At 43.5% G+C, this 286174-nt stretch overlaps 11 protein-coding genes, 1 long non-coding RNA gene, 1 other non-coding gene and 1 pseudogene across 33 annotated transcripts in view; 4 read left to right on the top strand and 10 right to left on the bottom strand.

Moving 5' to 3' along the window:
* LY9 (lymphocyte antigen 9) overlaps positions 1–11650 on the top strand; it is a 16771-nt gene extending 5121 nt beyond the window's left edge. Inside the window, 10 exon segments of the mRNA XM_037825563.1 lie at positions 29–358; positions 1881–2153; positions 2649–2693; positions 2696–2989; positions 4161–4430; positions 5827–5931; positions 6811–6864; positions 7432–7715; positions 8101–8172; positions 10566–11650. Coding sequence (XP_037681491.1) covers positions 29–358; positions 1881–2153; positions 2649–2693; positions 2696–2989; positions 4161–4430; positions 5827–5931; positions 6811–6864; positions 7432–7715; positions 8101–8172; positions 10566–10634 — 1796 coding nt within the window. The 3' untranslated portion in view covers positions 10635–11650.
* A 987-nt stretch (positions 11651–12637) lies between these two features.
* On the bottom strand, positions 12638–66499 carry CD244 (CD244 molecule). Of its 6 annotated transcripts, XR_005215183.1 has the most exons (10): positions 66231–66499; positions 25681–26007; positions 25318–25608; positions 23781–23888; positions 23265–23332; positions 20952–21023; positions 19382–19447; positions 17871–17927; positions 14532–14910; positions 12638–14430 (listed from the first exon to the last, which is right to left on the bottom strand). XR_005215183.1 is itself a non-coding variant. In XM_037825560.1 (9 exons), the coding sequence occupies exons 1-9, from the start codon at positions 66295–66297 to the stop codon at positions 14830–14832; spliced, it is 1137 nt and encodes a 378-aa protein (XP_037681488.1). In that variant the 5' UTR covers positions 66298–66499; the 3' UTR covers positions 12638–14829. The 6 variants fall into 6 exon arrangements, 5 of the variants coding, with proteins under 5 accessions (XP_037681488.1, XP_037681489.1, XP_037681490.1 ...); XM_037825560.1 differs by having other exon boundaries at positions 12638–14910; XM_037825561.1 differs by having other exon boundaries at positions 12638–14910; positions 25318–25593.
* Positions 66500–112171: 45672 nt separating this feature from the next.
* On the bottom strand, positions 112172–116862 carry LOC119516889 (annotated as a pseudogene).
* Positions 116863–119601: 2739 nt separating this feature from the next.
* On the bottom strand, positions 119602–126819 carry LOC119516884 (intelectin-2-like). The gene is given in 9 exon segments (XM_037813400.1): positions 119602–119829; positions 121849–121952; positions 122864–122984; positions 123372–123400; positions 123403–123529; positions 123825–124072; positions 125402–125509; positions 126446–126509; positions 126795–126819. Coding segments are annotated over 8 exon segments (948 nt in total). The 5' UTR covers positions 126504–126509; positions 126795–126819; the 3' UTR covers positions 119602–119676.
* A 22968-nt stretch (positions 126820–149787) lies between these two features.
* Positions 149788–149893, top strand: LOC119528279. The gene has a single exon (XR_005215598.1). It is a non-coding gene; the product is annotated as a U6 spliceosomal RNA (small nuclear RNA).
* An 11982-nt stretch (positions 149894–161875) lies between these two features.
* F11R (F11 receptor) lies at positions 161876–181646 on the bottom strand. Its single transcript, XM_037825556.1, has 10 exons — positions 181506–181646; positions 166199–166267; positions 165954–166061; positions 165588–165734; positions 165079–165281; positions 164859–164961; positions 164644–164751; positions 164398–164410; positions 164076–164124; positions 161876–163947 (listed from the first exon to the last, which is right to left on the bottom strand). The coding sequence occupies exons 1-10, from the start codon at positions 181555–181557 to the stop codon at positions 163912–163914; spliced, it is 888 nt and encodes a 295-aa protein (XP_037681484.1). The 5' UTR covers positions 181558–181646; the 3' UTR covers positions 161876–163911.
* A 10866-nt stretch (positions 181647–192512) lies between these two features.
* Positions 192513–194245, bottom strand: TSTD1 (thiosulfate sulfurtransferase like domain containing 1). Its single transcript, XM_037825555.1, has 4 exons — positions 193878–194245; positions 193523–193645; positions 192812–192974; positions 192513–192722 (listed from the first exon to the last, which is right to left on the bottom strand). Exons 1-4 carry the CDS (start codon positions 193951–193953, stop codon positions 192671–192673), a joined length of 414 nt encoding a protein of 137 aa, XP_037681483.1. The 5' UTR covers positions 193954–194245; the 3' UTR covers positions 192513–192670.
* Positions 194246–194291: 46 nt separating this feature from the next.
* USF1 (upstream transcription factor 1) lies at positions 194292–200344 on the bottom strand. Of its 3 annotated transcripts, XM_037825554.1 has the most exons (11): positions 200154–200344; positions 197832–197924; positions 197394–197443; positions 197140–197255; positions 196708–196809; positions 196268–196463; positions 195952–196039; positions 195770–195828; positions 195525–195619; positions 195153–195281; positions 194870–194959 (listed from the first exon to the last, which is right to left on the bottom strand). In XM_037825554.1, the coding sequence occupies exons 2-11, from the start codon at positions 197837–197839 to the stop codon at positions 194870–194872; spliced, it is 933 nt and encodes a 310-aa protein (XP_037681482.1). In that variant the 5' UTR covers positions 197840–197924; positions 200154–200344. The 3 variants fall into 3 exon arrangements, with proteins under 3 accessions (XP_037681480.1, XP_037681481.1, XP_037681482.1); XM_037825552.1 differs by having other exon boundaries at positions 194292–194959; positions 195153–195619; positions 200154–200310; XM_037825553.1 differs by lacking the exons at positions 197832–197924; positions 200154–200344 and having other exon boundaries at positions 194292–194959; positions 195153–195619; positions 197171–197255; positions 197394–197444.
* Positions 200345–201205: 861 nt separating this feature from the next.
* Positions 201206–215063, bottom strand: ARHGAP30 (Rho GTPase activating protein 30). 3 transcript variants are annotated; one of them, XM_037825550.1, is made up of 12 exons: positions 214690–215063; positions 210101–210203; positions 208906–209046; positions 207877–207959; positions 207564–207671; positions 206888–207015; positions 206217–206388; positions 206044–206135; positions 205876–205953; positions 204900–205295; positions 203705–203970; positions 201206–203612 (listed from the first exon to the last, which is right to left on the bottom strand). In XM_037825550.1, exons 1-12 carry the CDS (start codon positions 214698–214700, stop codon positions 201990–201992), a joined length of 3201 nt encoding a protein of 1066 aa, XP_037681478.1. In that variant the 5' UTR covers positions 214701–215063; the 3' UTR covers positions 201206–201989. The 3 variants fall into 3 exon arrangements, with proteins under 3 accessions (XP_037681478.1, XP_037681477.1, XP_037681479.1); XM_037825549.1 differs by having other exon boundaries at positions 208906–209050; positions 214690–215062; XM_037825551.1 differs by having other exon boundaries at positions 203876–203970; positions 208906–209050; positions 214690–215062.
* Positions 215064–215830: 767 nt separating this feature from the next.
* On the bottom strand, positions 215831–231760 carry NECTIN4 (nectin cell adhesion molecule 4). Of its 2 annotated transcripts, XM_037813385.1 has the most exons (9): positions 231439–231760; positions 222542–222901; positions 221371–221661; positions 220325–220445; positions 219178–219326; positions 218804–218960; positions 218285–218360; positions 217881–217964; positions 215831–217588 (listed from the first exon to the last, which is right to left on the bottom strand). In XM_037813385.1, exons 1-9 carry the CDS (start codon positions 231512–231514, stop codon positions 217370–217372), a joined length of 1533 nt encoding a protein of 510 aa, XP_037669313.1. In that variant the 5' UTR covers positions 231515–231760; the 3' UTR covers positions 215831–217369. The 2 variants fall into 2 exon arrangements, with proteins under 2 accessions (XP_037669313.1, XP_037669316.1); XM_037813388.1 differs by lacking the exon at positions 217881–217964.
* A 9120-nt stretch (positions 231761–240880) lies between these two features.
* On the top strand, positions 240881–255909 carry KLHDC9 (kelch domain containing 9). 5 transcript variants are annotated; one of them, XM_037825535.1, is made up of 6 exons: positions 240881–241561; positions 241882–242041; positions 242129–242327; positions 242593–242732; positions 244154–244234; positions 255856–255909. In XM_037825535.1, the coding sequence occupies exons 1-5, from the start codon at positions 241035–241037 to the stop codon at positions 244226–244228; spliced, it is 1101 nt and encodes a 366-aa protein (XP_037681463.1). In that variant the 5' UTR covers positions 240881–241034; the 3' UTR covers positions 244229–244234; positions 255856–255909. The 5 variants fall into 5 exon arrangements, with proteins under 5 accessions (XP_037681463.1, XP_037681464.1, XP_037681466.1 ...); XM_037825536.1 differs by lacking the exon at positions 255856–255909 and adding an exon at positions 255495–255553; XM_037825538.1 differs by lacking the exon at positions 255856–255909 and adding an exon at positions 252971–253129.
* LOC119526453 lies at positions 243254–254720 on the bottom strand. Its single transcript, XR_005215182.1, has 3 exons — positions 254673–254720; positions 244128–244216; positions 243254–243386 (listed from the first exon to the last, which is right to left on the bottom strand). It is a non-coding gene; the product is annotated as an uncharacterized LOC119526453 (long non-coding RNA).
* On the top strand, positions 254807–257946 carry NIT1 (nitrilase 1). 4 transcript variants are annotated; one of them, XM_037825540.1, is made up of 7 exons: positions 254807–254931; positions 255495–255593; positions 255856–256110; positions 256233–256336; positions 256557–256690; positions 256851–256976; positions 257276–257946. In XM_037825540.1, exons 1-7 carry the CDS (start codon positions 254879–254881, stop codon positions 257540–257542), a joined length of 1038 nt encoding a protein of 345 aa, XP_037681468.1. In that variant the 5' UTR covers positions 254807–254878; the 3' UTR covers positions 257543–257946. The 4 variants fall into 4 exon arrangements, with proteins under 4 accessions (XP_037681468.1, XP_037681471.1, XP_037681469.1 ...); XM_037825541.1 differs by having other exon boundaries at positions 254840–254959; XM_037825542.1 differs by having other exon boundaries at positions 254929–254947.
* On the bottom strand, positions 257722–267414 carry DEDD (death effector domain containing). Of its 4 annotated transcripts, none has more exons than XM_037825544.1 (6): positions 267143–267413; positions 265339–265371; positions 260558–260946; positions 260248–260355; positions 259802–259948; positions 257722–259282 (listed from the first exon to the last, which is right to left on the bottom strand). In XM_037825544.1, the coding sequence occupies exons 3-6, from the start codon at positions 260880–260882 to the stop codon at positions 258906–258908; spliced, it is 957 nt and encodes a 318-aa protein (XP_037681472.1). In that variant the 5' UTR covers positions 260883–260946; positions 265339–265371; positions 267143–267413; the 3' UTR covers positions 257722–258905. The 4 variants fall into 4 exon arrangements, with proteins under 4 accessions (XP_037681472.1, XP_037681475.1, XP_037681476.1 ...); XM_037825547.1 differs by lacking the exon at positions 267143–267413 and adding an exon at positions 266983–267049; XM_037825548.1 differs by lacking the exon at positions 265339–265371 and having other exon boundaries at positions 267143–267414.
* Between the last annotated feature and the right edge of the window lie 18760 nt (positions 267415–286174).

Raw genomic sequence — 286174 nt, 5'->3', positions numbered from 1 at the left:
CCTCCAAGGCCCTTTTCTGTCTCTGCAGGGCCAGGAGTCTCCGGAGAGAACTCAGCCCCAACGGTGGTGCTGGGGATTGTGGGGGCCTCCGTGACTCTGCACCTGAACATCTCACTGGACACAGAGATTGAGCATGTCACCTGGCTCAATTCCAAAAATGCTCTAGCTTTTGCAAAACCAAGAAAAGATGTTATCTTCATGACCAAAAGCTACCAGGACCGACTAACCATCTCTCCCTGGAGCTTATCCCTGCACATCAGCAATCTGACCCTGGAGGATGAAGGACTTTACACAGCCCAGATAAACCGAAAGAATTCTGAAGTTACCACCAAAGAGAAATTCATCCTGCACATCTATGGTGAGTTCTGGTGTTGATCTTTTATTTTTAAAAACATTTTTTTCCTCTCTAAGAATTTATCTCTCTAGGATAAAGATGTCTACCACATTGGCCATTTTCCCACAATTCCATACATACAGATGTCAAGAGTGGAAAACACAGCGTAAAATCCTTACACTTCATATAACGGCCATAATTCATGGAACTGGTCCCCTAGTTACATAAAATCAGATTGTTTCCAATAGTTTTCTCTCACAAGTACTGTTGCAGTGAATAGTCTTATGTATCTATCTTTTCCCACATATGTGAGTGGGGTAAATTCTGATGGATAAATCTGTAGAAGCTGTTACTGGAGTCAAGTTGCCGAGTCGAAGAGTACCGGCATTTTTAATATTGCTAAATATTGCCAAAGTGTCCTCATGTTATCAAGCAACCCTCCCACCAGAAATGTTTGAGAATACATTTTTCCATATTCTTTATAACAATGTGTTATTAAACATTTTTATCTTTTCTGAACTGGCTATTTAAAATACTATTTCATAGTTTATATTTTTCTTACTATGATGGAGAGGTATAACTGCTCATGTTTCAGAGACATTTGTGTTCTCTTTTCTGTGACTCTATTAATATCTTTTACCCATCTTTCTATTGGGTAGCTTGACCTTTTTTAAATAGCTTCTTTGGGTGTTCTATATATATTAAATAAATGGGATTCTGTGCAGCTAATAGAATTAGAATTAATCAATTCAATATGTTACTGACATAAAGCAAATTCCAAGATATACTGTTAAATTTTTTAAAATACTCAGAACAGTACATATAGTATATTGCCATACTTTAAGAAAAATATCTATGGAAGGATCGACAAGAAACGTGTAACAATGATTGCCAGTGGGGAGAGAAAATAGAAGAAATAGATGACTGGGAGGCAGAGAAGGAAAAGAAGCTTACTTTTATTTCATTGTGTACCCTTTTGTATGTTTTCAATTTTATGCACTTATTATGTATTCAAAAAAAAGAAAGAAATAGCATTTAACTAAACATGTGTGCCTACGTGGTAAAGACAGGTGATATCACAAAAGGGAAAGAAAGGACCAGGAAGAAAGCCTGGAAGCACAGTTGATTCAAAATTCAGGAAAAAAAGATATGGGCAACTCAGATTTTAGAGGTAGAGCTGCTCCTCCTTTGCGTTTGGGGCTGGGTCCTTCATTTATTCACCAAACACTGGTGAGTGCCTTTCACGTAAGGTATTGTCACAGGCATCGGCCCTGCCCTCCAGGACTTCACAAACTGGTGGGGAGAGGGACAAGTAATCACACAATTGAGCATGTTGAGTCGTGGTGATAACACCTGGAGAGGGTATTATGCAAGCACAGAGGAGAGGCTCTCCACCTAGCCTGCTGTGGGAAATGAAGAGGAAACTTCCCCTGGAACAGGCAGTGCTGGCCTCTCCCTGCTGCCCGCAGCAGCCCCACAGCACCATGTCCTCTCAGCGTTCACCTGCTGGGAAGGTGAGTTGTCCTCCATTGCTGTTGTCCCCCAGAGCCGCTGCAGGAGCCGCGCGTCACCGTGAAAGCCACGGTGTCTGAGAACGCCTCCTGTGACGTCACCCTGACGTGCTCTGTGGAGGGGGCAGGGGAAAGCATTCTGTATAGCAGGGCCCCGAGGGATGCCCATGGTTCTGAGTCCTCTGGGAGCTCCACTCTCACCATCTCCCGGATGCCCTGTGACCCAGATCTGGCATACACCTGCACCGCCAGCAACCCCATCAGCCAGAGCAGCTCCCGCCCTGTCCCTGCCCAGCAGTTCTGTACAGGTGCCTGACTCCACTTGGGCCCTCCAGGCGATTCCAGAAGCAGTCTGAGCAACTGTGGGGCCAAACCCCAAGCTTTTGGCAGTTCACAGATAGGGTGGGGAAGCAAGAGGACAAGCCTGAAGACCGCTTATTCTCTATACTTAGGGGCCTGAGAGCAGCTGGCAGAAGACTTGGGAACTCCCCATAGCAAGGGGGGTGAGGGTGGGGGTAGAATAGAGAGTATGCCTGAAGGAGTCCAGATTGACCTTTGCTTGGAGGAGGGGCGGGGAGGTATCCCCTCTAGTCAACTCCAGCTCAGAAAAGCAGACAGGAGAGGCCTGGGTATGCCATGGGCAGAACCAAATGCAACAGGTTATCATGGAAAAGCAGCAGGGATGCCTCAGCAGAAGAGGTGGCTGGGGAAGGGGCTTGGGCAGGAGGCCCCAGCGGACCGGCTGCAGGACAAAAGAGTGGGGCACAGTGACTGAAGCTGCCATGTCTCTCCCCTGACTGCAGATCCAGGAGCCTCCAAAGGAGGAATAATGGGGGAGACGATAGTAGGATCCTGGGGGAGTCAGTCACCCTGCCTCTGGCCGTCCCAGCCAGTGAGGACAAAGAGAAAGTTGTCTGGATGTTTAACGCGTCTGTTATCAGCAAAGAGAAGGGATAAGCAGCAACTGCGGACCTGCTCGCTAAGTCCAAGGAGCTGGACACGGACCAGGTATGGGTCTCCGGCCAGGACTACTCCCTGAAGATCAGCCGGTTGCAGGTGGAGGATGCCGGCCCCTACCGTGCCTACGTGTGCTCAGAGGCCCCCAGGGTGCCCAGCTCGAAGCACATCACCCTGCTTGTCTACCTTGAGTCTTGTCCTTCCCCAAAAGCTCTCTTCTCTTTGCTGCCTGCCCCACCTCCCTCTCTCAATCTCCTCCTTGTACCAAAATGCCTCAGGTCTCTAGTACAGTTCATTCCAATACATGGAAGGAAAAATTACAACCAGCCGCTGGGCAAAATCTGCCTATCAAGATCTACCTTCCTGCAGGCTTCCAGTGAACCTCAACCACCTGCTTTCAGCACAAGCCCTGTCCTGCACTGATTATCAGATGGGTCTAGGAAGCCCTCACATTTTTATAGAACATTACCATTTTCAATGAGGGCAGAACCTGCTGGGGTGAAATCAGAGAAGACTGAGGAGAAGGCCCTGTCAGCATCCGGAAGACCCTGTGGGCTCTGAGAGTGTGGGCCTTTAGGCTCCACTGAGTGTGAGGGGCTCTCTTTAGCTCTGAGCTTCTAGGGAGCTTGGCCTGATGGGGTGCATGATTCAGTTTTGTCATCTCCTTCACCTGTACCGTTCAGACACGGTCAACATACCCCCTGCCTGGGTTTGTCGGTGTCCAGGTACCTGTGAAAAGAGACCCTCTCCAAGGTCCTCATGAAATGTGCAGCAAGTAGACCAAGTACTCACCCATCACATACCGTGACTCAAATATAAAAGAAATATCAAGAAGGTTAAGTAAACACCTAAACTGGGAACAGAGAACGCCTTATTATTTGTTTTGAAATCGCTAACATTGAGCACTTCCTCAATCTTGGGTGCTGTGCTCACTCCTCTACCTGTGTTATCTCATATAAGTAAACAGATAAGATAATGGAACCTCAAATGGACGCCCTGGAGGCCTTCAGAGTACACGGAAGTGGTGTGCTCATTTTTGTTGTTCGGTTTGCTCGCTCTGAGTATACTTTATAGAATGACTTTGTATCTCTCCTTTTTCACTTTTTATTGATTCCCTATTTCACACAGGGGAATCAAAGGCCCAAAGAAGTGAGGTAATGTGCCCACGACTTCATAGCTAGCGAGGGAAAGGCCGGGAACACTCCAAAAGACCTGTGACACCTGGAGGCAATTTCCCAGCCCTAACACTGTGTCATCACACAACATCAACACAGACATTTAGAGTGAATGATGACACTTTGCAACTGCCCCATGGGCAGGCCTGATTCCTCATGGGGTTTGCCTCTCTCCTCACACAGGGAAGCTGAAGAAGCCGAATGTCACCTGGAGCCTCAAGCTCACTAAGAACTGCATCTGCAGGGTCACCCTGACGTGCTCGGTGGAGGACAGTGATGACAACGTGAAGTACATATGGACCCCTCTGCAGAAAGGAGCTGTTGTGTCCCAAGGCGGATCACGCCTCCAAGTCTCCTGGAGACGCGGTGAAAAGCACCCCAACTTTACATGCACGGCCGTGAATCCCATCAGCAACAGCTCCTGGCACTTTCTTCCTGGGAGTATCTGTCCAGGTTGCTCTCCAGCGCTGCTCCACTGGGCCTCAGGGCCTCAAAGCCCAGCTCCAAAAGAGTTTGCGATTTAAGTGGTTCTTTATGAAAGTGCAGCAAGGGAGTGTGGGTGAGAGTCCTTTAGAGCAGCACATTCCAATAGGAATAAAATGGGAGTCATGTATGTAATTAAAATTTTTCTGAGCCACATTAGAAAAAGTAAAAAGAAAGGTAAAATTAATTTTAATGTTATCTTTTATTTTACCAATATATCGAAAATATCATTTCAGTGTATCCAATGTAAAAGAAAATGACTCATGAGGTTGTTTTTTATTTTTATTTTATACTAAGTCTTTGAAATCAGTATGTATTTCATGCTTACACCACATCTCAAGCCAGATGCTAAATTTTCATTGCATGTATTTTACCTGTATTCAGATTTCATAAAATTTACAGTTGAAAAAATAGTTTGACATACCCAATTGCTCCAAACATACTTACCAGCTTTTCAATAACTAAATCAAGTACCTGTTTTTTTTAATTTAAAATGTAGTTAATTAAACATGATTAAAATAAAAAAGATTTAGCTCCTCAGCCACAGTAGCCACAGTAGCCACATAGCAAGGGCTCACACATGGCTCGTGGCTATCATATCAGACAGTGCTGCATGAGAGGTTGTGGAGAAGAGTTACTGGGAAGTTGATACGAGAAGGGATGCAAACCACAAAGGAAATAAGGACTGTGTGAGTGTGGGAGTTAAAAAGGAAGCCCTGGTGGCTCTTACTATATGCCAGGCACTACCCTAGGCCTTTGTGCATTTTAGCGCACTCTTCGTAACAACCCTTGGAGGCAGATACTCTTATTATAAAGAAACAGAGTCTCAGAGAGGCTAAGGGATTTGCCCAAGGTCACACAGCAAAGACAGAATGGGGACCCTGAGCTGTGTCCTCTGCTCTTCCTCAAGGGAAGCAGAGGGAAGGGAGGGTCTACCCAGGCTCTGATGATGCTGGGTCAGGCTATGCTTTACAGACCTATCCAGAGCCCAGCTCAAGTAGGAATCTGGGCTCTTTCTGTCTCAAGCCTGGAACTTCCCTCATATCATTTACAGAGAGGGGCAGTGTGGTGTGGTTAAGGGTGCCTTCGAATCAGACAGCTTGATTCAAATGCCAGTTCAGGTACTTAAAACCATGACACTGGGAAAGTTATAAACCTCTCTACCCTGGGATGGTTTCTGCCTTATTTACTGCTCTCACCTCTCACCTAGAATGATTCCTGCTCAATAAACAGCCGTAGAATGAATAAATGAAAGTAACTATTTTTGGCAATATCGTGGCGTCTTAAGAGGCAGGATTGTAGCCATCATTGGCTCCAATCTCCCTTAGCATTATTTATGTTGATATCACTCATTTCCTCTTTCAAGGGCGTAAGAGAAGGATGAAGCTTTGGATTATACCTCTCATGCTGGCTCCTGTCCTTCTATGTTTCGGGGCCTCCAGCTGGTGCATTTGGAAGCACAAAAAAAAATGTGGGTTTGCTGAGACCAGTGGCATCTGTCAGCATTAGGCAATTTCTCTGGAACCTTCCTTTCTTCCGGAAAATTTTGTCTTCACACACTCCCCTCCTACCTCTTGTCTCCAAAGATCTTATTTCTTCTCATAGTGATGGATGGAGTGGGAAGGGGGTGTGGGAAGACAGGATGGTGCTGGCCTGAGGACAAATGTCATCGGAAACTCAAAAGTCACCAGAGTTCTCCAGCTCTCTTCTCCCCTTCTCTGTTTGAGCCCGTTTACTCTCTCCTACTGCAGCCAGCAGAGGGGCAGTGTTGGGGGTGAGGGTAGCCTCAGGTAGCCTCAGACTCACCCATATCAATAGCTGTAAAACCAGAATGGGAAAAAAAGATGTTTCCTCCACCCCCAATTTGAAACTCTCAAGAAATAGCTCTGATTGACCCAGCTTTAGATCATGTGGCCCTTCTTGGGCCAATCACTGTGGCCAAGAGGATCAGCTATTATGATTGGTAGCTCCCTGTAGAATCTCATCATTAGAGTGGGAATGGGGCAGTTCTTGAAAAGAATGGGGTGGCTAGAACACAAAGAGCTCTAGAAGAATCACTGTGAGTAGACAAACCACTCTGACTACTGGTTACAAGAGGGGTTAGAGCTTCTCTTTTCCATAGGCATGACAGGAAGCCCCAGAGCCTTCTAGAACCTCAGCTGAAGGTGACCCTACACTCTGGTCACCCCTTCCCATGTGCTTGTCCTCACGTCAGGGCTCATCCTCCTCCCTGAAGTCCTTTCTCTTTCTGTCCCTAGACAACCTCTTCCCTTCTCCTTTGCTCTCCTAGAAGCAGAGACCTCTCTTCTCACAGCCCATCTGATGAAGCTTCTCTAACTTGTTTTTTCAGATTCAGCCCTAGCATTCAGTTCCAGCCAAGTTGAGGTCCCTCCTAACATACCAGGTAATATGGGATCCCTGGTTCAGAAAGGAGCTCCAAAGCCATTCTACTCAAAGTGTGGTCTTCAGACCAGCAATGGGGGATCAGCCACAAGCTTACTAGAAATGCAGAATCCTGGACCCCACCCTAAAACACTGAACCAGAATCTGCATTTTATCAAGATCCCCGGGTGATTCTTATGCCCACTGAAGTTTGAGAAGCAATGTGCTAAAGGAAGATAGTTTGGGGAACAGAAGTCACAGCCAGATGGGATCTTCAGAGGTGGTGGCCAGAGCCAGGAGAGGCAATCTGTCCTCTGTGAGGTCTCAAAGGCTCCTCAGACATTGAGCACCATTGCCTGAATGCTTGAAAAGAAGGAAGGAGGGAGGGCACGTGGAATGGAAACCCCAAAAGGAGAGGAAAACCTCTCCTGCCATTCTCTAGGCCTCATGTGGGAAAGGAGTCAGGGCAGGATTGGATTCTTGCAGCAAAACAAGGGAGAGGTGGGGCTAAGCATGCTTTTTATCAACCCTGCTTGCTGTATTCCAGAACACTCTGTTGACTGCACATTATACTCCATGCTCTTTCAAGAACATGAAAAGCTGGACACTCCCCCTAAGACTGACAGGCAACGACCTCGACCCACATCCAACAGCAGCTCTAACAGCAGCATAACAGCTGAGGAGAAGCCTGAGATTCACAAGTCTGCCAACAGAAGGGATGAGGCATATGACTTGGTCACTCAACGGGAACCTGGGCATGACTCAGCCTCTGAGGAACAACCCGAGTATGAGCTCGTCACTCTATATGACAGGGCACTTGAGTCTGTGGTTGAAGGGGGCACAGTGTACACACAAGTGTTCCTTAACATGCAGGTGAGCCTGTCTGATCAGCACCCCTTTCACTCCCTCCCACTGCAAGGACCATCCAGTATCCTGGATGATTATTCCTACCAGATTGGGGCTGAGGGAGTGGAAGGAACAGGACCAGGGACAAATGGGCTGGGAATCACACTCTATCCATGTTCACCAAGCCTTCGGGTCCCTCCAAATGGGGCCTCATCCCTCAGATCCCATTCCTGGGTCATTAATAAGGGAGGCAGTGGGGAACCAGAGGAGCTGTCCCCACTGCCCTGAGGCAGCTCCCACCTTCTGTGTGAGACCAGGACCTGGTGGGTGACTCATTTCCTCAAGGGTTGAGAGTGAAACACTGGAAGTCTCTCGTTTGGTGATTAAGGCTGTTTTGATTGATCTGTTACAGGGAAAGACCCCAGCTCCACATAGGAATGAATGTTCACCCACAGTGTACAGCTGTATACAGAAATTCCAGAGAGTAAGAACCATTTTCTCTCTATTCCAGGGTCCACAAAGTGAGGAACTATTACCCAGACCTTTTTAACTAAAAGTTCGAGATTCCCATGGATGAGGAACTTAAGTTTTAGCCACTATGATCCCTCTGACACACTGCATGGCCCCCAGAGATGCTTAAACAAGTATTCCTGACTGACTTCTGTGAGATCAAAGGCTGGACATTTCTAATTGATTTAATAATCTTAAATCAATTAAGAAGAATGAGAGGCTGTAAACCCAAATACTGTATGGACCATGTGTATTCCTAAAAATATCTCTACCCTAATCCTAATCTGCCAAAACGATGAATTCCTGAGACAGTTGGAATTTAGCCAACAGTCAAATGTTAACATTTTTTGGAAAATGTGTTCTTAACTACAATACACTGAATTTATTCTAGTCTTAAAAGATCACTTAAGAATGGGATTCACCATTTAAAAATAATAATATTAGCTAACTTTATATAAAGTTTTACAATTTTTGAAACATTGAAAAACATTTTCTGATATGATATTTATGACACTTTTAGAAATGTATTATAATTCACATTTTATAGCCAAAGAGGCTGAGATCCAAAAAACTTTGTTTTTCCTAAAGGTCATACAGATAGTTAGAAGTTCCAGTGTTAAGACCCACTGGGGTTTAAAAATAATCCTGTATAACTCTAAGCAAAGATAATTAACGTTGATCTGAATCTGGCTGTCCACTCCACTTTCACTTTCACCTTCCTGAAAACATTGGATCCATTATGCTTTTGCTTTCCACACCTGTTCCTGAATACCCTTCCTGTAACATATTCAAACATAATGGAAAAAAATTCTCGAAGTCTTTCTCTCCCCCTGATTTTTCAATCATGCTACTTTCTTGTCATTGATGAATCAATCCATAGATATTTATTCAGCATCTTCTGTTTGCCCAGAACTGGGATGGGTGCTATGGGGGGTCAGATATGTTTAGGCACCAACCCTGACCTTGAGAACTAACTGTCTTATCTACCTTTAGGGGGAGAAAGGGTGAAGCTGATTCTTTCACTTGGAAGGGGAGACAATACACACTACATGATCACTCTCTAAATTATGTGGACAGTTCTCAAGGATTTTCTGATCCTGAAAGTGTGAAATATCGCTGCACTGAGATAGACAGGAAAGGTTTCATGATAAAAGAATTTGGGTTGGACCTTAAAAGATGGATAGAACTTGCTGAGTAAACACATGTTCAAACATGCAATTCATTTCAACCATCATCTGCCTCATGTCCTAACTTGGACAGCACAGCCTAATGCCTAGCCAAGCTAGGGAGTTTGTCTTTGGCCTTCAGGACAGATCCCTAGTGTCCACTGCATTCCCAAAACGGCTTTCCACTCCAACATGGCCCTTCATGTTTGGGTCGACACAGGTCTACCCTAAAGTCACGGACATCAGTCCCTGTCATGAGTTTCAGAATGACCATGAGTCACCCCATGTATGGTCAGTCCTCCATAGCTCCCACACCACTACAGGGACTTGAGACCCCTGAAACCTCACTCACCCACAGTGTTAGTAGAAATCAATGCATCCCAATGTATTAATCGTGTAAATAGTGTTAGTGGAAATTAATACATTTCCAAGCTCTTGACAGACAGATTTTTGTTTGTTCATTTTTTTTACTCTTTTTTTATTTATTTATTTATTTTCCTTTTCTTGACAGACAAATTTTATTCCTTGTCTTCAGAGTTTTCAGGACTAATAGTTCTGAAGCAGTTTCTCAGGCTACTACGGCCATTATTTCCCACTTATTAAAGAAATTCTCAAGCCTAGTTTAGTTACTATTTTCTGACACACATATCAGAATAATATCTCAAAGAAGATTCATGCTATACCCAAGCTGTTGCTGGCACCTAACCTCCTCTCCTCTCCGCAACAGCTCAGTCCCCATCTGCTCTGTAGAGACTCTCCCGAACACTCTCAGACAAATGATCTCAGAACCCTTGGAACATGAATGGTCTAATAGTCTGAACCATTGTTTTGGCACTTAGCCTCTACCACCTGAATTATCTTTATATGAATATTTGTCTTGTTTCTCCTGCCCGGGAAGGGATTGGGATCATTAGACAGTAGCTTCTTGAGGGCAAGGCCTTAATTGTCATTCTTGTATTCCCTCAATTTGCTGAACTAAACTATCTTGTATCACTCTTGCAGAGAGTCCAGCCCACAACCTTTACCATTAAGTGATAAATGCTTGTCATCTGCTTGGTTGATTGTTCAAACCCAGGGCAAGCCCATGTGACCTTGCTTCTGTAGGATGGTCCACCTTCCTCTCTCAGCAGCACAGGGCTTAGGATACAGGAATGTTCCAGGCTTTATTAACTATGATGTTATGTGTTCTTCTGGCTCACAGGTGGCACCACCACCACCACAGAATGATCCTGAGTCTCCTAAAATCCCTATCTATGAAAACTTCACCTGAAAAGGAAGCAGCTGCCACCTTTCTCTTGCAGCCCTTTAGAGCCAGGACTCCTGCAGACAGAAGAGCCTTGGAATTTCCCTGTGTCTCAGAGCTGCTTGGATTTGACCCCACGCCCCTTCTCCTCACCCTTTGTGGCTTCCAAAGCCTATTAATAGTTCAGACATGGGCTCCTTCTTAAAGCCCACGGGCTTCAAATGCCATTGTGCCATATTTCTCCTTGTATGCTTATATTGTTTCCTCCTGTCAACTCAGGCACCACTTCAAAACTCTGCTAATGCTGGTCAAATGCTGTTGAAGGTGACCCAGACTAACCTGGATTGACCATGCTTCACACCATCTTCTAAAAAGCTGCTAAAATGGATCCTACAGTTATCTTCACACATGTGCACAAAGATCTATGCAAAATGATCTTTACTGCAGCATTGTTTAAAATACAAGGTTGAAATAGTCTAAATGTCCATTAGTGGGAGTCCATATACATGATAATATATCCATGCAATTAAAAAATGTGCAGTAAAGGATTAACTCAGCAGGTCAGGGTGTTTATATTTCAAATAAAACTTTGGCCCTAACCAGGCTCCTGGGAGGTAACCTCGAAGTCTTTGGAATATCCTGTCTGATAAGAATGTCTTTGTTTACCTGGAGGCCATGGATCACCCTAGATAGTCTATGCTAACAAAGAGAGTAGCAGTTTGACCTCTGGAGGGACTGGAGGCTAAGATCAGCCATGTGAGTGGTCAGCCTTGTCTATGTGACTGACCCCCAATAAAATCCCTGGACACCAGATTCAGAGGCACTTGCTGGTTGGCAATACTCCATATGTGTTATCACACACCACTGCTGGGAGAGTTAAGCAATGTCCTCATGACTACCCTGGGAGAGAACAACCGGAAGCTTGTGCCTGATCTCTCCTAAACCCTGCCCTATCTGCCTTTTTCCATTGCTCATTTTGATCTGTGTCCTTCCACTGTAACAACCTGTAACTGTGAATATAACAGTTTTTCTGAATTCTGTAAGTCTTCCTAGCAAATCATTGAACCAGAGGGTGGTCCTGGAGAACCCCAAATACACAAACATTGCCACATAAATAACAAAAAGGAAAAGACCAATATCCATTAATGTGGAGTGAAAGCTAAGATACTTAAAGTGGAAACAGCAAAGTCAAGGATATTGCATACCATATGCTGCCAATTGGGTTAAAAGTATATCTACATGCTTATATAGGCATAGATATACAAGAAGCTTATCAGTGACTGCGTCTGGGAAAGGAACTGAGAATCCCAAGTTGAGAAGGAGACTCTCTTTTTACTACAAGTTTCTTTGTACTGCTCTATTGTTTTTAACCATACACATGTTACTCTTTTGACAATTTTTAATGTGTTTAAAATGCCTCTTCCATATAAGCTTCCCATATTTACCTAAAAGAACTTCCCTCCTTGTTACCAGTCTGGATACAGAACAGATATAACGTTCTAGTTTGCTAATGCTGCCGGAATGCAAAACACCAGAGATGGATTGGCTTTTATAAAAGGTGGTTTATTTCATTACACAGTTACAGTCTTAAGGCCATAAAGTGTCCAAGGTAACACATCAGCAATCGGGTACCTTCACTGGAGGATGGCCAGTGGTGCCTGGAAAACCTCTGTTAGCTGGGAAGGCACGTGGCTGGCGTCTGCTCCAAAGTTCTGGTTTCAAAATGGCTTTCTCCCAGGATGTTCGTCTCCAGGCTGCAGTTCCTCAAAAATGTCACTCTCAGTTGCACTTGGGGTATTTATCCTCTCTTAGCTTCTCCGGAGCAAGAGTCTGCTTTCAACGGCCATCTTCAAACTGTCTCTCATCTGCAGCTCCTGTGCTTTCTTCAAAGTGTCCCTCTTGGCTGTAGCAGCTTGCTCCTTCTGGATCTTATACAGTACTCCAGTAATTTAATTCAGACCCACCCTGAATGGGCGGACCTCCATGGAAATTATCCAATCAGAGTCATCACCCACAGTTGGGTGGGGCACATCTCCATGGAAACATTCAAAGAATTACAATCTAATTAACACTGATAGGTCTGCCCACACAAGATTACATCAAAGATAATGGCATTTGGGGGGACATAATACATTCAGACTGGCACACATGGTATCTCTCCTCTCCCCTAAATTGTGGCCTTAGTCCTGATCCCCTGCCTGTAAGATGTTCTTATCCTTGAATTATATTCCTGATACTATAGTGTGCATTTGTGCTACATACACTTTCTAAACCCATTTATGTCATTTAATGCTGTGCTTCTGCTGTGTGCTCTTCTGCACATGGACACTGGGGTCAGGATGGCCTCTGCGACCTGCAGTAGGTATTCCCAGGGGGCCAGGCCATGCTTCACATACAGCTGGAACTTAAGTACTACTTGTTCACTGACTGGCTTATTGCATGAATAATTTTCTTTGTAAGGCATCAGCACAGAAGCTCAATAATCAGACACATGATATAACACATGTACATTATTATACTTCAGATTAGAGCCTCCTGAATAGCTCTGGGCCCTCAGGGTCCTATCTCTTTTGCTCCATAAATGAATCTGACCTGCCCAAAAGCTACACAACCCCAGACACATGAAAGGGCAGTGACAGCCAACGGTCTGTGTTCACCTGGACTGCTCTGATCCCCATCATCTCCGGCTCCCTCTGCTCCCCCGATTCCTTCACTCTGCAACTCAACTCCCATACACTGCCTCAGATCACTGATCTAGATGATTCCTTTTGAATATATTTCCCTGGTTTTTACCACTGGCACTTGCTCTAGGATGTGGTTTGTTCACACTCTCTCCAGGAAGAAATCAGCCTGGCCAACCACACAGTCCCCAAGGAAGAGGGACCAGGCAGGGGTGAGCTAGCGAATTCCTTGGCTATTCCTCATGAGACCAAATGGCCCCTATGAACAATGCTGGGGACGCTGACAGCTTACCAGGAGATGAGCAAGATTTAAACGGACATGTGTTTATTGATGGCCCACTAGTGCCATTTGGCTGCTGTAGAAAGTAAAAGTGCACAGTATAGAGAAGACACATAAATGTAATTTGGGCAAGGAATTTAGACCACTTCTGTAGAATACCACGTTTTTTATTATAGTCATATGTTAAATACAGGGCAGGCAATTGAAGAACCAGGCTCCATGCAGTATGATCTGCTGCAGTCACTGGGTAGTGCCTCTTCTGATCCACCCTCTTCTGATCCAACCCTGGGCTCAGTCAGAGTCTCTGCCCTGCTCCCCACAGACCCACAGAAGGGACTGGCCTGAAGACTTGGGGGAAGCCCATCCGAGGTCCAGTTCCCCTTGCCTCAATGTCAGCACGCCGCTGTCTGAGCTCTCCCTCCTGTGGGTGCCTTGGGGAGCACTCATCAGGACTCATGACTTTAGATAGAATACAGTTTCTGAGGAAAACTGTGAAAAATACAAAATATATTTCTAATACAGTGTCTCTGTAAAGCAAGCATCATATTGTAGAAAGAGCTGGTCTCACTGCTCTATTAACAGTAGCATACATGCTTTGGGTAGTTTTTCTACTCAGAGATGGGCTTGCTTTGCACCACCTACTCTTGCTCTTGCCCAGGCCCCCTTGAAACCAACTGGCCAGATATAACAGTGTAATGTAGGGGGGTAAAGATTTCCCCTGTATTTGATTAAAGTCCAGGCCCAGGCCACCTTGGAGAATCTGCCAGCTGACACAGCCTGTTCGTCCACCCTCACAGAGGGGATGTTTCTGCTTCCTCTGAGTCATCATTATCTTCCCCTCCTCTTGCCTTGGAAGATGAGCCTATGCAGAGTGATGGTATAGAAATGTAGTCATTACAGATTAGAGAGGAGGAAGACAAGTATCAGATTACAAAACCAGGGGAAGGGAATACAAAAACCTACATTTACAAAGCACTTCATAAAGTACAAGTGCTTGGACTTGCTGTGTAGTCATTTGTGAACTTCCCAACCTCTCCACCTTTTCTTGTCCCTGTCTAGAAATTGGCAGATATTTTTTAACAGCCTTACTCTTAAAATGGCTGTCAGAAACCATCTTTAAAACAAAATATAAGCCATGAACAAACTTCCATGTCCTCTCCAGACTAGAAATTAGTCTGTTGAGACTCATGTGTCATCATCTATTGTGCTAATTCCCAAAGCAGATGCTGGCATGTAAGAGAGACGAGGACAACTTCAGCAACTAAGAATATATATGGAAACTCTCCAGCTCCCTGCAGCTCAATCGAGCAGGGTTCTGAGCTCTGGGTTGTCTCCTTCCAACCTGCAGAAGAAAAAGAGAAATGTCACACCTTTCCATTAGGAAATCCTCATAACAACCCTGTGGGGTATGAATTATTATCCCCACTCTACAGATTTCAAAAATGAGGCTGAGACAGGCACAAAAAGACAATTATTATATGCTACCACTAATGTGAACTTTGAAAAATGTAAAACAAATGGTTTATAATGTAGAATGTAGGGGAACTAGCGATAGAGAGCAATTAAGGAAGGGGGAACAATAATCCAAGAAGAACAGATAAGCTATCATGGGTAAATTTAACATTCTGGGAATCCCCAGGAATGACTATGGTCTGTTAATTTCTGATGGGTATAGTAGGAACAAGGTCACAGAAATGTTGCTATATTAGGTTACTTTCTTGGGGTAGAGTAGGAACATGTTGTAAGTAAAGTAGTTATCTTAGGTTAGTTGTCTTTTTTTTACTCCCTTGTTATGGTCTCTTTGAAATGTTCTTTTATTGTATTTTTTTTTAATTTTTTTTTAAATTTTTTTATTTTTCATACAGTTGATTTAGAAAAAAAAAAGTTTAGGAAAAAACAAGGTAAAATATATGCAGAGCCCCCTTGAGGAGCTGGTGGAGAATGCAGGGGTATTGGCCTGCCCCACCGCGATGGCTGCTAACATGCCCACAGACATAGGGGACTGGTGGTTTGATGGGTTGAGCCCTCTACCATGGGATTTGCCCTAGGAAAGACTGTTGCTGCAAAAGAGAGGCTAGGCCTCCCTATAATTATGCCTAAGAGCCTCCTCCCAAATAACTCTTTGTTGCTCAGATGTGGCCCTCTCTCTCTAGCTAAGCCAACTTGAAAGGTGAAATCACTGCCCTCCCCACTACGTGGGATCAGACACCCAGGGTGGTGAATCTCCCTGGCAACGTGGAATATGACTCCCGGGGAGGAATGTAGACCCGGCATCGTGGGATGGAGAACATCTTCTTGACCAAAAGAGGGAAGTGAAAGGAAAATGAATTAAGATTCGGTGGTAGAGAGATTCCAAAAGGAGCCGAGAGGTCACTCTGGTGGGCACTCGTACGCACAATATAGACAGCCCTTTTTAGGTTCTAATGAATTGGGGTAGCTGGTGGTGGATACCTGAAACTATCATACTACAACCCAGAACCCATGAATCTTGAAGGCAATTGTATAAAAATGTGGCTTATGAGGGGAGACAGTGGGATTGGGGGGGTCATGGGGATCACACTCCCCTTTGTCTAGTTGTGGATGGATGAGTGGAAAGGTGGGGGAAGGAAACAAACAAACAAACAGACAGATAAGGGTGCCCAGTGTTCTTTTTTACTTTAGTTGCTCTTTTTCACTTTAATTATTATTCTGGTTATTTTTGTGTGTGTGGTAATGAGGGTGTTGGGGATTGATTTTGGTGATGAATGTACAACTATGTAATGATACTGTGAATAATCGAATGTACAATTTGTTTTGTATGACTGCATGGTATGTGAACATAGCTCAATAAAATGAATATAAAAAAAAAAAAAAAATGAGGCTGAAGGCAGTGAAACAAATTACCCAGGGTCAATGACCAGTACGAAGTAAAGGAGGCACCTGAATTCAGTTCTTTTGGATTCTGGGCTCTTGTAACCATACCAGGCCTCCTCATGACCCCACTAGACCTGCCTTGGCTCACACAGTGTCCTCCAGTAACCTGGACTGTTGAGCTGGCTTTATGTTGGGCTACAGCTGATGCGTCAGGAATCCCTGTGGGTACTGCTGATCCAAGGCAAGCTCCTGAAGTAGTTTCTCCAGCTGTACAGTTTATACTGAGTCACTCACTCTCTTTTGTGGCCAGTGGCCACACCTTTATTGGACCCAGGCAATTGCTAAAAGGTAGTATAAAGCTAATGGGTAGGGGTCCTCTCATGCCTTAATTTCTCCAGGTATAAACAGGAAATATAACCTATACCTACCTCATAGGATTGTGTGAGGATTAAGTGAAATAACCCACGTGAGGCCCTTGGAAGGCTGCCTCATACACAATTAGTCCCCAGTAAAAGTCAGGTTCCTCTTTTCCACTCCCTACCTGGTCTGATGAGAATCAAGTCAGCCACCAGGCTCAGAGGTCACCTTTGAACAGTATCCATCCCAGCAGCAGCTTAAAATCCCTCCAGTCCCAGAACAGCTCTTGATTACTTGCTAACCTTAGAAAATCATTTTGATTCTCTTTTCTGTCCCCTCACCCCCATACATACACCCTTGGAAAGGGTAATTGTCAAGTCTGTGGTCTATAGCTTGGAGACCAGGCTGAGGACAGGCCTGCTTTAAAACCTGTAGGAGTCCAACACCAATGCATGTTATGACCTTGGATTAGACACAACCTTCCTTGGGTCTCAGTTTCTTCATCTCTAAAATGAAGAACTAGATAAGAAGAACTCTAAAATTCCTACAACTCTGAGGCTCTACGTATAACCTTTTCATAAGTACTATATACCCTTCCATGGCTGGACTCCAGGACTATGGTGGCATGAAGGTGTATGTACCCCAGAAAAATATGTGGATGTGAATCCATTCTCAGTAAGACCTTTTGATGAGGTTACTTCGGTTAAGGTGTGTCCCACCTCAGTCAGGAGGGATCTTTATCTAATTACTGGAATCCTCTATAAGAAATGAAATTCAGACAGAGAGAGGAAAAGCCACAGAAGCAAGAAAACAATGAAACCTGGAAGAGAAAGAAGGTAGACACCAGCAGATGCTGCCATGTGCCTTGCCATGTGACAGAGGAGCCAAGGATCACTGGCAGCTGGACTTCAGGAAGAAAGCATCATCTTGATGCCTTGATGATGCCTTGATTTGGACATTTTCCAGGCCTCAAAACCATGAGTGAATAAATTCCCACTGTTTAATTTGACCCATTTCATGGTATTTGCTTTGAGCACACTAGGAAACTAAAACGGGCACTGAATACATTCAGAAGCAGTTCCAGAATCTTACCTCTTCATAGATGGTGTGATTGAAGGAAGGGTTGTGGTTCCTCATCTTGGACCCGGACTGGAAATTCAGATAATGAAGAGTGCTTAACTTGAATATAAGAGATGTTCCACCCCTAATTGATGTGAGGGGTCCCAAAAGAGACTTATGGCCTGGAAAGCCCTGAGGTACTCCCACCCAGAAGTGAATAGAATCTCCAACTCAAAGAGTAAACAATAGTGTTTGTGGTCTCCAGTGAAGGCACAATACATACTTGCCCATGATATGACGTTTCTCAGCCAAAGTCAGTTTTTGTATTGTATAACCACATAACCCACATATACACACTCCTAGCACACACATACACGTACACACATGTCCTTCAGACAAGCCTAATACAAATACTGCCCCAGATCACACAACTCTTCAACGCATAACACTCACACACACCCCTATTGTATACATTTCTAGCACACACATAAGTGCCAACCCTAGCACATAATCTGAACACAATGGTTTTGTGAATCATTATAATTCAGAGACACTTTAGGTAGTATGTAGAGTTTTCACAACATAATAACAAAGCAGGTATTGGTGACTGTGAACATCTACATGTCCATATATTGTAACATAACATAAATCTGAATATCTCTCATGGTATGATCCAAGTTGATCGATGGACATATTGGAATGAGGTCAAATGGAAAGTCTGAAAAATCCGTCAAAGTCCCTGACCTGCATGTACTCAACACTTCCACAGTTTGGTGGATTCCCATCTTCCCATACTACCACGCTAAGGCTAATATAGCTTCATACTGTGACTCTAGCCATGGGAAGACCGCTCTTCCCACCCCAAACCCCCTCTCATCTTTCTCTTGTTGGCAATGTGGACAAGACCAGGAGGAAAAGGATAACCATGTGCACCAGGACACCCTGTTCTGTGATTCCAGGAACACATGAGATCTGCGAGCTCCACCTGGAGCAAGATCTGAGGTGGCCATGACAGATTGCCTCAGTCTGGAGGCCTCCACCAGCAGGTGCCTGGTCAGAACCTTTTGCCTAGTTCCCTGAAAGTCAACATTGTAATTTTCTAGGTCCAATCTACTCCTCTAGCTCCAGGCTATATGGCCCTGCCTTGGAGGCCTTTCTCTACAGGGTCTCTCTCAATTGCCTGACTAGGTCCCTGTTGTCCTTCAGTTCAGAGCACCTCCTCTCTATTTCTATCAGATTGTCCTCTGCCTCCCACAGAAACTCCTAGAAATTCTTCTAATCCACTATTTTCTGAGTCTCAGAGCTATTCTTTCTCTCCAGACAGATCCAGAAAAGCATTTCTAATTGGTCCATTAATATTTATCTACAGTAGTTTAACACTCAAAATGCTGCCTTATGCTCTGACACACACAATGGAGAACTCACTGGGATGTGCACACACACTGTCTGTACAAACATGCCTGCACACACATGTGTGTATGCACATGCACAATACACACCTACATCAACAGCATCCCTCCCTCACCCCCAAAAAAGCAACTCACCATCCGGTAAGGCTGTACCAATGAATATATCGTTTTTACAGGGTCTTGTGATGTGGAAGCAGAATGCTAATGAAAAGAGAAATAAAATCACTTCAGAAACATAAATCAAGCACAGCCCTAGAGAAGTCATCCCATCTTTTCCAATCCTCTGCCTCAACCCTACCCAGAAAGCATTAAGTATTAGTGAAAAGAACCCTGGACCCGTCAGGAGGTCAGAAAACCTGAGTGCTAGTCCTGTCCTGTCATTAATTATGGCTACTATTTGTTGAGCACTTATTCCGCACTTGTATTCTCTCCTCACCCTTATGATACTCCTATAAGAGAAGAATTGTCATAATTTGACCCACACTACAAATGAGGCTCCAAAAGGGTAAATAGTCCAACCCAAATCAGACAGTGTGTTCATGGCAGAAGCAGGATTCAACCCCAGACTCTCCAAGGTTTTTTCCTCAACACCTCAATGCTTCCCTTTGGCAACTTGCCTCCCTTCTCTGGACCTGAACAAGGTATCCTCTAAGGCAGGTAACCATCCTCCTTTAAGACCCTCCAGTGGAGGAATTTCATTCTCTCTCAACACCATCTTGTACGCAGAGCTCTTTCTTTGTATTTATTCAAATTCCTCTCCTGGTGTTAAATATGGCTGAAGTCAGAGACCAGGCAGATATCAGTCACTCTCGTGATCTCTCTTTGAGGCTCTGAATTTCACCCACTGTCAATGAATCACCTTATCTAAAGGGGAGCAGGAGGAAACAACGCCCACCTCAGGAATTCCAGAGTGATCCCTGAGAGTGATTGCGTGCCTCCCTCGCTCCCTTCTCCATTTCTCTCCTCTCTTCCTCTCCCCTTCATTGCCTTCCCTTTCTCTTCGTCTTCCCTGTCCCTGTCTTCCTCTCTCCTTTTCTTAATCTTTGTCTGAGATATATCACTCTGCCCCCAAGAACTTTCTTTTCCCGGCAGCTCAGTCACCAAGCTGAGGAGGTTGGCTCAGCTCTGCCACAACACGACAAGACTCTTTGGCCTTGAACAAGTTAGTTAACCTCTTTGGGCCTCAGCCTCCTAATTTGCAAGGCTGTTCTGGCAGATTCAATGAGAAAATGAACAAATTATTTTGCATCATGTATGGCACATAGTGACCACTTAATAAATGTAATTGTTAAATCATAATAAGATAAAATGGATCAACAAAAAAAGAAAGATCCATTCTTTCTTGAAAACAGGCATAATATGGAGTGGGGATAAAGAGTACAAGGCCTCAAGTATTGGAAGGAGCAGAGAGGGGACAACAGAAGCCAAATTCCAACAAGATTCCTTCTCCTACTGACTTTAATTGGGGCTAGATCTTCCACCAGGCATGGAAGAAGGATCACCTGCATCAGACATTTGAACTCTGATGAGCTCTGTTAAGGCACTCCAGAACTACACTGATGTTTTCAAACAACTTTTAATCCAGCTGGGCCAAACCATCTTCTAGTTCCCAGGAGCAGCAAGGTCTCAAGGAAGTGAGTTTCCAGGAGGCATTAGGAAGTCCCCTCGATAGGTAAGGGATGGACTTGAGCAACCAGAGGGATACCTGAGACTGGATCGTAGAGTAGATGGTGATCCCTTCTCCAGGGGGATTCTGCTCCTGCTGCTGCTCCTGCTCCTGCCCAAGAAAGAGTAAAAGGGAGAAGTTGTAACATCAGCGGGTAACTGGGGCTGTCAGATTTGGATTTATTGGAAAGAGCACAAAGAAGAGGGGATCCCAGGAGCCTGGGAGGGAGGTGGCAGGGCTTGGGAGACCCCATCTTTGGTTAATCCCAGAATGCGGAAAGACAGTAAAAAGATCAGACTCAGAGGGAGCAGTTAGTGTGAGAAGGGCTTGCATCGAGCCACCATGCCTAAGGGGGGACCCTAACACTTGCGTCACTTCAGCAACTTAAAAACCCTTCCTTGCATTTGCTGAGTTTTCAACTACATTTACCACATAATCACAGATAATAGAGCTCCAAGTAAGGCTGTCATGTGGGCCTTACCTTAGAGTGCTGAAATTTATAAGGCTTAAATGTTTAAAGCCTGAGCTCCTTTAAGTCCCCTCTCTAGAGCCAGCCTTGGTGGCCAGCTTGCCCTTGGGCAGCCACAGTGATGGCTGAAGCCCTGGACCCAAGGCCAAGGAAGGAGCACACCAGCCCCTTCCCGTATCCCTCCTCTCTCTCTCCTGCCTTGCAAGAGATTAGGGAGGTTAAGGGGTGGGGAAAATGGGGAGGGCGGTTTGGAATTATTTTGTGCTGCTTGCCCCTGAACAAACATTACTAGTATGAGCTCTGGTATGGAGCAGGTGAGGCCATTAGGTAAGGTGGCAGCTGAATTCCCCAGAAGCAGGAAGAAACCACAGTAATGTCAGAGAAACATCAGCCATATTTGGAAGCTAGAGAGTCATGGGCATCTGGAAAGAAATAGAAGTTTGCTGCTTTTCTCTCCTGCCCAGACCATTGTGAAGTATCTCCAGCAAGAGTCTGAGCTGGGCCCCAAAGTGAGACCACATGAAGCTTGAGTTTTAGACTTTCAAACTGGAACTGGGAGAGTTGGAAGAGGCCGGGGAAGGATGAGGGGGCTGAGGGGGAACCCCTGAGTCAGAGGTAGCAAGCAGACTAGCAGGCCTATTTGCTCTAAGTTATTTTCCCAAGTTCTCCTAATTTAAAACCATCTTTACTTTGGAAAAAAAAAGGTTATTTTTAGCGAGCACTTGGCCTTCAGGAGCTGTGGGTAGATGCACGTGCTCTCAGGAATGCATAGGGCATGAGGCTGCCAGGGTCTAGTGGCAATGGGAGAAACATCTTTTATTTTTCACACCACAATATGCCCACTGCTGGGGCAAGGTAACAGGCGAGGAAAGGCGTCCTAATCCCTCCCGGGCACCAGAACTGCGGGAAGCTGCTGGTCTGTCCTGTGAGGCCTGGTCTGCCAAGGGAGAGGAGTCCTCCACACTTGACTTCTTGGCCCAGTGCCGCATCTCCCCAGGCTGAGCACCAGAAACGGTGGTGGGAAGAGAGCACCTGCTCCTACCCCCACCCCTCCCACCTGTCAGCTCGGTTAGGCCCTTCCGGACAATCGTGAGGAGGAGGAAGGCGATCAGAACAGGGGCCTTCCCTGAGGTCTGCCACCACATCCTCCCCGGCTCAGGGGCCTGCTTTTCACCCCAGCGCAGCAGCAGGGGACACCCTGCAGATCCCTCTGTGGTTTCTGCCTTTTTCACATCGCTGGAAGAACTGACCACTGCCTGCAGAGAGCTGGCAAGAGAAGCTCGCAGAAAAGCCCACTGCGGTTCATCAGCTTTGTGCTAACCGGTTACTCTCTCTAGCACCCCAGCTAGGTTGGGCCTCTTCTTCCCTAAAGGCTATGAACAGAGCCTACGGGGCCAGCTGCAAGACTGCTATGCTTTGTGGCTACCCACCCTGGCATCCTCCCCAGCTTGGGAGAGGATCAAGGGACTCACGCAAGTAAGCTCTGACTCGCTAGGATACAAGAATCTGCGGTCAAATACAATAAATACAAGGGGGCCAGATCCTCTGGGGCTCAGCCCAGCTGGTGAGACTGGGCAGAAACAAGAATGCCAGCAGCAGTATTTTGCCCTCCGCTTCTGCTTTCTGTTGTGTTCCATCCCTTCTCAGCTGATGCATTTTGTACCAAGATGCCCCTTCTGCCAGCCCTTCCATCATCTCTGCTCCCTTTCTTTTCCTCTTTTCCTCCATAGTCAAAGCTGATGGAGAAAAAGTAGATCGGGGAGGGCTAAGGATCACTTTGGGAAGACAATTATCCAGTGCTCAGTGTTCCCCTTCTCTGAATGACCATCCTCCCAAGAGCATCCTCCAAACCAGTAGAGACCCGAGCCCCAACGGTACCGTACTTGGTTTCTCTTGATTTGCAGGTCATTGACATCTGCATAAATTGTCAAAAATTCCTCTGTGCTGGTCTCTGTAGAAGGAAGGAAGCAAACAACAGAGCTGTAGAGACCTGCACAGGGCATCCTTTCCAGGCTTCTACTTCTGGCAGGTCCCACCTCCACCCTGATGGCCGAGACCTTGAGAGAAGGTTCTACACAGGAGGCAGGGCAGTGCTCTTCCCAGGGCACCTCTCCCATTGCCTAAAGAGCCCAAGGGTGACAACCACCCTTGACATGCCCAGCCCTCCTGGCCAGGCAGCCGCCCGCCACGCAAGGCACCTGCAAGTAAATCTGCCTGACAGGGAACTTGGCAGCCACCATGGAGGACGTGAACTGGGAGAAAGGGCCTAGCAACCTCTGCTTCCCTCCCCCCACCATGCTCACACATTTCCCAGCACTCCCCAGGAAAAGTAGCTACACTGTTCCCAGGCACATTCCTCTGGGCACTGGATACTGATGGCTCGGGGACCGTCCACTTACTTGACTGCTTCCTCTTCCTCCTCCACACACAGAAGCAGGCAAGGGTGCTGAGGAACAGTATGATGAGGAGAACCACGATGGACACCAGAAAGGGCACAAACCCGAATTCTGGGGGATATAGAAGGCGTGAGGACTGAGCTCTCAGCTCTCCCCTTTCCCCTTACCACGTGATAGCCACCTGTCTGCCACAGGGGCTCTTTCAAAACCCTCCCTGGTGTGGCTTCTCCTCACACCCTGTGAATTCACCTTCAGGGCTGACTTTCTGGGCTCAGTTGGGTGCCCTCTGGAGTGATGCCTACAGCATGGACATTAATGTCTGAGAGACCTGGTTCAAATTCTAATTCTACCCCATAAGCCCTGTGCCCTCAGGCAACTTGTTTAACCTTTCCAAGCCTCAGTTTTCTCACCTGTAAAAGGAGATAATGTTAACTACCTGTGGGAGTTATTTACATGATCTAATATATGTAAAGCATCTGGCATGTCAAATGTTACATTGACCCATTCATTTATTTTTAACTCAACAAACGTTTATTGCACACCTACTATGTACCAGGCACCCCTATCATTTCACCTTGCTGCTACTCCTGACCCCACTGCTCTTCCTCCACATTTAGCCTCTTCATTTAATGTTTTTGTCATGTATGTAGCCTGTCCAGCCAGTAAGGGAGAAGGGAGAGGAATTAAGCATTCCAGGTGCCACCTGCCTAGGCTCTTTACAAACATCTCATTTAATCTTACAGCAATTCTGTGAGGTACTTATTATTGTCATCCCCTTTTTTACCTACAAGAAAAATGGAGGCTCAGAGAGATTAATGAATTTGCCTGAGATTACAGAGCTAGTGAATGATGAAGCCATGATTGACATGACCCTAAAAGCAGTGTCCTTGTCACTAAACATGTTGCCTCAGTCTTCTTCACTTCTCTTTTGCCCGCAAGTACTTAGTTTTATTGCCCCAATTTGAATGTAAGCTCTTTAAGGACAGGGACTGCATGTTGTTGTCTCCCTTTAATGTCCATGCTGATGGCAAGTTACATCTTTGTTTATCTAATAAAAAGTGGTGCAAACTTAATCCAGGGTAAATCTTAAGATGAGCTTTAGCAATAAGCCAAGAACTCTTCCAGGTACACTGTGATCATCCTGATTGCTCCCACCAACCCAGGGTACCATTGTTTAGTGGCGTTATCTTTCTTGGGAGACTATACGGCTTGGGGCAAGTTATCACTCAGCAAGAGGAAGCAGGTTTCCATCAGTCTCCCAGAGGAAGAAAATAATGGTCAGGAGCCATTGTAGGACTGTAACTCACCCAACAACTATGCCTTCCCTGATGTGAAAGAAAAACTTGCATCCCCCAGGAGATTCTTGATGGGGATAAAATTCTTCCTGGAGTAGGACAGGAAGCCAGAGGACAAGACCCCCTGGGAAAGGGCTGCAAAGCACTGGGGGAAGCAGTTAAGGGATCTCATATTATTGCATCTGGGTCTGGTTGTAGGGTCCAACACCTTCAGCCCCTGTTATAGCCCAAAGTACTCTGCTTACGCTTGTGGTCACTCGAACATCCCTGGGTGAGGTTGACGGTATGGCTTGCCCAGCTGACAGGGTTGCTGACATTGCAGGTATACATGTGCAAACCATCAGCATCAACCTGCAACTCCAAACGGGTGAGGTTCCTTGGCGTCTGGATCAGTTCACTTCCTCTGTACCAAGCATAGCTCACATTACCATCTTTGGAAACCAAACAGGACAGAACCACTTGGCACAAACCCCTATCCAGGACGCTCCACTGCTCCTGCAGGTGGGGCTTCTCAACATGATCTGGAAGCAGAGATTCTGATCAGAAAGGCAGTGAAATACAAGCTCTGAAGGAGTGAGAAGGGCAGAATGAGCTGTCAGGGAACTCACCAAATACAAGAACCTGGAACTGGGTTTTTGAAACAGCCCCAGATAGATAGGTGACCTCCAGGAAGTAGAAGCCACTGTCCTGCGGATAAGCTGCCTTGATGAGAAGAGTCAAGCTCTTCAATATAAAATCGAATCTTTCTTTGTAGTGATTTGAAACCCAAGATGCATGGTTCGGACCGAAATTATTCTTCCAAGTCAATATCACAGACCATCCTGGACCTGAAGACAACCGCATCTTCCATTGGACAGAGTGTGCGTTTGGCTTTGCGTTGGATGGCTGTAACCAGAGAGCTGTTCCCGAGAGGCCAAGCACATTTTCGGTAGAATCTAGGAATTCCAGGAAAGAGAACCCAGGCTGAAGGTGCAGGAAAGGTATAGCACCTGAGTAATATGGACAAATGGGTAACTTCCTTTAAGCCAAGGGAAAGGGGGAGCATAAGAAGGGCCCAGAGCCTAAGAGAACCTTAAAGCATACTTACTTCATCTGCCTCCCCTTCTCTCCAAGCTCGGTGCCCCTAGTCTGAAGGAGTCCATAAACCAATAATAATAGCTAAAATCTAGAGTGCTTGCTTTGTGACAGGCAGGTTTCTAAACACTTTACATATTTTACTATTTTATTTCACAATGCCTTTATGAGGTCATTTTATAGGTGAGGAAACTGAGTTAGAAAGAACTTAAGTAACTGGTCCAAGTTGCACAGTGAGGAAGATGAGTTTGTGTGTTAACCATTTTTTCTAGCTTCTGTAAATTGATGCCTTAACATCTATAGGTGCCCCCAGGTGGCCAAGCCCCACTTACACATCTGTTACATGTAGATATTTCCAACCCCAGGTGTAGGGGCACCACTTTCAAATATAGCCAACCAATCCCACACTGGTGTGCCTCAGTCCCATCCCCTTTCACACTTTCCGCAGAAACTACACTAACAACACTTTTGCAGCCCCACTTGCTCTCTCTGCCTTTTGACCACTTTTGTTTTACCTGTGTGTCCATGCATGGTGTGCTGCCCTCTCCCCAGGGAGATGTGAGTGTAATAAATCTGCATCTGGCCTTACCATACCTCATACAGGCAATATGAACAAAACTGCTTAAAACCCAGTCAATTTGTCTTTAGAGCAGGAACTCTTAGCCATGATACTATAAGCACTGTATCTTCCTCCCACAGATCTGAGGCAACCACTAGTGGCCAGTGGTGGCTGCTGGAGCAACTGAAAAGCCAGACCCAGTGAGATTAACACTCCAAGTTGAATTCATGGCTCCTTCCTCTGTTCTCCCATGGAGCGGGATTCATAATCACCTCTTATAACACTTGGCACATGGGCTTATGGTCAGTACTGTGGTGGTTTGAAGGTTTTATAGACCCCAGAAATGATCATGTTCTTAAAGCTAATCCATTCCTGTGATTGTAGACTTACTGTGGGTGGGACCTCTTGATTAGGTTATTTCAGCTGAGGTCTGTCCCAGGTGGGTCTTAATCCTCTTACTAGAATCCTTTATGAGAGATGAAATTCAGAGAAGCACACCAAGAAGCTGAGAGAGAACAGAGAGAAAAGGTTGAAGAGAAAAGCCAGAGAAACTCAGAGAGAAGGACACAGAAAAAGAGAGAAGCCACAGAAACAGAGAGGAAGCCATTGCAGCCAGGAGCTGGAGGCAACAAAACCCAAGAGAGAAGGGAGCGACCAGCAGCCATTGCCATGTGCCTTGAGGATCACCAGTAGTCCATCTTCAGGGAGAAAGTGTCATCTGTTGATGCCTTGATTTGGACATTTTCATGACCTTGGAACTGTAAATTTGTCAGTTAGTAAATCCCCATTGTAAAAGCCAACCCATTTCTGGTATATTGCATTTCATCAGTTTTACCAACTAAAACACTTCTTATTGATATTTGTTGATTTTTTAGTCACCAAAAAGTCTCCCCAAGGATTGTTCCCTAGAAAACAATTAGAAAGAGAGAAATAAAACCACACTTCACAGACATATCCCAGCACGTCTCTTTCTCTGGGAATCAAGATGGGAGCTAATGTATATAGGAGGGGGTTGGAGAGGGGTGGGGTCGAGGGAGGCAAAGAGCTGCTTACCCTTGTCCATCCTAGCACAGCCCAGTGCAGTCACTGGAGAAAACCAGAAGTTCCTGGAGCCACTTTTGGCAAGGAAGCTATGTAGTATGACCCAGTGGATGCAGGAAATTTAAGTCTGTCTGAGCAATGTAGAAAGGGATTTTTAGATGTCTGTTGTTTTTGTTTCCTTGGCTCCTCAAGCAAATGCCATGCAATGGATTGGCTTAAACAATGGAAATTTATTAGCTCATGGTTTTGAGGCTAGAAGTCCAAATCAAGGCATCATCAAGGCAATGCTTTCTTCCCAAAGACTGACATTCTGAGGCTGACTGCTTGGGATTCTTCATCCTTAGCTCCTCTGTCACATGGCAATGCACATGGTGGCCTCTCCTGGTCTCTCCCTTCTCTTCCCTGTTCCTTCAAACTTCAGCTTCTTGCTTCCCATGGTTTTCTTTCTTTTTGTATGAATTTTGAATTTCATTCTTATAAGACGCTGCAGTAATAGAATTAAGACCCATCCTCATTGAAGTGGGCCTCACCTTAACTAAAGTAACATCATCATAAGGTCCTACTTAAAATGGGCTTATGCCTACAGGAATGGATTAAGTTTGAGAACATATTTTTCTGGGGTACATAGCTCCAAACCATCATGTCCATATGCATTATAAATTCACTCATACCTTCATCCTGGCATTTCCTGAAGATGTTGAGCAAATACCTTAAGTACTCCTAATTACTATTTGGTTGATGTGATATACCTTGATCTTGATATTTCTAAGAGCAGAACATATGGAGTTCCTATTTTTATTCCCATAAAATGTACTGGTGCTGGTCTCTTTGCCCCTCGAAAGCAGAAAGTCTGCCATACATCTCTGGCTCTCTGTCTTTCATTATCTTAGCACTGTAAAAGACAACAGGCCCATCTACCAAGCATTGCACAAAAACGTTGAGAACAAATGTGAATGGAAAAAATGATTACTAAGTCTACAAAAAGGACATCCACTGTCATCATAAATTGTTCAGTCTTTATTGAGCCCCCACTGTGACCCAAGCTCTGATTAGGCAGAAATGTTAAGTCATGGTTCCTGACTTCAGAAAACTTGTGATGTGGAAACAGATCGTACTTTCTTTCAACAGCATTCACTTAGTGGTTGAGATAAACAATTATCTAAGAAATTCTAACTCTGAAACTGGAAGACCAGATTAAATCATGCTAAGAAATCCTCCCACTGAAAATAACTAGAAAAATGGATAAAACAGAATCATTTTGTTAAAGATATCAGAGAGCCAACAAAGCAGTGAAATGTTATGGGGCCAAGATCTGAAAGAAAGAAACTCAGAGAGGTGAGTCCACCACTTGGGGCTGGTGTTCCTTTGGAGGCATCCCTTGATTCCATAAAAGGAAGCCTAGTAAAGGAGAGGCTAGGCCTCCCTGTATTTGTGCCTAAGAGTCTCGTCCTGAATGCCTCTTTCTTGCTCAGATGTGGCCCTCTCTCTCTGGCTAAGCCAACTTGAAAGGTGAAATCACTGCCCTCCCCACTACGTGGGATCAGACACCCAGGGAAGTGAATCTCCCTGGCAACGTGGAATATGACTCCCGGGGAGGAATGTAGACCCGGCATCGTGGGATGGAGAACATCTTCTTGACCAAAAGGGGGATGTGAAAGGAAATGAAATAAGCTTCAGTGGCAGAGAGATTCCAAAACGAGCCGAGAGATCACTCTGGTGGGCACTCTTACGCACACTTTAGACAACCCTTTTTAGGTTCTAAAGAATTGGGGTAGCTGGTGGTGGATACCTGAAACTATTAAACTACAACCCAGAACCCATGAATCTCGAAGACAGTTGTATAAAAATGTAGCTTATGAGGGGTGACAGTGGGATTGGGAATGCCATAAGGACCAAACTCCACTTTGTCTAGTTTATGGATGGATGTGTAGAAAAGTAGGGGAAGCAAACAAACAGACAAAGGTACCCAGTGTTCTTTTTTACTTCAATTGCTCTTTTTCACTCTAATTATTATTCTTGTTATTTTTGTGTGTGTGCTAATGAAGGTGTCAGGGATTGATTTAGGTGATGAATGTACAACTATGTAATGGTACTGTAAACAATCGAAAGTACAATTTGTTTGTATGACTGCGTGGTATGTGAATATATCTCAATAAAATGATGATTAAAAAAAAAAAAAAAGGAAGCCTAGCAAAGCTTACAATGATTTCAAGAAACTTGAGAACATGAAGTTTAGGGCTTTGCATAGCAGAAAGTGGACATACCTAAATTCCATCAAATTTTGGGTTGCTACCCCAAAAGTCTATGCACTAACTTGAGCAAGAAATAAGCCAGTCTTCACACAGACTTAAATGTTTCAAATCATCTCAAACCTGGAATGAATTGCAGTGATATAGGATATCTAGTATTTCTAACCGGCTAGCATTTCTAACAAAAGCATTAAATTATGTATAAAATTTTTCATATACAATATCCAAAATGAAATCTTAAAATCAGCAGGAATAAGAGGAGGAAATATGTTCAAAACTAGAATAGACCGTAGACAATAGAAACAGACCTATGGGATATCTAAATAATAAAGTGATCAGTCATAAACTTTAAAATAATTATGTTTATTAGGTTGGTTGTCTTTTTCTTACTCCCTTGTTATGGTCTCTGAAATGTTCTTTTATTGTACGTTTTTTGTTTTTTGTTTTTTGTTTTTTTTTTTTAATTTTTTTTTTCATACAGTTGATTTAACAAAGAAGGGAAAGTTAAAAAAAAAAGAAAAGAAAAACAAGGAAAAAAATATGTAGTGCCCCCTTGAGGAGCCTGTGGAGAATGCAGGGGTATTGGCCTACCCCACCTCGATGGTTGCCAACATGACCACAGACATAGGGGACTGGTGGTTTGATGGGTTGAGCCCTCTATCATAGGTTTTACCCTTGGGAAGACGATTGCTGCAAAGGAGAGGCTAGGCCTCCCTATAATTGTGCCTAACGGCCCCCTCCCGAATGCCTCTTTGTTGCTCAGATGTGGCCCTCTCTCTCTAGCTAAGCCAACTTGAAAGGTGAAATCACTGCCCTCCCCCCTACGTGGGATCAGACACCCAGGGGAGTCAATCTCCCTGGCAACGTGGAATATGACTCCCTGGGAGGAATGTAGACCCGGCATCGTGGGACGGAGAACATCTTCTTGACCAAAAGGGGGATGTGAAAGGAAATGAAATAAGCTTCAGTGGCAGAGAGATTCCAAAAGGAGCCGAGAGGTTACTCTGGTGGGCACTCTTATGCACACTTTAGACAACCCTTTTTAGGTTCTAAAGAATTGGGGTAGCTGGTGGTGGATACCTGAAACTATCAAACTACAACCCAGCACCTATGAATCTCGAAGACAATTGTATAAAAATGTAGCTTATGAGGGATGACAATGGGATTGGGAAAGCCATAAGGACCACACTCCACTTTGTCTAGTTTATGGATGGATGAGTAGAAAAATAGGGGAAGGAAACAAACAGACAAAGGTACCCAGTGTTCTTTTTTACTTCAATTGCTCTTTTTCACTTTAATTATTATTCTTGTTATTTTTGTGTGTGTGCTAATGAAGGTATCAGGGATTGATTTAGGTGATGAATGTACAACTATGTAATGGTACTGTGAACAATCAAATGTATGATTTGTTTTGTATGACTGCATGGTATGTGAATATATCTCAATAAAATGAAGATTAAAAAATAAATAAATAAATAAATAAATAAAAAATAATTATGTTTAGTATGTTCAAGGAAATAAAATATAAATTTGATAATTTCAACAGAGGATCAGTATCATAGAACGCAAAAAAAAAATTATCATGGCCTTTGCAATGTGACTTCTTGGCACCTCCCCTTGTCAAGAGATAGGGTCCAGTTCTTCATCTGCTGTGACTGAGTTGGCCTTCTGACGTACTTTGGCTGTTAGAATGCAACAAAGATGATGTGTCCATTCTAAGTCTAGGTCTGAAGAGGTTTGCACATTTCTACTAGTTCTCTTGGAAACCTAAACAAGCCTAGGATAACCTGCAGGAGGTGAGAGATCACATGGAGCAAAGATGAACCAGCACAGATGAGACCATCCTAGCTCAGCCATCCCCAGCCAACCTGACAGCTGACCATAGATACATGAGTGTTGCAAGCTGAATCAGAGAAGTGCCCAGCTAGGCTCAGAGCAAACTGTCAATTTGCAGAATTATTGGCTAAATAAATGGTTGTAGTTTTTAACTAATAAGATTTGGGGTGTTTTTTAATGCAGAAAAGCTACCTGATAAACTGGAAATCTAAAAAAAAACTACTGAACAGAAATTCTAAAAATGAAATAACTGGAAAAAAAAGAACTCAAAGGGTCTAAAAGCTATTTAAACACCACTGAAAAGAGAATTAGAAACCTGAAAGATGAGTCAGAATAAAATATTTAGAGGGAAGTACAGAAAAACTAAAAAAGGTAACTATACAAGAAAGATTGTAAGAGGCATCTGAGAAATGATGGAAAAATCTAACCTAAGCATAATTGACATTCCAGGAGAAGAGAGACAAAAGGAGCAAAAGAAATAATGCATGAGAATTTTCCAAAACTGAAGATTTACAGAATATACTACAAACCCCGAGAAAGATTAAAGCAAATGACAACAACAGAAAAATCTAAACATCAAAAAATTACTGAAAACCAAAAGTCAAAGGGGGAAATCTTAAAATAGCCAGAGGGAAAAAATAAATCCCTCTCACAAAAGAAAAAACTTAGAGCTGACATTTCAACATAAATGAACCAGAAGACAATGGAATAATATCTTCAAAGTGCTGAAAGAAAATAGCTGCCAGTCTCTAATTTTATACCAATGAAAAGACACTTCAAAAATGAGGATGAAATAAAGACATTTTCAGAAAAACAAAAACTGAGAGAATTTGTCACCAGTAGACCTGCACTAAAGGAAACATTTCTTTCTTCAGATAAAAGGAAAACGACTCAAAATGAAAATTCAGAGACAAGAAGAAATGAAGAGCAATAAAAACAGTAAATATGTACATAAATCTAAATAATTATGTCTTGATTACATAAAGACATAATAATAACGTTTTTCAGGGTTAATATATAGAAAGAATTAAAATACAAAAAATAGTACCATACAATTCAGAAATGATAAAAATGAAGTTAAATTTTCTTGCCCAAGAAATGATAAAAGTACTGCTTTATGTTAGAGTTCAATAAGCCAAGAATGCATGCTCAAACCCCTAGAGTAATTGTTAGAAGAATACTAAAATAATATACAATTGGCCAAGCTAATACAGAGTGCAAAGAAGGAATGAAGAAATAAATATACTCAAACCCAAAGAAGGAAATAAAAGATTAAAAAGGAACGAAGAATAATTAGGTCATGTAGGAAGTAAACAGTAAGATGGTAAGTTTAAACCCCTAAATATATAAGTAATTACATGAAATGTAAACACACTTAATACTCAAGTAAAAGGCAAATATTGTCAGACTGGATAAAAAAAATAAACCCAACTCTCTGCAGTTTACAAGCTGCATTTAAACACTTAAAAAGTGTTTAAAACACCAACCATAAGAAAGCTGCTATCACTACATTTATATTAGACTCTGATACTCTGATACTTAAAGTCTAATTTATACTTTAAGGCAAAATGCATTATTAAAGTTAAAGAGGTACACTTTATAAAATGCAAGGTCAAATTCATCAGGCAAATATAAAATAAATTTGTTTGAACAATTAAAATTTTTTTCAGCCTTAAACATATAAAGCAAAAATTGACATAAGTAAGAAGAGAAATAATTTTTTTAATCCACATAGTGAGACCTTTTAATACATACCCACATAACCCATAGGAAAAGCAGACAAGAGAATTATAAGATTTGAAAACATAATTAGTCAATCAACAAACTTAATCTAAATGATGTATTTAGGATACTACACTGAGTAATGTTGATATTCACATTCTTTTAAAGTGTACATGAATGTTTATAAATATTGTTAATTTTCTGGGCCATAAAGCAAGTTTAAAGCTAGAAATCAACATAAGAAAAAATAAATGTAACCGCACAAACACACACGCACACACATCCCCATTTGTTTAAAACCAAAAAATATAGTTCTTAGTAACTGTAGGGTCAAAGAACAAATCAGAAATCATAATGGAAGTTAGAAAATATTTGAACTAAAATAATGAGGATGCTATATATAAAAATTCAAGGAAGTCAGCTGAGGTGATGATTAGAAGAAAAATCACAGTCTTAAATACATATGTTATAAAATAGGAATGCTAAAAATCAATGATCTAAACATCTCAATAGGTCACAAAAATAACAAAAAATTAAACTCAAAGAAAGTAAAAGGACTCAAAGAAAGAGGAAATGGGAAAACAGCTATACAATAGAGAGGATCAACAAAGCCATTTTTTAAAAATGGCTTTGTTTTTTTTTATAAAAAAAAATTTTATAAAAAGATCAAAAGATCAAAAGGCATAGATAATCAAAAGAAATGTCAAAAAGCACAAATAATCAATATCAGGATTTTTAAGGTACTATTGCATAAACTACAGATGGTAATGAGATCTTAAGAGTTATGAACTACTTTATGTCAATAAATTTAAAATTTTAAATGAAATAGAAAATATCCTACTATTAAGTAAATTGAATCTATGCTGAAAACCCTTCTCACAAAGTTAACTTCAAGTCCAGCTGACTTCACTGGCTAATTCTACCAAATATTTAAAAAGAAATAATTCCCATATTACACAAACTCTCTCAGAGACAGAATGAAATAAAACCTCCGAACTTGTTTCATGAAATCAACATAATCTTAACATGAAAACCTGCAAGTACATTCTAAGAGAAGGAAATTACAGGCTGCTCTCAATCATAAATAAGGGTGCAAAAACCCTAAGCAAACAAAACTAGCAAACCAAATCTGCAAAACACATAAATAAACAAGAAAGTATGGCCCAAACACAGGAAATAAAAGAAATTAACAGAAACTGTCCCTGAGGAAGCACAGACATTGGACTTACAAGAAAAAGGCTTTAAATCAACCATCTTAAATATGCTCAAAAAGCTAAATGAAACTATGGACAGATGTCTCAGCAAATAAATAATATCAATAAAGAAATTGATATTATAAAAAGAAACCAAATAGAAATCCTGTAGTTGGAAAGTATAATATATGAAATGAAAAATTCACTAGTAGATTTGAACACATAGAAGAAAGAATAAGTGAACTTAAAGCTAGATCAATTGAAATTTTCCAAACTGAGAGGAAAAAAGAATAAAGAAAAGTGAACAGAGCCTAAGAGGCCAGTGGGACACCACCAAGCATACTAGCATACACAGAACAGGAATCCCAGAAGAAGAGGAAAGAGAGAAAGGGTCAGAAAGAATATTTGAAGAACTAATAGCCAAGAGCTTCCCAAATTTGATAAAAGATATCAACCTACACATCCAAGAAGCTCAATGTATTCCAAGTAGGATACACACAAATATCCACACCAAGATATATTATAATCAAACTGTCAAAAGACAGAGAAAATCTTGAAAGCAGTAAGAGAAAAGTGACTTGCCACATACAAAGTATCCTCAATAAGATTAGCAGCCAATTTCTCTCATAGAGACTAGAAGACAGTGGGATGACATATTTAAGTGATAAAAGAAAAAGTCTGTCAGGCAAAAATTCTATATCCCATAAAACTATCCTTAAAAAATGGAAAACAAATTAAGATGCTCTCAAATAAACAGACGCTAAGAGAGTTTGCCTTACAAAAGCTGCCTTATGAGAAATGCTAAAGGAAGTCCTTAGGGCTCAAATGAAAGGAAACGAGACAGTAACTCAAAGCCATATGAAAGAATAAAGAACTCTGGTAAGGGTTAGTACATAGGTAAACATAAAAGCCAATATTATTGTATTTTTAGTTTGTAATTCCTCTTTTCTCCCTATATGATTTAAAAGACAAATGTATAAAACAGCAATTATAAATCTATGTTAATGGGTCACAATGTAAATTGTGACAATAACATAAAAGGGGAAGGACAGAGCTATATAGGAGCAGGGTTTTTGTATATTGCGGACGCTAACTTGGTATTAATTCAAACTACATTGTTACAAATTAAAGAGATTAATTGTAATCAGTAAGAAAATCACCAAAAATACACGGAAAAAGAAATGAGAATGAAATCAAAATGGTATACTATGTGAAATCAATTAAACACAAAAGAAGGCAGCATTGGAGAAACTGAGGAACAGAAAAGATATAAAAGGAGAAAACTAAGATGGCGGCTAGGTGAGACAGGGCAAAAAAAACACTTCTGTGAAAAATACTAGATAAAAACCAGAAAGTGACCCAGAACACCAGTTTCAGCAATGCACCAGCTGGACAAGGTCTGCTAAAACCACAGGGACTGTGCACTTGGTGAAATCGGGAGTCTACATTCTGAAATGAGTGAGTAAGCTGGCTGAAAGTCCCGCGGCTGCACTGTGGTGTGGGGAAACCATAGGTACTAGTTCTTTAAAAAAAAAAAAAAAAAACCCAGGAGCAGCTGCAGTTATGATGGTGAGAACCACGCAGTGAAGCATGGCAGGGGTGGGCTGTGCCAGCCTCTCGGTGTCTGCCATGGAGGATAGACCACTGCTGATTCCCTCAGGGCCAGGGGGTCAGAGGGGAGAGCCAAAGGAGAAAGAAACCACACTGCTTGCAGCCGGCTCACCGGTGGGCTGGGGACACTCCTGCATGGGGCCAGACCCACAGCCCAGAGTCGCGCCAGGAAATCCAGTGTGACGGGGAGTGTATCCCATGGCACCATGCACACACCACAATATCGGCCGTGAACAGTGGTCTTGGGTGCATACACAGCTAGTTGTCCCGGAACTGGGAAGGTGGAGCTATGCGAGAATTGGGGGTTTGAGACGCCCCATTCAGCCATCTTTGTATCAGGCTGGGAGCGCCCTGCATAGCTCGGCAGCCCGGGGCTTCCCTTGAGGGATGGCACACACTAGTGACGTAACACAGCCTTCCCTCAGCAGAGGTCCTGGAAGATCACAGCTGAGAAAGGGGCCCACTCGGAAAAGCCAGGGATGCTACATCAATGCCAGCGACTTGTGGGTCAGCAGCAGAGAAAATCTGGGGCAAAACTGAAATGAAGGCTTAGACTCTTGCAACAGCCTTGAATATCTGGGAACACTTGGGAGGTTTGACTATTAAAGCTGCCCTGCCTCCCTAACCACCTAGACACACACCCCACATTCAGGGCGGACAGCACCAAAAACACACCCAAACTGAGTTCACCAATTGAACACCACAAGAACCGTTTCCCCACACACCACAAAGACAAAGTTGAGGAGAACTGACTTGAGGGGAATCGGTGACTCGCAGACACCATCTGCTGGTTAGTTAGAGAAAGTGTACACCACCAAGTTGTAGTTCCAAAAAATTAGACTAGTATTTTTTACTTCTTGAAAGAACCCTATCAAGCAAAGCAAATGCCAAGAGGCCAAAAACAACAGAAAATCTTAAAGCATATGATAAAACCAGATGATATGGAGAACCCAATCCTGAACACCCGAATCAAAATATCAGAAGAAACACAGTACTTGGTGCAATTAATCAAAGGACTACAATCAAAGAATGAGAGCATGGCACAGGATATAAAGGACATGAAGAAGAATGTGGCACAGGATATAAAGGACATAAAGAAGAAATTGCAAGAGTAAATATAAAAATAGAAGATCTTATGGAAATAAAAGAAACTGCTGGCCAAATTAAAACGACTCTGGATACTCATAATACAAGATTAGAGGAAGTTGAGCAACAACTCAATGTCCTAGAGGACCACAGAACAGAAAGAACAAAAGAAAGAATGGAGAAAAAAATGGAAAAAATTGAAATGGATCTCAGGGATACGATAGATAAAATAAAATGTTCAAATTTAAGACTCATTGGGGTCCCAGAAGGGGAAGAGAAGGGTAAAAGTCTAGAAAGAGTATTCAAAGAAATTGTTAAGGAAAACTTCCCAAACCTTCTACACAATATAAATACACAAAGCATAAATGCCCAGCGAACTCCAAATAAAATAAATCCAAATAAACCCACTCCAACATGTATTCTGATCAGCCTCTCAAATACTGAAGAGAAGGAGCAAGTTCTGAAAGCAGCAAGAGAAAAGCAATTCACCACATACAAAGGAAACAACATAAGACTAAGTAGTGACTACGCAGCAGCCACCATGGAGGCGAGAAGGCAGTGGCATGACATATTTAAAATTCTGAGAGAGAAAAATTTCCAACCAAGAATACTTTATCCAGCAAAGCTCTCCTTCAAATTTGAGGGAGAGCTTAAATTTTTCACAGACAAACAAATGCTGAGAGATTTTGCCAGTAAAAGACCTGCCCTACTTCAGATACTAAAGGGAGCCCTATCAACAAAGAAACAAAGAAAGGAGAGAGAGATATAGAGAATTTTAACAGACATATATAGAACCTTACATCCCAAATCACCAGGACACATATTTTTCTCTAGTGATCATGGATCTTTCTCCAGAATTGACCATATGCTGGGACATAAAACAAGCCTCAATAAATTAAAAAAAAAATTGAATATATTCAAAGCACATTCTCTGACCACAATGGAATACAAATAGAAGTCAATAATTTTTATTTGTAACTCCACTATTTACTTCCTACATGTTATAAAATACACAAACTCTAATGACAAATCAGTGGTTTTGGACTCAATGTAAAATATGTAATTTTTGACAAGAACTATATAAAGGTGGGGGAATGGCAGAGTATAGGAACATAGTTTATGTGTCCTATTGAAGTTAAGTTGTTATCAAAGAAAAACAAGATTGTTATGGATTTAAGAGGCTAATTTTAAGCCCCACAGTAGACACAAAGAAATTATCAGAGAATATGACCATAGAGATGAAAAGCAGAGCATGGGTTGCGAGAAGTGGGGGAAGGGGCAATGGGGAATTACGAAATGAGTGTAGGGTTGCTGTTTGAGGTGAAGGGAAATTTCTAGTAATGGATGGTGGGAAGGTGATAGCATTACAACATTCTAAATGTGATTAATCCCACTAATGGAATGCTAGAGAGGGGGTGGAATAGAAGATTTAGGCTATATATATGTTCCCACAATTGAAAAAAAAAAAAAGACAGTCTAAATAAATGACAATTGAATGCCAAGGATGATCCTGGATGGGATCTGAGGATGGAGGACAGGAGGCTCAAAGGGACACAGTTGAGACATAAGAAGAAAAAAAAAAAGGAAATAAAGAATGTAAACTTTGTATCAATGTTGAATTTCTTGAACTTCTTAGCTGCACTTAATAGGATTGCATAAAAGAATGTTCTTATTTGTGGGAATTGTATATGTGAATTATAGTGTTTCTTCAAGGATGTGTGCAGCTTGCTCTCATATGTTCAGAAGACAGAGCAATAGATGATGGATAATAGATAGGGATGGAGGGAGGGAAAGAAATAGCAATGTGACAGCATGTTAAAGTTGGTGGATTGGGCTATCGGGGGAGGGGGGTCAGGGTATGCAGGAGTTCTGTGTATGGAGTTTGTATTGTTTTTGCAACTGTTCCTATAACTTTGAATTTATTTCAAAATAAAATTTTTAAAAATTTAAAAAAATTTAAAAAAAGAAAAGATATAAGACATATAGAAAACAAATCACAGAACGGAAGAAGGACTTCCTTATCAGTAAAAACTTTAAATGTAAATGGATTAAACTGACCAATTAAAAGCCGAAATTGGCAGAATGGATTTTTAAAAATGACCCAACTATTTGCCATCTACAAGAGACTCACTTTAGATCCAAAGACACAAATAGGTTGCAAGTAGAAGGGTTGGAAAAGACATTCAATGCAAATAGTAACCAGAAGAGAGCTGAGATGACTATACTAATATCAGACCAAAAAAAAGGACTTTAAGTCAAAAATTGCTTTAAGAGATAAAGGACATTATGTATCAGTAAGAGAGTCATTTCAATCAATAAGATATAACAATTATATACACACCTAACAACAGAATCCCAAAATTTATGAAGCAAAAACTAACAAAATTGAGGTGAGAAATAGACAGTTCTACAGTAATAATTACCAAAAGATTTAAATATATATTTCTGTAAAGAATATATACAAATGAACAACAAACATATGAAAAGATGCTCAACACCATTAGTCAACAGGAAATGCAAATCAAAATCACAGTGAGATACCATTTCACACCCACTAGGATAAATATAATTAAAAAAATAAAATTGAAAATAACAAGAATTAGCAAGGATGTGGAAAAATCAGACCCCTTATACATTGCTGGTGGGAATGTAAAAGGGTTTACTGTTAAAAACAGTTTGATAGTTTCTCAATACATTAAACATAGAATTACAACATGACCCAGCAATTTGATTCCTATGTATGTACCCAAAAGAATTAAAAACATGTATTCAAACAAATACTTATACACATATTTTCATAGCAACAATATTCACCAGAGCCAAAAGGTGGAAGTAACCTGTATATCAATCAACATATGAATGAATAAACAAAATGTGGAATATCCATACCATGGAATATTATTCAGCCATAAAAAGGGAATGAAGTGCTGATACATGCAACAACATAGATTAACCTGGGAAACATTATGACATAAGTGAAAGAAGTCAGACATAAAAAGTCATATATTACATTTCATTCATTCATATGAAATATCCAGAATAAGTAAATCCATAGACAAAGAAAGCAGATTATTGGTTGCCAGGCTGAAAGGAAGAGGAAATAGGTGTGACTGCTTTGGGGGTGATGAAAATGATTTGGAGCGAAAGGTGATGGTTACACAATATTGTGAATGCCTCCAAACTGTACATTTTAAAATGGTTAATTTTATGTTATGTGAATTTCAACCTCAATAAAAATTATGTTTTATAAAAAACAGGTAATCTATAGTGTTAGAAGTCAAGATCGGAATGGGGCAGGATGGCAGTCTCCAGCTACTGGTAATATTTTCTTCAAGACATGGGTAGGAGTTGCACTTCACAACAATTCATTGATTTGCATGGTTAGGATTTATGCACTTATCTATAAGTTTTACATTCTAATTTAAAAGTTTTTTTTTTTTAGTAATGACAATACTGGGAGGACAAGGCTAAGATACAGGCTACAGAAACAGTTAATACACGGTCTTTGGTTCCTGGCTTTTATGTGAACTCTTGACTCTACTTTCTTGAAACTTTTCCTCCCCTCAGTGTTTCCCACCTAAGTAAATGGCACCATCATTTGCTAAATTTCTCAGGTCAAAAAACAGGAGTCATTGTTGATTTCCATGAACAACAGCCTCTGTCCTAGTTTTGATTGGAACTTCTTTGAATATATATAATCAATCTGCATAGAGGAGTATTCTCTGATTGAAAGACTTTGTTCTTTTCCAGAAAGACATCTTTTAAAAAGTTAAATAATGCAATCAGAAAATACACCTCTATGAAAAATCCTTCAGTGACTGCCCACCACACTCAGATTAAAATCCAATCCTTCCCATGAGCTACAAGGCCCAATACAAGCTAGTCTGTATGGCCTCATCTCTGGCTCTCCAGTACTTTGCCATACCATCCGCACACACATACCCACCCCTGCAAGTCTCAATATTCTCCAGCTGCACTGGTTTCCTTACTGGTAATCAAACCCACCTAGCTCCCTCTCAATTCAGGGCACAAATGATCTTCGATTAGGCCCCCAAAACCACTGAACTGGGGCATAATAGCCTCTTCAACAAATGGGGCTAGGAGAGCTGGATATCCACGTCCAAAAGAATGAAAAAGGACCCCTACCTCACATCCTACACAAAAATTAACTCAAAATGGATTAAAGACCTCAATATAAGAGACAGTATCATAAAACTCCTAGAAGATAATGTAGGAAAATATCTTTAAGACCTTGTATTAGGAGGTCACTTCTTAGACCTTACACCCAAAGCACAAGCAATGAAAGAAAAAATAGATAAATGGGAACTCCTCAAACTTAAAAGATTCTGTACCTCAAAGGAATTTGTCAAAAAGGTGAAGAGGCCCAACTCAATGGGAAAAAAATATTTGGAAACCATGTATCTGACAAAAGACTGACATTTTACATATATTAAAGAAATCCTACAACTCAATGACAATAGTATAAACAGCCCAATTATAAAATGGGCAAAAACATGAAAAGACATTTCTCTGAAATGGCAAAAAAACACATGAAAAAAATGTTCATCTTCACTAGCTTTTAGGGACACGCAAATTAAGACCACAACCAGATATCATCTCACACCAATTAGATTGGCTGCCATTAAACAAACAGGAAACTACAAATGCTGGAGACGATGTGGAGAAATTGGAACTCTTATTGATTGTTGGTGGAACTGTATAATGGTACAGCCACTCTGGAAGACAGTCTGGTGGTTCCTTAGAAAACTATATAGAGAGTTACCCTTCGATCCAGCAATTTCGTTTCTCGATATATACCCAGAAGATCTGAAAGCAGTGACACGAACAGATATCTCCACACTCATGTTTATAGCAGCGTTATTCACAATTGCCAAGGGATGGAAACAATCCAAATGTCCTTCAACAGATAAGTGGATTTTAAAAATGTGGTGTATACACATGATGGAATACTACGCAGCTGTAAGAAGGAATAAGGTCCTTCACCTCTCATACCTTCACTCTAAGGCCAGTAATATGAGGGAACTTCCCCTTACTTTCTGCCAACACTGGTAAGAGGGTCCTCAAGATCCCATTCTTTTATTCTGTCCAGAGCCTGTGTTCCAGCTTCTCCTGGATTCCCTATCCTAGAGATCAGGAGTTCTAGAGATGAATGAAGATGTGGAAAGACTAACCTGGACAAGGCTTTCTAAATTTCAATTTCCTCACATATAAGAGATGTCAACTTCCACTTCTGAGTGCAATATAGTAGGTCACTACAAAACTAGAAGAAATAAATTACAAAAGTGTATTTGCAAAGACAAATGAGAACTGTGTAACTACTGAGCACTATGTAAGTTGTAGTTCCAGAGAGAAGAAAACCATCAAAGGATCAAGAAGACAAAGAACTGCTGAAAACTATGGAACCCAAAACACAATGGAATGACTTTTAAAAAAAATTCCAACCTAGAATTTTATATGCAATGAGACTATTATTTCATAAAGGTAAAATAAAAATGTTTCCAAGTAAGTAGGTATTTGAGGAATTCATCACCAGAAGACTTAGAACACAGCTTGAACTTCTTCAAGCTGGATGGGAATTATCCCAGATGAAAGCACAGAACTGCAGGAGGGAGTAAAGAGCATCAGAAGGTACATATATGAAAAAAACATAAAAGAATATTGACTACTTAGAACAACAATTATAAGATCTTCCGAAACAAAGCATATATAGAACAAAGTACTGGAGGGGAGTAAATGGAAGACTCTTGCATTGTTCAAGAAGGTAAACTGTAATAAGTCTGAATTGCATATTGAAATCTCTAGGGTAACTACTAAAAAAAATTATACAAGAGTATATAACAAAAAAAAAGTGAATAGAGGATAAAATGGAATATTAAAATATTTGATCAACTGAAAAGATTTTAAATGGAGAGAAAAGGATCAAAGAAAAGTTGGGACACATAGAAAACAAACAAGTTGGCAAAGGCAAATTAAATCCAACTGTATCAGTATTTAACTTAAATGTAAGTGGACTAAACAATCCAATTAAAGACAAAGATTTTATATATTCAAAATACATAAAACAAAAGTTGATAGAACTAAAAGGAGAAATAAACAAATCCACACTCATAGTTGGAGAGTGTCATTACACCTCTCTCTGTAACTGATAGAACAAGCAAACAAAAAATCAGTAAGAGAATATAGAATTTGAATAACATGATTAACTAAAAAGAAATACATAAGACCTCTACACTCAGGGCAACAAAAGATTTCTGAGAGAAATTAGAGAGCTAAATAAATGGAAAGGTATACCATCTTTGTGGGTTGGAAGACTTAATATTGCTAAGATGTCAATTCTCCCTAACTGTATCTATTAAGTCAGTAGAATACCAATAAAAATCATAGCAGGTATTTTTCTAGAAATTGATGTTGATTCTACAATGTGTATGGAAATATAAACCATCTAGAATATCCAGGGCAATTCTGAAGAACAAAGCTGGAGGACTTGCACTATACAATATTAAAGCTTATTTTAAAACTTCAGAAATTTTGATAGTATGGTTTTATTGCAAGGATATAAAAAAAAAGTCAATGAAATATAACAATCTACAAATATACCCACAAATATATGCTCTTTTCAATAAATGATGCTTGGTCAATTGGATATCCATGAGAAGAAAAAAACCTTGATATCTCCCTCACATCATATACAAAAATTAATTCAAAATAGATCATATATTTAAATATGAACACTAAAATTATAAAGCTTCTAGAAGATAGCATAGCAAAATATCTTCTAGACCTTGAGGTAAGCAAATATTTCTTTAATCACTAACCATAAAAGCAGATTAATAAATTGGATTTCATTAAAGCTTAGAGTTTCTGTTTGGTATATGCTAACATTAAAAGAGTGAAAAAGCAAGGCACAGACTAGGAGAAAATACAGGCAACACATATATTTGATAAAGGACTCATCCAAAATATACAAAGAATTTCCACCAATCAATAAGAAACAGACCCACAACCCAATGGAAAAAAAAATGGCAAAAGACTTGGGCAGGCACTTTACAAAAGAGGATATCCAAATGGTTAAAAAGCATGCAAAGAGGTGCCCAACATCATTTGTCATCAAGGAACAATAAGATCCCACTACATCTTTCCCACTGAAAATTTCAAGTGTTGGCAAAAACGGGGAGCAACTGAAATTCTCATTCATTGAGAGTGGGAGTATAAGTGGGCTCATCCACTTCAAAAAATTGTTGACAATATCTTCTAAAGATAACCTTACCCTATGACCCAGCAGAATTGGTGTCCTGGGTATATATGTCCACTAAAAACATATATAAGAATATGCATAGTGGCTTTATTCATAATAATTAGAAATGGAAAACAACCCAAATATCCATCATAATTAGATTAATAAATAAATGTTATATTCATGCAATGGAGTATTACATGCCAATGAAAAAGAATAAACTACTTCTACAGGCAACAATGTGAATAGATCTCACAAGCAAGATGATTACTAAAGAAGCCAGACACAAGAGTGCATAGTGAACAATTCCATTTATATGCAGTTCAAAATCAGGAAAAACTAATCTATGATGAGGGCAGTTAGAATATTAGTTACCTTTCGGGGGTTATCAATTTGTAGGAGGCACAAAGGAGCCTGTTGGGTGCTAGAAGTGTTTTATATCTCCATGTGGGTGGTGATTACATGTTCACACATATGTAAAACTTCATCAAGGTGTTCACTTAAATTTTGTGCATGTTATTGTAAATTATATCTTGATTTAAAAGTACAAAAGGTAAATGAGGAGTAATAACTACATCTCACAAAGTTGTTCTGACCATTGAACTAAGTAAGGTGTGTGTGCCGGTTTGAATGTATTATGACCCCCAAACGTCATTATCCTTGATTAATCTTGTGTGGGCAGACCTATCAGTGTTAATTAGATTGTAATTCTTTGAGTGTTTCCATGGAATGTGCCCCACCCAACCAACAAAGTGGAGTGTGGTCCTTATGGCTTTCCCAATCCCATTGTCATCCCTCATAAGCTACATTTTTATAGCTTTGAGATTCATAGGTGCTGGGTTGTAGTTTGATAGTTTCAGGTATCCACCACCAGCTACCCCAATTCTTTAGAACCTAAAAAGGGTTGTCTAAAGTGTGCATAAGAGTGCCCACCAGAGTAACCTCTCGGCTCCTTTTGGAATCTCTCTGCCACTGAAGCTTATTTCATTTCCTTTCACATCCCCCTTTTGGTCAAGAAGATGTTCTCCGTCCCACGATGCCGGGTCTACATTCCTCCCAGGGAGTCATATTCCACGTTGCCAGGGAGATTGACTCCCCTGGGTGTCTGATCCCACGTAGGGGGGAGGGCAGTGATTTCACCTTTCAAGTTGGCTTAGCCAGAGAGAGAGGGCCACATCTGAGCAACAAAGAGGCATTCGGGAGGAGGCTCTTAGGCACAACCATAGGGAGGCCTAGCCTCTCCTTTGCAGCAACCGTCTTCCCAAGGGTAAAACCTATGGTAGAGGGCTCAACCCATCAAACCACCAGTCCCCTATGTCTGTGGTCATGTTAGCAACCATTGAGGTGGGGTAGGCCAATACCCCTGCATTCTCCACAGGCTCCTCAAGGGGGCACTACATATTTTTTTCCTTGTTTTCCTTTTTTTTTTATTTAACTTTCCCTTCTTTTTTAAATCAACTGTATGAAAAAAAAGTTAAAAAGAAAACAAACATACAATAAAAGAACATTTCAAAGAGACCATAACAAGGGAGTAACAAGAAAAAGACAACTAACCTAAGATAACTACTTAACTTCCAACATGTTCCTACTTTACCCCAAGAAAGTTACCTAATATAGCAACATTTCTGTGAACTTGTTCCTACTATATCCATCAGAAATTAACAGACCATAGTCATCCCTGGGCATCCCCAGAACGTTAAATAGTTTATCTGTTCTTCTTGGATTATTGTTCCCCCTTCCTTAATTGCTCTCTATTGCTAGTTCCCCTACATTCTACATTATAAACCATTTGTTTTACATTTTTCAAAGTTCACATTAGTGGTAGCATATAATATTTCTCTTTTTGTGCCTGGCTTATTTCGCTCAGCATTATGTCTTCAACGTTCATCCATGTTGTAGTATGTTTCACGAGATCGTTCCTTCTTACTGCCGCGTAGTATTCCATCGTGTGTATATACCACATTTTATTTATCCACTCATCTGTTGAAGGACATTTGGGTTGTTTCCATCTCTTGGCAATTGTGAATAATGCTGCTATGAACATTGGCGTGCAGATATCTGTTCGTGTCACTGCTTTCCGATCTTCCGGGTATATACCGAGAAGTGCAATCACTGGATCGAATGGTAACTCTATATCTAGTTTTCTAAGGAACTGCCAGACTGACTTCCAGAGTGGCTGAACCATTATACAGTCCCACCAACAATGAATAAGAGTTCCAATTTCTCCACATCCCCTCCAGCATTTGTAGTTTCCTGTTTGTTTAATGGCAGCCATTCTAACCGGTGTTAGATGGTATCTCATTGTGGTCTTAATTTGCATCTCTCTAATAGCTAGTGAAGCTGAACATTTTTTCATGTGTTTCTTGGCCATTTGTATTTCCTCTTCAGAGAACTGTCTTTTCATATCTTTTGCCCATTTTATAATTGGGCTGCCTGTACTATTGTCATTGAGTTGTAGGATTTCTTTATATATGCAAGATATCAGTCGTTTGTCAGATACATGGTTTCCAAAAATTTTTTCCCATTGAGTTGGCTGCCTCTTTACCTTTTTGAGAAATTCCTTTGAGGTGCAGAAACTTCTAGGCTTGAGGAGTTCCCATTTATCTATTTTCTCTTTTGTTGCTTGTGCTTTGGGTGTAAAGTCTAGGAAGTGGCCGCCTAATCCAAGGTCTTGAAGATGTTTTCCTACATTATCTTCTAGGAGTTTTATGGTACTTTCTTTTATATTCAGAACTTTGGTCCATTTTGAGTTAATTTTTGTGTAGGGGGTGAGGTAGGTGTCCTCTTTCATGCTTTTGGATATGGATATCCAACTCTCCCAGCCCCATTTGTTGAAAAGACCATTATGACTCAGTTCAGTGACTTTGGGGGCCTTATCAAAGATCAGTCGGCCATAGATCTGAGGGTCTATCTCTGAATTCTCAATTCGATTCCATTGATCTATATGTCTATCTTTGTGCCAGTACCATGCTGTTTTGGCAACTGTGGCTTTATAATAAGCTTCAAAGTCAGGGAGTGCAAGTCCTCCCACTTTGTTTTTCTTTTTTAGAGTGTCTTTAGCAATTCGAGGCATCTTCCCTTTCCAAATAAATTTGATAACTAGCTTTTCCAAGTCTGCAAAGTAGGTTGTTGGAATTTTGATTGGGATTGCATTGAATCTGTAGATGACTTTGGGTAGAATTGACATCTTAATGACATTTAGTCTTCCTATCCATGAACATGGAATATTTTTCCATCTTTTAAGGTCCCCTTCTATTTCTTTTAGTAGAGTTATGTAGTTTTCTTTGTATAGGTCTTTTACATCTTTGGTTAAGTTTATTCCTAGGTACTTGATTTTTTTAGTTGCTATTGAAAATGGTATCTTTTTCTTGAGTGTCTCTTCAGTTTGTTCATTTCTAGCATATAGAAACATTACTGACTTATGTGCATTAACCTTGTATCCCGCTACTTTGCTAAATTTGTTTATTAGCTCTAGTAGGTGTATCGTTGATTTCTCAGGGTTTTCTAGATATAAGATCATATCATCTGCAAACAATGACAGTTTTACTTCTTCTTTTCCAATTTGGATGCCTTTTATTTCTTTGTCTTGCCGGATTGCCCTGGCTAGCACTTCCAGCACAATGTTGAATAACAGTGGTGACAGCGGGCATCCTTGTCTTGTTCCTGATCTTAGAGGGAAGGCTTTCAGTCTCTCACCATTGAGTACTATGCTGGCTGTGGGTTTTTCATATATGCTCTTTATCATGTTGAGGAAGTTTCCTTCAATTCCTACCTTTTGAAGTGTTTTTATCAAAAACGGATGTTGGATTTTGTCAAATGCTTTTTCAGCATCTATTGAGATGATCAGTTGATTTTTCCCTTTTGACTTGTTAATGTGTTGTAATACATTGATTGATTTTCTTATGTTGAACCATCCTTGCATGCCTGGAATGAACCCCACTTGGTCATGGTGTATGACTTTTTTAATGTGTCTTTTGATTTGATTTGCAAGTATTTTGTTGAGGATTTTTGCATCTATATTCATTAGGGAGATTGGCCGGTAGTTTTCCTTTTTTGTAGCATCTTTGCCTGGTTTTGGTATTAGATTGATGTTAGCTTCATAAAATGAGTTAGGTAGTGTTCCATTTTCTTCAATGTTTTGAAAGAGTTTGAGTAAGATTGGTGTCAGTTCTTTCTGGAAAGTTTGGTAGATTTCCCCTGTGAAGCCATCTGGCCCTGGGCATTTATTTGTGGGAAGATTTTTGATGACTGATTGGATCTCTTTGCTTGTGATGGGTTGGTTGAGGTCTTCTATTTCTTCTCTAGTTAGTCTAGGTTGTTCATATGTTTCCAGGAAATTGTCCATTTCCTCTACATTATCCGGTTTGTTGCCATACAGTTGTTCATAGTATCCTCTTATAATTTTTTTAATTTCTTCAGGATCTGCAGTTATGTCACCTTTTTCATTCATTATTTTGTTTATATGGGTCTTCTCTCTTTTTGATTTTGTCAGTCTAGCTAGGGGCTTGTCAATCTTGTTGATCTTCTCAAAGAACCAACTTTTGGTGATATTTATCCTCTCTACTGTTTTTTTGTTCTCTATGTCATTTATTTCTGCTTTAATCCTTGTTATTTCTTTTCTTCTACTTGGTTTAGGATTGGTTTGCTGTTCATTTTCTAGCTTCTTCAGTTGATCCATTAGTTCTTTGATTTTGGCTCTTTCTTCCTTTTTAATATATGCGTTTAGTGCTATAAATTTCCCCCTCAGCACTGCTTTTGATGCATCCCATAGGTTTTGGTATGTTGTGTTCTCATTTTCATTCGTCTCTATATATTTAGCAATTTCTCTTGCTATTTCTTCTTTAACCCACTGATTGTTTAGGAGTGTGTTGTTTAACCTCCAGGTATTTGTGAATTTTCTAAGTCTCTGATGGTTATTGACTTCTAATTGTATTCCATTGTGGTCAGAGAATGTGCTTTGAATAATTTCCATCTTTTTAAATTTATTGAGGCTTGTTTTATGTCCCAGCATATGATCTATTCTGGAGAAAGTTGCATGAGCACTAGAAAAGTATGTGTATCCTGGTGATTTGGGATGTAATGTCCTGTATATGTCTGTTAAATCTAATTCATTTATCAGATTGTTTAGGTTTTCAATTTCCTTATTGGTCTTCTGTCTGGTTGATCTATCTATAGGAGAGAGTGATGTGTTGAAGTCTCCCACAATTATTGTGGAAACATCAATTGCTTCCTTTAGTTTTGCCAGTGTTTCTCTCATGTATTTTGTGGCACCTTGATTGGGTGCATAGACATTTACGATTGTTATTTCTTCTTGCTGAATTGCCCCTTTTATTAGTATGTAGTGGCCTTCTTTGTCTCTCAAAACATCCCTGCATTTGAAGTCTATTTTATCTGAGATTAATATTGCTACACCTGCTTTCTTTTGGCTGTGGCTTGCATGAAATATTTTTTTCCATCCTTTCACTTTCAGTTTCTTTGTGTCCCTGTGTCTAAGATGAGTCTCTTGTATGCAACATATTGATGGTTCATTTTTTTTGATCCATTCTGCAAATCTATATCTTTTAATTGGGGAGTTTAATCCATTTACATTCAACGTTATAACCATGAAGGAATTTCTTGAATCAGCCATCTTATCCTTTGGTTTATGTTTGTCATATTTTTCCCCTCTCTCTATTAATATCCTTTATTGTACCCATACCAAATCTCTTTAGTACTGAACCTTTCTCCAAGTCTCTCTGTCCTTTCTTTGTTTCTCTGTCTGTAGGGCTCCCTTTAGTATCTCCAGTAGGGCAGGTCTCTTGTTAGCAAATTCTCTCAGCATTTGTTTGTCTGTGAAAAATTTAAGCTCTCCCTCAAACTTGAAGGAGAGCTTTGCTGCATAAAGTATTCTTGGCTGGAAATTTTTCTCACTCAGAATTTTAAATATATCGTGCCACTGCCTTCTTGCCTCCATGGTGGCTGCTGAGTAGTCACTACTTAGTCTTATGCTGTTTCCTTTGTATGTGGTGAGTTGCTTTTCTCTTGCTGCTTTCAGAACTTGCTCCTTCTCTTCTGTTTTTGACAGTGTGATCAGAATATGTCTCGGAGTGGGTTTATTTGGATTTATTCTATTTGGAGTTCGCTGAGCATTTATGATTTGTGTATTTATGTTGTTTAGAAGATTTGGGAAGTTTTTCCCAACAATTTCTTTGAATACTCTTCCTAGACCTTTACCCTTTTCTTCCCCTTCTGGGACACCAATGACTCTTATATTCGGACGTTTCATATTATCTATCATATCCCTGAGGTCCATTTTGATTTTTTCAATTTTTTTCCCCATTCTTTCTTTCATGCTTTCATTTTCCCTTCTGTCATCTTCCAGGTCACTGATTCATTGTTCAACTTCCTCTAGTCTTGTACTATGAGTGTCCAGAATCTTTTTAATTTGGTCAACAGTTCCTTTAATTTCCATAAGATCATCCATTTTTTTATTTAGTCTTGCAATGTCTTCTTTATGCTCTTCTAGGGTCTTCTTGATTTCCTTTGTATCCCGTACTATGGTCTCATTGTTCATCTTTAGTTCTTTGAGTAGCTGCTCTAGGTGCTGTGTCTCTTCTGGTCTTTTGATTTGGGTGCTTGGGCTTGGGTTATCCATATCATCTGGTTTTTTCATATGCTTTATAATTTTCTGTTGTTTTTGGCCTCGTGGCATTTGCTGAACTTGATAGGGTTCTTTTAGGATTTGTAGACCAATTGAAGTCCTTATCTCTAATTTATCAGATCTACAGCTTCGTGGAGTACACTTTCTCTAACTAACCAGCAGGTGGCGTCCACGAGCCACCTGTTCTCCACAAGCCAGTTCTCCCCTGCTTAGCCTTTTTGGTGAGTGGGGGAGTGAGTCTTGTGGGGCCCAATTGGTGTACCAAGCTTGCGTGTGTAGTTGGTGTTGCCTGCCCTGTATATGGGGCGTGTTTCTGGGCAGTCAGGGAGGGGGAGTGGCCCTAACAATCAAATCTCCCTGGTGATCCTAGAGTTTTAAAGCTGCTGCAATAGTCTAATCCTTCAGTTCAGTCCTGCCACAGTTTGTCTCTGCCACTGACCCACAAGTTCTTGGTATTGGCATATGGCTCCTGAGACTTGCAAGTGGGCCACTCTTCCAGGCTGTGCACCCCGGGTCCTCTGTTGAGGGATGACTGTGCTATGTCACAGGTGAGTGCCGTCCCCCCAGGGCAGTTCTGGGCTGCTGGGCTGTGTAGGGAGGCTCCCAGTCTGCTGAAATGATGGTTGAATGGGGCTTTGTTAATTCACACTGCTCCACCTTCCCAACTCTGGGACAATCAGCTGACGTTGCAGGGAAGGCTAATGTCCATGCCCAGTTTTGTGGAGTGTGCCTGTTATTTGAAGCACTTCCGTCACACTGGGTTGTCTGGGGCAGCTCTGGGCTATGGGGCTGGCGATGGGCAGGAGTGTTTCCTGTCCACCAGGATGATGGCTGTGAGCGGACACCCCCCTTTTCTTGGGAAGTTGTGGTGTTTAGTGAATTTTCTCAGCCACTGGATTATTGCCTTTTGTTTCAGAGCTCTCTTAGTTCTGCTCTTGACTTGACCTGCCCAAATTGCAAGTCTTTGACGCTTTCTGTATTGGGCTTCTTAGAGTAATTGTTTTAGAAAAAGAAAAAAGGATTAAAAAAAAAAAAAAAAAGGGCCATCCTCAGAGATCTAATGGGTTATTGAAATTCTAAGAGACAAAGCAACCAGGGCCATTAAGGAAAGGTCCACAGGGCAGAGAGATCAGCTTTTCTTCGGGATTTGCATATGCGCCTCAGGGCCTGAGCTCTGCCCTTCCCCTTTCTATGTTCACCAGAACTCCAAAAATCCTCCACTTTTATTTTGGAGTTTTTCGTGTTGTTTTTTTTCTATGCCTGTCTCCTCTCTGCTGGGCTGGCTGCTCTCAGATTCTCTGGTGTCTGGTCTCAGTCTATCTATGGTTGGAGTTTGGATCAGTAGAATGAGTTTCTGATAAGGGCTGCCACTGCAGTTCTCCCTTCTCCTTCCCGGAGCTGACAGCCCCTCCTCCCACGGGACTGAGCCTGGCAGGGAGGGGCGCGGGTCCCCTGGCCGCAAAAACTTACAGATTTCGCTGATCTCAGCAGTTGCACGTTTTCATGAGTGTTGTATGAAGTATGCCCAAAGTCAGATTGCTCTGTGGTGTCCAGTCCACGCAGTTCCTGGCTTTCTACCTACTTTCCTGGAGGAGTAACTAAAACATACAGCTCACCAGTCCGCCATCTTGCCCCGCCTCACTGTGGACACTTTAAACAGCAAAAGTGGTAAACCCTAATCATGTCAGCCAAACCCAAATATCAGAAAAGTCATCCGGATTCTAAGAAATTATTCAAAGGACAGTCAGAAATAAATAGATCAGAAAACTTACATGTATAAAATAGAAAATAGATTAGGCAAATTTACAGATTGATAAAGAAAATTTCCTAAACCTAGGACTCAGCTACATGTATAAGAATAATTGAGACCCTTCCAGGCAACTATTCACACCCTTAGTCGCTAAGCATTTATTGAACAGTCTATATGCATCAGTCACAGCTCTAGGGCAGGATTCTTTGTTGCTGTGGGGGAGGAGGGACATCCTGTGCACTGCAGGATGATTAGCAGCATCCTTGACGTGCTCCTAGTCAGGACAATCGAAAATGTCTTATGATCTTGTCAAATGTTCCCAGGGAAGGGGAAGCGGGTCAAAATCACTCGAAGTTGAAAACCACTGCTCTAAGAATTGGAGTATAAGTCAGACAAGGTCTCCACTCTCATGAACCTTCTATTCCAGTTGAGGGTAGACCCATAAATAAGTGAAAATTTAAACAAGAGTCTCTCAGAGAGGCATAAGTGCCATCAAGTAATGTTTTTTTGTTTTGTTTTTCTTTTTCAATTACTTAATTTAATAATACTTGGTTATGTTTGAACAGCCAGTGATGCATAAAGAAAAAATCTTCAGTGAATGTTTACACACAGAATGAAGACATGCTTTAAATATGCATTGGAGAAAGAGGGGTGAATTCACAGTTAACAAAGCTAATAAAGCATCCTTGCTATAAATTACACAAAGCATATAAAAATATTTCTCTGAATGCATAGATTAAGACTTTAAACTCACCTACCAGCCACTGAGCCATCTCACCCCACTGCCATCTGCAGGAGTCAGTCGACAACAGAGGACTTTTAAAGGAGGAGGGAAACCAGTGGACAGCAGGGCCACAGAGGGGCCCATCTCTCACCTGAGGCACGGAAACCTTGCTTGCCTGCTGCTAGGCCCGGGAATGCTCTGGTTGGATGTGGCAACTCCTCTCTAGATCAACCCCCAGCCAGGGACCCCCACCGTTTCTGGAAGTGTCTACTTAATCTGGATGCCTGGGAGACTTACAACCCCAGTAATATAGATGTGAATTTATTCTGAATAAATATACTGAATTTATTTCCTCCAGAACAGAACCAGCCTTAATTGTACCAGTAAAGTGTTAACTTTTTTCAAATCAAAGACCAAAAAGAGGTTAGTTTATCTAGAGAAAGTGCTTCAGAGAAATGGAGTACTAAGTAATCTTCACTCTGCCATGCAAACATTCCCTACAAGGGTGAGTGAGCCCCATCATTAATTGGTGGAATCTGCACTAAGCAGCTTCAGTAATTGGTGGAATACAATTAAGGCACTAAGCAGCGTGACTCCTTGAAGTTGTCCTCAAAAAACACCTCAACCTCAGTTCAGCATTTAGGCAGCAACAGGAGGCCATTACCTTAGCACGACATTCTCTTCCATTGACATCTTCTGTATGTTCTCACTGAATTGCAGTGTTCCAATAAAATTAAGTTAACACAGGTAGGAGTTCAGTTTCTTTGCAAACTGTAGGCATTCTTGGGGCAGGGCGAGGGGCGGGGGAGTGTGTGGAAAAAGCTTCTTAAGACAGCAGGGATGCATTTCAACAGCTGCCTCCAAACCCCTGCTCTCCTGTGGGTCTAAGTGTGCCAGTTCTTATTTTTAAAGTTAGGCTGTTTGTTTCAACAAGACAATGGCTTTTCTTTTAACATTTTCTTTTAACACTAAAGAAAAGGAAAAGAATTCTTAATGCATTCTTTAAAAAAAAATAGTGTTGTGATCAAGAGTTTAATCAGTGTTACCTCAGAACAAAGTCTGACAGACTCTTGATTGACTGTGTTAAGTACATTGGTAGTGGGGATCCCTAAGATGAAACAATTCGTTTACAAATGCAACAGATTCCAGAGTTGTGTAAAAGCCCTAATCGTTTCAAAATAACCTGTACCTTTGGTATGAAAATAAAGACATGAACTCCTTTAGCTCAGTTTCCCACAATAACCTTTAAAATAGCAACAGATTTGATCTAAAAAATTGCTTTTCATGTCTAGTGGAAAACGAAAGTGGAGAACAAGGGTGGGCGATGTTTACACTCTTCTCAGATGGTGCAATTAAACATGTGGATGACAGGAATCGCTTCAGAGTTACAAAAAATGGTTGATCTTTTAGAAAGCATCATAGAGCCCTCTAGTGACTGTGAAGGCAAGTTAAGGCAGAGATGACTGTTTAGCAAAGGCAGACTAGGGAAAGAGGAGCAGTCAGGAGCGTTTACAAAGGAAAAGGCAGGGAGGGGATATTCTTTTGGCTAACAGCATATTTACAGTTAGGAAACTTATCTTTAAGCACTTTTAACCTAAGCAACATTTATAAATATGTTACATGAAATCTCACAGCTACTAGTCACACTAAAATTCATTTGTCTAGCACCTTTGCTTTCCCCAGTTTTCCTCCCTCATTAGCTCACATTTCAGGAGAGTTGTGGACATACAACACCAAGGAAAGTGCACCCCAGGCCTTAGGTGCACTGTCGACAGGAGCGGCTAGAAACAGGCTCTGCTCTCTCTCATCTCCCACTTCAACAACTCTCTTACATCCTATACATAAAACAAACTGGACATAGAATCGTTGGCTTCTGCCTCTCCAGACCACTTCTCAGCTGCTGAGAGCTTCAGTGATAGGTTTATTGTGCACAAGAGGCTTGGAAGAGTGTCGCCACTGTGTGGGTTCAGGGGCTCCTACCTTGGCAGACAGTGTTAGTGTATACTTCACGATGCACCACGGACCCTCCCAGGCACCCAAGGCACAAGTGTCAAATACTAGCCTTGACTTAGATCAATGGCTGGTCTTTGGCCCAGAGGTGACACGCACTGTCACAATACTCAGTGATAAAAGCTCCAGTTGCATTAATAAGTCGGTTCTGAAGCTCTCCTGTTATAGCAAGGCCTTTCAGTCAGTGTGGATGCAGCATTTCTGAAGAGGAAATTATTTTCACTTATCATTAGCTCTTAGAAATCTTGGAGTTGAGCAACATCTTTGTCCTTTCTTAATAGAGTGTTTGGTAACTTTCTGACCTTCTTCACTTGAACTGGATTAATGCTCAGGTCACAGCAACTTACTCTGAGCAATTCTGGGTAGGTGAGCTCCTGCTGGTGCAGTTCAATTTCAATGAAATCGTGTTCTCAAAATGATGGGTTCTGAATCTTCACCTTGATTACCAGCTCTCGCAAATTAAATGGAAATGCTCCAGGGAAGAAAAATGGCTGGAATGCTAAAGCAGATCCTGCTTAGGTCCCAAGAAAGCTTTAAAATGTGATGTGACAGAATGACTCGTGGGGTGTGTGGGGAGTTCAGTTCGAGGACAGGAAAGACCTCTGTGAGGAGGGAACATTTGAGCTGAGAAATGAAAGATAATAAGGATCTGGTGATGAGAAGAGCTAGAAGAAAAACATTCCAGGTAGGAGGAACAGCAATCTCAAAGGTTGGAAATTTCAAAAACAGGGAACCAAGCAGAAGGGGCAGACCTCAAGCAGTATAGTAGGGATAGAAGAACAAAGAGATATGTTCTGAGTGATTAGCAGCATTTGTATAGAAACAGATACATAAAGTGAGTCTTCATTTCCTAGAAACAAGATGTCACCTTGATGGCTATTGAAAAGAGAAAAGATAAAGAAATCAAGTTACATTCAAGAGACTAACCCAGGCAAGTGGGGTCATGGAGAGTTTTAATAGAATGGTACATAGAAAGATGGATGTGAACTCGCCACTCATAGAGCCCCTCATACATAAGAAGCAAGAGCTAAGGGATGAAAAGATGGGACAACAGAGACGAGTCAATCAGCAATGATAGTTTGGTCAACCACGCAAAGGTCAAGGGTAAGACCCAGTGCAGAGGAAGCCATACCAATGGATATACATTTCATTAGCCAAGCACTAGGCTAAGTGACAAGTATCCAAACCTCCACTCTACCTCAGGCACCCATGGGCTGAGACCACAGATGGATCTTGAGGTAATGCCAAGCACAACAAGACAAACCAAGTCTAAAGATTCCAGGATGGGAGCATGAAGAACAGAGGTAGCCACAAAACAAAAGATCATAAGGCAGGTATAGGATGTTAAATAAGAAATGGAAGCCAAATTGTAACAAGAGATGAACAGGATTAAAACAGGCATATGTCAGGGTAATAGCAGAGAGCTGGGAAGAGCCAGCATTGTCAGTGCATGTACAGGTGCAACTTACTGGCTCAAAGGCAGGGCCAAAGTTCAGCCAGTACACCCAATACAGCGGTCTCAGTTACTCAAAGCTGAAAGCTATTAAGATTAGTTGTTGCTCATGCCGTACCTATAGGTAAATATTTTTAACATCAGCCCTGTTTGATAAAGATTGGGATTGTTAAGGATGCTTAATAAAGAAAAAGCTACATCCCTGTCCTGATGTGCTTCAGAGTCTAGAGGAAGATAGATCTCAAATAGCCAATTAAGATGTGGTGCAAAATGTGCTATGGAGGTATGCACAAGGTGTGATGGAAACATAAAGAAAGGATGCCTTCTTCTGCTCTGGGGCATTAGAGATGGATTTCCTCCGGTAGCAATCCAACAGTCCAGTGTGGGAAGAAGAAAGATGGGTGGTTGTACCAGTTTGTATATATTATGTCCCCCAGAAAAAGCCATGTTCTTTGATGCACTCTTGCGGGGTCAGACATATTAGTGGGGATTAAGTTGGAATGTTTGGATTAGGTTGTTTCCATGGAGATGCACCCCACCCAACTGTGGGTGATAACTCTGATTGGATAATTTCCTTAGAGGCATGGCCCTGCCCATTCAGCATGGGCCTTAATTAGTTTACTGGAGCACTGTATAAGCTCAGACAAAAGGAATAAGCTTGCTACAGCCAAGAGGGACACTTTGAAGAATGCACAGGACCTGAGAGAGGAGCTACAGATGAGAGACGGTTTGAAGACGGCCATTGAAAGCAGATTTTTGCTCTGGAGAAGCTAAGAGAGACAAATGCCCCAAGAGCAACTGAGAGTGACATTTTGAAGAGGAGCTGCGGCCTAAGGAGGAATGTCCTGGGAGAAAGCCATTTTGAAACCAGAACTTTGGAGCAGACGCCAGCCACGTGCCTTCCCAGTTAACAGAGGTTTTCCAGACACCATTGCCCATCCTCCAGTGAAGGTACCTGATTGCTGATGCATTACTTTGGACTCTTTATGGCCTTAAGACTGTAACTGTGTAACCAAATAAACCCCCTTTTATAAAAGCCAATCCATTTCTGGTGTTTTGCATTTCAGCAGCATTAGCAAACTACAACAGTGGTGTTTCAGGATAATATCTCTACTGAGGAATCTGAAAATGAAGCCACTGACTCCTTCTCTCGATGTAAGGATCAGATAGCTGAGGAGGCTTGCTGATCTCATAGATCACCTGATGCTTTCTGTTCTGATAGTGAAGAACCAGTTACTCCTTCTGATGTAGAAGCATATTCAACAGAACTTTTATCCAAAAATACTCAAGTACAATTTCCAAATGATAGAAAGTGGAAAGGCCTTACTATAACAACTGGGACAGATGATTTGTAGATTATACTGAGGGACAGGCTAAACAAGCCCAAGCAGGAAAGGAGGGAGCAAGAGGCACGATGTAATGACTAAATTAATTATAAAATGAAATAAGAAAACAGTACTAATAAGTTAGATATAAGCAATAGTAATCTCTTCCAATTTTTAGGTTTTTTTATAAGTAAAGGGTGTCTTATATTGCTCTTACAGAAGTCATAGCTTAACCAGTAGAAATATTTTTAGTAAAGTTTTGCAAACATTCAAGGTTAAGCTTGAATCTCTAATATTGCTATGAATATCCTCTTTTGTTTTTGACTCACCTGTAGTTCACCACCTATCCATCACCCGTGGTTAAAACATAAAAATAGAACGTGAGTTAATTGAATATATCCTAAATTAAAGGCTCTATAAATACTTGTAACTTAGACAGGAGGGATCTTCTAATTCCATATCCAGCTGCCTCTGGAAGGGGCAGAAGTCCCCAGGCTTGGTAATGTATCAAGTCATTTTCACATTGTAAACTTGTCCTTTAAACTTATGTGCTCCTTTCATAAAAATGTGTTGAAGTTGAATTCTTGTCTTGAGTGCTCTTTACTTTTGAACTATTGTCTGTCCCAATACTCTTATTTGAGTGGGAGGTTACTGATAAAGCCCAAACCGACTGAATCAGACCTGATAAGACTCAGGCCTTTTCTAAGGGAGATCACAAGTTTGAATTGTAAAGAGATGAACCCGTGACAGTGGAATGAGCCAAGGACAGAAGGGGGTGGAAACAGGAGTGTTGAGGGATGGGTATGTGGAAACTATGCATTAGGTGTTGTGACTGATAGAAAAAGATCTCAGTCCTTGTTCCAGAGGGATGTATACACCAAACAGATAGATAAGAAATGCCAGTATGAAAACATAACTTCACCACAAATGCTCATATGCTCAGTGAGAGAAGAGCGAGGGCGGTGGGGTTGAGAGGGAAGAGAACACAGCAGACTCCAGTGGTCAGAGGAGGCCCCAGAGAGGCCGCCACTGCTGTCGCTGCTGCTCGGCAGCTTCTGGGCCCTTTTCCGGTGGTTAAGAGAGAATGGGGTAACTGCAGTAACTGCAGTGAAGGAGGGGGGTGGGGGGGCAGAGAACAGGTGATTAATCCCCACTGTCTCTTCAGGAAGAAGTGGTCAGCAAGTGTGGAGGGGGGTTGAGGAGATCATTTGACCCATCCAGGGGTCCAGCCTGGCCCTGGGCCTTCATGCAGGAGCTGCAGGCTCCGAAGCTGTGCAGTGTCCGCAGGCATTTCCTGGACCTGCTGGGTCTGAGGCAAGAAGCCCAAGAGCCTGAGAGACGGGGAAGGGGAGATTCTCGTAGCAAGTACAGCTTCCACCAGCCAAAAGGATGTTGAGGTTTTCTTGGCTCAGGCTTATGACACCAGATGTGGGGTGAAGATAATAGAGTGGAGGGCCTGTTGGGGACTGAGTGAATAGAGCTCGGAGAGACCCCAAAAGTGCTAGGGTATGGTCAGCCCTTGTCAAGTCAAAATCATGGAGTAGACAAAGTGTCCAGGGCCCACAACCCCACTTCATCTCCTCTCTTCCTCTCAACTTAGCCCCACCTTGGGGGGCTTCATATTGACCATTTTGACCACTGTCCTCAGGTAATGCAGCCCCCTTACCTCCATCATAACTCACGTAGCTCACCGCCCACTCCCCCAAGGCCTCTCTCCTCTTTTTATCAGTTGACCAAATAGACACATTTTTAATATTATCTTCTCTGGGACCACAAGTGCACTTGCCTTTCATGTTTTCCATGCACACCCTGTGTTTTCCATGCTTCAAGTTGTTCCCTCAGCTTCATGCCCTTCTACCTGATCCCTACCTCCAGAACTTTTCTGTTTCCTTCAAGACCAACTAGTTCCCCACTGTTCTTACTTAGAAGGAATCACCATCTTTATAGCTCCCTTCATTCTCTAATTGTATCTTGCCTATCAGTGACATTTAGCTTTTTCAATCTTCCCTTTTATCATTGTCTGTGCCTATTTCTCCTAACAGTCCAAAAGATTCTTGAGGGCAGAGTCAACATCTTCTTTGTTCCCCCCACAAAACTTCACATCATTCTTGGAACACTGTAGGAGCTTAATGAGTCTTCATTTGATTAATTCATCATTAATTAATCTCAAGAATGCATCTCATATAACCCCAAAGAATGACTCTAATAGTAGAAACTTCTTGCAGAATATCCGGAAAGCCACAGACATGTAGTTTCCTTGGATTTGGCCCCTCACCTTACAGACCCCACACTTCTGTGCTTTCATTTCCCATGTAGCATTCCCTCAGAGTGAAAAGCCAGTGGCCCTGAAGCAACATGGATCTCTCATGCACTGCTTAGTTCAACTACTGTGGAAAACAGTTTGACAGAATCTGCTGGAGGTGAATATACATGTGTCTCCCTCAACCAGCAGTTCTACCCCTCAAAATATATCCAACAAACATGCATGAACATTAAGCATGTACAAAAGGCTCATGGTCACATTATTATAGTAGCAGAAAAAAAAAAAATACTGGAAATAAACCATAGGTTTATCAAGAGTAGAATGGATGAATAAACTAAACTATGGTCTGGTCCTATACTGAAATACTATACAGCCATGAACATGATCACCTACTAGTAATAACATGGCTAAATCTTACAAGATGTTTAGCAAAGATGTTAAAGCTAGACACAAGAGCACACACTGTATGATTCTATTTATATACAAGCAAAGTAACCTATGATGTTAGAAATCAGGATAGTGGTTATATTTGGGGAAGAGAGAGGAAGTAATGAATGAGAGAGAACGTGGTGGATAAAAAGATGTGTTTACTTACTGATAATTCATTGAGACATGTATTTATAATTCCATGCACTTTTTTGTACATGTTACACTTCAATTTAAAAAGGTTTGTTTAAAAAGTCAATGGCCCAGCTATCCCTAGAGTAATTGGCAAGGATGCAGAGAAATTAGAACCCTAGTACATGGTTGGTAGGAATATAAAATGGTGCAGCCACTGTGGAAAACAGTTTGATAGTTCCTCAAAAGGTTAAACATAGAATTACCATATGACCTGGCAATTCCACTCCTAGATTATGTACCCTAAAGAATTGAAAGCAGGGACTCAAGCAGATACTGTACACCAGTGTTCATAGAGACATTACTCACAATAGCCAAAATGTGAAGCAATCAAAGTGTCCATTTACAGATGAATGGATAAACAAAACGTGGTATATATGTGCATCAGATATTATTTAGTCATAAAAAGGAATAAAATTTTGGTACACGAATGGACCTTGGAAGCATTATGTTGCGTGAAATAAGCCAGACACAAAAGGACTAATAATGTGTGATCTGGCTTACATGAATTGATTAGAATATGAAAATTCATAGAGTCAGAAATTAGAATACAGGGGTGTTGGGTGAATGGGTAGATATTGCTTAATAGATACAGAGTTTCTGCTTGGGGTGATGAAAAAGTCTTGGTAATGAATGTGGTGATGGTAGTATCATGATGGTAGTGGAATGTAAATAATGCCACTGAAGTGTACACTTAAAATGGTTAGAATGAGATATTTTGTGTTATGTATGTTACAACAGTAAAAAATAAACAAACAAACAAAAAAAAACACCCTAGAATGATTTTTATATAGGGCTGGGTTCCCTTCAGGACAGAGCTGCTACTAATCTGGTCCTCTGAGCCCCAATCTCCAACCCCCGCCCAACTATTTCACTATTCATGCTCTGTCCAAGGGAAGCTACAATGAGAAAGCAACAAGTAAAAAAGACTCCAGCCCTCTTTGGGCTTGCCTGGATCCTAGCCAGAACTGTTGCAATTAGAATCCTCTCCCTGAGAAGTGCAAGTTTCAACACAATCTGAGTGAACAGCTGGCAACCCTTAGGGCTAATCCTTAAAATACTGCCCTTGCCCTTATCTGTCCAGCAGCCCCTGGGGGCTCACAGCCTCCAGGGTGTTCTTAGGGGTTTGCTTCGTGTTCATAGCCAACACCTGTATTTAGAGTCCAAAATGAACTTTGGGGCCCAGGCCACTTCTACGGGCAAAGATTTTAAGGTCCCTGCTCTCCCAACACATCTGTTCCAAAAGTCATCCCAATCTACCTCTAAGATACCTGAAAATAATTCACTCAGGTTTTGAGCACACACAATGTGTTAGGTATTGTACTGTGCAGTAATCACAACTGTAACTGTATGTTGATTTGATATCAGTTGAATATGTCTTCCTCACTGGAGCAGAGGCGCCAGGAAGAAAGGAAGGACGCGGCCATTCCCACTTGCTTACCAGTGCCTGGGACAGAGCTTCTCAGAAAACAACCAGGGAGGAATGGGAACAAACAATTAGAATATTTTAAAATTATAAAATTAATTTTAAAATTATAAAATTAATTAATAAAATTATAAAATTAATTAAATTAATATTATAAAATTAGAATATTTTATAATACAATGTAGAATGTGATTAAGTGTCTTGAAGACATCCTTTTAAGTTAAAAATATTGTACTTTCCCTCAGATACTGGTTATAACAGTAAGAAGCCCTGGAAAAGGGTCCTCCATTAAAACTTCATAATTTTATGCCAGGATTCGCTACCAACTTGCATTCTTGTTAATTAAAGTCAACAAAGGAGTACCAAACGAATAGACTCTCTTTTTTACTCGGCTTGCAAAACTAAGTTAAATATATGCCCTGACTCTAACGAGCATAGTAATATGAGCATCCATTTGGGGGTACTCATTATAAAACAGGCAATTTGCTCAGCACTTTGCATACTATATTTCTTTTAATCCCCATAACATCCCTATGAAGCAGACTCTGTTAACCTAAAAAGACTGAGACCAAAAAAACTGAGAAAGAAGTTAGTTCACTTCCTCAAGGACACAGAAGTAGTAGGTGGTTTAAAATCTAGAATGTTTCGCAACTAAAACTTTCCAGCAGAAAAACTTTCACTTTTATATCATGGCTCATTATAAACAGTCATTCATTCATTCAATAAATATGTATTGAGGATCTACCTGTGCCAGGCACTATTTTAGATGCTGGGGATACAGCAGTGAACACAACAGACAATGGCTTGCCCTTAGGATTTTATATTCTAGTGAGGTAAAGAGGCGTCTAGAAGACAGAAAATAAAATAAGTACAGAGACCATGTAGTTTGTAAAGTGGAGCTAAATGCTATGGAGAAAAACTAAAGAGACAGGGATATAATGACATTTTTAATGGGGAAGGCATCACTGAGAAGGTGGTATCTGGGCAAAACCCTGAGGGGTGAGGGAGCCAGTCATTTGACTATCAAGGAGAACTGCCTTCCAGGTAGAAGAAACTGTGAGTGTAAAGCGGGAAAGAGGAGCCTGCTGGAGAACCGGCAGCGTGGCTGAAACGCTATAAGCAAGAGGCAAGGGGAGGAGAGGAGTACTCAGGAAGGTCACTGGGGGCCAGATCATGCAGGCCCCTATAAAGAGTATGGCTTTGTCTCTGCGTGAAATGAGAAGGCTTTTGCAAAGCTAAGGATTTATGTGAGTCTCTTACACATCTATATTATGCATATTGCATTCTTCAGTAAATAATATTTTTTTTTTAAGAGTTTCACTGTCATCACATGTCTACTGATGGAATGCACTGAGAAAGAAACAGCATCACTTCATGGTATTCCTGCCAGAATTACATAAGCCAAATAATCGTGAGCAAACATCAGACAAACCCAGACTGAGGGAACCTCTGCAAAACAGCTGGATTGTACTCTTCGAAAATGTTAATGTCATGAAAGACGAAGAAAGGCTGAGGAACAGCTGCAAAAGAGACATGACTACAGAATGTAGTATGTGATCCTGATTGGATTCTTATCTGGAAACAATTGCCATAAAGCACATTATTGGAGCGGTCAGTAATATTTGAATATGGATTGTATATTTATATCAATGTTAAATTTCCTAAATTTGATCACTGTACTATAGTTATGTATGGGACTGTCCTAATTCTTAGGAGATACATGTGGAAATATATCAGAGTAAAGGGTCAATGTGTCTGCAATTTATTCTCAAATAGTTCAGCAGAAATAATTATTATACATTTATACATCTGCACATATACATGTAGAAAGATAAAGAAAATGTGGTAAATACAAGAATTCTTTGTACTATTCTTGCAGCTTCTCTGGAATTTGAAAATACTTCAAACCAAAAAGTTTTTAAAAATTAAACTGAACAAACAAACAGTTCACACCAGGCCAGCTCCACAGATACTAGGCATGCCAAAAAAACGGAGAAGTCCAGAAAACCCAAAGTCCATCCGACCTTACCCAAGGAATCATTCTCCCAGCCCCCTGCAATCAACCTGGCATAGTTATGTCCAGAAATTGGTGCCAAAGCCCTGGCTTTGGAGACTGAGGGAGCATCATCCTCCTGTCACACAGGCTCATAACCCCAGAGTCCCCCTCAAAGATTCTGTCACTGTCAACCCCAAAACCAGGCCCCCGTCTATCTTACTTCAGCTCTCTGAGATGCTTTCAAGGCCGTTTAGACCAGGTCCCAACCTAGCTCTGTAGCCTGGGCTCTGGGACCTTGGGTCCCGCCAGCCTGCCCACATGAGCCCCAGGCTCCAGTTCTTCCTCCCTGCTCCCTCCTCCTCATCACATTCTGCCCTGTTTCGCCTGTATTCCTTATAATATTAGATTCTACCCTTGCCTATATTGCCTCTTCCTGAAGGGCATAAGCATGCTCAGGGGCTCAGGAATTAAATTGAGTAGCCCGGGATGGAATTTTTAATCAATATCAGGCTTCTAACAGGCCCTGAACAAACACTAACCTGTGCCTCAGTTTACTGCCTTTGTACCTCCTCTCACTCCACCCCCACCCACAATGCCCCCTGAAAAGTCACTGGCCTAAAATGCAGAATCCAGGGTAGGAGAAATTGGGGGGGCAGTCCTCAGCTGAGATTCCAAGTAAACATTAGATGGTGCGATGCTCAGCCTACAGTTTTAGTTTTACTGTGGAGCTTTCTTACATTGTCTCCTGTTCCCCCTCTTCTAAACCAACATCTCCCTAATAATCCCCAGACTCCTGCAGCCTCTGGGTTGCTGGAGGAGCTGAGGAGATGAGAGACTAGGTCATCCTGGTAAAACCTCCATCCTGGCCGTTATTCTCACCCTCCCCTCCTCATGCTCAGCTTTCCTGCACCACGAATCAGTCTGTCCTTCTCTGAGCTCCAGAATCACCCAACTTCCTCACAGAAACCCAAGCCCAGGGGCCACTTCTCCTCTATGCTGGTAACTACAACACGAGAGTGAGCTGTCTTTTGTCCTTACAAGCAGCAAGGAGGCCTTTCTCCCCAGTACACAGAAAGATAAGTAGAAGTTGGCAGAATGGAATCTCCTTGCTGAGGCTGCCTGGAGAGCTGATAGCCAGCCAGGTGCACCTCTCAGGGGTCTCCCAACCCACTGTCAGCCTGTCCTGTCTGACCTAGACTGTCCAGAGCTGTCAGGAGCTCATGAAGTGACAGTTCTAGGTGACTGTAAGATGTGCAATCAGAGGCTCTGGTTTCTGATCTCCCTGAGGGGCAGAGCCCCTATCCCATGCCAGGTCAGGCCTCCTTACCTTGGCCCTGATGTCCAGTGAAAAAAAGAAAGAGTGTGAGGGTGAAAACTTGCCCCAACATCCCCATAGGACAGAGGAATCCGGCCGGGTCCTCTCTCCCTCCAGGTGCTCTGCAGTGCACAGGCTTCAACAAGCGCTAATCAGCAGCAAGGCAATGGGCAGCTGAACTGCCTCGTGGCTGTCCAGCCACAATTTCCTCAACTCAAAGCTGTTCTCATCTGCTGCGAGCTGACAAGGCTGCCGAGAATGCTCCAGTCCCTGGACCTGCTCTGACAGTTCCCACAGCTGAAATTGTGACGTTTGCCTCAAGTGGGCGGGTGCTCAGGGTTCACGGTGACTCACAAAACCAGCTTCAAAATCTTGTCCCTTGCTCTGCCCCCAGCCCTGCTGCTTCGTTCAGAGAAGGTTGCCCCAGAAATTTCTTAATTTTCTCCTTCCTACTGGCAATATGGAGACCTACATGGGGACCAAAATGGCTATTATCCCAGATTGTCCCATTTCAACAGACATTGGAGGGCTGGGCTGTGAGCTGAGAAACTGCCCTGGATAAGCAGGTGAATATGTCGAGGGAGAGAAGCAGTAACTGGGGAGACAATGGAAGAGATCTCCAGATGGGGGGCACCAGAAAAATATAAGAAGCCTGGGGATTCCCTGCAAATTGATGCCAAAGTGAAAATACCGGACATGCAAATTAAAATTTTTTCATAAGAATTTGTTTTTGCTCCAAGTTCCTTGTCTGTACTTCTGTATTCCCTCCCTTCTTCTTTTTCTACTTTCTCACAGTCATTCTCTCTTTCTTCCCTTGACTTCTCTCACCCAGATAGGATGTGGGCTCATTTCTCGCTGCCCTCCCCATCCACACTTCGCTCTCACACTCTAGAAAGGCCAGGCCATTTTTGTTCCTCCTCTCACCCCCATGGATTGGTAAAGCCAGTGGCACCCATCCCACTTCTCTCAGAACCCTTCTGCTATGAGGCCATCCTCTGAGATTCAAGCCTTTTTCTTTCTCCTCCTTTCACCTCGGCAGCAAATGCTTTCAGGTCCCTTCAGGTCTGCCCTTCTCTTTTTCCATCCTTTCATCCATTTCCAGTCACCCATCTGAAGCTGGGCAGGAGGGAGGTGGATGGAGAGGCTTGGCTGCCAATGGAGGCAGCAGAGGGGTTCTGGAGGGAACACCAGATCTGGAGTTAGAAGACTTGGACTCAAGTGCCAGGCCAGCAACCTTATAAACTGTGTCATCCTGACCAAGTCACTTTCTGAGCCTGTGGGGCTTGCCCACCCTTCCTCACAAGGCAGTTTTCAGTGTCAAATTTAAACATGTATCTGGTACATGCAGCAACAAGGATGAACCTTGAAGACATTGCTTTGAGTGAAATAAGCCAGACACAAAAGGACAAATATTGTATGCACTCACTTATATAAAATAATTAAAATATGCAAATTCAAAGAGTCACAAATCAGAATATAGGTTACCAGGGGTTGGGGTGGGGTGGGGAATAGGGAGTTAATGCTTAATAGATTACAGAGTTTTTGTTTGAGATGATGGAAAAGTTTTGATAATGGATGGTGGTGATAGCACAACATGTGAATGAATTTAACACCACTGAATTGTATCCTTGAAAGTGGCTAAAAGGAGAAATTTTAGGTTGTACGTATGTTACCAGAATAAAAAATTTTTTAAAACCATTTTAAAAACTAAGACTATGCATGTAAAAAACTTGAGACATAGAGGTTAACATTATTATTAACGCACTATCATTAACATAGCCCTGCACAGTTTTTTCCAGCTGGTCCAATGGTCAATATCTCTCTCTTCCTTGCCTCCTCCTGAGGGGCAGCCATCACCCACGGGGACCCCAGAGTTGATTTGGCCATGCCCTTGACTTTGAGAAGTGGTGCTCAAAATGTGATGCAACAAGGAAGTGCAAACTTCCTCACATGACAAACAGAGGACAACACCCAGCTGTTGGAAGCTACTAATGAACGACATGAATTAAGAATCTGCTTCACTGATCTGAAACCTAACACTGGCTCCATTCTCCCTGCCATCCACCAGAAGCTGACCTGGAAGAAGCCATACCACTTTGTGGCATCTGTCTTATGGCCCTAAATGTACTCTGTCACATAATAAATAGTATTTGTTCTGCACACTGCCCTGCCTGATTCTGGGCTCTAACACAGTCTGTGCTCTCTTCATCTTAGTGTTTCCAGAGCCTGGCCCAATGCCAACTATTTAATAGTTGGTTAATAAATGTTTGAGTGCTGAATTAATGAATGAATTCTCTAGAGAAGACATTTCCATTCTCCCTGAGATATAGTGATAAGCTAAGCCACCATGGTCCTTGCCCTCATGGAGTTTATATCTTGCCCTGCAGGGTCTTTGTACAGATCCCTTCAATGTAATTTAGCAACTTTTGCATGAAGATCTAAGACCCTATAAAGTCCATGTAATCCCAGAGACTCCCATGGTCCCATTTTCCTTGCATATTTCCAAGGTCTCTGTAAGTCTGGGACAGGGAACTCAGACAGAGGCATCTAGAGGTCTCTTGGGCTCCCTTTAGCCAAAAGCTGGAGTCTGAAGTATCCAAGATTTCCAACCTGAAGCTTGGGTCACTTATTGGAGGGCATAGATAAAGGGATTAGAATAATCTAGAGAGCTGGCTAATGAAAGGACCTAAGAAAAGAAGGGAGCAGGAGGTTACTCTTTTGTCCACGGAAGCTGGAAAGAGTCATCTAAAAAGACACGGTGCAGACCTTAAAGACTTCTACACACATTCTAACAGCCTAAGGGCAACACTGCTCCATTAAATAAACTAGAGCCCAGAACCCTGGAATTTGACAAAAACTGAACCTAAACTGTAACTCGAAAGGATTATGTAGATGAAAGAAGGAAGCTGAGGAGTTGGGTTGGGAAGGAGGCCTGGGCACTGGCTATCAGAGGCTCCACACCTCTCCCACACCTTGCTCCCTTTTCCACCCCTTCATCTGTCCCCACCCCATCAATGGCACAGAATTTAGAGATTAAGATAGATGCAGCAGTTTCTCATCTATGGTGGGAAACAAATTTGAGCCCCACCCAAGTCACCACACAGACACTTCAAAGTGCTAACTACCCTAAGTGTATTTCTCTGTGAGATCACATTGCAGATTACAGAATAGACTTGACCCTGGATGTTGCTCAGACAAGTGACTTTCTTTCATCAGTATGAAGCTGGGAACAATTCTCAACCTATGGATGCAGAGTCTAGACCCAGATTTCCTCAACGTGGTGGCCACCCTTTCCTATTCCCCAAAGCCCCCGTCCCACCTAAATCTGACACATCTGGTTCTCAGCTCTCAGGACTTAGCAACAGGAATCAAATATCTGTGTTATTGGGCAACTGCATCTAATGTCACAGGATGTGGTCAGGAGGCCCAAGAGTAACCAGGGCAATTTGTAGCACACATCTAAGACAGTGACCAGCACTTTTTCCAGTTGATAGACTGAGGACCAGAGTTCAAAGAATAGAAAAGACTTGGTGGGAGCATATCCACCAATGCACGTATGTGCAGGTCACCAGGGCCAGGATGTGGGAGAATATTCCCTGCCCCTCCAACTAAAAGACCAGGGAACCAAACGTCAACTGTGTTATTGGGATTGAATGGAAACAAAGTGTGAGTTTTTCTATTCATTCCCTGCAATTTATTCTACTGACTCAGGGAATTAAGATGCAGAGGAGGGGGAGGCATGATTCACTATGAATTTCCCTCCTCACTCTCTAGATAGAAGCTAAACCTCACTGGAGTATGCCCTCATTGAGGCCATTCTCCAAAAAGAGATCCAGGAGATGCTCCACTAGCTGAATCTGGCAACCTTTCCACATCCTTGCAATCCTGGCAGAGCCCTGCAAACCTCTCCTCCCCCAAAATGGGAAGAACAGAAGCCCAGAAAACCTCTCAGCTTTGTCAGGGTTGCTTTAGGGTCACCCAGTAGGAAGTCTGGCCCTTGCAGGTCATGCCAAAGTATCAGGGGCAATGATGCAATCTGTCAAGAGCAGAGCCATGAAGTGGAGACACTGCCCAGCAGAGCCATAGAGCTCCACTCAGTCACTCAGCCATATTGCCTTCTCCTTCCAGTTGGACCTGGAGGAGGAAGACACTATGCTGGTCACTTAGTTCAGTTTCATCACATAACTATTAGAAAGCAAGTCCTTTCACCTGTGAACAACTTTCCTGCTTTAAAGAGTGGGGCAGTGGGACATGCCCAAGCCTTGGAATCTACCAGACCAGGATTCACAATCCCAGATTTGGCACTTATTTAGCTCTATGACCTTGGGCAACTGCTCTGAGTGTCAATTTCCTCATCTATAAGTCTGGATAGTAATGCCTACCTTGTAGGGCTGTTTTAAGGAATGACAACAGCCTATACAAAATGCCTGGAAATACAAGATATTCAATAAATATTGTTGTTATTTCATTATCACAAAAACCCCATGAGGTTGAGTGGGCAGAGATAAACATTTCCATTTTATAGACTTGGGGAACTGAAGATCAGAGGTGAGGAGGAGGAGGAAGATGAGGGGAAAAAAAAGGAGGGGGAGAGAGAAGGAGAAGGAGAAAATTATGATTTAAATAATACTACTAATCATTAAAATACATTATTTGCCCAAAGTCATCTAGCTTATTATGGTAGATCTAGAACTGGAACCCAGGCTCTAGGATCCTTACTCCATTGCATGTCTCTCTGTGTGCTGATGACTTCAAAAACAGCTATTGAGACCAAGCTGTGTTCTCAATGCTTCCCAGTTATTATGAAAGAAGCTGGGATATCAAATAATCAATGACAGTATTTGTTGAATATTAAGGTGTTCACAGTAGTGTGCCTTTCATGACTTCTCTCCTTTAGCCCACACTTTAAAAATTATGTTAGGTATATTATTGGCCACATTTTACAAATGAAGAAACTGAGGCTTCAGGAGTTTGCACAATTGGTAAGTGGTGGAATTGGACTCCAGAGCCTCTATGTTTCACTACACATCTGGCATCCCAAGCACAGTGCCTACCCTCAGAAGACAGACATGCCCATATATGCAATAATTGACAGGGCCACAGACAGTAATGATTGGTCACAGAAAGGAGGGATCAGTATGGGCTTGAGTCATGGTACTTAAGGAACCACTAGATGGTAGTTAATGAAGAGCAAGTTTTGTCTTGGGCTTCAATAGCCTAAAGACTATTGGAGAAAAGAGTAATAAATGCATGCAGCCAAATGTGGCACTCTGACCAGGAGAATAATCCAACTAGCATTTGTGGCAGTTTTTGAAATGTAAATGTATTCATGTATCTTCTTGTAAATACATGTCTCTCAGCTGTCCTTTGAAGTAGGAGGGAATCAATCCAGGAATAATTTCAAATGGAATAGAATATTTTGATATTGTTTGCTCAGAGAGTGATGTGTGCTTATCTATATTGTATATATGTGATGAAACCACATTGGCTTTTTGTGCAAAAACAAACTGCTCTCTGTTGCTGTTGGATAGTCAGTGTTTTAATGTTTCTACAGTTTTGCTATTGTACAGCTTCACATTTTGCCTCTAATGGCATCCATTCTTTGCAGCTGTTTAGTGCCATAAAGAAATATTCGAAGTGTCATTAGGATTGTTGCTGCCAGAACTGATGTGCATGAATGGCACTTAAAATAAATAAATTATGTTATCTCTTAAAAAAATGGAAAGAACAGCTAGAAGGATGTAAAGCTTCAAAGACGTAGAGTCTCAGACTGCAATGGATCTTAGGGATCACATAAGATGGGTCTGATGGTATAGCCTTTCCACCAGACATCACCAGCGGCCCTTCTCCCCGCCCTCCGACAGTTAGACAACATGAACACACACACACACGCACACACACACAGACAACCACTTTTATCCATTTGTATAGAAGAAGAAAAGCACCTAGGACAATCTCCACTGAGAACAGGACAAAAGGAAATGCTGAAATAACATCAGGAGAAAATTGGGAATTACGAAACTGGAACAATGTTTTGACTCTAAAAGGAATTCTCCTTTGGGTGGCATCCTAGATTAGACATGTTAGAACATTATCTCAACAGAACCCAGTTGTCCAAGATGGCAGTCTAAGACACTCCAGGATGCCATTACCCCAAAGAATGTTGGAACAAGTAGCAAAAATGGGCAAAGCCGTCTTCCTCAGAACTCAGGAAAACAGCTAAAGAGTTGCAGCAACTGGGCAAGTGCTGAATCAAGAAAATGCAGCTTTAAAATATAGTAGGAAAAGCTTGTGGCACCCTTGCTAACCCCACCACCCACTCTCCTGGGCACAGCATGGAGCCAGTTTGTGCTCCCAATGTGCATCCTTGGCTCTGCTCTGGAGGAAGCAAAGTAACCCCTATGTTCATACTGGGGTGCCTACATGTTGGTGTCACTCTATCAGGTAGGGGTCTGACAGACTGAACCACGAAGCTTATCTCTGGTTCTCTCTCTCCCCCAGAACTTGCCCTGCAGGAAGAGGCAGCTTGCAGGTAGCTAAAGTATTATAAGAAACAGTTAAGTTGAAAGTGGCCTGAGACAGAGGATTACCTGTTTTAAGTCATGCAATACTGCACCCCAGAGGTGGAGAAAGAATATTTCATAGGGTTTAGAGGGGGCATTGGAATTTTTCTATGAATCATTCACTAAGAAGATAAGAAAAAGATAAACAATCTAATAGAAAAATTTGCAAAAGATATGAACAATCATTTCAATGAAAAGGAAGCACAAATGGCCAATGAACACATGAAGAGAAGTTTGATCTCACTATGGGGAAATGCAAATTAATGTATTCATTTGGTAAAAATAAAAAAAAAAAATATGACAATACCAAGTATTCAATAGACTATGAATTGATTGGGTCAGTTATATATTTCTGGTGGGAGTGTAAATTGGTGCAATTTCTTTAGAAACAATTTGGTACTATCTTGTAAAGTTGAATATTCTTAGTTCAAATGACTCAACAATTTGACTTCTAATTGTATACCTAAGGGAAACTTTAACGTATGTACCTGGAGACACATACAACAATGTTTATAGCAGCACTATTCTTAATATAAAAAAAAAAAAACTGAAACAAAACAAATGTCCACTGACAGGATAGTAGAAAAATAGTGTTATATTCATACAATGGAATATGAATACACTGAAATTTAATGAATTATACCTTTGTGTAATATCATGCAAGAATCTTAGTTACATATTATCATAGAAAAAAATGCCCAAAAAGACAACAAATGAAATGATAGTATTTTTATGCAGTGCAAAAACAAACAATGTGTATTTTGCGGTAAGTGTGTGTGTGTGATTTTTTTTTAAATAATTTAAGCAATACAATGATAAACACAAGTTTCAGATGATGGTTACTACTGTAGAGGAGCACATGGGGAGGCATAGGTTATTAGCAACATTCTAGTTCTTGGGCTGTCCGGTGAGTTATAAGTGTCCATTGCAGTACAAATTGTAAGAAAGGAATAAGTTTTTTTTTTTTTTTTTTTTTTTTTTTTTAATAATAATTTTATTGAGATATATTCACATACCACGCAGTCATACAAAACAAATTGTACTTTCGATTGTTTACAGTACCATTACATAGTTGTACATTCATCACCTAAATCAATCCCTGACACCTTCATTAGCACACACACAAAAATAACAAGAATAATAATTAGAGTGAAAAAGAGCAATTGAAGTAAAAAAGAACACTGGGTACCTTTGTCTGTTTGTTTCCTTCCCCTACTTTTCTACACATCCATCCATAAACTAGACAAAGTGGTGTTTGGTCCTTATGGCTTTCCCAATCCCATTGTCACCCCTCATAAGCTACATTTTTATACAACTGTCTTTGAGATTCATGGGTTCTGGGTTGTAGTTTGATAGTTTCAGGTATCCACCACCAGCTACCCCAATTCTTTAGAACCTAAAAAGGGTTGTCTAAAGTGTGCATAAGAGTGCCCACCAGAGTGACCTCTCGGCTCCTTTTGGAATCTCTCTGCCACTGAAGCTTATTTCATTTCCTTTCACATCCCCCTTTTGGTCAAGAAGATGTTCTCCGTCCCACGGTGCCAGGTCTACATTCCTCCCTGGGAGTCATATTCCACGTTGCCAGGGAGATTCACTTCCCTGGGTGTCTGATCCCACGTAGGGGGGAGGGCAGTGATTTCACCTTTCAAGTTGGCTTAGCCAGAGAGAGAGGGCCACATCTGAGCAACAAAGAGGCATTCAGGAGGAGACTCTTAGGCACAAATACAGGGAGGCCTAGCCTCTCCTTTGCAGCAACCGTCTTCCCAAGGGTAAAACTTATGGTAGAGGGCTCAACCCATCAAACCACCAGTCCCCTATGTCTGTGGTCATGTTAGCAACCATGGAGGTGGGGTAGGCGAATACCCCTGCATTCTCCACAGGCTCCTCAAGGGGGCACTACATCTTTTTTTTTTTTTTTTTTTTTTTTTTTTTAAATTTCCCTTCTTTTTTCAAATCACCTGTATGAAAAAAAAAGTTAAAAAGAAAACAAACATACAATAAAAGAGCATTTCAAAGAGACCATAGCAAGGGAGTAAGAAAAAGACAACTAACCTAAGATAACTGCTTAACTTCCAACATGTTCCTACTTTACCCCAAGAAAGTTACATAATATAGCAACATTTCAGTGAACTTGTTCCTACTACAACCATCAGAAATTAACAGACCATAGTCATTTCTGGGCATCCCCAGAACGTTAAATAGCTTATCTGTTCTTCTTGGATTATTGTTCCCCCTTCCTTAATTGCTCTCTACTGCTAGTTCCCCTACATTCTACATTATAAACCATTTGTTTTACATTTTTCAAAGTTCACATTAGTGGTAGCATATAATATTTCTCTTTTTGTGCCTGGCTTATTTCGCTCAGCATTATGTCTTCAAGGTTCATCCATGTTGTCATATGTTTCACCAGATCGTTCCTTCTTACTGCCGCGTAGTATTCCATCGTGTGTATATACCACATTTTATTTATCCACTCATCTGTTGAAGGACATTTGGGTTGTTTCCATCTCTTGGCAATTGTGAATAATGCTGCTATGAACATTGGCGTGCAGATATCTGTTCGTGTCACTGCTTTCCGATCTTCCGGGTATATACCGAGGAGTGCAATCGCTGGATCGAATGGTAGCTCTATATCTAGTTTTCTAAGGAACTGCCAGACTGACTTCCAGAGTGGCTGAACCATTATACAGTCCCACCAACAATGAATAAGAGTTCCAATTTCTCCACATCCCCTCCAGCATTTGTAGTTTCCTGTTTGTTTAATGGCAGCCATTCTAACCGGTGTTAGATGGTATCTCATTGTGGTCTTAATTTGCATCTCTCTAATAGCTAGTGAAGCTGAACATTTTTTCATGTGTTTCTTGGTCATTTGTATTTCCTCTTCAGAGAACTGTCTTTTCATATCTTTTGCCCATTTTATAATTGGGCTGTCTGTACTATTGTCATTGAGTTGTAGGATTTCTTTGTATATGCAAGATATCAGTCTTTTGTCAGATACATGGTTTCCAAAAATTTTTTCCCATTGAGTTGGCTGCCTCTTTACCTTTTTGAGAAATTCCTTTGAGGTGCAGAAACTTCTAAGCTTGAGGAGTTCCCATTTATCTATTTTCTCTTTTGTTGCTTGTGCTTTGGGTGTAAAGTCTAGGAAGTGGCCTCCTAATACAAGGTCTTGAAGATGTTTTCCTACATTATCTTCTAGGAGTTTATGGTACTTTCTTTTATATTGAGATCTTTGGTCCATTTTGAGTTAATTTTTGTGTAGGGGGTGAGGTAGGGGTCCTCTTTCATTCTTTTGGATATGGATATCCAACTCTCCCAGCCCCATTTGTTGAAAAGACCATTATGGCTCAGTTCGGTGACTTTGGGGGCCTTATCAAAGATCAGTCGGCCATAGATCTGAGGGTCTATCTCTGAATTCTCAATTCGATTCCATTGATCTATATGTCTATCTTTGTGCCAGTACCATGCTGTCTTGGCAACTGTGGCTTTATAATAAGCTTCAAAGTCAGGGAGTGTAAGTCCTCCCACTTCGTTTTTCTTTTTTAGAGTGTCTTTAGCAATTCGAGGCATCTTCCCTTTCCAAATAAATTTGATAACTAGCTTTTCCAAGTCTGCAAAGTAGGTTGTTGGAATTTTGATTGGGATTGCATTGAATCTGTAGATGAGTTTGGGTAGAATTGACATCTTAATGACATTTAGCCTTCCTATCCATGAACATGGAATATTTTTCCATCTTTTAAGGTCCCCTTCTATTTCTTTTAGTAGAGTTATGTAGTTTTCTTTGTATAGGTCTTTTACATCTTTGGTTAAGTTGATTCCTAGGTACTTGATTTTTTTAGTTGCTATTGAAAATGGTATCTTTTTCTTGAGTGTCTCTTCAGTTTGTTCATTTCTAGCATATAGAAACATTACTGACTTATGTGCATTAATCTTGTATCCCGCTACTTTGCTAAATTTGTTTATTAGCTCTAGTAGGTGTATCGTTGATTTCTCAGGGTTTTCTAGATATAAGATCATATCATCTGCAAACAATGACAGTTTTACTTCTTCTTTTCCAATTTGGATGCCTTTTATTTCTTTGTCTTGCCGGATTGCCCTGGCTAGCACTTCCAGCACAATGTTGAATAACAGTGGTGACAGCGGGCATCCTTGTCTTGTTCCTGATCTTAGAGGGAAGGCTTTCAGTCTCTCACCATTGAGTACTATGCTGGCTGTGGGTTTTTCATATATGCTCTTTATCATGTTGAGGAAGTTTCCTTCAATTCCTACCTTTTGAAGTGTTTTTATCAAAAAGGGATGTTGGATTTTGTCAAATGCTTTTTCAGCATCTATTGAGATGATCAATTGATTTTTCCCTTTCGAGTTTTTAATGTGTTGTAATACATTGATTGTTTTTCTGATGTTGAACCATCCTTGCATGCCTGGAATGAACCCCACTTGGTCATGGTGTATGATTTTTTTAATGTGTCTTTGGATTCGATTTGCAAGTATTTTGTTGAGGATTTTTGCATCTATATTCATTAGGGAGATTGGCCGGTAGTTTTCCTTTTTTGTAGCATCTTTGCCTGGTTTTGGTATTAGATTGATGTTAGCTTCATAAAATGAGTTAGGTAGTCTTCCATTTTTTTCAATGTTTTGAAAGAGTTTGAGTAAGATTGGTGTCAGTTCTTTCTGGAAAGTTTGGTAGAATTCCCCTGTGAAGCCATCTGGCCCTGGGCATTTATTTGTGGGAAGATTTTTGATGACTGATTGGATCTCTTTGCTTGTGATGGGTTGGTTGAGGTCTTCTATTTCTTCTCTGGTCAGTCTAGGTTGTTCATATGTTTCCAGGAAATTGTCCATTTCTTCTACATTATCCAGTTTGTTGCCATACAGTTGTTCATAATATCCTCTTATAATTTTTTTAATTTCTTCAGGATCTGCAGTTATGTCACCTTTTTCATTCATTATTTTGTTTATATGGGTCTTCTCTCTTTTTGATTTTGTCAGTCTAGCTAGGGGCTTGTCAATCTTGTTGATCTTCTCAAAGAACCAACTTTTGGTGATATTTATCCTTTCTATTGTTTTTTTGTTCTCTATGTCATTTATTTCTGCTTTAATCCTTGTTATTTCTTTTCTTCTACTTGGTTTAGGATTGGTTTGCTGTTCATTTTCTAGCTTCTTCAGTTGATCCATTAGTTCTTTGATTTTGGCTCTTTCTTCCTTTTTAATATATGCGTTTAGTGCTATAAATTTCCCCCTTAGCACTGCTTTTGCTGCATCCCATAGGTTTTGGTATGTTGTGTTCTCATTTTCATTCGTCTCTATATATTTAGCAATTTCTCTTGCTATTTCTTCTTTAACCCACTGATTGTTTAGGAGTGTGTTGTTTAACCTCCAGGTATTTGTGAATTTTCTAAGTCTCTGATGGTTATTGACTTCTAATTGTATTCCATTGTGGTCAGAGAATGTGCTTTGAATGATTTCAATCTTTTTAAATTTATTGAGGCTTGTTTTATGTCCCAGCATATGATCTATTCTGGAGAAAGTTCCGTGAGCACTAGAAAAGTATGTGTATCCTGGTGATTTGGGATGTAATGTCCTGTAGATGTCTGTTAAATCTAATTCATTTATCAGATTGTTTAGGTTTTCAATTTCCTTATTGGTCTTCTGTCTGGTTGATCTATCTATAGGAGAGAGTGATGTGTTGAAGTCTCCCACAATTATTGTGGAAACATCAATTGCTTCCTTTAGTTTTGCCAATGTTTCTCTCATGTATTTTGTGGCACCTTGATTGGGTGCATAGACATTTACGATTGTTATTTCTTCTTGCTGAATTGCCCCTTTTATTAGTATGTAGTGGCCTTCTTTGTCTCTCAAAACATCCCTGCATTTGAAGTCTATTTTATCTGAGATTAATATTGCTACACCTGCTTTCTTTTGGCTGTAGCTTGCATGAAATATTTTTTTCCATCCTTTCACTTTCAATTTCTTTGTGTCCCTGTGTCTAAGATGAGTCTCTTGTATGCAACATATTGATGGTTCATTTTTTTTGATCCATTCTGCGAATCTATATCTTTTAATTGGGGAGTTTAATCCATTTACATTCAACGTTAAAACCGTGAAGGCATTTCTTGAATCGGCCATCTTATCCTTTGGATTATGTTTGCCATATTTTTCCCTCTCTCTATTAATATCCTTTATTGTACCCATACCGAATCTCTTTAGTACTGAACCTTTCTCCAAGTCTCTCTGTCCTGTCTTTGTTTCTCTGTCTGTAGGGCTCCCTTTAGTATCTCCAGTAGGGCAGGTCTCTTGTTAGCAAATTCTCTCAGCATTTCTTTGTCTGTGAAAAATTTAAGCTCTCCCTCAAATTTGAAGGAGAGCTTTGCTGGATAAAGTATTCTTGGCTGGAAATTCCTCTCTCTCAGAATTTTAAATATATCGTGCCATTGCCTTCTCGCCTCCATGGTGGCTGCTGAGTAGTCACTACTTAGTCTTATGCTGTTTCCTTTGTATGTGGTGAATTGCTTTTCTCTTGCTGCTTTCAGAACTTGCTCCTTCTCTTCTATGTTTGACAGTGTGATCAGTATATGTCTCGGAGTGGGTTTTTTTGGATTTATTCTATTTGGAGTTCGCTGAGCATTTATGATTTGTGTATTTATGTTGTTTAGAAGATTTGGGAAGTTTTCCCCAACAATTTCTTTGAATACTCTTCCTAGACCTTTACCCTTTTCTTCCCCTTCTGGGACACCAATGAGTCTTATATTCGGACGTTTCATATTATCTATCATATCCCTGAGGTCCATTTCGAGTTTTTCAATTTTTTTCCCCATTCTTTCTTTTATGCTTTCATTTTCCATTCTGTCATCTTCCAGGTCACTGATTCGTTGTTCAACTTCCTCTAGTCTTGTACTATGAGTGTCCAGAATCTTTTTAATTTGGTCAACAGTTTCTTTAATTTCCATAAGATCATCCATTTTTTTATTTAGTCTTGCAATGTCTTCTTTGTGCTCTTCTAGGGTCTTCTTGATTTCCTTCATATCCCGTACTAGGGTCTCATTGTTCATCTTTAGTTCTTTGAGTAGCTGCTCTAGGTGTGTCTCTTCTGGTCTTTTGATTTGGGTGCTTGGGCTTGGGTTATCCATATCGTCTGGTTTTTTCATATGCTTTATAATTTTCTGTTGTTTTTGGCCTCGTGGCATTTGCTGTCCTTGATAGGGTTCTTTTAGGGTTTGTAGACCAGTTGAAGTCCTTATCTCTAATTTATCAGATCTACAGCTTCGTGGAGTACACTTTCTCTAACTAACCAGCAGGTGGCGTCCACGAGCCACCTGTTCTCCACAAGCCAGATCTCCCCTGCTTAGCCTTTTTGGTGAGTGGGGGAGTGAGTCTTGTGGGGCCCAATTGGTGTACCAAGCTTGCGTGTGTAGTTGGTGTTGCCTGCCCTGTATGTGGGGCGTGTTTCTGGGCAGTCGGGGAGGGGGGGTGGCCCTAACAATCAAATCTCCCTGATGATCCTAGAGTTTTAAAGCTACTGCAATAGTCTAATCCTTCAGTTCAGTCCTGCCACAGTTTGTCTCTGCCACTGACCCACAAGTCTTTGGTATTGGCGTATGGCCCCTGAGACTTGCAAGTGGGCCCCTCTTCCAGGCTGTGCACCCCGGGTCCTCTGTTGAGGGATGACTGTGCTATGTCACAGGTGAGTGCCGTCCCCCCAGGGCAGTTCTGGGCTGCTGGGCTGTGTTGGGAGGCTCCCAGTCTGCTCAAATGATGGCTGAATGGGGCTCTGTTAATTCACACTGCTCCCCCTTCCCAGCTCTGGAACATTCAGCTGAGGTTGCAGGGAAGGCTAATGTCCACGCCCAGTTTTGTGGTGTGTGCCTGTTATTTGAAGCACTTCCGTCACACTGGGTTGTCTGGGGCAGCTCTGGGCTATGGGGCTGGCGATGGGCAGGAGTGTTTCCTGTCCACCAGGATGGTGGCTGTGAGCGGACACCCCCCTTTTCTTGGGAAGTTGTGTTGTTTAGTGAATTTTCTCAGCCACTGGATTATTGCCTTTTGTCTCAGAGCTCTCTTAGTTCTGCTCTTGACTTGACGTGCCCAAATTTCAATTCTTTGAAGCTTTCTGTATTGAGCTTCTTAGAGTAATTGTTTTAGAAAAAGCAAAAAGGATTTAAAAAAAAAAAAAAAAAAAAAAAAAAAAAAAAAAAAAAAAAAAAAAAACGGCCCTCCTCAGAGATCTAATGGGTTATTGAAATGCTAATAGACAAAGCAACCAGGGCCATTAAGGAAAGGTGCCCTGGGCAGAGAGATCAGCCTTGCTTCGGGATTTGCATATGCGCCTCAAGGCCTGATCTCCGCCCTTCCCCTTTCTGTGTTCACCAGAACTCCAAAAATCCTCTGCTTTTACTTTGGAGCTTCTCGTGTTGTTTTCCTTCTATGCCCGTCTCCTCTCTGCTGGGCTGGCTGCTCTCAGAGTCTCTGGTGTCTGGCCTCAGTCTATCTATGGTTGGAGTTTGAATCAGTAGAATGAGTTTCCGATGAGAGCAGCCACTGCAATTCTCCCTTCTCCTTCCTGGAGCTGACAGCCCCTCCTCCCCCGGGACTGAGCCTGGCAGGGAGGGGCGCGGGTCCCCTGGCCGCAAAAACTTACAGATTTCGCTGATCTCAGCAGTTCCACGTTTTCATGAGTGTTGTATGAAGTATGCCCAAAGACAGATTGCTCTGTGGTGTCCAGTCCACGCAGTTCCTGGCTTTTTACCTACTTTCCTGGAGGAGTAACTAAAACATACAGCTCACCAGTCTGCCATCTTGCCCCGCCTCTCCGAAAGGAATAAGTTTTGTTTTCACACAGAGACAGCATGGAATAAGGGAAATGGAGGCAAAACCAGTTTAAACAAGCCCCAGACAAAGAGAAGAGAGAATCTGCCTGCTCCTTATATGGAAAAGTAACCATAGTTACTGGAATGTAAAGAGATATGAGGTAATATCAGAGGCGGGAACTCACAGCAAAAAAATAAAAATTTGGGGGGGATAGGCTGATCAGTTCAAAATCTCAATAATGAGCTAGTTGGCTCTCTGGGATTGGCTGTACAAATTAAAATCTCAAAGGATGAATTAGTTAGTGTTCTCAGATAGGCTGTAACCTCTGTAGTACCCAGTCAATGGGGAAACAGGGGAGGGACTTGCGAATTAGGAGTAGGAGATTTAAAGATCGCCATTCTCTTCCTCTGGCGCGCCAGCCTACCATGTGTTTGGCTGGACGCCCTATCTTGCAAGATAGTAAATAAATTCTTTTCTCCTCCAGAACCGAGAGAGCGTTTATTCCCTTACAGGTACCGCTTTATTTCCAACAACTTGGGGGCTTTTGTGGCACCCCGATGTTTAAGAAGGGTGGGGCCAAAAAGGTAATCTCCCCAACATCACCCCAGACTTTGAAAAGGGCTGCCACAAAAGCCTCTAAAAAGGGTTGGACTCCCACTCCCTCAAGCCCCAAGAATACAATGTCATTCTGTTAATAACTCAGACTTTAAAAGGTCAGCTATACAAAGGAATTTTAGCCTAATATTCAGAGAAGATCCAAAAATCGATGAATGGCTAAATAAGCCATTGGAGGAAATATTCAGAGAGTCAACAAGCCAGGGAGGAAACAGACAAAAGTGAGATAGAGAAGTAATTGGAGCAGTTTAAAAAAAAAAAAAAAAAAAGGAGGAAGGGAATTTGTAGCATGGGGTTTGTGTGATTCTCTATTCATATACTTATGTGGGGCTAAACAGGTATTAATAAATACATTTACATATTTTAGTGTGCTGTGTAATTAAGTCTAAGGCATGTGGAAGCTACATTTAAAGTCCCTTAATGTGTGTATCAGGGTATACAGGAAGTTATATGCACATTTTTTAGGACTGTGTTTGGATGCATTCTGAGAGTTAAAACTTCATGAATCTAATGGGAGTTTAAGTTGTATGTTTACACAGGAATGTGGGATAGTTGTATCTGTATGTAATAAAAGCATGTAATATAATTACGTAGGAGTCTTTCAAACTGTGGAAGTTTGTCAGTGTGTAATTTAAAACTTGGCAAAAATTTCCTGTGTACTCATCTATAGTAAACTGAAGCTATTTCTTTGTGTCTTTATAGCGTATACTAGTTTGTGTGTACTCTAAAGCTGGGCAATTGTGTGCAGTTTCACAATAGTGTGAAAAGTGAAAAAAAAAAGTGAAAAAAACTGTGTAGAAGTTTTCTATGTATGTGTAACAGTAGTGTATTGGCTATACATGCTTGTAAATGGGAATGTATGTCTGTTTCGTATGGTTATGAGTGTGTATATAAGTTATATGTGTCTGTGTTCCAGATATATGAGACTGTGTATTCTTGTAAAAAGCAGAATATTTTTTCTGATATATTTTGGGCAAAAGCAAAAGGTCCATACTCAAAGTGCAAGTAAATGTTCCTATAAAAGGGTTTAAGGTTCACTAAAGCTGGATTAAACAAACTTAGAACAGTGAATGGTTCATATCTCTTCCCAGGTCTCCATTTGGTGATGCCAGGTTGTTATCTTAAAATTGAGTCTAATAGGAATAAAGACACCACATATATTATCAAATACTACACACCAAGGCTTGTCCTCCTCTCCCTGGAGAGTGGGTTTTTACTCATCTAACAGCAAAACTTGTGTGTATGTTCAGGGTATGCATATATGTGAATCACGTATATTCAAGCATCACTAAACTAGGTGTACTAAAAACTGAATTTTAAGTTGGCATTTAAGAGTGGTAAGCCTTTTTATGTTCATTAATCTTAGGTTATTATAAATTATTGTTGTCCTTTAGTCTAATTGTTCCAGCCCGAAATGTTGGTAAGTTCTTGCTGCTCTTCATGCACATGACTTCAGGAGTGTCTGTACCTAAAGCAGGTATTAGCAGTTTTACACTAGGGGAGTCATTAGAGGGGTGCAAGCCATGTGTAATTTAATACTTAGGCAATTACAAGGTGTAGGCCTTTGGTTTTTGGTTTGCCTTTCCCCAGGAGGACTGGAGAGCTCCCCTCCCTAAACACAAAGGATCTTTTTCTTAAGAATTATATACTGGCCTTGTCTTCTACTTTATCATCTCTCAGGCACCGTGGACTGCTGGCTCAGACCCCGCCTCTTGAATTTGCTGCCCATTGACATCAGCCTGGCAGCTGGGTTCTGATCCAGTCGTGGAAAGAATCCAAACTTCAACCGATCTGGGAAGGACCCTATCAAGTCTTGCTGACAACTGAGACAGCAGTCCGAACGGCAGAAAGAGGCTGGACTCATTACACACGAGTGAAGGGACCGGTGCCTGAACCAGACGATAAGTATCCAGCAACTCAACCTGAATCCTGGAAAGTGACTCCTACCTCAGATCCCCTAAGGATCACTTTAAATAGGCAACAGTTGAAGGAACATACTAGAAGGGAGGAAGGGCTGGATTAAACCCTGTTTGCATTGTGCTCTGTGTATAGCTTAATGATGAAATTGCTTATACTGATCATAATGTTCTATATTCAAGGAGTAACAGGTTCTGCTAAGCTGATTATAAGTGTAGTCAAAGGCTTAAAGTCTCAAACTGTACAATTTGATGTTTGTCAAGTAATGAGCTGTAAAAATCTAAAACATCAGCAACAACTGAGGGAGAAATATAAGCATTTATGTAAGCAGACTGTTCAAATAGAAAGCAAGATTGTTGGAGGGCGAACATTTGAAAGTATAACTTATGAGACACCTAACCCCTGTTATTCTTAGAACACTGCTTGGTGGACCACACAGTATGAGGGATGGGTCTTACCCAGGTTGGAGGAAAAACCATTAAAGGAAACTTGGCTGGAATTTAACTCTCCAGTTCAAATTGACCCCAAAGTCATTAGAATACTTAAGGCCAAAGACTTAAAGCAAACCACAGAAATAGAAACAGGTTATGGAAATACAAATGCCTGGGTAGAATGGGGCAAACATACCACCCAGAGTCTAAACAGAAGTGACTGTTATGCTTGTACAACCAAACAACCCGCTGCTCAGATTATGCCCTTCCCCTTGGGGATGAAAAAGCATGAAAGGGAGTTTAAATGTATAACACTCCTCTTTCAAAATGCTACTCCTGGTGAAAGTTGTAGTACGTTGTCCTCCCTTTTCCCTCCAGTCCAGAAGGGAAGTGTCAAAGCCATACCAGCGTCTCACCTTGGTCCCGGAAACCACTCTGCCTGTCTCTCCAGATGGGAAGAAGGGCTCCAGGATCTTGGTACCATGGCTTTGTGTACACAGGTGTGAAATGTGAGCAAGGATAGTACTGGCAACTTCTCCAGCCTAACTATACCCCGAGCAGACCTCTGGTGGTACTGTGGGAAGGGCATCCTCTGGCCAACACTACCTAAAAGGTGGGGAGGAACCTGTGCTCTGGTTCAATTGGCTATCTCATTTACCCTGGCATTTGAAAGTAATAAGAAAGTACCAACCCAAGGCAAAGGAGAAAAGAAAAATGTACAAAATGTACCTAGTTCTTTCAATAAAAAAAAATGTTTGTAGATAGTATAGGGGTTCCCCAGAAAGTTCCTAATGAGTTTAAAGCTAAAAATCAAGTAGCTGCAGAATTTAAATCGTCCTTATTCTGGTGGGTCACCATCAATGAAAATGTCAATCATCAGCTAAAATTTATCAACTATACCAGGGATGTCATTAAAGAAATAGCAGAACAGTTAGATGCCACTAGCCGAATGGCATGGGAAAACAGAATGGCCCTAGACATGATGCTAGCTGAAAAAGGAGGCATCTGTGCTATAGTTGGGGGAAATTGTCGCACATTCATCCCCAATAATACCGCACCTAATGGAACTATCACCAAAGCCCTACAAGGCTTAACAGCCTTATTTCAGAAACTAGAAAAGAATTCTAGCATTAACAGCCCACTCACAGAATGGTTGGAAAATTGGTTCGAGAAATGAAAAGGAATTGCAACATCTATTTTAATTTTCCTTATCATTCCAGCCAAAATGTTTATAACAGCTGGGTGCTACATAATCCCGTGTGCTCAAAGGCTAGTTCAAAAACCCATCAAAACCACTAGAATCAAAAATAAGAAAGATCCCTATAATGAGGAATGTAAAAAAACCCTTAGCAAATTTGGGAATCTAAAATGTGAAAACTAAAAGTGTTTAAAAAAGAGAGGAGGGAATCTGTAAGAAAGGAATAAGTTTCGTTTTCACACAGAGACAGCATGGAATAAGGGAAATGGAGGCAAAACCAGTTTAAACAAGCCGCAGACAAAGAGAAGAGAGAATCTGCCTGCTCCTTATATGGAAAAGTAACCATAGTTACTGGAATGTAAAGAGATATGAGGTAGTATCAGAGGCGGGAACTCACAGCAAAAAAATAAAAATTTGGGGGGGATAGGCTGATCAGTTCAAAATCTCAATAAAGAGCTAGTTGGCTCTCTGGGATTGGCTGTACAAATTAAAATCTCAAAAGATGAATTAGTTAGTGTTCTCGGATAGGCTGTAACCTCTGTAGTACCCAGCCAATGGGGAAACAGGGGAGGGACTTGCGAATCAGGAGTAGGAGATTTAAAGATCGCCATTCTCTTCCTCTGGCGTGCCAGCCTTCCGCGTGTTTGGCTGGACGCCCTATCTTGCAAGATCGTAAATAAATTCTTTTCTCCTCCAGAACCGAGAGAGCGTTTATTCCCTTACAGGTACCACTTTATTTCCAACAAAATGGAAGGAAGAAAGGAAGAACGATGGGAAGGGAAGGAGGACGGGAAGGGGAAAGGAAATAACCTAGCTCCCATGCATCACTGCTATTTGCTACAGCCATAAAGAAATGACCACTAATATCAACTCATAGTGACACCTTCCGCTGTTGCTCATCAATACTCAATTGTCCTCTCTCTCTGAGGGTTCCTGGGCAACTGCACTTCCCTTTGAAGTTAACAGGGGCCTTGTGACTTGCTGTAGTCAAGGACTTCAGCAGAAAGTGTCACTTTCAGTCTGAAGCTTTCAAGAGACAGGCATGAGTCACTATATTCACTTTTCCTGCTTCAGCAATACATAAAATAGGCAGCATTGTCTTAGTGGTAAGTGTACAGGTGATAGAGAAATATTCGAGGTTGGAAAGAGGGCACTCCAGCACTCCACATTATGCAGTAGTGAAAAATGTTCAACCTTGCCTGTGGTAACTTTGGAGGTATGTTATGTACACGGTGTACTTGAGCTCTAAGGGAAGACATCGGGGAAACAGAATGTCAGCACTGTATCAGCTGCCTTTGGTAATATGTTACAAAAAGAGATGAGCTCAGGAAAAAAATATGGTCTGTTTTGCAAGCGGGAATGAAAGGAACACATGATGTGGTATCTTCAGCAGGTAAATGGTATAGAAAAGGGGGAGGAGGTTACAAGTTCATGTTAAAAGAGACCAAAGATGTTAACAGCCAGGTGCTGTGTGTGGTCCTCGATTGGACCCTGATTTGAACAAATCAAATATAAATGACAATTTGGGGGCAACTGGGGAACTGGATATTAGATGATATTAGGAAATTATTGTTAGTCTTTTTAGTTGATAATGATATAGTTCTTTAGAAAATGTCCTTATTTTTTAGAGACACGTACTGAATTATCTGGAGATGAATTACCATGATGTCTATGACATACTTTAAAGTAACCCAGGAAAAAGTAGGTGAAATAAATATTGTAAAATGTTCACAATTATTAAATATGCATTGGGTTTATGGATGTTCGAGATACAATTCTTTCTACCTTTATAAGTACTTGAATGTGTTCATAATAATTCATCAAAAAAAAAAATCATCCTCAATGCCTATCACAGGCAGAAGCATCAAGATCTATAAAGTATAGATTTTAGACTTAATCTCTCACTAATTGAAAGATCTTAGAAATATTTTTGGGGTTGTATGGGTTTCAAAATCAGATTCTCATTTTGTAGAGATCACTGTTGTCAGCAGGATGAGGGATTGGAAAGGGACAAAACTGGAAACAGACTTGTAAGGACTAGATGGGAGGCTGTTGAAGCAATCCATACAAGAAGTGATTAGTGCCCTGTGAGGACTTTGTGGCTGATCCCAATATCAATCCCACCCCCAGATGATTAGTCCAGGAATGTGGTCCCAACCACAGTTCCACTGTGGTGCCTTTTGGCATGGCCCACCAAAGGAGACAAAGATTTGATCTTATTCCAGGCGCTGTGCTAAACATCAATACCTGTAGTCAGGGAAGTAAGAGCAAAAGGTGCCACCATTAGGGGTCGCTGTTTAATCAGAATTGTTCCAATAGTCACACCTGGAGGGTGGGGCAGGGGACTGGACCTTTGATATGCAAGAGGAGAAGACAGTGCCTCCAGAGAAGGGAGCCTGTGGCCCCCTGTAGGGGGCTGCTTGGGTCTGATAAGCCGGGATCTGTGTCTCTGCTGAGAGTCCCCCTCATGCCCTACCAATAGCGCCACCCTGTCCAGAGCCTTGCGGATAGTATGAGCCATGCAGATAAGGTTGAGCAAGGCTACGTGGTAATTTGAGGGGAGGGTATTCCCTGTAAGAAAATTTTCCATGACTCAGTGTCAAAGGGAGCCTCCTCAAGGCTGGAGGTGAAATGCTGTGCCCATTGCATTATCTCAGTCTTTTAAGCCAGCGAGCATCCGCCTTGGCAGTAATACCTACCACGGATGGGCGCACCTTTTTTTTTTTTTTAATGCAGTAAGTATTTAAGTCAATAGGGGAGGGGCTTGGAGTCTCCAGTGATACCAGCCAATAGCCTCACTTTTTGGAATGAAAGTGGCAACACAGACCTCATTAAAGACTCTCAGCAACCAATCTACCCCTTTTCCTTGTCCCCTTGAACAAACATTTAAGTATGTTTTGAATCTCCAATCAAGTAAAATTTTGAGTTTTAGTTTCCAATTTGGGCTCCCTTTGGGGGCCCTGCTTGACTTCATGCGTGATGATGGGAAAGATTTGTGGTTCCCACCAACTAGACTCATAGGCAGCCGTCTCTCTCTAGGGTGTCCCAGTCAACTTCATGGGGGCTGGGGTTTGTTTTCACTGCCTTGATGGTGGCAGGATCATTAGGCATAGCCCTCGGACCACAAAGAGCAACACCAGGGCACATTGCAAAAGAGTTTTATATTTCTTAAGCAACTTAGAAACTTCCTCTGGCATCTTAAGGAGTGTTGGCACAATATGCTTTTTTTTGCCCAGTAGTTCCTTAGCTACCTTATATCTGGGGTTAGATGCCCTATATCCCATGGGGTCAGGGAACAAAGAGAGCAGCCGAGACAGCAGCAACATAAGTCTCACACACCCCAGCAGTACTATTGCTTGCAGGTGCCATTATGCTTCCTGTGGGGGGGAGGGGGGTACACCTAAAGCTAGGGGCAGGTTTAGGATCTGGATGCAGGGTCCACAGACATGTTGGTTGGAGTCTTCCCCAGCAGTCTCCCAGCTGCTGTGGTCCAGGCTCTGGGGGTCTAACCCTCCCCATTTCTCAGCCCACGGGCATATATTTAGCCCTAGCCGCCTCACTCACGAGTCACAGCTCAGGGTGGGGATTTCCCTTCTGCCTTGCAGGCTTCCGCTGTCAGGAGCAAAACAAGACTTTCATTATATAGATGACGTTGCTCAACGTCAGTGTCACCCAATGCCAATCTTTCACTAGAAACCACAGGGTTTACCTCTTGCCATGCTAGGGCTGGCCATTTGTGTTTCCTGGGGAGGACTCAGATCTACAGGCCCACCAATTAGAGGTGGGGAGCTTAGATATGTCTGGCAGAGCCAAAAGATGGCAGCACAAAGTAGCACAGAGAGACATCAGCAAGCCATAAGCCCCTACCTGAAACAGCCACTTAGGAAGATAACTGAAGCCAAAAGGCTTTATGCTTCATTTCCTCTGGTCATGACCAATGAACCTGCTCGCTGTGCCACTTGTTCTGAATTAGTTAAGTTGGATTTTAAATTTGCATCCAGAGGGAGGTCAGGTGCAACACAATGGGAAACCAAAGCCGTAATACATGAGAAAAGATAATTTCTTACTAACAGGTCCCGGGGGACAGGGGGGCGGGCCATGAGGAGTCAGTGGAAACTGCAGTCCGCTCAGGTGGCGCAAACAGCAGGCAGGGAGCACACAAGCAGAGTGAGAGGGACCGTGGGCTTGTGCTTTTGTTGTGGTCCAGGGTAGAGCTTAGTAGGTTTCCCACAGGAATCAAGGATTGTTAGTTTAAAGCAAACATGGGAGGAAAAATGAAGAAATTGAGGGTCGGAATCGGTGGGGGTGGTTAGCTTATCATCTGTAAGCAGCTGGGGAGGGGTGAGGTGTGTCATGCTGCAGGTGGTGATCACGAATGTGGGTGTGGGCTCTGGGGGTTTATGCCCCAGGTCTGGAAAGCTGTTTATTAACTAAGCCAAATGTCAGTGTTTAGTTAGTGGCTTAGCCAAAGTAAATGGATGCTGAGGCAGAACGCAAAAAAAATTTTGATAGTTATTACACTTGTTTGTTGTACTTTGGGTTTGCAATTGCTCTACTGTTTCTATTGACTTAAAAGGGAAACATATAAGACAATAATTATAAATCTATGTTAACAGGCACTCAATGTATAAAGATGTAAACGGTGGCAATAAAAACATAAAGGGGGTGCAGAGGTATAGAAGCAGTATTTTGCATTCTACTGAGCCTAAGTCAGTTTAATTCAAACTAGAATCTTATAAATTTAAGAAATTAATTGTAATCCCCAGAGCACCTACTAAGAAAATAACTAAAACTATACAGAAAAGGAAAGAAGTGAATCAAAATGAAACAGTACAAAAAAGTCAACTGAATACCCAAAAAAAGGAAGTAATGGAGGAATTGAGGAACAAAAAAGATGCAATACCTGCAGAAAGCAAATAGCTAAATGGCAGAAGTAATCCTTCCTGATCAGTAATTACTTAAATGTTAATGGATTAAACTCTCCTATTAAGAGGCAAAAAGTAGCAGATTGGACTTAAAAACATGATCAAACTATATACAAGACACTCATTTTAGATACAAAGCCACAAAGATGTTGAAAGCAAAAGGATAGGAAAAAATATTCCATGTAAATTGTAACCAAAACAGAGCGGGGGTGCCCATATTTTTGCCAGAAAAAAACAGACTTCAAATCAAAAAAAGTTTACAAGAGACAAAGAAAGACATTATATATTAATGAAAAGTTCAATCCAGCAAGAAGATGTAACAACTATAAACAAATAAGCACCTACAACAGAGCCTCAAAACAAATGAAGCAAAAATTGACAGAATTGACAGAAGAAATAGTTCTACAATAACCGTTGAGGACTTCAGTATCCCACTTTCAATAATGGATAGACCAACCTGACACAATACTAATCAGGAGACAAAGGACTTTAAACACACTACAGCCTGATTAGAATTGACAAACATATCTAGAACATTCCACCCAACAACAGAGGAATTCACGTTCTTCTCAAGTGTACATGAAACATTCTCCAGGATAGACCATAGGTTAGGCCACAAAACAAATCTCAATAAATTTGAAGGATTGATTCCATACAAAGTATCATTTCTGATCACAATAGAATAAAACTAGAAATCAATAAGAGAAGAAAAACTGGAAAATTCACAAACCTGGAGAAATTAAACAAAACACTCATAAACAACCTAATGGTCAAAGAAGAAATCACCAGAAAAATTAGACAACACCTTGAAACAAACAAAAGTGAAAAAATATTCCAAAACTTACAGATTGAAGAAAAAAAAAAAAAAAAAAGCAGTGCTGATAGGTAATTTATAGCTAGAAACATGTAAATTAATAAAGATCTCAATTCAATGACCTAAGTAAACCTTAAGGAACAAGAGAAAAAGAGCAGACTAAATTGAAAATCACGAGAAGGAATGAAATCATAAAGATTAGAGCAGAGACAAATGAAATAGCAAATACAAAAACAAAAGAGAAAATCAATGAAACCAAGACTTGATTCTTTGAAACATCAACAATACTGACAAACTGTTAACAGATTGACCAAGAAAAACAAGGGAGAAGATTCAAATTACTAAAATCAGAATGAAAGTGGAGACATTACTACCAATTTATAGAAGTAAATAAAAAGGATTACAAGAGAACACTGTGGACAATTTTACTGAAACAAATTAGATAGCCTAGATGAAATGGATGAATTTCTAGAAATACACAAACTATCTACATTGTTTCAGGAAGAAATAGAAGAACTCCAGACTATAACAAGTAAGGAGACTGAACTAGTAATTTTATAACACCCAATAAAGAAAAGTTCAGGACCAGATGACTCCTCTGGTGAATTCTACCAAACACTCAAAGGAGAATAACTATCGATCCCTCTCAAATTCTTCCAAAAAATTTAAGATGGAAGATTTCCTAACACATTCCATGAAGCCATCATTACCCTTATACCAAAGCAAGATAGAGAAATCACAAGAAGAGAAAATTACAAACCAATACAAATACTAGCAAGCCAAATCCAATTTCACAGTAAAAGTATTATACACTGATCAAATGGGATTTATCCCAGGAATGCAAATGAGGTTCAACATAGAAAATCAATCATGTAATACATCACATTAACAGAATGAAAGGGAAAAAAAACACATGATTATCTCTGATGCAGAAAAGACATTTGACCAAATGCAGCATGTTTTCGTGATAACAACACTCAGAAAAATAGAAATAAAAGAGAAATTCTACAAGATAAAGGGAATATGAAAAATCAAGGGCTAACATCATACTCAATAGTGGAAGAATGAAAGATTTCCTCCTAAGATCTGGAACAAGACAAAGATGCCCATTACCACCACTGCTATTCCACATTATACTGGAAGTGCTAACCAGAGCAATTAGGCAAGAAAAATAAATAAAAGACATCTAAATTAGAAAGAAAGAAGTAAAGCTTTCCCTTCAAGAAAAAAAGCCATTTACAATAACAATAAAAAGAATCAAATATCTAGGAATACATTTAACCAAGGATGTAAAGGACTTGTAAACAGAAAACTACAAAAATTCCCAAAAGAAATCAAAGAAGACCTAAACAAATAGAAGGCATTCCATTTTCATGGATTGGAAGATTAAATATCTTTAAGATGCTAATTCTAACCAAAGCAATTTACAGATTCAATACAATCCCAATCAAAATTCCATCAGCATTCTTTGCAGAAATGGAAAAACCAATCATCAAACTTATATGGAAAGGTAAGGGACCCCAAATAGCCAAACCTATCTTGAAAAAAAATAAGAAATTTGGAAGAGTCATACTTCCCAATCTTAAAACTTATTACAAAGCCACAGTAATCAAACAGAATGGAGCCGGCTCATGGACAGACATAAACAAATGAAAATGAACTTAAAGTTCAAAAATTAACCCTCACACTTACAGCCAACTGATTTGTGACAGGGAGAAAGACTACTCAATTAGGAAAAAATAGTCTCTTCAACAAATGTTCCTGGGAAAAAATGCATATCCATATATGCTGGTTTGAATCTATTATGCACCCCACAAAAGCCATGTTCTTTAATGCAATCCTGTGGGGGCAGACTTATCAATGTTTTCATTAGGGTGGAATGTTTGATTAGGTGGTTTCCATGGAAATGTGATCCATCCAAGCATAGGTGAGACTTTTTGATTAGATCATTTGCATGGAGGTGTTACCCCACCCATTCAGGGCGGGTCTTAATTAGATCACTGGAGTCATTTAAGAGAAGTTGAGAGAGACATTTTGGAGAGAAACTAGGAGCTGACACAGACCCAGATGCTTAGAGATGCTGGGATATGCAGACAGAAGGATGTTTGCAGGTGCTAAGCTAAGAGATGAAGCCCAGAGTTCACCCCAGAGAAGCTAATAGAGGATTCCCAAATGCTTAGAGAGAAATGCCCCAGGAGAACCAAGTAGAGAGCTGAGAGAAGCTAAGAAAGACAGGAACCCAGAGACATTTTGGAGAAAGCCATTCTGAAATACAACCCCAGAGCAAAGGACCAGCAGACGCCAGCCACATGCCTTCCCAGCTAACAGAGGTGTTCTGGAAGCCATTAGCCTTTCTTCAGTGAAGGTTTCCTCTTGTTGATGCTTTAGTTTGGACACTTTTATGGTCTTGGAACTGTAAATCTGTAACCTACTAAATCCCCTTTATAAAAGCCAATCCATTTCTGGTTCTGGTTGTGGTTCACCAACAAATTTTATAACCTAGATGAAAAAGACGAATTTTTAGAAACACAAAAACTAACAACGATTCAAGAAGAAACAGATCTCAACAGACCAATAACAAGTAAAGACATTGAGTCAGTAATCAAAAACCTCTCAACAAAGAAAACCCAGGACCAGATGGCTTCAGGGGTGCATATTACCAAACATTCCAAGAATTAACACCAATTTTATTCAAAATCTTCTAAAAAATTGAAGAAGAGGGAACACTTCCTAACTCATTCAATGAGGCCAAAATTACCCTAATAACAAACCCAGATAAAGATACCACAAGAAAAGAAAGTTACAGACCAATGTCTCTTATGAATATAGATGCAAAAAGTTCCCAACAAAATACTAACAAACATAATTGACAACATAGTAAAAGAATTATAGACCATGATCAAATGAGATTTATCCCTGGTATGCAAGGGTGGTTCAACAAAAGAAAATCAATTAATGTAATACACCATATTCAGGATGGGTCTTAATCCTAATACTGGAAGCTTTTATAAGTGGAATGAATACAGAGAGGGAGAAAAAACCACAAAAGAAAAGAGAGAGACCAGCAGACACCACCATGTGCCTTGCGATGTGGCAGAGGAGCCAAGAATCACTGGAAGCTGAACATCAAGGAGAAAGCATCACCTTGATGAGGCCTTGATTTGGACATTTTCCTGGACTCTACCTGTGGGCAAATAAATTCTAATTGTCTAACCCAATGCACTTTATAGTATTTGTTTTAAGCAGCCTAGGAAACTTAAACGACATGCAATGCAATTTTATTCGGCCATAAAAAGGGATGAAATTCTGATATATGCTATAACATGAATGTACTTTGATGACATCATGTTGAGTGGAATAAGCCAGACACAAAAGGACAAATATTTTATGATCTCACTGATATGAAATAATTAGAATAAATACACTCATAGAGTCAGAAACTAGAATACAGGTGTATTAATGGGGACTTAATGCTCACGTGGTACAGTTTCTGGGATGATGAAATAGCTTTGATAATGGAGGTGGAATGGTAGCATAACATTGTGAATGTAATTAATTCCACTGAATTACGTATTAAAATGTGGTTAGAGGGAGGCGGGGCAAGATGGCAGACTGGTGAGCTGTAAGTTTTAGTTACTCCTCCAGGAAAGTAGGTAAAAAGCCAGGAACTGCATGGAATGGACACCACAGAGCAATCTGTCCTTGGGCATACTTCATACAACACTCATGAAAACGTGGAACTGCTGAGATCAGCGAAATCTGTAAGTTTTTGCGGCCAGGGGACCCGCGCCCCTCCCTGCCAGGCTCAGTCCCGGGGGAGGAGGGGCTGTCAGCTCCGGGAAGGAGAAGGGAGAACTGTAGTGGCTGCTCTTATCGGAAACTCATTCTACTGATTCAAACTCCAACCATAGATAGACTAAGACCAGACACCAGAGACTCTGAGAGCAGCCAGCCCAGCAGAGAGGAGACAGGCATAGAAAAAAAACAACACGAAAAACTCCAAAATAAAAGCAGAGGATTTTTGGACTTCTGGTGAACACAGAAAGGGGAAGGGCGGAGCTCAGGCCTTGAGGCACATATACAAATCCCGAAGCAAAGCTGATCTCTCTGCCCTGTGGACCTTTCCTTAATGGCCCTGGTTGCTTTCTCTATTAGCATTTCAATAACCCATTAGATCTCTGAGGAGGGCCCTTTTTTGTTTGTTTGTTTGTTTTTTTAAATCCTTTTTTCTTTTTCTAAAACAATTACTCTAAGAAGCCCAATACAGAAAGCTTCAAAGAATTGCAATTTGGGCACGTCAAGTCAAGAGCAGAACTAAGAGAGCTCTGAGACAAAAGGCAATAATCCAGTGGCTGAGAAAATTCACTAAACAACACAACTTCCCAAGAAAAGGGGGGTGTCCGCTCACAGCCACCATCCTGGTGGACAGGAAACACTCCTGCCCATCGCCAGCCCCATAGCCCAGAGCTGCCCCAGACAACCCAGTGTGACAGAAGGGCTTCAAATAACAGGCACACACCACAAAACTGGGCGTGGACATTAGCCTTCCCTGCAACCTCAGCTGAATGTCCCAGAACTGGGAAGGTGGAGCAGCGTGAATTAACAAAGCCCCATTCAGCCATCATTTCAGCAGACTGGGAGCCTCCCTACACAGCCCAGCAGCCCAGAACTGCCCTGGGGGGACGGCACTCACCTGTGACATAGCACAGTCATCCCTCAACAGAGGACCCGGGGTGCACAGCCTGGAAGAGGGGCCCACTTGCAAGTCTCAGGAGCCATACGCCAATACCAAAGACTTGTGGGTCAGTGGCAGAGACAAACTGTGTCAGGTCTGAACTGAAGGATTAGACTATTGCAGCAGCTTTAAAACTCTAGGATCATCAGGGAGATTTGATTGTTAGGGCCACCCCCCCTCCCCGACTGCCCAGAAACACGCCCCACATACAGGGCAGGCAACACCAACTACACACGCAAGCTTGGTACACCAATTGGGCCCCACAGGACTCACTCCCCCACTCACCAAAAAGGCTAAGCAGGGGAGAACTGGCTTGTGGAGAACAGGTGGCTCGTGGACGCCACCTGCTGGTTAGTTAGAGAAAGTGTACTCCACGAAGCTGTAGATCTGATAAATTAGAGATAAGGACTTCAATAGGTCTACAAACCCTAAAAGAACCCTATCAAGTTCAGCAAATGCCACGAGGCCAAAAACAACAGAAAATTATAAAGCATATGAAAAAACCAGACGATATGGATAACCCAAGCCCAAGCACCCAAATCAAAAGACCAGAAGAGACACAGCACCTAGAGCAGCTACTCAAAGAACTAAAGATGAACAATGAGACCATAGTACGGGATATGAAGGAAATCAAGAAGACCCTAGAAGAGCATAAAGAAGACATTGCAAGACTAAATAAAAAAATGGATGATCTTATGGAAATTAAAGAAACTGTTGACCAAATTAAAAAGATTCTGGACACTCATAGTACAAGACTAGAGGAAGTTGAACAACGAATCAGTGACCTGGAAGATGACAGAATGGAAAATGAAAGCATAAAAGAAAGAATGGGGAAAAAAATTGAAAAACTCGAAATGGACCTCAGGGATATGATAGATAATATGAAACGTCCGAATATAAGACTCATTGGTGTCCCAGAAGGGGAAGAAAAGGGTAAAGGTCTAGGAAGAGTATTCAAAGAAATTGTTGGGGAAAACTTCCCAAATGTTCTAAACAACATAAATACACAAATCATAAATGCTCAGCGAACTCCAAATAGAATAAATCCAAAAAAACCCACTCCGAGACATATACTGATCACACTGTCAAACATAGAAGAGAAGGAGCAAGTTCTGAAAGCAGCAAGAGAAAAGCAATTCACCACATACAAAGGAAACAGCATAAGACTAAGTAGTGACTACTCAGCAGCCACCATGGAGGCAAGAAGGCAGTGGAACGATATATTTAAAATTCTGAGAGAGAGGAATTTCCAGCCAAGAATACTTTATCCAGCAAAGCTCTCCTTCAAATTTGAGGGAGAGCTTAAATTTTTCACAGACAAAGAAATGCTGAGAGAATTTGCTAACAAGAGACCTGCCCTACTGGAGATACTAAAGGGAGCCCTACAGACAGAGAAACAAAGACAGGACAGAGAGACTTGGAGAAAGGTTCAGTACTAAAGAGATTCGGTATGGGTACAATAAAGGATATTAATAGAGAGAGGGAAAAATATGGCAAACATAAACCAAAGGATAAGATGGCCGATTCAAGAAATGCCTTCACGGTTTTAACGTTGAATGTAAATGGATTAAACTCCCCAATTAAAAGATATAGATTCGCAGAATGGATCAAAAAAAATGAACCATCAATATGTTGCATACAAGAGACTCATCTTAGACACAGGGACACAAAGAAACTGAAAGTGAAAGGATGGAAAAAAATATTTCATGCAAGCTACAGCCAAAAGAAAGCAGGTGTAGCAATATTAATCTCAGATAAAATAGACTTCAAATGCAGGGATGTTTTGAGAGACAAAGAAGGCCACTACATACTAATAAAAGGGGCAATTCAGCAAGAAGAAATAACAATCGTAAATGTCTATGCACTCAATCAAGGTGCCACAAAATACATGAGAGAAACACTGGCAAAACTAAAGGAAGCAATTGATGTTTCCACAATAATTGTGGGAGACTTCAACACATCACTCTCTCCTATAGATAGATCAACCAGACAGAAGACCAATAAGGAAATTGAAAACCTAAACAATCTGATAAATGAATTAGATTTAACAGACATCTACAGGACATTACATCCCAAATCACCAGGATACACATACTTTTCTAGTGCTCACGGAACTTTCTCCAGAATAGATCATATGCTGGGACATAAAACAAGCCTCAATAAATTTAAAAAGATGGAAATTATTCAAAGCACATTCTCTGACCACAATGGAATACAATTAGAAGTCAATAACCATCAGAGACTTAGAAAATTCACAAATACCTGGAGGTTAAACAACACACTCCTAAACAATCAGTGGGTTAAAGAAGAAATAGCAAGAGAAATTGCTAAATATATAGAGACGAATGAAAATGAGAACACAACATACCAAAACCTATGGGATGCAGCAAAAGCAGTGCTAAGGGGGAAATTTATAGCACTAAACGCATATATTAAAAAGGAAGAAAGAGCCAAAATCAAAGAACTAATGGATCAACTGAAGAAGCTAGAAAATGAACAGCAAACCAATCCTAAACCAAGTAGAAGAAAAGAAATAACAAGGATTAAAGCAGAAATAAATGACATAGAGAACAAAAAAACAATAGAGAGGATAAATATCACCAAAAGTTGGTTCTTTGAGAAGATCAACAAGATTGACAAGCCCCTAGCTAGACTGACAAAATCAAAAAGAGAGAAGACCCATATAAACAAAATAATGAATGAAAAAGGTGACATAACTGCAGATCCTGAAGAAATTAAAAAAATTATAAGAGGATATTATGAACAACTGTATGGCAACAAACTGGATAATGTAGAAGAAATGGACAATTTCCTGGAAATATATGAACAACCTAGACTGACCAGAGAAGAAATAGAAGACCTCAACCAACCCATCACAAGCAAAGAGATCCAATCAGTCATCAAAAATCTTCCCACAAATAAATGCCCAGGGCCAGATGGCTTCACAGGGGAATTCTACCAAACTTTCCAGAAAGAACTGACACCAATCTTATTCAAACTCTTTCAAAACATTGAAAAAAACGGAACACTACCTAACTCATTTTATGAAGCTAACATCAATCTAATAGCAAAACCAGGCAAAGATGCTACAAAAAAGGAAAACTACTGGCCAATCTCCCTAATGAATATAGATGCAAAAATCCTCAACAAAATACTTGCAAATCGAATCCAAAGACACATTAAAAAAATCATACACCATGACCAAGTGGGGTTCATTCCAGGCATGCAAGGATGGTTCAACATAAGAAAAACAATCAATGTATTACAACACATTAAAAACTCGAAAGGGAAAAATCAATTGATCATCTCAATAGATGCTAAAAAGCATTTGACAAAATCCAACATCCCTTTTTGATAAAAACACTTCAAAAGGTAGGAATTGAAGGAAACTTCCTCAACATGATAAAGAGCATATATGAAAAACCCACAGCCAGCATAGTACTCAATGGTGAGAGACTGAAAGCCTTCCCTCTAAGATCAGGAACAAGACAAGGATGCCCGCTGTCACCACTGTTATTCAACATTGTGCTGGAAGTGCTAGCCAGGGCAATCCGGCAAGACAAAGAAATAAAAGGCATCCAAATTGGAAAAGAAGAAGTAAAACTGTCATTGTTTGCAGATGATATGATCTTATATCTAGAAAACCCTGAGAAATTGACGATACAGCTACTAGAGCTAATAAACAAATTTAGCAAAGTAGCGGGATACAAGATTAATGCACATAAGTCAGTAATGTTTCTATATGCTAGAAATGAACAAACTGAAGAGACACTCAAGAAAAAGATACCATTTTCAATAGCAACTAAAAAAATCAAGTACCTAGGAATAAACTTAACCAAAGATGTAAAAGACCTATACAAAGAAAACTACATAACTCTACTAAAAGAAATAGAAGGGGACCTTAAAAGATGGAAAAATATTCCATGTTCATGGATAGGAAGACTAAATGTCATTAAGATGTCAATTCTACCCAAAGTCATCTACAGATTCAATGCAATCCCAATCAAAATTCCAACAACCTACTTTGCAGACTTGGAAAAGCTAGTTATCAAATGTATTTGGAAAGGGAAGATGCCTCGAATTGCTAAAGACACTCTAAAAAAGAAAAACGAAGTGGGAGGACTTACACTCCCTGATTTTGAAGCTTATTATAAAGCCACAGTTGCCAAAACAGCATGGTACTGGCACAAAGATAGACATATAGATCAATGGAATCGAATTGAGAATTCAGAGATAGACCCTCAGATCTATGGCCGACTGATCTTTGATAAGGACCCCAAAGTCACCGAACTGAGCCATAACGGTCTTTTCAACAAATGGGGCTGGGAGAGTTGGATATCCATATCCAAAAGAATGAAAGAGGACCCCTACCTCACCCCCTACACAAAAATTAACTCAAAATGGACCAAAGATCTCAATATAAAAGAAAGTACCATAAAACTCCTAGAAGATAATGTAGGAAAACATCTTCAAGACCTTGTATTAGGAGGCCACTTCCTAGACTTTACACCCAAAGCACAAGCAACAAAAGAGAAAATAGATAAATGGGAACTCCTCAAGCTTAGAAGTTTCTGCACCTCAAAGGAATTTCTCAAAAAGGTAAAGAGGCAGCCAACTCAATGGGAAAAAATTTTTGGAAACCATGTATCTGACAAAAGACTGATATCTTGCATATATAAAGAAATCCTACAACTCAATGACAATAGTACAGATGGCCCAATTATAAAATGGGCAAAAGATATGAAAAGACAGTTCTCTGAAGAGGAAATACAAATGGCCAAGAAACACATGAAAAAATGTTCAGCTTCACTAGCTATTAGAGAGATGCAAATTAAGACCACAATGAGATACCATCTAACACCGGTTAGAATGGCTGCCATTAAACAAACAGGAAACTACAAATGCTGGAGGGGATGTGGAGAAATTGGAACTCTTATTCATTGTTGGTGGGACTGTATAATGGTTCAGCCACTCTGGAAGTCAGTCTGGCAGTTCCTTAGAAAACTAGTTATAGAGCTACCATTCGACCCAGCGATTGCACTTCTCGGTATATACCCGGAAGATCGGAAAGCAGTGACACGAACAGATATCTGCACGCCAATGTTCATAGCAGCATTATTCACAATTGCCAAGAGATGGAAACAACCCAAATGTCCTTCAACAGATGAGTGGATAAATAAAATGTGGTATATACACACGATGGAATACTACGCGGCAGTAAGAAGGAACGATCTGGTGAAACATATGACAACATGGATGAACCTTGAAGACATAATGCTGAGCGAAATAAGCCAGGCACAAAAAGAGAAATATTATATGCTACCACTAATGTGAACTTTGAAAAATGTAAAACAAATGGTTTATAATGTAGAATGTAGGGGAACTAGCAGTAGAGAGCAATTAAGGAAGGGGGAACAATAATCCAAGAAGAACAGATAAGCTATTTAACGTTCTGGGGATGCCCAGAAATGACTATGGTCTGTTAATTTCTGATGGATGTAGTAGGAACAAGTTCACTGAAATGTTGCTATATTATGTAACTTTCTTGGGATAAAGTAGGAACATGTTGGAAGTTAAGCAGTTATCTTAGGTTAGTTGTCTTTTTCTTACTCCCTTGTTATGGTCTCTTTGAAATGTTCTTTTATTGTATGTTTGTTTTCTTTTTAACTTTTTTTTTCATACAGTTGATTTAAAAAAGAAGGGAAAGTTAAAAAAAAAAAAAAAAGAAAAGAAAAAAGACAAACAAGGAAAAAAAAAAAAAAAGATGTAGTGCCCCCTTGAGGAGCCTGTGGAGAATGCAGGGGTATTCGCCTACCCCACCTCCATGGTTGCTAACATGACCACAGACATAGGGGACTGGTGGTTTGATGGGTTGAGCCCTCTACCATAAGTTTTACCCTTGGGAAGATGGTTGCTGCAAAGGAGAGGCTAGGCCTCCCTGTATTTGTGCCTAAGAGTCTCCTCCTGAATGCCTCTTTGTTGCTCAGATGTGGCCCTCTCTCTCTGGCTAAGCCAACTTGAAAGGTGAAATCACTGCCCTCCCCCCTACGTGGGATCAGACACCCAGGGAAGTGAATCTCCCTGGCAACGTGGAATATGACTCCCGGGGAGGAATGTAGACCCGGCATCGTGGGATGGAGAACATCTTCTTGACCAAAAGGGGGATGTGAAAGGAAATGAAATAAGCTTCAGTGGCAGAGAGATTCCAAAACGAGCCGAGAGATCACTCTGGTGGGCACTCTTACGCACACTTTAGACAACCTGTTTTAGGTTCTAAAGAATTGGGGTAGCTGGTGGTGGATACCTGAAACTATTAAACTACAACCCAGAACCCATGAATCTCGAAGACAGTTGTATAAAAATGTAGCTTATGAGGGGTGACAATGGGATTGGGAATGCCATAAGGACCAAACTCCACTTTGTCTAGTTTATGGATGGATGTGTAGAAAAGTAGGGGAAGGAAACAAACAGACAAAGGTACCCAGTGTTCTTTTTTACTTCAATTGCTCTTTTTCACTCTAATTATTATTCTTGTTATTTTTGTGTGTGTGCTAATGAAGGTGTCAGGGATTGATTTAGGTGATGAATGTACAACTATGTAATGGTACTGTAAACAATCGAAAGTACAATTTGTTTTGTATGACTGCATGGTATGTGAATATATCTCAATAAAATGATGATTAAAAAAAAATGTGGTTAGAAGGAGAAATTTTAGGTTGTATATATGTTACTAGAATAAAACTTTTTAAAACCATAGGACTGTACAACACAGTGAATTCTAATGTAAACTATAGTCTGTAGTTAATGTTATAATTATATTGATATTGTTTCATCAGTTGTAACAAAGTACCACACTAATGCAAAGTGTTACTAATAGGGAAAACTGTGCATGTGATGGCAGTAGATGGAAATTCTGTATTTGCTGCATGGTTTTTCTGTAAACTACAATTTCTCTAATATAAGAAAAAACATTTTTAAAACAAAAGAATGAAGTTCTGATACATGCTATAACATGGATGAACCTTGAGAACATCATGTAATGTTTGTGGAATGAGATGAAGGGGATGAGAAAGAGGAAATAGGCAATTACTAGAGAGAAGTGTTTGGGGGAGTTTTCTATTTTGCTGTGTTCTCTTTCCACAAATGGAAAATACATACCAGGGTGTGCACTGGGCCCTAGATTCCCACATTTCTAAGTGGTTGGGGAAAAGGTGACAGAAATTCTGCTCCCAGCTCCCTATTTCTCTATGAGAAAGGAAATTAGATGCTCTCTGAGTTGAGGGAGAAAGGTGAAACAAGGTGTCAGAAGAGAGGGGGCTATTGATGGCTGGGTGCCCAGAGCATATGAATAATACCTGAGCCCAGTATCTGAAGAATCTACCAGAGCAATGAACAGTCTTCAAATATCCACAAAGGTGCCAGCACCTCTGAGAAAAGAAGAAAAAAAAAAAAAATAAGCCTAGAGACATAAGGTGATACGATTTATTTTTATTTGATGCCTGCCCTGATAAAGATGACAGTGAGAAACTCTGGGGCTCTGTTGCCCCACAGAAGCTTTGAACAGTCTGCATGAACTGGCAGAAAGATCTTTCTCAAAGCCCCAGAAAACAGGTATAGGATTGCAGTAACAGGGTGTGCTGGTTTGAAACTGTTATGGACCCCAGAAGAGCCATGATCTTTTAATCTAATCTTGTCGGGTGGAACCTTTTGATTGAGTGTTTCCACAGAGATGTGACTCACCCAACTGTGGGAGAGACCTGTGATTAAATTATTTCCATGGAGGTGTGGACCCCACCCATTCAGGGTGGATCTTGATTAGTTCATTGGAGTACTTAAGAGAGCTCAAGAGCTGACGCAGATGCTGATACTTGCAGATGCTTGGAGATGCAGACAGAAAGACATTTGGAGATGCTAAGCTAAGAGATGAAGTCCAGAGTTTGACCCAGAGAAGCTAAGAGAGGACCCCCAGATGCTTAAAGAGAAACACCCTAGGAGAACAAGCAAAGATGCACAGGAGCTAAGAGTAGAGGAGCCCAGAGACATTTTGGAGAAAGCCATTTCGAAATGCAACCCAGGAGCAAAGGACCAGCAGATGCCAGTCACATGCCTTTCCAGCTGTCAGAGGTGTTCCAGATACCACTAACCTTTCTTCAATGAAGGTATCCTTGTTGATGCCTTAGTTTGGACACTTTTGTGGTCTTTATTGTAACCTAATAAATCCCCTTTATAAAAGCCAATCCAATTCTGTATTATGCATAACAGCAGCTTTAGCAAACCAGAACACAGGGCAACCATCAATTTTTTAAAAAAAGGCAATAAAAAATGGTAGAATTTTGTAATGTCCTGGCTGAGCCCTAACCCTTCCCTTCACTGGCTCAGTATGGAGTCGGCTCATGCTCCCAATGTGGGTCCCTGGTCTCAGTTTCAGAAGGGAGCAGAGTAACCCTAATGCACGTACTGGGAGCCTGTATGTCTAGCCCAATCTGTCTGACAGCAGCCTGAATGGCTGTTGAGGATTGAATCATGTCCAAAGGTATGCTCAGGTCCCTATCCCTGACCCTGTGGGTGTGAACCCATTTATAAATAGAATCTTTGAAGATGTTATTAAAGTGTGCCCAAACTGAATGAAGGTGGACCTTTATTCAATATGACTGAAGCCTTTATAAGCAAAGGAAATTGGGCATGGAGGCAGAAGCCACAGAAAGCAGCCAGAAGCTGGAAGTCAATGGAGTTGAAAAAAAAGAAAGGAGAAGACACCACCATGTGCATTGCCTTGTAATGGAAAAGCCAAGAAATCACCAGCCAGAAGGTATGAACCCCAGGAAGAAGCAAGCCTTCTAGCCTCTGAAACCATTAGCCAATATATACCTATTGCTAAGCTAACCCATTGTCTGTTATTTGTTTTAGCAGCTAGGAAGATAAAACAAGGACTGAACTAGGATACTCATTGCAGGCTTGCCATTCCAGAACTTGCCCTGCATGTAGAAGGCAGCTCACAGAGTTCGCCTACAGAATACTGGAAAACAGTCAAATCACAACTGTGTGGGGCAAAGGTTTGCTGGCAGTGCGCAGGACCAAGAGGAAATGCTGTTTCCCTGGGAAAAGGGGACATTCATATCCATGAATATGGGGAATTTCTAGGGCCATACATGCATGGCCAGGAAAAGATGCAGGTGTGGAAAAGACCAGGGAGGACAGTATGCTTTTGCCTCAAACTGTTCACTAAACTCATTGTATGGCTAAGCTCTGAAAGGGAGTACCGGCTTGGGCCAATCTACAAATACTGGGAGAGGTGCTTGCTTTTTTCCCTTCTTTTGTTTCTTTTTGCTGTTGTTGTTAGCTCCTGACATTCAAGAAAAGCCCTGTCATAATACTAGCTGGATACAAGCTTAAGGAACAAATAGCTCAGAGCCTATATTCCATGAATAATACAATAAAATATTAAAATGTCAAAGTTTCAATAAAAGATTACAAAACATAAAAGAAACAGGAAGTGATGTTTCATGCAAAGAAGAAGGTTAAAGAATTAGAAACCATCAATGAGGAGGACCAGCTAGAATATACCAAAGGCTTTTAAAAATGGTCCTGTATATACTCAAAGAGCTAAAGGAAAACATGGGCAAAGAAATAAAAGACATTAGGAAAATGACAGGTAAACATAAAGAGAATAGCAATAAAGAGATAGAAATTATGGAAAGGAACCAAGCAGAGCTAAAGACCACAGTAACAGAAATTTAAAATTCTAGAGCAAAGAGAAAAAAGAATACAGAAAAGTGAATAGAGACAGAGGAACTGTCGGGATGCCATTAACTATACCAAAATACACATTGTAGGAACACAGAAGGAGAAGAAAGAAAGGAACAGAGAGAATATTTTAAGAGATAAAGACCTGAATATACACATCTAAGATGCTCAATGAATTCCAAACAGGATAAACCCAAATAGACACACAAGATGACATATTACAATCTGCTGAATGCCAAAGATAGAGATTTGAAAGCCACAAAAAGAGAAGCAATATGGCACATTTAAGGGAGCCTCAATAAGATTAAGTGCTGATTCCCCATCAGAAACCATGTAGGCAAGAAGGCTGTGAGAGGGCATATCAAAAGTGCTGAAAGCAAAAAATTATAAACCAAGAATTCTATATCCAGCAAAACACTCTTTCAAAAATGAGGGCAAGATTAAGACATTGCTAGATAAACAAAAGCTGGGGGAGTTAATCCGCCCTAGATCAGCCCTACAAGAAATGCTAATGGGACTTCTGCAGGACACTAGACAATGGATGGATGACACATGAAGAAATAAAAATGACTAGTAAAGTCGTCTTCCTACAGGATCTAAAAGTCAAATGGATAAAAAGTCATGATAGATCAATGGTTTGGGACTCATAATGTATAAATATGTAATTTATAGCAAGAACTACATGAAGTTGGGGTGAGAGGGCAGAGGGGTATAAGGAATATAGTTGGTGTATTCTATTGAAGTTAAGTTGGTATCAAACCAAACAATATTGTCATATATTTAGGGTGTTACATTTAAGTCCCATTGTAACTACAAATAAAATATAGGAGACTATGCAAACTCAGAGAGAGAGAAAGTGGAGTACAGTTTACCAGGGACAAATGTAAGGGCACTGGGGAGATAATGCATAATGGGTCTAGGGTTTCTGTTTGGGGTGATGGGAAAATTATAGAAATGGATAGTGGTGTGGGTGCCACAACATTGTGAAAGTGATTAATCCCACTGAATGGTATTCCTTGGAGTGGTTGAGATGGGAAAGTTTATGTTGTATATATGGTTCTACAATTTTTTTAAAAAGAGCAACTAAAGAGATAATGACAATTAAATGCAATACATGATCCTGGACAGGATCTAATAATGAAGAGAAAAGGCTCAAAAAGATATTATTGGGACATATGAAAAATTGCAATATAAACTATAAGCTTTTATAGCAATGTTAAATTGCTTGAACTTAATAATTGCACTTATGATGGTAACATAAGTGAATATACTAGTTCTTAGGAAATATACATGGCAGTACTAAGTGTTCAAGGAACACAATGTATACAACATATTCTCAAATGTAAAAAAAAACAGATTGATAAAAGATGGACAGAACACATAGATAGATATGACAAATCTGTCCAGCCTGGGGAGAGCACCTGCTGCTGATAGACACCCAGCTCCTCAGAGGAACCCCACACAGGCCTGTCCCTTGACTCCACTGAACACAGAAGTGAGCTGAGGAATCGTCCTCCGAAGAGGAGCACAGCTGAGTGCAGACCTTGGTTATTTTCATCTAAAAGAAAACCAAGATGCCTGGCACTTCAAGTCCCTTTCCTCCTTTATGAGAAAGGAAGTCCCTTAGGGAAACAATGGGAGAACGGGCATCCTGAGACTTCCCACAGAAGCTGACATCCCTATACTAGATATACACTATATATCAAATTTCTAAAACCTTTAGAAATAAAATAATAAATTTTAAAATTGCATTTCAGATTTAATATTATTCCAAGCATTCATTGTCTGTAGGTAATATGTGGCTTCATTTCTGCTGAACACTTATTCAAACACTGGACCACTGAAGATATTTGGCCAAAATGTGTGACATTTACGGAACAGGTGGGATTCCTGGATCAAACCTCCAGCAGTCCTGAAACCTGGACCTGGAAGGGAGGAGCTGTGATTGCAATACAGGTTGGTTATGTGCGGCTATTCTGAAATATGGTACTGTTTTTGAGTTCCAAAATACCAATATTTTTAGAATAATATTTTTAGTATTTTTGAAAAATATGAAATCTAAAACTATGTCTCAATATCTGTCAGAAATTCATATATTTAAAATTTCAAATTGAACTACATCCCTTAGGCAAAATTTTGACTGTATCTGTCCCTCATTTAAAAGCCTACCATACTTTTTACTGGTAAGCATTGAAAAATAGCCCAGTCTACTGGAGAACCAAAAGCCTGTTTTGAAGTCACAATGTCCTGGTAGTGGGCCCAGGTTTTACGCATGCTTATGGTCCATTCTGGAAATTATCTAGTTTTTTGTTTGTTTGTTTGTTTTTAATTTTTACTTCTTGGCACCTGAGTACTCTTTTTAATTCATCTGAGCATATTGTATAATATACTACCTGGGCACCATCAAAATAGAAAATAGTTCCTTAACAAACATAGGAAATCACCAACGTTTTCCTAAGAATTGCTGTAAAGGACAAGCAAATTTTTGAAATGCAACAGTATCAGTTCTATAATAAAGTCTTGCCCAAAAAGTATGAAAATGGCTAGGGGGAAGTGGTTGATTCTGCTATTGAGAGAGAGAGGTAACTAACACTTTTTCTCAACAAATTCAATAACTCTGGGACAAGAATGATGTCAAAAGTTTTAAGCATCAGAGGGGCTTGTACTGAATTAAGGTTTCCCAGATGACTGCTTAAAGATGGCACCAGGTCATGATAACTTCTCCATGGTTGATGGCAACATAAAAAATGTGAGAATAAATATGTGAGTGTTCCATGAATCTAGATATATTCAAGCTAAAGAACCATATTTGCTCTGTGAGTGTGTCCTTTCTACTTTGTTGTTACTAAAATATTAGCTTTCCTATGAAATGATGTTGACAATAGATGCTAGATTTTTGCTTTTTAATCTTTAGTAGACAAATTTTAAAAGCTGGTAGCTTTATTTTGGTTCCTGTGAAGTACATGAGCTATACGATAGGTTCTAAGTCCAAGAGTCTATGATTCTGTGTGCAGACCAGGCTAGCCCTGAAAACACAGAGTTCTCACCTCCTCTGGGCAAATAAAACGGGAGGAGGAGAGTCCTCAGAGAATTTACTAAACAAGCACAGGACCCCACTTGGCAGGGAACTGTCAGTTCCAGGCAGGTTGTGGAAGGAGGGAGAGAGTTCAGGGGAAGGAGAATTGGGGGCCTTTTCAGGACTGGGGGCTAAGTCTCCCATTCCTTTCACTGTGGGATTTCATGCCATAAAGGAGGAAGGGCATCAGAAAGAACCACCAGGACAATGACTTTCTACATGTCAGTTTTATGTTGTTAATGACAATGACCAGATCCTGTTTTCTCCTCTTTTCTTTATGGCCAGGAGAGGGGATGGTGCCCATGAGTCACTTTCTTAGGATTAGTAATAGCTTCAGTTTCCAGGGGAGTGGAGGTTACAGAATGGTGCTAGGATATTCCCAGCAGCCAGGTCCAACCTGGGTCACAGTGGGTGTCTCTTAGCTGTTGAGAACCCTCAACATGCTGCAGACTTCAGGCCTGGGAAGACAATTCCTGGGCCTCTCCTGGAGTTGGTTACTGTCACCCTCTTAGTGGTCTCCTCTCCTGCTTGAACCTCCTCTGTCCCAGGGCAACCCAGTCATGTAAAGCTCCCTTATTCCCAGCCTGGCTGTCCAAGAATAGGACTCTCCAGGGAAACAAGAGTATGGAGATGAAATGCATGGAGAAAGCAAGCAGGCACCAAACCACTGGTCTGAAAAATGCAGGCCTCCCAGATTGGGGTTGTGGAGACTTCCACATACCCCACCTCCACCCACCTCACCACCCACCTTGTCAGGCACTAGGATGACGGTTTTCCCTCTGCAGAATTCCCAGCCTCCAGCTACATGGGACTCTGACTGTGCCTGTAAGCTAAAGCTTGGCCTTTAAATCTCCCTGGGAACAACTTCACATACGAAGAATTTACCACAGGTGAGAAAACATCAGCCATTCCAAACTATGAAGTACGGAATGAAAGATGAATGTTTCAATTTGCAGAAATAGCTTCAGGACTTAAACGACTCATGGGCAAAACAAAAGGAATGTGGAGATGAAAAAGGACAGGAAAAAATAGTCTGGAAAAGATACAAGAAGTTGATACAGAAAGACTAGAAGAGGACTTTTACTGTTGGCTTTGGTTTTGACTCTTTAAAAAAAAAAAAACATTGTAAGAGTAATATGATAAAATTTTCTTTGAAGAGGGAGGAGGCTGCCACCCCACCCTCTCTTCATTAAGGTCATCTCTTTGAAATTATACTAGGCCCAATAAAAGGCCTGACCTTTTGGCTTTACAATGCAGGGTCGTGGGCCTCTGTGCCAGTTTGGATGTATTATGCCCCCCAAAATGCCATGTTCTTTGATGCAATCTTGTGGGGGCAGACATATTAGTGTTGATTAGGTTGGAATCCTTTGAGTGTTTCCATGGAGATGTGACTCAATCAATTGTGGGCGAGACCTTTGATTGGATAATTTCCATGGAGGTGTTACCCCACCCATTCAGGGTGGGTCTTAATTGAATCACTGGAGTCCTATAAAAGGGTTCACAGACAGAAGGAGGTGCTGCAGCCAAAAGAGACACTTTGAAGAATGCACAGGAGCTGAAAGTGGAGCTGGAACACAACATGGGATCAGCAGACACCAGCCACATGCCTTCCCAGCTAACAGAGGTTTTTCAGATGCCATTGGCCTTCCTTTGGTTGAACGTATAATTGTGTTGATGCCTTCATTTGGACATTCTCATGGCCTTCAGACTGTATCTTTGTAACCAAATAAACCCCCTTTATAAAAGTCAATCCATTTCTGCTGTTTTGCAAAATGGCAGCATTAGCAAACTGGAACAGCCTCCTAAAGGAGGAGTGCTCCCACCAGGAGACACAACAATAATTCCATTGAACTGGAAGTTAAGACTGCTACCTGGCCACATTGGGCTTCTCATGCCTCTGAATCAACAGGCAAGGAAGAGGATTACTGTACTGGCTGGGATGATTGATTCTGGCTATCAAGGGGAAATAGGACTGCAACTACACAATGGACGTAAAGAAGACTTTTCGTGGAATACAGGCGATCCCCTAGGGCATTTCTTAGCACTACCATGCCCTGTGATTAAAGCCAAGGGAAAACTGCAGCAACCCAATCCAGGCAGAACTACCAATGGCCAAGAAACTTCAGGAATGAAGGTTTGGGTGACCCCACCAGGCAAAGAACCATGGCCAGCTGAAGTGCTTGCTGAGGGTAAAGGGAACATGGAATGGGTAGTGGAAGAAGGCAGTAATATGTATGAACTATGACCACGTGACCAGTTGCAGAAATGAGGACTGTGATGATATGAATATTTCCTCCTGTTTTGAGTTTGTTTGTATTTGTACATAAAGCTAATATCTTTGTTTTCTTCCCTATGTTATCCCCTTATCATATGACATAAGTTGTATTGTTCATGTTAGAGTATTTAAGTTATAGGATATCAAGTTTAAGAGTGAATATTACCCAAGGACTTGTACCCTATTCTGGAGTGCTTTAGTGCACTTTTGGTTGTTCGTGGGAAAGTTGAGTAATTTTAGGCAGAACATATGTCTGTTATTGTGTTCTATTTAGAGCTTAAGTATGGTTTAATGTGATGTGTATAGCTGCCAAGTTGACAAGGGGTGGACAGTGATGATTAGGTTCATGTGTCAGCTTGGCCAGGTGATGGTGCTCAGATGTCTGGTCAGGCAAATACTGGCCTGTTACTGCAAGAACACTTCATGGCTGGTTAATAAAACAGAGGCTGCTTTATTAAATCATCAGTCAATTGATCGCATCAGTGGCTGATTGCATCTACGCTTAACTAAGGGAGTGTCTTCTGCAATGAAAGAACCCAGTCAGTTGGATTTAATCCAATTAGTTGAAGCCTTTTAAGGGAGAAGAGAGAACTTTCACTTTTCTTCAGTCAGCCAGCCTCTCCTGGGGAGTTCATCAAAAAACTTCATCGGAGTTGCTAGCTCACAGCCTGCCCTATGCAGAATTTGGACTCGTGCATCCCACAGTTGTTTGAAATACTTTTATAAATCTCATATTTACAGATATCTCCTGTTCTGTTTCCCTAGAGAACCCTGACTAATAAAAGTAATTATAAAAGTTTCCACTTTTTGTTTGTTTCTTTGAACAGGGATTTTGGTCCAAAGTTGTGTTTGTTTTCAGTATCTGCATCTGCCTCCCCCTTTATCAGATTGGCTTCCTCCACCACCACCACCTCTCAGTGCTCTGCAGCTTGAACTATTGTAGGAATCATGTGGAGGAGGGTACCCTCTTTCCATAGAAGAGGGAAGCCCTCTTCCTTGTCTGCCAACAAAATCATGACCACTTGAGTGGAGAGCACTCTGGCACTTGAGTAACTGTCTCAACTTCCACCATATCCATCAGGTGAGTGGCTGTAATCATCATAGTGACCGCTTCTACCTTAAGATGGCAGGGGCCCTCGTGTAGGTTGAGCACTACATGAGTTGCCATAACTTTCTTATGAATCTCTGTAGGGCCCTCCACTCAGATGATCTAATAGTCTCGATCATGACCATAGCAATCTCTATCACTAAAGCCTCTTGATGGATAGTCATCGCATGACCTGGAATGACCATGATCATGGTATGCATAATCTCTTGGTGGTGGTACATAATCCTTGTAGCCCAAGAATTTGGGTAATCTCTGCTTGAATAGCTATTGTAAGTAGAATATCCTTCATCTCTTGGGGACAAATAAACATCTCTATGAAAGAGGAGGCATTCCCTTTGTGGTGGGCCTCTATAATGATCACTTCCTTGTGATACAGAGCTCCTCCTCCCATTCCACTGCTGCTTCAGAGTGGTCCTGAGGGGGCAGATATTTTAGGAAGAGGACCCCCACTTTGTGGTGATGGTCCTCTTTTTACTGGAAGTAGTCCCCTGGAAGAACTCATGTTAAAATTCATAGGGTATGGGTAGGGGAGAGGGGGCAAGATGGTGGCATAGAGAGGAGCGGAATTTAGTTAGTCCCCTGGAACAACCAATAAACAACCAGGAGCAACTAGCAAACAATTTGGAATAACTGTGGGGGGACAACCATGACTGTCCACATATCATACACCAACCTGGATTGGAAGGAATGCCTGAGATCACAGCATAAAGTCTGTCAGTAAAAACTGTGGAACTGCATCAGGACCCCCCTCACCCCATGGCAGGCTGAGCTGCAGCACTCTCCGAGAAAGCGAATATAGCTCAACCCACCTGTAACTGGGGTTTTAATTAACAAATGTGAACTGATGAATACAAACCACAAACCCCCAACAAGCAGACAGAGGCTTTTAGTGACAACTGACCTTAAAGAACCAGAAGACTCATCTGTCCTGGGAGGGGTAGCCCAGAAGACCAGGTATTACCTCTGGCCAATGAGTGAAACTGGGGGGCCATTTACTGGCTCTAAAAGGGAGTTTTCTGTCCCTTTTTCTCTCTCTCTCTTAATCTGAGGGGCTCAGTGGAGAAAGCCTCAGCCATTTTCAGTTTGCAGTCCTCTGACCCAGACAGGCGTGGAGATAACAGAGCCAGAGAGACAACAGTTCAAATGCAGATAACTCCATAGGGGGTGTATCTTCCCTAAGAGGAAGGATGTGGACCCCAGCTCTACTACTGGTCTTCCTTTCAGAACCAGACCCCAGAGCCTGGGGGAAAACAGCCAAAACAGAAACTAAAGGGGCCACAGCTCCTTACACCAGTTGGGAGTGACAGGCTGACAGGCACCACCTGCTGGGCAGGTTAGGAAAAGCACAGCAGCTAGAGACCTCACAGGAAAGTCTGTCAATCTCTAAGACACACCCACAGGCAGACTTGAAACTGAATATAAGCCCACTCTGAGATCTGAACCAGTTCTGGTCTGGGAAAATCTGACTGGGGTAACCAAGGAAACCAGATGCCTAGACAACAGAAAACTACCATCTACACTAGGAAAAATGAAGATATGGCCCAGTCAAAGGAACAAACTTACACCTCAATCAAGATACAGTTGAGATATTGTTTCACTTTAATGAAACAATCTATTAAAGATTTTCAAAGAAATGTACTACATCAAATCAAAAACCAAATCAACAAGTTCAAGGAAGATATGGCAAAAGAGATGAAGGCTATAAAGAAAACACTGGGCAAACATAAGGTAGAAATCGAAAGTTTGATTCTGCCAGTTGAAAGAACAACTGGCAGAATCTATGGAAATGAAAGGCACAACACAAGAGATAAAAAACACAATGGAGACATACAACAGATCTCAAGAGGCAGAAGAAAATACTCAGGAACTGGAGAATAAGACACCTGAAATCCTACATGCAAAAGAACAGATAGGGAAAGAATGGAAAAATATGAGCAACGTCTCAGAGACTGAATGACAACATGAAGTGCATGAGTGTACATATCATGGATGTTCCAGAAGAAGAGAAGGGAAAAGGGGCAGAAGTAATAATAGAGGAAATTATCAATGAAAATTTCCCATCTCTTATGAAAGACATAAAATTACAGATCCAAGAAACATAGATCTGAATAGACCTATGCCAAGACACTTAATAATCAGATTATCAAATGTCAGAGACAAAGAGAGAATCCTGAAAGCAGCAAGAGGAAAGCTATCCGTCAATACAAAGGAAACTTCTTAAGACTATGTGTGGATTTCTCAGTGGAAACCATGGAGGCAAGATACTGAAAGAGAAAAACTGCCAACCAAGAATCCTATATCTGGCAAAACTGTCCTTCAAATAGGAGGGAGAGTTTAAAATATTCTCCAACAAACAGACAATGAGAGAGTTTGTGAACAAGATACCTGTGCTACAGGAAATACTTAAGGGAGCACTACAGACAGGAAAAGACAGGAGTGAGAGGTATGGAACACAATTTTGGGTGATGGTAGCACAGCAATGTAAATACACTGAACAAAGATGACTGTGAGTATGGTTGAAAGAGGAAGGTTAGGAACATGTGGGACACCAGAAGGGAAGAGGAAAGATAAAGACTGGGACTGTACATCTCAGTGAAACCTAGAGTGCTCAACAATTGTGATAAATATACAAATATGTTTTTTGTTGTTGTTTTTATTAAATTCAGTTTTATTGAAATACATTCACACACCATACAATCATCCATGGTATACAATCCACTGTCCACAGTATAATAACATAGTTATGCGTTCATGAGGGAGAACAAATGTCAACCTTGCAAGGTGATAAAAATAGGGTGGTGTTGGGGAAAAATATACAATCAATGCAAACTAGAGACTATAATTAACAGAAACATTGTATTATGCTTCCTCTAATGTAACAAAGGCAATATACCAAAGCTAAATGCCTATAAGAGGGGGACATAAGGAAGGGGTATGGGACTCTTGGCATTGGTGATGTTGTCTGACTTTTTTATTTTACTATAGTTTATTTCTATCTTTCCTTTTGTTGCTTTTTAGCTATCATGTTTTTTTATTTCTTTTTCTTTTTCTTTTGTCTCTCTACCTTCTTTGACTCTTCCTCCTTCTTTGTGGAAGAAATGGAGTTGCCCTTATATAGATAGTGGTGATGGTGGTGAATACATAAATATGTGACTATACAGGGAACCATCGATTGTTTATTTAGGACAGAAAGTATGGTGCATGAACAAAACCATCTAAAAAAATGGGTTGATGAAGAAACCTTGAGGGCACTATTTTGAGTGAAATAAGTCAGATACATATGGACAAATATTGCATGGTCTCACTAATATGAACTAATTATAATATGTAAACTCATAGACATGAAATATAAGTTAACAGGATATAGAACGAGGCTAAGGAATGGGGAGCGGTTGCTTAGTATGAGCAGAATGTTCAACTAGGTTGAACTTAAGTGTTTGGAGATGGAAAGAGGTGATGGAAGCACATTATTATGAGAGTAACTAACAGTGCTGAATGGTGTGTGAATGTGGTGGAAAGGGGAAGCTCAGAGTCATGTATGTCACGAGAAGGAAAGTTGGAGGTTAAAAGATGGGAATGTATGAAACAATGAATCTTGTGGTGGACAATGTCCATGATTAACTGTACAAATATTAGAAATCTCTTTCATGAACTAGAACAAATGCATGACACTATAACTAGAAGGTAACAATAGAGGGGTATATAGGGAAAAAATATACCTATTGCAAACTATATACTACAGTTAGGAGTATTTTAACATTCTTTCATCAACAGTAACAAATGTACTGTACCAAAACTATGAAACAATAATGGAGGGGATGGTTAGGGGTATGGGAGGATTTGAGTTTTCCTTTTTGTCTTTATTTCTTTTCCGGAGTAATGAAAATGTTCTAAAAATTGAAAAAAAATTAATTGTGGTGATGGATGCACAGCTGTATGATGGTACCATGGACAATTGACTGTGTACTTTGGATCTTTGGATAATTGTATGGTATGTGAACAATCTCAATAAAATTAAATTTAAAAGATTCATAGGGTAGCCACCATTATCCATGTGTCCTCCAAGTGAAGAAGGCCCTCTTGTTCCTCCATCTCCTCCTCTTCCACCTCTAAGACCGCTAGGAGGGCCTCTGCTTCTGGAAGGTGGACGTAGCCTATGTCTACCAGTTTCAAATGATGGTTTAGGGGCTTGTTCCACCGTGACGGCTCTTCCATATAAGGACTTTCCGCTCGTGTCTCTGGCTGCATCCCTGGCATCTGCTGGGCTTTCAAAGATGACAAAAGCAAACCCTCTCAATTTGTTGGTTTCACGGTTTTTCATCAAGAGTACTTCCACTGTTCGTCCATATTTGCCAAATACTGCTTCAACAACTTTCTCATTTGTTTCTGTATTGAGCCCATCAATGAAGAGCTTTCCTGGACAATCTGCTCCAACCATTTTTTCCCCCGAGTCAAGGAGAAGTGAGTACAGTTTCAAGCTCCTATGATCTTGCCGAGCGGCGCTTCCTAGAAGCTCAGCAAGCAGGAAGGCTGCCGGATTGGGTCAAAGGACAGGAGGGGGAAGCTGCTAGCCCTACTGTACAATCCCCACACCCTTTTGAGAACAATCGCTCTAATCCATAGGAAGTAATGGGGAAAAGTGTAGTGATAGGGTGGGAAATGTGATCAGAAATGAATGTTAGGAAAACAGCATAAAATGTCTGAACCTTGCTCACAAGCCAGGACTGCTATAGTCAGCATCCTGTCGGCACAGATAATACACCGAGATCTGATTTGAACCCTTGGTCCCCCTTCCACGTAAGCAGCTGAAGACTGAAGCCCAGATCTTGCCAACCACATCCACCTTTGGGGAAACTATACCGACTGCCAATGCTAGGTTAATAAAGGAAATGGGTCATCGCACCGCTATTTCTTTTTTATTTTTTTTTTCTGCTGAATCTAAATAATGGCTCCCTTTTCTTTATTTAAGATGTTTATGTTTAAAAGGGCTTTATGCGAATAGCCTAAAAGAGTGAGTTAAAAAAGAGTTAACATAAAAATTTTCCCCATCCTTAAATCTAATTCAGGGATCTCCTAGAAAGAGGGGCATACTGAGTTCTGGGACTCTTGGGATTTGAAATTCCTAACGCAGAATGTCTGAGTCAGAATTGACCAGAACAATTGGTAATTCTTATAAAATATCCCTCAGGGCCTACGCCAATGGTAAAAAGAATGAAAAGCCCCTCTCTAGGGACATGACTCTCGGGGGAATGAATCTCCCTGGCAACGTGGGACATGATTCGCAGGAATGAGCCTGGCCCTGGCAGCAAGGGATTGAAAATGCCTATTTGACCAAAAGGGGGAAAGAAAGAAAGGTGACAAGCTGAGGTCACAGTGGTGAGAGATCCCAAATAGAGTCAAAAGGCTATCCTGGGTTGCTAACATGACCACAGACATAGGGGTCTGGTGGTTTGATGGGTTGAGCCCTCTACCATAGGTTTTACCCTTGGGAAGACGGTTGCTGCAAAGGAGAGGCTAGGCCTCCCTATGGTTGTGCCTAAGAGCCTCCTCCCAAATGCCTCTTTGTTGCTCAGATGTGGCCCTCTCTCTCTAGCTAAGCCAACTTGAAAGGTGAAATCACTGCCCTCCCCCCTACGTGGGATCAGACACCCAGGGGAGTGAATCTCCCTGGCAACGTGGAATATGACTCCCGGGGAGGAATGTAGACCTGGCATCGTGGGACAGAGAACATCTTCTTGACCAAAAGGGGGATGTGAAAGGAAATGAAATAAGCTTCAGTAGCAGAGAGATTCCAAAAGGAGCCAAGAGGTCACTCTGGTGGGCACTGTTACGCACAATTTAGACAACCCTTTTTAGGTTCTAAAGAATTGGGGTAGCTGGTGGTGGATACCTGAAACTATCAAACTACAACCCAGAACCCATGAATCTCGAAGACAATTGTATAAAAATGTAGCTTATGAGGAGTGACAATGGGATTGGGAAAACCATAAGGACCACACTCCACTTTGTCTAGTTTATGGGTGGATGAGTAGAAAAATAGGGGAAGGAAACAAACAGACAAAGGTACCCAGTGTTGTTTTTTACTTCAATTGCTCTTTTTCACTCTAATTATTATTCTTGTTATTTTTGTGTGTGTGCTAATGAAGGTGTCAGGGATTGATTTAGGTGATGAATGTACAACTATGTAATGGTACTGTGAACAATCGAAAGTACGATTTGTTTTGTATGACTGCGTGGTATGTGAACATATCTCAATAAAATGAAGATTAAAAAAAAAAAAAAAAAGGCTATCCTGGAGGTTTCTCTTATGCAGGCTCCAGCTAGACATCCCAAATGGCCACAGTATGCCATCCCCTTACCAAAAGCAGTCCCCAAATACCTAGGTCCCTACCTGAGAGTCTATAAAAAGGCACTCACCAAGCTTTATCTTTAAGAAACTTAAATCCACCAGAGTGTTCCTATGCCAGAAAAATCCTAAAACCCAGAGGGAACCACCTCTCTAAGATCGACTATCAGATGCAGCCTCCTTCCCCATACTGTCAACACCCCCTTTCAATATAAATACGTTAGGGTGCTCACTGCCTAGAAACCCCTGAAGATGAAGAAAGAGATTAAGTGAGAGGAAGCGGTAGCAACAAACAAGATAAGATTGAACAAAGGTCTAAGAATACTGAAACTTTATATAATTGTATATATATATTTTTGGATGCTGGGGTGTTGGCATGGCTGGAAGGAGGTAAATGACGTGGTGGAACTGTAGCCTATAGCATTCCTTGGGATTTGCTCTATAGCTGCTCATCGACTTGTGCCTTGAAGGTCTTCACCTTTCTGTATATACCTTGTATTGCATAATAGGGAAGGGATGAGACTGTGGAACTGTAACCCGTAACAATTTTTGAAATTACCTATATGACTGCTTGTTGAGCTGTATATCAAGAGATGACACCTTTCTGTATGTATGCTATATTTTACAATAATGGAAATGGCTGAAATTGTGGAACTGTGACCCATGACATTCTTTGAAATTTGCTAACTACTTGAGAAATCGTACTTTGAAAGTTCACTGTTATGTATATATGTTAAAGTTCACAATTAAAAAAAATTTTAATCAGATTAAAAAAGAATGCAGAAAAACCTAGAGTCAGATATTGATGCAATTTATTTTCCTCGCCTCCCTGTTAGCATTCCAGGTTTTCTCCCTCCCAGCATCCAGGGTTGGGAGCTGGGTTCAGGGTTGCACACTGGCAAGCTCTCATCTATAGAACAAGAGCACAGCTGCCTCAGTTATCTCCCGGCTGCAGCTGTAACCAGTGTGCGTTCCATATCCACTGAAGTCGTAGGCGGAGAAGTCCCCACACTGCCTGGGATTGGCCTCCGGGAAGAATCCTCCTCCACCAATGCAGTGCTGGGACACAGGAGGAAGAAGGGGCACAAGGGGAGATTAGTAAGTGGTACCAATGAGCTCTCAATAGCTTACTCCTCTGGAATTTTTGGTCCTCACCCTACTTGGCTTTGCCATATCCTCTGACTGTGTTGACCATTCTCTCTCATAATATCCTTTCCTCCAGTGGATTCTGAAATAATGTGCACTTCCTTGGCTTCCTTTTTACTTCTCCTAGCATTCATTCTCGGCCGCCTCAGCTGGCCTCTAATCCTGTTTTCGTCCCCTAAGTGTCATAATTCCTCAAGACTCAGTCCACACTCACTCTCCCTGTGGTGATGCACCTTCTTCCAGGACTATTGGCAGGATTCTGATGACTCAAATCTCTGACTCCGGCCCAGATGTTTCTTCTGCTTGGTACTTCCATATCGAACTGCCACCTGGATATCTCGACCTAGACATCTCACAAGTACTGCAAACTCCACTTGAGAAAGCAAAACTTAATTATTTCTTATTAATCCAGAACGCATTCCTCATCTTGTCACCTGTCTTGATTAATTGCAAGCACCCAGTCATCCCAAACAAAACCTTAAAGTTATTTTAGTCATCTTCACTCCCCACAATCCTCTGGTGATCCAGAGCTATTGATTCCACCATCCCTGCATCTCTGGTTTCCATTCACATTCATCCATCCAGATCAAGAAAGCCCTTGGTAAGTTCACATTTGTACCTTCCCACCTGCCTCATAACTGGTCACCTTGTCCATGATTTCCCTGCTCTTGAATCCATGTCCTGCACGCTGCTACCAGAGTGACCTTTGTAAAACCAAACCTGATCAGGTCATTCCTCTGTTCAAAATTCTCTAATCAATTCCATCATTCACAGCATAAACCCCAAATCCTTAGCCTAATGTAAAAGTCTCTCCTTGTCCTGGCTCCTGTAGATATTTCCAGCATCAGCTCCTCCCTTTACCCAATATAAACTTTTTGCTCCAAAATTACAAACCAGCTTGCTGCTTCCTCAACACTCCATGCTCTCTCCGATGCCAATGGTTTTGAACTTGGTACTAACTCATGCTGAAAAGGCCTTATTCTTCCACTTGCTACCTTTGAAGTCCATATATCTTTAAGTTAGCACAAATGTCATCTTTCTGGAAGATCAACTATGTGCCACTGGCAGAGATAGAAGCTCCTCTATTGTGTTGCCAGAGTCCCCTGTTTATATTCTATCACAGTTCACACCACATGAGATTGCAATTATGCATGTATATCTCTGCCCCACTCAATGTGAGCTCTTTAAGGGAAGAGAATATGCCATCTTTGATCTCTAACCCTGACACATAGTAAGTGTTCTATGCTTGTATTTTTAAGGAAAGAATCAACACGTGTAGTCATATATGCAAACAGGCATTAATGAGCACTCTTCGGAGCCAAGGAAGCCAGTGTAGAAAATCATTGTCTGTACATCCCACTCACTGCCTCTATCCCGTCTTCTCTGTATCTGAATCTGGGGGTTGTCTTTGAGAACACAGCTGCCTCATCCTGACTGGAAGTGGATAAACTGATGGCTGATGGGACAGTGAAGATGGGCTGTGACTTCACGGTCACTTTCAGGAACCAAAGGCCCATGCCTGAGACTATTTTGTGAGGGATGGAGTCCTGAGTCAATGCCCTTGTTCCTGAAGGCTCAGACACCATCTCAACCTGCCCCTGGCCATAAGGTGTTCTTCAAAGACAGTCTCTAGTCACCACAGCTATGGTGCTGTCTCCTACAAGCCTGGAAAAAACAACAAAAGCATAATGCCTCTAGAAGCTAACATTAATATTGGAGAATATCCTCACAACCTCAAGATGGGAAATACTTCTTAAACTGACAAACTAGTACTAACCATTAAATGAAAATATTGCTAAGCTGGACATAACAAAAACAAATAATGTCCAGAAGACTCTATCAAGAGAGTAAAAAAGGCAAGCCTCAGAGACACACACACTCATACATATGCACACGTGCACACACACTCCTTTGATCTCCCCATAAACTCACAAGCTCAGTGTTGCAGCCAATGACTCTCATCCCAGGACACAAGGCGTGGGCTGCTCTCTCATTGTTAAACACCCTGAACTGGATGAATCCTGCAACAAATTCTCCTAGGAAGGAAGAGGAAGAGAAAGGGGCAAATATTGAAGGGAATTAGAAACAGCTTCCCTTTGTCCAGCCTGGGGATTCCCTATCCCAAAGTGTCAGGCTACAGTACCCCAGGCTATGCGGGGAGCTCCTCTGTGGCCAGCAGCTGGGGCATCCTGGACACAAATGTGGCTGAGAGGGAACTTCTCCCCACCTCCAGAGACCACCAAGACCAAAGGTTGGGGTCACACAAGAGGAGAAATTAGACTCTACAGAAAGATCACCAAGAAGACTTCAAAAGATATAGTGAGGATAAGCAATTTTCAGAAGTGGCCATATGTTTCTGTTTATGCACTTCTCATCCAATTGCCACATTTATTTCCCCTACATTCACCTGCTTTCATCTAAATACCAAATGCAGACAGTAATGGCTTTGATTTTTCCTTCAAAGACTTAACCTCCGTGGCTTTATTATACTGAAATATTTTGTCTTTTTTTAAGATAATTAATAGCTATCCTTCACAATAAAAATAAACTTTTGCATCATTGTGCTCATCATTCCTTCTTGTAAACATTAGTCTGCCCTTTACCTTAACTAACACAAAGACCATACAGGTTGGTGGTTAAGAGTTCAGGCTCTGGGGTCAGACCCCTGAGCCCAGCTTGGCTACAGACTCACCATGTGACCATCAGCAAGTCCTTTAACCTCTCAATGCCTCAGTCTCCCCATCTGTAAAGTGGGTATAACACTAATTCTAACTTCACAGTGTTCTCATGATGATTATATGACACAATACCATGTCAAGTTCCTAGCAAAGAGCCTGGCACATTTCAAGCATTCAGTAAATGCTACAATTATTTCTGCTGCCATTTACTACCTCTCCCCAGGAGTGCAGGGAAAGAATGATGACTGGGCTTACGTGCAAATACTCACTCTGACCAAGCGGTGAGTAATAAGAAGCTGCTTTCTGGGCATCACCAAAGTCATAGACCACAGGTATCACCGGACCATTGTCAGCCCAGCACTTCCCTAATCCGTATTTCACTGGGTATCTCTGCAGAGACACAAAACAGAGGTTGTGTGAGGACAGCAGAGATGCTCCCGTGATCAGAGATGGGGGTTGGGGGGTGTCCTTATAACTCAGACTGTCATTTCTTGGAAACCAATCTTAATAAGGTTGACTCCCTTTTTCTCATGGCTATGTCTCTCCAGCAGCCCCAAGCCCCTTGTCCCTCTCCCTCTCTCCTCCCCTCCTCCTCTCCTATAGGCCTCTTCCCTTGCCTGGCTCAGGGTTCCTGAGACGGGCAGGACACAGTTCACTGTGAACCAGAGGTAGAAGAAACAGCCATGCCCAGTCTACAGAAAGCAAACTCACTCCCACCCCAAACATTTCACTCTCTGTTCACCAAAGAAAGTGCCCGCAGCCAGCAGCCCTGTGTACCTGGTACAGGCCAAACAGATTATGCCCAGATTCTGGAAGAAGCCAGTGTTGGTGCGGTATCTCAGCAGCGAACTGTTCCTCCAAAGGTTCAGTGGGGACTTGTTGGGCACATGCCAGATGCCCAGGTCCAGGGCCTGAATGTCATAGTAGCCAGGGTTCTGGAGAGTGACCGACACTGAGCTTCAGCAGAGCTGAGAGCTCTGGGCTCCAGGTGGGTGATGGCCTGCAGCACTCAGACACCCCCACTTCTAGCCGATGACAAGTCCCCCCACCAACACCCAAGTCCACAGCAGACTGTTTGGAAGAAGCTGTGACTCAAGACATGTCAGTATTTCTGCCTCTTCTCCAGCCCCATCTCCACATGCCCATCTTCCGACCCTCCCTGCGGCAGGCTGTGGTCCAGCCATACACAACTCCTCACCAGTTCCCAAGTAGGGGGTAAGTGGCGCCAACCTTGTAGTCATCACTTGTGGCCGCCTCTGCAGACCCGAAGGTGTTGTAATTGGCCCAATTGCCGTCTCCCTCTGGGTAGTTCACTGTATTGCCCTGCTGACTGGACCAGCGATCGCCCACTGTACACTTCCCATGCATGTTGTTCTCGTGCACACTGGCCACCAGGGTCCAACCGCCACCCCCAGTGGTCATGTCACAGAAGGTCTGGTAGATGATGCCGTTCTTCGTGCAGAGGAAATACAGGCCATCTGCAGGGGAAAGCAGCCCAGAGCCTCCATATCTGAAAGCACATGGCCCATCTCAGGACCCCAAGATCAGAAAGGCCCCAGAAAGTGGAGGGGATGTCTTGAAGTCTCCTGTATACAACCACCTGGTGGAAAACAGTTCTCCATGGATCCTTCACATGCCTTTGTTCCACAATATCTTTTCAAAGATGTTTGTGTGGTGAAGAGTCTTAGAAGATAGAGACAGGGTCTCCCTCTGGTTAAAGGTCTCCCTTAAGTCAGCACCAGCCATATCTCAACTCTACAGCACAGTGTGGCCTCTGTGCATCTGCGCACAAACAGCAGGCATGGTTACTGCCCATTAGAAAAGATTCAGGTTCCCTAAGCTCAGAGTTCCTCTCCTATACACAATCCTGAAGGAGAAAGACTCCACCATGGCACCATGTGGCAACCATACAGGCCACATAGGCAAGGCTTAACCACAGCTGACCTAAGCCTTAAAACAACACCTCTGATCCTCCCGAAACATGGGAGGCTTGTGGGGAGCTCCTACCAGATCATTTCTCACCTACCTCCCTGTCTTTCAGGGAGGTTGTCACAAGAGTTCCCATTGCCTCCAAGGTTCTGATGAGATACAGGGCTTTGTGCCTTGGGTGCAGCTGCAGGCTATAGAACTGCTTACCTGCAGCATGGATTGGCGCCTCGGCAACAGAGCACCCCACCACCCATGTTGCCTTGTCATCCAGGCCCTTATGTTTCTGGGTCATCCTGTGGGACATGGGATGTGGGAAGCTAATACTAAGCTGATCTTGATTTTGTTACCTATGTAAGTAATAAACTGTCTGAATCTAAAATGGACTTGTTTCTTTATGAGCCAACTTTGTTAGCCTGCCTGAAAAATCCACTATGTGTGCCGTTGTCACCTGGCCCTCTTCACATCACATTGTAGGAATTGGGACTCAGGGAACTAATACAAGAAAATGCTGATACTCTCTGGCTACTGCTATGGCTGTGAATAATGAAGTTCTTTGTCTCTGACTCAGTAGTCTCGTGCCTTCTGCCCATGTCCATGAACCTGTGGCAAGCTAACTTGTTAGCTTCCGAGTAGGGTAAAATCTCAGACCCTTCACACTTCTGACTCCACCCTAACCATCACTGCATTCTCCCTGTGTTCAGGTAATCATGGGAGTGGGACACAAAATCCTCACTATTCCCAATGAAACCTCTTTGGGTGGGTGCTGGAGGCAGAACAGACGGTAAGGGTGGGTTCATTTCTCCTGATTTCCATGACTGGGCTCAGCTTAGCTAAAAAAGGGCTTCAAGGAGAAAATGCCAGGTTGATTCATTACTCACCACTTGCTTGGTGGCATCTTTCTTTGATTTCTTTGCAGCTTCTAGGCAGGGATGAAAGAGAAGAAGCACAGGTTTTGCTCTCCTGAAGCATCTCAAGAGAAGAGACCACTGCAAAGAGATAGGAAAATAGTTCTCACAAATAGCCTGAAGCGGTTGACACCATCTTTCCTGTCCACCAGTCCCCAGCCCCTGCCCACTGCATCAGCTCATCATTGCTTATGTTGTGAGGCCCCAAGGAGTCAGAGATTCCCTCTGCTGAGACCATCTGACCCAATATCTAACAAGCTTAACACCTGAATTCTCCCACTCAACTAATTGTAATTAAATCCCTACTAGGTGAACTACCTAGACCCTGGGCATTCAAGGACCATTTGGCATATTGCTTCAAGAGGACTCAAGTTAAAATCCCAGACAACTCTTGATGGCAGAGATGCCTTGGACAGACACTTCACATCTCTGATCCCTGATCCTCCCTTTCTTCATCTTTCAAATCTCACTTGTAAACTCTTCTAAAATGTCACTTGTAAACTCTTCTTTCCCCTGGAGATTAAATGAGATGATATATGTGCTTTTTCATCCAACAATGAAAATAAACAATAGAACCAACTGACATTGAAGAACATCATTATTACACATATTTATAAGGAATGGAGATAGGAAGACGGGGACTAGAGGAGGATATGCCCTAGTCATGGCACTGACCATGTAGCTCCCTCTGGAAATCCCAAAGCCAAGGCCATCATAACAGGAGAGGCTGGGAGGAGACGCAGTCCTTACCATCCCACCCCTGAGCCCCCTCACGGCCACACAGAGGCACAGAGCAGGGCCCAGGGCATGCCTCAGCCACCGCTCACACTGCTTCAGACCAGACCCCAAGAGAGGCCAGAAACCCATCTGCATCTCAAGTCTGCTGCAAAGCATGGCCTCAGTCCATCTCAGCAACTCCCCTTCTGGCCCAGAAGTTCAGAATCACCCAGCCCAGCTCTGTTCCTTCCACTACACAGAGTTAACAGAGGTGAGTTTAAGCGAGCGCCTTTGATTTACCTGAACTGCACCCTCTGGTGGCCACAGAGAGGAACAGCAGGAAGCGGAGTCTGGCCATTGTCCTCTAAGGAGACACAAGATGCACAAGGTCACTGGCTGAACCGTCCCTACTCTTCCTCCCATCCTTACTTCCTGACCTTTCTGAGTCAGGAAACTCAAAAAGGAAAGCAATGGGGTTCTGGGAATTCTGTAACCTTCCAGCATAGCCCTGAACCCAGTCTGGCCCTACAATACCCAAGAGGTCAAGGGCTCCTTTCCCTGAAACTCTCAGTCCCAGAGACCAGACCTGAGCTGGCATCAGGGCTCCCACACAAGGACCTTGTCTCAGACTCAAAAACACCTTCCTCACCAGTACAGAAAGCTCTCTCCTTCCCTCTTCGCAGATGCCAAAAGCTGAGAGATTCCTGCCAGCTGGGAACTAAGAGCTTCCTCTGAAGAGGAGCCTGATGTGGGGTGAAGTCCTGAGCCCCTAATGAAGAGAGCCAACCCGCAGAAGCCCCGCCCAGCACGGCCCCGCCCACGCCAGGCTGCTGGCTCCGCCCCCTGGCAGCCTTCCCTTTGAAGCCGAACCTGGGCCCTGGGAATGGGAGGGGGTGTGAATGGCTGAAGGAGGCTGGCGCTGTGTTCTAGATCACACAGGTGACACTCACTGCCCAAGGGGGGAGCTGGGGATCCTGCTATGTCAGGGTGGGCTTCGTGCATAAACATGAACACAGTGTTACATCACATAATAATCAAGTTCTCCTGATAGGACTATCTTACAGTTCTTCTAGTCCAACACCTCCTCCCTGAATACTACTCCCCACCCCACGCCACACCCTCAATCAGATGCTCCAGCACCCCAGGCACTTCTCTGTCAAGACATCATCTTTCTAAACCCTCCTTAAACTTCTCTGTGAAGCTTTCCCTAATGCCCCCACCTTGGGCACAGTTGATGGCTTCCGCCTATGTCCTGCTGCACTTTGTCCAAACATCAGTTATTGCATGTATAGCACTATAATTTCATTATTTATTAACTTTTTGTATAGAAATAATTTAAGTTTTACAAGACATTGCAAAAAATAAAACAGTGCCAAAACATACACATACCCTTTATCTAGAGTCATCTATTGACAATATTATACCCTATTTGCTATTTCATTTATACTCTCTCTATATATACACACACACATATTATTGCTGAACCATTTGAGGGTAAATTATGTACATCTCATGGCCCTTTACCCGAAATCCTTGTGTGTATTCTCTTATAATAGGGATATGCTATATGTAACCACAGTACAATTATAATCTTATCATTAACCTTTTTTTTTTTTAATGTAACTTATACCTCCCTAGAGTATACCAGCCCAGGGGTCATTCTGAGTTGGCATCAATAGCACAGAAATTTCTCTGACTGTCATCTCCTCTGTTAGGAGACTTCCAGGCCCCTTTGAAGTCCATGATCCCCAGGGAAAGCCTTATGTGTGCTAACAAGATTTATCCATCCCCCATACACCACCACTAACCTTGGTTCCTCTCAGTGCAGTCTGACTCTTCCGCCCCCACCTGCTTTCCACTGAGCCATCCGATTCAGCCTCCCTGCTGCCCCCGCCACCAGGCCTGTTCTCTGGCCCAAGGAGCAGATGTTCAGGGCACCACCTGCTTTCACCCCCAGGCCCACAGCACCATGTGTCATTGCTGTCCACCTTCTTCAGTGCTGAAGAGGGGAAAGAACTCTCCACTTTGATGCTGATACCAAACCAAGACTTGTCTCCAAGTGTCATAGTGACCTTGGCTCTTTCAGTTTGTCTCGCAGACCCCTCTCCCTTGGACCCAGACAAGAGTCCAAGGAGGCGAGGATAGAGGACAAGTCCCAAGGACACCATGCTACACTCTGACTGACCCTCCTCTTAGAACCCTGAGCCACCATTATGGGGAAAATGTGTGAGTTCTTGGCCAGGAAGCTTATGAATTGCCTTATTTGAGTATTTATATAGGTATTAGCTTAATACCTGCCTCCTCCTCCGTGTGGGCAGAGACTGTGTGCGTGCTTCTCTGCTATATCTCCAAGGCTACAGGGCTAGCACACAGCGGGTCCTCCATGTGCATTGGTTGAAGGGAAGAATTGATTCCAAGTTGAGCTAAAAGATATGCCTGAGTACCACTGATCCATTAAATTTCCAGAAATGGTGATATCCAACGTGAAACCTAGAATTGTTTTCTTCTCCTTGTAATTACTCTATGCCACGTTTTCACCTTCAAATACTCACTAAGAGTTCTAATACATGCAACAGCCTGGTGTTGGGCGAAACAAAAGAAAACCTGTGGTGTCTTGTTTGGGGCAAAGCAGGCCAGAGAACGACAACGGCAGCCCCAGACAGGTGGACGATAAGGAGCCAATGGGAGCCGAGAACTGGCTGACGAGCAGATCCACACAGAAGGAACCTAAGTCCCTCAGGACACTTCAGTCATATTGGGGAAGGTGTAGGTAGATTTCCTGCTGTACCAGAACTGGTGCCATTCTTCTGGGAGAGTCAAGGAAAACATGGCTCTAGGAGCCTGGAAGAAGGGGGATGTTATCCTTACATTACATATTTCCTTGTGTTTATTATCTGCTTACTACATTTCTTTGTAAATTCTGGAATCTTTTTATCTCATTTTTCAATGTCTCTGGAGTTAATTTTCACATGTGATGTGAGACAAAGATCTAAACTATTTTTTTTCAGCTTGCAAATTTCTTTCCCAACATTATTTATGGAATGTTTTTAGTAACAACAAATGTCTTCATTGGACATTAAGTACATTCTTACTTTGGATCAATTTATCTGTTTTCTCACTAGTACTATGCTGTTAAATTACTATAGCCTAGTAATATTTTTTGATACTAGGAGAGGCTAAAAGCAACATTCAAACATGCATTTTTCTTTTTTTAAATGTTTATTTGCTATTCTCCTCTCGTATGTTTATTTTTACTAACTTTAAAATCAATGAAAAGTTTCTCCTTTGCTTACCATTCAAAGATATTTCCTATTAACTTCCAATTATTTAAATATAAGTTGAGAAACAGAAAGGAAAACATATATCCTGAGTTGTTTATTTACTTTCACAGAATTGTTAAGCATTTGTTGTATAATTAAATATTGCTTGAAAATAAGATTTTTAATCACCAAATATTCATTTACATATACTTGTAATAATTGTTTAACCTCCTCCTTATTGTTGAACAACTAAGCTATTTCCAATTTTTCGCTATAATAAATAACACTTCACTAAACATTCTTGTACATATATTTTTATTTACATCTCTAATTATTTCCTCAACACGAATTCCTAGAGTGAAATTTCTGGGAAATATGGTTTTTGAAGCTAGCTATATTGTCCTCCTGATAACTTGTGCTCATTTTTATTTCCACCAGTAGCGGAAACCTACTGACCAGAGCTAGTGTATCAAAAAAGATAATGTTTGGCTGCAAATAGTGGAAAGCCCTATCATGGCAGCTTAAATAGTTGAGGGGATTATTCATCACAAAACAAAATTTCCAGGAGTAGGCAATCAGGGAATGGTGTGGACGCAACTCTTTCAAGAAGGTACTTGGCTGCTTTGATCTTCCTTCTTCAGTGATGACAAGATGCCTGCTCCACCTCTAGGCATCTGTGATGGTTTGAATCTATTATGTACCCTAGAAAAGACTATGTTCTTTTAATCCAGTCTTGTGGGAGCAGACCTATGGTTGGTGGGACCCTTTGATTAGGTTGTTTCCATGGAGTGTGACCCCGCCCATTCAAGGTAGGTCTGAATCATCTTTACTGGAGTCTTCTATGATAAGATAAAAAGGTAGAGACATTTTGGAGAATCAGAGAAGCTAAGATATGTAATCCAGAATTTGTCCCCAGGAGAAGCTAAGAGAGAAGCTAAGAGAGGAAATCTAGAGTTTGCCCCAGGGGAAGCAAGAAGGACCCACAATGGAAGCCCAGAGACATTTTGGAGAAAGCCATGGAAACCAGAAGCTAAACCCAGGAGAGGACCAGCAGACTCTGGCCATGTGTCTTCCAATGAGACAGAGGAACCCCAGGTGCCATCGGCCTTTCTTCAGAGAAGTTATTGTCTTGTTGATGCCTTAATTGGGACATTTTCATGGCCTTATAACTGTAAATTTGTGAATTAATAAATTTCTTTTATAAAAGCAACCCATTTCTGGTATATTACATTCTGGCAGCTTTAGCAAACTGAAACAGCATCACATCTGTATTCCAGGGAGAAAGAAGGAGAAAGAGTGAAAATCAAAAAGCAGTTAGCCTTCTGCTCTCTAGAATTTGTTACATAGCCATCCATCCCTAGATGCAAGGAAGCTTGTGAATTTAAATATTAAGGAATCAAGGAAACAATGTGATTGGAATGATGAACTAAGTCTAGTTCCAGAAACTTTGTCGTTTTTTTTGTCTATCTGAAATGATAAAAAAAAAAAAAAACCCACAAACTTTTAATTTGCATTTCTTTCATTATTAATGATGTTGAACAGTGGTGACCTTGGGGAGTTTTGATCAGAGTTGCATTAAATATAGAAAATTATTTAGGAACAATGGTCATTTTCAAACATATCCTAATATAAAACTTGGTTTCTTTTTCCATTTATTCAATCTCCATTTAAAACCCCTTTTCTTTATACAGTTTACAGCTAATTATTTCCTCATGTGTCTTTTCTCCCATGAGACAGATCATCTTGAACAGCAAACTTTTTCTTTAGTGGGTCAGATAGTAAATATTTTAGACTTTGTGGCCATATAAGTCTCTGTTGCATATTCTTCTTTAGTTTCTTTTTTGTTTGTATGTTTGCTTATTTTTCACATTCTTGAAAAATATAAAACCATTCTTAGCTCATTGGCCGTACAAACTCAGGCCATTGGCCATGGTTTGCCAATCCCTGATCTTGAAGACATGAGACATTGGTGTTATTCTCCTCTGTCTTCCCACCCACCTACTCCCTCCTGGAATCGATCACATAACCTGGCAAAGCAGTAGAATCTCAGTGTATGTTTGTTAAATGAATGAATATGATCTCTGCATGAATACCTCCAGTGTAAGTTAATTCTCTTCATCCCAAGGCCAATTATTCCATTTGGGGCCTCTTTGATTATAAAAACAAATTTTGTGCTCTTTTGCCCTAAATTATCTCCTCCATTAGAAATACTGTAGTTCAATTCTCTAGTATGAGAAACACAAAATTCCTAGGAGATGCCCGCACCTGCTGATCAGGCCATTCTAACCCTATGCCAGAGGTCAGGGAAGACAGATGTGACCTTCCCCAGGAGCCTACCCTACCCAGTTCATCACCCCACCTCTGCCCAAGAGCCCTGTAGGAATCAGACTGTCCCTTTGAGATATCTCCATTTTCTCAGAGGTAAAATCGGGAAATAACTCAGGTCAATTCCTTATCTCTTAGCACCAGATGAGTTTTACAATTCAAAAATTTATAAGGATTTTCCAAAGAAATATGTTGAACATATGTCAAACATCCCCAGCAGGATCTAGGGCAGCCCTCATAAACATATTACTGGTGTTGCAGTAAAGCATATGATAAGAAGTAAAGACTGTAAATAGCCTCATGTCAATTCAGGGCAGGCATTGCTGCCAAATGAGTTTAGGTCAAGTCAGGATTTTTTTTAACCTTTTATTTCCTATAATACACATAAAAATAAGAATACAAATCATAAGGGCAATTTTCTGTATGTGAGTTACAGAAAATCAATATATTTTCACACCCTCATAGCCAGCACTCAGATCAAGAAACAGAACATAACAAGCCACCCAGTAATCCCCTTTGTGCCCAATTCCAATCTCAATTTTTCTTCACCTGCCCTCAATCCCCCACTCATAAAAGTAGTCACAATTTATTTCAGGTTTTGATACAAAGCAAGTTTTGTGGATTTTTTTAATTCCAAGCTTCTTGAGTTTTAGAATTGTGGATAAAGGATTGTGGACTTATCCCTACCTCATATGACTGTCCTAAAGTTCAGATGGGGAAAATGAAAGATCATGCACTTCGTATACAGTAAAAAACATCAGATTATATTAATTTCTTTATGATCATTGGGCATACCATCTGCTCCCTGGTGCCTGGCTCTTTAGAGAGCATGGCATCAAAGGAGAGCCAACCCAAGCCCTCATGAATGTAGCTTTTGTATCTAACAGCCTGTGGGCTTTGGAGGAAAGGGAAGGACACAGATGACAATAGGATTTGGGCATGCTGCCGCTGGCCCAAGATCTCTTCTGTAGGTCACAAAACACTCTATTTCCAGGATTCCCCAATCAGTACCATAGATTTCTAAAGTCAATGCCTTCCCCTCCCTGTGAATTCTCATGGTGGTGTCAGTACAAAATTCTAGACACGTCCCTGGTAACAAAACAAAATTTTTAACAGGACTCAAAGTTCCACAGAGTTCTTCTACAACATAAACTATTTCTAAGAACTAAAGTTGTAAGAACTACATAAAAAAATAAGTTAAAATGCATAATCAAAATATGTAAATAAATTTTAGCTAAATATTTTTATTACTAAGTATGCTTTCAATATTACCCTAGTATTATTGATTTACTTATCTGTGACAATAAATGGGTGTTCTAGTTTGCTAATGCTGCTGGAACGCAAAACACCAGAAATGGATTGGCTTTTATAAAGGGGGTTTATTTGGTTACAAAGTTACAGTATTAAGGCCATAAAGTGTCCAATGTAAGTCATCAACAATTGGGTACCTTCACTGGAGGATGGCTGATGGTGTCCGGAAAACCTCTGTTAGCTGGGAAGGCACGTGGTTGGCATCTGCTCCAAAGTTCTGGTTTCAAAATGGCTTTCTCCCAGGACATTCCTCTCTAGGTTGCAGTTCCTCAAAAATGTCACTGTTCTAGTTTGCTAATGCTGCCAGAATGCAAAACACCAGAGACGGATTGGCTTTTATAAAAAAGGGGGTTTATTTGGCTCCACAGTTACAGTCTTAAGGCCATAAAGTGTTCAAGGTAACCCATCAGTAATCGGGTACCTTCACTGGAGGATGGCCAATGGCATCCAGAAAACTTCTGTTAGCTGGGAAGGCACTTGGCTGGCGTCTGCTCCAAAGTTCTGGTTTCAAAATGGCTTTCTCCCAGGATGTTCCTCTCTAGCAAGCTTGCTCCTCTTCAAAATGTCACTCACAGCTGCTCTGAGTTACTTCTCTTTGAGTCAGCTCATTTATATGGCTCCACTGATCAAGGCCAACCTGAATGGGTGGGGCCATGCCTCCATGGGAATATCTCATCAGAGTCATCACCCACAGCTGGGTGGGGCACATTCCAAGCAAATCTAATCAGCACCAAAACGTCTGCCCCACAAGACTACATCAAAGATAATGGCATTTGGGGGACACAATTCATTCAAACTGGCACAGTCACTCTTAGTTGCACTTGGGATATTTGTCCTCTCTCAGCTTCTCCGGAGCGAGAGTCTGCTTTCAACGGCCGTCTTCAAACTGTCTCTCATCTGCAGCTCCTGTGCTTTCTTCAAAATGTCCCTCTTGGCTGTAGCTCCTCTTCAAAACGTCACTCACAGCTGCAATGAGTTCCCTCTGCCTGTCAGCTCATTGATATGGCCCCACTGATCAAGGCCCACCCTGAATGGGTGGGGCCACACCTCCATGGAAATATCTAATCAGAGTTATCACCTACAGTTGGGTGGGGCACGTTCCATGGAAACACTCAAAAAATTCCAATCTAATCAGCACTAAAATGTCTGCCCACAAGATTGCATCAAAGATAATGGCATTTGGGGGACATAACACATTCAAACTGGCACACTGGGGAACCCTAATTGCTTTACTAAATTATAAGGTGTGCTCTGAAATTCAAGAAACAGTACCACCACCCCCCATTTCCCCTAGAACAAGAATCTCCATGAAAGTTCATTCTACCTCTAATTTTTGCCATTTCACCTAGTGGTTGGTTGGACTGGGAAGAGGAGCCTTGAGAAAAATATTCCTGCCTGCCTCTGGCTAATTGTATAAGCTCAGACTGGTCACTTAACTTCTCTAGGTGTCCATCTTCTTGCCTGTTAAATAGAGATAATCATATCTGTTTCATAGGAGTTTGATGAAAACCAAAGAGAGATGAGAAAAATGAAAGTGTGATTCACATACCATAGGGAGCACAAGAATTGATGGTGCCTGTTCTCACGGCTACCCCAGGAAGGCTTGTTACTGTTACCCAACCCATGGTGAATTTGGGAGATCCATTTTGAACTTTTCCTCCAAGTTGGAAGAAAACTTTCTCAGGCAAAGATCCTTAAAATCCATCCCATCTGCACAGCACAGCAGAGCCTGCAGCCACCGGCAAAGTGCCTTAATCCAGCATCAAGGGCTAGAGCGACAGAGCTAAAGCACACATTCCTGGATTGAGCAAGGGAAGACTCGGATCCAAGAGGATGTCCTGAATAGACACACGAGCAAGGACCAATCAAGGCCTGGAAGCCAGAAGTGGACCAAGACAGTGTAGTTAAGTGGTTAGGAACACAGACTCTTGCCATCCCCTTGGGGAAGCTCCATTTCCTTCAAGCATAAAGTAAGGCTATTAATGCATCTCACAGGGCTATCATGAGGATCAAATAGCATGATTTATATGTGGCAGCTTGCAAACTACAAACAGTTGCACAAACACTAGATAACATTAATTTCTCTGGAATTGTGGAGCATACCACCTGCTGCTAGTTCCTGCTCCCAGATAGTATGGCATCGAAGGAGAGCTTCAGCCAACCCAAACTCACCTGAATGTGCCCTGTTGTGTCAAATGGAAGTAATTAGAGGGAGGAAGAGAGGGCACAGATGAGAATTTGGATCTGGAGAGGCTGCCCCCGTACTGGGCTACAACCTTTTTTGTAGTTCACAAAACACCCTATTTCCAGGAATCATTTATTGATCCCTTGTATTTATTAATTAATGCCAGACCCTCACTGAGAATTGGGATTAGGGTAAAATATTTCAGTATCTCTCTGGTAATAAGAATTTTTAAACCACACTTTGAAATTTCTTGCAAAAATGTGTGTCAAGTTTTTAAAAAAATAGTTCTCAAAATTAAACTGTTTTTAAAACTTCATAGAGAGAGGATCTAAGATGGTGGCATAGAGAGGAGAGGAAGCTAAGTAGTCCCCCTGGAACAACTGAAAAAAAACCAGAAACAACTAGTAAATAATCCGGAAAAACTGCGGGGGGACAAACATGACCGTCCACTCATCATACGCCAACCTGAATTGGGAGGAATGCCCAAGATCACAGCATAAAATCTGTAAGTAAGTAAAAACCAAGCTGGGAGACCCCTCCCCCCACAGCCGGAGCTGCAAAGCCTCGTGGTGCCAGAGAGAAGCTCTCTCCCAGCAAGTGAATATAGCTCAGCTGAGCTCCAACTGGGGTTTTAATTAGCAAATGTGAACTGCTCACTACAAGGTACAAATCCCCAAAAAGCAGACAGAGACTTTGGGTGACAACTAACCTTGGAGAGCCAGGGGGTTGCCTCAGACTAGCTCTGAAGGGGACTTTCTGTTTCTTTTTTGGCTCAGTGGAGAAAGCCTCGGCCTCTTGAATTCCCAGTGCTGTGACCCAGACAAGGGTATAGCACAGGCAGAGAGAGACCATTGAAAGGCTAATGACCGCCACATAGGGGGTCTATCTTCTCTCTAAGAGGAAAGGGATGGGGCCCAGCTCTACTACCTGCCTTTCATTCAGAACTAGACCCCAGAGCCTGGGGAAAAATAGCCACACCTTACACCAGTCAAGAATTACAGACTAACAGGTGCCACCTGCTGGGCAGAAAAGCACAGTGACCGGAGGCATCAGAGGGTGTACCAATTTTCTAAGACACACCCTCAGGGAAACCAGATACTGAATATTTCTTCCTTTTGGGACCTGAGCCCATTCTGGTCTGGGGAGGCCTGATTGGGGTAACCAAGGAAACCATGCCTAGACAATAGAAAACTACAACCTACACTAAGAAAAATGAGGTTATGGCCTGGTCAGGGGGACAAACTTGCACTTCAACTGTGATGCAGGAATTGAAACAACTAATAATAAATCAATTCAAAAAGTTTAGGGAAGATATGGCAAAAGAGCTGAACCATAGAATGAAAACACAGGACGTACATAAGGTAGAAACTGAAAGTTCAAAAAACCAACTGGTGGAAACTATGGAAATGAAAGGCACAACACAAGAGATGAAAGACACAATGGAAACATACAACAGCAGCTCTCAAGAGGCAGAAGAAAACACTCAGGAACTGGAGAAGAAAGCACCTGAAAGCCTACACACAAAAGAACAGATAGAGAAAAGAATGGAAAAATACGAACAACGTCTCCAGGAACTCAAAGACAAAATGAAAAGCAAGAATTTATGTGTCATTGGTGTCCCAGAAGGAGAAGAGAAGGGAAAAGGGGCAGAAGCAATAATAGAGGAAATATCAATGAAAATTTTTCATCTCTTATGAAAGACATAAAATTACAGATCCAAAGAAGCAGATCTATTCTGTTTAGAATAGATCTGAATAGGCCTACACCAAGACATTTAATAATCAGATTATCAAACATCAAAGATAAAGAGAGAATCCTGAAAGCAGCAAGAGAAAAGCAATCCATCACATACAAAGGAAGCTTGAGAAGACTATGTGTGGATTTCTCAATAGAAACCATGGAGGCAAGAAGGAAGTGGGGTGACATATTTAAGATACTGAAAGAGAAAAACCACCAACCAAGAATCCTATATCCGGCAAAACTATCCTTCAGATATGAGGGAGAGCTTAAAATAGTCTCTGACAAACTGACAATGACAGAGTTTGTGAACAAGATACCTGCTGTACAGGAAACACTAAAGGAAGCACCACAGACAGAAGGGAAAAGACAGGAGTGAGAGGTTTGGAAAACAATTTTGGGAGATAGTAGCACAGCAATGTAAGTACACTGAACAAAGATGGCTATGAATATGGTTGAAAGAGGAAGGCTGGGACCATATGGGACACCAGAACAAAAGATAGATAAACGATAAAAGACTGGGACTGTGTAACTCAGGGAAACCTAGAATGCTCAACGATTGTAATAAAAGGTACAAATATGTTTTTACATGAGGTAGAACAAATGAATGTCAACATTGCAAGGTGTTAAAAATAGGGTGGGGTTGGGCGGAAAATACAATCAATGCAAACTAGAGGCTAGAATTAACAGAAACATTGTATTATGCTTCCTTTAATGTAACAAAGGCAATATAACAAAGCTAAATGCATGTGGGGGGTGAGGAACAGGGGAAGGGTATGGGACTCCTGGCATTGGTGATGTTGTCTGACTCTTTATTCTACTTTAGGTTAATGCTATCTTTCCTTTTGTCATCTTTTAGCTATCAAGTTTTTGTTTGTTTTTCTCTCTTTCTCTTTTCTTTTTCTTTTGCCTCTCTGCCTTCTTTGACTCTCCCTCCGTCTTTGTGGAAGAAACAGAGATGTCCTTATATAGAGAGTGGCGATGGTGCTCAATACATAAAAACGTGACTATATGGGGAACCAATGATTGATTTCTTAGGACGGAATGTATAGTGTGTGAAAAAAACCTTAAAAGAAATGGGTTGATGAAGAAACATTGAGGGCACGATATTGAGTGAAATAAGACAGACACATAAAGGCAAATATTGCAGGGTCTCACTGATATGAACTAATTATAATATGTAAGCTCATAGACATGAAATATAAGTTACCAACACATAGAAATGAGGCTAAAGAATGGGGAGTGGTTGCTTATTATGAGCCGAATGTTCAACTAGGGTGAACTTAAACATTTGGAAATGGACAGAGGTGATGGTAGAACATTGTGAGAATAACTAACAGTGCTGAAAGGTATGTGAAGATGGTGGAAAGGGTAAGCTCAGAGTCATGCATGTCACCAAAAGGAAAGTTGGAGGTTAAAATTTGGGAATGTATAAAACAGTGAATCTTGTGGTGGACAATGTCCATGATTAACTACACAAATATTAGAAATCTCTCTCACGAACTAGAAAAAAATGTATGTCACTATAACTAGAAGTTAATAATAGAGAGGCATATAGGGAAAAAATATATACCTATTGCAAACCATATACTACAGTTAGTAGTATTTTAACATTCTTTCATCAACAGTAACAAATGTACTATACCAAAACTGTGAATAGGAGTATGGGAGGATCTGAGTTTCCTCTTTTTTGTCTTTATTTCTTTTCTGGAGTAGTGAAAATGTTCTAAAAATTGAAAAAAAATTAATTGTGTTGATGGATGCACAGCTGTATGGTGGTGCCATGGGCAATTTGTTGTATACTTTGGATCTTTGGATAGTTGTATGGTATCTGAACAATCTCAATAAAAAAAAAGAAAAAGAAAAAGAAAAGAAAAATAAAAAAAGAAACTTCATAGACAATCCAAATAAATTTAGTTGAAATATGCATTTAATTTTTTACAAATCTATACTTACAGTTACCTATTTTTACACTCCAATATTTTATTTATTTATGGACAAAAATCTGGCAACCTAATTGGTATACTGATTTACACAGATGGCTTAGATAACTCAGATAAAGGAAAGAGAGCCCATCCATTTCTCTTGGACCAAGAGTCTCTATGAAAATGTAGTCTTTCTCATTTGTACCACTCCACACAGTGGCTGATGCAGGGGAAAAGAACTGGACTTGGAGTAGGAATCTTGAGTTACAATTATATCCCTGCACTAATCTGCTGTAACAACTCAGACCTCTCTGAGCCTCAGAATACTCATCTGTTGAATGGAGATAATAATGTTGACTTTGTAAGGATTTTGTCAGATAATGCATATGAAATTGCAAACTTCCACAGTCGGGCATGCAGTGATTCAATAGTAAACATCCCATTTGCCATTGCTGAGGAAGGCTTATTGGTGTAAATGATAAACACCATGCTGCAAATAGGGACTCTATTTTATATTTGTTCTCCACACAGAAAGATTCTTCTCATCCAAAGATCCCTAAAACATCTGTGATCTGTCCAATATAGCCTAGAACGCAGAACTAGCACAGTCAGACACTGAGAGACTTAGAAGACACAGAGCCTTGGGTTAGGAAGCCAGCATGAAGGCACCATGCCCAGCCTTTCCTGTGGTTAAGGATCAGAGAAAACCCAGGATTATGAGTGAAGGCTGAGCAAGCACAGAGCACAGACCAAGGCTCAAATATGAAGCACAAACTCATGAAGCTGTAAAAACAGTACTTGGCAGGTAAGTGCTGGCTATTAGTATCATCCCAGTGGCTAACACTTTTCAGACAATTTAGTTATAAGCAGCTATTAACTTTTTACTAAAACTGATATAAGCTATCAACATTTTACTAAAAAAAATTGCATTGGCTACTCAGGGAAAAGGTCCTGAGTAGCCAATACAAAAACTTATTTTCAGTAGGGACATTGTATAGGGAAAAAGAATGCTTAGATGATCACTGTTAGAAAAGGTACACGCACAAAAAAAGAATGCCTGGTTAAAAGTCACTAGATTCTTGACTGACAGCTGACAGTCAGCTGGGGAGAAAAAATACAGTTTCCTAAAATAAGTCTTAATCTTATTAAAGTTCATCAGAAGATTGCTCAAGCATTCTATCAGGGTTGCTCATTTTTCCCAAAAGGAAGCTGTGAGTTATATCACACAAAAAGTTCTGTCCCAGACCAGGTTTGGGACAAGTTTCATTTTGCACGGTGCAGAATAGACTACCAGAGGCAAGAGCAACTTGGGACACCCCAAAGAGGACCCAGGCCAGAACCCCATTGTGGCTGCTCACCAGTGCTACTGCTGAAGGGCCACACAGTCAGTAATTTACCTTAACATACATGAGCCTAGAGAGTGTGACATATGTTTGAGCTTTCATCTACATTCTAGAGGCAGTTGGTTAACACTTGAAATGCCCTAATCAAGGGTGATAGGTTCACATTGCAAGACCCTACTCAGAAGTCCACACTCTGAGGCTGCACAAGGGCTTCGACAAACGCTTCAATTATCCTTCTCTAAATCTACCCTAGAAGGGTCTTTAGTCGGTAGGTGAGATGACAGTCATAATCTTTTTGTTGGTGAAATGAGTGGCGTTCCAGCCCAGGGTGGGGCTAGAAAGCCTCTCTCCTGGATATGATAATCTGGTGAGTCCACTGTCCTACACTTGGCAGGGGCACCCTCAGCCTAGGACTCTCTGGGTTTCACCACTTAATGTGGGTTTTTGATCCTGATCCAACTACAAGGAATGCTGAGTCCTACAAGAGAACACTGACCCATCTGCCTCCAGTGAATGTTCATTCAAGGTTTTGGATGGAGTGCCTAAATGCAGAGAGCTGGTGCTTTACGAAACTCAAAAGGACAAGTTGTATGACTGGTTTGTGCCTGTTGGCTAATAAACATGCATGGTAGATTTCAGCCTGAGACTTGCTTCCATTGTAATAAATCACCTGGTGGGGGAATTATGGAAAAGGAGAACAGTGGCCTTCCCCATCTGTACCTACTGAAAAGATCCTGACAATTGTGAAAGGCCACTTTGCCTTAGGTCTGTTCATGACACCACTAGATACCCTTAATGGCTTATTAGCTATAAATCTGAATCCTAAGCCTTGGTTCTCTCTCAAGAGGGATGTTTCAGTCAATGGAATGGGCACTTTGACTTCTTCCTATAGTCAGTGTTCAAGAACACTATCGGGTACCTGAGGTCACGTCTGTTTTTATTCACTATTCTATCTCCAGGTGTCCCCAACTCCTCCTGCCCCAAATCCTGAGACACTGTTCCCTCTAAATCTGTGTATGTGTGTGGTGGAGGGGATCCATTGGCTCAAGCTCCTGTCCTGCATACTAAGCCCCTCTCTGCAGCTTTAGGGGATTCCCAGGGGCTTTCTTTCTCATGGGCACCCCCAGCTCTGACTTCCTGTTCTAGCTGAAGTCTTGATCCTACTCATGTGTCTTTCCTCCCACAGCTGTTCTCTCCTCTTCACTCCATGTAGAAGCAAGTATAGAACCAGCCCCTTTTCCTTTTATCTGAAAAGCATTACCAACCCAAGCTGTTGTATAGACAGCTACTGAAGGTTTACAGCAGAGAAGAATTATATCACAGCCAGAAAATGAGCAAAATTGGGATGCTAGAATCTCTTCCCTGATCTTCCTCAGTCATGCCTGCGACAAAAAAATTTCCTGCTGGCTAAATTTCCTCCTCAGTGAAGTATCCCATATGCCTGGTTTCCAGACCTGTCATTCGGCTCTCTCTAGCATAACACTTCTTGGTTAAAATGTTTGTCTAGGCTGGACTTTTGCAACCAAACTTGCCTATTTAGGTGTTTTTTCTAAACCAAGAGCTTCCCAATCTCTCCTTCTAGGCCATGCTCTGGACAAGAGATTTATTGACCATCTTCTATGAGCCAAGTGGATCAAACATGCCGGGATTTAAAGATTAATAAATATGGTTTCTATCTTAAAGGGGCTCAGTTATCACTTCTTAATCTCATCTTCTAATTTCCATGATCCACCAGTCTGCTGGAATTCAAACGAGGGAAATCTCCATGTTTACTTCCACTAACACCATGTGCTATGTTAGTAGTGGTCAGGAATCTTTTAACTGCAAGTACTATAAATCTACCACAAACCAAACAAAATGGGGGATTTATTAGATATGTAACTGGGAGGTCTGAGGATGGAGTCAGGAGCATGATGGGATCAGTACAGGGTTCAAATGAGGTCATCAGGCCTCTCTTTCTCTGGCTTTTCCTTTTGCTTCTTTCACTCATTCTTTACTTCTGTAGACAGGCTGACTCCACACAGCAGGGAAGACAGCCCTATGGACTCCTCACTCTATGCAGAAGGGCACAGCCAGGGTGCTAGAGCAGTGCCCTCTAAAGCATAGAAGCCAAGACAGGTGTCCAAAGAACGGTACTGATCACCAGTTCAAGCTATGGGCCAGAAGACCCAGGCTCAAATCCCCTTGAGTCTGCTTTCTGATTATCACTTAAATTCTTAAACCACCCTCTTCCTCTCTAGTCCCTGCTACCATTGACCTTCCTTTCTTTCACAGGCGTGGAACCCAGATAAACATCTTGCACCCCAAACTCCAATTCAGTGTCTTCATCCAGAGAGACCAACCTGCAATCCCCAGTTCCACATCCGTGGACTGATTTAGATGCACCCTAAATACACCTCCATCACCAGATTTATTAAAGTCCATTGTAACGATTGTTTCATTAGTCTTTCAGATGTTAAACTTCACTTCTTATAGATATAAATTATGTCCCATTCACCTTTGTATTCTCAGCTCACAGTATAGTGCCTAGCCCAGAGCTTCCCAACACATGTATCATAGCACACTGGTTTGGCACAAATGGGTTACAGGTGTCCCATGAAATAATGATTGTTGTAAATCTTTTAGAGTAATGCAAAATTCAAAACCATGTTTTCACAGCTTTTTAAATTTTTACTTCAGTTAAAATTATATTTAAATGTCATTTGTATGGCTTCCTTCATATATGTCTTAAATTCAGTTATTAGTTTGACAAAAAGCCTTAGAAATAACACCCTGCCCATCAGCTACACCAAGTAGTTCCTCCCCCAGAAATACCATGCAAATACTATCATTTGCTATGTGTGCCATGATGCAAAGGTTTGGAAACTCTGGCCTAGCAGGATTCAAAAAAAAGGGATCTGAATTAAATGAAATAAAAGTGTATGAAACATTAGAAGCAAACAACAGTGTAATAATATCTACAGACATCAGAGAGAAAAGGAATCCTAAAGGAAAGACCAATAACAATATGGGACTCTAAGCACTTTAGGATCTCTGCCTGGTAGTTGGGGGAGGGACAGGTGGAGGTGGAGAATAAAAGCACTTACAAGTCTTTGGGGGTGGCAGAGATTGGACACATGTAAAATATTCTAAAAGTATCATCTTAATTGGGGAAAATAAATGGTATGTTTCTTATTTTTAAAAATTGCATGAATGAAATCACAGTACTTGCTTTGCTTCTTGGCTAACTACAAATCACCATCCTCTCTAGGCCTTGATTTTCCAACTGTGAGGACAGAACAATGCCTATTTTATAAGATCATAAGGACTAATAAAAAACAATCTAGGTAAAAGTTCTGCAACAAAACATTATACAAATCCGATTTTTACCAACTTTAGCACAAACAATTACACTACCCTTTCCGTAACTGATCTCTCTTTCTTCGGCCTCTCTATCCTGCCTTATACCCTGCTCTCATCAGCAAATTATTCTTCTTCAAGTACCTTTTTTTTCTAAGTCACTCTCAAGATTAAAAACCTTCAGTGGCTCCCCTTTGCCTACTCAGTTAAGTCTAAACTCAGGCCTTCAAGTGGCCCTGAATGGCTTGCAGTGTTCTCCTCCCCCAGGCTGTGGATGTATATGACTAATAAACTGCTGTCAATCTTATCTTTCTTATCAATCTTACGTGTCAAGTGTTTAGCCAACCCCATAACCTTAGGATGGGAAACCCTCCATCATCAATGGGGTGAATAGGAGTCCAACAAAACAGTATGTTATTGTTCCAGTTACTGTGGCTGCATAACAAATTACCCTAAAACTTAGTGGTGTGACCAAACCATTTATTGTGCTCACTGATGCTAGGGGTCAGGAATTCAGACAGGGATCGTTAGTAATGGCGAGTCTCTGGTTCATGATGTCTGGAGCCTCAGCCAGAAGATCCAAAGGCTTATTCACTCACATATCTGGCAGTTGGCGGGAGGCCTCCGTTCCTCTCCACGTGGACCTCTCTGTGTGATCCCTCCACTTGGGCTGCCTTGGGCTTCCTCACAGCATTGTGCCTGGGTTTCAAGGATGAGCAGCCCAAGGAGAAAGCCAGGTGGAAGATGCATCACCTTTTATGACCTAGCCTCAGAAGTCACCTACCATTTTTTCTGCTGTATTCTGTTGGTCAAAGTGATTTTAACAAACCATCCAGGTTAAAAGGGAGAAAACAGACCTTAGTGAAGGAGAGTCAATGTCACTTTCTAAAAAGAGAATATGGAATAAGAAATACATGGGTGAAGTCATCTTTGGAACACCAATCTGCCACAGCCACAGACTTCCCCCCACCCACCCCCCATTCCCCCAAACATGCAGCACAGTCTGGCCCCAAAAGGAACAAGAAAAACATCAAGATCTCAGGCATCTGTTCTCCCTGAGTCCCGAGGTGCTCACCTCTGCCTTTCCCCTCATGTTTTCTTTATGTATATCCCTCTCTGCATGCTAGCTCTCTTGGCTTTTCTGTGCAGTTGGCTGCCACAGCTCCCAAGATTACATAACCTTACCTCCAGTAACATGTAAGTTTTTACTAGCTGTCTTTAAACCCAAATCCAAATTCCCAAGAAAGAACCTCTGATCTTCCCTAGTCCAATCATCTGTAGCCAAGGAGCATGGCTGCTGTCCTATCTCCCACACACAAAGAGGGCACCACAGGCAGGGCAGACATAATAAAAGGAGCCAATCACAAACAGAAAAGGAGCCAAGAGGTCAGCCAGATCCAGAGATGAGGGTAAATCAGATGGAGGGTGAATCAGATGGTGCATGAGGTAAGGGTATAGGGGCCTGTTCCTTTGTTGAGCTAGCTGACTAAGGGGAAAAGAGAAAAACTTCCCAGCTGTAAGGTTCTCCCAGCTCTAAGGGCTTCTGCATGTGCTACTCCTCTATCTGGAATTCCCTTCCCATCACTAATCTTTATTTTAGCCTCAGCTTTGGAAACTCTAGCCATTCTTTAGAGTTCAATGCCAGTGCTTCCTCTTCCATGAAGCTTTTCCTAATCTCCAAACCAAATAAGATCTCTCCTTCTGGCCACCTTTTTTTGTCAAATGTGCATCTTTATTCTGCAGCTATCTGAGCACACGTCCCAGCGACAAGAGCCAGTTCCTCAAGAGCAGTTACTGGACAGGTACTTCTTTCTGTCCTCACTGCGCCCAGCACAAAATGTACCCAGTCATTTTAATTTGGGTGAACAAGGAGATCTATCTCACTATTCCAGGAAGCGTCTCATTCTCACGGCATACTATCCATCCACAATCTGACAGCATCCTGCCTTTCCAGGCTTGTTTTCCAAGCTCCCTTCCCAACCTTCTTAGTTAGAACTGGGTTTGTTAGGACTCTTGGGTGGCAAATCACAGAAATCAACTTGAAGGAGCTCAAGCAAAAGGGAATTTATTACAAAGTTATAAAGATGTCTCACAGAACCCAAAGGCAGAAAGACTTGGAAGTGGGAGTTGGAAAGTTGCCAGACTCTCAATCCCTCATTGCATTAGTTTCCTCTGTTGCTGCTGTAACAAATTGCCACAAACTTTATGGCTTAAAACAACACAGACATATAATCTCACAGTTCTGGAGGTCAGAAGTCTGGCACAGATCTCACTGGGCTAAAATCAAGGTGTCGGCAGGGTTGCCTTCTTTCTGGAGGCTCTAGGAAAGCATCCATTTCCTTGCCTTTTCCACATTCTGGAGACTGCCTGCATTCCTTGGCTGTGGTCCCCTTTCATCTTCAAAGCCAGCAACGGCCAGTCAAGTCTTTGTCACATCACAATACTCTGACACTGACTCTTCTGCTTCATTCTTCCACATTTAAGGACCCTTAATGATCTGGTCCCATGAAGTAATCTAGGATAATCTCCTTATTTTAAAATCAGTTGATCATAAAGCCGCTCTGAAAAGGAGTGTATTTAAATGCATATCCTGCCGATCATTGTTATAATCGGAGCACATGTACAAAGGGATCATCTGAACTCTGAGATAGAGGTTTGGGACCCTATGAGGTTGTCTCCTTGCTAGGAAGTGGTCATCATTTCACAGGTTATTGAAGATAAAGTTTGCATGGGAAGTTGAGATTATCCCTGAAAAACACTTGTGAAATGCACATTCTTGCAAGTTATTAATGATGATGATGTAGTTATTTTAGGATAGTTGCAGAAATGCTCTAAGGAAACATATTTGTGATAGTAATAAGTAAAGTTCCCAGAGAAATTTTAACAGGGCACATTGAAGTATAGAAAGTAAGTGAATGAAGCTTAGCACATGACTGTGATGGAAACTTGAACACAATCGGGGTTTTTCCTGCAAAATGTGATTCTCTTTTTCTTTCCTGAAAACTCTGAGCATTGCCATCTTGGAAGTATAAATTCTATTCATCTTAAAAAAAAAAAAAGGTAAGTTGGTTAGCAACCTTAATTCTGCCTGCTACCTTACTTCCCCTTTGCAATGTAAGATAACATACTCATGGGCTCAGGGTGTGGAAATAACAAAGAATACACAAATGAGAACAAGCAAAGGCTTATTCACAGTTTACTATAGAAAGGGAGTCAGCCACCATCACTTGCATTTGGCAGAAACTCAAAGACAGGCAGGGGAGTAGGAAAGCTTTATAGCAGAAAAAATAGAAAAATTAAGGTATGCCCTGATTGGAGGCTGTTGGCATGGAGAAGCTGGAGTCAAGCTAACTAGATACAGGGTAACCTATGCAGTTGGTTAGGGGAGCATATTTGGCTTCCTCCAGTTGGTCCTAAGTTGGAAGCAGGGGCAAAAATTAGGGAAGATACCAGTTATTGATCAAGTCCTAATTGGGGTCAGTTATTACAAGGACTGCAGTTTGACTTCCTGGGCTGGTTGCTGTAGATAATGGCCAGCTTCCTTGGCTGATTGTCGCAGGTAGTGGGCCAGTTTCCTGGTCTGGTTGCTGCTGATAGTGGGTCAGAGTTTCCTGGTCATTGTCTATTTGTATATTCAGTTCATAAGGGATAAGGACATGGACATCTTTTGGAGGCTTTTATCCTACCTACCATACTGGTCTTTGCTTCTCTCTGGAATTCCATTTCATTCTTCTCTGCAGAGAGGTGTCCTCAGCCCCTCAATCCACACGGCAAAAGATGCTTCCCTATAGCTCTCAGCTTCACATGTTACAGGCCTGACATTGTTCTGAATTAGTTAAGTTGGATTTTTTGAGTCTGGGTGGAGGTCAGGTGTAACACAATGGGAAACCAAGGCCATCATGCATTAGAAAAGATAGTTTATCAGCAGATTCCGGTGAGAGAGGAATGCCATAAGGGGTTAATAGGAAGCATGGTCGACTCAGGTGGGGAGCACACAAGGGAGCAGGAGGGACCCTTGTTCTTGTGCCTTTATTGTGGTTCAGGAGTGGCGGTTAGTCGATTTCCTCCAATAGTCAAGGATTAAAGCAAATACATGCAAAAGGGGAAAGGGTCTGGGGGTCTGAGAGCAGTGGGAACAGTTAGCTTATCATTTGTGACCAGCTGTGGGTTTGGGGTGAGGTGTGTGGGTTTGGACCCTGAGGGAGTTTTGCCTCAGGGCTGGAAAGCTGCTTATTAACTAGGCCAAAGGTTAATGTTGAGGAAGTGGCTTAACCAAAGTAAGATGGGTGCCGAGGCAGCATACAAAAAAATCTGATATTTAAAACAGACCTCAAAGAAAGACTGAGAGTCCCTCAGTTCTAATTCCAAATTCTCAGGAGATGCACCTGTTTGCCCCAGCCTGGGTTGACTGTTTACCGTGGTCCAATCAACAATGATCAGAAAGTGGGGTCATATGATACAAAAATGGCTATCAGGTGTCAGTCCTTGGGAAGCAAGATGCTGTTTCTTCAAAAGCTGCCATATATTGGCTCAAGTGTTCCGTGAACACCACACTCAGTGTTCGTTACATCCCCACCACCCCAACCAAGGGGCTTGTGATCATGCCATTTTATCCTCCTGGAATGCATTTCCCACACCGCCAACCATTAAATTCTTACCAGACATCAAGATCCAGTCCAACCAAGTATGACCTCCACCATGAATCTGTCCTTAATCCTTCCACTCCAAATTATTCTTTTCCATTTTTGTACTTCCTATGAGATGCCTCCAAAGTAGCGCTGGGGAAACTCTGCTAGGAGTGTCCCCAGGATAGAGCAGGCCTCATGGAAGAGAGTCATACTAACTAAATTCAAAGGAGGTAATTTGTGAAGCTGACAGCTGGTGAAAAATAACTCATTTATGTTGAGACAAAGAGTTTCCAGGAACCCGCACTAGTGGCTACCAACCTGTCTCTAGTAGTTATATCTAGCAGGAAACTGATTTTGCTCAGAAATTTGCTTTGATAAGAAGAGAATCAAGGAAAACTGACTAGGCTCTATGTAAAGCAATGTTTCATAGGCTTAAGAATCTGTTGAAACCTAAAATCTCTCTTCCCAGAATAATGTTCATAAGTACAAATTTTTAAATATAATTTCTAGAGCTTCCATAAACCTCTGAAGCCTGTCCTTGGATGCCAAATTAAGGACCCAATCTAAGTAAATAATGTTATTCATGATGCATGTCTTTACCATAAATCTATGTTTGAAATTAATTGATAGAACCCTCCTGCATTGCTGATGGTAATGTGAAAAACAGTCTGGCAATTTCTCAAAAGGTTATACATAGAGATACCACATGACCCAGCATTACAGTCCTAGGTATATAGCCAAGAGAAATTAAAAGACATCCCCACACAAAAACTTGTACGTGAATTTTCATAGCAGCATTCTTCACCATAGCCAAAAAGTAGAAACAACTCAAATACCCACCAACTGATAAATGGATATATATGTGGTATATCCATGCAATAAAATATTATTCAACAGTAAAGAGGGATTAAGTACTGATACATTGCTACAACATAGAAGAACAATTTAAATGAAATATTTAGAATAAACAAATCTATAGTGACAGAAAATGGTTGCCTAGGGCTGAGGAGGATGGGGAGAAATGGAAAGTAACTGCTAATGGGTATGAGGCTTCTTTTTGGGGTGATGAAAATGTTCTAAAATTGATTGTGGTGATGGTTGCACAACTCTGAATATACTAAAAACCAATGAAATGTGCACCTTAAATAGATAGATGCAATGCATGGTATATGAGTTATGTCCCAATAAAGAGTCATTTAAAAAACTGTAATTGATGTACCCTCAGAACTCTGGATAAAAATTATCCAAAACTTGGAAATAAGGCAAAAGGATGACTGCATGTCCTTTCAATGTCATAAAGAAATGTCTGAGAGACTTGCCCAATTCTCTAGTACTGCACTGTCCAATATATACATATTCACAGGCTATATGTGGCTATTGAGCACTTGAAACATGGCTAGTGTGACTGAGGAATAAAATTTATAATTTTATTTAATTGGAAACTTTTTAAGTATGCTTAGAACAACTTGGGTACAGGAACCTATTTTTTCAACTGTAAATTTTATGAAATCTAAAATGCAAATCAAGTACTTATGATGAAAATTGAGCCTACAAGTTGAGATGTGCTATAAATGCTAAACACATACTGGGTGCTCGCTTCAGCAGCACATATATAAAATTGGAAAGATGTGGAAAAGATTAGCATGGCCCCTGCACAAGGATGGCATGCAAATTCATGAAGCTATTCCATATTTTACAACATCAGATAACTTTTTTTCCTCTAGGAGAATACAAGCTTTAATAAACAATACCAATTTAGCAAAAAATAAAATTTTTTAAAAAATGGGATTTTGAAGATTTAGCAAGAGAAGAATTTATATTGATTACATGTTGAAACAATAATATTTTGGCTATATTGGGCATTTGTATATTGCTAAAGCTAATTTCACCTGTTTCTTTTTACTTTTGTTAATGTTATATTGTTAACATAAACACTATGTTTCTATAGGATAATGCTGCTGCAAGGAATGTACCTTTTGTTTGATTTACTGTTTGTTATTAATTAGGGCCTATATCTGTTTACAAGTTACATGTAAACTTGTAAATTTTTGCCCATTAGAAACACAAATGTTTTCCATCTAGTAAGAAAGACAACCCCAAAGTTATTGCCCAGTTTTTTCTCTTAGTTGACTTAACTCCAGCATTCCTTTCCTGATTATATAAATCTCTATTCCTCAAATGCTATTTGAATCAGCTTTACTATCCGCTAGTTCCCTCATTAATGAGTTAAATAAACTTTTGACACATGCTCACTTTATAGTTGTATGAATCATGTTTCTAACTTTATAAAAATTATATTTTGACAAACCCCACTAAGCACAGGACTGCATAACCAGGTCACTCCTTTAACATCAAAATTAGAATGTAATATATACTTAAAATGAAACTTCTCAAAAAGAACAATTCATAGACTTGCTACCCTGAAAAAATTGGTTTTATTTGTTCTTATCCTCTACCAATTTTTGCCTATATGACATTTTTTCACATAGATGTAATCGTAAAATTGATGCTATTTACATTTCTTTTTTTCCTTAATAGGTACATATCCAAAAATCACAAGCATTTTTCATGTTTCTACATGGCCCTCATAATTATCATTTTTAATAGCTACATAATATTCCATTGGTTGCTGTGCTATAGTTACTTAACAACTTGCTTATTGTTGAGAATTTGGTTTCTTCCCAATTTTTTTCTCTTACAAATCAGGCTACAATGAACATCTTTCACTTATATAGGTATATGATCTTTTATTTCTGTTTAATTATTTCCTTAGGGCATATTCCCATGAAAGGGATTACTGAAATTCAGGGTGGGAACAATTTTATGGCGATTAAAATAACATGCTGGAATGCTCTCCAAAAAAGAGGGTGTAGCTGCTCATGCCACCGCCAGCAGTTCATTAAAGTCACAGTTTCCCAAAAGTTCCCTGCATTGGCAACAGATTGTTGGATTGTTGTTGTTGACGTTCTTTTGCTATACATTGATAAAATGGACCCTCAATTTAAATGTTGCTTGTAGTTTCCTGTCTTCCTTCACTATTGCCAAAATAAAATCAGAAACTCTGGGGCACCTGGCACACAGAAAAGCCACACAGCCTTCACCTGTGTGAGACCAGCAGCAGGGAAATGCAACCTGCATTCTGACAAGAAACAAAGGCTTTTAGTTTCAGAGAAATGCATGAGCCCAGCAGAATCTGATTCCAAGACAGGATACAGAGCAAGACTGAGAGGGGCACCAGAGTCTGTGGGTAAAATCAGATTGACTTATGAGTAAAACTGTCAAGGATGAATAGAAACATGGAGTAACAAATGCCTTAGACTATTTAAGTTAAAAGCATGTTCAATATGCCTCATCCTTAAATGCAGTGTTAGCAATACAATTTTGTAGACATAAAAGTTCAAAAGCTGGTGAGATGACAACGTTGAGTTTTTCCGAGTCCTGAGATCCTGGAAAACAGAAATGGCTAAGAAATCCCAACCCAGCCACCCCCTCATCCACACACACACACACACAACGCATTGCAATAACTCTTTCCAATAAAGTCTCCCCTTACCAAGTCTGTATTTATGTTTTATTTGACAGAAGTTAAGGCCCCTGGAGGGATTATATTTGGAAAATCATAATCCAAATAGTCACAAAATAAGGAGGAAAAAAATCCCTCTTTGCACTGCCACGCAAAAGACATTAAAAGAGGATAAATCCTTAATCTCAGTAACACTTTTCATAACCCCCGTTGCCTTCTTCCTTATTTTCTACCATCCCACTATCCTAACCCACAGAAAACTACCCATGCACCCCAGTTCCCAGGGCTGCTTCCCCACCCCGCGCTCTTTGTAGATTCAGTAAACTTCCTTGTAAGTACCTCCTGCTTGCCTTTCCTGTTATTCTCTTTCTATAATTCTGCCTCACAAAAGTTAAGAACCGGTCTGGTGGGGGATCAACTCTCTCCAGACAGCAGGTGGGGGGGGGGGCGGGGTAAAGTGACAGAATGCAAGAGGAAATCGGGCTGGCGAAGGCTAGGTGACCTGAGGAGCGAGCAATTATTACCCCTTACATCCTTGCCCCCACCTCCATGAACAGCGAAGACCTGCTGCCTACCCCAGTGAGCTCCCCCCACCCCACTTTTGCTGCTGTCCTCACAGCCTCTCCGTGCCCCCTGTTCTACTGGGAGTGTGCAATTCCTTCCCGTTGACTCGGACGCGCCGCCCTTGGCACAGAGCTGGGGATTTGGGAATTTAGAATCTACAAGGCCTGTGAATTAATCTGTTTCAAGATCATTGTCCACACGGAGAGGAAAACAGCTAGAGAACAAGCTGCCAGTAGATGTCCCTCTTTGCCGTATCCAAAGCCAAGCAGGACTTGGCTAGCGCCCAAAGTTGCCGTGTCCAATCCTCCTCCTTGGACCAAGGGGCAGCAGACTTTGTGGCCACAGCAGGTCCCCGTGTGGCCCACTCGGGCCCAACGGAAGCAAATCAACAGGCGTTGTCTCTAGCCTGAGCCCTCTGCTAGCTCCCTGAGGGACCTCACATGTGTGTGCTTGATCTTTTTGAATTTTAATTCTTATTGTGGTAATATATATACCACTTAGTTCCCATTTGATCCACTCTCAATATACAATTCAGTGCTGTTAATTACATTCACAGTGTTGTGTTGCTATTACCACCATCCATTACCAAAACTTTTGATCACCCAGACTCTGTACCTGTGAAGCATTAATTCCCCATTCTCCACCACAGCCCCTACCTCCTCATCCCCAACCCTTCACCCACCACCTACACACACACACACACACACACACACACACACACACACACACACACACACACACACACACACACACGTACCTTGTAGTCATCTGTCTCTATAAATGTGCATATTCTAGTTATTTTGTATCAGTGACATCACACAATATTTGTCCTTTTGTGTCTGGCGTTTTTCACTCATGTCATCAGTTTCATCCATGTTGCAACACTTATCAGAACTTCATTCTTTTTTATAATATTCCATTGTGTATATATACTACATTTTGTTTATCCATTCGTCTGGTGATGGACGCTTGGGTTGCTTCCACTTTTTGGCTATCATGAAATTACCACGAGGAACATTGGTGTACAGATATCTGTCCAAGTCTCTGCTTCCAATTCTTCTGGGTATACACTTAGAAGTGGGTTTGCCAGGGCATATGGTAATTCCACGTTTAACTTTCTGAGGAACTCCCAAACTGTTTTCCACAGTGGTCGCACCATTTTACATTCCCTCCTAGATGTTTCATCTTTGGGAGGCTGAGTTAGGCCTGCATCTCTCCCACCCCAGGGGTTGGTGGGGAAAGGGTGCATTGTCTATGTACAACACCTTCCAGGTTATCAGATTCTTCCTTTCATTGTATTTGAAATATTTTATGTTGTGGTAGGTAAATGATGGACATGTAAGTTCGGTTCAATTTAAATGACTTCCTCTCAGCCCACCACCCCATCCCAATCCTGTGGGAAAATCAGCCTGCCTCTCTTTGTAATTCATTTTAACACTATCTTAATCTCCATACAAATGGGTGAGGGGGGGTAGTTCTGTTGTTTTTTGAACTGGTTATAACCATCTGCCTGATTTTCTCATATGAGCAAAATAAAGTCTTTAATGTGTTCATTTCTATATCCATATGAGATTCTTGATTTTACCTTTTTTGGAAAATTATCTTTTAACATTGGTCAGAGGCAGATTTACTGTGATACTAAGGAATCTTAAGCTTCAGGACCCCTTCTAAGGCCTCTAATTTTGTATTATTTTTCTTAAAGGGACCCCCAAATTATAAACTTCAGGCTCCACCAAACCGGTACCAACACCTGCCAGTTTCCTCAGCTCCCATTAGGTACTCACAGGTTAATTAAAAAAAAAAAAAAAAAAAAGAGTGAAATCATGATTCATAGAGAAACATAAAATGAACACGTGTCAATGATTTCATTTAACTCATTAATTAATCCTATAGAGCAAAACTATAATTTCTGGAATCATCTTTTATACAGAGCAGAAATCGATTGTATCTCTACCAGACAAAATTAATTTGCATTTCTATGAACAGGGATCATTTGCATCATCACCAACCCTCCATGAGTTAATTTAATTCTCTACAGAGAAGCAAAAGAGTCAAAGACAATAAAGGACTCAGACTCCCTTTAGAATCAGATAACCCAGAAGGGTCCCTAGTCCAGAATATCCTAGTATTCCACTGATGGGATGCCTGATATTTGCCCATTTCAAAGTCTTTCACAATTCTTCCTGACAAGGTGAACTAACAACAGGAATTTGGATAACAAGGACATCACACTTTGCTTAATTATTTCATAAGCGTACTGCTTCCCACTGAGCCTCCCTCCGATCCCTATCTCCTACGGACAGCATCTTGCTGGTGCAAGTTCTGATTTGGGCACATGTATCACTCTCACTACCCACCCTTCCACACACTTGTTCCAGGCCACTGAGGGAGCATTGCCCAGAAGTGCTAGGCTTTATGGAGTCCACAAACTAGCTTTAGGACACGGCCTTATAAATTCACCTGAGTCAGTGTCTTGCTGCCCCCTAATATTTCTGTGATTTGCTTTAAGCTCACTTCAGTAATCCTTCTGCCCTGTCATGTTATTTCCCATGGATTTCTTAGGCTTCTAGCCTCTTGCTAAGCCTGCTTACTTTCTAGTTTACTGCTTCCAGAGACTTTTTCCTTTGGTCAATCAACTAGTGGGCCTTAGGTTTGATTCTCCAGCTGGCATATCCAATAGTTCCTGTACCTTCTCCCAAAAAGGTACATAGCTGACTTTAGAGACTTTGCCATGCCACCTATGTACGATTTGTCTCTTTAGTGCTATTTTGATTCTTATCATAGCTAAAATATCATCAACCCTGTTCCGGTTTGCTAAAGCTGCTGGAATGCAAAATACCAGAAATGGATGGACTCTTATAAAGCCACAAGACTGGATTAAAAGAACATGGCTTTTGTGGGGTACATTATAGATTCAAACCAGCACAAATCCCCAGCTTTGTACTGTTATGAGAGTCTCTTGAGCAAGCACTCCTGTGTTATTCATGCTTTTCCTAGTTGGTTTGTTTTTAATGTGCAAAACATTAGCATGGTTCCAAAAGTAAAAACTAGACAAAATGGTGTGCTCAGAGAAGTCACACTTCATTCATCTATCTCTTTCACTCTCTTCTTATCCACCTCTTGTAGGTAACCAATTTCTGGATTGAATTGTGTCATGTCCTCCAAAAAGACATGTTCGAGTCCTAACTCCTGGTTCTGTGAATGTGATCCTATTTGGAAGAGAGGATCTTTGAAACTGCTTTTAGTTAAATGAGGTCTAACTGGATTATGGCGTATCCTAATCCAATATGGCTGGTATCCTTGTAAGGAGAGAAAATTTGAACACAGTCAGTAGGAGACAGAAAGAAATAGGCTCTGTGATAGAGGGAGAGACTGAGTTCGGCCATGGATTGCTGGTGAGCTACCACCAGAACCCTACTTCAGGCTTCAGGGCGAGGATAGCCCTGCTGACACTTTGATTCAGATTTCTAGCCTCCAGAAATGTGAGACAATAAATCTCTATTGTTTTAAGCCACCCAGTGTGTGTTACTTTCCTATAGCAGCCCCTGGAAACTAAAATAACTCATTTTTTATTTATCCTTCCTGGGTTTGTTTTTGCAAAAATAAGTAGCTTGACTATGTGGTCTTATTACCCCTTCTTTCTTATCAAAAAGGTAGTTTGCTTAAAAATATATATATATATATTTCTATATATATATATATATATATATATATATATATCCCGGAAAAAACTTCAAGCTCATTTATAAATATTTCTCTCTTTTTTTGCAGTTGTATAATATTTCACTGTGTGACTGGTGATTGTACCATAGTTATTGAACTGATTTCCTATATTTGGGCATTTTCGAGTGGCTTCAATACATTGTAATTCCAAATAATGCTGCAAATGAAGTATGTTGTGCATAAGTATTTTCCTATTGTTAGGGGCATATCTTCAGGGTAAATTCCTAGACATGGAGTTGCCAGGTCAAATGTTAAATGCATATGTAGCTGTGTTAATATCACCAAATTGCCCTCTAAGGAAGTTATGCTATTTTGCATTCTAATCAACAATACATGAGGGGGCTATTTTCTCAACAACTGGGCCAATAGGGTGTATTGTCAAGTTTCTGAATTTTTGCCAATCTGATAGGTGAGTTTATTTTAATTCCTCATCCTTAACTATCTGCACCAAATGGAGTCTGTAAAATAGCAGCACTGTTTGGACCTTGTGCTATGCCAGAAGGGTCTAGCACCACCTGGTGGTAGTATATCTAGTTGCAGGGAAAGTACCCTTTCAAAGTTGTTGGTGCCTTTGCACATTCTTTTTCTTAACTGCTCATTTCCTGCTTCCTCTACCCCAAAAGAAAAACCTGAATCCTAACCCCTTTTCTTTGGGCCTCAGCACCTGTCCCACTTCAAAGTTTCTAAGTTAGGTGAGTACTAAAATAATCTACACCCACACAGCTTACTGTCTACATTAATAAGACTTCACTATTCAAAGATCCTTATTAATGTGATCTCTCTATTCCAGGAATCTCTTGCCCAGGCAGATGACATTGCAAATAACTAGACTTCTCAACTGACAGCCATTAGAGTAAAATGGCTCATCAAACAGAGAAGCCCTCCCCTCCCTGTTTTCCACTAATCCTAAACTATTATGCCACAAATTATGCCCAATCCCAATCAGCATTCCTTGCCCCCTCCCCATACTGAAGGTAAACCACACTCCCCCAAACTCATAATTATCCTGTCTTTGCCCTCCCCCACTCAGGCAATGCTAAGACTTGGTCTTAGCTTCCTGCAGCAAGCAATACACTCAGTTTTGCCTTACAGGCAGGTTATTTTGCACTGGTACTTGGGGAGTAGTTAGCATTCAACAAGAAGCAGTACATCTGTCACTAAATTCCAGTCAGGGGAAAGGTAAAGGAAAATTGGCCTTTGTTGTGTCAGGCATTGGGCTCCCTTTTACCAACTTATTTCAAAATTTCACCTGCAGTTTAGTCCTTTTGCACATTAAGACCCTATAAAATATTAGAAGGCAACCTGTAGACCTCCTGTGACTCTACACTCTATTCTCATTGGGAGGGCTGGGCTGGAGGCCCTTTACCACTTGCTTCCACCACTAGCCAGCTTCTTTCCCCTTATCCTATTCTCCCTTTCTTTCTTTTCCATTTTTCCTTCTTCCACATGCGTAGAGTCTGAAGATGTCCCCATAAGGCCCTGTCTCAGGACCAGAAGATTTTTCAGTGACATGCTTTCTTGAAACAGACTGCAAATCCAGCCCAGGATCCTGAAGGCCCCCTAAGGACCCTAGCAGGAACCCCACATAGCACAGCTCCTGGCACTATGGGCTTCAGGGAGTTTGTGGGCTGGCCTGGGATTTCACCCATATATGAGGTCTCCTATTCATTAATTGGCCAAGCAGCCTTCTGGAGCTTTTATATAGAATGCTGGTGGTTAGGCAGTGGTTTAAGAAAGCTTTCCAATACCTCTTGTTGACACAACAATTATGTTTCTGTAACCCTATTAGAGGCAGCACAGTGAGTGGTCTTTAGAATTGGGGCTCCAGCCTGTCTATCTGGGTTGGCATTCAGGCTATTCACAGCTATATGCCCTTCCACAAGGTGCTTAACCTCTCTGTGCCTCATTTCATCTGAAAATGGGGATAACAGCACCTACCCAATAGTTGTAAGGTTTAGATGAGTTAGTACATTCAAAGCATTTAGAACAATGCTTAGCACAGAGTACACAGTAAATGTTAACCGTAATTTCGTATGGGGCTATTGTGTAAATACAGCTTCAAGCTCCTATCCTCCAATCAGACTGCTGCCCCTAAGGAATACCTTCAGCCATATCCGCCCTTCTGTGATTCCTAAGTTTGTAGCTCCCAGAGGGAAAATGTAACAGTTTTTCACTTAAGTCTGCTCATCTCAAGATCTAGGGTGTGCTCATCTTTCTCTCACCTTCTCTATCTGGGATGGGGTTTTTGCTAACACTAATCACATCCCTTCTCAGCCTGGACATCTTTAAGGATTTCAACCTGTACTCCATGGGGCAACCCAACCCACCCCCCCCCCCCCACTGAAAAGATATGGACACGGGCTTCAGCTGCTCTGTGCTAACAGAATTAGAGGTCACAAACCTGTTGAAAATGTTGCCAAAACATTGGTGGAAAGAGTGGGGGAGAAAGGCCTGTGGCCCCAGGGGTTTCCCTGCTCCTCGTTTATCCTTGACTGCACTGCCCTTGCCAGGCTGCCTTCCCAGGGGAGATGGAGGCCCTTGGTCTCTAGACAGCCTTTTCTGTATAGGCCGCCAGAACCCTACAGGTTTCAGAGGGAGCAAGGCCCTGCCCACACCCTGATTCAGACTTCCAGCCTCCAGAGCTGTGAGACGATAAATCGGTGCTGTTTTAAGCCATCCAGCAGCCTGGCAAACTAATACAGATAAGAATAGTGCTGAACCTGGGAGCCCAGCCCCCCAGCAAGGACTCAGCATACAATGGACAAATAAATGAAGCCACTTCGTTTTCCTCTCAGCCCTGCAGCCTGCTCCACTGACTGCCACAGCCCACACGCCAACAACAAAATGTCTGTGGCGCCAACTTTATAATGCAGGGCATGGTATTCTCTGTCCCCCATCTCCCTTCTGCTTATTTTCATTTGGCTTGCACTCAAATGATAAGAGGTGATAATGCTGGTGACAGCCAACATAGCAGCTCCTCAGTTATCTCAACTATCTCATTCAGAGTTTGGAACCTGATACTTATTCATTCACCAGTTATTGATTGACAAGTTTACCAGACACTGGGCATGTACAAGGAACACAAGATCCCGCCCTCAAAGAAATTAGTTAAGGAGCTATAAACAGTAACAGACTATTACTGAGAGCTATATGGTATTGTTATTTCCACTAAATTGATTCCTCTAAGAACCAACTAGAAACAGAAACTGGATTTGTTTGTTCTAAAATGACTCAGTGGGTCTTCCCATCAGCGACACCCCACCCCACCCCATCCCCCATTGCTTCTCAGCAACATACTGGTTTCCTATTCACACCTTTTCTCTCTTGCAGGCTCTGATGATTTAGCCCTTATTCTTCTCCGGCTGCTGTGCTCCACTCAGTCTTCTAAGCTCCTTTCTCCCCTGGGATGCTACAGAGCAGGACCAAAGTCTGCATTCAAAAATAAGTGGGTTACTGTTTGTGTTTGAGTAAAACTCCTACTTAGGGCAAACTGCCGCCTGATAAGGGTTGTGTGTTCCGGGGACCGGAACCCAAGTTACTCTTGTAAATCCCTTTCTGTTCTGCTGCCTGAATAGAAATATATACTTTTGTTAATAAACAATTGCCCTTTTACTAAGAGGTCATCTCTACCTATAGAATTGTATTTTGAAAACACTTATTTTCCACAGCAGTTTTGTATCCATTAAAGCTAACCTTTGATCAATAAAGTGCTCTTGTTTAGATTTTAAAAAATAAAAAAATAAATAGGTTAGCTGCTTCCTTTTAACTTCAACTAGGGCTCTCAAGCCAAATCCAGCCCATCTGTTTTTGTACAGTCCAGGATCTAAGAAAAATTTTTGCACTTTTAAAAGATTGGGGGGAAAAAATCAAAAGATTAATATTTCATGATACATGGAAATTACATGAGATTCAATTTTCTACAGTTTTAAGGGAACACAGCCAAACTAATTCATTGTTTATGGCTACTTTCTTGCGGCAATTGCAGAGTTGAGTATTGCAACAGAGACAGGACTACCACAAAATCTAATATTTACTTTCTGGCCCTTTACAGAAAGGTTTATCAACCCCTGGCCTAGAATATCATTTGAAAGTGACCAAGGGCAGCTCTTATTATGGAAGGCACTGCGAAGTGCTTCATGGATATTGCCTCATCTATTCCTCAGAACCTCACGGAGTAGGTTATTTCACCCTTTTGTAAGTGATTAAACTGAAAAAGAGATGCAACTTGCCCAAGGTCATGGAAAAGGCTGTAATCAACAAGGTCTGCCTGACTGGTATTCTTTCGATTGCACAGCAACACATTAAAGTCCTGAGGGGCTCTACATTCTTTACTCTCACCAGTTTCCTTTGGGCATCCATTGTTTCTAATTTTCTCCCTTGAGTCCATACAGACCCTGCAAACATCCAGATGGAAATTTCAACTTGCCTGAGTCTTCTACCCTCTGGGTTTAACATCAATTCTTTTAGAAGTTTCTATATGACAGTTTTAGGTCCCTTTATCGTCCAGATCACTTCCTCTGAACATATTCCTAAATGTAGTGCCTAAATCTTCCTAACTTGTGGTGCCTAAAATAGAATTTATCTATAATCTTCCTAAAATGTGATGTCTAAAATAGAACTCGATGCAGGGGCATGGTGCCATCGGCAAAAAGGAGACTAGAACCATCACCACCCTAGTTCTAGATATTCTACATCTTTCCTACTTTGTACATGAGGAGATGATTTTTTGGACCCAAACACAGAATCTTACTCTTAGTAGTATCATGATTCACTTTGTAAGATGAGGTTTATCATTTCTCCCTATCAAGATCTTTTTGAATCCTCATTCTGCAAGCTGATGAAGTTGATGTTCCCTCTACCTCCCTGTCATCCACATATATATGCATGCTTTCTGTTTTTCATCTGGATCACTGGCAAAAAATGCATTGAGATTTGTCCTTCATTCCAGAGGGTGGCAGTCATAGTCCTTCATTTTATCAACAGCCTGACACTCCACAGGTCTCATTCAGACCAGTTCATCCTGTTTAGAGGGAAGATTCAAGTGAGATTTAGTCGCATTTCAGAGGAAACCCCAGGATGACATCATTCTTTTCAAAATCCTCTTTACAAACACCCCCACATACCCACCTCTACTGAGAAAGTCAACTTCTGTCCCAGCTACTCCTCCTCCTGCATTCTTTTCAATTAAAGGTCACCGTAAGCAGGACACAGGCTAGCCAATTCTCCCCTCCCAGCTGTCTTGAATACCAGATCTATCAATTGCCTTGTACTGGCTGTGTGAACTTGGACAGGACCTAGCCTTTCTGTGCCTCATTTCCCCATCTATGAAATAGGAACAGTGCTAGTATCTAGTAAATAAACAAACAATGAAAGCAATCACTCAACAAAAAAGTTCCATTTCATATTGGATTTTTACAGCTAATACCAGAGAAGGGATAATAAAAGAAGAGCTCCAGAATTAGAGATTTTTAAACATTTTTAAATGTTGTACTTCTCCTTCATTTGTCCATTTTATTAAGATGTCCCCATGAAATGTATTCTCCCCTCATTCAGAAATGGATCCAACTCCATTTTCCTCCACTTTTCCCTCCCCTGGCTTTGATCTGTTAAGACAAGAACAACAAATCAGTAATGATCATTTGATCCCAGATCATACTGTGTTCATGTCTCATGGAAAACCCCAATCTCCATGTAATTTCCCCCATATCCCCAAATCTCCCCTTTACATAGGTCAATGATAAATTAAATCTAACCATCAGCCTTTGTGGAATTAATAAGACTCTCAAGATGTTGCTGAATGTCCTAGTCACTCTGAGATTCCCAATTAATCCTTTTAATCTAGAACTTCAGAATTTAAACACACTCAATGTGAAAAATAAACATTTATTACAAAAATTAGTTTTGACATTCTAAAATGAAAGCAGAAAGGGTGTTTTCCAACTCAAAAGGTCTTTCTGAGCTGGAAAGGTAAATTCCGAGGCTGGTAAGAGCTGACTCATACTCATCACAAGTGACCCAGGGAGTGAGGAACCAGTCACCTCAAACTTACAGGAGCAGTGAATCACCAGTTTTCTTGTGGCCTTTCCTCCACACCTCTCCCACCCTGTCTTCCAACCATGATACAGAACTGAGGAATACTTCAAAAATCTCATTCTTACTGAACCGTTTCATAATCTCTACTTTTGCTAAATGGACTTTATGTCCATCTGAAAATTTTATTTTTTATTGGTGCAGGATTCTTAACTGGTGGTTTGATCTAGTTTTTGTTTATTGTTGTGGATCCTTAATAGAAAACTCAATTCTGTTAGGGATTTCCAGGGAAGGAATAGAATATGGCAAAGTGGCACAGTAGTATCCTCCACAGAAAGAATGAAGCCCAATCAACCCAATGGGATCCCTTCTTTGCCCTCCTGCTAGATGATTAATAGATTGGGAGACGTGTTCAGCAATGGTGATGAACAGGAGGAACAGAAGGTTAAGGGCAAAGAAGGATCCAATGGGGAGGAGGAAAGCAATGACAGCCAGGCCGGTCCTGCTTACTCCTGCTCTCACTCACACACACAGCACCCTATGATCTGGACTCAAAATTATCTTCTCCTAAACCTCCCACCCACTAAATACTTCTCCAAATGATGTGGGAAACCACCCTGCCTCAGGCTCGGGGGCAGTTTTTCCTGTAGCCTTAGAGAAGTCTATTAATGCACCTAGTTGGGTGAGAAGTAGCAGGATGGGCACTTTCTCCTCTCACTTGGTGGAACAGGCAAACTGGAACCCCAGGGCACAGGATCAGCTTCACCCTGGGTGCCCTGCTCCAGCAGAGGAAGGCTTGGCTACAAGATGGCTCTGGAATGAGGGCCTCAAGTTGTAAAGGTCTGCCCTGAAATAGGAACCAGGAAGGGCGGGACAGGAAGACAGGACATGGAGCTGGAGACAGCATGCTGGGAAGTAGGGCTCTGAGGCATTTTCCTGTTTGTACAAAGAGCCCAAGAACTCTCAAAGACCTCGTTTCCCCCACGCCCCATAAGAAGCTTTAACAAAGTTTTTATTTCCAGCAACATCCAGTTACATTCAGATACATACAAACACAATCTCATCAGAGTTAAGAAGTGCTCCAACACACACACAATTTCAGCATAGAGCTAAGACCACACACACACACACACACACACACGATTACTACACACAACCCCACAGCCTTATACACACATCTGAATAGGGTTTATCCAACTGTTCCAGCCAAGGAAGGGTGATGGCTTGAGCTACCATCTCCAGCTTTGTTTTCTTTAGATCAGTGGTTTTAAAACCTGTTCGCTCCATGTTCCCTAAAGGCTTACTATGCTCTCCATAACAAAAGCTTTAGTTCCTCCTACAGACAGTTCAGTCTGCTTGTGTTCAGCAGGATCCCAGAGGTACTCCACATGGGAAGACAGAAGATAGTGGGCTCCAGAGGTGGAAGAGACTTGCTGTTGTCACCAAACAACCATTTCGGCAGCTCCAGTCTCCAATCCCCATTCTATAACAGCTGGTACTGATCATCAGTACTGAAGGAAACAGCCTAGAAACTAAATTCAAGAGCCCGGCCACTCTTGCTGGATACTTAGAAGGGAAGTCAACAGGCATCGCTGAGGGCTCCTGCCTGACTGCACATGGGGATGGGGTCTGAAAGCTTGAAACAAGTCCCAGGCCACTCAGCAGCAGTAGGAAGGGGGTGGGGGGGGTGGGGGCATGGGGGGCAAAGGGGCACATCACTGACATTAAAAAACACACCCTAACTAAGATTAAAGTGAGGCCCTGATAGGGCTAGAAGACAAATAAGGTATCCTGTGAAACTACAGACATCAGGCCGAGTCTGATAGCACCGGAGTAAGGCAAGCACAGAGGACAAGAGATGAGCTGGTCCAGGTCACACCAGGAAGGATGAGGTCTGCCTGAATTCCCCCTGGGGAAATAAAACTTCCAATCAACTTTCTACAGTATTCTTTAGTTGATAACCCCCAAACATGTAAACATGGGCAGGACCCCTCATCCCAGCTAGAGGCCCTCCCTCCCCAAGGCAGGCATACTCACTTCACTTCGAGCAGCAGGCTGGCTGTAAATCACCTTCTTACTCGAAGTCCTACAGAAAAGCCAAAAGATGCAGGTGCTCAGTCCCCTAGCCCTTGTCGTTAACTTCTCTTTGCCAAAGTTAGAAACCAAAGCTGAGAATTTATAGGAAGCAGGGAGTGGTCATTAGGGAGGTATGGGTGGAGGGAGACAGGATAAGCCCAGGGCCACAGAGAACAGGTGTAAAAGACCAGACGTCTTCCCTTCCAGGCTGGTTGCCTCTCCCCAGACCATCATGTATCCATGTTCTCAACCTCAGAGAGCCCCAGGACAGCTCCTCACTTACCCTTTCTTTGTTCCTGAAAGAGAAGAAATGGAGTCATGAGTGTCAGCAGCTCAGAAGATAGCAAGGGGCAGGAAGACAGGGGAACTAGCATATAGCCCTTGCTATATGTTTGAGGGGCAACTGGTGCTCCCTGGGGGATAACCCCACCCACATGGGCACAGTATCGGTGCCAGAACTCAGATGGGGCTCATGAACCACACCCTGGAATGGGGACAATACAAAGAGCCTCTGAAGACAAATACTTACTGTCGAAGTAGCCTCGGCGATAGGCAAACCAGATGCCAAAAATCAGAACTCCAAGGAGAAAGGCTGTTACAAATACAGCCGCCACAATGGCCCCGACATTCAGCTCCACTGTGAGACATGAACGAGAGGTCAGACACCTGGCTGCTCGCTCATGGTACTGATGACACCGCCAACACCAGGATGAAAAGCAGACTCCCCCACACCACCTCACTCACCAGCATCCATGTGCACAGGCTCTGACTTCACGGCGGTCCCAACCCCGTTCTGTGCCTGACAAGTGTATTCTCCAGTATCAAAGGATGACACGGGATCAAAAATCTAGAGGATAGAAAACACACTGACACCTATCTTTTATGCTCCCGACCCTAACTCCAAGTTCAGCTCGTTGCTTGTTCTTCCTCCCACACACATCCTTTTCACCCCACCCAGCCATACCAGCTGCCCTGTCTTGTGATCCAGGGTATAGGACGAGTTGCTGAAGGCACGGTTGCTCTTGGGCTCTAATGGCATCAGTATCCCATCCTTGAACCAGTCGTATTCAGAGGGTGGGGAACCATCTGGCTCTGAGCAGGTCAGCACCGCCCGTTTCCCAATGGTGGCAGAGGAGGGGATGCTGATTGTAGGCTTGGATGGAGGCACTGGGGAGGGAGAGAAGAGAAGGGGCTAAACACAAGGGTAAGGAGGACTGCCCGGAGTCTAAGGAACCAACTAGGATGACCCACCCCTACCCCCACCTATCAGCTCAAGCCTCCCACCCTTACCACACCCTTAGTTTCCACCTAACCATTGGTTCATCCCCTCTCCAGCAGCCATGATTCTGAAAACTCCCACCCACAGCATTCTCAAAACCAACCAGCTCTTAGGCTCAGCTGGCCTGCTAAGCATTTGGGGAAACCATCTGGGAAAGCATTTCCAGACCCATGCAGAAGCCACCTGACACATACCAAGCACAATGAGCTGGATGCTGACCTCCCCATACTGCTTGCCACCATCCTCAGACACCATACATGTATACATCCCATTGTCTTTCCGGGTCACAGAATGGAAGGTGATGCCACTCTGTGAGAAGGTAACTCGGTCCTTATAGGAAGCTGTGGAGAGGGAGGAAGCAGGAGCAGGGACAGAGTGAACTGGAGAGCTAAGAGAAGCTGGTGAAGGTGGCACTCAAAGCAGAGGCTCTCTTCTTCCCCCAGGAAGTGCAAGGGGAAGGCCCAGGAGACTTGAGCCCAGGATGTGCCCCTCCCCTAGAATCCAGGCACAATCCATCCCTCCACAACCTATGCAACCAAGAAGAGGGTGGAATAACTCACCTGTGATCTTGCTGTCAAAGCAAACGAGGCTGGTGGTATCACCTTGGACAAACTTCCACTCCACACGGGGAGAATCAAAGCCCGAGTAGGAGCAGGACAACTTGGCCGCTGCAGCAAATGGACAAAGGTGGTGAAGGGGCAAGAACCAAGAGATGGGCTGGATGCTCCCTGGGCCCCTAGGGGGTTGGCACATGCTCACCCTCATGCCCACCCTATCCCAGCCTCCACAGCCCCCCCCAACTCACGTTTATTCTCAGGAACTCTGACTTCAGGTGTAGAAGTGTACACTGCAGCCTTGCTCAATGCCAAGGAGCCTGAGGAGAAGAATAGAGGTGGACCCCATCAAGAGTGGACAGAGAGTGACACCAAGACTCAGAGCTAGAGTTTGGGAGCTATGAATGTCAATATTACCCCATACAGCAACTGTTAAAAATGTTGAAAAAGAATTCAGACTTCAAATAGAGATATGAATGAAGCGGATCTGGTTAGAACTAAGGTAAATCAGATTAACGGGTAAAGGATGTTATTGACTGTTTCAAAACTTCAACTTCTGTGTGAGACCAAAGGAAGAGATGTTTATTTGGTGCAAAATCTAAATTTTCTGTAGCCCACTAAATAATTTAACTTGTACAGTCAATTTATTCTAACACCATAATTACATGGAACTTTGAATAGGGAGTGAGATTTGGTTGGTTTGTACAGGTTAGTGTGAAACCCTGATACAGCCCAAAGTAATTTAGACAGAGAATAAAAATGTATTTGCAAAGTCCCCCTGAGGGACTGGGGGAAAATGTGGAAATTAAACTTCCCCACCTAGGGAATTACTGAAATTCTCACAAGCATTGGAGGCTACCAATTTAGAAGGCCAAGCCCTCAATCTTGAGCCTTACCCTTATAAAGCTTATTACTGCAAAGGAGAGGCTAAGCCTACTTATAATTGTGCCTATTCACCCAGAGAACCTCTTTTGTTGGTCAGATGTGGCCACTCTCTCTAAGCCAACTTGGCAGGTAAACTCACTGCCCTCTCTGCTAAATCTCCCTGGCAACATGGGCGATAATTCCCAGGGACAAACCAGGACCCAGCGTTGTGGGATCGAGAAATACTTCTTGACCAAAAGGGGGAAGAGAAATGAAACAAAATAAATTTTCAGTGGCTGAGAGATTTCAAATCGAATCAAGAGGTTATTCTGAAGGTTATTCTTATGCAGTATATAGATACCCCTTTTTAGTTTTTAGTGTATTGGAACAGCTAGAAGGAAATACCTGAAACTGAACTCCAACCCAGTAGCCTTGATTCTTGAAGATGACAGTATAACTAATGACAGCTTACATAATGTGACCATGTGATTGTGGCTCACAGTCCCTTTAACCAGTGTATGGACAGAGTAGAAAAATGGGAACAAAAAGTAAATGAATAATAGGGGGAATGGGATGTTTTGGATGTTTTTTATTTATTTATTTTTTTTTTTTGGAGTAAGGAAAATGTTCAAAAATTGATGTTGGTGATGAATGCACAACTATAGGATGGTACTGTGAACAACTGATTGTGCACTGTGGATGATTGTAGGGTATGTGAACACATCTCAATTTCAAAAAAAAAAAAAAAAGTGGACAGACAAATACCATGGAGAGGGACAAGCAGATCCACCTGACTGGGAGATCTAAGGCCTGGACTCTCCAAGCTGAGATCCTAAGGTGGAAGCAAGTCAAGAGATTCAAGCTCAAGCTCCTTCTGGGTCTCACATCCTCTCACCGTTATCCTAAACATCTTCATTGAATGCTCTCTGCTATAGACTTCCTCTTTGATCACTGGAAATAAAACATTTCTTTCAAATACTCTCCTTTTTAATTCCTCCCTCTGTGACTCCCAATAATCCAATTAGATGCCTACTCATCCACCAAGGGCAGCCTTTAAAATGACATTTCATGGTTCAGAGAAAGCTTCTCAACAAATAATTGCAGCCACTTGTCAGACAATCCTGGAAGGAAGCCAGCAGAGCTGGGGGCAAGGGAGGAAGGGGAAGGGAGGGGAAATGATGACTGTTAATGATGACACTCAAAATTTGTAAGGCACTTTGTGCTTTTTAAAGTGTGTTCACATATATTTTACTGTTTGACCATTGAAACAAGTGTGACAGATCAGCAGGATAAGTATTATTATCCCAATTTTACATGAGGAACTGAGACTACAAGAAGTAAACGTGCCTAAGATCACAGCTGAAACGGGGACAGATTTCTAATTGGGGTGATGGAAACGTTTTGGTAATGGATGGTGGTGATGGTAGCACAACACTGTGAATGTAATTAATATCACTGAATCATGCACTTAAAAGTGGTTGAAATGGTCAATGTTGTATATACACAAGAAAATTTTGAAAAAAGATCACATAGCTGGTGCTGAAATGGAGTTAGGACTAGACTCAGGATCGGATCATCACATTAGATTTTCCTTCTGCCAAACAGAGAAAGAAAAGAGGTGGTGTGTGGTGAAGATTGAGAAAGGAAGTGAGGAGAAACAAGGCCAGTAAATAATATGGGGGGACAGTGGGGGTCACTGGAGGGACCTACACATTCCAAATTAAGCACCAGTGACAGAAGATTCTGGGATGGCAAGACAGTGTTACAAACCTGCACTTTCACAATTCATTCGAAGATCAAATTCATGAAGTATGCTTTTATTTAGCTTTAAGTCAGAACTCTGCCTTCCATAAATAAATGCATAAAGACTCATGCGATGCAAGCACATTCTGTAAAATGCAAGCGTGTTTTACTTTTATATAATTACCCACATGACCATGAATATGGCCTTGTGACCTTGGAGATGCCCCTTCTTTATCTGAAACATGAAGGGCTTGAAGTAGATGTTCACTAGGGTCCTTTAGGTTCTTTTTCATTTTACTCTCATTTTCTTACTCCCTCCCTTTCTCTCTCCTTCCCTCCCTCCCTCTTCCCTTCCTTCCTTCCTTTTCTGACATTAATGTTTAGAGAGTACTTTTATTTCATACATATGTATTTCAAGTTAACGAAACTGAGAAATAGTCTGAATAAGTTATTATCCCTCCCACTTTACAGATGGGAAAATTAAGGTTCTAAAATAGTAAGTGGTTGATCCAAGGTTTCGAGCTAGGAAATGGCAGAGCTGAGATTAGTATACAGTTTTCTTAACAACTAAACCCTTTTTTTTCTTACTCTACCACACTTTTTTTTTAAACCATGCTATTTCTCACAAAAGCCAATGGTTAAATGGAGGCAGACAATGGAATAAAATGTCATTCTTATTGACAACAGATCCCTTTTATACAGAAATTATTTCTAGTAGTATTTCTTTGTATCCAGGTATTTAGCATTATACTCTTTTCTCTTTTTTTCACTCTTTAATTTGTTGGCACTACTGTTTTTTGTTTTTTGTTTTTTTTTTTTTAAGCCTTTACAATGGGAATTTATTAACCTACAAGCTTACAGTTCTGGGGCCATGAATATGTCCAAATTAAGGCATCATCAGGATGATGCTTTCTTCCTGAAGACCAGCTACTGGTGATCCTGGACTCCTCTGTCTCGTGGCAAGGCCCACGGTGGCGTCTGCCTTTCTCTTCTCTTCCAGGTTTCCTTGCTTCCAGGTTCTTGGTTCTACGGCTTTCTCTCTCTTTGCCTGAATTGCATTCTCTTATAAAGATCTCCAATAAGAGGATTAAGACCCACCCTGAATCAGGTGGATCACATCTTAAGATCACACTCACCAAAAGATCCTACTTAGAATGGGTCCACACCTAGGAATGGATTAACTTTAAGAATATACTTTTCTGGGGTACACACATCTTCAAACCACCACACAGCCTGTGCAGAAAGGACCATTAATCGTACCGACAGTGGCTGGAGGAAACTGTGGGCATGTGTGTCCCAACTGTGGGGATTTTAAGTGAGGGAGTCGGCAGGGATGCTTCTAGGTTCCAGTAGCCCCACATGGTGCCAACTCAGGACAGCACCCCCAGACTGAAAGGGCAATGCCTGTGCTCAGGGCACCTCTGAATGTCAAAACTATACTCAAACATAATAACAGGCACAGAAGTTAAATCAAATAGCCTTTACTAAATTGATAACTTTCTAAGGACATGTTAGTCTCTTACTCAGCGCTCATCAAGAATGCTGGTAATGAAATGCCTTGATTTTTGCCTGAGTCAGCCTTCTCTGCTTTGATGATGGTAACCTTGTAAAAAGATTCTTAAATTTTATGGGTTTGCCACTTGTGATGCACACTATGATGGTTGAACCAGCTCTCTCTCCAAGAATGAAGGACTTATTCTCCCAGCCTCTGGGAGAACTGTGGGAAGACAGCCCGCAGGGATCAATCATCCCTCTTTGAGAGCAGCTGACATCCAATGCCCAATCAGTGGGGGGTTGGGGGGGGTTGGGTCCCAGCTAGGGACAACTCCAAAGGGCCTCACACCCCAAAGCTCCCCATGGGTAGTGTAAGGCCTTGTTGGTACTGCAATGCAACACAACTTCTCCCTCTGCCCAAACCTGCTTCCTCCCCTCCTTTTCACAGATGTTGAGTACAAGAGCACTCCCTAATAAATGTCTTGCAGGATAATCTACATCTCAGAGTCAGCGGCCCAAGAACCCAACCTGTGACACCACCCAAGAACAGTTCTTAATTAAACTGAAAACTAGCCTTTGAAATAAAGACACACACACACACACAAAATCACAGCCTATGAATTTGATCATTATTCTTCCATCACTTCTGACTTTAGCTGAAGTCCTTTTTTGAATCCTAACAGACTCATTCAGGAATTATACATTCAGGAATTACACCACATATACACACAAAACACTTTGGGCTGCAAGCATAGTCTCCTTCTACTCATTAATCTGGACTGCCATTACCTAAGTACAGGCTTCTTGTCTCTTGTTTAAATTACAGGGACCTTCACCTCAATGTCTTCTCACCTCCCTATGATGCATGATTGCCTGTTTCAGCCTGTGGCCTGATTGTGCCAAACCTCATAACTCTACCGTGGCTGCACACCACACCTATTCTTCCTATTCCCAGAGGATGCCTCAGCCATCCTGGTCCCCAGCCCCCTTCTCATTTCTGAACAGGCCTCTGGAACCAGACTGTCTTGAGTTCAAATCCCAGCTCTGTTACTAGGTGGTGTGACCCAAGCAAACTGCTCAACCCCTTTAACCTCAGTTTACCCCCATCTGTAAAACGGGGATAATAACAGTTTCTACATCAAAGGGTTGTTGTGAGGGTTAAACAAGCTAATGTAAACAAAGGGCTTGGAACAGTGTCTGACCACCAGGAAGTACCAAGTAAGTACTGTATCTTATTATTACTATTATCATCATCTGCCCACAAGCCCCTCTCTGCACACTTCACTTTCTGACTTCAAAGTTTTCTTCAACAAAACATATAAATGCTGCCTGAAAAGTATTTATCCTCTAGCCCACTAAACCATTTCTCTCTCCCCTAACATGGTAACTGCCTTGGAAAGGTGGACTCTCAACTTTCATGGATGGACAAGCAGAGCTGAGGGCTTTCGACACCCACAGCTTCTCTACCTATTCTCCTCATCCATTTTATATTTCCCCTTGCCTCATGACCATGCCCCCACTTTTGCACTTAACCTTGGACCTACACTTGGTACACTGCATACAGACATACAAATGGCCTACTCCCAAGCTAATGCTCAGGTCAATCAAATAAAAGGAAACTTCATCTTTTACATTGTGAAGTTTATTTTAGTAGGTCCACAACAAGAAACGTCACAACATTGAACCATTAATCAATTTTTGGCCTGCCCAAAAGGTTTTTGGCCCTTCCATGTACAAAAGCTATCCCTTAGTCTTGCACCACTCTCGAGCTGGAATCCTCTCCTTCCCTACTCCCTGACTTCTTAAAGAAGTCGTCTACACACACAGTTTCCAATCCAATACACTCATTTACCCCTCAACCCTACTGCAATGTGTCTTTGGTTCTCACCTTGAAATTAAAGTTGCTTTTACCAAGGTCACCGATCACCATGTTCCTGAATTCTAAGACACCCTGATGTAACATTGACTTAATAATAGCTTCAGGGGAAAAGACACATTAAATGTATACATAGCCTTGTAAGTCACATCCCAATTTCTAAAACATTAAAATGGTTTTAGAATTAAGGAAATCATGTATATGCTTTTTCAGTTACCTTGTGGGGCCTTTGTAAGACCTCTGACCCTATTGACCATTCTTCTCCTGGGACCTCACTCCCCCGCTCCCTGGTTTCTGTGTACAGCCTTTCTGGTTCTCCCCCTACCTTAGGCAGTTTTGTCCTATTTGCCTTCTTGAACTTTGCGTCCTCTGTCCATCTCTTAATATTAATGACTCCCGGCATTCCATCCTGACCTTTTCTCCTATTCATGTTCTCCCCAAATTAATCTGCTATCCATGTACCGCCACCTGTACCCTGACTTCTCACCTGAGCTGTAGGCTCCTACCACCGTGCCTCCTGCCAAATCCACTTGGACTTCAGTGCCTCTGCCGCCATCTCACACTCCCCATGTCCTCCCATAACTGCTGTCTTCCTCCTCCTCTCACTAGGCTGGTAGTACTGACATTTACTTGGACACTCAAACCAGAAGCCTGAGAGTCATCAACTCCTTTCCCTCACTCCAGTCAATTAAACACCAGGTATTAGAATTTCATCGCACAAATCTCCCCTCAAATTTGGCCCTTGGTACCACCATTTTCTAAAGGATTCCAAGTGGTCTCCCAGTTGGCCACTAAGCCTTTTTTCATCTTGACCTACTCAAATCCATCCTCCCTCCCACTGCTGGAGAGCTAACATTTGAGCACTCACTATTTACAGGCACTGCTGTAACCACATTATATGTACCATCATTTAATCCCTACAACCTTAGAAGATGGGTGATACCATGTATTATCACCCCTATTTTCTACCTGGGGAAACAGGCATAGAACAGCTAAATAACCTGCCCAAGGTCATATGATGAGTGGCAGTGCTGGGATTCCAACCAAGGCAATACAATTGCAGACGCTGTATTGCAGTAAACCTGCAGCTGTCCTAAAAATGCAAATCTGAAACTCGCTTCAAGCTTTCAGTGATTCCACATTATCTAAAGACAAAATCCAAATTCTTCAGCAAGGCAAAAAAGTTCCTACACTATCTGACTCCAGAACTAAGCTTAACATCTTTATCACCTTAGTCGCCCTCTCTATTTTGGCAATTTACCCTCTAGAATTCCCCACAAAGGCAAGGCTGCTTCAGAGTCTCTGCCTTTGCTCCCGCTGTTCCTGCTATATGAAACACCCTTCACTATCTTTATCTGGCCAGCAGCTATTCATCCACATTATTTTCCAGGAAATGATAACCTCAGCCCCAGTCCCCGCCAGTGCAAGGTTAAGACCTCTTTCCTAAGCTTCCGTTACACGCAAAGCACTGTCAAAGCACTTCCCACCTTACAATGATATCATTTGTACACATTTGTCTCCCCAGACACTAAGCAGGGACTACATGTTATTTACTATTCTGAGTACCCAGTATTTAGCATAATGCATGGTATAAGGGACAGTCACTAAATGTTTGCTGAGCCACAAAGAGCATTAACAAATCAGAGGTCATAGCAGATCATTTATCCTAACATCTACTTGTTAAGGTTTATCTACAAAGATAAGGCCATTTTCAGTCAGACGAGGCACTCTCCGGTGAAGGAAAAGCAAACTTGACTCAAAGTCCAATCTTTTTTAAATTTTAACACTAGCAGAGATTTCTTTTCTTTCTTTCTTTTTTACTATTCAGTTCTCAGAAAAATTAATATTCTATCTATCTTTTTAAATTTAGTTTTGTAACTTAAAAAGAAAGTGTTCTTAAATTTGCTTCATTGTTTTTGAAACAGAACCAAAGTTCTGTGGACACAGGCAGTTCCCAGTTCCTTTCTGCAGAAAGGACTGATTTCTGCACCTCACGGCAGGGTGACTGTGGGAAGCAGACACAATGGTAGAGCTGGGTTTCCTCTGTCCCTGGGAAGTATACAGGGCCAAAAGTGGAGGAAGTCTGCTAAGACAAGGTCTAAAATAGCAGCAGCAGAAAATGGGGGCAGGATGTGAATTCATTTTAAATACCCCCATTGTCTTCATGAATACAAGAGCCACCAAAAAATTCCAGGTAGACCCATATCGGCTGAGGAGGAGGACTCTGGCCAGAGCATTGCTCTTTTTGCAGAGCTAATCTTCAAAATGTGTTCTAGGCTGGGCATCAGCAATGGGTAGTTGGTCAAGCCCCAGTGACTGCAGCCCAAACTTTAATAGGCAAGATGACATTACTGCACAGTGAAAGGATGATCACAACTCATGAACACCTTTACAGGGGTGGTCCTGTCCTCTTTTTTTTCTTCATTCTTTTTTTGTTATTAGAGAAGTCACAGATTTACAGAAAAATCATGCATAAAATATAGGGTTCCCATATACCACACTATTATTAACACCTTGCATTAGTGTGGTACATACGTTACAATTCATGAAATATTTTTATAATCGTACATTAACTACAGTCATCACTTACAATTGGGTTCACGGTGTTGTACAGTCTTATGTTTGTTTTTAATTTTTATTCTAGTAACATATATACAACCTAAAATTTCTGCTTCTCATTACATTCAAATACATAATTCAGTGCTGTTAATTACAGTCACAATGTTGTTCTACTGTCACCACCATCCATTACCAAAACTTTTCCAAATAGAACAGAAACTGTACAATTTATGTCCTATATTCTTAATTCATCATATCTGAATCCTAGATACATGTTACTGAGCATGACCAAGAAAACCACTGAATAAAATAACGGCAGCAGCTAACACTTACTGAGTACTTAATCTGTTCCAAGTACTCTTCTAAGCCCTTTTCAGGGTTAGCTCATTTAATTCTTGCAGTAAGTCTATGAGGTAGGTACTGTTATTGTTCCCATCCCACATATGAGTTCAATAGGGCACAGAAATTTAAGTAACTTGCTCAAGTTCACAAAGCTAGTAGGTGGGTTCATGACACTGAACTATCACCAAAACTCTGTAAAAAATGCATATTGCCATCCCAAAGGACAAAGTAAATCTATTTGTACTGGCATAGAAATATGTGCAAAAGATAAAAACAATATGTAGACTATGATCCTATTTTTATAAATAAATATATTCTGAGTATATTCATAAAAAGGATCTCTTACATACTCCAGACACTTGATGGTGCATATTACCTGAGAGATGGACCATACGGGCTTTTCCTTTCTTTGTTCTGCATTTATGTAACAAGCAAATATGTATTAAGTGTTGTAATTTAGAGAAAAAGAGAGTGGGAAAAGGAAGAAAAAGGAAAAAAATCAGATGGATCATAAGAAGGAAAGAAAAATAAAACAAAGTGGAAAGAAGAGGCAAAAACAAAGGCAAAAAAAAGGAAGGATGAAAAGAATAATAGGAACTATTCAAATATCCAAAAAGTGGCACACCAGGAAACAAAGCAGCATGTTTAAATAAAACTTTAAAGGTGAAATGAGGTAACAGATGAAAAAGAAATGTGAGATTAGACCCACAAGATCTGGAAGAGCATTATGTGTCTGATAAATTTCAAGGAGAGAAAACAGGTAGGAAGAAATGAGAGCACAGGTAACTTGGAGACATCATGGTTGAGAACAGGAAAGTAGGTAGGTAGAATGGCACAAGAGATAGTACATGGAAGGAATATGAGTTAGGTAAAGAGAAAGAGAGGAGGGTCAAAGTGACCACAAGATGTTAATACCTAAATCAATTCCCACATGGTTTCACATACATATCTCAGGAGAGAGTTGGTGGCATATAAATCTGTCAAGACTGAGGATATAATTCCTGGAAATCACTACATATCTGAATAATAATAATATCATAAAATAAATCTAGTTTAAAGTATATTTTGCTTAAAATATATGCTACAAATTTATTCATTGAGGAAAGACTAGAATGAAATGCCAATAAGTGTTTCTCTCCAGATAATAGGATTACATGTGATTTTATTTTTTCTATATCCCTCTGTATTTTTCCATTTTTCTACAATGGGCATGTATCATTTTTTAGATACACACACACACACACATCTTTTAAAAATTTTAATCTCTTCCCATCTATGCTCCCAAACACTCCGTACCTTAATGACAGTGTCTGGCCCACTCTGCTAGTATCCTTCTTAGTCAATATACACCTATGAGTTCCTTGCAGACAGAGAAACAAAGTTATCTTTGTATCCTCCTCCCCAGGTCCTAGCACTGTGCTTTGTCTAGAGGAGATCCTCCAAGCTCATTTTTTTTGGAACCACAGGAAAGCTAGGCTGAGGTGAGAAAGTGGTTACAGAGGGTAAAGGCTTCCGAACACCTAACAGAAGCCACCAACAATCTTCCCTATGTAAATGAAGGGTCAAACCCACAACAGAAAAGCTGCTTCCTTCTGATGCTTTATCCATAAGCCTTTTGTTTTCTCTATATATCCCGTTAGTCATTACAATTTTCCTTAAATTGCTTTTGTGCATAGTTAAATGCCCCATGAGTCTGTTTGAATTCGTTATAAAAATTTTTTAAAGGGAAGGAAGGAAAAGGAGGAGGGAAGTCAGCCAGTCAGCCAGCCTCCGGTTTTCTCTCAGAATGCATCCTAACTTCCCTCTGGACATCTGAGCCTCCTAAGAGCCTTCAGCTGTGAGGGAGCTAACAGGGAGGATGTGACAGGGCCTCCTAAAGCCAGCGGCTACAGCATACCCACAGTTTACCTAAGACAAACTAATTGTTACCAATACCTCTGCTCCCCTCAGAGCTTCTTGACTGCAGGTGTTATTCATTTTTTTATCCCTAATCCCTAGCACATAGTGGACAACATGTCCTTGGATAAACAAATGAATGGGACATTGCGGTATGATTAGAACCTGGACCTAGGGCCTGTACCCTCTCCTCCCTACCACTCACCCTGCAGAGAATGAACTAATTCCTTTAAGGGCTTGGCCTTCCAGGCCAGGACAGTTCTACAGCTGCCAGGCCGTTTCTGGAGATCCAGGCGGATCAGAGAATAGAAGTGCAGACAAGAGAAGGCTTGGTGAACCCAACAACATGCCGGGCTAAGTCTAAACAGCCATCCCTGCCTGCACTTTCGGTGACGTTGATCAGGTGGCACAGCCCTCTGAGGATGGCAGAGAAAATAATGGCAGTGCAAGGCAGGAGAACTTTCACTCCACCGCTCCCTCCTCCTTAGAAATTCTGCCCGCTCAGCTCTGTCTCCCCTCCCCCACCCAGCTTCTCTACTGCCATAACAAGAGAAGCCTGTGCCTGCTCACCCAAGCTTTAGTGCCAGGGGAATGGCTCCAGGGAAGGGCCCAGGACTCACCCTCCTACTTCCTGTCAGCCAGCTGCTTCCTCTTATTCCACCCCCATATTATTAAGCAAATGACACAAGTTGGACTTTAGACAGAAACCCTGCTTATCAAGGAATCCCAGGCAGATGAACTAGTGAGTTTTCAATGCCTGGAAAGCCCCATGTGTGTCCACTACTACTGCCTCCCATAATCCCCTCTCAACACTGAAACCTCTCCCACAGTACAACTGACCAGTGGTCACCCCAGTCTTTCCTGGACCCCTGAAAAGGAAGCAGCAGATGTGAATTCAGAGATCCCCAGGGTCTCTCTGCAGCACCAACAGAGGTGGAAAACTAGCCCCGTTATTTCCTATTCTATCACATAAAATATGGGTAGCTTTTAAATCTTTCTTTGTGGAGAGATGGGGGTGGGGGAGTCATCAGCCATTTCTGTGTCCACAGAACAAGGGGAGGCGCCCTTTGAACTCAGCTGACTGGCAGGGGGAGGGGAGAAGATTCTAATGGCCAAAGCACAATCCCTATATTACCAATATGAAAACCTCCAGAAAATATTGATATATTGTTAAGTAAAATAAGCAAGACAAGCAAGACGAAGTACAGTGTAAATAATATGCCTCTTTTTGCATATAAAAAGGGAGGGGAAAAAAGAATACATATTTATATTCACAGATACACTTGTATCTGTGTAACAAAACACTGAAAAGATACATAAACTATGGGGCATAGGGTGAACAAGAATAGGGTGGGAGTGAGATATCCCACCTGATTTCATATCACTTTGATTCTCGAACCACAAGAATGTGATCATCCATTCTAAATAAAATAAATAATTAACAAAAAAACAAAAAATCACAGCAGCTCTACCCCAGACCAGAACTAGGCTGGAGACCCCAGACCAAGCCCTGAGCACAAAGGAACTGAAGAGAAATATCACAGAGCGAAAGTGTTCTGGAGTGAAGAATTCCACCACCACTCACTTCCTAGTTCCGGCTGTTTGTTTGTCACTAGTCTCCAGTTTCTGGTTTCGAGGGAACAGTTCTTTCCTGGGAATAAACTCAACTAGGGCGTAGAGAAAAGTGACTCACAAATCCACCTGTAGGAGTTAATCAGAGAGTTAGCCCAGTCTTGTCCTCTCCACTCAGAGAACGGGAAATCCAAAGGAGGATGGGCCCTGTAGCTCCGTAAAAACCCTCAGTTTTAAGAAAATTCTGTACTGGAGAGACAAACAGCCTCTTGAATAGCAAGGCTAGAAGGGCTTGTCAGAAATATCAGTAGGAAACACTAGGACTCACAGAAACAGGTCAGCAGTTTCTCCCTTCTGAGGCAAAAGGGGGGTGGGGAGGTTTACCCCAAAAGTCATCCTATGCACATGCTACCACACCAAGCAGAAATGCCTCCCCCAGCCTGGAAAACGCCTAGAAACTTTCCTAGGCTCTCTAGGGAAAGGGAGATCCGCACACTGTTTCACTTTATCCAGGCCCAGCTCTCCCATTGTCTAGCGTCCGGATCCGTGCCCCAGCAGGCTCAGGCTTTTGTTTCCCAGGCCAGGGCTGAGCCTTTGCTCAACTTGGTCTATCACATCTTGCCCTTTCCTCCTTCTTCCTCCCTTAAGGTGAAGCCCACAGTGAGGAGCAGCACTGGAGGGAGTGGAATAACACATGGGCAACCTGCATATGCTTCACGCATCCCAGAAGCAGAAGACAAACTAGAAGCCCAAAAGAAGAGCCACAAGTTTTAGCTATTGCCATTCGGGATCTAGCCGGGTCTCTCCTTGCTTTCTTTGACCTAATCTACTGGAGAGAGCTTTCTTTCTTCTTCAAAGAATCCAAAGGGTTACATTCAGGGATAATAGACACCCAACAATTATCCCTTCAGGAATATGTAATACAGCTAATAATCCTAGTTGATCCTGATGACAAGGGTAGGACAAGTATTATTAGGCCTCTTTTACAGAAGAAAAAGACTAAGGCCAAAGAAATGCAGTTAAGCTACTGGCCTAAGATCACAAAGGAAGCAGAGGCAGAGCTAAGCTAGAACATAGGCAGGGTAGACTGGCTCCTATTTTCCTGTTCTTTTGTAGTAAAGTCACTGCCCCCAGGACTAGCCTGCCTTAACTGTTACAAGGTCAGCTCCTCCATCCCTGAACAGATTACATATAAGGACCCAGTGTCCTGCCAAGCTAAGGCAACACCCTATCAGGATCCCTAAGAACCACTGTGGTTTGGTTCTCTGAACAGACTAAAGGATAGTCCCAAGCTCAGAATGGTGCTAACATAGCCCTTCAAGTGCCAGTATTAGATTACTGTGGGATTATCACAAATAACATAGGAAATTAAGGGAAAAGAAAGGAAGCATGGAGAGGAGGAGGCAGCTCCAGAAAGTTTACAAGCCTAACAAGTAATATCACTGACAAATAATGTCACAGATAGTCACTGACTCAGAAAAAGAGACTACTGCTTGTGGGTGGGGGAAGTACTGGTAAAGCACAAGGGTTGGCAATGTCTTTAGTACTGAGTACCAGACACAGAACTCAAAAACTGCCATGTGTGTCACTGGCAGTCCTAAGATATAGGCAGAAATGAATAGATGAGAGGTAGAAGAAGGAAGATCAAAGAAAAAAAGGAACTGGAGAGGAGAAGTGAGAGGAAGAAATGAAAGAAGGAAGAACAAAATAAGAAAGAAAAATAGAAAAAGGAAAGATAATGGATTCTGGAGCAGCATCCCAAACTGACTCACGATATCATGGTTCCTGTGCCAAAGGATGCTTGAGATGCCGGATCCAGGAATGGAAAAAAAGAGAAGGAAATCTGGAGATTTTAATCTCATTCCCAGGTCCACCTCTGACCCTCCTTGTCAACCTGGGAAAGTCATTTCCCCTCTTTGGACCTGTTTCCTCATCTGTACAATAGGCAGAGGATCAGACTTGCCTCTGGTTCAGTCAACCCCAAGAGCTGACTTTACTGTTACAAGGGACAAAGGAGTGGTCAATGCCTCTGTCTAAGGACAAGGAATCTTCAGAACCTTGGCAAAACCTTTTAACCACTGACACCAATTGTAATCATTCATTTATTTTACACTCCCTAAAACATAAATCTTGAGAAGGAGAAAACACAGAGATCCATACAGAACATAAACTCACACAACTATCCACACAATCACATGCGGACACTAGGAAACCAGACATACACACGCGCAGGTGCTGACATGGGTTGACTAAGGCATCAACCAGCTGCCTGCACACTCAGACCCACACCAGCGCTTCTACAGACAGAGGCGTGCCCCAGCAGGTGGGCCTCACAATGTTCCAGAGGAAAGGGAATTTACAGAGGAAACAAAAACTGCCAGGGGGAGGGCAGAGTTCTCGCTTGAAGGGGAATCCAGCCAACCAAACGCCACCTCCTCCCCCTGGGAATAGTCACTCAGTCAACAACATTTATTAAGGACTCCTGAGGTAGCTATTCCAGAAACGGAATGCTGTCTTCTGAGAAATATTACATTTTAATATCATTTCCTCCTCAACTCTGCACTTAGACACTTTTCCCAGGGCAACCTCGGTAAACCGATCGTCTGATAAAAATAACTGGGGAAGCTGAAAGGCGCCTTCAGCAACAGCCAGAGAAAAGAGTTTTCCATCTCACCCCACCCCCATCAGATTTTCTGAGGACCCTTAAGGAGCAGAACATCCAGAAGCCAAAGGAGTCGAGGAGTGAAAGGCTCAGGGCTTCTGGGTCGTTTTGTGGTTGCTGGATGCATGTTGGGAGGCAGGATGGGTCCTTTCCAGGAGCGTGTGAAGGGGGGTGGCTGGATAGATGTAAATGGGAAGGGCCCTCGTGCCCACCGGTTCTTAAGTGGGGCGGTGGGGGGGGGGAGAACCAGCCCCCCACTTCACTTTTGGGAAGGGGGTGTCCCCACCGGTGCATGTGCAGAAGGAGCAGCTCCCTCCCAGTGGGCGTAAGGAGAGGGGTGACAACTCACCAGTGTGGGGGGGGGGGCAGCCACTCACCGGGGTGCGGGGGAGGGGAAGAAAGGGGATGAGACGGGACGGGAAGAGAGGACTGCCAGAGTGAGGGCAGACGGTTTCTGAACTCCTCCCCTCCCGCGAGCAAGGGGCGGGGGAGCGCCTCTTCCAACCTCTGACCCGACCCACCGATTCCTCCCCATACTACGGGAACTTACTCAGGATCACCGGAATAAAGAGAAGCAATGGTTTCCTCCCGGCTCTCCCCATCACGATCAGAGTCCCCGTACGCCAGCCGCCCCCAGAGCCTCGGGAAAAGACACCGAGACACTAACCGCAGCGCCCGACTAAACTCCAGGGGCTAGGTTGAGCCCCGCCCGGCTCTTCCCTCCCCTCCCGATTGGTTAGCGCCCCCGCCCTGCCACATTCTGATTGGTGAAGGGAGCTGCCGCTCCTTTGAGTGATTCACCGTCGCCAGGTGAAATCCGCCCACTACTCCCTACTGAGACTAATTGGCGCCTAGCCAAGCTCGAGTCGCCTCTGATTGGCCCAAGACACTGTCGCGCAAAGAGACGAATTCTTCACCTTCGGCAGGTGAGGACGCCGTGATTGGGCGGTGTTCCTGAAGTAGGGACTTTGTTACTGGCTGAGTTTTGAGTTGGAGCTGGAGGACTTCTGAGGAATACCTCCAAAGAGGAGATAGGGAAGGAAATCCTTCAATGGAACCGCTGCAAAACAGGGTTGAGTTTGTCTTTTGTTTTAATGTAAACTGCTGGGTGCTACAGAAACCTTGGTCTTGTCCCTTGGCAAGTGAAAAGCACATTAATAAGAGGAGAGGACCAGGAGAAAAGTGGGAGATGCCTTAGCACCACCCCCAAACCGCGTCCCTCCGCCGTCCTTACCCACAGCATTCAAAGGCTTTGAGAGTGGGGCTGCTGTGGAGAGGAATAGAAAAGGAAAAGGAAAAGAAAAGGGAAGGGAAGGGAGCGGAACACTCAACTCAAAAGTGGAAAAGCAGAATTACATTATGTCCAGAAGAACCTTAAACAGATGTACAAAAATACACCCAAATAATAGATACTAACCTACAGACGCTCTATAAACATCTCTGTGGATGACTGTGAATAGGTCCTTGACACATGTTTGATCTGTCAGCAAAGCCCGATATATTTCAGAATTATTTATCTTCTCACTGCGACTAATAGTTGGGGGCTGACTAAATGCCCCTTCTATAAAAAATGTTGAAATTCAAGCTTTCTGTTAAGATATTTTTTTCACTGAAACTCATGCTCAACCTCTTTACTATTTCTAGTTTCTATTCTATACAGTGATTTAATTTCAACTGTACTAAGGATATCCACATTATACTTAGTACACACTACATACTTTGCACACAGCGAACACATCTCACTGCAAGGAGTGAAAGAAAACACACTTGTACCCAAAAGAATGGCATTTTTTAAATCCTTTGCCTCTTACATCTTTGCTCTTTCCTTTGTCCACATGTCTTGGGACAAAGGTCTGCTTCTGGTTTCACCCAATCCAAAGTGATGTTTACCAAGCACCTACTGGGTGCTGTAGTGGATTACTAATAATTATAAACTAAAATTCCTGACTTCAAGTTGTCTGCAATCTATTTCCAATACTAATGCAGGAAACAAGACAATATGTAACCAAAAGAGAAACTTTGTATTAATAAAGAACAGGTGCAAAGCCCTGTTCTTTACCCTCAAAGGAATTTAAAGTCTAGAAGAAACAGTATATACATAAAGTTAAGTAGGAGAGTGTTCTAGTTTGCTAATGCTGCCGGAAGGCAAAACACCAGAGATGGATTGGCTTTTATAAAAGGGGTTTATTTGGTTACACAGTTACAGTCTTAAGGCCATAAGTGCCCAAGGTAACACATCAGCAATCAGGTACCTTCACTGGAAGATGGCCAATGGTGTCCAGAAAACCTCTGTTAGCTGGGAAGGCACATGGCTGGCGTCTGCTCCAAAGTTCTGATTTCAAAATGACTTTCTTCCAGGATGTTCCTCTCTAGGCTGCAGTTCCTCAAAAATGTCACTCTTAGTTGCACTTGGGGTATTTGTCCTCTCTTAGCTTCTCCAGAGCAAGAGTCTGCTTTCAGCAGCCATCTTCAGACTCTCTCTCATCTGCATCTCCTGTGCGTTCTTCAAAGTGTCCCTCTTGGCTGTAGCAGCTTGCTCCTTCTGTCTGATCTTATATAGTGCTCCAGTGATTTAATTTAGACCCACCCTGAATGGGCGGGCCAACACCTCCATGGAAATTATCCAATCAGAGTCATCACCCACAGATGGGTGGGGTGCATCTCCATGGAAACACTCAAAGAATTACAATCTAATTAACACTGATAGGTCTGCCCACACAAGATTACATCAAAGATAATGGCATTTAGGGGGACATAACACATTCAGACTGGCACAGAGAGAGAAAAGCAGGGTAGGGAAGAGCTCAGAGAAGGGAACAATCACTGTGGGTGGTGATTGTTAGAGAAAACTTCAAGACAGTGAAACTTGAGCAGAGGCATAAAGGAATTCTAAGACTGATCATAGTTCTTAGGGAGAAAGGTCATTTTAGAGGTCATTTAGATCAACCTCACCCCACAGAGGAAGACAGTTTTTAAATCTTCTGCTTAACTCTTCTAAAAATTCTCAAGGCAGACCATTCTGTTTTTATACAACTCCTAATTGTTAAAATATCCTTTCTTCACGCTGGCATCTGCCTCCTTGTAACTTTCAGCCATTGCTCTCTGGAGTTACACAAAATGACTGGTTATTGTTTCCCAGTGGCAACCCTACCTTCAAATATTTTAATATACTTATTATACTCCAAACTAAACTTCCTTAGAACCTTGAAATAGTCTTCATATGACAGGGTTTCACAACCCTTCCTCAAATGAGTCCATCTCTATAGACAATCCTTTGTTACTGCACCAAGAACTGAACCCAAGTACTGGAGAAGCCATCTCTCCATGAGATAGACAGATCTCAGTTCAAATCCAGTTCCCCAATTTCTAGCTGTCTGTTTTCAGCCAACTCATGTCTCTCTAAAACTTTCTGCATCCAGAGATCGTTATGATGATATTGATACCATTTGCCTTATGGTAGCATAAGGATTAAATTATATAATGCATATAATATATTTAGCACAAGGCCTGGCACATTTTAAGCACAGGAATGATAGCTACCATAATCATTCCTATTTCAGTCTAACAAATGTAGTCTGAATTTGTGTTATATGCAAGTTTCAAAACAACGCTATGACCTTATCCAATTAGTTAAGAAAAACATCGAACAAGGACAGAGTTGAAAACAGAATCCTGAAGTGATCTCTCTCCAAGTTGGCATGGTACGTTAATAGCATTCTGGGTATTGACATTCTCAGATGTTCCTCCTGAGAGATGTCTGTGCTTCTGGCATATTTTTTGTCTTATGGATACCATGAAATTTGTAACAAATCCCATTTTTCATTTTTGCTTTGGTCTCTAGGAAGACCAAATCCAAATTTGCAGTCCAAGTCCAAAAAATTCACATGTTCCAGTGTACTAACTCTTGACTTTATCTGATTATGCTATGCAATTTTCCCTTAGTTCTGATATATATATATATATATTTAATTCTTTTAGCCTTTTTGGAAGAAGAGATTTTGTGAAAATACAAACATACTTATATTTTATTGTGTGCTGTGGTGCACTACTCATACCACCCTTCAGGAATAAAGGACTCTGAAGAGAGATAAATAGTCCAAGGTTACATCCCCTTTCCAGGATTGCCTACATCCAATGACTGGGCCATGTGTGTAATTCACAGTTCACCTTGATAGACGTTTGAATGGAGTGGTGGCATATAGAAAGAAGACTGTGACTAAAGACAGTTCAATACAGATTCTGCTGAGACAGGGGAGCAGAGAAATGAGGCAGCAGCTGGAGGGGATGTTAGATGAAGGCAGAGGCGGTATTTTGTTTAGATGGAAATACTTCTATGCAAATGTCAATGATCCAGTAGAGAGGAAGAAATTAATGATATATGAGAAAGAGAGGATAGTTGTAGGACCAAATCCTTGAGAAACAAAGAGGGAACAGGATCCAGAGCATTAAAAGGGAGCAACGACCTATCCACCTTAACAAGAGGGAAGTATATGTTACAGATGCAGGTGAGTTGGTAGATTTGTTGGTCAGAAAATAATGGAAATTCCATCAGAGTTCTTCTGTTTTCTCAATAGACGACAAGGTAAGGTTATCAGGTGAGAGTGCAGAAGGAAAAGGAAATTCAGGAGATTTGATGAGTGGGGAGAAGTGGAAATGGTTGTTTATAAAGCAGAACCTGAACACACTAGGGAAGTGTATTAGGACTGGTTGACAGTGTTAAGTGCCTACTGGATATTCTGTACACAAATAGAGAAATTAGTTAAATTGGTGTAAGGTTTTACTCCAGCTGTTCAACTGCAGGAATAGAGTAGGTGATTGGCTGGTTTAATCATGGTTGGGCTTTTCCTAAGCAAATGATAAAGGGAGAGAGCAGCAAGGATGCTAAAGAGATTTGCAAAGGAGTAACTTTTTATTAATTCTCGCTATCTCCTTCCAGAGTTTCTTTTTGCAAATATGAGCAATTATAAATATATATCCTTATTACCTTCATTTTGTTTGTTTGTTTGTTTTTAACACAAAAGGAAGGTATACTACAATTTTTCAACTAACAACATGTCTTGGAAATCTTCCGCATGAGTACACTGAGAGTGTCCTTATTCTTTTTTACAGCTGCACAATATTCTATTGTATACTTCTAATGTTGTTTATTTAGCCAGTGTTTTAATTTCTCAGGCTGTTGAAGCAAATACTGTTAAACGGTTCAGCTTAAACAATGGGAATTTATTTGCTCATGGTTTTAAGACTGGGAAAATACCCAAATCAAGGAATCATCAAGGCAATGCTTTCTCCTTGAGGACTGTGGCATTCTGGGGCTGGCTGCCAGTGATCCTTGGTTCCTCCGTCATATGGCAAGGCACTTGGTAGTGTCTCCTGGGGCAAAGCACATGGCAGCATCTCCTGTTCTCTTCCTTCTCTTCTGGGTTCCATTTCAGCTTCTTGCTTCCTGTGGCTTTCTCTCTGTGTGTGTCTGAATTTCATTCTCTTATAAAGGACTCCAGTAATAGGATTAAGACCCATTCTGATTGAGGTGGGTCACACCTTAACTGAAGTAGCCTCATTAAAATGTCCTACTTACAATGGGTTCACACCCACAAGAATGGATCAAATTTAAGAAAATGTTTTTCTAGAGTACATACAGCTTCAAACCACCCCAGCCAGTTTTACTTTATGGATATTTGGATTATTTCCAGTCCTTTGCTAATATAAATAGTACAATGAATAAACACATAAATATATCATTTCACACAGATATAAGCTTATTTGTAGGAAAAATCTCCAGAAATGTGAATGCTGGGTAGTTGTTATTTTGATTAATATTGCCAAATTGCCCTCCACAGGGGTTGTACCAAGTTACATTTGGATGATCTACTGGCATGCCTGTCTCAAAGAGGGTGTTATTAAACATTTGAATTTTTGCCAATCTGGTAAATGAAAATTCATGCCTCAGTTTGTTAATTTACATCTCTTATTATGAGTGAGTTGAACATTTCCATAGGCTTAAGAGCCATTTGTATTTTATTAACTGTCTCTTTATATTCTTTGCTCATTTGGGAGTGGGAATGGGGGTGGATAATTGTCTTTTTCTTATCCATTTGTAGGGTCTTTTTATATATTCAAGCAATTAGCCCTTTGTGTATGCTCTAAGTTGAATATTTCCCCCTATTTACTGTTTGTCGTTTGACTTGGTTTATGTTGGCCTTTTTGTTTGCTTGTTTTTGCAGCAGGCTTTTGCTTGTTTATAGTTTCATTTGTCAGACTTTTCTTTTATGGCTTCTAAATTTTGAGTCATATTTAGAAATATCTTCCTCGCTTTCAGGAAAGAATTCTTTATAATTTCTATATTTACTTTAACTCCATGATCCATCTGAAATTTATCTTGGTGAAAGATGTGAGGTATGGGACCTGACTATCTAACCATTCACATTGTTTTAATTACTAACAATTTATGATATATTTTAATAGTTGGCAGGGCTAACTGGTGCTCTTTTTGGAAACTTCCTGGCTATTCTTGTTTTTTTTAGTAAGTTGACACATTTATGAAGTTGAGTCTTCCTATAAAAGAATCTTTTTAAATCTTTTCATTGTGTTTCAACATTTTCTTCATATAGGTCTTAGACTTCCGTGATAAGTTCATTCTTAGATATGCAAAAGAATGATGACAATGATGAACCATGGAATCTAAACTGGATTAGGAGGGAAAAGAGAGCATGAGGAGGATAATAGATAGCAAAGAATTGGTAAGATCAGTTAATTGGAGGACTTGATAGGATGAGGAATATGATTAGGAATGGGAACACTACTAGAATAAATGAGCTGGAAGGATTTCCCATTGGGAAATGCTGTTGGGTCTGGTTTCTCAGGACTCTCAACCTTCTTGACTCATTTTCTTTTTAGAGTCTTCGTCCATGAACTCAACCTGTATTTTCTTTGAACTTTAAAAATTTGCTCTCCACTTCTTGTGTCTAAGTGTGCTTAGTGTTTTCTCCTTTGGTTAATATTACTCCCATGCAAACACTAATCAAAATAAAGCTTGTGTAGTTTTACTGATATCAGACAAAATAGATTTTAGGGCAAGAAGTATCACCAGAGATAAAGAGGGACATAGTGAGAAAAGAATCCATCAGAAGAAGATATAACAATTCTAAATTCGTATATATCTAAAAACATAGCCTCTAATACATTTAAAGTAAAACTAACAGAACTAGAAAGAGAAATATACAAATCCAAATCATTGTGAGATTTAAACACATCTAAGTAGCTGATAGAACAAAAATATCAATAGAAATATAGATTTGAACAACATAATTAAACCAAACCTAACTGAAATATATAGAACACTGCACCTAAAAACCCTGCTCAGCTATAAAACTGAAGAAAGCAAACAATATAGTTCGGCAGGCCAGGAAGGGGGCTAGAAATCTCATTTATGGTGACAGAAGATAAATAACAGTTGCCTAGAAAGAGGGGAGGGATAGAATTGACTGGTAGTTTGAAGTAAAGAATATGCCCTCTTTTAATGTGTTCATGGAACATTTACAAAACTTGACCATATACTTGGCCAGAAAACAAGTCTCAACACATTTTAAAGGATTCAAACCAAACAAAGTATGTTTTCTGATCAGAGTGATGTTTAAACCCGTGTGTTCACTTTGTAAAAATTCATTGAGCTACAAACTTATGAAATCTGACTCTTCTATTAAATATATTTTCTTTTAAATAGGACATATTTTTCCATTGCCAGTCACAAGTTCCCTTCCATCAAGTTTCAATGTCTATACTTTGTATTTACTTTATGTTTACTATTTATACTTGTATATACATCTCTAAATCCATACCTTCTGTATGACAGATACCTAATCTATGTTATCCCGTTAAACTCTCACAACAATCCAAGTAGATAAGCCTTTTAAACCCCATTTTACAGATTAGGAAAGTGAATGTCAGAATAATTAAAAGTAACTTGCACTAAGCCAGAACTGCAAGTCACAACTCTGACTCATAGCCTTTGCTCTTTCCACAGAACACGCATGAGTAGTATTATTCCTAGCTTTCTTCCCCTCACATTCCCTTTCCACCCCACAGGGACTTACTAAACCCTCAATAAAAATTCAACATCTACTGAGTACCTCCTATACACAAGGTTCTGGTTTATTTGTTAGCCATACAAAAATGAAATAAACAGCCCCTACACTTGAAGAGCTCAGTCTAGAGAGGGAGAGCATAGCAAGTTATAATTCAGTGTGGTAAGTGCTACAAGAGAGGGGTGTATCTTGTCCTCTGTTCTCTTGTGTCTTCTGTCCTCCATATAATTCAGTTATATAATTTTATCTGGTTATTTTTCTCCCTTCTCCTTCAGATTAATGATGAAGACTGCTAGTCTCCTGCCAAATACATTCTTCTAATTCTTGTGAAATTCAGATTGGTACAAAGGAGACTGGACACTTCCCAAACAGGGAAAATAGTCAGTAAAGGGCAGGGTCTGGAAGGAGCAGGGTCTACTTAGGACACTAAGGAAACCAGCCTGATGGGAGCAGATGCTGGAAGATTAGTTTGGAAAGGCAGGGTGACGCCAGATCTATGCTACAGATTGCTCCAAGGACCAGGCTGAGACATGTGCTTGAACTCCTAGGCAACAAGGATCAGTTGTAAATTATCAACTCTGTCTGATAAGATAAAAATGTTATTTTGAGATTGGGCAGGCAGTAGTGTTTCATAAATGTTCAATAAACATTCCATTGTTTCATAAACATTCCATTGAATGTTTCTATTAGAAGATTCTGAAAGGTTGGGAGTCTAGTGAGAACCCATAATCCAGGCTCTGGAGGTAAGAAAATGAAAGACAATTTTGAGGCGTTCACAATCAATTGGGAAAGACAAACAAATTAACAATAAAAATGCAGTGTAGTAGAAATGATGAGACAGCTATACATAAACACAAACCTGGGGTAGAGAAAGTATGTTGGGAGGGGGGGTGTCTAATTTAGAATGAAAAGAAAGGCAGATGTAGGTATGTCACATTGGTGAGGAAGTGCATATAGCTGGTTAGCTATGAGGAAACAGAAAGAAACCTTAAAGGGTAAGGTAATAGGGTGGAACAGCCCATCAGGGTTATGAACCAAATGGTTAATGAGGGAGAAAGAAGAATGTTCTCTTCACAATGATCAAGCCAGAGGCATGGTCATGTAAGGGACCAGGTCAGTTTACTTCCAGGATTTTTTTCTAACCCTGCTCAGCTGTAAAACTGAAGAAAGCAAGCAAGGAAGGGGCAAACCAGGAAGGGGGCTAGAAATCTCATTTTTGATAAAAGAAGATAGACAGTACTTGCCTAGAAAGAGAGGAGGGACAGAATTGACTGGGAGGGGACTTAAGAAAAAATCCTGGGGATTACAGTGTTCTATATCTTGTGGTGGTGGTGGTTACAAAGGAGTGTAAAATTGTCAAAAATCAATGTACTAAACACTAAACAACTGTGCATTTTATTGAAGATAGATTATGCCTCAATAATAATATTTTTTTTTAAAAAAGCATAGAACAGTTAAGACTCAAAGAAAGAAAGAAATTAGACCCCAGGAAAAACCTCCCAACCAGTCTGAGAACCAAAGAGATTTGGATATTTGGGGAAAGGGTACTAACACCTACTATTTGCTGGACCCTGGGCTAAACTCTTTCACATATTTCAACTTTATCTCCAGACCCAACTATGTCCAGCTAAGCTCAGACAGTAATGTATTTTGATTAGCCTTGGGAGAGAGGAGGATGGCTCTGTGAAAGAGAAGCTGGATGCCCAGATGAACGGAAGATTTTATAGTGTGGAGTGTGGATTGTCAGGTACAACATGTAGGAGGGCTGGGTTCAGTCCAGAAGGGAGAAGGAAAGAGGAAAATGAGGTGAGAGAAAGGCAAGGAATGCAGGAAATGTCTGAAGAAGTTTCTTCAAAAACTTTCAAAATCAGAAAATTGAGTCTCTCTCTGACCCAGCCTTCTCTTCCATGGGTAAAGAAAAAAAAAAAAAAACTTTAAAAACTAAACTTAAAAAGTTAAAATTCTAACACTGAATATCAAAAAGGTCTGGAAGGATATGCATCAAACTAGGCAACATGCTACAGGAAAATTAGATACCCATTTTGTAGTGTTGAATTTTGTTTCCATAAGTATTTACTGGTTTCATTTTTTTTTAACCAATTAAATTCTTTTGAGCTCAGTGTGGGATCAGAGAACACTGTTGATAAAAACTGGACCTGTTTTGGTGAAACTGAAAGGGGTCCTGTGCCGGTCTGTATATATTATGTCCCCCAGAAAAAGCCATATTCTTTAATGCAATCTTGTGGTGGCAGATTGATTAATCTTTTTGTTTAGGGTGTGACCTCTTGATTGAATGTATCCATGGACATTCAGCCCTGCCCATTCAGGATGGATCTTGATTAGTTTACTGGAGTCCTTTAAAAAGAGCCACACAGGCCTGGATGTTTACTTGCTGACTTTCGCTGATGCTGATGCTTAGAGATACCTGGAGCTGCAGACAGAAGGACGTTTTACTAAGATATGAAGCCCAGAGTTTGCCCCGGGCTATGCTAAGACAGGACCCCCAAGCACTTAGACAGAAACATGCTGGGAGAAAGAACCAAGAACACACAGGAGCTGAGAGAGGAGGTAGAATACAACCTGGGATCAGCAATGCCAGCCACGTGCCTTTCCAGCTAACAGAGGTTTTCCAGACACCATTGACCATCTTTCAGTGAAGGTAACACCTTGTTGATACCTTAATTTGGATATTTTTATGGCCTTAGGACTTAAATCTGTAGCTGAATAAACCCCCTTTATAAAAGCCAATCCATTTCTGGTGTTTTGCATAATGGAAGCATTAGTAAACTGGAACAGGTCCTCCCACCTGTAATCTGTGTGACACATCTGTAGGGATGGAGGGTACCCTCCATTCCCTCACCCAACAGCCTTGAATTCTCGTCTCATTTCCTCAACCCAATGACAGAGTTTGAGGACAGTGAGGTTGGAGCTGAGGAGATGAGAGCCTAGAGCAAGGGTCTGCAAACTTTATCTGTAAAGGTCTAAATATAAATATTTTAAACTTTGCAGGACATACAGTGTCTATCACAACTCTGCAGTTTTAGCATGAAAGCAGCTATAGACAATACCTAAAAGAATGGATATGGCAGCCAGACCAAAGGGGTCATAGTTTGCTGACCTCAGGCCTAGAGTACATGTTCTCCCTCCTAAGTGTATATTAAAATCACCTGAGGCACTTAGAAAACAACTACGTCCCAGGCCACCTTCTCAAATTCCAAATCTGGAGGGATGCCTAATCTCTTTTTTTTGTTTGTTTGTTTGTTTTTAGCTACCCAGGTGTTTCTGATGTGCATCCTAAGCTGAAAACAACTGTTCTGGAAGGAGACTTGTAGTCTCTCAGAAAACTGCTGATATGTATTTGAGGACGGAGAGGCTGGGGAATAGATGAACATTAAAGGAGAAAGGACCCAGGGCTGCATTGAGGTCTATGATTAGAAATGTTTTCAGTCCACTAGGCAAATTAAGTGCTTCCAAGATTTTGATTAAATGTTCTTTATTTGATGTTTTTGTGTGCACAGCATGACAAGGAGTTGCCCACCCAGCAAGCAAGTCAGCTCCTAGTTAAGGTGGCCAGGGAGTGTCATTCGGGAAGAGTCAAGGGAGGATGAGGGGCAATCAGTAAGCCACCTTCAAATTAACCCTCCTTCTCGAACCATTCTCTATAGGCCCCAGCATAGTTGCGAGCCCTGTAGAGACAAAGAGGGGTGAGGGAAGGACAGACCTAGGAGGAAGACCCCAATCACTGCCCAGCTAGCAATCCACACCTTCCCCATACCCAGTGTATCCAAGGCCCCGGGCCAACTGCATAGCCTGGAAGCCCCGCTTGCCCATCTGACAGAAGAAAACGAGGTTCTCATCTTCCAGCTTTGGCTTCTCAGCTGAGTACAAAGCCTGGAAAGCAGCTGGTTCCATCTGCAGGGCACTTGCCAACTCAGACACTGGGAGGAGGAGTCAAGAGGATAGAAAAGAAAGCCAGCATCTTGGCAATCTCAGGTTCAGGGGTTTGGCCAGGAAGAGCTGGGCCCAAGAGGTCAAACAACTCTCCAGGGGGGCTTGAAAATACAAAGAGAAGCCCATCAACACATGGTTCCCACTCCCACCCTGTTCCCCAACTTCAAGGACAAGATAGAGCCTACCAGCACAGGAAGTCAGCCAAACAACCTTTGAATGTGAGCCACTTCCCGAGTTGCAAGGAGGAGGAGCGAACACTTCAGTCACCCAGCCTCAGAGAGCTCAAGCTTAGAGAGAAGCTGGTCTGCCCCTCCCTTCACCGCCTGTTTTCCTTTCAAAACTGGACAGGCCAGTTATGCTGCCAGAATCCGCCTCCAATCAGCCCTTCTCTAGGGAAGCTTAGGGGTGGCTTAATGGAATGCAAGATCCCCGTAACCAGTATTCTCCCAATGCCATCCTACGTGAGGTGCCACTAGCTAACGCCTTCATTGAGTGTCTCTACTCCACCACCGGGCGTTCCCTCTTAATCCCATACCCGGGATGTTGACTGCCCCTGGGATGGTCCCAGCTGCCGCCTCCTCCCGAGATCGCACGTCGATGAGCCGGGCCCGGCCCGAGGCTAGAAGCGAACGCAGTTCAGGAAGCGAGACCGTAGATGCTGAGAAAGGGGTCACGAAAGCCTTCAGCGGAGAGGGACAAGGCACGGCTGCCGCACGGCCCCCTCACCCGGCAGCGCTCCGTGCAGGTGGAAGTGGGGGGCGTGAGGACATCCTCGGCCACGCCCCTTCGCTCGCCCCATAACATACACCTCCACCGGGGGGGGGGGTGTCCACGCGCTCCTGGAGCCATATTCAGGACCGAACGACGTGCCAGGTCTCCCCCACCGGTACCTCGGGCCATGGTGCACACCACGATTGCAAGTCGCAGGAACGCAGACTTAGCCCTCTCCCTCGGCGCCGGCAGCATCTCCACAGCCCTCCCGGAACCGAGACCGGAAACGGAAGCGAAGGCCCCGCCTCTGGCCCCGCCTCCGCAGCACCTGTTCGCGATGCTGCCAACAATCTCCGGAAGGATCCTCAGGATCGCCCAGCGTGGGCCGAAAACGCCACACTCGTCTGGCCCAGGGGCCGAGGTTCAAGGTAATGAGCACAAAAGCAGCACCCCTCTCTAAACAAGGTCCTGCCCTTACTGGTCAAGAGCAGTGTGCCCCCTCCCTGCTACCCATGGACCCACAAATGCAGGAAAAACAGGAGACAGCTGTACCTCTGAACAATTTTATCTTTAAAAAAAAAAAAAAGAAAAAGAGAAAAAGAAAGAAACGCCCCCACAAGGGGGAAAGGCCCCCAGTGGGCCTCCTCCTGCTCTCCCTGGCTCCAGAGACTTCTGCATAGGCCTGGCTGCTTGCTGGCCAAGCTCCTCTTCCCCCACTTCTTGCTAAGGCCTGTTCCCCAGAGTCGCCAGGTGCACATCTGAACCTCAGCTCCAACGAAAGGAAGAACCAGTGGAAGTGCCAGAGTATCACCTGTCAGCAGACTCTGCTGGGTACTCTAAGCAAGCACAGGACAAGACCCCCAGTTTAGTGTGTCCAGTATCCAGCATGGAAACAGCACATGCATTGTGCAAGAAGAGCACAAGGGCCCAGGAGCTGCGTGGTGCGGGTAGGCAAGGCTGTCAGTGCACGTCCACATTGTGTTTCACACCACTGTGGGCTGCTGTATCACAGGGCCACAGTTCAAAGATACGCCTTCTGAACTACCCCCAGTCCCATGCCAAAGGTGGGCAGTGAAGGAAAGGGGCACAGGAGTAGCCTGTTGCTCCTGGGCTATCTGCAGTTCTCAGAAAGGGGCTATATATAGGGCCCAAAGCCCCTTGATCCCCATGGTTAATTGCTGTCATTCTTGATGACGACCTCTACTCCATGGTGCCGCAACTGAGCTCGTAGCAGCAGGTTCTTGTTTTTAAGATCTTCCACCTGACATGGGAAGGAGGCAGTAAAGGAAATGTGTAGAAAAGTTGGCACAGCCAAGTCCATGAACTTATTCAGGCATGCACTGGTGAGGGGAAAGCAGTAAAGCCCTCTCTGTGGAGAACCAAGTATGGACCTCCAAACTGGGTCAGTTGCTGTGGCGGAAGAGGAAGGGCTATACTGAGGGTAGGGATCTGACCTGCTGTCGAAGCACATCATTGTCCAGCTGCAGTTGGTCGAGCCCCTGCAGTTCCTCAGACAACCGGTGGTTACTCTGTCGAAGCTCCTGGATATAATCACAGGCTTTGGACAGAATTCCACCTTTACTCTGCAAGAAAAACTCAACAAAATGAGCACTAGGATTTAAGATACCTGGCTTGCTTTCCAAAAGCATTTTCACACATTGGACCTCATTTTCCCCTAAGCATGGTGGTTTAACATCTCTCAGGGACACAGGAGCCTCAGACAGAAATAAGAAAAGATGACTACCATGTATGCCCCACTTATTACTACTTCCGGAAATATTGGGAGACAATTCAGGCATCCTGCCCACTACTAGGGTTTCCATGACCTGGCCAGACTTGGTGCTCTCCATGGAGCAGTCTGGGATGATCTTGGACAGCTGCACAATCCAGTTGTTGATCTTGTCCCGACGGCGGCGCTCCACTGTGGGGGAAAGAGGAGGATGAGGTAGCTGGGTGAGAACTTACCACAGTCCCCAGGACAAAACTACCCAACTCCCCTCCACTTGCAAACATCACTACTGTCCCCAAACCCACCAGTCAGCTTCTAGCTGCACACCCTGATCATACCTACCTTCATTGTGCTGAGCCCTACGTTTCTCATCGCGAGTTGTCCGAGGAGCTTCTGATTTCCTGACAACAGAGCCCAGAGTGAGGCAAGGACAGAAATAAAAGGGAGTTTAGGGGAAGGGATTACATAAGATTTGGCAAGAATCAAGACCACTCATGGTAATTGGGGGGAAAAAGGTCACTCACGGGGAATAAGGGTGAGTCCTAGGGGCAATGGAGCGCTGGCTTCCTCCCTGCAACACTTCTTGTGGAGACATCATCACAAAGAATTGACCTATGAAGTTACAGGTTGGGTTCTGTCAGGACATGGAACTAGGAACCCCACCAAGCTCTGAAGCCAAGGTCCTAGGACCCTCCTCTAAACAAACATGCCCAAACTCACTGTCTACTTAGGTCTTAGTGATCACCTAAGGGGTCATGAGTGAAGGCTCACTGCCCACCAGGCATGTCCCACGACTTGACCTAGCCCTTTTACAGCCAGTGTCCTCACACAATATCTTACCAGTGCCGGGAGGAGTTGCCTGCCCCAGTAGTGCCTCTGAGCCCTGGGTAGTAACAACAGCAGCTGTACTTCCTGATGTGGTACCCCCTGCTCCATCTCCCACTGCAGTGCTGGGGAAGTAAGTATAGTGCGTCTCAGCAGCTGTCCCCTCTGTGTCAACTGCATCATCACTGGTGAATGCACCCTGGATCACTGCCTGGGAAGGAGAGCAAGAGAACAAGAGTCTAGTGACAGTCAGACACAGCTTCCCACCACACCACTCTACAGCTTCTATCCCTTGTTGGAGAGTAGAAGGACATCCAGAAAGGGAGAGCCTAGTATCTAAGGATAAGGCAGCCCCAGATGCCACACAGTCTCTAGCTTCACCCCCATTCTACTGGTTCCCATCTTCATTTTACTGTTTAGACCTCTAATCCCTCTCCCAGCCCATACCCCTATACCTGGGTCATGGACTGAGTTGCAGGATAGCCACTGATGGCGCCACTGCCCTCAGTCTGGCCATCCAGCTGTCCCTCAGACACCTGGATCACCCTGTACATCACCTAGAGTGTGGAGAAAAGGAGGAGGAGGGGAAGAGAGAAGAAAAAAGTAAGCACTGGGGATCCCAGGGCCCCCTATTGAACTTCTCTTGGATAGGGTCCCAAAACAAGAGTTCTTCAGAAACACAGATTCGGCCATCCTCCCTTCTTTGCCCTACAGACATCACAGCATAACTCCTAGCCCACAACAATCTTTACTCCATGCCTCATCCACCCCCAAATAGTCCACATCTTCACCTCATCCTCCAAGTCAAATCTCCCCAAGACATGTTCAATTACCTCCCTCAATCCCAACCCCAATCACACCTGCAGCCACCTGGCCCCCTCCCTTACCTGGCCCCCATTCTCAGTTCGGAAGACGTACTTGACGTTGGGGTCAGGGAAGGTGGCAGCTGACTGGATGCTGGCGATAGCCACACTGGTTGGGTCCTCCCCAGTTGCCACTGCACCTGAATTAAAAGAGCAAAGGAAAAGTCTATGAGCTGCCTTTCTCCCACTGTTGCGCTTGCATGGAAGGAGGAAGATGCACAGGAGATGGGGCAAAGAAGAGGCCATGATGTGCTCTCAAATCTGTTGTTACCACTCACCTTCCTGAATCTGCACTGTCCCCTCTTCTGTTTCAGCTGTTTTCTGCTGCCTGTTTGTGGGGAAGAGACAAAAGAAAGGATATGGAAAAAAAAATGAATAGGAAGCTCACAGACCCAGTAATATATGGCTCCCAAACTCAGTGGCATTTCCAACAGATGCTAGATTAGATTGGAATAACAACAGCTAGTATTTACTGAGTGTTTACTATGTGCATAGCCATTGAGCGAAGCACTTAACATTTAAAACAAAGAACATCCCTATAAGGTAGACAACACTACCTGCACTTTGCAGGTATAGAAACTGAATCATACAGCCAGTAAGTGATGGAGCTGGAACTTGAATCCAGGCGTGACTCCAGAGCCAATTACCACTGGTCACATTACCATTTTCCCAGACCACCTATCTCCCACCCCAGACCCCACCTCTTCTTCACTCACCCCTTCATCTCTCTGTGAGGGGGCACATCCGAGGAACTCGTCCTTTTCTGGAGGTCTTCGTATCTCCCGCCTCACAGCCCTGTGTGCTAAGTCCTGGGAAAAGACAGGGAGTTTGTAATGCATCTTAGAAAACAGAAAAGCATCCCTGATTCTAGAACCTAGGCTTCATGAAAACAGAGCCAAGAACATAACCCCATCAGTCTCTCCTATTCTGATGCCTAGAACTGGGCAAAAGTGGATGAAAAAGTCACTCTACAAATAGTGTTCTTTGCCCCTCCATTATCACTTCACCTCCATCTGGAGAGGGGATAACTGGACTGGAAGACAGAAACAACACATATCTGGATGGATTATTATAGTTTTATGATCTGCTATGACAGCAATTCCATGGGATTAGGAAGGCCCATGTTATTCCATTACTAGCAAAGAACACAGGGCCATGGACACTGATGCTACATCCAGCTCCTCAGCCACATTTTGTGTACCAAGAAATCTCTGTTCTCAACTCTACAGAGAGGAAAACTGAAGCCCACAGCCACTGGAAAACCATCCCTAGCCACAAAGACCAGATTTTGTCCTCGGGGCCTATTCCACTCAGAGAGCTCTTGTTTTGGAGTGTCTAGATTTACGTCATCCGTTGGAGACCCTAAAGCCCAAGTACAGCATCTTTAAGCCCCTCTATTTTATTCACCAAGCCTTCCTGAAGAACACATTTGCTAACACGTTACCATGACAACTCCAAATCAACTGAGCCTCAACAAGAATGGGAAATGCTCCAGGCTCAGGGTCCTAAGGAAGAAAAGACAATGGGGGAGGAATCCATTCACAAGGTGTCTTAGGTTGCCAGAGCTGCTATAACAAGTACCACAGACTGGTTGGCTTAAACAACAGGAATGTATTGTCTCACAATTTTGGAGGCTAAAAGTTCAAGGTGTTGGCAGGATCATGCTTTCTCTGAAGGCTGCAGCATTCTGGTGAGAGCTTGCCAGTAATCCACAACTAGGTCTCTGCCTCCATCACATGGCCATCTATCTCATTCTGTCTCCTGAATTTCCTCTGCTTATAAGTCATAACGGATTAAGGCCTCCTCATTCAATTTGGCCTCAGCTTAACTAATATCTTCATATATCCTATTTACAAATAAATTCACATCCACAGGACCAGGAATTAGGACTAGAACATCTCTTTGTGGGGGTTGATTCAATCCATAATATAAAATGCCTGCCTTAGGACCTTAACACTTAGACAGAGGAAACGAAGAACAAAGGGCTGAGCAGACATATGTCTCCAGAATTAGCTACCTTGTTCAAGGCAATAAAATAATCCCAACATGAAATGGGCAAGATTTTGTCAATTCTCTCTCCCCCACATACGCTCCCCCACACCCTAAACTCTTTCCTATCGAAGGAAAATCTTCAGGCTTGGATAAGCCTTGGAAAGTCGGTGTTCAAGGAAAGTATTTTTAAAAAAGAGAACTGAAAGTGAAACTGCCAGAGGAAGTAACGCTGCAAGGAGATCCCAGTCCCTAAGGGGAAGTAGCACTAATGTTTCAGAACCACCTGCCTCTCCATCCTCAAAGCAGAGGAGGAAGTACCCCTCCGGAGGCTTGCTGCCTTCACTGCATAAGGAGGTAAAGAAAGAGTGCAGGGAATAGGGAGGCATCCCTATTATCCACAGCTGTCAGCCAGGGGTAGTCTCTGAGGACACCCAGTAACGGGGTCAGGCTTCTCAGTTGGACATCAGAAAGTATTTCCTATTAGGGATGTACGACACGGAAATTGGGGTAGGATGTGGGGAATGTACGCTCGGGCAAGGAGGGACAAGCCAGAGCCCTTGCTAAGTCTGGACACAAAGGGGAAAAAAATCAAGAAGTGAGGCGCCTCGTCTTTGCCTGGGAATGCGGCGTCTCCCTGCAGGGCCGCCAACCAGCAGGCGCTGACGGAGCTGAGCGCTCTCCAGGCGCTCACCCTGGATCCCGAGCGGTGACCCCGCCAGCCCCACCGCGCTCACCCCGCGCCCCGGCTGCTCCGCAGCGGAGGCAGGAAAGGGCGCCAGAGGGTCGGGGGGCCTCGGCGGCCGGATGCCCCCAGCTGCGATCGGCGGCCTTGGAGCGCAGGAGGGCGGGGGCGTGAGCGCTCGGGGGCGGGGAACGAGTTCGGCCCACTAAGGGGGTAGGAGATAAAGAACCAGGCGCGGCCCCCTCCCCCAAAACAAAGGCTTCCTCCACAGGAGTTCCCTAACCTAAAAAACTAAAACAAAATCAAAGCTGCCCAGCTTTGCCGGTTCACCACTCTCCAGACTCCCGTCCGGTCCTGCACTCACCGGCCAAAGCCGCCTCAGTCGCTGCTTTTCCCGGACCGTGTTCTCCCCGCGCTGGACCCGGGTAGCTCCATGGACAGCTGCTCATGCGCACTCCCAGCCTGCGGCCATGTCGGTGAAGGGCGGAAGTTTCTCTCTCGGCCCGCCCAGCCTACTCCTCGCCACTGAGTCGCCCCACTTCCGTTCGCTCCATCTTGATGCGGGTTGAGGAATGTGGAGTAATCCTGGGGCCTAAAAGAACCAACTACCAGGATCCCAGGACAGTGACAGTGGAGTCCTTACCGCTTTCGGCAGGAACCGGAGAAAAATGGCTAACTTGTACTACCATATTTTTGCTTAGCGGGATCTTTTTAGGCTCAGGAGAAGAGGGATGGAGTGAGGCCAGCTTAGTTCGGGAGGGTTGTCGGCTGGAGGCGCCATCTTTAACAAGGGCTATTTGGGAGGCCATCTTGGATAAGTACATCTATTTGAAGTGTTTCCTATAGGAATTTAGGAAAGCTGTCTGTGCTTACTCCTTGCTATTAGCGTCAGCCGTCCATCACCCAAAGACCAGGCTTCGGTTTCTGTGGAAGGGATCTTAATTCCCATTCTCCCTAGTCAGGACCTACCCTTAATGGATAGTGTGGTGTAATGAGAAGAGCTCAGGCTCTGGGGCCCAACAAGTCTGGGTCTCAAACCCACATGCATGTGCCACTTCTTATCTCTGAGATCTTTGGCTAGCCTTTTAACTTAATTGGGCCTTAGTTTCTTTGTCTGGTGAATACAGATATCAGTACCAATCTTACAGAATTGTTATGTGAATTAAATAAAATGAAGGACATAGATTCCATGTACATAGCATACCTAGCCCAGTTTTTAGCACATAACGAGCATGATGTAAATGTAAGTTTCTCTTCCCCTTTTCCTGACCACTGTGAACCCAGCTCTAGTTTCTAGCCACAGATCTCCATGACAACAACGAGGAAGAACACCCAAACAACAAAGAGATGTTTGCTCAAACATGAAAAGATGATACCTACAACCCCAGACTTTAATAAGAATAACGAGACTCCGAATTGTTTACATGTAAAAATACAACTTTTATTCTGAGACATCACATCTTACCAGAGTGGAACCTGTGGCCTCAGCCTGTCTGGAAAAGCAATCCCAGAGCCTGAGTGACCCCATTACCCTTCCTTGAAATAGGAGGAAGCTATTCCAAAGGGAAAAGGAGGGACCAGAGAGATCTCTACAGGTTCCCTTTTCCCTAAGGTGACTGGAGGCAGAGGGAGGGAGCCAGAAAAGGGGTCAGTCCCCCCAACACACATTGAGACATCCATAGAGATTCTTGGACATATTCCTAGGTAATCTGAAGCTCAGAGGGTCAGAAGGTATCCAAGGATTCAGTAACCATACAGGGCTGGGCAACTCTAGGTGTTTGTGTGTGGCAGGCTCTGACCTGACCTTGTCTTCTCCCTTCCACCTTGGATTTCCATGAAGAGACGTCACAGCCTCAGAGGAGGGCAGGAACATCATTGAAATCCCCCCCTCCATTCTTCACCTTGAGAAACCTCTGCCTGAGTTCTCTGCCTACCCCCTGTTCTCTTTGGCCAATGACTACACTCTCTAGGAATAGGATTTCTTCGGAATCTCCTAAGAGATAAGTGCTTTCAGTTTGAGACAAGCTCAGGTAAACCAACCAAGGCTGCAGCCTCCCACAGTCAAAAAGAGAAGGGGGAGAGCCAAAGCCTATAGAGTTGGGCGCTACAGCTGCTCGGGCTGCAGAAGAGACAGCTGATGAAGGGCCCTGGAGATTCAAAACAACTGACTGGTCCCCTTAGCCCAGTGCTCTGGTCCTAATCACAGTCCCTCATTTTTCCCAGGGTTAGCATGTGTTTCAAATGCATACGTTCGGCGCTGGAGGGGCATAAGGGAATCAGGGGGCTGGAGTTCTCTAGGGGGTAGACTAAGCCGACTACGGGGTCCAGATCCTTCTGTTCCTTCAGGTGGGAGCTCCAGGCAGCTAAGGGGCCGAGAAGAATGGGCCGGGGTCACGCTACAGGGGAAGGTTTTGGGAATGAAGTTGTAGTCCCCAACCCCAGTACAGGTCTGGGTCCGCTGAACTCCCTGAGCCTCAGTCCTTTGGCGATCCCGGGCCAAGGCCACAGCAGCATCAAAGGAAAGGCTACCTCCATTCCTCCAGGAGGAGCGGGAGGCTCGGGACCCCCAAGACCTTTCTCCAGGAGTCCCATCAAGCCGGCCAGGCCTTGGGCATGGGTTTGCAGGTGCCACGTGGATCTTGCTACACAGTGCACTGGGCATCTTGGCAAACTGTGGTTTGGGGGGCACCACAGGAACCGAGCGGACCTGTTGGACCTGAACCAGGGTAGAAGCCAGACGCATGCCCACACCACTGGCTGAGCCAGGGGTACAGGGGCACAAATTGCAGCTCTCTGAAATGGGCTGCCCCTCAGGTTCCATCTCTTCTGGCCGGGGTGTTTGTAGGGTTACCTGTTCCCCCTCAGAGGCCTGGTCATTGCTTTCTTTGGCACTATCAACCTCCAGGCACTCTAAGTCTGGCCCTTCAGGGAGGGAGCACTTTTCTAGATGGTCACCCCCAGCTCTCTGGTCTCCCTCAGCTTCCCCATCCCCACTCTCCCGTTCCTTGCTCACTTCTCCTGCTGTTCCTCCAGCTTCTTCTGGGCTTCTGTCTTCACCATCTCCTTGGTCTTCTCTTGCCTCCTGGCCCTCATTCCCTTTCTGTACTTTGACCTCATCCTCTCCATCTCCCTCGGCCTCTTGTTTGTGTATAACTTCCCAGCTCTCCTCAGCAACTTGGTGTTCCTGGGTCCCATGTTCTGGGTCCTGTCCAGCTCCTACCTGGGTTTCCTCTTCTCCTTCAGTCTCTTCCTCTATCTCATTCTCTCTTTCCTTCTCCTTGTCTTTACCATTCTCTCCTTGTTCCTCCACATCCTTGGCCTCCTCATTTTCAGCCTCCATCTGACTTTTAGACTTCTCTCCCTGAGCCTCTATTTCTTCTCCTCTCCCATCTCTCAAACTGACCATCGTGTCTTGGCCTCCCTCAGCCTCCCCTCCATCCTCACCAGCCTCTCCATCTCCCACCTCAGTCTCTGGACTTCCCTCAGCCTCCTCCCTAACATCCCATCTACTTCCAGGTTCAGTCTCTATGTCAGCCCTAACTTCTGTGCATGCCTGCTCTCCCTCAGCCTGTCCTGAAGCCTGTCTTCTGCACCCTGGTGCCTCTTCCTCCAGATTTCCTGGCCCCTCGCAGGTTGAGGGTTTGGGCCACAGAAAGGGATCTAGGTCATCATAGGCACTCAGGAAGACTTCCTCCCCACCTTCTTCCTCTGCTTCAGGCCTGGGGCTGGCAGAGTCCAGGGAACAGCAGCTGGGAGCCAGAACAAACTGTGCCTCATCCAGAGACAGATCATCAAGGGGTGGTTCCACAGAGAACTCCTTTACCTGTAGACACAGCATTGTAGCTCAGGACCGGGCGGCCCTGTCCACCCTCCAGACCCCATACCACACCCAAACCCAGCACAGCTCCTCCTTACCTGAGGCCCAACTCCCAGGAGCTCCTCCAGGTAGCCCATCCCAGGATCGTCCTCCCCAGGGGAGAAGGCTGCTCCTGCTGCTCCTGCCTTGGCCGCCTCCCCATCCTCCACCCCCACCCACTCAGGGTCTGAGCTGCTTGAGTCCTCTAGGAAGGAGAAGGAATCCTGCACCTCCTGGGACAGGGAGTCCTCCAGGGTAGGGGCCACCTCTGCTGGGCTGGAGTCAGCCAGGGGACCAGGGGCCGGACTTGCCTCCGACTTCTCATCTGTTGAGAGAGAGGTAATTCCAGAAATCCAAAGGGCCAGGCCAGCCCTGACCCTTTCCATGTGGGTCTTCTTAGCACTGATACAGTATGGGCCTAATACTCCCAGCATAGACATTCCACGTGACTGATTCTCTTGGACCAATATCCCTAACTCTTGGCTTGTAGCCTCCCTTTATTCAGCACTTACCAGGTGCTAAGCACTGTGCTATACATTTTACAATGCATTATCTTGTTTTCCCCTCAAAACAATCAAGTTATATATTCCCATGTGACATCTGAGGAAACTGAGTCTCAGAGAGATTAAACGATTTGTCCAAGGTCCCACATCCAGTAAGTGACGAAGTCAAAATTTGAACCCTCAACTGCTAGCCTGTGCTGCCTCAGTACTTCTCATCAGTGACACTTCAGGAATTGGAATCTGAGCAAAGATCAGATCCCAGCTCTACCACTTCCTACCTATATTAATAGCAAATTGCTTGACCTAAGTGTCAGCTTCCTCCACTATGAATTCCTATGTCACAAGGTTATGAGAAAATTAAACAAGCTAACACCTACCAACTGCTTAACATAGCACTTGGCACATAATTAGTCCTTAGTAGATGTTGGCTATTATTGTTAATGTTGTTCTTATTACCCGTACCTATTATGTATGCCCACAACAGTACTTAGTGATCCCTGCTGTATGTGTCTAACACTGACCCCTATTCCTTAATATGGCACTGACGGAAGGCTGCCAGAGGTTCTCTCTCTGTGGATTTCACACAACCTGATATTCCCTCAACCCCCGATCTGTGGAGACAGCTGAAGGTAAGCACCCCAAAGCCCAAGGACTGAGGCCTCTTCTCTTTCCGGGCAGATCCCAGCATCAGAACTGAACTTCAGCCTAGAACTTCTAGCCCCCTTTCCTCATCCCCTTTCTCGGTCCTCACCTGGGGGTCCGGGGCCAGGGCCAGGGCCTGGGCCAGAGGCTAGACTGGGCCGGGGCTGTAGGGCAGGGCACTCAAGGCCACGGGTGAGTCTGGCCAAGGAGACGTTGGAGATGATGTTCGGGGGCACACTGAGGATAGAGGTGATGTGTAGAGGGAGGTTGACATTGTAGGGGTCTGAGATGTGGACACCAACACAGCGTTCTGCACGGCTGCTGCCTCCAATCCGAGCTGCTGACCGCCCAGCTCGTGGTGTGCCTGGCTCAGAGTTTGTGCCACCCAATGCCTCCACTTCAGGCTCCTGCTCGCCCTCTGCTGCCTCCACAGAATCATTCTCCAAGCTCTCAGACCCCAGCGGGTTTGGCTGGGAGCTGCTGGGTCCTACCAGCCCCTCTGGCTCTGTGGAGGAGAGAAAGGGCCAGGTAGGGAGTCATCTCAGCAGCAAGGACCCTGGACACCTCAGGAAGACTCCAGAGAGTGCCCCTTGGAGGCAGATAGCTGGAAGGCTCCAGACCCAGCTTCCCTCAGCCACCACTGCAAACTCTCCAGGTCACAGTTCACCGCACCTGCTTACATAGGGAACCGCTTTCCCCTCCATGAAGATATGATTACTGGCCATTACTACCACACACATACATGCTGCTCCTTCATCTACATCATACTTTTACTTACATCCATGTAAAAACAGTCATATGAATACACATAGATTAGACTGTAAGCTCACCACTGTAAACCCAGCACCCAGCACAGTGGCTGGTGTGTAACAGGCACTCATTAAATTTTTAAAATTATTGAACACTGTGGCCTCATGTACGGGCACATACACACAGGGATACACACACTCTGGTCTCACCCGTAATACTGCTGTTCTCTTGGAAACACATTCACAGACATGCTTACACACAGATGCACCCAAACCCATGCTGTTGATTACACAACACACGGACATACACACACACAAATACACACCTATACTCACCATCACTGGCCCCAGCAGCAGCACTCAGTGAGTCCATGCTCTTGGCTGGCCTCAGTGTCCCCTTATCAGACTTGTCCTCTGCAAAACAGGGATGTACATAGAGTCAGGGCTTTGCACACCCTCATCAGAACTTCCCCCACGCCTCCTCAGACTTAACCCTGTCCTTACCTCCCCGTGTAAGTTTACGCTTCGTCTCATGGCCAGAGCGCCCCAGATTAAAGATGGATCTCCACTTCCTGACCTTCAAAGACCCCTTCCGCCTGCAGGGGAATAGAGAAATAATCAGGGGGTGGGGGCTGGTGGTCAGTGCAGGGGAGGAGAGCCCTTGAAGGAGGACTTACTTGTGCTCCGCAATCTCAATTATAGTGTGGTAGGGCCGAATCTGCGGGGGTCCGTCGCCGGCTTGCAGGATGCTGGGCAGGTGGTAGGGCAGGGACCTGGGCATATGGTCCTCAAGCCCACCTGATGCCCGGGCTCCTGGAAGCGATCGCCATCCACCCTCCACCTCACCAGCTGGGAAGAGAAAAGGAATTTGCCAACCAGGCACAGATACCGGAGAAGGACCTCAGACATTCAGGCCTTCATTTCACTCTCCCCCCTCATCAACTTCCAGGCTAGAGAGATACTCAGAGCCCTCTGGAAACAAACCCTCCAAGTCCACCTCCTCAAGAGGGTACTCTCAGGGGCAGAGAGGGCCAGGAGATTCCAGGACATTGACCTGGTGGACTGGGGGTGAATAAGCCGTCAGTAGCTTTAGGGCTAGCATGGTGATGGGAAGAGATCAAGCTACACCCTGGACTGAGAGTAGAAGAGCCCTGCCCAAGTGCTGCCTGTGCCATTATCTCCCAGAGTCTTCTCCATGTTGCCATCAGCAACGTTTCCTCTCTATGAGACTCAGTTTTCTTTTCTACAAAATGGGGAGACTGGATTAGTTGACCTTTGTGGCCCTCTCTAACTCTGACATGGTCCCCAGAGAGAGGATGGTGATGGGGTGGGCAGGGAGGCCACTGACCGGAGAGGGCAGCACCCCCAAAAAGCTGGTCCACGTGCATGAGGATGAACTCGACGACAATGGACTGCACACGCACCTCCATGAAGGCCGCTGTCCCGTTGAAGCCTGAGGCCTCTATGTCCTTGGACCTGTGGAGATGTGGAGTTATTCTCTCCCCAACCACAGTGCACCTCCCCAACCTAATTTTCCCAGAAAATCCCTTATACCTTCTCCCCTGCCTGCCCTTAACCCCATCTCCACCTCTTAAACCATATGCATGAGTCAAGTCTCAAATGCCGCTTTCTCCTAGAAGCCTTATTGGACACCCTCCTCAGGCTCAATCTGCTTCCTTTGCACACCCAGGGCACCTTGTTTATAATGAATTACTGGGCTCTTCATAATCCGCCTTGCACCACAGTGAGTGGTCTGCAGTTCAGTCCCCCAGGAGACTGCAAGACATTTACTCAGTGAACATTTAACAAGGCCCCGTCATGTTCCAGTGCCAGAGCTCCGAGAAGGGGCTCAAATGCGCATCCCCCTACCCACTTTGTGCAATCCTGAACCTCCCTATTTCTCACTGGGCTCTGGGAGACCCCAGGCCCCTCTCAGTGTGCCCACACAGCCAGATCCCATCCTGGAGCAGCCCTCTGGGGGCCAGGATCCACCCCACCACCACCACATTTGCTGACACTCTCACCTCAGCAGGTTGGGGGCCCACACAATGGCCAGGTTGCGGGCATGCATGTTGGTCTGGGCACTGAACGAGGCCATGTGCACCAAGTGCCGCATGAGGAACTCCAGGGTCCTGCAGGAAAGGGCTGTCATGGGGCAGGGGCCATAGAGGGAGCACCCCTGTCAGGAGTAGGGCCGGGGCCTAGGAGCTGGGAGGGAAGGGATGGGTTAAGACAGATGAGACAGGGGCTGGGCTGGGGCTGGGGCTGGGGCTGGGGCTGAGGGGTGGGGGAGTCCAGAGTCAGGGCCTTCTGGTGGGGTGGTAGAGCCCCACACACCTATAGTTTGGAACAGGGAGCTCTCGAAGCACGTCTAGGATCTTGACCAAGCGCTCAGGCTCCATCTGCACTGCCACAGCCTCCTGATTGGAGAGAAGGGTATGAGGAGCACAAGTCAGTGACCCAGCAGTACCTCTGCTTACTTCAGAGCTCTGAGCCCAAGTATCCAGAATAATCTGTGTCCTACCCTACGCTCCCCCATTCCAACCCCGGATCTCCCAAAGCTGACTAACATACTAAAGAGAGCTCAGAATTTGGGGTCCACAAGACCTGCAGCTGAATCTTAGCTATGCCCCTTAATAGCTGTGTGGCCTTGGGCAACTCACTGCCACTCTCTGTACCTTAGCCTCTTCACTGGTAAAGCCCTGGTACTAGAATACACCAGTGGTTCCCACCTTGTGGGTGCCCCAGGGACCATGGGTTATATCCAGTGTCCAGGGAGGTCTAGCTGTGTAGACGGTATGGTGTAGGCAGTACAGGCAGCATGGTGTGCTGCCGTTCAGTCTCTTAATGCCATTGTGCTCAATAAAATGCAACTTATTTTAAAAGTGCTGCTCAATTCCGGACAACATTTTTGTCATGTATTTTCTCATTCAAAAAATGTTCAACATACAATTACAGTAAACGTAGGGCCCCCCTTGAAAAAGCTTTGACTTCTAAAAAGGGTTTTCATTCTCTTAAATGCAGGGAAGCTTTGGTCTAGGTGATTTCCAAGGGCCTTCCAGCTCTGTCAATCTGGCCTCTACTTTCCCCCAGTCCCAACACCACAGCCAAGTGTAGTTTGCAGACCAGGAAAGAAAAGGCTGCAGTAGAGGAAAAGTGAAGAAAAGAGGGACAGAGAGAGAGCAGAGGTGGCAGGGCCCAGGAGATTTGGGGAAGGTGGGGGGGGGGGTCATTCCTAAGTAATGCTGTATTGTCTCTGTCATTTTGGATTGCTAGGACTCTGGCTGGCATGTGACACTCCTGGGATACCAAACCAGAGCAGCCACGCCTGAGCCCCTCTCTTCCACCTCCCTGCTCTCAACTCACAGCAAACTTGTCATAGAGCCGGTAAGTGAGCAGAGGGTCTGGCAGTTCTCTGAAGTAGGCCTTGCACAGGGAGGAGACGCAGTGAATGTCCTGGAGATAAACATCTCGACGCAGGTCTGGCTTCCGTTCTGCCTCAAACTCCTGCCTGGGGAGGATCAGAGTGGTCAGGAGTGGTAGGGGTTGGGGAAGTTTGGGGAGAGGTGGCAGCTGAAGCAGTGGGCTCAGGGCAGGACTGTGGGTTGACCTGGGTGGGACTTGGAAGGAGAATGTTGGGGCATGTATATGTGTGAGGCAGCAAGTAAAAGGTATCCTCCATGTAGATGTGTAGATGTGCAAGTAAAGATGCATAAGTGTATTGCTTAAAAGATTGGTCAAAAAGTTAAACAAGGAGTTACCACATGACCCAGCAATTCCTCTGCTAGGTATATATCCAAGAGAACTGGAAACATATATCTAAACAAAAACTTGCCCATGAAAGTCTATAGAAGAATTATTCCTAAAAGACAAAAGGTAGAAACAACCCAAATGTCCATCAACTGATGAATGGATTAAAAAAAAAAAATGTGGCATATCCATACAATGGAGTATGTTTCAGCCATAAAACGGAGTGAAGTGCTGATACATGTTACAACATGCATGAACCTTGAAAACATTATGCTAAGTGAAAGAAGCCAGACACAAGAAAACCACATATTGTATGATTCCATTTATATGAAATATCCATGATAAGCAAATCCAAGAGACAGAAAGTAGATTGGTGGTTGCCAGGGGTTGGGGGTTGGGGAAAATGGGGAGCGGCTGATAATGGGTATGGGTTTTTTTTCTGGAGTGATAAAAAATATTCTAGAATTAGATAGTGGTGGTGGTGGCACACCCTGTGAATATATGAAAAAAACCACTGAATTGTACACTTTAAAATGGCAACTTTTGTGATCTATGAATTATATCTAAATTTTAAGGATGGATGGGTGTACGTGGGAGTGCAGACGAATGTGTGACCTGCTGGGCCAGGGGGCAGGTGTGGTCTCAGCATTTCCTGAGGAGACTACCGCCCTTCCCTAAGACGGCACAGAGCATCCGTGTTTCCTCCCACCCCCCTCTTTCCCACCCCTCTGTGCTCCCCACCAACCCCACCCTGGTGCTCTGGCTCCCTGGCCTCCCGGCCTCAGCGCCCTCCCAGCTCTGCCTGACTCACCGGAGCTTCTGGATGTTGGAAGAAACCCCTGAGAGGCGGTAGATCCCGTCCACCACTCCATACTCCTCCACAAACTCGGCACAGCTCCTTAGCACCTGGGGCACTGGGGACACAGACGGGGCACAGAAAGAGAAATCAGAAGATCTGGGAGGTCAGACACTACAGTGGGTCTGAGAAATGAGAGCATCAGAGAAGGTGGTATTGAGGGCAAAGCTCATAGAATAGAACTTGCCAGAAAGATTCTTACTGGTCGTCAACTCCTACCTGCCATCCTTTCTACATTTCCTCTGCCAATTGGGTCTTCCAGCCTCAGCGAAAACCCCTCCGGTGATGGGGAGCTCACTGCCTCTCCAGACAGCCCATTCCTTTGTTGGAAAGTTCTGCCTTATGTTGAACTGAAATGTGTCTCCCTGTATTTTCTAATTGCTACTCCAGAATTTTTAAAGGGGCAGCGATCTTGTTGGAAGGGGAGGCAGGGTAAAGGATCGGTCTTGATGATGCATTTGCATAACATTCTACCTACAGGAATGGGGCCCATGGGGTTCAGAGGGATGCATCCCGTCTGGTAAGTAAGCTTATGGATATTAGTACACGAAACAGTGACAGTCCCTAAAATAGTTCAGTTCAGGAGGAGAGAAGCACTGTGCTAACTGCTTTATATGTTTTATCATTTGGTCCTATAAATTAGGAATTCTAGTCCCTAAATTCAGGTAAGAAATCTGAAGATCAAATAAATAACAAGTGCCCAGCACCACCCAGCTGGAACCAGGATTCAAATTCAAGAGTGCAAAAAGCTGTATTATCTCCACCGACCCCGGCACCCTCTCCTATTATTTAAGAACAAGATGTAAGTGTGATCCATCTTGGTATTCCTTGTATTACCTGACCTGGGGTCTCGGACATGGTAGTTCCGAAACCCATCTCCACACGGCCACAAAGTTATCTTTCCAAAGTACTTCCCTGCTTTAAATCCCTGACTACATACACACCCTGCTCCACCCACTCTAATTCCCAATGCTTACCTTACAGATACAGAATAAAGTATAAACTCCTCTGCATGGCATTTAAGACCCTTCACAAACCAGGTCCAGCCACAAGTCCAGCCTCAGCTCCAGCCAGTTGACCCACACATTGTATGATCCAGCTCTTCGCTAATCCATGAACAAGCCTTGGTACCCCTGCTCATGTTATTCCCTTGCCTGGAATATCCTACCCCTCTGATCCTACCTGCTGAACTCCTAGGCATTCCTCAAAATGGTCACTTCCAAGTGAGGTCACGTCCAAGTCTGAACCCTTTGCTCAGTGTAACAATATGTATTACAGTACTTATTGCACCTTGTTGTTAGTTTCTTTTGTATCTATAGCTCCTGACAAATAGTAACCTCCTCCCCAGAGTGTAGCACAGCGTTGAAACAGTGCAGGTGCCCAGTAAGTTGTTAATTAAATGACTCGATGGATTAATCCATCAATTATGAGAATCATTGGCAGCCTCAGGAGATTTCATAGAGAGTATTGCTTATGACGAAACATTGGGTCCTATCAACTGGAACCCACCAGAGAAATTCCTCTCAGGGCTCAGGAAAAAGCTGTGTTTCTTCTAAGCCACTCCCCCCCTTCCTTCCCACATTACTCCCCCCACCCTTTTATGGACCTTATGAAGCTTATACCTGCTATGTTTACCTCTTTACTTTAACCACTAGGAAGCTCAGAGCCCATCTCCAGGAACCACATAGAACCACCTAATATGCTTTTCTGGGTGCTGATCTTCACTCTTACTCTTGTCTTCCCTTCAACCCAATTCCTGCAGTCATTTATTCTTTTGTAAAGTTCTGGGTTTGGGAAGTCATTCCAAGATCTTTGTGGAATAAAGTGGGATAAAAATACATAATATGGAATGGAAGAAACTATCAATCCATTCATCTACCACTGTCTTTAAACCTTGCCCACATGACCTGGTTTCCAGACCCTTTGCCCTTCTGCACACCAGAACCAAGATTTGGGTGACAAGGGAGGCACCTAGAGTGCAAAATTTAAGGAAGCACTCACTCTCAGGGTTGTACAAGTGCCAATTCTGTATTTGCATGATCTTGACAGTGAGTACCTCCTTAAATTTTGTGCGCTAGGCACCTCTCTTGCCTTACCCTAATCTAGCCCTGCAATGCACTGTCCCTTCAGGACCCGCATCCATTTTCCAGGGTGCTCCCTACCTCGGGTTCCCAGCACTGAATACAGAGATGAGGTGCACCCTTCCTTGTCCAAGCAGCTGCTCTACTCTCAGGTACCTAATGCTACAGCAAGTCTTTTTGGCCACCACATTACTTTGTTGACTCATATAGAGTCTGCTGTCACCTAACCCTACCCCCCCCCACACACACAGTCCCCACCTCCAGGTCCTTTTCACATGACTGGCAACCAAACCAGGTCATTCCCCTGTTGATTTTGAACCTTCAGAGAAGGCCCTTGAAAAAGGCACTCAAGAGCCTAAGGAGTCAGGACCATAGAGAAATGGATCAAGGAGATGGGGGTAGAAAAACCGCATTTAGAGAGCTGGGGAGTCAGGAAGAGAGATGTCAGAGCTATGGGGTCAGAGATGACAGTCAGAGACAGGGTTGGGGGATGGAGTTAAAGGGGTGGAGACATTAAGGAAATGGGAGGGGGTGAGGAAAGAGGGTTCCAAGCTTAGGGACCTGGAGAATCCGTAACAAAGGATCAAAGAGATAAGGATTGGGAAGAGGAAGAGCTCAGGACATATAAGACTTGAGGAAGGAAGAGACCCACCTGGGGGCAAGGAGCTGGGAAAGGGGGCTAAGATGGAGCATGGGCACAAGGATGGGGGACATCAAGACAGTCAGAATCAATTAAAAAGAAACACAGTCTCTGCTGGCCTGGGCTTTTCATTTCTTTGCTGGGTCTTCAGTTAAGGAAAGATGCCACCTTCACCCTTTCTTTGTCCTCCACCTTCCACTTCTCTGTACCAGGAGTTGCTGGGGGGTAAGGAAGGGGCACTATTGCTACTCCAGTGTCCATACCACTCGTCTTGGGCTCAGGTGAGGTTCTGATGAGGGGCAAGGATGCGTCCCTCCTGCTCTAGGATTTCACCCAGGCTCAGAACCCAGCACCCAAATGGTTATCCTCCCTGGGAGAGCTCACCCCTCACTTGCCAGGAATGCAGATGGAAGCCAGGAAGGGTTTCAGCAGTGAGGTCTGGCTGGCTGCGGATTCAGAGTAAGTTTCAAGATAGAGTTGGCAGTTGGGCCACAGGGGAGAGCACAGCCAGGATGAGGAGGCTGAACTGAGGGTTTGGGGAGAGCTAGGAGAACATCAGCTCCAATTAAATAATGCAGCCCTTGGTCAAGAATCATCATTATTTAAAAAAATAAATAATACTCCCTTGTAAAGGAGTAAGCCCTGTGCTGGCAGCCGTTCAGGGTCCCCTTTGCCCCATCCAAAAAGGAAGGCTCGGAGAAGGCCTGCTTCAGCTGTTTAACACTCTTCCTTGGGGCCCGCATTTTCTCTTAACGCCAGGCCACTGGGGATGGGGGCCCCTGGGGCAGGGGGAGGAGAAAAGGGGAAGGAGGTGTCTGGGGATGCAGGGGTGTGGCTAGGAGCAGGAAATGCTCTGGGAACCACCACCACCCTCCCTCCACTGCAGGCGCTAGAACCCCAGAGCAGAAGAGGGAACAAAGAGGAAATGACAGATTGGGGTGGGGTGGGGAGGGGGGAATCTTGCCTTTCTCAGGGAGGAGCTCGAAGTGCCAAAAACAAGCTGGGCCAGGCAGCCAGGATGCCTGGGTTTTGAGTGGCCCTGTGAAGTCCCTGGTCCTGCTGGCTGCCTGGCCCCTCCAAGGTAACTCACAGTTTCAGACAGTCCCCACACCCATCCTCCTTTGCACCCTCCACCCCCATCTTCAAACCAGGCCTCAAGCCATCTCTTATACTCTTCCAGTGTTCCCCCATCTCGGAGGCTTCTCCCCTCACTCTCCACTTTGAACCTGTTTCTCTTTCGCACAGGGAAAATCGGAGAATCACAGAGACTGGGGGAGGGCGCTGTCCCACCCCAGACCCTCACCAGTGACCCAGCAAGGCTGCAGAGGGGCCAGATTCCCGTAGTCTTGTCCCTGGACTCTCTCTTCCTGCTGGGAAACCCCATCCTCCTGAAGTGCTCCAATTCTCCTGGGGCCCTTTCCATTTGGCGCCAAGGACCATCCTTTTTCCCCTCAGCCGCTCCTCTTCTGTTGCTGTCCCTTCAGCCTCCTCCTCCCTCCCCAGCTGCCATCCTCTCCACCTCTGTTTCTTCCACCTCTTCTGATTTCCAGTCTTCCCATCCTTTCCCCTCAGTGCTCCCATGCCCATCTCCTCAGCCTCCTTATCTCCAGGCAGTTACCCAAGGGAGCTACCCTGCCCTCTTCACTGAGCCACATTTCCTGCCTTGCCTGCTAGTCATCTCTTGGGTGGTGACTCTGGGCCACTCTGCCCCTTCCCCAGGAACACCTGGAGGATGTTTCTGCCCCTCAGATTAGTTCGGGCTGGAGAAGCTCCATGTCACCCCGGCAGCCCACCCAACAGCTGCTCTGAGCTGGCCTCCTTACCCTCCTGGCATGAGTGCTGCAGATGCTCCTGCAAGTCGCACCCAAAGACTCGCTCCTTCGAGCTGCCCTTCTTCTTTCCTTTCTGCCGAGACTTCATGGCCGGAGCCCCAAGGCTCTGGCCCAGCCACCTCTGTCCCCCAAGACCTTTGCCCTACCAGTCCCCCATGGAATCCCAAGCCGGCCTCTGGGCTTGGCCTGGCCCCGGGGCGGGGGCAGGGCTCCAAACTGGGGGTGGAGGGTGGCCTGGGCAACAGGCAGCAGCTCCTGCCTCTGGGGCCCCGGCCACACGGAAGTGGTTGTGGAAGAGGAAGCTGCCAGGACCCTGGTAAGAAGCTGTGTCTCGTGGCCTGGCCTGGCACTCGTTCTTCTCACCCTGTTCAGTCTAGGGGGGCAGGAAGCTGTGCAGCTCCTCAAACCCGCTTCCTGTTAGAGCATCTTTGCAACCACAGGGCCCAGGGTGGGGGAGGTAGCCGACATTCACATCCTCACCCATCGCTGGGGCTTCATCCATTGGTCAAGGGGGTGTGATGTCAGAGCCCTGGGGTGGGGTGGGTGGCGTCTGGGCGTGAGCAGGTGATTGACACACTTAGAAACCGAGGTGGAGACCCGGGGCTTGCCTGGGAGCAAGGTGGCACATGGCTGTGCAAGCCCACTCAGAAGGGACAATGCGCAGGCTCTGCCTTGGACGGGCCTGTGGCCTCAGTCATCACATTGCCCTGCTGAGCCTCAGCTCTGCATCTCTGAAAATGAAATGGGTGGACTAGATGATCTTTAAAACCGTCTAACATTCTGTGGAATTCCTTTAACTTGAGTTTCAGTTTCTTTATTTGTATAAAGGGTGCAATGCTGTCTACCTCACAGGGTTGTGGTTCTGAGCGCCTAATACAAAAAAGGATTTAAAACAATTTGCAAAGTAAGGCACTGGATTGTCCTGGACAGGGCCCTTTGCTCCACTGTCCCAGCTAGGGCTCCCAGAGATGGCTGAAGTTCTTGTGGAAGCTAATTCTTTCCCCTTTCTATCCCAGCTACACATATCTTAACTCCTCCCCTGCTGGGGACCACAGGGAGGATGGTACTGAGACAGAGGGTATAGGGTTCAGGCCTTACACAGGTCAAGGGGCAAGACAGGAACCAGACAGAACAGGTTTTATCTGTTTATTTAAAAACAGAATATCATTCTATGTACAAATATGCACATATTTATACAAAATGTACAGACTTAAGATCCCAAATCTTTGGGTTCCAGAATTCAAAATCCTGGGCCAGCTGGGGAACAGGGGATGGGAGTCTCTTCTTTGGTCCAGAAATCCAGCCAGTTCCAGGCCAAGCAAGATTTAGGCACTAAAGCTAGGCATTCCGGCTGAGTGTGCTTGGAGCGGACCAGGCAGAGTTAGTCCCCATCTAACCGCAGCTCCCAGGGTGGCCTGAAAGGAATCTGCTGAAAGAGCCCTGAGTTAGTTGCCCCAAAACCCCTGGGGGAAAAGGAGACATTCTTGCCCCAAACACCTACTTCACCTCACCCGGACTCCCCACCTTCCCTTGGTCTGGAATCAATACCCTCCCTCCCCTGCACTACAACTGAACCAGGAGCCCTTGTCCCCAAGCTCCAGTGATGCTCCAGGGGACCACAAACCACTGTGGACACAACTTAAAAAAAGAGTCAAGGCTAGGGCAAGAGTTGAGGGGCCACTAGGGTCAAGGACTCTGCTCTGTCCTCCTTCAGCTGGTAACTGTAGGGGCTCACACCCCTAATTCAGACTCCATTAGCTCCACAGGCTCCCTCCCTAGGGGCTGCCTAGATTAAAATGCCTTAGAAGGAGCAGCTTTCAGAATTGCAGGAATTAACCCCCTTGTGTGGGGTCTGAGCAAGGTTAGCTTTGCTGACCTCACTTTAAATAAACGTCCAAGGAAATCAAAAGGTTTTTAAAGAGTGTTTTTTTTTCTTATTAAAGGATTTGGAGCAGAATTCCTTAAAGACGCTCCCCGTGCAAGGTTTATTTACAGAGACTATGTATATGCAGCAGGCCCAGACGCCACCAGAGGGCACAGGGCTTCTTCTGTAACAGGTCAAGCTCCTGGCAGAACCCTAGGCTGACTGCTTCACACTTTCCCCAACTGCTTCCAGGTGGTGGGAGCCTGGCTCCTGCACGCAAGAGGCCAGATTCCAGCTCCAGCTATGCCCGCACACCTGGATCTGGCCCACAGGCTCGATCTCTCACCTCCAACCTCTGCATCACTAATACTGCTCTGGGGTCTGAGGAAAATACCTGCATTGACAGGCAAAGGTCACACGCAGCCACATGACATACAAACCCTGACAGCGCACCCCCCCACAGCCACCGAAATCCTGTGGCACGCCCACCACGGTCCACTTGGACTCTGACGTGACAGCACCGATACATGCCTCGGACACAGTCACCCTTCCACACGCACTCAGTCATGAGCACCCACACAAGCACCAATTCACACACACAGTGACCTGCACACACGCTGGGAGGGACTCAACCAGTGGAGTCCTCCCATGGTCAGACAGAAGGGTTGGAGGGAAAAGTCGGAGCAGTCAGTGGGGTGGGGAGCATCTTCCTCAAGAAATGGAGCATTCAAGGAGGCCCCCCCAGAGGAGCTGAAATCCCCCATGTCAGCAGAAGGAGGCTGGCCGAGGGAGGGAGGCAGGCCTGGGTCAGACCAGGTGCCCCCGCCCATTGATGTAGATGCCATTGCCCGTGGGCTTGGCCCTCAGGGTCCCATTCTCCTGAACAAAATGGTTCATGGCCTGTTTGATGCCTTCATCCTGATCCTCCTCCTCCTCTGCCCGCCCAGGAGACAGCAGTTCGGTTTGTGTTTCAATCTCCCTCACCGTGGTCAGCGTGGAGTAGCTCCGGCCCTCAGGCTCTTCACTCTGGAGACCAAGGGCAGAGGGCAACTCAGGAACCAGGGCAAGGGCAGCCGGTCATGAGGCTGGGTACGGCTGGGGCATGGTGGGTCAGAGGCCAGGCATGAGCAAGGTTATGGTTGTCTCAGAGGCTTAGTGGGGGCTCAGAGATCGGGGGCACGGGGAAGGGGGGCCAGAACAGAGACATAGAGGAGACCCAGGGCCAGGCAGTGTAAGCCGGGGCTGACGCACCCCATCTGGGACCAGGAGAGGGGCCTGAGGAGAGTGGTGGGGACACCGGTGGGGCCGGAGGCCTCACCATCACAGAGCAGCTACTGTTGTCCTTGAGACTATCAGGGTGGCCCTCGGCTCTCAGCCCTACACTCTCCTCCGGCTGCAGGGCCTGAACACAGGGGAGGGGTTAGAACAGATCTCAGCCTCCTCCCTTCAGCCTCTTCACCTCTGTCCTCCACCAGCCCCTCCCTGATCACCTTTACCCCAACCTGACGGGTCCATTCTCTCCTCAACACAAACACCCCACCACCACCATCACCCTAATCTCACCCTGGGACCAGCACAGCCCACTCAGCCCTCAGCCCAGTCCCACCTATGTATCAGCAGCCAGCCCTGGTGGAGGCCCTGCTCCTGGTCTAGACGGGGGCCCAGGCGCAGCAAACCCCAGTGTGGCCACACCCCACACATGCACCCGCCCTCAGTATGCACCTGGCTCCTGGGGTCCGTGTGATGAGAATGCAGCCTTCGGATGGAGTTCTCCCTGGTCAGGGTCAGCTCCTCCTCGCTGCGAAAGACACGGCTCTTGTCGTGAGCTGAGGGTAATGGTAGCCTCCCAAGGCGAGCCTTGCCTGGCCCAGCCTCTGTGAGACAGAGCTGGAGGGTGTGGAGGGACCAGCGCTCGCTGCAAGGGTGTGGCTGTCGGGGGTGGTGTGGCTGCGCGTGCTAGAGGGGTCCGCAACAGTGTATGCACACGTGTACTGTGTGCTTGGTGATGCTGGGGCACAGATACCTGATCCCAGCTCAGGCAGTATCGTTCCCCAAATCCAGCCGTGGTCTAGGCCCCAGCTCCTTCTCACCTCCCAAGAGACCCTGTCTACCTCTGGCCTGTAAGCTTCCCGGACATCAGGCCACCGAACCTCCTCTCTCTCTCCTTGGGCCTGGCCCACTTCCCACTTACCTATTCTTTCCCAACTTAGCTCTACCTGCCCGGGAGTGACCAGTACTCACTATTTCTGGGTCATCTGCTGGGCCTTGCGCCGATGGTATCGGGACATGAGCACCACCACCACCACCAGGAGGCAGAACAGGAGCGCGGCGATCACACCCACCACCACCACCGAGGCTGACACCAAGTCCACCTGCTTCACCGAGTCCTCCTGAGGGTCTACAGGGGACAGGCCGCTGGCTGAGGTAGATACCCAAATCCCTGACCCACCCCAAGACCCAGAGCCCTGCATGCACCGTCCTCACCAAACACCCTCTCAGCCTGACCCTTTGCAAAATGCAGGCAGTCTCTCCACCCCCTACAAATAAATAACTTCCCAATTCACTGGATCTAGCTTGCTGCTGCCCTCACCTAGCCCTCTGCCTCCAGTGCTTACCAATAACATCCACAGTGACCTGAGAATCCCTCGAGGAGAGCTCATTGCTGACATGGCAGACGTAGATGCCATTGTGCTCGGTGGTCAGTGGGGGGAAGCCCAGAGTGGCCCCTTCTGCTCGTACCCCACTGGGCAGAGGCCCATCCAGCCTGGAGGACAGGGAAGCTGCTGGGCGCCAGCCGGGGCGGGCTAAGGCTGCCACCACCCAACATGCCTGGGCAGCTCTCCACCCTCCTCCCCCATGACGTCACCCAGAGCCGCCAGCTGTTCCCACGGTGCCTCTCCCTCCCCTAGGCAGGTCTGGGCAGCGGCCCCTTCTCCCGGCTGCCCAGCCTGACCTGGGCACCCCCCACATACACTCAGGGAGATCTGCACATGTGCCAGCCCACATGCTCCCACTCGTGTCACGTCATCCTGCACCGGGTACCAGGACAGGGCTACAGTGGGGCACACACATGTTACAAAGCCTGCATAACAGGACACTATCCTCCTATCTGGGCTCAGATGCGCTTGGAAAATGCGGCTGCATGCTCCAACACCTATGATATTGCATGGCAGGGTATATGGACCAAGCCCGGGGCACAAGCTGCAGGCAGAGCTCACATGCTCACATATGAGCTCATGCCTGTCATGGGCTTGCACACCTGTACCCCTGACCCTTCCTGATTCTGTGGACCACTCAGAGCCTGGAAAAGTGCCAAGAAGTCCTTGAGGGAACTGGCAGGGGTGGGGTTGCTATTGAGGTGCTGGCAATTTTGTGTAGTTATATTAGTGTTGGTTTTACAACAATTAGTCGGCTGCACATTGTTGTTTTATGTATTTTGTGCACTTACGTAAATATGTAAATTGTTAGTTCTTAAAATCTGTATTAATTTCAAAACTGAAAAGTTAGAAGGAAAAAAAAAGCCAAGGGCTCCAGCTCTCTGATCTCTTTAGTTTATTTCCTACCAAAGACCATGTATCCTAGATTTCCTGGAACAAGTCAATAATAACATTTGGTGACCCCATGCAAATTCTTGTATTCTTCTTGTATTGGTCTCAACATATACCTCAATTTATTTGGGGCTCAGAATATGAATACATGCTGGCCCTCAGAGGGAAGGACCATGGACCCAAGGTAGGTCCTTCCCCAGGCCAAGGCCCTTACCGTGTCCAGTTGTACGAGGGAGGAGGCTGCCCTTCACTCAGGCACTTGAGTGTAGCCCCTTCTCTGCCAACATGCCACAGTTTTTCGTCTTCAAGGCCCCTCACGGAGGCCTCAGCAAGGACTGGAAGGAGAAAGAATGGGAAAATGATGCTTGCCTTTGGATCATGCTTTTCCTCGGAGGGCCCCTGCCCCAGGCTCCACCTTGCCTGGAACAATCTCCCCCTGCCCTCTTCCATCTTTCTCATCTGCTACCAAAGCCGAGCCTAAGCCCTGCCCCACCTCACTGAGGTCTCCTCCCTCTCTAAGCTCAGAGAGCCCATATTGTTTACTGTGCAATAGTGCATAGTGCTAGTCACAGAATAGGAGCTCAACAAATGTTCCCTGACTCATCAAAGGCTGAAAAATCCTATTAGTTCATTCATTTCTCCAGTATTTGTTGAGGACCTACTTTGTGCCAAATGCTGGCTTAGGATGAGCAGAAAACAATCCTATCTCCCCCAGGGCTCAAGGTCTAATGCTGGGAAATCAGCTACCCACCAGTGACTGAGCACCTTTTTTGTGCCAAGCACTGTGTGAGATCCTTTACGTTCATGCTTTCTAATTCTCATCAGAACTCTGTGAAGTTGGTATAATTACACCTGTTTTGCTGATGAAGAAATTAAAACCCAAAGAGATTTAGTAACTGCCAGTAAACAGCAGAACTAGGGCTTGTCCCAAGTCTATCTGTCTTTACACCCTAAACTGTGTATTTTACAGTGCTTTCAATTTCACTTTTATATTTGATTCTCCCAACAACCTTGAGAATCTGGGCCATCTCATTTGTAAAGATGAGGACACTGAAGCTCAGAGAGGTCAAAGTACTTTGCCAAGGTCATCTGGGATTGGACTCCCCAGATCTTCTACCTTAGGACAAGTGCTCTCTTGGCCACACAGTGTGGTCTCCGGGATCCAGGCTGGGCAGCCTGGTGTGGCTTGGGGCCTCACGGTGTCTCACCAATCCTTTTGGAGCTCATGGGGGCTCCCCACTCAAGCATCCAAGTACTCACATGCCACTTGGAGGGTGTGGGTGATCCTTTGGTCCTGGAGTAGGCCAGGGTGGGACACCACGCAGGTAAGTGGCTGCCCATTCATGCTGCGGCTGGGCACCAGGTAGAACTCCGAGGTAACAGCAGCAGAGCGGGAATGCTTGAAGGAGCGGCTGGAGGTTGTGCCCTTGACCTCTGTGTCCCAGGTCACGGTGGGGGCTGGGCTGCCCTCGGCTGTGCAGGAGGCTGCCAGCGTCAGGCCCTGGCCCTCTTCCAGCACTGGACCAGGATTCAGTGAGGGCAGGGGAGGCACTGCAGGTGGAGGGAGGATGGGTCAGGGGTCTGCACAACCCCTGCCAAGAGACCCAGACCTATCCCATTTCAGGCTTGCATAGGTGCAAGGTTTCAGGCCCCCTTTCCTTCTCTTATTTCACCAACAAAGACACGGGATAAGTGGTAGAATTTCAGGTGACTTTTATCTGTGTATTTGTACCTTTCTCCATCAGTTGAACACAGGTGCCCACAGTGCAACGTGATGGTTTAAAAGGCTATTGTGATCTTAGATCATGTTCACCGAAGGTCCAGATCAAAGAAGGTGTAAGTCCCACTGGTCCACGCCCAGGCCACTATAGCTGGGCCTGTGTTCACATCTGAACCCACATTGTAAAACAACGGAGTCCAGGATTGCAAGGGAGGCTTTAAATCAGTGTCTTTGGTGGAAATGTTGCAGGAACCAGTAAGTTTAGCTTGCGGAAGAGCAGATTTGGATGGGGCAGGACAAAGGTCCTCATTTTTTTGAAGGGCTGGTGTGCTTTAGTGTTAATGTTCCAAAGGGTGACAGTAACAGAGTGGGAGCTTTCTGTTCAAAAGAAAGAAGAATTTCCTAATAAATGGATTCATCCCACGAGCCCCTGACTGCCCCAAGGCTGATCAAGCTGAATCAAGCTGTTGGAGCCACTTGGAGAAAAGTTCTGGACTGGGTGCATCACAGCATTCTTCGTTTTTCCTGTGGCTCCCTCACTGACAAGACCTCTTACCCCTGTTCTGCCCCTGTCCCCATCTATCTCTGCAGTCCTCATCTCTGCTTCTCCCTGCCTCTGGCTTCTCCCCTCTGAGATCCCGGGCCTGGGGTTCTGTTGCTTCTGCACACACACACAGCAACCGGCGACCATGCCCTGCCCACTCCGCTTACCCAGCACGCGGAGCCGCAGCCGCCCCTGGAAGCTGCCGGCGGGGAAGGTGCTGACGCGGCACTCATACTCGCCCTCGTCGGCCTGCACCGCGTTGCGCAGGAGCACGGCGCCGTCAAGCGGGTCGCGTGGCTGCGGCGGCTGTTCCACGCGGCCCTCATAGGCCGGGCTCACATGCAGCCCGTATTTGGAGTGCAAGAGCGCCAGCTCCCGGGCGCCCTCGCCCGCGTCCACCCGAGCCCAGGCCACCTGCCCCACCTGCTCGCCGGGGTCCCCTCGGTAGAAGCAGGGCAGCTTTGCATCCTGGCCCAGCACCACCGTCACCAGGTCCGAGGTCTCCAGCTCGCCTGCCGAGCACCGGCCTGCAGGGGGCAGACAAGAGCAGCCAGGATTAGGGGCGCAGCCAGAGCCGGGGAACACTTATTCATAATGATAATGACAACAAAGGCAGCCGGAACTCCTGGAGCATTTTATGCTTGCAAAGCAAGTTCAATCCATTACCTCATTAGATCCACAAAACATTCCCAAGAGGTAGGCGTTATTAAGGTCATTTAACAGATGAGGAAACTGAGGCCCAGAGAGAGGAAGTCATTTGCCTAAGGCCACGACAGACCATTTATGAAAGAGCCAACACCCCTCTCCCAGCCCTGGATTGTATCCTGATCAATTGCAAGGTGAGAGGTTATAACAGGATGGAGAGACCCAGCCCCTGCCCTCAGGGAGTTCACAGTCCTCTCAGGAAGCTGGAATTTACTTGCACAGAGAAAGGGAAAGCCACCAACAAACACTTCCACAGAAGACTCAACCTACCCAGGGGGTAAAAATGAATGCTTTCAGTAAGTGTGGCCGGGAGCCATGGCAAAGGTCGAGAAGAGTTGGTATCTGGGATGGGGCACGTAGGGTGGGAAGGGTCCATCCCAGCAGGCCCTTCAGAACATTCTTTTCATGACTTGAAGATGAGAGACCTGGATTCCCAGAGAGAAGGAGGTATTCCATGTGGGAGGAATGGCACGAACCGAAGCTCAGAAGCAGGAATGAACGAGACACTGAAGACAGAAAGAGCCCAGGTCAGAGGCCCAGAGAGATGAGGTCAGGGCGACAGAGATGAGACACATGATTACAGGGTCAGATGATGGGACAGGATCAAAGGACCAAGGATGGGAAAAGAGGATGAAGGGTGAACGTTTTGCACCTTGACTGGGTACCAGGACCAGTGTGAAGCACCCAGGGTCTTTGGAATCAGAGATAGCCATCATATAGATCTCATCTGCAAATATGGAGCCATTCCTGCCCTGAGGTATGTTCAGGAGGAGGAGACACGTAAACACAGATATGAAAACATGTGATGATGGCTTCTGATTCAGTGCTTAGTGGTATGATGCAGGCCAGCTGTGGGATGGGGCGGTCACTGTGGGCCCAGGTCACCTGGGAGGGCCTCATACAGGAGTTGGGTAGGACTAGGAGTGGGGAGGAGATCTGGAAAAGCATTCCAGGTCAGGGACCAAGATGAGCAAACGTGGAGGAAGTGGAGATGCTGGCTCGTTCAGGAAGCAGAGAGGAGAGGACCCAACCAAGGCAGGCTGTGTGTGTTAAGCAGGAGTGGAAAATATGGTTCGGGACCAAAGCAGTGAGGCCCTTCCATGCCAAACAAAGGAATTCAGATTCAGTGAAGAGGAAACAGGGAGTCACTGAAGGTTCCTGAGCCAGGGAGTGGCGTGAGGCAAATGGCGATATGCAGTCTGACTAGACAGTAGGTGAATAGACTGATGGCAGGAAACTTGCTAGGAGCATGGAGCCGCAGCCCTGGGTGGTACTACCTGGGTGGAGAGGAGGGGCCAGTTCCCGGGGAAAATGCAACAAGATTTGGTTCCTGACTAGAGAGATAAGGGAGAGGAAAGACTCAAAGACAACTTCTAGGTTTCTGGGATGAGTAACATGAGAGAGGCAGGGCCTGGGGAACCTCATGGCTTGGAAGAAACAAATTTGGAGCCATGGAATTAAACGTGTGAAATACAGGGCTGGGGGCAGGAGGGCAGAGTGGAAGAGCACTCTGGGGTGGCAGGAGCTCCTTGCCTTGGAATTTATCCTCCAGCAACTCCCAATCATTTGTTGTCCCTGCCCCTGCCCTGCACTTCACACGCCCTGCTGCTCCTCACACGTGCTCACGCTGTACCCCCTGCCTGGAATGCCCTCCTCCCTATGTCTGGGAGCTCCTACTCATCACTGTCTGGATAACTCCTACTCATCCTTTAAGACTCTGCTTAGGCATCACTTCCTTCTGGAAGTTTTCCTTCCCACCCCCACCTCAGGCAGGGTGAGGAGCCTGTCCTCCATGCTCCCCCAGAACCATGTTTTTACCCCTATCATAGCACTGTATTCCATAGATTGCAATTGCTCCTTTCTTGTTTTCCTCCAACAGGCTGAGCTCCCTAAAAGCAGAAACTGGGTTTCACATCACTATTACCAGCAAATAATTGTTGTTCAACGAGTGCTTTATTGAATGAATGAATGAGTGGGTGAATGAATGAATGAGAGAGACAGGTAAAAGAAAGGCTAGAATGAGGAAGAATGAGCAGTTCTTGGTTAGGCTGGGCAGGGAGGGGCTTGGCATGTCAACCTTGGGGTGGAGGCAGGATAGGCTGGCTAGCTGGGGTTGCTGCCAAAGGAAACACCTCTGGAATGGACAAGGGAGGAAGCACAGGGGATGGAGAGACAGGCATGGAGAAAGAAAGTGAAGCACCTCTACGCTGGACCAGAGGGTCCCAGTGAGGCAGAACATGGGGCAGAGGAAAGGGGTCCTGTGGCCCTGCTGGCTGGGGTGGAGGGAGGGAGGATGCTGTTGGGAGATGGGAGGACTGGGCTGGGACTGAACAGACCTGCAGGGCCGGATACCAGGGCCCTGACCTGCCTAAGCTGTTGGTCCCACCCAGCCCAGCCTGGGAGTCCAGTCCAGTTAACCACCCGCAACCCCTCCCAGGCACCACCACTCGGCGCTGGGGCAAAGGAGTGGGGGTGGGGTGAGCAGGGCTGCCAAGAAAGGATGGGGGCAGAAGGATGGGGACTTTCTCTGCTTCAAGCACTGGTGTCAGTGCCGGTGACAAGGATCCCAAGCCCAGCCCCCAAACCTTTCCAAACATGGAACAACATTGGATGGCATATTTCCCATCTCCACCCCTATGCTCACCAGCTACCTGCTCTCTTCCCACCACTGATCACCCCCCACAACCCATACCACCGAAAAGATACCTTCTTTGGGTACAACGGGCATTGGGTACCAGCACTTGCCTGAGCCCCAGTCCTCTCTGTCCATGTAAGTTCATCCCAAACCCCAAGGGACAAGCTCAATGTTTGCAGGACGAGGAACCCAGTAAAATGGAAAAGTCCCCTCTGGATCTTTCCCATGCCCCCCCATTGTCCTTAAGCCACTATTTAATGGGAACATCTCAACCTGCGGCAGACCCCTCCTCCAATTGCTCCTCCCCCCAGCCTCCTCGTGTACATGTGCACACACACACACACACACAGGCTACAAAAGAAAAGGGAATGTAGGCCCTAGGATTCCTGTCATGGGCTAAACCAACCCAGGAGCCCAGACTTCGAGGCCAGGGCAGGCCAGGACTGCCTCCTCCTCTCCCCCACCCAGTGCCCACCCAGCGTCAGCATGATGATGTCACCAGCCAAAGAGACACTCCACCTGCCTGGTGAGGTCACCCTGCGGGCGTGTGGTGGCCAGGCCAGGCTGAGCCCACGGACTCTCTTGCTGCAAGTTGTTCGCTGAGGCTGGTGGACTCTGGCTAGCTGGGTGCTCCTCCCTCTGACCCTCCCCACCCCTCCTCCTGGGAGCACCAGGACGCTGGTCAGGAGCCTTGGTGACTCAGAAGCTGCCACACGGCAGCAGGCCTAGCCACAGCCACCAACACCTTGCGCAAGGGAAAGAACAGGCCCGACTGGCCAAACGGGATCCCTGCCCTTGGCCTCCCCCAGCCCGGGCCAGGCCCCCATGGGCCTCTTTGGGGCCCTGCCCTTTGTGTACCTGCCCACTCCCAGACCAGCCCTCCATTCCTGGCTTGGGCTGGCTGTCTACTCCCCACTCTGTGCCTGGATCCCAAATTTCCTTTTCATGTGAGTCCTGGCCTGTGATCTCAGAAGGGGAAACTGAAGCTGACAGATACCCAACCATGAAAGAGCATCTTGGAGGAAAGAGGATTTTCTTTATGAAGGGGCTTCTCCTATAACATCTCTCTGCTAGTACATTATTGGGATACACATAGGAGGTGGGTCTGCAAGAAGAAGGAAGGGAATATGAATCTGAATGTATAGATACCTTTGGGTGAGGGTCTGGCCAGTCTAAATGCTGGTTCACATGCATAGGAGGCTGTCTACTTGCAGGAACTTGGGGATGTTTTACACATATGTGTTAGCATGATGCATCTTCGGGACAGTATCTGCACTTGTCCATGTCTAGAGATAAGAGCCCGGTACTGATATATATGCGAACGTGTGTGCACACACCAGTCTGTGTATGGCTCTCACCGTCTCTGTGCAAGGCATGCATTCCTTTCCCTTGGAACTCTACAGACACGGTAAATAATTTGATATTGGTTTCTCTTGGCATCCACTTCTGCGTGTCTCTCTATCTCAGGCGCCCTTGGTCAGTGGTGTGTGGCTCTGTGCCTGTGCCTCTGCATCCTGCCTGGGCTGCCACCCGGCATCCCTCCTCACCTCACCACAAGACTTGAGGGCAGATTCACCTCAGTCTCAAGGTGGAGAGATGAGATCACTGTCCCTCCAGGTGATGGGAAATTGCCATCACAGGCTCCCCAAGAGAATAATACAAAAGAACCCTCTACTCTTGCTCCTCAGGTTCCTACCTGAGGTACTCCCACCCTTGTCTCCCCCCTCAGCCACTCCCTGCTTCCCCACCCCCAGCACCTCTGGCCCCCCAAGGAGGCCTCTCCCTGGGAATCTGCGTCAAGGCCTCTGTTGCTGCCACCACCAGAAAAACCAGCTCTAGCTCCAAGCCTGGGGTAAGGGTTGTCTGGTGTGGGTTTGAGGAGGGGGTGGTGGTTACTGCCTGGGGCTAGGGGGAGGGGTCCAAGCTGTCTAGGGTCTCATTCTCCTTTGTTAACTCTTCCCTCCCCTCACTCAGGTAGCAACATCCTCCACCAGAGAGAGCTGGAGTATATGCCTGAGTTTGGGGTAAAAAAGGATTAGCAGTAGTGCTAAAGCCTCCACCCCCACCCCCATCCGTACCTGAGAACAGGTGACAGAAACAGCTTAGCAAGCCCTTTTTCTTCTGCCCTTACCCCCATGACCTTGGCCTTGGCTGCTAAAGAACCTTGGAAACCGGGAGATTCTCCCTCTGCCTTCATCCACCTCTAACCACCTCCTTCATCTACCGCTCATTGTCCTAAGCCCCCCAGCTTAGTGGGAGGTTTCCAAACGAGGCAAGGTGCCCACCCACAGATGAGTGCCTGGGGAGGGGGGCCACACCAATCACAAAGGAAGATGAGAACAATGGGGGAGGACAGGATTTGAGGCAGCCCCGGCTTTGGCCCAGACACAGCTCCCAGCACAGATAAGTCCCCTAAACCACCCGGAGCCAGAGTCTGAGCCGGGCTGAGTCATCACAACAGCCACACTGTGGGTGGGAGACCCAGAATTCAGCTTCTCCCAACCTCCTGAGCTCCTAGCCCACCCCCAGTTCTGCCAGCCATCCTGCACTGTGGCCAGCTCTGTTCTACCCCAAATCATAGCCTCCAACCCCAGCTCTCAAAGCACAGTCACTTTTAGAGGGAAGGAGGGGGGATGGTGGAGGCTGTTCAGAGGACTCTGGGAAAAGCTCCTGAGCCCAGAGGCTCTTTGTGCCGGTGAGTGATCCCCACCGTCCCCTCCACTGCCTTCTTCCAGAATTGGGGAATGATCCTCCAGACTTGAACTTCACCTTCTCATGGTAGATTCTGTTCCCAGATCCAGACCCCCATTCCTTTACTCCCTTCTCTCCTGGCTCAGCTCCTCACCCCCCTTAAAGGCTAGAGAGCTTGGGCATTCTCTCCTCCCAGGGCTGGCTCCCCACTGTGGCTGACCCCCATTCACTTTGCCTGGAGGACCCTAGGATCCTGAGGCTGTGGTCTAGAAGGTGGGACTGTGGGCTCTGCTGGGAGCTCCTCAACCACCATCTGTGTGACTGGGGTCCCTTTGCCCAGCCCCTTTAAGGTCACTGGGGCCACAGGACTTCCCTGGGAGTCTCCCAGTCCTCCCCACCTTGGGCGGGGAAGCTAGCCTCCCTTTTTGGCTTTCCTGGCTATGGGTAGGTCCTACAGGAAAGGGCCTGCCCCCCTCTGTAAACAGGAGTAGAAAAGCAGGGATGGGGCCCCTCCCTTTCTAGGAAACTAACCTCAGACTGAAAGATGATCCTAACTCTCGGAGGACAGACCTGAGAATTCAGGGAAGCCCTCATCCTCTGGTCTTGCCGGGCCCAGCTGTTGAGCCCAGGCACCAGGATCCTATTGGAGGTGCATCCCATCGATTTGAGCCCCTCATCCCCAGGGCAGGAGATGGGGGAGGGAGATGGGAGGGAACCTCACCCGGAAACTCATCCCATTAAGGAGAGACAAAGAACTGTGGTGTAGAGGCGCCTCCCAAGCCTGGGCTCCTCTCCCTGTCATGGGTGGGGCCAGGCCCTGGGGCTCAGAACTCTAATGGTCCAAGAGTCGGGTGGGGGGTGGTAGGGAATTCATGGTAGGGCTGAGTAGGCAGTATCCTGGAGAAAGCTACCCTCGGTCCCCACTGACAGTTGGGACGGGGACCCTTCCCCATTCTCTACTCAGCTAGACTGCCTGCCCCTTCCAGCACCTCAGCACCCCATTTCAATTCCCTCTGTGGCTGTCACCAGAGACAGGGTCTGGACAATCACAGGGCCCTAGAATTCCTGCCAAGATCATCTGGAAGGAATTCTACCTCTTGGTTTACTGAAGACCAGTTTCCTAGATGTCCAAGGTCGCCTAGCAAATGAATAGCAGAAATGGGGCTAGAACCCATGACCCCTGACTTCCCAGTCCAAGGCTTTTTCTGAGACATGAAGCACCACCACTTCCAGGAGGCCACTGAGGAGATTACACACAGAGAAGCCAGAATTGGGGGTGGCAGTGGAGGTGGGACCATCCAATCCTCGGGCTAGGAACCTAGGGTCTGAGTCTCCAGCTCAGAGTGACCTCCAGCCCTGTGCAGGTTACAACAGCAGCGGAATAGTCTCTCAGCAGGCACCAGCTTCCTGGAGTAGTCCTGGAGCCAGGCTTCCTTCCTGCCCACCGCACCTCTCAGGGAATGGGATAGTTCCCTAACTGGAAAGTGGTCTCCTCTCCCTTTCTTGGGCTTCTCTTTAAAAGAACAGTTTTATGTGGTGGAAAAGGAAGGTAGGGACCTTGTCTTTTTCCTCACTGGGTCTCCAGCATCTAGTACCCTGGCGGCACCCAATGTGCACTCACAGGTACTATTCTTAGATGAACTGGAAGTCCGAAGACAAAGTCACTAATCTCGGCTAATCTAGCAACGGACACTTTCCTATCTATTTCCCTGTTTTGCCATCTGCCCAATGAGGGGAGTTGGAGCAATGATCTCTTCGATCCCTTCCAAGTCCTGGGACATCATGGTTCCATTCCTTAGGTGTGCGTAGATCCTACAGGAAAGTGACAGTGGGGATCCCTGGCTCCAACAACCAGCCTAAGCAAGTGAGAAGCTTTGTCTGGAAGATGAGAATTAAGACATCAGGAAGGGTGGCTGGAGCTCAGTATCCTGTGATTGGAAGCTGGGCCAACGACCCCTCTACTATGAGATCAGAGTGAAAGCAGCTCCCACCCTCACCCAACCCACAACTCCAGGCATTGCTTTCGTCCTAAGAGTTCAGCAGGGGATGGGGGAGAATAACCAGTGGGCCCTGCTGGACAACTGAGGCTCCTTTGCTACTGCTCATAGGACTGGGAATCAAAATGTCCTGCCCAGATAGGGCCCATTCTTCCCAAGGACAAAGGTTTCTCAGTTGCTCATTATCCTGGAAAGAGCCCATGGAAGCCCACAGTGGTCTCACTGGGCACACAAACATGCACACACACCCTCTCCCCCTCTCTGGAGAGTATAAATTGCTATATACATTAGACAGGTAGAGGGTGAGGGGTAATACAGGGCATTTAGTTGAGAAAATGGGGGCCAGGGATGAACAAAAGGGGAACACACTGTATCTAGAAGTTATCCCACTCTAGACCCCACCTACCTAAATAACATCCTTATTACCGTTCTGGCACCTTATGGTGTGTCCAGGGAAAGGGAGGGGCCAGAGCAAGAGGAACTCCTAGCTCTCCTACAGTCCCCCAACAGGTGCCCCAGTCCTGGTGCTGTGAAATATCATGGAGAGGGGAGAAGGGGATGGAAATGCCCTGACCACTCTCGGGGCATCACACTTCCTACACCCTGATGACTGCTGAAGTCAGCTCAGCCCTGAGTCAGCTCCAGCTGTAGTCAGCAGCTCAGGAGCCCAGCATGTAGGCAAAAGAGCTTCCAGCAAACCCTGGATGAACAAGATCCTCACCAGTTCTACCTCCCTGCCCACCTGCACTGTGCCACCATTTCTATTGCCCTTTGATCCTGGGCAAGAAGTTTTAGCAGAAGTAGTTGGGACCCCAGACACAGTGACCTGGCCTGGGGGCTGGGAGGGGGCCTGAAGGGAGAGAGCTGCACTGGCTCTTCAGGAGGCCATGCTGGCAGCTGGAGGTGGGTGAGATTGGTTTCTCAGTCCAGAGTCAAAGGAAAGAGAGTGTGTGTGCGTGCTAGTGTGTCTCTGTGTGTGTGTCTGTGCCACGTTGGGCTCAGAAGCAAGGGTCCTGATGGTTCAGGCAAGTCCTACCTGTGAGTGACGCCAGGAGCAGCAGCAGCAGCCAGGACTCAGGCCCCCACATCTCGGCTCCCAGGGACAGGGGCATTCCTTGAAAGGCAGACCTGCCGAGCGTTTCTGACGTTCCACCGAGTTCTCCCTGGGAGCCGGCTCTAGAGCAGGATAAGGCACGGACCCGGAAGGCAGGAAGCCACGGAGCCTTCAGGCACTGACCCACCTGCCTATCCCACGGGGGTCTCTGCTAGGGGACCCGGCCCCGTTCAACCCACCCAGCTGTAGCTATCCCCAAGAAGCCGTGATCGGGAGCTCCGAGCTCCCCCAGAGCTGCTTCCCACGCCGTGGCCAACAACGACGGCAGAAACCTGGGAACCTGCTCAGCAGGTCAGAACAGGTGCGTCTCCGGGGGCTGGGCCTGGCACGGAGACTTCACTCGGCAGCCACCGCCCCCAAGGCCTAGGCAAGCTAATGGGCGCCAGGGAGGGACAGAGGAGGGAAGGAAGGACCCGAGGGGGGTGGGATTCCATCCTCAGCTCCGGGGTTTACCCGTGAGTGTGTGGAAGGGGCTGAGAAAGGAGAGGCAAGGCCCAGGGAGAGGCCTGGGGTGCTCAAAGAAGGAGGCATCAGGCCAGGGCGAACAGGGCAAGGCTCTTGTGGGTGGAAAGGAACCCAAGCATCCCACACCCCAACCTGCCTTGCTGCCTGCCGGGGGGCCTTGCCAAGTTCTCCAATCCCCTGAAAAGTCTTAGCCATGGAGCCACAGAACCAGTGAAGGCCAGAACTGAGGTGGGTCCTGGTAGTACTGGCCCACGAACCTCATCCTTCAGACGAGAAAACAGGGGCCCAGAGAGGGAAAGGGTCTTGCCCAAACACACACAACTAGGTAGTATTATGGTTTGCTCCAACACCTCTATCCCTGAGGCAGGAAGCTAATTCAAAGACCCCTAAGAAGGAGCTTAAGTGACCCCTGGCTCCACTCCCACATAGGAGAAGCCAAGGGACTGACCAAGGAATTAGCCCTTCTGATTCCTGACTTCCCTGGCAGGGCCCCCCATCAGCCATCCCTTTCTCAGCTTCAACACCTTGTTTTCTGGCCAGGAGTCCCCAAAGTGCCTCAGCACAACTTAGTGGAAAGCGGTTCCTTTCCACCATTTGCATTGTCATCTTACCCCAGTCTCTGGACAGGGATGACATGTCTGGACTTTGCAGACAATCTTGATTCCAAACACCCTGTCCTTGTATTACTGTAAGTGTACTCAATACGCATCAGACCACATGCTTCCATTTTGGAAACATAGTGTACTTAATACTTGTCAGATCACATGCTTCCAATTTGGAAACATGAACTGTGACCACCAAGTTAACTCAAAATCTTACTGGCCTTGCTGGGATAACTAGAAGGAGGGGACAGCCTGGTAACTTAGTGAAGGGGAGCCTAGAGATCACTGACAGACAAGGGCTAAAACCCAGATAAAATATAGAGATAGATATATGGGAGAAGAAAAAAAGTAGAGAGTTAAAATCTTGCAGCAGAGGCCTTCTGTCAGAGAGGGGCAGGAAGGAGGAATCAAAAACAGGGACGATCATTCCATCTAGAATATTTTCCACCCCTCCCCCCAAATCCACTTGTCAAAATTTTATTCACCTTTCAAGGCTGACCTCAAATGCCACCTCTTCCAAGAAGCCTTCCTTACCTCCTCCCACTCAAAATTTATCTCTCTCTTCTGTTCTTCCTCAGCCTTTGCTAGTCCCTTTATTATAGCTTATTTACTCTTAATTTGTGCACACCTTATCTCCTTAACTAAATTGTAAGCTTCATTTCAAGAAACATTGACGCCTGCTGCATGCCAGGGATTCTGTAAAAATGTGTTAAATTGAAGGACATGACAAGAGCTCCTTGAAAGTAGTGCTTATTTTATAAATTTGTCTCATGAATCCATGCTAGGACAGTCTACAGTGCTTAATGGAAACAGAATACATATTTGCTGGTGGCATAAATTTAAGAATGAATGAATGAATGAATGAATGAATGAATGTCAGTATGGAAAAGGTAGAGTCAGTGAAGCTGAGGTCCTGACTGACCCTAAATTACTATCCCTGAACCTGGGTTGTGACCCTGACTTTAACCCTGCCTCTAAACTAGGATCCCAGCTCTGGCTCTAGACCCCAACCCTCAGCGGTGACCATGGTAATGACCTCTTTTGGGGGGGCTATTTCCTGCAGCTCAGGAGGTAGCCCCAGGGGCTGGGCCAGGTGCCAAAACTCCCAGTTTATTTCCACCTCCGCCTTGGCGAGCCCCTTCCCCTCTTCAGGACTCAGGTCGCCACCTGTGCCAGGGGAGGAGCCCCACCCCGATGCTGCTTTGAGATCCACTGTGGCAGGGGTGGGGTAGGGCCGGGGGGCAATGGCAGAGGGGAGCAGCCTGTGTTATAATTATAATTATCACACCTTGGATCCTATCGCATGGTTTCAGAGGAGCTCCTTTCCTTCCCACGGATTCACTCCTCCCAAGCCAGGAAACCAAAGGATAAACTGAGGCAGGGGAGTAGGGAAGCAGTTAGATCACAAGGTGTGTATCCTTGTCCTGTATCTCCTTTGGCCTTTCCACACCCCCACCCCCACCCCGCCGCAGCCATCAGGAGATCTCTGAGTATCTGGTCGGGGGCCCTCAATCACTCACCCCAACTCTAGCCAGGGCTTTCCAGAGGAGGTGTTGAAGCCAGAATGTAACTGATATTTTTTCATGAATATGTTCAGGTTATAGTAAACACCAGAGGTGAAATTGAAGTTGGGGCTAAGGGCTCCAGTGGGCCTGAGAGGGAGCACCTAGAGCCAGACAGCCATCCCAGGCCTTTGATTGAGGTAGGGCTCTTTCTCTCCATCATCTAACAAATATCTATCTCCAAGTTCCTCTTCCACCCTCTTTCCCCCCAATCCTATATGTTTTACAAGGGTCCTGCTCTTGGGGAATATGCCCTCTTACTTGAGCCTTCCCTCCCCTCTTTTGGGATGAAGCCTAGGGAGGGCACATTACAGAGTTGGGGCTGGAAGAATATATTATGGGGGAAGGACTTTCGAGGCCAATAGCTGGTAACCTGGGTCCTCTTCATTTCCTCCCCCCTGACTCCCCATTCCCTTCAGGCTTCTCTACCTACCCCTCCTCCCACACACATTCTGGGCCACAAGAATGGGAACAGTTCAAGCCAGGGGGCAACTTCAGCATGTACATTTGTCTGTGTGGCATCACCACGTGCATGCCTGCACACATGCATTCATTCAACAGAATTTAGTGAGCACCACTTTGTGCCAGGCTCGAGGGAGGAGACAGAGACACATACAACATGGCCCCTGCCCACAAGAAGCCCTCAAACAGGAGAAGCAGACACATAAACAACTGAAGTACACTCTGTCCCATCATCCTGTGTTTCCTGTGTGTGTCTTATGTTTACATATGTGGGGCTGCCTCTGTGGGGGTAACTGAGGATGTTGATGATCTGCATGTGTCCAAGCATCTACTTATAGCCCGTCTCTGTCCCTGTGGCAGGCTGCACACCTCAGCCAAACCGGTTGGAGTGGGTTGTGCTGAAATTTTTGTTTGTGTCAATGGTACTGGAGGTGAGTCAGGAATGGACAAGGATGGGTGGGGTGGGGCGGGGTGGGGTGGGGGAGAAGAAGAGTGAGAGTGAGGGTCAGATTGAGTGGGGGGTGGGCAGGAGGGAGTGGGTCAAGGTTGAAAAGGCTGGGGGTGGGTGCCAGGAGGATGGGTTGGGGGTAGGAGTAGATGAGAGAGCTCCCTAGTGAGTAATATCCTGTTTGTTTGTATTGAGATAGAGCCCAGGTCAGGGAGTCAGAGGTTAGAGGGAAGACCCTTGGGCTTGGGGAGAGAGGAAAACAATCAGAATGGAAGTAGTTGGAAGTACAGTTGTGCACAAAATGGGATCCATTTCTCTATAGCTTTGTCTTTCTGTGGGATATTAAGCTATTCCAGATCTGCTCACTGCCTTGATTCTATGCAGTTTGTACAAAAAGATGTGGGGGTGCTGATTGACAAAGTGGTGGGAGATTACTGATAAGGAACTTGATTCCTTCCCCCAGGTCTGAGGCCATTTCAGATAGAAGGTTCAAGGTCACTCCTCCTGCTCCTCCCTGTGATGCCTCCCACCCTTAGAGGAATGGGAAGGGACCGCTATACATAAAACAGGGGCTCCCAAAGCTATGCTGGCCCTATCTTCCTGTCCTGCCCACCCAGTGATCTCCAATACTCAGCCCCATCCTTTAATAACAAACACACTTCCTGGTTGCCTAACAACATCCCTCAGAGCTCAGGGGGCTGGACTTGTTTGTTCCTCAAGGGCCTAAAGCTGAAGTGAGCCAACCAAGGGAGGAGGTAGCTGGATAAAGCACATTTGGGCCTTGTTTCTCAGGAGGCCCAGTTGTGTGCAGAGCCCAGGATCCAACCCCCCTCTGCCCTGCTCCCATCCCACAAACTCTCCAAGCTCCTGTAAACACACTACTACAAAATCAGGGCCTGGGTAAAGAAACAGACACCTTTATTCTTTGACCCTGTTTCTGGATGGTCTGGCCCTTTTAGAGGGCTCTGGGAATGGATCCTGGGTGGTACAGAATCAGAGTAGGACACCTCATGGAAATCAGAGTCCTCCAAGTGGTGACAACAGCAGCAAAAGGTGCAGCCAAAGGGAGAAGGAAAGAGCAGCGGTTGGGAGGGGTCCTGAGAATTTGGTGAAAGAGAGTCCAATGAGGACCCTAGGCAATGTTCCCCACAGCTCCTCCTGCCCCTGTCCCAAGAACAAAAAAATAGCCAGAGTTGCCCCCCTGTGACCCTCCCTGCTGGGTCACATGGAGGACAGCCTCCCAGGGGTCAGCCCAGCCTACAGAGCCTGCATCCTCAGGGGCATCTCCAAGTGACACTAGGCTTCTTCACCTTCTCACACTCCAGTCTCCAGCTTGGATGCTGAGGGTGTGGTTCCTCTCTGAACCAAAGACTGTCACTTCCTGGCCATCAGCCCGAGCTCCTGCCACCACTCAATTCAATTCCCAGGGGAAAGTTTCCTGAGGACCTACAATCGAGCATCGCCCTTGGACAGGGGCACTGGGGGTGGTAGGACAGCTGCAAAATGGGAATGTGGGGCTTCATGTCAAGAGAGAAACCATGAGACCAAGGGGCTGTGAGAAGCATAGAGAGGATGGGAACTGTAGGAAAAACCATGGGAATACCCTGAGGGGAGAGGGCAAGTGTTGAAAGGGCTCTGAAGCAGCTGGAAGAACATACAGGGGAGGTGGGAATTGGGGGGAAAGGGTAGGATCTGGTGATTCCTGTAATTTGAGGGCAGATTTTCTTTTGTTTGTTAGCTTGATCCTCCTTCTTTGTGACCAAGGAGAACTCACCTCTCAATCTTGCCCTAATTCTCACCTTTCTCTCCCCACCAGGACTCCAAACTCACCCCACCTTGCAGCTCTACTCTGTTTCCATTATCAGTGTTCAGTGCCCAGCAGCCAGGTATAGTTACCCTGCTCAGAGGCCAGGATATGGTGTAATTGTAGAGGGCCCCACAATAAGGTGCCCCAGGGTCTATCTCTACCTGGTTTTGGAAAACAGGGGCCAGATCTCCTGGTTCCCCTGCCCCTGCATCCTCCACTACTCCCCACCCCACCCCAGCAAGATGTAGATCATGGCTTCCTCGCAGGAAGCCATAGTAACTGCCTTTCAGCCTCACCTTAAAGCCTTTCTGAACCTCAAATTTTCCTTCAATTCCAGAAGCAGTATAAAAAAAGAAGGCTAGAGATCAAGGAACAGAGCAAGAGTCTCTCACCTGTGATGATTAGCAAGGTCAGGAAGCATTGGTCCAAAGGACAGAGGAACAAAGGTTGGAGTCTAACTTCTCCTTGCCAGTCTGCTTCTTTCCCTGGGTTCAGACCTCTACTCTCTCAGGTCTTCTGTATGAAAAGGTCCCCCATGTCAAGGCTTACCCAGGTCCTCATCAGTAACCAATACCCTATGATTATGCCCAGGGACCCCAAACTGGTTCTACAGATCTAGAATGCAGCCAAAAGGGAAAATCCTGGCCACTCCAGGAGGTTTCAAAGGCTCCTTGAAGGGAAACCAGATGGCTGGCTCTGTTCAGCAGTACGGAGATAGAGAAAAATGGGCAAAGACCCAAAGAGAAACACAAAATAAAAAACAATTAGAGACAGACCTTAAGGCACTGTCAGACAGATGGAAACATCAAGACAGACACTTCATTCGGTAGGGGAAGACAGACAGAAAGAAAGATAGATAGGAAGAATGTATGTATATAAATGTGCGTATGTATGTGTATATATAGTTATTGAAGGGGAGGGACTCAAAGAGACAAAGATGCTAAGACAAAATCTGAAACAGAGACAGAAAGACCTGAAGAGAAATTTCTGGATGCCACTTGCCCACTGCTGGGCTTGCTCTGGTACTTGCCTCTTCTGCCCTCAATTCCCACCAGTCAACAGTGACCCAATGATACTTTCCTACCAAACATCACCAAGTCCCTCAACAACTCAAATTCCTCCACATTCTTATCTTACCTTTCCATCATTTTCTCATTCACCTGATCCCCACTTCCCTATACCCCAAGTCTGGTTAAAATTCCACCCTTCTCTCAAACCTCCTCCTAGCTCATATCTCAACCAGAAGGACTCTCAAGATCTAACCTCTTACAGTCTGTTTTCCTGGACATTCCTCTGTACTTCTTCTAGGGAGCTGAATACAGAAGGCAAAGTCAGAATTGGGACCAGGAAGGCATGGGCCCAGGAAGTCAAGTGACCAGAACAAGCTGTGGGAAAAATGTAGAAAGGTCAGAGGTCAATAGAGGAAGAACCAAAGAGAGGGCCTGAAGGGTGAGACAGGCTGGGAGAAATAGGCAGAGGGAATTGTGGGAGTCTTAGAGTGTGACTAAGACCTCTGGGTCCAATTGTTGACTTTCTGTGTGTACTGAACAATGCTGAGAACTAAGGATGATCCCAGGGTCAAAGATGAAAGTAAAGGAAGGAAGAAGATGAAGGACTAAAGGCTTGGTGAAGGTGTGAGGCAAGGAGGCATGGAAATGGGGCTGGGACAGACACCTAAACCTGGGAAGGTGAGTTCTAAGGATCCTTGCTTGCTACAGGCAGCCAAATGAGACAGACCAAACTAATAGGATTATGAGACTCTCAAGATGATCTGTCCCCCCCCCTCCTCCTGTACAGAGGTTGTCCCTGGATTTTATTAGCAGGTGTAAGCAGGTCCAGACAACCAGGAGTCCTGCTGCCCTTCCTCCTACCCTTTTCTCTATCTCTCACAATTCTCTCTCAGATCTAACCTCTTTATTTTAATGTCTTATCAGTTTTTGTATCATTGACAGGGTCATTAGAGACCACTTTAGATGCTATCATATAAGTGCAGATTGGCTGGCGTTCTTCCCTCTCTTTCTTTCTTTTTTTTCTGGCTTCTTTTCTGTCTCCTCCAAAATATGGGCTTGGTTCAGACTAACCAAGGAGACAGAGTCCTGGGCAGTTCCTTCCCCTGGGTTAGGGTTGGGATAGCAGTAGCTAGATACCTCTAGCTACTAGGCAGAACTGGAGGGGATGCAGCCAAGGAGCATGTGAAGTTCAGGCTCCATGTCCAAGTGAGATGCCTACTGCTGAAGACTCATAGTCAAGAGTGGAATCTGGGAGGAGAAGAAAAACAAAGCTGGGAGAGAACTGGAAAGGGCCCTGGGGTGGGGAGTTCCCTTTTCTATACAGGAGAGGCAGCAAATGAGTCTGGCAGAACAGCCAAAGACTTAGGCAAAAACAAAAGCCCAAAATGGGCATATATGCCATATAGTTTATAAAATGACTCTGACCCTAAACACACACACACACACACACACACACACACACACACACACACACACACCAGCAGCTTGTCTCCTAAATCTTAAGAGTGTGACAGATCTGGATCCAGCTGTTGGGAGGGTAGCCAATCAAAAACCTTAAGGAGAAGAGTGGCTTTCAGATTTCAGCCATGGATGGAGGCAGTGAAGTAAATGACTTTTTTTAAACCATGATCTGGGAAAACTGAGGATCCTGTCTGTCAAACTCAGGGAAAGCTATAGTTGGGTGGACAGAGATTTTCAAAGCTATTGTTGGGTCTCAGTTATAAGGTGAGGATGGGAAACAGCTCTTGGTAACCCTCCATTCTCTCTAACTTCACCTTCCTGCCCATACCCTCCACATGTTGTTTTCTCCAAGGACCAAAAGTTAGGGTCAGGAGTGGAGAAAAGCCCTACTCTGGTACAAGATCCCTGAGTTAGAGGCCCATCCCCACTGCAGTCCTAGACACTATCACTTCAGTTTCTTGGGGCATGATGGAAAGCAAGTTGCTGTGTAGAAACCAAAGGCAGAAGTAGCAGTCATCACTCCCACTTACAGCCCCCCCCAGGGGACACAGGTCCTAGTTCTGCCCCAACCCAACTGTGCTGGGAGTAGAACTTTGTCTGCGTTTCCTCTGGCAGCTGAAACCAGTCAGCATGGATCTGAGTCTCCTCCTTCTTCACTGGGTCCTGGAGGGATAGAATTAAGACACAGCTCAGGTTACCGGTAGCTTGAGTAAAAGGAAGATATCAGAGAAGGGCAGAAGTCTCACTTCTCCCCCTACCTCCTCCCCATCCACCTTCTAAACTCCCTGCCCTTAATCCTAAATTCCAACCACCATGGCACCTCAGTTTCCTTGTGTTGTATGAGCCTGATGAGGCAAGATGAGGCAAAGAATTACTCTTCTAGGACTCAGCAATGAAAAGTTCTCCAAGGTTCAAGTATGCTCGCCATCCCCAATCCAACCACATATACATACAATTACAAGGTGCCCTGAGAGACTGGGTTCTGCTACCCTCTAGTGGCCAGAGCTAAAAAGACTCTCCCACCCAATCAATCAGGACCTTCAAGCTATGACTTAGAGAGAGGTTGGTCTGGAGGGCTCCTAGGGAATAAACCAACAACCGATTTTATGAATGAGAAAGCTGAGGAGGCCTAGAGAGAAATAGTACCCTGGAGAGTCAGGTACTAGACTAGGAGACTAGAACCCTCAAGTTGCTTCATCTTTCTAGCTCACCCCTGGGAAGGTCAGTTGGAGTTAGGCACCCCCAAAGTCAAAAGGACACAGTGCCCTCCACACTCCAGAGCAACACCTGCACTTCAAATGTCATAATCCCGAGTTAGTTCGCAAGTAAGATAGCAGGGGTCCTTCTGAGGGTCTGGCTGTTCCCTGACTTTTTGAGGTTAACAATATTTCGGAATTTTTATTTGCCTCGCCTAGCTCCTGTTGCCACGACCACCAGTGTACAGTTTCCGGTAGCTACCCAGGTCTCCTATCTCCATGGTAACCAGTGCTTTGCGACCTTCAGTTGCAGCGGCTGCGCTGCAGTCGCGGCAGTAGTTGCTGGGCGACGGCGGTGAAGGCGGTGGCTCGAGGTGCGGACCCGGTAGGGCGTCCAGTGGGAGGCGGTTCTCGGGAAAGTCCACGGAAGGCGAGGTGCCTAGATCCCATGTAAGAGAGAGCTCCGGGCCGTGGACCCCGCAGCCCTCGCCTCCACCGTGGGCCCATGGCCGTGGCGGTGCCCCCGGGCGGGGCGGGGGGCTCAGGCTGGGCCTGGAGGCCGGTGGGGCGAGACGCGCTTCTGGCTCGGGGCTTCCATTCATGCACCGAACTGCGGGGACAGTTCTATCTCGTGGGGGGTCTCCTAGCAGGAGGCGCGCGAGAGCCCAGCAGTGATACGGTGGCCTTCGACCCGGCTGGGGGGCAGGCGGTGCGTGTGGGAGCCCCGGGCGGCCCGAGGCGCAGCCACCACGACGCGGCGCCCGTGGGCGGTCGCTGGCTTTGCGTGGTGGGCGGCTGGGACGGGTCGCGTCGCCTGGCCACAGTGGCCGCCTTGGACGCGGAGCGCGGAGTGTGGGAGGCGTGGACCGCGGCCCCGGGCAACTGCCCCCCTGCTGGCCTCAGTAGTCACACCTGCACCCGCCTGTCTGACCGAGAGCTGTGGGTGGCTGGCCGGGAAGGCGGTACGCGTACTCAGCGCCGCTATGGAAGCATCTACATGTTAAGGTTGGACCCTGGCGCCCGAACCTACTGGTATGGTACTCCTGCCCCAAACCTTTCATCACCCTTCCTTCTCTCACCCTCCATCTGCACTCTGGAAGAGTAAAAGCTAAGCAAATTTTGCAGCGTATTTATTCACATCTTCACCCTAGAACCCTCCTTCCTTGGGAATCTTATCTACCCAAGTCTAAGATAGCTGAACTCTTACTGATACTACCCTCCTGCTCATGGGAACCACCGCAGTGCCCCAAGCCTCCTTCCTAGGGAATAGGGCTGAGGGTGGGGGAAAGGCAGAACAACACTTAAATTTTCCAGAAAACCCAACTTAGGCCTGAAATTCTGCATATCTACAGCTATAAGGAAGAAGGCTGCCACACAGCCTCACGCTCAGGTCACTGTGCTGCCTTGCTTCAAACCCCTGGGCCCAACCCAGGTCATCAGCTATTGCTCTTTGGGGGTTGCAAATCAGCTGAACCAGAAGTAGCTGGGAATTGGAGTCATGGGAAGATTAAGGTATTATCTACTAACTTCTTGCTTAGGGTGAAAAGGAGCTAAAATTGTGACTCCCCAAATTCCTTCATGCCTTCCTTCTCCCCCAAGGAGGAACCACCTGCTGCCCCTCATTTAATGGAACAGCTTGCAAGGCTTGTGAGCAGTGGACAGGGGTCCCGGCAGGGGCCCCAGGGACTACGGCATCACTCGTGTTCTGTGGTGGGGCCCTTTGCTGTGCTATTTGGTGGAGAAACTCTGACCAGAGCTAGAGACACCATCTGCAATGACCTCTACATCTATGATACCCGTAAGAACCAGCCTAATGGTGGAAGAGGAGAAAGGTGGGAAGATAGGAGAACCAAAAACCTGCAGAAAATGATGGAGTGATGGGGTAGGGAGGAGGAAGAACTGGTCGACAAAAGTAACGGGAATACCCAGAGTATTAAACATTATGAAGAAGCCCATAAATCAAGTGTGGAGAGTAATAAGGGGCAGGCCTTTGGTCTTAAGAAAGCCCTGTGGGTGTCAAAGTGCTCCAGCCTCAGTAACTGCCCTCTATTCCTACCCAACAGGCAAGTCGCCTTCTCTGTGGTTCCACTTCCCCTGTGCAGACCGTGGGCTGAAACGCATGGGCCATCGCACCTGCCTTTGGAATGATCGGCTTTACCTAATTGGGGGTTTTGGTGAGGATGGCAGATCAGCTAGTCCACAGGTTTGCACACTGGACCTCTTTGTCTAAAGAATAATGAGTGCCAAGATACACTGCCTCTGTTTTGTTGCAAACCCATAAAGTATTTTCACCAGAATTATCTGCCTCATCTAAAATGCTTACTAAATTTCAATCTAGGAGTCAACATTTATCTCTAAATCTTTTTAGGGGAGGTTGATAAATACGTGGATGCATCTTTATTTGCAAGGGAAAGTATAAAATATGGGTCCTACTTTGATACTGTGAGCCATTAACCTGATGGAAACTTAAACCACAAATCATATGCAGTTCCCTGCCTCATGCAATTTCTACACATAATATTGAAAACTTCAGGCTAGAGTTAAGCATTGTGACCAAAACATTTAATTAACAAAAAAAATATATATATTACAATAGCAGAACAAATAATAATAATAATAATGATAAAGAAATTAGAAGAAGTGGGATTCAGGGTAGAAAAAACTGCAAAGGCCTTGGTCCCTAGGAGACCAACACTCCAGCTGAGCTGGCCTTAGCCCCAGCCCCTTCTGAGTTTTCCTTGGTTGCTGGCTTCTCATCTTCCCCCATGAGACGAATGTTGTGCTTTTCCCGGAATTCATTTAGTTCTTTTCCCTTTGCCTGAAGCTGCTGTGTTAGTGTCTCAATAATCTTCTGGATCTAGAGGGTAAAAGACAACGATTATATAGGGATTTCAGGATTTCCTTCCCCTACCTGGTATGAACTATGGATGGGGAAGTAAAGGAAAATGACATCCTTAATCTCACCTTTAGCCAAGTATTAATAGTGGAGCCCAGACACTAAAATCATTCCCTTCTCATATGCAGTGGTTTACAAACTTTGGGCTGCTTATTTTAAAAAATGCCACTTCATGGGTCCCATCCCCAAATATTCTATTTAGTGGGTCCAGGAACTGTATTTTAAATTAGTAGTTCGTGTGATTTTCATGCACGTATCCAAGGACCACTCTGAGAAATATTGCTCTAATCTACAACTCAGGTCACAGAGCCCATGGAAATGGCATATAACTAGCAACTCCTCTTGTCCAAGGAAATTTCAGGCTCTTTATCCTGTCTTCAACAAGAGTTTCTACCCAGACTTTCCTTACCCTTTTTCTTACCCCTCTGTTGCCCAAAGCTTCTACTCAGGGATTCCTGCTAACCTGCTCCTTGTTGTTCTCCAAGGCAGGCAGCACCTCTTTGACAGTCCGCTCCACCAGCACCCCTCCAACCATACGGTAGCATTTGCGGGTTTCATCTACCTCCTTCAGCGTATCAATCACTAGACTGGGGTAGGAGGCAAAGAGACAGGATCTGAGGATCTAGTCCTGCTCTGCTGCAACCCACCTCACAAAAATGACCCATCCATTGCCTATTGTTTGCCTTTTCCCAACTTCCTCACCTGTGCTCATTCAATTCCATTTCTAGCTCAGCTGCTTTGGATGCCAGGCCTCGCTGTTCCTGCCGAAGGCGGTTGAAGCCAGCAATTACCTAAGAAAGTGATAAGAGGTGAGAGGGGACAGTGGAAATAGCAGAGGGTCAAGATAGCAAGATAGACTGGCAGGCTTTACAAAGGTGCAGTAGTAGACACTTACTCTGAAAAAGAAGTAAAACAGTTTGCAATTTCTAACTAAGTTTGTGGGGAATTCCATGCACTAAGCACTTACTGAATGCCTACTATGTATCAAATATTTGCTAGGCCCTGGAGGATATAACAGAATAGATTTGAACTCTGGCTTCCTGCAGGTGGGGAATGGGCATTTATAACAGAGGGATGGGGGTGGAGAATTACTACAGCAACTATGTGGGCACCTAGACTTGCAGGTAAGGAGGTCTGTCAGGAAAAGCTTTGTAATGAACAAGGCTTATTTAGGTCTGCCCAGCATTCCGTCCATTGGAAAACTGCTCCTCCTTAACTCTGTGGGGCTACTACTCATAGGACCCTTGCCCCTTGACCACAGAGCCAGAGAGTAATTCTAAGCCAGAGTGTCTCTACAGGAACTTGTAGAGAGACAAAAAAAAAAAAAAAAAAAAAAAAAAAAAAAAAAAAAAAAAAAAAAAAAAAAAACAGGTACAGAAGGCAGTTAGTTAGAACTAAGACATCTAGTGGTCCTATAGAGATGATCCTTTGTTCCTATTGTTGAGATCCCTGAAACTACCCTGATTCTTGAATTTTCTGTGGCCTGGTTATTTAGCCTTTCTTTTAACTGTGTTAAATTCTGTGAACTACTCACATTTTTTTTTTTTTTTTTTTTTAAACCTAAGTTGGCCAGAGTTTCTGTGATCTACAAACTGATACAGGCTTCCTAAGGGATACTGCCTGAACTGAAGTCTGAAGGCTGAGGAATTAGGGAGAAGGGGGAAGTGTGTAAAAGAGGCACAAGAAATAACCTATGTAAAGGCCCAGAGAAGTGATAACTACCAGTTCCTGGTTTCCCAGAAACTGAAAAGAGAATGAAAACAGAGTGTGGGAGCCAGACTGGGTACTAATACCACCACACCATCACTTCCAGCACGGGGCTCTGATGGCTGGGTTTGGAAAGAAATATCAGATGAAACATATGGGGGGTGGGGTAGGGAGTGGAATTGACAAAAGAAAAACACTTGGGTTATAGAGATGAAAGACCAGGTTTCAAGGTCTGCCTCTGTCACTTACTGGCTCTATGAACTCGGACAGACATTTAACCCCACAGTTCTCAATTCTAGCTACATGTTAGAATCACCTAGGGAACACTTTAAAAACACGAATTGTATAGCCTCAGAACAATTATAGAATCACAGGGAGTGAGGCCGAGACTTCAGTACTTCTAAAAAGATCCCCACATAAATCTAGTATACAGCCAGAGCTGAGAATCACTGGGTTAACCTCTTTGAGCCTTAGTTTTCTAACTTGTGAAATGCAAATAATAGTAATAACTACTTCATAGGGTTGTTGTATCAAGTGAACCAATGATTGTGAAATGTCTTTGTAAGCAGCAAAATACATTTATTAGTACTACGGCCTTTCCTGCAAACTCAGAAGTGCCCCCTTTGACCTCCTGGTCAGCTGAGAGCAGTTGGGCTCATCTCTTTAACCCACTGCCAAATCTCCAGACAGTTTCACCCCCACTTATATCTCTAGCCTCACTGCCAGAAACCTTGCCCTAGTTGTGTTGAATAACCACCTTATCTTTACCAAGACCCTTATCTCTAGCTTTCTCTCTGTATTGTTCATACACAGCTAATATAATCCAAATAGGTGACCTGTACCAACCCTACATCCCTTCCGATGCCCAATAAACCAAGGAAAGAATACTTGACTAGGGACTTGTCATTCCAGCAACTTGCTCCCTTCTGCCATCCATCACCCTTTTGTTTCAATCTACTTCAGCCACTCATTTCAACAACACTTTGGAAAACTAATTCATCTCCAGGCTGTTTTCCCTTCACCTTCACTGCCAATACTGAAACTATTCCATTTATAGTTAACAATTTCTCCACTGTCAATGTAAGAACATTCCATGATTAACCCAGGTTCTAGATTTTTCCTTGCACCCAAATAACCTACTTTTATGGGTGTATGTTGTTAAATACATCAGTGAAATCAGCCTAATTGTCTAAATTGTCTGATGCCTGATTTTATGTTCCTTAGTAATTAGTAGGAATCGCCTTTTAGCCACCAAAAACACATCTAAAGGCAGAAAGAGATTTTTTTTTTTTAATTCAAACTTTTCTTCAACACTATCCCTAGTAATACCCTATCTCCCTTTGGACCAGTTTATGAGCTTTTAATCAAATACCAAACTAAAATAAATCTATTAAATGTGTGAGTTATCCCCTCAGTTATTATGGAAAATTTTAGTCATGGGTGCACTTAAAGGAGATGAAATCTCTTAGAGGCCAACAGCAACCTAAATTAAATACAAAATAAACCAACCATAAACCTACCATCTCTGGGGTATGCCAGGTAATGAAGATGAGAGAAGCTGTGCTCTATTCCCACATTCTCCACTTAAAATACAGCTCTTCCAATAGCATTTTCCCCTATGGCTAGACCTAATTTTCTTTTCCCTCATTTCCTGGTCTCCTCAAGTTGCCTGGGGTGAGCAGGGATGGTTATGTCAGTGTTGATTCTTTCAACCATGTTAAATCATCATCTTACATGTATACACCTTTACTAAAAAGGAAGCCAATTAAATTAAAACACCAACTATTTATCCTTTTCTAAAGTAACTTCAGTCCTTACAGCTATGAAACCTCTTTACATTCTCATAATTGGCAATGTACAGTTTTTACAGACATAGCTCTTATTTTTAAGTAGCTACATAGCATTTATACCCTACTGATACATTCTTTTTTTCCCCTTCATCCTGTCCTTCCTTTAATAGAACATTGTAGGTTTACAGAAAAATCATGTGGAGTCTACAGTTCCCATATAACACCTCCTCACACAGTTTTACCTATTATTAACATTTTACATTAGCATGGTAAATTTGTTAAAATTGATGAACCAATATTATAACTGTATTAGTTAGTTCATAGTTTACATTAGGGTTCACTATGCTGCACAGTTCTATTTTTTTTAAATCATGCTAACATATATACAACAAAATTTCCCATTTTAGCCACTTTGAAGAATACAATTCAGTAGCGTTCATTATATTTACAATGTTGTGTTACCATCACCACCATCCATTATCAAAATTTTTCCATCACCCCAAATAGGAACTCTGTACCCACTAACAATTAACTCCCCAATCCCCACCCCCACCCCTGTGATATATTTTTAAAACTGCTTAGTAATTCCCCTGTGGCTGGTGGTTGAGATGTTTAGGAGGTTGTTTCCAATTTTTTTTCTGTAATAAATAGCACTGATGTTAAATATTTTTGGACAAAGAGTAAAAAATTTTATGGCCATTTTTCTTTCTCTAACAAAAGTGAGATTAATGAGTCCAGTTGCATGTTTCTAGAAAGCTCTCCAAGATGACCAGACCAGTTTACACTGGAACCAGCAATGACAAGAGTGTACCTGTTTCCCCACAGCCCTAATGGCAGCTTTTAATATTTTTGTTAATCATTTTTAGAGTTGGAAGGACCCTAAGTCCAGAAACCTTGGAATCATCTATGACTCACCCTCCATATCTAATTAATCTCTAAGTCGCATCCATATGCTAAATACCTCAAATCCATCTACTTCTCACATGTTTCACTATCTCTCACCTCTACCATCATAGCCTCCTAGCTGAGTTCCAAACTGCCTCCAGATTTGCCCCCTTCATACTGCAGCACAAGTGACCTAAATTTAAATCTAACCCTATTGCTCCTATGTCTAGAACCTCAACAATGGAAAATAAGTGTTAGTGAGGATGTGGAAAAATTGGAACCCTCATGAATTGCTGGTGGGAAGGTAAAATGGTGAAGCTGCTATGGAAAACAGTATGATGATTCCTCAAAAAGTTAGGTTCCTCAAAAATTTGAACAAAGAATTACCAATTCTACTCTTGAATACACCTCTAAAGAATTGAAAGCCAAGATTCAAACAGAGACTTGTATAGCAATGTTCACAGCATTATTCACCATAGCCAAAAGGTGGAAGCAACTCAAGTAGCCATCAACAGATGAATGGATAAACAAAATGTGGTATAGATGTGTACAATGGAATGTTATTCAGGGGTAAAAAGGAATCAAGTTCTGAAACATGCTACAACATGGATGAACCTTGAAAACATTATGCTAAGTGAAATAAGCCAGACACAAAAGTACAAATATTGTATGATTCCACTTATAACCAAATTGAGAAGAGAGAGTAGACTGGAGGTTGTGGGGGTAGAGGAATGGGGGGTGGGTTGGGGAGTTATTGCTTAATGGGTACAGAGTTTCTATTTGAGATGATGAAAAAGTTTTGGTAATTGATGGTGGTGATGAATATAATTAATACCACTGAATAGTACACTTGACAATGGTTAAAATGGGAAATTCTGTGTTATACACGTTACCACAATAAAAATTAAAAAAACAAAACAAAATACTTCCACTGTTCACAGAATAAAAGCCAAACTCCTTAACACAGCAGACAAAGTCCTATAAAGACCTAGTTCCTGCATACTTCTCCAGTCTGCCCTGCCCAATCTCAATCAGACCTTCCCTCCACCTCTCTTACTCAGGACTCAAACCCGTAGTTCCCTAATTCACTTGTCTTCAGGCATTTGTATAGAATTTGCACCCTACCTGCTCCCTACCAAACCTCTCCCATTCCCTTTTTCTCTGCCCAACTATAATCAAGTCTCAACTAAGGTTCTTCTAGGAAGTTTTCTTGGCCACCCCCCACTCCCATATATTAAACCCTTCTATGTGCTCACATATAAATGCAAATCAATTCCTTAACATTTTTGATAGAAAATTTTTTTCTATTTATATTGTTATTTTCCATCATGCTGCCAGCCTTCTAATCTTTAATGATATAGTCTTTGAAAATTTTAAATATGCAAATACAACCTCTCTTTAAAATGCCTCATTTCTCCTATAGTGGTTCATTTATCTGCCTTCCAGAGCTTGGATAATAAAGGAATACCTACTATGTGCCAAGCATTGTGCTCATCTCTTTATCTCATTTAATTCTCAAAAAAAAAATATTATGTACCTTCATTTTATAGATCAGGAAATCAAGGCTGGTGGATGGGGGAGGTAGTTAAAATAACATGGTGAACCATAGAACTGATGTTTTTTTCTAGGTTTGACTCAAAACATCCATTCTCTTTAATTGTTATTCTTGGTTGGTCATATATTAACTCTTATAAAAGTCAAACTATTTTCATTTCTTTTTTGTCTTCTTTCCTTTTTTGTTTATCTAATACTATATAGTTTTAATAACTTCAGGAAAAATCAGCAATCATTACCTTTCCTCCCAAAATGTTCTTTGATCTTCTTACCCACATATTCTTCTTGGGTCCAAAGAAGAATAGAAGAGGTAGAGAATTATGATTGGATACATTTGGAACAAAATTTTCTGGAATATCACTCCACTAATTACTTTCTTCCTTTCAGTTTAGTGTCCCCTTTTCTGAAAAACATACACCATCAAAGAAAACCCTCTTCTTTGATCTTGCTACTCTTAAATGATGGTTCTCTTCTTATCTTCTCTTCATTAAATTTTTTTAGCACTAGTCCATACTCACTGCCTCCACTTCTTCACCTCCCATTTACTCCCAATCCATTTTAAATTGCCTTCTAATTGTCTTCTGTCTAGTTATTAAACTATTATCAGTTATTAAACTATCCTCTCAAAGATCATAAAAGGCCTTCTACCTAATTGCAAAACACACCAGCCTTTTCTGTCTTTAATCTGCTTCCTAAAACTCTCCTCCTTTAAGTGGCAGCATGGTATGGTAGAAAGAATCTAAACTTCAGTCTGATCTGGATTCAAATCCCAGTTTTGCCATTCTCTTGCTATATGAACAAGTTACTTCTTTTGGTTTTGTCATTTATGAAATAAGCCTAATATACCATCGAGTTTCTCAACCTCAGCACTAAATATCTCATTTTAGGCTGGAAAATCCTTTGTTATGGGGGCTGTCCTGGGTACATTGGAGAATATTTAGTAGTATCCCTGGTCTTTACCCACTAAAAGCCCTTCTACTTGTGACAACCAAAATGTCTCCAGACATGCAAAATGTCCTCTGGAGAAACAAAAACACAGCAGGTTGAGACACTAGTAAGGGCAACAATGAGAACTAAATTGAGGGAACAGGTTAAGTGCCTGATATATAGTACGTCCTCTGCTCCCCTTTTTGGCTTGCAAGACCCTTCAGTTCCCTGGTTCTTCTACCTGTCTGAACCCTTCTTTTTCTTTTCTCTAATTCTTTCTCTCTCACCACTTCAGCAGAAAGGACTTATGATTCTGTTCATAATGCTTCTCCCTGTATTACCTACACTATTTCAATTGGTTTTCTTAGCAATTTGTAAAGTTTCAATGATTGTCTTTATGCTAATCACCTGCAAACCCAGGCCGTCTCAGAAATTCTGGACCCATATGTACTATTTATAGGAAGGAGCTTTGGAGTCAGACAGAAGTGGCTTCAAAATCTGACCATAAGCAATTCTTTTCTTTTCTGAATCTAAGTTTCTTCACCAATAAAATAAAGATACTATCTGCTTCATGGAAATGTTGTGAGGATTAATTACATTAAGAACTTAGGACAATATCCAGCACATAATGAATTGTCAATAAATGGTACCTGCTATTATTACAGAACACCTATATGCCCTAAGGATACTTTTAACTCAGTATGTTCATACCTGAGTCTGCTGAACATACTTTTGCCCATAAACTGTTCCTCTTCTGGTCTCCCCTATTTCAGTTAATGATACCACTCTAGCTTTCTAGGTAGGAAACCCTGTCTCCATCTTTGAACACACCCTTACCCCATCAATTGCCAAATTTATTGTGACTACTTCAGCAATTTCTCTTAGGCTCACTGGCAACGCCCTAGCACAGATCTTCATTACCTCTTGTCTGAACAACTGCAGCAGTATTCTAAATGATCTCCCTAGTTTTGGAATCTCCCAATTCAAATCCATTTAACAAACATGGCTGCTAATTTAATCTTCCTAAACTTGACTGACATAAAATGTTCACAATTATATTAGGCTTAAAAAGCAGATTACAAAATGGTATGTATTGTATAATCCTTATTTTGCTAAACAAACATATGCCCTCCCTTCCATTCCAACACATATATATACAAAAACATAAGGAGGGGGAAAAACTCAAAAGATATACCTCCAAATGGTAAGAATAGTTATTTCTGGAGAGTAGGATTATGGGCAACTTATTTCCTTTTTCCTTCTTTACACTTATTCCTGTATTTTCTACATTTTCTACTATGAACATATTTTATATTATGTAATAGGGGAAAAAATCAACAGTACAACATATATCCTTCTGTGGTTCCTTCACTGGTTACCATAAATCATATTTCTAATATGATTATGATGTAGTGTGGAAAAAATGGTCTGTCTGATGCTGAAGTCCCTCAATTCAAATCCCTATTCTTCCAATTACTGACCTTGGGCAAGATGCCTAAATCCTCTGAAACTCAAATATCAGGAGGATATTACAACCTACTTCAAATGACAATATTAAATAACAGAAGATAAAAGAAGTAAAGTGCCTAGCACAGTATGTTACTTGCTTTCATTTTGTTTGTAAGGGACACATGTGGCTCAAATTTGCTGTAGCAATAAATCTATTTTTCACCCAGTGTTCTCTCTGGAACACAAAGCAAGGCCAGAGAATATTAACCAAGGAACAGCTTCAGAACTCAACATCACAACTCCTCAGTCTCCTTTGAGGGTTTCTCTTTCTCCACCCATCCCTTGAATGTAGCTTCACCTCTATTCCACCTCTTTTCTCACTTTCTTTTTGCAGATTTTAGATGACTTCATCCAGAACAATTGCTTTATTTACCATCCATCAGCTCACAACTCTCTAAACCTGTATCTCCAACTCAATTTTTTTCTGTAACTTGAGATTTATAAATAAAACCACCTACTAAATGTCTCTAGCTGGATGTCCCACAAGAAACCCAAATTCAAAAATCCTAAAATAAACTCATCTTTTCCCCCAAACTCCTTTGTTCTCCTACATTCCATATTATGTCAGTATCCAACAAAGACAATCTTGAGAGACATCTTAGATTCCTCTTTTATCCCTTTTACTCCACTTCAAGTCTTGCAATTCATCTCAAACTTTTAAGTCCCCCCACACCACAAACATGCCAAGCAATTTCACACTGTGGTACTTTCGAACAAATTATTCCCTCTACCTAAAAAACTTTCAGCTTTCTTCTTAGTTTGACTTATCTTTTAGAACTAGCTGAAGGATTATATCCTCTAGAAAACAAAAGATAATAACTAGCATTTATTGAGCACCTATGCTCTAGTCACTGTGCAAGAATACTTCACACTGCATTGGAGAAAATATATATAAGAGTAGAAATGGGTTTCAAACTCAGATCTGTCTGACCCCAGTGCACTTGTTTTTATGCCCTTAGCTACTCCCACTATACCACAGTTCTCCTCCTCACCTACCTCCCAAATCCCATAAACTCCTGCTTAGTTAGTGGTTCCTCCTCTAGATGTCACAAAGGAGGGTCTGTGTGGCACACCGTAAATCTGTATTCTTTGGTTTTTTTGTCTTTTCTCAAATGAGTCTGTGAACTACTTGAAGACAAGGATTATTTCATTTATCTGTTTCCCTGCACCCAGGAGAATGCCTGGCACATGGTAGTCCCTCAGAAAGTATTAGATTTTTGCACACTGATGTTGATGGTGTCATTATTCACAACTGCCAAAAGATGGAAGCAACCCAAGTGTCCATCAACTGATGAATGGATAAATAAAATGTGGTACACACATGCAACGGAATATTATTCAGCCGTAAAAAGGAATGAAGTTCTGATACATGCAACAACACAGATGAACCTTCGAGACATGATGTTGAGTGAAATAAGCCAGATACAAAAGAACAAATACTGTGTGATATCACTGTTTGAAACAATTAGAATAAGCAAACTCATTGAGTCAGAATCTAGAATGTAGGTTATCAGGGGGCAGGGTAGGGATAAAGAATGGGAAGTTAAGGCTTAAAATTTACTGGTTTCCTACTTGGAATAATGGAAATTTTTTGGTAATGGATGGTGGTGATGGCAGCACAACATTGCGAATGCAACCAACAGCACTGAAATATATATCTGGATATGTATATATGGTAACAGAATAGAAATTAAAAAAAAAAAAAATCCATGGAACTACACTACACAGTGAACCCTAAATTAAACCATAGACTTTAATAGTATAATTATAAAAATGTGCTATCATCAATTATAACAAATGTTCTACACCAATGCAAGATGTTGGTGGTGGGGTGGTGTACAGGAATCCTGTATTTCATGCACAATTGTTCTGTAAACCCACGACTTCTCTAATTAAAAAAAAAAAAGTATTAGATTCTTTCTTCCCCTTTTTTTTCCCCCGAAAGAAACTCTCTTTTCTCCACTCCCAAATCCCACAGCACTTTATACCTCTCTTTCAGACACCTGTCTTCCATCTCATATAAGCATTTTGCATGTTTTATTTTCCTTGCCAGCTCATGGATGGCAGGGGACAGTTTTAAAAATCTTTATCCAGGTATCTTTGCCTATTGCATATGTTCAACAAATAACTGATGAACGAACTTGTAGTTAAAATAGCCATTCTATAGTCTGCATGCTGTTGTTTATGTTTTCGTTTCTATTGTGAGTATTTCTTCTCATATCGATTAAACACTAGCCCCACTATTATCAAACTACGGTTCCTAGCGACAAAGGGCTTTCTCACTAATTTATCAAACATTTCCCGATGTTGGGCACTGGGGGAAATGCAAACTCAGATCAGAAAGGGTTTATGGTTTCTCAAGAAATTTAATCTAGTAATGACTCCAGAATCAAAACAGTATTGAACACTAAACTGTTTGAGTTTGTGAGTCACGTGGCTCTGCAGAGTGAAGGCGATTGTCAACGTGGTTCCAGGGTCACGTAACAGACTACGAAGCAGCCCGTTAACTAACCTCCCGGGATTCGTTACGACCTGCCTTGCCCGGTCATATCCTGTTTGGGGGTGCAGAGGAGAGGTGGGGAAATTTCGTGGCACTTCCCCTTCAGTCCTGTGCATCCTCCCAGGCACTACAAACCAGGGCTTTCGCTTACCCGAGGTTCACCCACCACCTAGGCGGTGTGTGGCTCTCACCAACTCACCCGCCCACTCTCTCGCCCGGAACTCAGCTAGCTTCTCCAAGGACCCTCCCCTCTTTGAGTGGCCATGCAAACATGGGACTGGAATAAAGGCCTGCACAAGTCATAGCCCCCTCCCTTCCTCGCACTAACTCCTGGCCCTGCGGGAGATGCCTTTCTTGGCATTCTCGGATACTCACCTGCTCTGCCGACACCGCCCCCTTCCCCGCGCCGCTCCCGCAGCTCTTGCCGGCACGACTGCTGTTGTCCGCCATCTTCGCCGCCTGCTGGGTTTCCGTCCTGCGCAGTTCAGCTTCCGTCTTGCGTCACGTCCGTTCTCGTAGTTACCGCCCACTTGTCTCGGGCTTCTCTGGCTCCAGGCGGTTCTTCGGCTCGGACCCTTTGAATGGTTTTGGCGGTATCTTCATGTAGGACCTACTCCCCATCCCGCCGGCCGCGGTGAATTCCTCTTGTGGTGCTTTAACTCGTGTAAAAGAGACGCTGTCCCGGGAGAGGCGGGAAAGGAGGGGTTATCTGAGGGTGGGGACTTGTATTGGGATCTGGATTCTTGTGGCCCCTGTCCGTGGTGGTGTGGCCGGGGACAGGAGGGGGTGAATTTTCTCCCAGAGCTTCCCGGTGAAAGGGGTGGGGGGGGATATACTTTAGGTCAATAAAGTTGTGCAGATGCACAGTCAATAAGAGAGGCCTGGGAAAGCCAAGGATATTTCCCGGAAGTGACTTTTGAACTGTGGAGACGTTTGGCAGAAGAAAGAGCTTCAGCTTAATGTGAGATCACTGGAAGATTGGAAGTCGAGGTCTTCAGGCGCCGAGAAAAGCTCCTTCCTCTATCTTTCCATTTTATGATCTCTTCCTGTAGCCCATAATTACTTAAAGTGTGTTTTGAAGATTGTTTTTGCTGGCAGGAGTCTGATCCAACTTGCAGTATGAAGAGACATGTTAGAGAAGTCTAAGAAGTTTTGCTTGAGGGAGGGGTTGGAGTCCTGATTTCTCTCCTTTCTTAGGCTTGGCTTCAGCATCAGGCCTCCTAACCAGCTCATGTCCTTTCTGCTGTGTCCTGGACTCCGGATACCTCTACTCTCAGTACTTTGTGCTCAGCCTAGGTAACATGTTTTATTGTGTCCTCAGAGCCTGGCACATATTGAAAAATGCTTGTTACATGAATGGACGGTGGAAGACAATGAGGTGCCAACCATCCCACAGAACATTTGATTAGTGAGCCCCACTAGGCCTAGATCAGTGTATCCTGTAAGAGCAGAATCAAAGGAAATTCAGCTTTCCTAACTCCCTGTGTAAGCCCCTTATCATAAAACTTGGTTTTCCCCATGCTGAGAAATCTGATAATCCTGCCTGTGTCATTCACAGGCCCAGAGCCATGGCCATCTCCTCTTCCTCCTGGGAACTGCCCCTGGTGGCTGTGTGCCAGGTAACATCAACACCAGACAAGCAGCAGAACCTTAACATGTGTGCTGAGCTGGTTCGAGAGGCTGCCAGACTGGGTGCTTGCCTGGCTTTCCTGCCTGAGGCATTTGACTTCATCGCACGGGACCCTGCAGAGACACTACGTCTGTCTGAGCCACTGGGTGGGAGCCTTGTGGGAGAATATACTCAGCTTGCCAGGTATCACGGAAAGGGGGAGGGAGAGGTAAAATTTTTGTTGGGTAGCATCCTGGATTGCCTGTTCGGAGGATAAGGATAGATCCTCAAGAGGAGTTTTCAGTATTCTCTCCCCCCACCCCCAGGGAATGTGGGCTCTGGCTGTCCTTGGGTGGTTTCCATGAGCGTGGCCAAGACTGGGAGCAAACCCAGAAAATCTACAATTGTCATGTGCTTCTGAACAACAAGGGTGAGACTTCACAACCATTTAGCCTGCCTTTTCCAGGCTCTTCTGCCTAAACTCAGATCCCTAGAATTCTGTTTTTCAACTCTACTTCCTAGGCCTAGGGTTTTAGGGGTGTTTGTACATCTGTTTCTAGTCTATAAACCATCTCCTCCTGGGGAGGGGAGGAGCTAAGCTGGGCTTCTACCACACCAGCACTGAGTAGTCCTTCTCCCTCTTACTCCAGGGTCAGTGGTGGCCACTTACAGGAAGACACATCTGTGTGATGTGGAAATTCCAGGGCAGGGGCCCATGCGTGAGAGCAATTCTACCATGCCTGGACCCAGCCTTGAGTCACCTATCAGTACACCAGCAGGCAAGGTGGGAGTTGTGAGAATGAGGGTGGGAGAGGCACAAGAAGGAGGGGAATAGGAATATTTTGAAGTGGTAGTAGAGGATAAGGAGTGGGGTAGCAGTGGTATGACTAAATGCTGTGTCAAATGCAGAACAGGGGGACTAAATAGGCTACTTTTCATTACAGGTTGGTCTAGCTATCTGTTATGACATGCGGTTCCCTGAACTCTCTCTGGCATTGGCTCAGGCTGGAGCAGAAATACTTACCTACCCTTCAGCTTTTGGATCTGTTACAGGCCCGGCCCATTGGGAGGTAAGAGGATGCCGCTTCAAAACATAAGGGCCTTCTCTTAACCTCATACATACTCCTTCCATGGCCCTACCCATTGAAAGAGTTTCTTCCCCTTCCTACTTAGTAGGAAATTGTCCCCTAGATTGCTGCCTGGCTCTCATGTTACAGAGTAACTATTAATATAGTAAACCATTCCTAGGCAATTATCAGAATGGTCACAATGGATAAATTATACACTTGGCCTGTAACATCCACCTCCTGTCACTTCTGCACTAGCAGCTGCATGTAGTTAAGTGAACACACATCTCCTCATCCCCCAGGTGTTGCTGCGAGCCCGTGCCATTGAAACCCAGTGCTATGTAGTGGCAGCAGCACAGTGTGGGCGCCACCATGAGAAGAGAGCAAGTTATGGCCACAGCATGGTGGTGGATCCCTGGGGAACAGTGGTGGCCCGCTGCTCTGAGGGGCCAGGTCTCTGCCTTGCCCGAATTGACCTCAACTATCTGCGACAGATGCGCCAACACCTGCCTGTGTTCCAGCACCGCAGGCCTGACCTCTATGGCAGTCTGGGTCACCCACCATCTTAAGCCTTTTGACTTCTGTGAGGTGAGACTCCCACTGTGAGCTATGTTGCCATGACTTTTGGGCAGGACCCAGGTGCAGCTCCCCTCGCTTGGAGAACCTTAACTCTCTTGATGAAACACAGACTCAGCTTCTCGAGAAAGAAGAAACTGTCACCTGAGCTCAGATTTCAGTTTCAGAAAAGTGGAATTTTATATAGCCACTGTTTATTTCATGAAAACTGGAGTTACTCTAAGGTCTGAGCAGCACTGCCATTGAAAAAAATATAATAATCATAAAATCTGTGTTTGGACATCTCCTTTGGAAATTGCAAAGAGAAGTGGTATTGTACCTGCTGGACTTGGCTCCAGTTCTAGGCTTCCTGGCTCATTCAACATACCTCCCTACCTAAATAAAAGTGCAACACTCAGTGCTTGTCCCAGCCCCAATCCCAAGGGGTTAGGGGAAGAGTATGGGGAAGTAAAAAAAGAAAGAAGTTGGTACTGAATTACTTCACTTTCACCTATAATGCCCTTTGTCCAAGCCAGAAGAAAGCAAAGGGGAAAAGGGCTGCAGGGTACATTATTTATTTCCACTTGAACATGGGAGGAAAATGTCACACTCCCCCTTCCCCTTTTCAGGGGGAGTGTACTTTTTCTAATCGGCAATCTCTTCTCCATCTATCCTGTGTATGTCTGTACACACACACACACCACAGCTGGGAGGAATGACTAGGCTGACCCAGTTCTCTTATCTATTACTTTCTTGAAGAGGACTTTATAAAGGGGAAAAAGGAAGGAGCCACAGCAGGCAGAGGTTTGAAGCCATGAATGGAGGAAAGGAGGCAGAGGAGGAGCACCAGAGGCCAGGAGACAGTGGAAAGGGCGACAGCTTCTTTGTTTTTTAAAAATTCTGTAATTTAGGAGAGGGTGGTGATTAATTTCCAAAATACACTTCAGAGACCCACCTTCCACACAGCTCCCTTACTCACAGCCCTTTGGTTTTGCAGACAAAATTTAAGAGCCCTCATAAAGCCAGAAGTATTGATAACCCCTCAATGCACCCAAAAGCAGTGTTCACTTCAATCCCTTACAAAGACTATGTTCTATAGACTTTGCTTCTCCCTACGCAATTGTCTTACGGCTCAGTGGTAAGGTGGCTGTAGAGACACACATTGGGGGTAACTGGGAAAAGGGAAACAAAGGGGAAGCCCAAGCACATGGGTGCAGGGAGGGGTAGGGATACCAATTCCACTTTCCTTTGTCTTTTACCTTAAAAAAAAAAAAAGGCAGGGGGTGTGATTGGAAGGGTAGAGAACAAACCCCACAACAGTATGTAAGCTCCAGAGGTGGGTGGGAACAGTCCCCAAAGAGGTGAGACAGGGAAAGGTCAGGGCAATGCTTGCAGCATCAAGTTCCTCAGGAGTTTCTGTCGGCCCAGCTCATAGTCCTCCTCGTCCACATTCACTAGCAGCTTGATGGCCTCGTGGCCCACGGCCTGCTTGAGGGAGTCTGTGATGAAGACACCTTTAAGTGCTTCTAATAATGAGCCATTGATATAGTCGCGCCAGAATGCGTCGAGGTAGGTGAGCTCAGAAAACTTGATGTCACAGATGATGGAGCCCAGGTCCCGGGACTTGAGAATGGTGTTGGCCTGGTTAAAGCGCTCAAACTGGCGCTCAAGTGGGTCCTGCTTGTTAGAGAAGACGTTGCCCTGCAGAGCAGTCTCATGCTGGCAGTATTCAGCCCGAACTCGCAGTCTGATATCTGAGGAAGAGAATTTATGGGGGAGAAGAAGTTACAGTGACGGATGAGTTTGCAACCCAAGGTTGAAAAGTTGAAGAGAACAGCAGAGTGACAAAGCAGGGTACTTCACCTAACAGCTTCTCTACAGGATTTCTTCTGAAATCCTTGCCTGAATGTAGGAGGTTCCCTTACATGGGACATGCCCAGGTCAGCATTATTCCCATCATTCACATGCAGCACCTTACTTATGGGAGATATTTTCCTAACTAATAAGCACAGGTTATTTTAAAAATACTCTATCATGACTTTGTTCTTCCTCCAATAAGGATCCCTTTAATCAAGAATTAACTAAAAAGAGTTGAAATATACTCTGCCACAAAGATACAGGAAATGCTCTCCAAAGAGATGATGCCATTCAACTCTCCTTTGCAATAGCAAAGTGAGTCTTGTACTAAATAGCATAAATTGCCCAGTATCCCAGCAGTTCTTTATATTTTCCCTCAAGTCTACTCCACCTACAGGACTCTTGAACTTCCTCACCACATGTCTGCTTTTCCTTAGGATCCGGTGTCACTGACTTCCGGCGTTTTCTCTGGCTCCCAAGCATGGCTCTCCCTCTGGCTGGCCGCTTGCTACACATCTGAGGGCCCGAAGTAGGGCAGCACACCACAGGATAGTGGGGAGGCACTGACCAAAGGGTGAAAGGGGAGAAGAAATAGTAAGGTAAAAGCAAAAATTCAGAACTTCTCTTGGAATGAGGAAAAAATCATTCAGAATTAGCACAAAAATCAGTATGAATGTGACCCAAAAAGAGTTCACAAAGCACGAGCAATTACAGGACCTAGGTGAAGCATTAACACCTCACCTGATTTTTATGGGGCTAGATGTGGAAAGAAGCATCCTTTCATTTAAGTTGGCAAAGCCGGCAATGAGATTTCAGTGTCCTCTTACTTGATTATGGAAATTAGGGGGTGTAAACATCTCACCTGTTTTAGGGGGTTGGGGGGGCCTTGGTTCTGGATCACTGAGGGCTCTGGGAGTCACATAGCGAATTGATGTCTCCTCCAGATACTTGTCTACAAGATCAGGGCACACTGTAGGGAGAGGGGGATCATTCAGGAAAGATACACCCCCCTCCCTTCTCCCAGTCTAAACCTCCAATGGGCCTCATAACCTATTCTCCTAGGTATTCCCCAGGGTCAATGCCTCCTCCCCCTTGGACTCCTAAATTACTCACTACTGGCCTCTAACAACTCTTCCCTGATCCCAGTGTCCCCAGACCCAATGCACCCTCACCAGCCTGCCTCCTCTTGAGGGTGACGTAGGGCAGCAGGTCATGGCGAGTGATGATGCGCAGCAGCTGCAGCACCTGGCGAAAGTTACTCTCATCACAGCGACCCTGGCGCTCCAGTGCCAACAAGAAATCACGTCCATTTCGGATGAGGCCACGCTCGTGATCATCAATGACATCAACAAAGAGGAAGGAAAGAACACGCACATCTCTGTGTGTCAGGTGGGTACCCACGATGTCAAACATGCGGTGCAGGCTATACAGTCCATGCTCCTGCTCACCATGCTCTTCTGGCCACACCTGGCTTGCCTGCCGCTTTAGGCCCGCCATGCTGGGGGCTCAGGTGCACAAAGCTTTCCAGAATCCCTGCTCAGTAGCTGTAGTCCCCACTGTACTGTAAGGACAGGGAATGAATCTGTGAGCCACTCAATGGCAGGAACTGGTGCCTGCCTAATATATGCCTGGTGCAATGTAGTGCTTAATAAGTGTTTATTAAGTAAATACTTTTATTAAATAAAATTTAAAAAAAAACAACAGTGTGAGCCTTGAGCTCTCTGCCCAAACTCAACAGAAGTCTAGACCATACAGGAGAAAGAAATACTGTCACATCCCCAAAGCGAGACTGTTGCATGCAATTTTAGTGCTACATACTCAGCAAAAGTTGCTATTAGATATTACCCTGATTATTCCTCCTGCTTCCAAAACACTGCTTTTGGTACCTTGCAAACCAGCCAGTTCCCCTCCTTAATGTAGGCAAAATTGAGAGGAAGTAGAGCATTCACTCTTAACTCTAATATGGAAGCTGCATCAGATTTACTTAGGGACTGTCAATAATCTGGATATATGACCTTCTAATCTTTCCTCATAGTTGTCATTTATCAATCCCCTGTCAATGGCCTATCAGAAACCAACATTCATTATGTAATTTGGCATTTGATTCACATGTTCCTCCATCATCCTAAATAAGAATAAATGACCCAGCCAATAACAAATACTCAAGTCCAGCAACTTTCACCTCCTCTCTAGTTACTCATACTTACTGCCCCACCAGACAGGTGCAGCCAGTACTGTTCCATTTTCTGACCACAACCTCCAACAACCCAGTCAATTATAAATTCCTATTGATGCTACTACTAAATATTTCTTAAATCTGCTCCTCCTTTCTACCTCCACTGCCCTAGTTCAGGTCCTAATAAGCTCTCACCCAGACTACTGAACCAGTCTCTTTAAGGGCTCTCCCTACCATCAATAGTAAACCATGTAAATCCGTCCCTCATCCAGTTAGTCAGCTATCTAAAATGCAAAACTGACCATATCACTTCCCTAATTAAAACCGTCTACAGTCCCTTCCTTACCTGGAAGAAAACTCCAAATTCCTTACACAGCACACCAAGCCTTCCAAGATCAGGCCCTGTCTCCCTCTCCAACTACCTGCCACCATACCCCATCTTTTATTCTCTAATATTAATTATCAGCCTGTTTATAGTTCACACACATCATGCAATTCACTTCTCCATACCTTGCTTAGGCTATTCCCTTTGCCTGAATGCCCCTCTCTCTTTACCATTCCACACTCCCATCACCACCCTTTTTTAGATGGCTAACTCCTACTCATCCTTTAAGAATCAGTTCAGATGCCATCTTCAAAATGCATTCTTTACACCCCCATGCTGGGATAAGTATTCATCTTCTGTGCTCCTATGGAGCCCTGTGCATATTTCCTTTGAAGCATTTATCACGGTGTACTGAAATAATTTGTGTGATTATCCCATTAGGTCCTAACCTACTCATGGAGAGGGACTAAGTCATAATTCATCTTTCTTTTTCTATCTCTAGTTCCTAGTAATGAATAGAGCCCAGCATAGCAGGAGTACTCCATTGTTTGTTGAACTGAACTTAATCTCCAAGAAATCACCAGAAGCAACAACAATTAAGAAACTTACACAAGTCCAAAATGAAAGGATGTAAAAATACACAAGCAATTCAGTTACCATGCATATATACTGTGCAGAACTACCCATATCACAATGTGTAACCTAAAAGCACACTCTTCAACAATAAGATAGGTTGCTCTGCCCATATTATAAACCAAGAAACTGAGGCTAGCCTGGGAAATAGAATAATATAATAAGCTACTTCCAGAGAGCCAAGCTGATAGGAACTTAGGTGAGGAGCCAGCAAGACCTGGTGCTCTCTTCTATAGGAAACCTAAGATGGAAGCCCAGGGAGACTTATTCCCTTAACAAATGGAGAGACACCCTCTGGAATCGCTTAGCCCCATACCACGGGTTCTGATATGGGGAAAGGAAGTATAACCCATATCTAGTTTTGAGAGCCCAAAGCATGGAAAACAGCTGGGAAAAAAGTTATTCAACTATAGACTGATTTTCCTTGTCTTGTCCTCGTTTCACCTGCTGCTGTCACTGGGTGCAAATAGCAGAGACTGAAGGAAGAGAACTTCTTGCTCATAGCTAGCAACATGAGAAAACTGAGACTTCCTTAGAGCCCCTACAAATTCTCCTGGTTCCCTATCCCACCTGTTCCCCTTTGGCCAGCTGCTGATTATGAGGATCCCAGAGAAAGCAGATGGGCAGGTTTCACATTCACCCAATCCAAAGAGCAGGTTGCTCCAGGGTTTCCTAATTCAAAGTGTCCCACTTAAGCCCCAGGAAATGAAGAAACATTGTCCAACCTACCTGGCCACTGGAAAATGAGGCAGAACACTGAAAAGCACTATGGTCCTAATTATGCATCAATGAATGCAATTTTACAATAGGCCTCAGTCTTCTGAGGGTTAACGCCCTACATCAGAAAAGAAATCAGCTAGCTTTAAGTCCTATATCTCAGGCTGATGATTCAAGATGCCAGGAATTATCAGATTCTAGGTCAGCAGCAGTGATTTTGCCCCCTAAGGAACATATGGCAATGTCTGGAGACATTTTTGATTGTCATGACTGAAGGGGGTGGGGAATGGGTGCTACTGGCATATAGTTAGTAGAGGCCAGGGATGCTGCTAAACATCCTATATTGCAAGGACAGCTCTCCACAGCAAAGATTTATTTGGCCCAAAATATCAATAATGCTGAGAATGAGAAACCTTGTTCTAGGTGGAACATGATAAAAGTTCAAAAGAATAGAGATGGCATGTCACTTTCCAGCTAGATCTGGAGAAGCAGCCATTTGGTCCCTCCTACCCAAACCCATCAAGCACCTTTCCAGATGAAAAAGAAAGGCCAAACATTAAGCTAATTTTAACTTATATAAGTCCAACTATCACCAAGAAGGTCCAACCTTGGCTCCTCACCTGCTGTTGCCATTCAGGTGAACAGCAGGTGGTAGGACTACACTGCCTTCTGCCCCACCCCAGGAGATCTATTTTGACCTAATTCAACGTAGATCTATGAGGGGATAGAGAAATGCCAACCTCTGCAAGACAGATACAAAAGACCTGCACCTATTTCTCAGAGCCACCTTTAAAATCCTGAAACTAGACCAGGAGCAGACCCTTCCTTGTTAGGCTGCTGATCAGACTTACACTACTTATTAAATGAAGCAAAACTTAAGAGAGATATAAGCTTCCCAAGGCTGTGTCCTTGGAAGAAATGTCAGGAGTCTGGCATGCAGGCTAACAGGCAACCCCTCCCACTTAGGTTATACCCTAGGATGGCAAGTTCATTCACTCAGCAACCCAGATGGAAGCTCCACGAATCTAACTCCAACACTAGAAGAATGTGACCAACTTTCTCATAAACCAAAATATACTCAGCTTTCTATGGCAATGAGGCAAAATAATTCAGCTTAAATTATGCAGATATCCCAGATGAAAGGTCTCAGGGTTGTGAGAAGAGTGTATCCCTCTAAACAGAAGACCAGAAAGAACTCCTGAGTCGTGGTGTCTGAATATTGCTGGGTACCAAGAGACAAATACTCCAGGAAACAGAGTCCTATTCATGCTGGCAGGTCTGGTTCCATAGTATGTACGTCTTTCCCTAAGAATAATTTTTGATTCCAATGAATTGCTGCATTTCCTTTTGGGAGTCCAAGTCAGCCAAGGGCCAAGTAAAAGTCTATAATGTATCTACAGGATTTCTTCTTGATTGGACACTCGCTGTTGGGTTTCCAATTCCAAGCAAAGTCTAGTCTCATCCCAATTAGGAATGACATCTGTGTTCTCATGGAGCAGTAGAGGTATCTGACTCAGAAGCCCTTAGAGAAAAGTCACGTGGAAAAAATTTTAAAGTGTGATGTCTCGAAATGAAGATGACAGGGAAAGTCCTAAAGATGGCTAAGAATACATGAAGCACTTTCTTGATGGTGGGATGAAGAAAATGTAACCAAATATTTGGGAGTCAGAATTCCATAGTAAATTTTCAAAAGATTCCAGGAACCCTGAGGGACTGAAGGAAAGCATAAGCTGCCTTTCCATACAAGGCAGCTCAGCAAACCTCCAAGTGCAACATTAAGTAGACATTGTACTAAAGTACGTGTTCCATATGTGAAAAAATGTTTCTCTCAGAGCTGACCAAGACGACAAATGATAATAAATCAAAGCTGGGAGCTTGCCCCAAGACACCTAATATCTCCTCCTCCTATCCCTCCCAACTACCTCCAGTTACCTAAAGAGATAGTGACTGCAACATATTTTCTCAGTGCCATATGCAATCAGGTAGGTGAAAACTCATTTTCCCTGGCATCTACTCCATTTCTGGGATCAACCCCAATGCATTTCTCATGCCACTTCCTTTCCCTTCCATTGCTTGAAAACAGTAAAAAATTCCAGACTTACCTCTGCAAGGAACTTAACTTCCCAGGTCTCTTCCTAGCACAAGGTTCAAATCCAGCAGCAAAACAAACAAAAAAATAATAAGAGGGGGAAAAGTCAATCTTCAAGCTTTATTTTGAAACCTCAACGGCCCAAAGAGTTAGTCCATCTCAGCTGCAAAAACACAGTCAGCCATAAAGTCATTTCGATTGAAATGATCCACTCAAAGCTACATGAGAGAACTCACCCCAAACAAAGGCCCCAGTATTCTCCAACTCACTATTAGTCAATTCACAAAATACCAACTCCAAGAATGTCCAATCTCAATGGCTCATGGCCAGAAGGACCCAAATTCAACAACTTCTGGTGAAACAAATTACCCTCTGACACCTTCTCACCTTCGTCAATTCTTTATGAGACCCAACTATTTTGTTATATTATGAATATTGGCTTCAATCTTCCAAACGACTGGGAGAAAAGTGGTTACAGTCAAAACAGGAATGGTTCTTCCCATCACTTCACTTATTAGACCAGAATTAAACTCCACATTCTACCTTCACTCTTTCCCTTACCTATTCCATAGTGAGAACAAAATATCCACTGGAGAAGCATCTACTCATACATCCACATTTCACTAGGGAACATTTTTCTATAGATGCATATTGACCCCTCCCTCCTAGCACTTAAACAGTAAAAGACGAGTCTGGAAACTACAACATTCACTTAATTAGCCTGGCTGCCTAGTTGCCATCCTGTCTTTTCTGTTCCCTTCCTAATACTTTCCAGAGCTCCAGCTTAGCATATAGGGCTCCAACGTAGCCATGGCTGTTTCCCCAGTCTTGCATTACTAATTGCTAAAAACCAGAAAAGTCCTTTATTCCTTCCACACTTGGAAGACACCAGCTTCCTCATTTTTCCCTCTTATTGTAAGCAGCAAAAACAAGGGAGCAGTAAACTAGGGAGCCTTTGGTAAGCAAATCCAGTTGAACCCTCATCCGACCCCTATTCTCCAAACTCACATGATGATTCTCTTCTGCCCTTCCCACCACATTAAAAGCTAAGGGCCTGGCAGTTAGAATTGGCTGCAACTGATGGTGCTTAACTCTGCTCTCTGCTCCTTCCCACAGGGGAAAGGGAAACCCCTGAACCTCTATCACCCGTGCAGCTACCACTGCCCTGTCTCCCATCCCGTTTCCCTTCCTCCCGAACTTTCCTCTCACTTTCTCTACTACCCCGTCACACCGACACTTTCTATTCCCCAAACCTCTGTTCCCTTCCTTTCCACCCAAATTCTCCCATAGTCCCTTTCCCCTCATCTCCCAATTTAACACTTTCAAAACCTCCCCCAAACATCTTAAGTCCAATTTATACCTTTTCCACCTCTTTACAACACCCCTCCCCCCAAGAGTTCAGTCCTCCCTCGAACCACATGCTGCAAGCCCCCTTTCCCTTCACAGCCTCAGCCTCTCCCCTCCGCTCCTACCCCCCTCAATCGGCCGGCTCGCAGCCCTACTCGCCACCTCGGCCTCTCTTATACCCCCAGCCCAGTGCAGCCTCGGCCCTTGTTTACGCCCCTCCCCATGCCCTCACTCCTCCGCTCCGACCCCTGCCCTCTCCCACAGTTGCCATATCCCCCGCACGCCCCCCTCGGCCGCTCCCCTCCCCCACCTCGCAGCGTCCCGTCACCTCCCTCTCTGGAGGTTCTCAGGCTGGACGTCGCCACCGCCTCCCCCTCCACTTTCCTTCCCCAAGCCCTTTGCGGCCCCGCCCGGCCCCGCCCCGTCCCGCTCGACACCCCCTCCCCACTCCGGCCGCCCCGTCGCCTCACTCTCGGCTCAGGCTCGGCGCCGCCATGTTGGATCCATCCGCGCCGCTCTCCCGGGCCTGTCTCACGGCGCCGCATCCGGGCTCCAGCCGCCGCCGCCGCCGCCGCGGGCGTGGGGGAGGGGAGAGACGGGCGGGGGTGGCTGCATCCTGAACAGCGCCTCCCGGAACCTGGCCGGTTAGTGGCGGCTTCGAGACCATAGTGAGAAATGAGTCGGGATAGCCATACTAAGTGAGGGCAGCCTGGCAGCGGTATTAAAGGAAGAGTGGATAGTTTCACTTTGGGAGGAGAGACTAGAGGATAGCAGCCATGTTACTTTGGGGCAAGCTGGCAACGCAGGCTTTTCTTCACTAAGGCTTCAGAGCCGTAGTAAGAAATGGAAGAGAGTAGCATTCTTGAATGTGGAAAGACTGGTGGCGCCACAGCTGGCTGGTGCTGACTTCAAGACCCCTCGGGAAACGAACTGGCAGCCATGACGCATAAGGGCGGAATAGCACAGGGGTCGCATTGCCCCGCGATATTTGGGGAAAGGTTCAAGATCCGGATTTGACCTTTGCGCCGTCCCGACGTTCTGTAAACCTGGGTTGGGTGCTGAAAGTGCAGCTCATATCCCTTCTCGGATTTCATTCTTTCGGCATTTGCGTTTTGAGAGCCTGCTTCCGGAAGGAGTTGTCGCCAATGCTGTATTCTGAAGGACTGTTGGGAATTGGGGGGCCGGGTACGCTCTGGAGCTGCCAGGAATCTGGTATGGCTACAAGAAAGAGAAGTAATAGAAAAGGCCTGGAGGTAGGGAGGGGCCAGATCACAGAAAACCTTGTAAGTTAATTGACTTTATCTTAAGGACACTGGAGAATCTTTGAAGGGTTTTAGAAGAGGTGTAAACAATTATAATTACATTTTAGAAAGTCATTGGTTGCATTGTGGGAGAATGGATTAGAGTGTATGAGGTTAGAGGCAAAGAGAACAATTGGGAGGCTCTGAGAGAGATGACGGTAGTCTGTCCTGGAGAAGGGGTCGTACGGTTGGGGAGAAATAGATTGGATTTGAGGGTTATGAGGCCGAGGGAGAATAATGACTCCATTTTTGTTTTTGTTGGGGGGGGGGGAAGAGTGGGTTCCCTTTTTAGCATGTTGAGTTTGAAGTGCCTGTGGGACATCTGAAAACAAAAATCCATTAGACAATTGAATATAATGTGGGCTGTGAACTCAAAGATTTGGGGTATGTGTGTTTCCGTGCGTGTGCAAGAAATGGCTATAGCATTTGAAGCCATGGGAGTGGTTAAGATGGCTTAGAAAGAATGCCTGCATTTAAGGGATGGGTTGAAGGAAACTAGCCAAAAGGAGGATACTGAGAAGGGGCAAACAGAAAGGAAGAGGAAGACCAGGAGAGAAGTATCTAGGAAACTGGTTGAAGTGTTAAATGTAACAAAGAGATCAGGTAAGACGTGGGCTAGAATGTGTCCAATGGATTTTGCAACGAGGAAGTCATTGTAATTTTGTTTCATAGGTATGGTGCAGTAGAAACCAGATTGAGGTAAATAGAGAAGCGAGTGACTGGAAAAGCATGAAATATAAAGACAATTTTTTTTCAAGGTCTTGACTGTAAAAAGGAGGCTAACATTAGGGTGTGGAATGAAGTAAGAAGAGGAAGAAGGAAGGAGTTTTAAGTGCCTGAGGGACACCCAGGTAGAGACGTCCTAATGGCATTTCAAAATGTACAGATCTAAACCTTAGGATAAAAATATATTAAATGGAAAAAAAAGGAAGTGTAGAAGAGTAAATATGGTACACTTACCATGTTTAAAAATTACCTAAAAAGGCCTTTAAAATTTACCTGAAAAGGGTGGCCTGAAAGGGATGAGACTTGTACTTTCATTTTAGATCCATGTGTACTGTTTGAATTTTTTGTTTTACTGTGTATATATTATGTTTATAGAAAACTGCTTTTTAAAAACCGGTGATGTCCAGGCCAGAAATTCTGAATCATCGATATTTCATTGGTAGTTGAAGCCATAGATTTGGATAAGCTCCCCAGAGAAGAGCAGAGGGCTAAGAAGAGTTCTCTGGGGAATTCCAATATTTAAGGTTCAAGTAGAAGAGACTTTGGAGGACCTTTGAAAAGGAACAGCCAATGAAGAAGAATAAAAACTAGGAGACAGTTGTCAACGAATCAGAAGGGAGTGTTTCAAGATGGAATTTGTCAAAAGTGTCAGATGTCCTCAGGGAGGCAGCTAACGGGAAAGGCTCTTTTAGCTCCACACTCTGGTTTACAGAACATCCAGGTTACCAAGGAAACTCAGGACAAAGGTCAATCCAGATCTTGATCTTTTCCCCAGTTATCATGGGGTAGTTCAACCCCCATGCTATTCTTCCCTTATGCATCTTGGCTAATAGTCCCAGTTTTCACTGGATCTTTTTTTTTTTTCCTCTACCCTCTTCATTGTGAAATATTACATACATACAGAAAAGTGATAATTTTCAAAGTATGACCCAGCAAGTAGTCAGAGAACAAACTTCAAAGAATGCCAAGGGTTACACTTCCACAACTTCAACCATTTCCCGACTGTGAAGTACAACATATACACAGAAAGGTGATAACTTTCAAAGTACAATTTAACAAGTAGCTATAGAGTAAATTTCAAAGCATGTTTTGGGTTACAGTTCCACCTTGTCAGTTATTTCCTTCTAGCTATTCTAGTACCCTGGAAACTAAATATATATATTTCTATAGAGATTCAGTATTCATAATCCTTTGTTAAATCCTATCTTATCTGTTACTATCCTCTCTCTCTTGTTTGATCACTTTCTCAATCTTCAGGGATATCTGGGCAGTCTCACTAGGTCTTGAAGTCAACACTACCTAGCTCTGACACCACCAATCTTTCCACACTCAAGAATGCTACCCTCTCCTATTCCTTACTATGTCCCTGAACCTGCCATCAAGAAAAATGTTTATTGCCAGAAATAGTGAAGTTAAAGAATTAAAAGGACTATAAGTTGGAGTTGAGAAGGTCAAGAACTAACTAGGTATTGCATTGGTTCTCCTAAAAGCACTTAGGATGATGGTTTGAGTTGGCACAGAGAGAAGCTTTTTAATAGGTGCTGAAGTCCTCAGTGAGTATGAAGTCTAAAGGATAGTAGAGACAGAAAGGGGAAGAATTTTTGCAAGAGGGTGGAAGTGCAATGGACTGAAAATATCAATGGAGAGCAAAGAGAAGGCTGATACCTTGTCACCCCTTCCTATGGGAGTGGGAGAATGATCAGCCTCGACTTCATGGAAGAGATATCATTAAAAAAAGACACACGCAGTCATCAGTCACTTAAATGAAATACCTGAGTAAGCAAATTCATAGAGACAGAAAGTAGAATATGGGTTATCTGGGGCTGAGGGGTGAGGTAGGGAGTTTTTGCGTAATATATACAGAATTTCTGTTTGGGATGATGAAAAGTTTTGGTAATGGATGGTGGTCATGGTAGCACAATATTGTGAATACACTTAATATCACTGAATTGTACACATGAAAGTGGTTAAAATGGAGAGATTTTTGTGTTGTATGTATGTTACCACAATTAAAAAAAAGTCACCAGGTCAGAGGTAGCCATGATGTGTAGAATGGGGATGTGCCCCACCTACATGCCCACAAAAGAGGCAGACACAGGCACTACTTCTTAAAGGAGAATTGTGCTCCTTCCATATCCATATCCTAAAATGGTTTGACACCCAGCATGCTTGGCAACTTGGTGGTAATTCCTTTCCATGTGCCCGCCTCTCCCCTCCAAACCTAAGCCAGTGTCATTTAGAGGATTAGACAAGAGGGTCCAGGCTGAAGAATGCCCTCTCCTGTGGTCATGGTGTGGTGTCCAGTCCACAGGAGGGGCTGAGATTTGTCTTTGTTAGGCCTTCTTCCTCTATGAGACTCCTAGGACTCAATCCTTTTCCCTAGGGCCAGACCTTAGCTAAATTTTCCAAATTCCATACATTGGGACAGTTGCCTGACCAGCTGTTCCTAAGCTAGTCAGTCCATTCATAGCTGCATTTGGTTTCATCTGGGAGGCCCTGGAATTTCATGCTTTCGACATGAAGCTTTCAGGTCATAGAGCCATAAAGAAAGCTGAGCAGATTTCCAGAGGTAGAATGGAGTAAATACTAGCTAAACCAAAGGGTAAAAGACCTGTGTAGAGATGGGTACTCTCATGTCAATCATTGAGAAAAAAGTATTTTGAACAGTTTAGGATTTTTTGTTAGCCACGACTAGAGAGCTATTCCTCCTTGGCTTAAACCATACACCATCTTATATAGTTGAAGCAAGTCTTCATCTCTTGCCTTAAGTTCTTTTTCCATCCTCTCCTTACTTCAACTAAAAACTTGGAAGAATGCCACTGCAAAGATTGAAAATCCAAGGTAGGAGTCTCTTGTTTTTTAAAGTCCTCTGCCTTTAAACTTTCTTTCCTTCACATCAGTTCCTGTTTTCTCTTTGGAGCCTCAGCTGAAAAAACTCCCCTGCAGCTTTCAAAGACTGGTCTCCAACTCTACTCTGATTCCCATCCTTTTCTACTTCTCAACACACACTATTCCCACACTTCCAGCCACTTTTCACATGCTCCTGTATCCACTATGTCTTGCATATAGTTCTCAGCTCCTTGTAATTCAGATCTCACTGGTAAGAAAGGCCTTTTTTCCTGTACCTAGAAAAATCTGTCTCTGTAACTTCCACTTATTGGTCCTGTGTTTTCTTTCTGGGTCAACAAATCGTAGCCACATGTCAGCCCTTCAGAAAGCTATATCTTTACTAATTTTTTTCTTCCAGGTCAGTGGTAGTACCATTTCAAAATACTGTGAATCTCTTTACCTTTCAAGATCTGAATACTCTATTAAGGCAGCTTGTCCCTGAATGCTGTTCCCTAGCTCTGCCAGAATTAAGATCTTTTGAAACAAGATGTTCCCTTAAAGAAGTCAATTGGCAATTAAATGATGCCCTCCCACAAAAGGCATATTCAGGTCCTAACCCCTGGTCCTCTAGGTGTGAACCCATTTGTAAATAGGGCCTTTGAAGATGTTAATTAGATGTGCCTAAACTGAATGAGGGTGGGCCTTAATCAAAATATGACTGAAGTCTTTACAAGCAAAGGAAATTGAACACAAACGAGAAGGCCACAGGGAGAAGCCAAAAGTCAACAGAATCTGGAAGAGAAAGGAAAGGACATCACCCTGTGACAGGGAGCCAAGGAACGCAAGGATTGCTGGGCATCCAGGACACTACCAACCACAGGAGGAAGCAAGCCTTCTAGCCTCTGAAACTGTGAGCCAATAAATTCCTGTTGTGAAGCCAACTCATTGTGTGATATTTGTCTTAATAGCCTGGAAACCAAGACAAAGTTTCCTTATTAGCACCCTATTGTCACAAGTGCCTCTTGACTCTGTCAGGCCCACTCTGATCCCTGTGTCTCTGCCCTGGGCTTTACTGTTGAACTTCATCCTACAATGACTTGCTGACCTGATGATCCCTATTAACTTCAAGCTTCTCAAGTTACTCTAGTTACTCAAGTTCTCAGGTTCATCCAGACATCCTGCTGGCTCCTCCTAATTGCGGTTTTGCTTCAAACCTAGCTGTAAGCCCTTTGCTAGAAATCTGGTGTCTCCTGGCTTTTGAATAGAAGAGTAGGGAACACTATCTGTCCCTGAATCCTAATGATCTATTGTCCAAAAGTCATTTCAACCTTTTCTTTTTCTTCACTCTGCAGCTCTGACCCTTACTAATATTATGACTCAGGCAAATTCTTTAACCTCTCCAAACTCTATCTCTTGATGTGCAGCTCAACAAGCAGTCATATAGGTAATTTCAAAAATTGTTATGGGTTGCAGTTCAACAGTCTCAGTTCTTTGCTTATTATGCAATATAAGGTATATACAGAAAGGTGAAGACTTTCAGAGCACAATTCAATGAGCAGCTATAGAGCAAATACCAAAGGATGCTATAGGCTACAGTTCCACCATGTCATATACCTCCTTCCAGCCATGCCAACACCCCAGCATCCAAAGTATGTATTTATATAAAGTTTCATTATTCATAGATCTTTGTTAAATCTTATCTTGTTTGTTGCTACCCTTCCTCTCACTTAATCTATTTCTCCATCTTCAGGTGTGTTTAGGCAGTGAGGACCCTAACTTGTTCACATTGAAAGGAGGTGTTGACAGTATGGGGAAAGGGCCATATCTGATAGTTCATCTTAAAGAGGCTGTTGCCTCTGGGTTGTAGGACTTGTCTGGTATAGGAACGCTGGAGATTTAAGTTTCTGAAAGATAAAACTTAGTGAGTGCATCTTTTACAGACTCTCAGATAGGGACTCAGGTATTTAGGGACTACTTTTGATAAGGGAATGGCATACTATGGCCATTTGGGATGTCTAGCTGGAGCTAGAGAATCCTCCAGGATAGCCTCTGAACTCTATTTGGGATTTCTCACCACTGTTACCTCAGCTTTTTATCCCCCCCCCCCCCGCCCCCAGCCTTTAGGTCAAGTAGGCATTTTCAATCCCTCACTGCCAGGGCCAGGCTCATTCCTGGGAATCATGTCCCACATTCCCAGGAAGATTCAGTCCCCTGGGAGTCATGTCCCTCGTGGTGGAGGGGGGGTGTAATGAATTTATTTGCCAAGTTGGACTTAGAAAGGCCACATGTGAGGAACAAAAGAGGATCCCTGGAGGTGCCTCTTAGGCACAATTACAGGAGGACTCAGCCTTCTGTTTACAACCCTAAATTTCACAAGACCAAGCCTCAAGTCAAGGGCTTGATTTATTAGTGGGTTCCTAATTTTACTTAATGTATATTCTATCCCAAGATAAATAGTCAGTTTCTTACATTATCTTCACTTAGTTATACAATCATCATCACTTTAAACTTTAAATAGTTATCATAATACATCCCAGAGCTCTTATCAGCTACTAATTATTCATCCCTAGTATTAGTGTAGAGTTGGTAAGATATTCCTATCAAATATAGTCATTAATACATAATGGGTAGTTTTTCCATACCACTCTTGTTAACTGTGCTGGTTTGGATGCATTATGTCCCCCAAAACTACATGTTTTTCAATGTAATCTTGTGTGGGCAGACGTATTTAGTGTTGATTAGATTGGAACCTTTTGATTGAGTGTTTCCATGGAGATACGACTTGATCAACTGTGAGAGAAAGGTTTGATTGATAATTTCCATGGAGGTGTTACCCCACCCATTCAGGGTGGGTCTGAATTAAATCACTGGAGCCATATAAATGAGCTGACAAACAAGGAACTCAGTGCACCTGTGAGTGACATTTTGGAAAGAGAAAGAGAGTGACATTTTGAAGAGGAGCTGCAGCTAAGAGAGGACAAAATGCCCCAAAAACAACATTTTGGAGAACACCATTTTGAAATGCAACCTAGGAGCCAGAAGATGCCAGTCATGTGCCTTCCAAGCTAAGAGGTTTTCCGGACGCCAATGGCCACCCTTCAGTGAAGGTACCCGATTATTGATGCCTTACCTTGGACACTTTATGGACTTAAGACCGTAACTTCGTAACCAAATAAATCCCCTTTATAAAAGCCAATCCATTTCTGGTGTTTTGCAAAATGGCATCATTAGCAAACTGGAATGTTAACCCTCTGCATCAGTGTCATACCTTACAAGTATATTATGCTAACACGTATTTAGGTTTGTGGTACTATTCTGTGGGTTACATGTCTTTAAACAGCCATTCACGAATATGTTCACCTTCAGTGCATCACTGATACTTATAAACCCATTAACGAATCATAGTCACACCTGACCCATACCATTAAGATCACCCTCATTATCATATCTGTACATATTAGATTATCTTTCCCCTTCACTAGCTTGTATCGCTAGGTCCCCTATATTTCACATTATAAGACACTTATTTTACATCTTTCACAGAGTTCCTGTTAGTGGTAACATACAATACCTCTCCTTTTGTGTCTGGCTTATTTCACTCAGCATTATGTCTTCAAGGTTCATCCACATTGTCATATGTTTCACTACCTCATTCCTTCTTACTGCTCCATAGTATTTGTACAAATAAAAGAATTTTCCTAAATCCTCACATTATTCCACTTCATGTTTTCTTCTAAGCATTAGCTATTTACACATTTTTTACATAGCTAAAATAATTATTATTGCAGATAACATGCTTATTAGAAAACTCATGAGAACCAACTGAAAATTATTACAAATAATAATAGAACTTAGTAAATTGCCTCTGGAAACACTAATATGGAGAAATAAATGCCCCTTATATACACAAATGACAACTTAAAGATATAATGCAAGTAAAAACCCATTAGCAACAAGACAGGTAAAATGCCGAGGAATAACCTTAATAGGAAATGTGCAAGATGTATATGAACAAAGTTTTAAAATGCTATGCATACAAAAGAAAACTTTAACAAATGGAAAGGAATAGCATGTTCTTGGTTAGAGAGACTATACAATAGTGTCAATTTGCCAAAGTTAAATCCATAAATTCATTGTGGTCTAGATAAACATTAGGATTTTTTTTTCCATTATGTCCCTTGCTGTTTTTTGTTTTTTGTGTTTTTTTAAAATAAATTCAAACTTACAGGAACAGTTGCAAAAACAATACAAACTCCATACACAGAACTCCAGCATACCCAGACCCCCCTCCCCTGATACCCCAATCCACCAACTTTAACTTCCTGTCACACCACCATTTCTTTCTTTCTTTCCCTCCCTCCCTCCCTCCCTTCCTGTCTATCATCCATCGTCTTTTGCTCTGTCTTCTGAACTATGAGAGCAAGCTGCACACATCCTTGAACAAACAATATAATTCACATATGAATCTCCCATGAACAAGAACATTCTTTTATGCAATCACATTAAGTGCAGCTAAGAAGTTCAAGAAATTCAACATTAATAACAAAGCTTACATTCTATATTTCCTTTTTTTTCTTATGTCCCAACTGTGTCCCTTTGAGCCTCCTCTCCTCCATCCTCAGATCCCATCCAGGATCATCCTTGGCATTTAATAGTCATTATCTATTTAGACTGTTGTTTTTTTTTTTTTTTTCCAATTGTGGAAACGTATATACAGACTAAATCTTCCCAATCTAACCCCTCCCTAGCATTCCCTTAATGGGATTAATCACATTCAGAATGTTGCAATGCTATCACCTTCCCACCATCCATTGCTAGAAATTTTCCTTCACCCCAAACAGAAACTGTACACTCATTTCTTAACTCCCCATTGCACCTTCCCCCACTTCTCATAACCCATACTCTACTTTTCATCTCTATGGTCATATTCTCTGATACTTTCTTTGTGTTTACCATGGGGCTTAAATTTAACACCTTAAATCTATAACAATCTTGTTTTTCTTTGATACCAACTTAACGTCAATAGGACACATAAACTATGTTCCTTTACTCCTCCATTCCCCCAGCTTTAATGTAGTTCTTGTCAAAAATTACATATTTTACATTGAGTCCAAAACCACTGATTTATCATTACACTTCATGTATTTTAGATCCTGTAGGAAGTAAATAGTGGAGTTACAAATCAAAAATACAGTAGTATTGGTATTTATATTTACCATGTGATCTTTACTGGAAATCTTTATTTCTTCATGTGATTTCAGTCGATTGTTTACTGTCCCTTCCTTTCTGCCTGATCAATTCCCTTTAGCATTTCTTATAGGACTGATCTAGTGGTGATGAAGTCCCTCAGCTTTTGATTATCTGGGAATGTTTTCATCTCCCCCTCATTTTTACCCTCCAGGTGTTGTGAATTTTCTAAGTCTCTGATGGTTATTGACTTCTATTTGTATTCCATTGTGGTCATTGTGCTTTGAATAAATTCAATTTTTAAAAATTTATTGAGACTTGTTTTATGTCCCAACATATGGTCTATTCTGGAGAAGGATCTGTGATCACTAGAGAAAAATGAGTGTCCTGGTGATTTGGGATGTAAGGTTCTATATATATCTGTTAAATTTCTCTATATCTCTCTCTCCTTTCTTTGCTTCTCTGTCGGTAGGGCTCCCTTTAGTATCTGAAGTAGGGCAGGTCTTTTATTGGCAAAATCTCTCAGCATTTGTTTGTGAAAAATTTAAGCTCTCCCTCAAATTTGAAGGAGAGTTTTGCTGCATAAAGTATTCTTGGTTGGAAATTTTTCTCTCTCAGAATTTTAAATATGTCATGCCACTGCCTTCTTGCCTCCATGGTGGCCGCTGAGTAGTCACTACTTAGTCTCATGTTGTTTCTTTTGTATGTGGTGAATTGCTTTTCTCTTGTTGTTTTCAGAACTTGCTCCTTCTCTTCAGTATTTGACAGTCTGATCAGAATATGTCTTGGAGTAGGTTTATTTGGATTTATTCTGTTTGGAGTTCGCTGGGCATTTATGCTTTGTGTATTTATATTGTGTAGAAGGTTTGGGAAGTTTTCCCCAACAATTTCTTTGAATACTCTTTCTAGACCTTTACCCTTCTCTTCTCCTTCTGGGACACCAATGAGTCTTAAGTTTGGATGTTTTATTTTATCTGTCATATCCCTGAGATCCGTTTTGATTTTTTTGATTTTTTTCCCCATTCTTTCTTTTGTTCTTTCATTTTCTGTTCTGTGGTCCTCAAGGATGCTGAGTCATTGTTCAGCTTCCTTTAGTCTTGTATACTATGAGTATCCAGAATCTTTTTAATTTGGTCAGCAGTTTCTTTTATTTCCATAAGATCATCTATTTTTTTAGTTACTCTTGCAAGTTCTTCTTTATGCTCTTGTAGGGTCTTCTTCATGTCCATTATATCCTGTGCCATGCTCTCGTTGTTTGCCTTTAGTTCTTTGATTAATTGCTCCAAGTACCATGTCTCCTCTGATCTTTTGATTTGGGTGTTTGGGTTTGGGTTCTCCATATCGTCTGGTTTTATCATATGCTTTAAAATTTTCTGTTGTTTTTGGCCTCTTGGCATTTGCTTTACTTGATAGGATTCTTTCAAGACATGGAAAACACCAATCTCTAATTTGTCAGATCTACAGCTTGGTGGCATACACTTTCTCTAACTAACCAGCAGATGGCTTCCGCGAGTCACCTATTCCCCTCAAGTCAGTTCTCCCAAACTTTGTCTTTTTGGTGTGTGAGGGTCTGATTCTTGTGGGGTTCAATTGGTGCACCAAATTTGGGTGTGTTGTCGGTGCTGTCCACCCTGAATGTGGGGCATGTGTCTGAGTGGTTAGGGAGGCAGGGCAGCTTTAATAATCAAACCTCCCAGGTGTTCCCAGAGATTTAAGGCTGCTGTAAGAGTTTAAACCTTCATTTCAGTCTCACCACAGATTGTCTCTGCCACTGACCCACAAGTCCTTGGTATTGGTGTAGGGTCCCTGGGATTTCTGAGCGGGTCCCCCTTCCCAGCCATGCTCTTCCAGGACCCCTGCTGAGGGAAGGCTGTGCCACATCACAAGTGCACGCCGGCCCTCCAGGGAAGCCCTGGGCTGCCGGGCCGTGCAGGGGCGTTCCCAGCCTGCTGTAAAGATGGCTGAATGGGGCATGTTAATTTCCCCCTTTTTGCACAGCTCCGCCTTCCCAGCTCCAGGACAATTAGCTGTGGGTGCACTGAAGGCCTCTGTCCACGGCTGATATTGTGGCATGTGCTCGGTGCTGCGGGTAAGACCCCATAACACTGGGACCCTTGGCGTGGCTCTGGGCTGTGGCTCCGGCCCTGGGCAGGAGTGTTCCCAGCCCACTGGGAAGATGGCTGCAAGGGGCGCGGTTTCTTTCTCCTTTTGGCTCCCCTCTGCCCTCCTGGCTCTGAGATAATTAGCAGCGGGTGCAGGAAGGGCTATCTTCCATGCCAGATATTGAGGCGTTCACAAGGCCCGCTCCTACCACGCTTCCCTGCGCGGTTCTCACCGCCATATCTGCAGCCACTCCTGGTTTTTTGTTTTGTTTTGTTTTGTTTTTAAAGAACTAGTCTGCCTCCAAACGCCAACCTACAGTTTCCCCACACCGCAGCACAGCCGCTGGACTTTCAGCCTGCTCACTCACTTGTTCCAGAACGCAGACTCCTGGTTTCACCAAATGCACAGTCCCTGTGGATTTAGCAGACCTTGTCCAGCTGGTGCATTGCTGGAACTGGTGTTCTGGGTCCCTTTTTGGCTTTTATCTAGTATTTTTCATGGCGGTGTTTTTTTTGCCCTGTCTCACCTAGATGCCATCTTAGGTTCCCCCCTAGGATTTTTTAATAAGCTGGTTTTAAAGTTTACATGGAAAAATAAGCAAGCAAGAATTGAAAGGAAAATTCTGAGAAAGAAAAGTTGTGACTAGAAGCCAGCCCAACCAGATATAAAATGTGTATTATAAAGCTACAATAATTACATGGCATAATGTCCCATTAATAGACAAAGTTATGGAAAAGAATAGAAGGTCCAGAGATAGACCCAAATACATGTGGAAATTTTATATTGATAAAGATATCATCTTAGATCAGTGGAAAGAATATGGATTATTTAATAAATGCAAAGTATTGGGACAACTGAATAGACATGGGGGTGGAATGTTGGATTCCTAAGCCATATACTTCACCATAATTAATTCAATGTAGATTACTAGCCAAATCTTAAAATTTTATATAAAATACCAGGACCTATCTAAAACATAAGGTTACAAAAAGCTTGAAAGTAAAAGGATGGGAAAAGATATACTATACAAGCATAAACCAAAAGAAAATTGGTAGCTTTATTAATATCAGGTAAACTTTAAGGCAAAAAAAGCATTAGTAGTAATAAAGAATGTGACTTAATAATAAGTTCAATTTTGTTTGAAACATTTTTTGTTTGATAAAGTTTTAAAAAATTAAAAAATTTTAAAATAATTCTAAATTTGTATACACTTTAATTTACAAATTAACCTCAAATTATACAAAGCAACAGATCTTCAAAGGAAAAAAAAAGGACAAATTCAGTAGTAGGAGATGTAACACATGTCTCAGTAACTGATAGAGCATACCTTCTTCAGAACCAATAGGCAAGAAATCAGTAAGGATATAAAAATTTTAATGACATGACCAGCAAATTTGATTCAGCAAGCATATGTGGTCCACTATTCCCAAAAACTGCAAATTACAATTTATTTCCAAGCACACTTGGAACATTTTTAAAACTGACCATATTGTGCTATAAAGCAAGTCTCAATAAATTTCAAAGAATTGAAAGTATACAAATTTTTTTGGCCCACCTTGCAATTAAACTATAAATCCATAATGAAAAGGTAACCAGAAAATTCTTATGATTAGAAATTAAGAAATACACTTCTAAATAACCTGAAAAAAAAAGCACAATTGGTCTTACAAAATATTTTTAACTGATGAGAAAATACCACAATGAGATGTGGCTAAAGCTGTGCTTAGAGGAAAATGTAGTCTTGCATACATACATTAGGAAAAAGAGAAATGTTGAAAATTCATGAAGTTTACATCCATCTAAAGAACCTAGAACATTTTGGTAATGGAGGGTGGTAATAGTAGCACAACATTCTGATTGTAATCAATACCACTGAATAACATATTTGAAAGTGATTAAAGTGGGAAATTCTATTTTTGTATTTATGTTACCACACACAAACAAAAGGAACCTAGAACAGTAAATTAAACACGCAAAAAACAGAAGAAAGGAAATGTGCACCTAGAAATGTCTGGAAGGATATACACTTAAAATGATAGCAGTTTTTATCTCTTGAAGGTAGGTGTGCTGGTTTGTATGTATTATGTCCCCCAGAAAAAGCCATATCCTTTGGAGCAATCTTGTGGGGTCAGATGTATTTTTGTGTTGATTAGGTTGGAATCCTTTGATTGAGTGTTTCCATGGAGATGTGACCCACCCAACTGGAGGTGATAACTCTGATTAGATAATTTCCATGGAGGTGTGGCCCCACCCATTCAGTTTGGCCTTGATTAGTTCACTGGAACCCTATAAAAGCTCAGACAGTAGGCGCTCATTGATAGCTGCAGCCGAGAGACACATTCTGAAGACAGCCGTTGAGGGCAGACTTTTGCTCCGGAGGAGCTAGAAGAGGACAAACACGCCAAGAGCAACATTTTGAAGAACCCACAGGAACTGAGAGAGGAGCTAGAACACAACCTGGGATCAACAGATGCCAGCCATGTGCCTTCTCTGCTTACAGGTTTTCCTGGACCCCATTGGCCATCCTCCAGTGAAAGTTACCCGATTGTTGATGCTTTACCTTGGACGCTTTATGGCCTTAAGACTAACTGTGTAACCAAATAAACCCCCTTTATAAAAGCCAATCCATTTCTGGTATTTTGCATAATGGCAGCATCAGCAAGCCAGAACAGTAGGGTTTTGAATTAATTTTGCTTTTATTTTTCCTGTATTGTTTAAGTAAGGTCGAGCAAACAGTAAAGCCATTTTCATTTGGGGGGTGGGGAGCACTAGAGGAAAACATGGGATAATTAAAAAATCATAATAAGCCTGAGAGTATGGTGGTAACACACCAAAAGCTATAAGCAAAGACTGATAAATTCAGCCTCATATAGGAAAATTTTCCACATGGTGTTAAAAATACTATGAACAAAAGCAAAGACAAATGACAAACTGGGAAAAATATTTACAACTTGTCACAAATGACTAATCTCTTATATTTAAAAAAAGGAAACCTCTTACAAATCAGTAAGAACAAATGGATAACAATTAAATAGGTGAAAAGGGTATAAGAATTTACAGAAAAGGAAATTCAAATGGATGCTAAAAATATGAAAAGATACTCAACCTTACTCATAATAAAAGAAATGGACATTAAAATTGCATTGAGATGAACTTTGAGGATGTTATGCTGAGCAAAGTTACCCAGAAACAAAGGACAGATACTGTATGGTCTCACTAATATGAACTAATATTAATGAGAGACTTGGAGAGTTACAGCTGAGAACACAGGTTATCAGGGGATAGAAAGGGGGTAGAGATTGGGCATTTGATGCTGAAGGAATATAGAATGTTCAACAGGATTGACTGTATAGATCCAGAAATGGATAGCACAATACTGTGTGATGGTACAACAATATTGTAAGTACAATGAACAAAGGTGTCTGTGAGTAAAGGTGAAAGAGGAGGGCTGGGGCATGTATGACACCAGAAGGAAAGATAGATGATAAAGATTGGGACTATATAACTTAGTGAAACCCAGAGTAGTCAATAATGGTGACTAAATGTACAAATATAAAAATGTTTTTACATGTGGGAGAACAAATGAATGTCAACCTTGCAAGGTATTAAAGGGATGGTATTGGGGGAAAAATATCATCAATAAAACTGGAGTCTATGGTTAACAATAACATTGTAATATGCTTCCATTAAATGTAACAAAGGCAATGTACCAAAGCTAAATGTCTTTGAGAGGGGGATATAAGGGAGGGGTATGGGATTCTTGGTAGTGCTGGTGTTGTCTGACCTTATTGTATTGTATTGTATTATATTTTTTCTTTTATCTTTTTTATTATTAAAAAAATTTTTTTTTGGAATAATGAATATGTTCAAGTGCTGATTGTGATGATGAATGCACAACTATATGATGCTACTGTGAACAATTGATTGAACACTATGGATGATTGTATGGTATGTGAATATATCTCTATAAAATTGCAGGGGGAAAAATAAACAGAGGGATACAAGTGCTGGAGAAAACGTGGAGAGAGGGATGTACCTATTCACCGTTGGTGGGAAAATAAAATGGTGTAGCCCATCTGGCAGGCAGTGTGGTGGTTCCAGAAGAAGCTAAGTGTGTGGGTGCCATAAGGTCCTGCAACTTCATTATGGGGTATATATTTGGAAGATCTGAGAGCAGGGACAGGAACAGACATTTGCACACTGTTGTTTATGGCAGCAGTATTCATGATTTGCAATGGATGGAGGTGGCCTAGGGGTACATCGACTGAGGAACAGAATGGTGAACTGTGGTGTATGCATACAATGGAATTCTGAGCAGCTGCAAGAAGGAATGAAGTTGTGAGACATGCAACTAGGTGAATGGATCTTGAGGACAGCATTTTGAGTGAAGTATGAGAGAAACGAAAAGACAAACATTATAATGCCTCACTCATATGGACTAACTGTAAGGTGTAAATGCTGAGAATTGAATCTTAAGAGCACAATTTATCAGGGGAATGTGTATTATAATGGTACCTAGATTGTAAGCTCTTACAGCAGTCACATCTATTCTTGAGTTGTAATGGTTATCTCCAAATTCTGAGATGCTGAGCTCTTCGTGTATAACCTGGTTGGTCTCTGGAACCTTGGGTATCTGTGTGACAACTGAAACTCAGAGCCAGCACTCAGCAGCTATGAATGTCAGTATTATCTGACACAACAACTGTTAAAAAGCTGAAAAAGAGTTCAGACTTCAATTAGAGATATGAATGAAGCAGAACTGGTTAGGATTAAGGCAAATCAGGCCAAAGGGTAAAGGATGACATTAACTATGTTTTAAAACTTCAACTTCTGTGTGAGACCAAGGGAAGAGATGTTTATTTGGTGCAGGATCTATATTTTCTGTAGCACACTAAATAATTTTATTTGTATGGTCAGTTTATTCAAACACCATAGTTACATGGAACTTTGAATAGGAAGTGAGATCTGGTAGGTTTGTACAGGTTAGTATGAAATCCTGATACATCCCAAAGTAATTTGGGCAGACAATAAAAATGTATTTGCAGGGCCTCCCTGAGGAACTGGGGAAAAATGTGGAAATGGACTTCCCCACCTTGGTTATTACTGATATTCTCACAAACATTGAGGACTACCAATTTAGTGGGCCAAGACGTTGATCTTGGGGCTTGCCCTTATGAAGCTTGTTACTGCAAAGAAGAGGCTAAGATACCTGTATTTGTGCCTAAGAGTCTCCCCCAGAGAACCTCGTTGTCGCTTAGATGTGGCCTCTCTCTCTCTAAGCCCACTCAGCAGGTAAACTCATTGCTCTCCCCCATGTGGGACATGACTCCCAGGGGTGTAAATCTCCCTGGCAAAATGGGACATGACTCCTGGGGATGAGCCTGGACCCAACATCATGAGATTTGAGAAAATCTTCTTGACCAAAAGGGGGAAGCAAAATGAAACATAGTTTCAGAGGCTGAGAGATTTTCAAATGGAGTTGAGAGGTCACTCTGGAGGGCATTCTTATGTGATACACACACACACACACACACACACACACACACACACACACATGTTTTTAGTGTATTGGAATAGCTAGAAGGAAATACATGAAGCTGTTGAACTGCAACCAGTAGCCGCCTTTTTTTTTAATGCAATTTTTGTTGAGATATATTCACATAACATACAATAATTCAGAGTGTACAATCAGTTCACAGTATTGTCATATAGTTGTGCATTCATCACCACATTCAATCTTTGAACATTTTCATTACTCCAAAAAACAAATAGAAATTGAAATAAAAAAGAACATCCAAAACATCCCATTCTCCTCCTCCCCCCATTGTTCATTTACTTTTTTTTAAATACAGTTTTATTGAGATATATTCACACACCCTACAGTCATCCACAGTGTACAATCAGTTATTCACGGCACCATCATACATTTGTGCATTCATCACCAGAATCAATTTTTGAACCTTTTCCTTACTCCAAAATAAAAATGAAAGCAAAAAAGAACACCTAGCTCTTTCCATTCCCTCCATCCCACCTTATCCTTTATCTAATTTTTGTCCCCATTTTTCCACTCATCTGACCATACACTGGATAAAGGAAGTGCGAGCCCCAAGGTTTTCACAGTCACACAGTCACACTGTGCAAGCTACAAAGTTATATAATTGTCTTCAAGAATCAAGGTCACTGGGTTGCAGTTCAACAGCTTCAGGTATTTCCCTCTAGCCATTCCAACACACTAAAAACTAAAAGGTGATGTCTATATAGCAATTAAGAATACCCTCCAGAGTGACCTTTCAACTCCATTTGAAATCTCTCAGCTACTGGAACCTTATTTTTGTTTCATCTCTCTTTCCCCTTTTGGTCAAGAAGATCCTCTCAATCCCACTGTGCTGGGTCTAGGCTCATCCCCAGGAATCATTTTTTACATTGCCAGGGGGATTTATACCCCTGGGTGTCATGTCCCACATAGTGGGGAGAGTAGTGGGTTCACTGGCTGAGTGGGCTTAGAGAGAGAGGGGGCTATACCTGAGCAACAAAGAGGCTCTGGGGGAGGAACTCCTAAGCACAATTATAAGTGGGCTAGCCTCTCCCTTGCAGCAACTAGCCTCACAAGGGAAAGCCCTCAGATCAAGGGCTTGCCAGTAGCCTTGATTCTTGAAGACGATTGTATAACTATATAGCTTACATGGTGTGATTGTGTGGTTGTGAAAACCTTGTGGCTCACGCTCCCTTTATTCAATGTATGGACAGATGAGTAGAAAAATGGGGACAAAAATTAAATGAAAAATAGGGTGGGATGGGGGATGGAATGCTTTAGGTGTTTTTACTTTTATTTTTATTCTTTTTTTTTGGAGTAAGGAAAATGTTCAAAAATTGACTTTGATGATGATGCACAACTATATGATGGTACTGTGAACGACTGATTGTACACTGTGGATGATTGTATGGTATGTGCATATATCTCAATAAAACTGAAGTTTAAAAAATTGCATTGAGATATTTCAATCATTGAATTGGCGGACATCAAAAACAACTATACTATCAATGTTCTGATTACACTGCTGGTAGTAATATAAATTTGTAAATCTCTGTGGAGGGGAATTTGGCAATCTTTAACAAAATTGAAAATGTACTAATATTTTTAATTTTGAGCAGGTGCATGCATTACCTATCAAAAATAAATATTTTAAAACCACATCATGCCAGAGAACCTAAGATGGCAGCTAGGTGAGACAGGGCAAAAAAACACCTTCGTGAAAAATACTAGATAAAAACCAGAAAGTGACCCAGAATACCAGTTTCAGCGATGCACCAGCTGGACAAGGTCTGCTAAAACCACAGGGACCATGCACTTGGTGA

This window comes from Choloepus didactylus, chromosome 2, assembly GCF_015220235.1.
Source record: "Choloepus didactylus isolate mChoDid1 chromosome 2, mChoDid1.pri, whole genome shotgun sequence".
Lineage (NCBI taxonomy): Eukaryota > Metazoa > Chordata > Mammalia > Pilosa > Megalonychidae > Choloepus > Choloepus didactylus.
Note: the sequence above shows the minus strand (reverse complement) of the source record. Positions and strands in the feature narration are given on the sequence as shown.

What these genes read in the sequence shown, in the direction of transcription:
- CD244 (XM_037825558.1), bottom strand. Translation starts at nt 66,297, where the DNA reads ATGGGGATGTTGGGGCAAGTTTTCACCCTCACACTCTTTCTTTTTTTC. An exon ending in CACTGGACATCAGGGCCAAG is followed by an intron (nt 26,008 to 66,230) that starts GTAAGGAGGCCT and finishes TGGAATTCCTAG; the next exon opens with ATTCTACCGAAAATGTGCTT. An exon ending in GTTCCAGGTTCTTGTATTTG is followed by an intron (nt 25,609 to 25,680) that starts GTGAGTTCCCTG and finishes CTTTCTGATCAG; the next exon opens with AATCTCTGCTTCCAGATCAT.
- F11R (XM_037825556.1), bottom strand. Translation starts at nt 181,557, where the DNA reads ATGGGGAGAGCCGGGAGGAAACCATTGCTTCTCTTTATTCCGGTGATC. An exon ending in CATCCAGCTCATTGTGCTTG is followed by an intron (nt 165,282 to 165,587) that starts GTATGTGTCAGG and finishes CTCCCTCCCCAG; the next exon opens with TGCCTCCATCCAAGCCTACA. An exon ending in AGCCTGCTGCTCGAAGTGAA is followed by an intron (nt 163,948 to 164,075) that starts GTGAGTATGCCT and finishes TTATTTCCCCAG; the next exon opens with GGGGAATTCAGGCAGACCTC.
- TSTD1 (XM_037825555.1), bottom strand. Translation starts at nt 193,953, where the DNA reads ATGCTGCCGGCGCCGAGGGAGAGGGCTAAGTCTGCGTTCCTGCGACTT. An exon ending in AGGGGCAGTCAACATCCCGG is followed by an intron (nt 192,975 to 193,522) that starts GTATGGGATTAA and finishes TCCTCCTCCCAG; the next exon opens with TGTCTGAGTTGGCAAGTGCC. An exon ending in CGGGGCCTTGGATACACTGG is followed by an intron (nt 192,723 to 192,811) that starts GTATGGGGAAGG and finishes TTGTCTCTACAG; the next exon opens with GGCTCGCAACTATGCTGGGG.
- USF1 (XM_037825552.1), bottom strand. An exon ending in AGGACTCACCCTTATTCCCC is followed by an intron (nt 195,829 to 195,951) that starts GTGAGTGACCTT and finishes CTCTGTTGTCAG; the next exon opens with GAAATCAGAAGCTCCTCGGA. An exon ending in TAGGGCTCAGCACAATGAAG is followed by an intron (nt 195,620 to 195,769) that starts GTAGGTATGATC and finishes TTTCCCCCACAG; the next exon opens with TGGAGCGCCGCCGTCGGGAC.
- ARHGAP30 (XM_037825549.1), bottom strand. Translation starts at nt 214,786, where the DNA reads ATGAAGTCTCGGCAGAAAGGAAAGAAGAAGGGCAGCTCGAAGGAGCGA. An exon ending in CTCCCTGTTCCAAACTATAG is followed by an intron (nt 207,672 to 207,876) that starts GTGTGTGGGGCT and finishes CCTTTCCTGCAG; the next exon opens with GACCCTGGAGTTCCTCATGC. An exon ending in GCGTAAACTTACACGGGGAG is followed by an intron (nt 205,954 to 206,043) that starts GTAAGGACAGGG and finishes CCTGTTTTGCAG; the next exon opens with AGGACAAGTCTGATAAGGGG.
- NECTIN4 (XM_037813385.1), bottom strand. Translation starts at nt 231,514, where the DNA reads ATGCCCCTGTCCCTGGGAGCCGAGATGTGGGGGCCTGAGTCCTGGCTG. An exon ending in GCTGCGGCTCCGCGTGCTGG is followed by an intron (nt 221,662 to 222,541) that starts GTAAGCGGAGTG and finishes CTCCACCTGCAG; the next exon opens with TGCCTCCCCTGCCCTCACTG. An exon ending in CAGCAGATGACCCAGAAATA is followed by an intron (nt 218,361 to 218,803) that starts GTGAGTACTGGT and finishes TGTCTTTCGCAG; the next exon opens with CGAGGAGGAGCTGACCCTGA.
- KLHDC9 (XM_037825535.1), top strand. Translation starts at nt 241,035, where the DNA reads ATGGCCGTGGCGGTGCCCCCGGGCGGGGCGGGGGGCTCAGGCTGGGCC. An exon ending in CCTGGCGCCCGAACCTACTG is followed by an intron (nt 241,562 to 241,881) that starts GTATGGTACTCC and finishes GCATATCTACAG; the next exon opens with CTATAAGGAAGAAGGCTGCC. An exon ending in CCTCTACATCTATGATACCC is followed by an intron (nt 242,328 to 242,592) that starts GTAAGAACCAGC and finishes CCTACCCAACAG; the next exon opens with GCAAGTCGCCTTCTCTGTGG.
- NIT1 (XM_037825540.1), top strand. Translation starts at nt 254,879, where the DNA reads ATGGTTTTGGCGGTATCTTCATGTAGGACCTACTCCCCATCCCGCCGG. An exon ending in GTACTTTGTGCTCAGCCTAG is followed by an intron (nt 255,594 to 255,855) that starts GTAACATGTTTT and finishes TGTCATTCACAG; the next exon opens with GCCCAGAGCCATGGCCATCT. An exon ending in TCAGTACACCAGCAGGCAAG is followed by an intron (nt 256,691 to 256,850) that starts GTGGGAGTTGTG and finishes TTTTCATTACAG; the next exon opens with GTTGGTCTAGCTATCTGTTA.
- DEDD (XM_037825548.1), bottom strand. Translation starts at nt 260,882, where the DNA reads ATGGCGGGCCTAAAGCGGCAGGCAAGCCAGGTGTGGCCAGAAGAGCAT. An exon ending in CCTCAAGAGGAGGCAGGCTG is followed by an intron (nt 260,356 to 260,557) that starts GTGAGGGTGCAT and finishes CTCTCCCTACAG; the next exon opens with TGTGCCCTGATCTTGTAGAC. An exon ending in TAAGGAAAAGCAGACATGTG is followed by an intron (nt 259,283 to 259,801) that starts GTGAGGAAGTTC and finishes TCTCTTCCTCAG; the next exon opens with ATATCAGACTGCGAGTTCGG.